The following is a 288,358-nucleotide window of genomic DNA, read 5'->3' as shown; positions in this document are numbered from 1 at the left end:
AACAAGTTTACCTCATAAAAAAGAACACCTGCTTTTTTAGGGCAGCATCTGCTAAACAATAATAAATTGAATAAAATTAAATTTTGCTTACATTTAATAGTAGTTAAGAAAGAAAAAAAAGAAACCAACAATTGTGTTTGCCACTAGGGAAAGCATTGGCTGGTTGGAGAACTTTACAGAAGGAACATTAGAATTTTATGCAGTGTGCATTTGTATTATGTGTCCTCAATAAATGAAAGAGAAAACAAAGTAATAGCATATGATCCTTGATAAAACAAATTGTATTGACATTCCCCCAAAAGACTTCCTCCTTTAAAAATAAAACTAATGAGATTTGCATTACATGTAAGTAAATTTTCCGGATAGCTAAGGCCTATAGCCTCATGCTGTAGCATTGTATTTTATCATTCATTCTAGAAGTAAAATTCTATATAAGCTGACTATGTTTGCCACGCACTATGCTAGAGCAGAGAACATGATACCTACCCTGTAGAGTTTCTGTAATGTTTGATGGGATCATTATTGCTACAGGCATCTTATTCTTGTCTCTTTAAACCAAGAGTAATCATAATGCATTTGTTTCTTCTTGATAACTTTTGGTGATCATCCACTATTGAAGTGAAGTTTATTTTAGTAAACTCTATTTTAAACTTAAACTATATTTTAGGTTTTATGTCTCTTCCTTCTGTAAAATTCTGCTAAGTTCCATGGGACTGGAGGTATAAAAATTTACCAGACTTCTAATATCTTTCACTTTTGGGTCACTAATCTTGCATAAGAAGAGAAGCAAAATAACTAGACTTGTTAAAAATCATATGTTCAAAAGAAGTGAGACTCTGAACTAGGTTCCTGTGAAGTACTGGTCATTTGCAGGGACTCTGAAAAAGTTATTCAGTAATTTGAAGAGAACTTTTTCAGTTCATTTATTTGCTAAAAGCTAGAGCTGACCCCAACTGAAATTACCCACAGGTAGCGCCATTCTCTTTATGATGATATCAGAACAGACAATTGATAACTGAGGTGCAAGCTGCCATAATAAATACTATAGACTGGGCAGTTTAAACAACAAAAGTTTATTTTCTCAGCTCTGGAGGCTGGAACCAAGATCTAGGAAGGACAGGGTCAGTTTCAGGTCAGTTTCTGGGCTCTTTTCTTGGTTTGCTGAAGGCTGCCTCATCTGTGTCCTCACAAGACAAAAGCCTGAGTGAGATCTCTAGTATGCCTTTGAATAAAGACACTAATCCTAATAGATCAGGGCCTCTTCTTTGTAACCTCATTAAACTTTATTTCCTTGGAGGCCTCCATCTCCAAATACTACCACAATTAAGGTTAGTGTTTCACCATATGAAGATTGGGGAGATATATTCAGTCCACAATGGGTCGTTAAATTATTATAATAATTATTATTAATAGCATTATGTTGCATGGAAATGTGTATAGAAATTCTTTTGAGGTACTGGTTTTAGGTTACATGCATTTTTATAGTAAATTCAGAAATGGCACTTATTTTTTGGATATCTTAAGGTATCAAATTATCATGATTTATAGATAACTTTTAGAATCAAGGATTAGAGTTATATATATATATAAAATGTATATATATACATTTTATACATTTATGTATTTTATTCATTTATATATATAATGTATATGTATATATAATGTGTATATATATATATATATATATATATATATATATATATACATTTTCTTTTTTTACAGTGCTGAGGATCAAACCCAGTCCTTTGTGTATGCTAGGCAAGTGCTCCACCATGGAGTTATATCCCCAGTCATCATTGTATTTTTTAAATATGCTAATGACAGGAGCTAATGGTATATTTCAGTGGTAGAGTGTATGCTTAACATGCATGAGGACTTGGGTTTGAGTCCTAGCACTCCTGAAACCATAAAATGCTGCTGACATTGATAAATGCAGACAGAACTTTTGCTATTATCAAATATGTATGTCTCTCAAGGTCAAATTCAATGCTATATTAAGCTCTTTTGCCATAAGATTACCACCCCTCTAGATGAGGTAAATGAAAGCAAAATTCACAGATCAAACTTGCTTTCCAGTACAATCTCCAAATAAATAGGAAGCTTAGTGGCTAAGAAGTTTTCTCCTGGGTTTTCTTAAAAAGATTGTAAATAGTAGTAATAGTAGGCATGAAACTAATCTAGTGTAGTGATTCTTCATCTGGAAATTTCTCACATTTTGTCTAATGGAGTTTTGAAACTATTTATACAGATAGACCAAGAGTAAGTGAGCCAACTCAGGATTTCTTTAATGTAGTTAGTTTTCAATAGGATGGTACAATAACAAGAAAATACCACGAGTTCCTCTTCATAGAAAGTACATGAACCTTATGAATATTTTCAATTCTGCTACAGCAGTACCAATAGTCTTTTCTTTCCAGCATGAATACTGCTTGTCCTCCACTCCACATATAACAGTGCCTTACATACCGTGACTTCTAAACTAGCTAAGCACTTAACTTGCAGGATTCCTTAAAGTTCAATACGCAGTCAAATCACCTAAAGATAATCCTCCCTCCCTTCCTCCCTCTCTCTCTCTCTCTCTCTCTCTCTCTCATCTCTCTATATCTAGCTATCTATCATCTACCTATTTCTATCTCTGAATCTTTCTTTCTTGACTGGGTCTTGCTATGTAGCCTCAAGCTTGAACTACTTCTGCCTCACCCTCCTGAGTGCTGGGATGACAGGCATATACCATCATGCCTGGCTCTGAGGATGTTATAAAATTAGCTGAGTTTCATATCTAGTGGGTCTAGAGTAGAAACTGAAATTCTGCAATTCTAAGGGTGATGAAGATGTTGCTGATCCAGACCACACTTTAGGAAACAAGTCTTCAAAGGTGCAAGTCATCTTCAAAGGTTGCAAAACACATATTGATAAAATAATATTATAGCCCTATTTTCTGGGTTGTTTTTGAGGATTGAGGAGATAATATATACAATAAGCAACTGACAAAGATAGTTTAAAATGATAGAATCTATGAATTGAATAAGCAAGAAACATGATTTATTTTGGCTAATTTTATGTTGTTGAATTGACATAAGCAGAGAATTTGAAGAGCTTCATTAGGAAAGGATAAGTAGATAGGTATGAGTTTACTGACCTTATTCAACCCCAAGATGTGGGACTTTATCTTAGAAGTGGGAGTAAATTCATCAGTGGCTTTCAGTCATTGTGATGACAAAGTAGAACTAATAAATTTATCCAAGAAAATTAAAGTCTGAGAAACTAATGAGGACACTTGCAGTAATACAGATTTGAGGTGATGAAGGCATGAGGGTAGTGGTATACATGATGTAAAGGAAGAAAGCAAGAGGCCAACATTACTGAGCATCTGCTCTCAGACCCTATGGTGTACATTATGCTGTACAAAGTAGAACTAATAAATTTATCCAAGAAAATTAAAGTCTGAGAAACCACATGGAAGCCTTTGAAAAGGTATGCAGTCAAGTGCACACTGCACTCCGGATCACAGTAGGATCCCAAATCTTTTCCAAAGCTCTTTATAGGGTAGGTGCCCCATTGCTTGCCCATGAAACCTCCCCAGAACACTAACAGGGAGACCCCACTCCTGTCCTTCCCTACCTCTTCTTCCTTAGCCTACAGGCATTCATGGAATGTTTCCCTGGGAAGAAATACATGGTTGTCAGATGCATGTACCCCCCACCAACATTCTTCTTTTCTTATTCTCAAAAGTCAACTCTGCAAACAAAGAATACTTTTTAATTAGCTGGTTTTTCTCTGCAACTCCCTCCTTTAGCTAATTCATCTAAAACAAGGTAGGTGCTTCTGCTTTTTGAGGGAATGGCTGGAAGGAACAGACAAGGAAGAAATGCACTTGGATTAATTTTACAAGACTTTTTTCTCATGCCAATAAATGGCCTGAGTCAGAGTGTGATTCCAGGTTTGATTGGAACCAAATACTTATGATTCCTACTACCTCCTGCTGCCAAGGATTGCAAACTATCTAAGAAAAAGCAATTAAATTAATAAGAATTTTTGCTTTCCCTTTTCTAAGACAGGAAAGACAAGTCCTTATTTCATCTTGCAAGAACTGTACCCTGGGGTATTGAGAAACAGCGGAGTAATGGCAGCAACACTTTGGCGCTATGAGGCTCGCACCACCGCCTCCGTTTCTTTCAAGCGCTCCAACTCCTCCTGAGCCCTAAATTTTGGTGCACTTCATGTTTCATCTCTCTCTGTAGAACTTCCTCTTCCACTTCTGCCTGACTCTCAAAGACTTTCTTACACCTCTAACACAACTGGACTGGGTCAGGCCTTCTCCCTTCTACCAAAGCACAATTTGTACTTTGCCTCTTCTTTTGGCTTGAAATGGATAGAACAGTTGAACCTACTCAACCAAAAACCCATACGCATTAGTAATATTAATAACCCATATCCATTACACCTTGGAAACCGCTCTGCGAAACTGGCATTTGTTCCGTATTGATTTCTTCATCAATGTTCTTCTAAAGCTACATAAGCATGTGGTGTTGCCTTACCTCTCTTCTTTTCTTCAGAGCTTCTCTAAAATACATCTAGTGTAGTTTTCTTGGAGTAGTGATTCTCTATATACTAGAACTGCTCATGGATTTGAAAAAATACTGTTGTTAAATTAGTGATAAGGGCAGAACAGGACCTGCCTGGAACTGAGGGGGGGAGGGGGAGACAGTGGAGGAGGGGGACAGAGGGAGGAATGACACAAACAATGTATGCACATGTGAATAAATGAATAATTAAATATATATATATGTATATTGTTGTTTAGGCCCAATTAAATAAAAATCTCTGGTGTGGGACCCAGGTGTGAGTGTGTTTTTAAATGTCTAGATTAAAAACTGCTACTTTGGTCATACAGTGCTTGGAGTCCTTTTCTTTTCTCTGGGGGAAACAAAAACAAAAACAAACAAATTTTCAAAACAGAGCATTGGTTTAAACAGAGGGAGCCCTCCCAAGATTTGAAGGCTTGGAAGCTGAAGTGCTCCCAAGAGATATATCTGAATGTCTCAAGAATTGAAGGACGTAATTCAACCAAGGGTATTTACTCAGCTCCTAGGTGGGGTATTTGGAGTCCTCATTTGAGCTAAGCCTCCTAAGCTAGTAGAAATTAACTCTTGCTCAAAATCACTTTTTTAGTTGAGTGCAGATCAATTACTTATTTTTACTCTGCATGGAGGCTGTGGGGAGAAGAGCAATCAAATGTGCCTTCATTGCATCTTCTTGCTTAGTCACTCAGCTGGACCCTGCATTTTCAGGTCTCCACATAACGTTTTATTTTATACTTGATAGAGGTAAAAGTGATCATTACACAACTTCCAGCCAATGCCCTGCTATAGGAGGCACAGGCACAAACATAGATGGGCATAATAGGGCAGACCGTGGTTCAGAACCTGAAACTAGCTCATCTTAACATCGCTCTTTGTTTTCAGTGCATCACTAACCAACCTACTCCTATGCTTTTCTCACAGGTCAAGAGGACATGGGATCAAGCACCATACATGCCTTAAAGGAGTTTTGAGAATGAGACAACATACAGGTGAGTACCTTGAAAACTACAAACTACAATTAAGACAAAATATTTTTTCATGGTGATTCTTTATGAATGATGAATTTGCCTCACATTCTTCTATTTGCAAACTACTTTTGTGGAGTATAGAAAGTAAAAAAAAAAGGTGGAGGGGGGAGGAAAATTCATCACAGTGTATTTAATAATATGGACCCAAGGAAAACAAAGGAAAAATAGAGTAAAATCACACACATCAGACATGTGTGATAATAATGAAAATTTGGAGGAGAGAGAAAGATATATTGGTTTTCCTCCTGCTAATTTTTGCCTGTGAAACCCATGCATTGTTTAGGGCAGAAATGACCAACCTTTAATACAAGTTGAATTCTCTAAACTCCAGAAGTAACTTCCTCAGCCAAAATAAAAATTCAGTCTTTATCCTTCTTGCATTCTTAAGAGAAATTTCAGTTTCTATGCATAGCCCCTGAGACCTGATGCTGAAAGGCAGCTCGGTGGCTCTGGAGAGAAAGATCTCAAGCTTCCCCTGAGACTCCACTGCAACTGCTCATTTCAGACGTTTATACACAGAAGGTCTTCACTAGCAAAATAATTTCCCAGAGAAGTGTTGTTCAAATTCATTGTAAATATTAAAATTCTGTATCAGAAATCACTCACTGGTAAAAGGCTTAGCTCAGGGCTAAGGATGGAGCTCAGTGGGAAAGTGCATGATTAGCAAGCCTGAGTTCCTGGGCTCAATTCTCAGCACCACATTAAAAATAACAATAATAATAAAAAGTTACCTCATGTCAAACTAGGAAGGTTGTAAATATGCTTTTTGAAAACCTAAAGGAATCCACTGAAAACAGGAAAATGATAATAAGCAAAGGAAATCGTGTTTTAAGCCATCAGGAAGAATTGTTTTCTATTCAATTCCTGCCAAGTTTATGTTTCTGTTTTCTCTCAATGTTTATGATATTAATCAAGTATATTATTTTATTTTATGATATTTTTGGATGCATGGTTATAAAGAATAAATGGAAATTTTTCCTCTTAAAGAAAAAAATTGTGCTTTATTGTGTGAACAGTTAGCATTAAATAAATACTTAATCCCCTAATGTGAAAGACATGAGATTTCCACTTGAATGAATTGAATGTAATTTAGTATCATCAATCTCATATGTCACATCTCACATCTGAGTCTTTTCTATCTTTTTCTGTTTTTCTTTCTTTCTGAAATCGTATCTCACTATGTTGCTATGTAGCTCAGGCTCTTTTATGGCAATTAAGTATTTCTCCTTGATATGAAAATTTTCAAGTATTAAAATTTTTTTTTTATAAATCTTAACGCAATGACTTTATCTAGCTATCTAATTATTTATTTATTTTTGGTGGTACTATGGTTTGAACTTAGGGCTTCCGGCTCTTTAGGCAGGTGCTCTACTCCTTGAGCCACACCTTCAGCCCTAATTCGTTGGTTTTAATCACATTCCTTTGAGGTTGAAAGAAAATGCCTTAGGAGAATTATTCCAGGTTGTTTCAGCTTTACTTTTTCTTGGATTTAATATATTATCTGTATACATACAAATCACAAATTAGCTAAAAACAATTGTACAAACTAAAAAAAGCAAATACCCTAAATTCCTTCATACCATATGCTTATACAAGTGTTTTCTTACTCAATCCCAGAGGATTTATTCTTATTCCTACTATTTTCCTTTCCCTTCTACCAATAGAAAAACAATATTTAAGATGTTTATTCCACAGTCAGAAATATGAATTTCCACTTGTGATACTAACAAAAATCACAAATGCTGATGATGTCTAATAAAGACCTAGTTCAGGTAACTTCACACCTTTCATCAGGGGTTAATTCAACTTTCATGATTTTTTTCTTGCCACCAAACCAACACAATTGTCACAAATATTAAATAGCAAAATGTCATAAAGACACTAAAATTATCTTTTTTTTCCTTCACTGCCCTTTTCATTCTATTTTCTATAATGTGGAGCATTTGCCTCCCAAGCCTTAGACCTAGCTGTGCTTTCTAAAAGCTGATATTCTTGGGAGCCTGTACTTCCCAGAGGTTAAGTCCCATTCTTACCTTTGGCATTTAATAAGATTCTTTGTCAATATAATGAGTCTTTCACACTCTGATTTCCTACCCCTTAACTTTAATTTAGGTAAGTTTAGAGATAGTTTGGCTTTTTCTCTCTATACCCTTCTCTTAAGCACAGCTTTTTCCCTTACCTAGGAATTTTATGTTGTTTTTAGTAGTTATGTAAATGCTTTCATGCGCCAATTCTGCATCATTCCAACTCCAATTTCAGCAGCCCTTTAAAGCTTCTCATCCATAGTCTACCATTTCTGTTACATAACAGACTCACCCTTAAGACTTCTTAGTGTGTATTTATTTCCATTCTGTCTTTCCCAGTGGGAGACAGGAGAATGAGAATATAGCTTGGAGCAGAGAACAGGGAGTAGGGAGGAACAAAGGATTCTGAGTGGGAGACTAGGGCTGGAAGGCAGGGAGGGAGGAGATTAAAACAGCGCAAGAGAGCTCATTGCTTTTTCTGAGCCTATTACTAGGAATGCCCCCTTTCCAAAGGTTCTTCAAACAGGAAGGCACTGTGAAATTGATGGCTGAAATTTCAGTCTGGTCTGTTGGAGAGATGTGAAGAGAAGGTAACCAAGAAATAGCATGATATTTTGTGCTCAGTTTTCCCCTGCTCCCACCCACTGCCTAGCTCCAACTCAGGCTGTTGTTCTGGGCATATAACTGATCAACTGTTACAAGGTCTCCAATGTCTTGTCTCCCTCCTCTATATTGAGGCTCAAAGCCAAACTCTAAAATAGTCTTTCACCGAGCTCTCTTTGTCATTAATCTGTGTCTTCATGCATAATTTTGAATGACAAGTACATAAAGTCACATTATATTTTTCTGTTGGGTTGTCAAAATTAAGTTGGTTGTCACACTGATACAGCTATCTTCGACAGCTCTAATAAACAGTTAAAACTTGAGTTGATTCTATTGATGTAAAAAAGTTTTTTAAAAATAACTAAAAAATAAAAAGGCAGCCTTGCTCTTAGTCAAGAGGGACAGATGTAAGAAGAGATTTTATTTCCAAAGTCCTGCAACAGTTATAAAATGCCATAATGACTCCTCTTGTGTGACAACTGCCTTGTTAGAAATGATGCCCCAGACCTGCCTTACTATGTCCACCTATTACTGGAAATATCTAGTTGCTGGGCTGCTCTCAGTTCATGCCAGCACCTGCTCCATTCTTTTTTCCTATTTCCCATCATGCTGTAAAAGGGTATCTGATCCAGAATGGGTCTCCCTTCCCTTACAGTTTCCTCAGAGTCCTTCAGTACAAAACCAAACCTTACCAAAGATGACAGCCTCTCCTCCTTGTAGAGTACCTTTTCTGTTCCTTGTTTGTAAAACAATAAATCTGATTTTGTCCAAATATAGGTTTGAACTTGGTAGTCTTTGGCTAGTTGAGCTTTAATAGATACTAAATAGAAGCTGGGAGAGTGAATGATAAATCTGGGATATTTGGAGTTTTAAAATAGGATTTCCTATATGTCATAGGTGTTTTTTGCATTATATAAATTATAAGAAAATATATCCTTTAAAAATCAAAATCCTTTGAGAGCCACAGCAAACTAAATATTCAAAGATTTGTGACTTCATCCAGAATTGATGACTTCCAAATATAAAAAATTTCTTCCTTGAAAATTTCTAAGTGTGCTTAATACAAAAAAAATTAGCATGTGATTAATACTTGTCTGAATTACCTTGATGCAGCTACAAGGTGTACAGATTTGAATACATCATGTTACACACAATAAATATGTATAATCTTTGTCAGTTAAAACCTTCTGTCAATGGTGGAGACAACTTTTCTAAATCGCATAATCTGACTAAGAAGGAATAAATCTTCATCTAGTGTTTAGTTTTTAAATGTTTGAATTAATGCTGGAGTTTCTCTTCACTACCAAGCCTTGGGTTTCTGTGGCAGATTCCTGGTAGGGACAATCACTGGCAATCACTTCTGCTCTTCAGTGGATGCATATTGTAAGAACTACAAGTACTTCTGATTCAGATGGATGCTGCAGGAATGCCTTATTTCTTGTCTTCTCTATTCTGCTCCATAGCTTGTTTGCATATATTTCTCCATTGGTCTTCTGCACCATGGCTTTAAAATGTTTTATATTTAACAGGAAAATCCCATCCCATCATTATTAGCTTACTCATTCTACTAAACACAGTTTGTTAAGAATTGGTTTAAGTTTTTAACTTATTGAAAATGACATTAAATCTCTGAATTAACTCTAAAACAACTTAATTTAAAAGTCTCAGATCTTAGAGTGTTTCTTGACTTCTTTGAGTGTTACTCTATTTCTTAGTAGAGTTTATTATTCTTTAATAAAAACTAATATTCATGATAGAAAATTTGCAAAGTACAAGAAAACATGTATCATCTGTTATGTTTAGATATGAAGTTTCTCTCCTCAAAAGGCTCATATGTTGAAGGCTTGGTTACCAATGCAGTAGGGTTCAGAGGTGAGGTTTGGGGTAATTGATTAGTTCATGAGGGCTCTGACTTCCTCAGGAGATTAATCCCGTGACAGATTCATAATATGGTGACTTTAGTGGAATGGTAGATAGTAGGAAGTGGGACTTTGTTGGAGGAAATAGGTCACTGGGGATATGAACTGGAAAAGATGTACCTTGTCTTTGGTCTTTCCTCTTTCTGTCTCTCTCTCTCTTTGCTTCCTGGCTGCCATGAGGGGAGCAGGCTCTGCCACTTACTCCTGCTACCATGATATTCTACCTCACCTCAGGCTCAATGCAATGGATCCAACAGACATTGGACTTAAACCCCTGAAGCCACAGTCAAAATTAACCTTTCCTACTTTAAACTGCTTCTCCCAGATATTTGTCACAGCAACAGAAACTTACTAACCCACCACCTTACCCCTAGTAGGTTATGATATCAATTATTCCCTAATTTTTAAATTCATATAATTAGCTTTTGACTTTTATTCACTTATTAATTCATTATTATTTATAATTTCCCTTAAATTTTCTAGGTGATCAATTTAATTATCTAAAAATATTATTGATTATATCCCAGGCTCTTTACAAGTTCTACATCTTAACCCTATTGCATGTTGTGATAAGAGATAAAATAATTGCCTCCTTCTAAATTGAAGAGACCACCCACAGAGTGGGAGAAAATGATTGTAGCTATACATCAGACAAGGGACCAATAATCAGAATATACAGGGAGCTCAAAAAACTAAACTCCCCAAATCAATGACCCAGTAAAGAAATGGGCAACTGAACTGAACAGAACTTTCTCAAAGAAATCCAAATGGCTAAAAACACATGAAAAAATTCTCACCATTCCTGGCCATAAAGGAAATGCAAATCAAAACCCCACTAAGATTCCATCTCATTCTTGTTTGAATAGCTACCATCAAGAACACCACTAACAACAAATGTTGGCAAGGATCCAGGGGTAAAAAGGAACCCTCATACACTGCTGGTGGGAATGTAAGCTAGTACAACCACTATGGAAAACAGTATGAAGACTTCTATAAAAACTAACACTAGATCTGCCATATTGTAGCAGGGAGGAGGATCAGAAGAGAACAGTCTAGGCCTGAGTCCTGAGAAATTAGCAGGGAGGTAGGGATGGCATAGCAGAAAGATAAAACCTGAGAAATCTGAACATGAGGAAGGTCACATAACACCAGGGAGGGGAAAGTCACATAGCACTTGGGTAAATTAGCCAATAAAATTAAATATAACCATATATGGATTAACCCTTGCTTTTTACTTCTGTAACCTGCTTGCAAGGGTACATAAGGTGAGACCTCTTTGTTCTTGGGGCTCAGTCTTTGGACATGAGTCCTCTGAGTCTGTGCTGGCACAATAAAACTTTGCTTCCTGTTAATTGCCTCGAGTCCCATATCTCACTAGCAAAGTCCTGCAACAATATGATCCAGCAATACCACCCTAAGTATATACCCAAAGGAATGGGAGTCAGTTTACAACAAAGGCACCTACACACCCATGTTTAACAGCACTATTCACAATAGCCAAGCTATAGAAATAGACAAGATGCCCCACTACTGACGAATGGATTAAGAAAATGTGTTATCTATATATGATGAAATTTTATTCAGCCACAAAAAAGAATGAAATTTTGTCATTCACAGGTAAATGAATGGAATTGGAGAATCTTAAGTGAAATTATCCAGACTCAGAAGGCCAAAAAGCCGCATATTCTCCCTCCTATGCAGATTGCAGACAAATGCAGCAATATTATGGATCACACTAACAGGAGGCTGTGCAAGGCAGGGATAGGGCAAGGGAAGGAAACCAAAAACTTGGATGAGGTTGATGTGCTCACCTTACAGGAATGAATATAGAAATTTTGAACTGGCCAGAGCCACCATAAGAAGCAGACTAAGGAGGAGCGAAGAGGACTGGAAGAATTGAACCAGTTGTAGTTGTAGTACACCTAGGCATGGGACCAACACAAGGAAACTCCCTGTGTAGCTATTTTTATCTCAAAGTAGCAAAACCTCATGCTTCTTGTTTTATCTTTTATGTTTTTTCTTCTACAAAATCAGAGAACAGGAGCGGGAACAGGTTGGAAGTGGCGGGAAAAGGGGTAGGAGGATGAACATGGTGCAAACAATGTATACACATATATGTAAATGCAAAAATGATACCTGTTGAAACTGTTCCAGGAATCAGGGGAGAGGGGATGGGGGGAGAAATAGACGTGGGGAATTCAAGTATGATATATTTGGTACATTGTAAGAACCTTTGTAAATGCCACAATGAACCCACACCTAGCCCACAGCACCCAAGTTCAGGACAAAATGTGTCATCTTCTCTACTGGATTTTTACTGGAAATGCAGAATCCTCTAAAACATTATTCTCTTCTGCTAATTTTGATAGCCTGTCTCCCATACATGCTATGACAACACTCAGGTCTTATGTATATACTCCTGCTTTCATCTTTTAATATGTCTTAGGTTTAAACTAAATTGCTGAAGAGAATCTATAAACATCATTTATAACTAATGACCTGGCTTCATTCTGCCTAATATCTCCCACTACAGATCTGCCAGATATGGATAAAGTGAATGCCAGTCATCTCCCCAGCAGTGTCCTCCCACCCCCTTGTTCTTTTTTTTTAGAAACGGCATATTGCAATATGCTGCAAATTGCTATATTGCTATAAATCACAGTATCTAACCCCCTCCAATCATAGACAGCAAACACATTCCGTCACTTCTGGGGGTCTGAAACTGGACTAGAACGCTCTCAAAGGTGAGCGATTGGAATTCAGAAGAGATCGTCTCTGAGTTTCTAACTGAGATGCCCAAAGCAACTGTAGTTCTGTTCTTTCCTGTGACCTTTCTAGCCTTTCCTTCTATTGGGTAAGCTAAAAAGTATATTTTCTCCAAATATTTTTATTTATTGAATTTAACCAGAGCCAGTTTCTAATGTTTTCTACAAAAGACCTTGAACTACTGATACCTAGGGTATGGTGGTTAAGATGTATAATATCACACCTCTTCCTGTGGATTTTATGCAAGAATGTTTCTTTGTTTGTTGTCTTAGAGCTCTAGTGTAATAACAGAGCTCACAAGGGAAAAGAGAATATGTCAAGTAAGTATGTAAAAGGGATTAGAATAAGGAAAAATTCCAGTAGAATCTCTCCGTTGACTCCAGTATTGCCACCTGTTTCTTCCAATCAACTACTGTTTTCTCTGAGTAACAGGCTGCACCACAGAGATTGGTATGAGATTAGTATGAGAGATTGGTATGGAAAGGAAGTGTACACCTTTCACTTCTTCTTTTATGTTGAGGACATCAGAAAACCCCTTCCCAAGTCAGTCCAATATAAATCTATCAACTATGTTTCAGTTGACTCATTCTAGTCCTCAGCTGCTGGATGATGATGCATACTGAGGAGGAGTGCCAAGTAATTGGCTTAATGTTCTATATAGAAAAAGTGACAAGATGTCCAATGGCAAGAAAATGAGTGACAATGACGACAGTACTTAGGAGGAAAAACCAGAAGGATACATTGGCATCAGACATGTTAAGTGACAGACACTTGAAAATAAATAAGACTTCACAGTATATCTGATAGATTAAGATTTTTAAGCCATTACAGCATCCAATATCTAGCCCCACTCTCTCAAAAATGATATGTAAATCTGAGTTTCTCCCTCTTTTTAACTGACATTAATCTATAGAAGGAAAGTCCCAGAGCCCACACACACATATACAACTCCACTTATCCTGAGAGAATAAAAGAATTTTTTGCAGAGCTACCCAGACATCTTTAAGAGTCAAAGGAAAAGGAAGAATATGTAGGTATGATAATGTCTGAAACCAGCAAAGCTCAGGGAAACAGCACCAGGAGATCGTGTACCTACCTCCCTTCTAGAGTTCTGTCATTATTTTTGTTGAACTGACTTCACCAACTTAGGGAGTTAAATGTGTATGAAATGGATAGGAAAAGACATGAGAACATTAAGAAACCCTGGTATGTTAAGTGTCCTGAACGACATTCCTCTCCTCACAGATGTATCATACATTTCATGCGTTTTTTTCTTTCCTGTATTTCCTCTCACCCATGCAACCTCATCACTATTTAACTCTCACTGTCCTTTGTTTTTCTCTATTTCTTTGATTATTCAATTGCATTCTGTAATTTTGAAAACTATTTTAGCATCTTTTACTTAATTTATTCCTTAAAACTTTTTATCACAATTCTCCAAGAAAGATTTAAATATTTTAAATGTATGTTTTAAATGTTTTCCCATTTCTAACAAGACCGCGTTCATCCTTCATGTGCTACTGCCAGTTTTTCAGGTTTTGAGAAACACATTTTGATATTATCAGGAAAGGAGCCATTTTCTACCACAAGATAGTTTTGAAGTTCAATGGAGATCATATTTTAGAAAATATAGTATAGTAAGCACAGTATCACCCAAATGGACTCTTACTTGTTATTGATTTGCTTCTTGCTTTTCTATTTTATTATTCTTTTTTCTATTAAAAATGCATACTATTAGGCCAGGTACAGTTATAATCCCAGCTACTCAGCAGGGAGACATTAGGAGGACTGAGGTTTAAGGCCAACCAGAACAACAACAAAAAAAATTAGACCCCATCTCAACCAAAACCTTGGCATGGTGGAGCCCGCCTGTGATTCCAGCTAGGTAGTAGGTGTAGGTTTGCGTATGATGGTCCAAGGACAGTCCTGGGCAAAACCACAAGATCCCATCTGAAAATCAACTAAGACAAAAAAGAACTGAGAGCATGGGTCAAGTGGTAGTGCACCTGCCTAGCAAATGTGAGGCCCTGAGCTGAAAGCCCCAGTACCATCCAACTAAGAAAGAAAGAAGGAGGAAGAGAGGTTAAGGAGAGAGGGAGGAAAGAAATTCTCATGTTTTGCTCTTAGGAGAAAGTACCACCTTCTAGAGGTAAATGCAAATACCCTGGAACATCAAGAAGACTGAAGTATTAATAATAATGATAATGAATTTCCCCTCCATCCTTTCAATCTCTGTGTCTGCTGTTTCCACCTGTCTTAGGTCCTATTGTTAGTTGCCCAGTTCTTACACTTGAGCCTGGGCCTGGTCCATTTCACTGGGCCTGTTAACCCTTTCTCTAGGATCGTTTTCCTCTATTGACTTATGTATATACTTTTTTATTCTTTCTGCTGGACTTAGACAAAACTGCAGTTAAAAAAAAAAGAGGGAGTGTGGGGAAGGAAGAGAGAGGGTGGGGGGAGGGGGGAGAGATGACCCAAACAATGTATGCACATATGAATAAATAAATAAATAAATAAACCAAAAAAATAGAGTTATCATTTTGTTGCTCTCTTCTTCATGTCTGTTATTTTGTTTGCAGTCACACTATTTGTCCTCACATCACCTCTATCATAAGAAATGCTTTTTTTTTTTGCTTTCTGTTTTGTTTCTGGAGCCTCTACTGACTCTATTAGGCCGTTTCATGTGGATTGGATTGTTGTTTCAACTTTATTTTTAACAATAGCCATTTGGACAGAAGTAGACGATTCTATTCTTTAACTTCCTATTTTATTCACTGGGTTGAATCTCACTTGGTTGTCTCTCAGTTTTGTTATGACTAGTTACTTAGAATCCCTAAAGCCCAGAGAAGACAGTTGGAATGATAAAGACAACTCCTTCATTCTAGTGATGAGAAACAGAAACTCATGTTTCCAGATTTCTACAACTCTTTTTTTCTTTCTCTTTTCTTCTTTTTCTCAGTGGTACTGGGGTTTGAGCTCAGGGCCTTGCATTTATTTGCTAGGCAAGCACTCTACCACTTGAGCCCCCCAGCCTGGAACTCTTTGTATGACACTTTGATTCCTTATACATTTTTAAAGTGATATTTTATATTTGTAAAGTCCTATTGCCTTTGCTATGGGCTTTCACATCTATGTTCTTGTTTGTTTATAGTCTACAAAAAGCCCATCCTACCTACTTGCTCCTAATGATAGCAGCCATAGCCTTGGGAAGTTTCAGCCTGTGATTGCACTTGACTGTTAGGCCCTTGGTTGACAACATAGAGTCCTGCACTATGTTTTCTCTCACACTTGTTTTCTCATTCTCTGAAGAAAAAATGTTGTTATATGTCCATTACCGTGGTAATGTTAGCCTTCATGCTCTATAAAGGCATAAAAATGTGCATAATGAGGCCAGGTCATGGTTGCACATGCCTAGAATCCCAGCACTCTGTATGCTGATGCAAAAGAATCTCAAGTTGGAGGCCAGCCTGGCTACAAAGAGATACCCTGTCTCAAAAACAAAAGAAAAAAAGTGCATAATATGTATCCTTTTAAAATGCTATTTTAAGAAGATGAAACTGTTTCAAGAATGGGGTGCTGATAAAGGAGAATGGTAGAGGGGGTGAATTCAAGTATGATATATTTGATATACTGTAAGAAGTTTAGTAAATGCCACAGTGTACCCCCACCAAGCACAACAATAAAATATAAATTTAAAAAAAAGTTACACTTGAAGTGAAGGGAAGATAGATGAACAAGGGCAGAGTATACTTTCTCCTAAACAAACCCACTATCAAAATCCTGAAAATAATTATGACCACAATCTGAATGAAGGTAACTTCAACAACAAAGTAAAATAGTCAAGATACTCTTAGATAAACTGTCACATTATCTTTCTGTAAATCTTCCCATAAACTATTTCTTCCCTGTTTTTTCTCCCACTAGAAATTAGTTGTGTCCTTCTAAAAAATAGTTTTGGTTTTTTCCTGGAAGTATATGCCAAAGAGAGGGAAGGAATATCTTTGGTGTGGTAATAGCCAAACATCTCTAGGCCTGGTCTTTGAGCCTGCCAAGTCAATATGGCAAAAAATCACCTTTCACCTAGGAATAGCCAGAACCCTGCACTACCTGTACCACATTCAGGTAAGGGACTAGGGTGTACAGATCTTGAAGAAATGAGCAATCCCAATGGCCTGACCACTTTCCATGCCTTCTTATTCAGCCAACTTCTGTTAAAATATGTTATCCTTACTGTTTAACTAATTTACCAATCTGTTCACTGTTAGACTTATTTAGAAGATCTTTCATTAGACTCATCTTTCCAGGCAGACTTTTAAGGAAATTTTACAAATGAAGGAGTTGGGAAATAGAGATTAAGCTATTCATTCAAAATCACTGACAATTAGGAGACAAATCCCAAATTTTGACTCAAATTTCTGGCTGAGAGTTTTAGTGCTTTTTTTATTTAATGCAGACTGCTTCATCAAAGTAGATCAGCAGGGAGAATAAAAATTTCCAAACTGCAGTATGACTTATAAGATACTGTGGAAATAGATATACTGCATAGAAAGCATTTGACCATATGCCATCCCCGTCCCCCTCACAGATTTTGTTTATATACTTACTTTGCTTGGGCAGCAGGAGGTAGACAACAACTGTCAAGATGAATTTAGGGCACAGTTTTATGTGGCTGAATGTGTTGAGTCATTTCCCTTAGTTCACACTTCTGCCTTACTTTATCTTCTAGGTCATTATCGTGGCTTTAATCTCTCCTTTATTTTGACAGTTGGGAATTTTCAGCCATTATCCAAATGAAATATTGATTCTCACTTAAAAGGCCCTAATCCTTCCCAATGGAATTGCCCATTTATTTGATACAATAGCTAAACCAAAAGGGTTAAAAGTGCTTTTACAAAGACACTAAAATGTTGTTTACAAAAACCACATTTAATTTACGGAAAATAGAAACTGAAACTAGAAATCATTGCCATAAACTTTCTTTAATGTGTGTTTAGCTCTTTTCTCCCTGTGATGTAAATTGAAAACTGTTTTTAAAAGACCATTACCATTCAGGTGAGGAAAAGTAAACAGCCAAGTCACTGAGTTAGTTGTAAACATAACTCCTACTCTCTAACTCTTTGGATGTTCTTCTATAGTATAGGTATTATTACTTCAGGACTCTATAGTATTTTATTTAATCCCCAGATAGGAAAACTCTATGTAATTTTTCTACCATTTATATTTCATGATTTAAATCTTTTGTTTAATAAAAATTCAGGTCTTTATATATAAATATTACCAGCTGCCTAAAAATGCTACTTCTTAATGAACAGGATGAACTATCTTGAGCACTGGAGAATCAGGAAGTCATCATTAAAGAACTGGCTTAGCAAAGAGAAGTGGCTACCTGATGGAGGAAGTCAGGCAGAGCTACAGCATGACAACAATGGAGATGCTTGATGGTTTATCTTTACACTTGTAATAGTTTGCTTCCTGCTTCTGCTTGAATGCCCTCCATTATTTATTATAACTAGATTTATTGTTCCAATAGGGTTGTACTTACAGTTTTGATCATAATTAGAACAAACAAATTGCTAGATCTAGCTGAACCCTTAGATATATGACATACTAGAGATTCACACAGATTTACCCAAATGCCTTCTCAAAATTCTTCCATCATCAATCCATCTAGATGGAGCTAATATGAAGGTCATGAGAGGTCAATTGATTTCAACATGGTGTGAACTAAAAAATGACTTTGGCATTCAGTGATCTTCAGGCATCTTTATAACCAAGAACCCAGTCACTCATCTTGTTGAATGATCATCTCACAGGATGATATAACCTGCATTACATTTCCAAACAGTGCTCACGCTCTAATCAACCACTGATTCTCATAAGCGCACTCCTCCCCAACATTGATGATCCAAATAACCTGAATTATTTGTCTAGCCTTGTCAATGTCATCTTATTTCTTCTTTTTGTTTTTGCTCACACTGCTACCATGTGCAATGTGCATTTGTATCCACTCCATTTTCTGCCTCATCATTCCATCTTCCATATGTTCTATAGACTATCCATTATCAGGACTGATCTTAGCTGTCTCTCCTCCAGAAAACTTTCCCTGCACTTAAAATAACATGTTTCTCTGTTAACATTCTCTGCTAGCATTTGTTGTATGTTAGTATGTGGCTTCTCTAACTGATGAAATAAAATAGATGGGAAGTGCATAGAACTTGAAAAGAAGTCTGCTTTCTAAAGTGAGCTCTGGGGGAACAGGCCTGACTGAACATGACATAAGGCCTAGATGATGTATTCAAAATCTGAAGACTGCAACAAAAAAATAAAAAGAGGGTAAAGGTGGATATGGTGGTTTATATCTGTAATCAGCTACTGTGGAGGTGCAGATAAGAGGATCAATATATGAGGCCAGCTTGGGCAAAAGCAAAAGACCCTGTCTGAAAAGTAAACTAAAGACAAAAGGACTGGGTCCATGCTCAAATGTCAGAGTATTTGACTAGCAAGCATGAGGACCTGAGATCAGTCCCCAGCACCACCAGAAGAAGGAGGAGAAGCAGAAGAAGGAGAAGAAAAGGAGGAGGAGAAAAGTTGTTGTTACCAAGTCACTAAATCAATTTTATGAACATAAAACCACATAAGGACATAAATTAGATAAGTATTAGCAGCACAGATTAAATAATCTTGAGTCCTAACATACTGGGCTAGAAATATTTAAATCTTTCTTGCAGATGACAAATATAGAGAACAACTTATTGATTCAGGGTGAATTTCAGGTCTTTTGTTAACAAAGCTAGAATTGAAATAATCTCTTCCATTTAAACTCCAAATATAGCTGCAGGTACCCTCTCCTGCTGACTTGTAGGCATGAAGCATGAAAGCTCAGAAACAAAAGCATATAGACAAAAGTAAAAGCAGTATTTTCTTGCAAAGAAAGGTGAGGAAGTAAGATTTCAAAATAAATGCCCCCAAATTAAAAAAAAAATAGAGCAGGTTTTCTTTTTAACAAACAAACAATATTACGAGGATTATCAAGTTTATATTAGTCTCCTCATGGTAGAAAACAGCAATTTTATCAGGATTACCCTATTGACAAAGTTCATGACATATCTTCAGGTGATATTATTGCAAAAGTCAAGGGTAACATCAATTTCATCAAGGAGATAGCAATTTACAAGAAATACTGGTGGTTTTATTTATTTGGAGGACCACAAATAGACAGAAATACCCTTATTCTTTATTTATGTCATGGTGCAAAGTGAGGGGTTTTTCTCCTTCTTCAGTAGTGGGACATGATGTGTGTCCCACATGTTGTCAGCTCCAGATGTCACTTCGGATTTTAGAGTCCTTCTTGTGGTCATGTTTTCTCTCCTGTAGGATATGTGTCCACCTACATTTATTTAACAATTTTCCTGGATCAATACTATTGATTTTATATCTTACTTAGAGCCATTTTATTTGTGGATGTGTGACAAGATGTGTTGATTAATATATAATGAACTTTTTTTAATAGAACAGTGTGTTAAACTAAGGTATAAGAGTTCACTTCTACCTACAGGTTGGCAACTCAATTGAGAATAGACCAAACCATCCATTCCACTTCTGCTTGATTTCACTTACTGTACTTAGTCCATCCATCAAATAATGGATGTACTTTTTTGAAAAGAAAACCAAATTCCTCAGTGTCTCTCTTATCTATTCACAAAGCAACTAACATATCAATATTCTGGAATAATATAGTAGGCACCCTTCTGTATGCATCCAGACTTATTACTGGATTTATCTTATCTAATTAAATGGATTTTATGGCATAGTAATGTTAAAAACTTGACTTTTTAGGCTGGGCATGTTGGATTATACCTGTAATCCCAGCACTCAGGAGGCTAAGACAGAAAGATTGTGAGTTATAGTCCAGCCTAGGCTACACAAACAGATCCTGTATGGAAAAAAAAAATTTGTTTCCAATTCTATTCACATAAAAGGGATATTGAACCAATATAAGTAACTACATGGTCATGAAAAGTAAAGGTTTTTATTTATTTATTTATTTATTTTTATTCATATGTGCATACAATGTTTGGGTCATTTCTCCCCTCTCCCCCAGTTTTTATTAAAAGTAATTTTGTATAATATTTAAGCAATATAATCAATTTAAGGGATTTATTATTTAGGGGGAATTATTACCTTTCACTTTGTATTAAGAATTTTTTTATGAGCCAGTGTCCTTCAATGAGTGAATGGCTAAACAAACTCTGCCTCCACAGTCATATTGAGCTAATTGAATATCTGAGGAATGTAAAACATCAGCTTTATTTGCAATACCTCTTGTTCATGACTAGGAAGTGGATCTTTGGGTTGCCCAATGGTTATCTGGAAAATCCAGAGATACTATATTTAAAAGATAACTTAATAGTTTCATTAATTTGGAATTTTGAGGGTTAAATCCTGGAAAGGTAGTATCAAAAGAGTGTCATAATACATTTATGTAAGTATTGTAATATAGCTACTCTCACTAATAATCAAAGCAATGAAAAGTAAAGAAAAAAATCTTTTTCATTTACCTGGTTGGTTACCACATTGGCACTTTTAAAAAGAAAACAAGCAATCCAGTACTAACAAAGATGTGGTCAAGCAAGTAGTTTTTTGCCCTACAGGTGACAGTGAAATGATTTTTCTAGATGGAAATTTTTCAACATAAATCAAATGACTTTGTGTTTATATCCTTTAATCCAGTAGCTCATTGGTAGGAATATATTCCCAGAGGCTGACACCCATATAACAGACTACCAATCAGCAATTTGTGATGATGCTGTGTATTCATACTTATTGAAGAAAAGCAGTTAGAAAACTTTTAATGTCACCACCACCAACAACAGGTGTTGGCAAGGATGCGGGGAAAAAGGAACCCTCTTACACTGTTGGTGGGAATGTAAACTAGTACAACCACTCTGGAAAAAAATTTGGAGGCTACTTAAAAAGCTGGACATCGATCTACCATTTGATCCAGCAATACCACTCTTGGGGATATACCCAAAAGACTGTGACACAGGTTACTCCAGAGGCACCTGCACACCCATGTTTATTGCGGCACTATTCACAATAGCCAAGTTATGGAAACAGCCAAGATGCCCCACCACTGACAAATGGATTAAGAAAATGTGGTATCTATACACAATGGAATTTTATGCAGCCATGAAGAAGAATGAAATGTTATCATTCGCTGGTAAATGGATGGAATTGGAGAACATCATTCTGAGTGAGGTTAGCCTGGCCCAAAAGACCAAAAATTGTATATTCTCCCTCATATGTGGACATTAGATCAAGGGCAAACACAACAAGGGGATTGGACTATGAGCACATGATAAAAGCGAGAGCACACAAGGGAGGGGTGAGGATAGGTAAGACACCTAAAAAACTAGCTAGCATTTGTTGCCCTTAACGCAGAGAAACTAAAGCAAATACCTTAAATGCAACTGAGGCCAATAGGAAAAAGGGAACAGGTACTAGAGAAAAGGTTAGATCAAAAAGAATTAACCTAGAAGGTAACACCCATGCACAGGAAATCAATGTGAGTCAATGCCCTGTATAGCTATCCTTACCTCAACCAGCAAAAACCCTTGTCCCTTCCTGTTATTGCTTATACTCTCTCTACAACAAAATTAGACATAAGGGCAAAATAGTTTCTGCTGGGTATTGAGGGGGCGGGGGGGGGGAGGGAGGGGGCGGAGTGGGTGGTAAGGGAGGGGGTGGGGGCAGGGGGGAGAAATGAACCAAGCCTTGTATGCACATATGAATAATAAAAAAAAAAAGAAAACTTTTAATGTCAAGTTATATGTCTATGTGTAACATATACATGGAGAAATTTTTCTATGGGCAATAGAATTTCAGGTGACTTAGTCCACTGTAAATAATAGTTGAAGTTGTTTTCAGGATGAGTTCATTAGAAGTTTCCTAACACTCCATGAATTGGCTATCTAACTGTCTTTAAATCTGATTTTCTAATTTTCTTTCTCTACACAGCCTCTCCCACAGTTACTCATTATTTTGATGTCATCCTACCCTCTTCTGCCTGATAATACTTATATATCCTTCTAATTGATAGTGTGCAGTAAACTATTTTTATTTTCATCATAAACCTCATTTTTATAACTCCTTTCTTTCCAAGCCTCAAAAACTCCATATTCTCTTTTCAGTTAAAGAGTGGCTTCCCCAATCTCTTTCCAAGTCATATTTTCGTCGTAGCTCACTCATACCCCTGTTATAGACCCCTAACAAATCATGTGAGAGTTTTGGGGTTACTTTTTTCTTGTTTCTCGGCCCTAGGAATTGGACCCAAGGCCTTGTGCATGCTAGACAGGGGCTCTAATCACTTGAACCAGCTCCTAACCCACTTGTTGTTTATCTTGTTTTTGAGACAGTGTCCTGGTACCTTTTTGCCTTGGGCTAGACTAAATTTGCAATCCTCCTACCTCTACCTCTCAACTGAATAACGTAGAAAAAAACTTCAAAGTTTCCAATGACAGTTGCAAAGATGGGCTTTTAACTTAGGCAAAGGAATAAAAAAAAAAAGGCAGGCAACAGAGAAAATAACAACTACGTGTGAGAATGTAAGTCCATTACATACCTAGCTCTGTGATTTTAGGCAAACTCTTTCCTGTGTTTTTTACTTTCTATACCTAATAATTATCCAATTCACCTGTTAATAATACCAATGTATCTCAAATTACAACAGCGTGAGATTTCACTTGCTTTCTGTTTTTGAAAATTAACATCTTGAGCCGGCTTCCAAGTGTTTTGGAGAGACAGCAGTATTCAGTCTTAGGAGACCTACGGAGCAGGTCAAGTGCTTTTTTCCACCAGCCTTTCTCATAAATGCCATGGTTGCCACTGATGCTAATGAGATCACCTGTCTTCTGAGCCATATTCTGGTTATTGCCCTTGCCACCTCTCCTGACTGGGGAAGAAAGTTCGTCCCTCCCTATCGGTAGTGTTGGATACGGTCCTCTTTGCTCTTCACAAGACAGAACTAAGCATGCTATAAATTTAATAATGGCTTACCAAAATGCAGAAAGGTAGAAGAAAAATACAACCCAAAGAAGAATTTTTTGCTACTCTAATTCGTATGTTTATATCTATAGTAGAAGGACTTCTGGCTTTCTCTCTGTCTTGTTCCCAAGATGACCTCATGTAGGTCACTGTTTCCCTATAACCGGAAAAATTGTATATATACCCTTCCTTCAAAGGCTGGACAAAACTGATTCCTAATTCCAAAGAAAGCAAATTTTTTTGTTGTTATTTTGTCATTAAGGACATCTTTTTTTTTTTTTTGTAGTGCTGGAGTATGAAAGGACTTTTTAAATTTAAATTTTGTATCAGCATAAATTAATTGTACAAAAGTTTCATTATGATATTTGAAATACTCATATAATGTACTTTAATCAAATTTATTCCATCTTGACTCTCTTCCCTCTTTCCCCTTCCTTTTAACAGGTTTTGGTGGTTTTCATTATATTATTTTCACACATACATATAGTGTACCTCTATGTATTTTCACACAAACGTATATATTATGCAGATAATATATTTATAAATAATGTACTTCTACAATAGTCAAGAAAAGATGTTTTAATTTTCCTAACTCCAGCCTAAAGCCTACCTCCTAAGACCCCTTATTAAATGTGCTGAATTGATCTTTTAAGGAAATTTTGCCTTCTGAGAAAACTACTTAAGTTGTGGCCTGAAAACAAATCTGCAATGAGTCTTGGAGCCAGGGAACACAGCTCAAATGATGGAGTGCTTATCCAGCAAACATGAGGCCCTGAGTTCAATCTCCCCCCTTTTATTTTGAACTTTAAAATCCTGTTTTAGCAGCACTAGGGATTGAACTCAGGACCTAGAACATGCTAAGCAGGGCTCTACCACTTCAGCCATACCACCTCCCCACTCCCCCAACCCCCCCGCCACCCCCAGCCCTTTTGTCTGTATAGTTTTTTTTTTTTTTTTGATAAGGTCTTGCTGCCTTTGTCTGGGCTGACCTTGAACTCACAATCATCTTGCCCCCACCTCACAAATAGCTGGGTCTACAGGCATGTGCCACCATACCTAGCATCTCTTCTCTCTCCCCTGCCCCACCAAAAAAAAAAAAAAAAGCCAGTCTTGGACCCAGAGTCCAAACAAATCATACTGTTTAGATCATTCAGATTCAACTAACATCACAAGGGGGTTATCTATAGCCCAGTCTGCCAGCTCAGACCATACTGATCTCATTATTCTTGCTTTGTTTTCCATCTTTCCTGTTCAAGAACTCTAAAAAAAACATGGATTTCCCATTTCTCTTAGGAAAACGTGAATAAATACATTACCAGGATAAAGTTTTTATTTTAATTTAATTTTATTTTGTGGTACTAGGATTTGAACTCAAGGCCTACAACTTGAATCACTCCACCAGTCCTTTTTCTGTGTTAGATTTTTTTGAGATATGGTCTCACAAACCATGACCTTCCTGATCTCTGCATCTTGAGTAACTAGGATTACAGGTATGAGCCACTGGTACCTGGCATAAATTTTATTCCTGCTTCCTTGAAACTTTGTTAAGAATTTCAGAGCAAGCTGGGTACTGGTGGCTTCACCAAATAAGATATCAAAGCAAGAGAATGTATACTGTTCCATACTTTTCTTCTTAGTAGTGCAAACACAAGGACAAATGGTTATAAGTTATTTCTTTCATCCCAGATTGACCCTCTTAAGTAATATGTTGGAAGAAAAATTAGTATCCCTGGAGCCATCAAAAATAGGCAGCACAAAGTGGTTCACCACACTTTGTTAAGAATATTTAAGGGTTGGCAATGTAGCTCACTGGCAGAGTGTTTGCCTGGAAAATGCAAGGCCCTGGGTTTGGTCCCCAGCACCTCCCTCAAAAAAAAAAAAAAAGGATTTTTGACTTCTGTAAAACCTATAATATACTTCAGAAATGTAAGCTAACTTACCCTCTTCACTTCATATAAGCAATATTCTTACTATCAAAACAATGTAAACATTCCTTCAAATCAAAAAATAATTTTTAAATACCTTAGTCAATTTCTCTTTTGAGATCTAAGTGATAAATATGCGTATAAATTTGTGCATATAAATATATATATATATACAGATACACAATTTCTTTAACCTTTTTTTGTGTGTGTGATGCTAGTGAACATCACACACCCATGTGAGAGCCATGGGTCTCACCCATGCTAAGTAAGTGCTTTGCTGAGCTATTTGGCCATTTTTCTACCAATGCAGATGCACCAAGTTTCGTTTTTTGTTGTTGCCATTATTTTGCTACCATAGACAAAGCAGCATAAGCCTTCTAATATATATTCTTTTGCATTGGTGCTTTAATTTTCATAAGTTCAAGTCCCAGAAGTGGAACTTCAGGGTGAAAAGGCTTTGGGGTTGTGTTCTAAATAATTATTGGGCTGGCAGAATGGCTCAAGTGGTAAAGTGCCTCCCTAGCAAGCATGATCCCCTGAGTTCAAATCCCAATACCACCAAAAAGAAGAAATGAGAACTAAACAATTATTGGGAGATCATTTTTTTTAAGTCCCAGTTCACATTCATATTAATGACATACAATGTTGATGTTCCTGAATCATCGCCAGCACTCAATTTTTAAAATATAACCTGATAAAAAAAAACTTACAATCAATAATGAGGTGAAACATCAGCATTTTTCCTTTAAAATTCAAATATCAAAATTATGTACAGTAGACATCAAGAAAAAGGGAATCTTCAATCACTATGCCTACAGACCATTTTAAGCATCATAATATTTTAAATATAGTATTAGGAAATTGAAATATTCTTTTGAGAGAACTCTGTGTGTTGTTAGTCCTTTGAAAATAGAGATAACTGGTTGACGGTGGATGCTACCTAACTGTGGTTGAAGTTTACTGCACCTGCAGACTGTGTGCAACAGTACCAAATAATAATTCCATGATTCACGATACCTTCCTCCATTTATTCAACTATAGCAGAATTTGATAAGTCAAATTGTGTAAAGCTGATTACCTTTGTTCACTACGGTAGCTTCCGTGTACTACTATTTGGGTTAATGTCCACAGCTCAATAACTCTAAATTGTTCATCTGGAAATAAAGCTTGTCAAGAAATCTGGCCATAATTTCCAATGAACCTAAATACTGTTAAGTAGCTGAATAGAAATCTGCACACAAAACTGGATACCATGTGTCAGGCTTAGTGTTCCATTCCTCACAGTGAAACCCAGAATAGGTTAGAGGCTTATGTTGTTTTGTGGCTCAAGTGGTAGCGTACCTGCCTAGCAGTACAAGACCCTGAGTTCAATCCCAGTACCACCACCAAAAAAAATAGTAATTAGAAGTTATCAAGATCACCACAGAAACTCAAAGGATGTGGATAGGAACACTGGCTTTGAAACTGCTCTTCCATTTACCAGTTTTAAAAATGTGGGCAAATTGCTTAATTTTGTCTATGTTTCAGTTCCTATAATTTAAACTGGACAAAATCATCCCACCCTTTTGGGGGGTGTTGTGATAATGAAATGGGATAACATCTGTTAAGTACTTAACACCTAGAAAGCAACAGCAAACATTGACTGGCGTGATAAGGTCATTTGTTACCTTCTCATAAGCCTTCACGACTTTTCTCTGTAGGGTCTGAGTGAAACAATTGGAAGTAGAACAAAAGCAGAACTGATACCATACCAGAAGTGACAAAAAAGATACAGTTGTAATTAGCCACTGGCCCTTCTTTTAACTGCACAGGCAAACAATATTGTAAAGTGAGAACATTAACACCCAAACAAATAAATAACAAAGGAAACCCCACATAGACACAAATCTTAATAGTGAGTTCATGAGATTCTTACTGGTAAAATAGTAGAGCAACGGTCTGAATGATTATAATTCCCATATTCATATGTTGAAATTATAACCCCAAGGTGATAAGGTTAGGAAGTGGGGCTTGAGAGTAGAACCCTTATGAATGAGACCCTTGCGCTTATTTAAAAACAAACAAACAGAAAAGGCAGAGAACTCATTGTCCTCCCTCCTCCTTTTGGCAGTACTGGGGTTTGAACTCAGGGCCTTGCATTTGCTAGGCCAGTGCTCTAATATTTGAGCCATATGTCTGGCTTTCATTGGTCCCTTTTCTCCTGTGAAGGCACAGCAAGAAGGCACCATCTGAAGCCAAGAAAGGGTATTCTTTCCCTTGATCTTAGACTCCTCAGCCTCTACAACTGTAACAAATAAACTTCTGTTGTTTAAAGGTTACTCAGTTGATGTAGAAGCCCAAACAGATAAGGACTCTTTTAAACCGTATTCTTCACTTATCCCACTCACTCACTATTCCTCTTTCCTTTAATTTTACATCTTTGCTCTTTTGTCTGTGTAAATTCACTCATTCTTCCAAATTTCCCATTCTTATACTTTGAATCATTTCATCATCTTATAATAACTTTTATCAAGTGGTAGTTTGCATTTGTTTATCCTTGCCTGATTCAAAGCAGTTAGCATAATTTCCTTTAAATCATCTTCCTCCCATCTCACAAACTGCATTATTTTTCAATTAATTCCCAATAAACTCTTAATTGTCCATGCTCCGGTAAGCTAGCAGAGTTAATCCCTGTTTAAGCTAATAGGTTCAACCTCTTCAACAAACAAATCTTTCATGAAAGCTGCTGACAAGCCAGAGTATTAACTGAATCTAGTTTCATTGCTTTCCACTTTCCTTGATCTTTCTCTCTTACTTTTCATGAAGCAGAGTTCTGGTACCAATGAATTTGATAAAAAGTAGAGGACACAATCCAAGGAGGCTGAATGTTCTCCTGAAAGCTCATGTCATGCTTCTTGTGCATCGAGCTTCAGATTAAAAGTCCATAAGTTAGGCAGTAATACACCATGAACTTATCTTCAAACATAAGGCAAAAGCCAAACACATTTGACAATATGTGACTGCACTAACACTTTTACCAGCACGAAGAGGAAGAAAGCCTTGGAATGTGGCTCTAATATAATGATATGATATTTTTCCATCAAAATTAATTTTTCATTGAAAGTAAGTTTGTTGTTATTTTTATTATAAAAGAAATACATGCTTATCATAAGAAAATAAGTACACATTAGGAGTTCAGGCCCATGCTGGTAATCCTAGCACTCTGGAGGCTGAGGAAGAAGGACAGAGAGTTCAAGGTCAGCCTAGAGTACATGTCAGACCCTGTCTCAAAAAATAAAATAAGTGGGGCTGAGGATGTAGCTCAGTGGTAGAGCACTTACCTAGCATGCATAAGGTATAAGTCTCAGCACCACAAAAGCATAAGTAAAAATAAATAAATAAGTACAAAAATGTATGATTTTACTCAAAGAAGAAAGGAAAAACATACCAGCAACACCCCCCACCAGAGATAACCACTCTTAACATTTAGATGTACAAAATTTTTTCCTATAGATAATTTTTTTATGAAAAAGAAAACACACTAGGCATGTTACTTTTAATAATCTGTGCTTCTCTAATTATAGTTATTTATGTATACTACAGAAAAAGTATGAGTCATATGACCTTATAAACTAATTCACTGATTTAAACAGCATGGTATATTTCACTGCATAGATGTATTGTGTAACATTTACTAAGGCCTCTGGATGAGAATTTGTATTATTTGTAAATTTTGTACTCCAAACATTATAAGAGCCTGGCATGGAGGTACATGCTTGTAATCCTAGCACTCAGGAGGCTGAGACAGGAGGATAATGGGTTGAAGGCCAGTCTGGCATATAGTGAGACCCTGTTTCAAAAGAACAAGAAAAAAATATTTTTGACAACTTGCTTTAAGATATGTGTTCTCTACAGGAGGAATGTGTATTAAAATCACTTTTGGAAACTGTATACTGATTATCTTCAGAGAGGTTCATGATGTCTACTGGTGGCGACTAAAGGAAGAGACTTTCATATTTCGTTTTTACCTTGTTTAATTCTTGAATTTTCTTACCAGATATATGAGTTATATTTTTATGTCAGCATAAGTTATCAAGTAAATGAAATTATGAGCCATTTTTGTATTCTCCCATTTCTTTTTGTGTCTAGATAAAGAAAAAATGGGGCTTGTCTTTGTTTTAATTTGATACTTCTGAGTCCATGATTTTTAGGAAAGCCCCTCTGCTATCTTCCTATTTCCTTTCTTGAAACTGTTTTTTGTTGCACAATCATTATTTTGTCAAGACAAATGTCTTAGGGAGTAGATACAAAAGGGGGCAGACTTTTTTTGGTTCAAGTTTCATGTTATGAACAAAATTGTAGTATCTGTCAATTCACCAAGTTAAACAGCTGAAATCACTTCCAAAACAAATCCTTTTGCCATCAGCAATATGAAGCAGTTACATGCATTAGTTTTTCCACTTGGCCTATTTTTTTGCCTGCGGTTATTAATCAGTCTCACTGACTACATTTTCCATTTTACATCTACTTTCAGGCACTACTCCAGGTGGCCAAACATTTCACATTACGTAAATAAAGTAAAACAAAACCTTTGTCCATTGAGCAAATGGATACACTTCATCTCCAGCTCTTAATTCTCTCTCGAGTCACTGAAAATTACAATATGGTTCTATGAAAGGACCTTCAGTATTTTCAATTTAAACTGATGCCTGTTATTTACCAGTCTTCCAACCCCCTTGCTTGTTTGCAATATTGACGTGTCCTTGTCTCTTCTGACAAAGTTTTTGTTGTTTGTTTTCCTGGGGGTAGTACTGGGGCTTGAACTCTGGTCCTCATACTTGCTAGGCTTGCTAGGCAGGCACTCTATCACTTGTGCCACTCCACCAACCCCTTGTCTCTTCTGAATTCATCTCTCTCTTGTTTTTTTAGTGGTAGTGGGGTTTGAACTCAGAGCCTCTGAGCCTCATGCTTGCTATGCAGGTGCTCTACTGCTTGAGCCACTCCACCAGCCCTTCTTCTGAATTCAAAGTATAGAGGCTGTCCCTTGTGAAACAGCTGTTTCATAAAACCATTCTTTAGGACACTGGCTCTTAACTGGATGAACATCGGAATCACTGTTGATATCACAATATTCTGGACATAGTCAAGCAGAGATTCTTATTTAATTCATACAGAGTAGAACTGGGGACATTTTAAAAGTTCCATTGTGCCTCATATATCCTGCCTTCAAGAAAGACCAAACATTTCTTCTATCTCAATTACACCTCTCTTTAATTTAGTCCAAGACCTTACAACAGGGAATTTTCAATAGACTGAGCTGCCGTGAGTGATAATGTGAGTGTAATAATCTGGTCATATATCTGCACTCTTCATAGAATCATAGCACTTCAAGATCAATGGTTCTTATTCTTTGCCTAAAGTCTAGCATTGACTTGGACATTGGTACATTTTTAAAACCTTCCCAGGTGACAGTTATGTGCAGCCAGGTTTGAGAACCATTCTAAAGAGTCATGATACTTAAAATTTAAGCTTTGCCTTGTCAAGTACAGTGCCCAACTTTCCAAAAGAGATTCCAGAGGACTCCTAACCACAGAATAGCTACAGAAAAGGACATAAACCACAACTACTAGATGTGCACATCTTCTTCTAGCTTTGAAATTCAGTTTGCAAATATCTATACAGGGCCAGGCTAATGAAAAATTAAGTTAGAAAGTGACTTGTATGACTCCCTCTTCCTCTCAACTTCTATTTTCAGTTTCTCTTTTTTCTCTTCTCACTGTCTCCACCGATCCCCAGGAATCTCATCACAGTCATTGAAATTTTGCTGTCAACTATTTAGTTAAGATGTTAGTTTTCAAAAGTACAAATGCTCTATCAAAACATGTGTAATATCATTATTTAGCAGGACAGTCTATGGAAAGATTTTGAGTCCCTTTCCAGACATACCACAAATACTCTTGATACTCATCAGAACAGTTGTGTTACTGGATCAAGATAGAAATCCAGTTAAATAGTAAATTCCTCCAGGAATTGTGTGCATTTTTTGTTATGTCTGGTTACCATCCTTATTTTTAGCAACAAAACTACTCATCCAGGAAATCCCTCAATCTTGAGTCAATTGGCAGATTTGTCACTCTATCTGTCGCTCTCCCTTTCATAATTGACTCATAACCATGTCAGTCACAGTTTTCCCCCCAATTTTATTTTTGTGCTTTACTTATTACTGTTTTCTTAGTTTAAAACTAATATCTTCTTGCTAAGAAATACTGATAATATTTTTTTAAAAAGTAAAAAATAAAACAAATCATTGACAGAAATAATCACAACTAAAATCATTTTTAAAATTCTTTTTGTTTTGAGACATGTCATGTTATGTAAAACAGACTGGCCTTGAACTTGTGATGCTCTTGCCTCAGCCTCCTGAGTGCTGGGATTACACTTGTGCACCACCACTCCCAGCTAAAACCTTCGTATTCTCCCTTTCAAGTTATTTTCTCTATTTAAATTGATACCTATTATTACAAAAAGAAAATATCAGAGATTCACTTCTGTGAAGCGACGTCCTTTACCTCTAGACAGTATTTGACAAACAGAGCTCAAGTCTGTCAATCCAAGCCTCCCTTTTACAGACTCTGGGCAGATTAGTACTCTTCTATTAACAGATCATTTCTTCACAAAGAATAAATATAGCTACTGACATCTAAGCTTTCTAAAAGCTTTTTTTTTTACACTGAAATCCAGTTATGCTTCCTTCAATTTGTAGGACTTCAATTTTGATCTTACCTCTTGCTATTTATTTCCTTTTTTAAAAATTTCTGGTGGTGCTGGAGATTGAACCCAGGGCCTTATACATGGTAAACAAGCATTCTACCATTGAAGTACGCCTCTGGTCATGCTTCTTCCTTTCTAACTTCAATTCTCATCATTTTGGGAGTCTTTTTTTTTTTTTGCCTCATATTAAAATTCTCTCACCAAAGATCACATATGTTTCTATGTATTTGTATACTGTAAGTAATAGTACAGAAGGAAATAAAAAGATTTTATATACACACAAATTTGTGTCCTGCTGTTTTGAGATATCATTCTATATTTAATATGTATACGAGAATATTTATGAAATACGTACAAGTTATCTGATTAGCAATGAAATAATAACATATCCACTTCCAAGTTTTAAAACTAGGACATTGAAATAGCTGTGAAGCTCACCTGCTTTGACTAGCATCTCTTTTTCCTTCTCTGCTTCAATCATTTATTGAATCCCAATGAGTTTGCCTTCATATCTCTTCCCAGTTACTACTCTGTGTTTTTGAAATAACATTCCCAGTTTCCTTTGTCTTCCAATTTCACAGTAGGCTAGCCAACAGGAGACGATGGAAGATGCCAGGGTAACAGCTTCTCCTTGTTTCCTATGGCATTACCAGCAAGGCCTACTCTTCTGTGCATCCAGCTCCTGCCAGATGTCCCTCCCTTCATGAACCCAGTTTCCACTAGGCAATGCCAATCTTCCTTCTAGCACCTACCAAAGGTCTGGCCTCTGGTTGTAATAACAACATCTTCTCCAGGTAGCTGCTAGTCCGTGGGGAGTACTGTTTTTCTGCTCTTGAGTCGCTGACTCATCATGCCTGGTTTGGCTTCCATCATCTGTATAGTCAATCACCTGTATTAAATTATCTCTGCTTGAAAGAACAAGAATAGTTCCTGATTTATAAGCAGACACTAAAAGCTCCTCTATCTCTAGTTTATTAAGATTTATCATGCTTAATTGTTAAATTTTATTGAATTCACATTCTGTATCTCCTGAGATGATTTGCCTTTCCTCCTTTAACTTGTTAATGTGATGAATTAAATTTATACATCTGTACATTTTCCTCCTGTTAATAATGTTTGTATTTATGTAATAAAACTTGTTTTCATGCTATATTATGACTTTCTATAGATTGCTAAATGTAGTTCGCTAATTTCTAATTTAAGATTTTGTCATAAGTTTCTCAAGAGAGATTGCCCTATGATTTTGTTTTCTTATACATTTCAGAAAGAGGTTGTATTGGTTTTGTAAAATGAACTAACAAGTGTAAAAGTGTTCTTTTTTTCTGTTTGGGGATATTTTTGTAAAATAGAAACAATCTAGTCCTTAAAAACACTAGATAGAATTTACTAGTAAAATATCTGGGTCTGCTGCTTCTCTTTTTATAGGAAAAAAATACTGAACTTCTAGTTAAAACACTTTCATAGGCTAGAAAACTTCTATTTCATCTTTACACTGAGAAATTTGAATTATGAAAACTCCTAGATACTATTTTCTTGAATATGGCCTTCCCTTGACTCCATTTTTCTTTGATAAGTGTGATTAGATATAGACTATTTATTCCTCAGTCTCTGTATTTCACATACCCATTTCCTTTCTTCCCTTTGTTGTATTCAGAATAATTTCTTTCTCTTACTTTTCTTTCCTCTTTCCTTCCTTCCTTCCTTCCTTCCTCCCTTTCTTTCTTTTTTTTTTGGTCTTGGTATATATCCCAGGTTGGACTTGAATGAGAAAGTCTCCTGCCTCAGCCTCCTGAGTGCTGGAATTTCAGGTATGCACCACTATGCTTGACTCAGAATAATTTCTTTGTGTCTAACTTTCAGTGCACTTAGTGTCTCTGGTTCAGTTCTATCTAATATGGTATTTAACCTATTCATTGTGCTTTTAATTCCTGTTGTGTTTTCTAGTTCTAAAGATCGCTTGAATTTAGTTCTTTTTTTTTTTTTTTTTGGTGGTACTGGAGTTTGAACTCAGGGTCTCATGCTTGGTAGGCAGGTGTCTACCACCTGAGCCACTCCACCAGCCTCTTGAATTTAGTTCTAAATATGCTTGATTTGTAGTATATATACTGTTTCTAACTTATACTCATGGCATACTTTATTGGTTTCTTTAAACATATGAAACGTAGCTTATACAGCAATGTAGTAATTCTAATATTTGAAAACTTTGTGAACAAAATTCTGTGTTTTCTGCTCATGATGTTTATACCCCATGAATTTGAGTGATAGCTTTTTTCTTAAATTTAATTTAATAGAATTTTATGTAAGTTAAGTCTTTGACACTTGGAATCAATGTGGATTTCTCCAAAAATACTTTGCTTTTGTTTGCTTGGTGCTTGAAAATGATACAAATCTGGGACTATAAAATACATTCTGCTTGAGGTTCTTTAAAAATGACACATGTGATAAGAATTTAAACCACAAATTCATGTGAAGATGGACCTGAGACTTCCCCCCCACCCATCCACTTAGCACTTTCTGAGGTGCAGTCTTCCCACCCTAGCTTACCCTCTCTCTGAAATTATAGTCCTTTGCATTTCTTGTACTAAACAGCTATGTCCTTCAAGACTGCTACACTGAGAAGATACTAGTTTGTCTCCCAAACCCAGATATTCATAAAATTTGAAGCTTATGATACTAGCAACATCACTGGCTGTAGGCCAACCTTTGGTTTTGAATTTTGCATAACTCTCTAGACTCATGTGTTTCACCTTAATTTCTTTTTGAATCAGTGACATACCTAAAAAATATAACATGTACATTTCATCTTGTATTTGTAGACTTTATATAGCAAGAAATGGAAATTTTCTGTTTTTGAAGGAATTATGTCAAATAATTTTATTACCATAAATATTTCCATAATATACTTCTATATAAATCAACAACATTTTGTTATGTTTTTAACTAACCCACTTCCTCCATGGTTTTTAAGTAACACTGTAATATACCTCTATTTATACAAGTATTAATGATGATTTCATAGAAAGTAACTAGTGATAATGATCATAGTCATTTTTGAGACTGGAGATACATATTTTCAAATTGCATTCCACAAATAATGGTACTAATTTATACCCTTACAGCTACATATAAAAGTGTCATTTCACAGCAGCCCAGTGGATGCAAGCTATCACTCTTTTTATATCTGTGGATCTGTGGAAGACTTTAGAAGTTATTATTTCATTTTGTATTTCTTTGTTTACCAAAATACCAAATTACTTGGAAAAAATGGTAATTTTTCTTATTTTTTTATTACATGTAAACCCTAAATCACTATGTTATACATTCAAAATTATTTTCAAACCAAAATGATATATTGCTCTATTCATACATTTTATGTTACATTTTCCCTTATTTTGATGTGTTGCAAAATCTGTCAGAATCATATATTAATTATGAACAGTTGATCACACGTAGTCTTCATTTGGATATTCTCTCTCCAAACCTAAATTTCACCAATCTTCCTTTAAATAGCTCTAGAATTTCCTCTGCTTTTAATAATTGTAAATCAATTTCTTCCATGTCCTATTGCTTCTGGTCTGTGCTCTCTTTTTTCTTCCATAAAACAAATAAAAAATTTAGTGCCAGACTCTATGATATACTCTTTCTTATTCCCAGCTACCCACAACCATTTAAAGATTCAAATTGACCTTTCTCCCATTCTTCTTATTTCAAGTTACCAGCATGTCAATTCCTGAGAAATCTCATCAGAGGTTTAAAAGTCTGTACCCTACTGACTCACTCATTCTTTATTTCAATTTGATTTTCCTTATTCTCATTCAGCATGCTTTTCAGTAATATAACTTTCTGAAGCTTTTTATTCTCTAATGCATTTCTCCAAATAGCAGTCATAACCCTTATTTGGCCTCATTCAAAAAAAAAAATCAAATACACTAGGCTTCTTGGAAGAAAACCATTACACCAACTGGAGCACGAGAATTGATGTACTGATAAACAAGGATCTTGAGATCATGTTCCTTACAAGTAAGAGCAGAGCTAGGAACTTCTAGGACCTTCTGGGTTCTAAATTCCCAACAGTGTAAACATATCACTTTTTTAAAAATTAAGTTTTTAAATTTTAATGTTGTCTACAGTTGTCTATATGCCCCCAGTCCTACATTCACCTGCTTTAATTTTCCAGACCTATGTTGCTCAAAGAGGGATCCTGAGATATACTACACCAACTTCACTTGAGGGCTTGTTACAAAGGCAGAATTTCAGCCCCTACCCAGACTTCCTGGATCACAATCTGAAATTTGTCATCATCCCCACATAATTTGTACATAAAATCTAGTTTCAAAGCTCTACTCTAGCAGACTGGAGGAGTCTTCTCCCTGCCTTATTTAAATTGCAGGTGACATCTTTAGTCAATCAAGCAAAAAGATCTTATTTCTTAGTGAGAAGCAAGAGACACTGGCTATTATTTTGAGTGACAAAACAGGTTATTCAGTCCCATTTAAACATAGAGATAACAGAGACCAAGATCAAGGTTTTTAATTTGAAACACACCTGCAGTACAGTTACATTTGCTGAGTGAAACTGCTTGAAAAACTGCAAGCAGTTTTCTTCTTTCTTCCTTTTGAGGTGAAGAGAGGAAACAGTAGCCTCTCAGAATTCAAGGAACTAGACACCAGCTAGCAAGGCATGTGATTCCACTTCCTTCATTTCACCATGTTGTTGTCTTGAAATCATTGTACAGAGCCAGAGCTACCATTCAAAAAAACACACTGTAATCTTGCTTCATTTGACAAGTTTTATAGAGTACTATTTACACCTTTTCTTGCTTCATTAAAATCTGATTAGCAATATGTAAAAATTTCCACTCTCAATCAGCAGTCTTTCTTCTCATCAGCATATTTTTAGTATTAACTTTATAAAATGGGATTCTAGTTTTAAACATGCCCCTGGAAAGCGTACTTAGAGGTTATGATTCTGGGATTTTATATTTTCAAGTTGAAGATACCATCTTCTTACAACACAAAATGCGTATAAGATGGTTTAGGGTATATTTAAATATTTTTGGATAAAATTACTGAAGCCATTTATTACACAAATTGAGTGCTCTTCCATATATAAATTAAATGCAATAAGAGATGGAAGTTCTATCCAGTAATCCTGCTTCAACTTTGTACAAATTAGGAGTGTACTTATTCTGTACACTTACAAGTTCTAGGTAAGACATTTTTTTAAACTTATAAATATAGCCAATATATGTTATCACACCACATTGACATATATGTACATATAGTAAAAAAAAAAAAAAGAACCAATACAGAAACCCAAATCTTCCAAATCAGTAGCTGAATGCTTTGAGTGCTTTAACATGCATTTTTTTTTTCAGTACTGGGGCTTGAACTCAGGACTTACATCTTGAGATACTCCACCAGCCCTCTTTTGTGATGGTTTTTTTTTGAGATAGGGTCTCATGAACTATTTGCCCTGTCTGGCTTCAAATTACAATCCTCCTGATCTCTGCTTCCTGAGTAGCGAGGTTTAAAGGCATGAGACACTGGTGCCCACCTTAACATGCATTTTTATTTCAAAAATTTTATATTAAATGTCAGTGATAAATAAGAAAAGTACATTGACCGTAATAAATACTTTTCTTTTAAGAAACGGTCTCACTCTGTAGCCCACCCAGGCTGGCTTTCAACTCACGATCCTCCTGCCTCAGCCTCCCAAGGGTTAAAATTAAAGATGTGTACCACAATACCCAGCCAAAATCTTAATTTTCTCTCTGTCAGTTTTTTCTCTGATTTATGTTCATATCTATTAATGTGAAAAGAAAATACCAGAGATTTACTCTTGCAAATACTTTTCCATTTTTATTATTTTTTCTTTTCTCTTTCTTTTTAAAAATATTTTTCTTGATGAGTCTAATATATTGCTATACAATTAAAATTGGATATTATTTAGAATTGAATATACACAGCTTTTGGGACCTTTGAGATATTTGAAGAGAGTAAATAGCATATGAAGAAAAAAACATATTGATTTCTGGCAGAATATAGTTGGCTACCTGTGTAAATACTATCATGTTTTTTTCTGAACTGTGAGGATCCCCAAACTGTGAGGATGACTGTGATCTCAAGTCCTTCCTTTCCACAATACTGAATAAATTCCTCCACTTGGGTCTTGCTTTTCCTTTTCTGACACATTTTGATTCTTGATATCTGAACCTTACTTTCATTTTATACTAAATGAACATGGTATATGTGCCAATAAGTAAAGTGGAGTGTGGAAAAAATGATGAGGAACTGTGTTTAATTTTGTTCTTTTCACAAAACATACATTATAACAGAAAAAAATCATGAATGTCTATGTGTTCTGTAGCCTAAAATGCAATTATACTTCTACTCCAAAGCCTTCAGGAACCAACATCTTTGGAAGATCTTCTAGTTCCCTCACATAATTTTAGAACTCTGACTAGGAAGTAATAATACTGATGCATTTTTAACCACATCCTTTAGTCTCCTACTGTTTCCTCTACATGTGGTGTTTGGCTTGCACATGTGGTTATTGTTGTAAGATTGGAGGTGAGAAGAGGTGTATATCATGACCTTTTAGGTTTTCCTCACCTACTCAATTTCCTGACCAGTTCACAATTGACCTTACCCATCTTTGCAAGATTTGGGGACAACTAAGAGCATAACACATTATAGCTGTATTAAAATACTAATTTATCTTCAGTCAGTCTCACTTTTTTTTTGGTGGTACTGGAATTTGAACTCAGGGCTTTGTGCTTGCTAGGCAGGTGCCCTACCACCTGAGCCATGCCCCTGGTCCATAATCAGGCTAATTTTAAAAAAAGACACTGCATTTCAGACTATAGCAACAAAATGTTTAATCATCAAATAGAGCTAAAGAATAAAATGAATCCTTCCCTTCTCAGATGTTTATAAGGGAAATTTTGTTTGTAAAAATCACAATTGAAGCAGAGTTTCTTTCTGCCTGTCCAACAGCGATTTCTCATTCCTCTTTGATAACAGATGCATACTATTGTTTAGGACTCTATTCTCAGTTGATGAATCACGAAGGGGTCTGAGTCAACCACATAATATCATTTCCCTTTGCTTTTGATTATTTTAGAGGCAAGACTGTGATCTATTTCTGACCCCTGACATATAAGAGGAAGTAAACTAAGAACTTATGGGGAAGATTTTATGGCTGATTTAAAAAAAAAAAAGAAGAAGAAGAAAAGCTAAATAGTAAGTCTTTTGCCCATTTCTCTACTTCCTACTTTGGAGATTTTCAAATAAATATGGGCTGTCTAGAGTTGTAGCATATATTACCACCTATGAGCTTCATGTTAAAACTCAGCACCGGGAGGCAGGATAAAAGGAAGGAAAGAAATCAGGTTTTCAAGACACCACTAAGCACCCAACTAACTCTGAGACATCCTTATGACATTTTGTTAAGTAAAATCAAAGTAAGGTAGTATAGGTATTTTTTCTTTCTTTTTCTTTTCAATGCTGGAGATTGAATCCAGGGCCTTATGTATGTTAAGCAAGTGCTCTACCACTGAGCTATATCCCTAGCCTCTTAGTACGATTTTCTGTTGTTTTCAACAAAGCACATCCTCATAAGGATAATATACATGATTAATTATATACCATATGTAAATATTTGTCTCTATTTTTCAATATCACTGTCTTGTTATATCACCTTCATCCCGAGTAGTCTATCTTTTTGCATTATAATTGCATTGAATTAATTTTTATTATGACGTTTTCTATTGATAGTCCTATTGGCTTAATACTCCATCATTGCTTTTGTCTGCATAATATAATCTGCTAACACAATTCATTATAAATATAAGGAAAAATTATTTATGCTAATGGTCTGGGGTACCCCTCCTTTGGAAACTCAGGATATCCTCGCCGAAGTAAAGGCCAAATTGTGGTACTTTGCAGTCCAAAATACTAATTGTGAGCTTTGATGCTTCTGGAGTCCTTTGAAATTTTAGAGACCTACATGTTTCACCTGGTCTATCTGCTTTATGCCTTGTAATGCCTCCATCTTTTGAGGGGACCATGATCAAGAAAATGACTTCCAATTGGTCCATATTATTGTCTCCTTGTTTATTATACTTGGTTGCAGTATAGTCTCTGACAAAACACTAGTTTGGTTATCAGAATTGGAGCAAAATTCTTTATTTTTCAGCAAAATAACATGTTTTTGAATAAATAGTTCTTTGTTTGATCTGGGATATTGCAGAAATCGAAGTCCTATGGATGGAACAAAACATGTCAAAAAAAGCTACTAATCATGCAATGAGTGCTATCCATTTAACTATCCTATTCCTTTACCAGTTGGAAATAATATAGTCCACAAAAATTTCTTCTAAGAAATTTCCCTTTGGTCAGTTGGTTAAAGAGAGAAAAACTGGGCCTGAGTTACAGAAGTCACTGTACAATGTCTCAGCATCAGCCAAAGGATGATGGGGAGGCTTTATAGTCCACGTGAGTACAATCTCCAGGCTTTTTATCTGGTTGTTCACCAAGCCTAAGAGAGAGACTATTGATTTATGTGTGGTAGCCAATAATTTGGATAGATGATCAGGGACTTAGAGTGAATAAAACTGGAGGGTTTGTGACAAGTCTTGGAAAAGAAAAGTGTGAGTGAACTACAGAGAATGAGCCAGAGTACAAGAATATTTGCACTTAATGTGAATACTCAACAAACCATTATCAAGAAGGTTATTAATCAGATATATAAGTGTGAAACAATCTCTGCCACCTGGTACTGCATTGCTTGCTCAGAAGGCTAATGAGCAAAGTAAACTTGTTGGTGGTAGCAGAGACTCTATATAGGCTCAACACCATGAATAATCTCTTATTGAGTCAGTTTGGCTCTCAGGACTATGAGGTATTCAATATGAAAGCAACAAAGACCAAGACTAAGTAACATATCCTGGATGAATGACCCAACTTTCCTTTTAATAGGTTCATTGATTATACCAGACCTCTTCCGTCATAGAAGAAATAGGGAGTTTTGTAAATATAAAAGATATATATTCTTGGATTTCTTTTCTTTTAGTGATACTGGGGTTTGAATTCAAGGTCTCACATTTGCTAGACAGGTGCTCTACCATGTGAACCACTCCACCAACATGCATTATATTCTCTTTGTCTGATACCATGTGTCTCTGATCACCATTCCCTATGGACATGCTACCATGGTATCTGATTCTATATTGCTTGTATTCAAGGACCTTATTTTATAACAAAGGCATAAATTAAACCTGTCTCACCATTTATTCTGTCACTCAAAAAATTATTATTAGAAAGAGTGAAAAGGAGAGGGAAGGCAAGATGGCATATTAGAAGCTTCTTCCATTTAACTCTGACTGAGAAAAGACAGGGTAACAAAGAAGAAGAAACTCTGAAGAAAGAGAGGAAAGCATAGAGACTCATAAAAGAGGTGACAGGACAGTGGGCAAGCACAGAAAAGCAGAGAGGCAACAAAGAAGAGAAAAAAACAGTCCATAGTTCCAGCCTCAGCTCTACAGGAGAGGAGGAGAGCTGAAGACACAAAGACAAGGTAAACCAGGAGGCCTTAATGAAAGACTTACAATTTTAGCCACAGGATAAGCTAACATTTTCTACAAGCCTTAAACCCAGATCAGGAATTTGGTATGAGAGTAACTACTCCTGCTTGTCAGGCTACCTTTGGAGAAGAAAGACATTTTGTCACAGCCCATATGTCAGAGAGCTATAGCAAGATGCCATCTTGAGGGGAGCCTATTTATTGAGACTGAACTGTTCTGACAACTTGAAAACAAATAATCATTGCAGCTCAGGGAGTTCTGGGACACCCTGCCACAGTATCTAGGTGGGAGATGGCCACAAGAGGTGAGCATAGAGAGGGGGAGGATCTGACATGGAACTGCTGAGAAGTTTACACAACAGGACACTTTGTCAGTGAAGGGTATCATAGTCAGTTTCTCCACCCTCCCTGGTAAGGAGCAATCCAAACAACTCAGGATTACTGCATAAACACAGCACTGTGCCCGTGGCTTGTGGAGGGCCCAGCATCTAGGAGCTGCCTCCCAGATAAATGCATTTACTGCCAGGCAGGACTGAGAGCTCTGAGCACAAGCCCTACAAATCACACAATCCCTCATCTTCCTCCCTCCCACAGAATACTGAGCTACTGAGTGGGGTCTAAAGGCTCTGACACCCACAAGCAGAGAACCTGAATCCCTCATTTCCCCCTACCAGCACAGAACTCAATGTGCTATTTGCTCTCTCCACTCTTCAACACATTTGGGGACACCTCTAGGCATGGACACTTGCTGCCATGAGAACACAAATTCAGGGGCCTCTGTAGAAAGCGGGAACCTGCCCAGCTGTGATTCCCAATAAACAAAGAAAGGAATCTTCTATAGTGAAAGCAGCCCAGAAATGGGCAGCTGACCCTTAAATGCCCCACCCTCAGCCCACATATATTACCAACCAGTCCTCTAGGAACTGCAAGAGACTAGATGTTATCTAGCACTAGGCAAACTGCTATGAGTAATTATACTATTCTTTGCTGAGTGATGTGACTTCATCCTCAAAGCTGTGCTATTTCTTAGGAAAATTCTGTGGCTAGGTCTGTAGGTATTACAGCTTCTTCAGGGAATCATGGTAGTCCTCCTGGGAGCTAATGTGTCTAATTATTTATTGGTTCACACGAGACCCCTTACAGATATAAACACGAGCTCAGTAGCTAAGGAAATATTTAAAGACAGTAACATGAAACACGTCAGACACAGAGGAAAGGTGAGGAAACTGGTAGAGGCAAATACAAACGTAGAAGTTGCCAGCTTTCTGTACTGTCCTATAGCTCTCTGTGTCAGACTTGGCAATCATAGACCCTAGTGCTTAAGCTCAATTATACCTGAAGTCTACTGTGAAATGTAGGGGCCTTTTTTCTGAGTAGGAGCTTCATAAGAAGATCACATTCAGGATATACTTTGAGATCTTTTAGTTGAGAGAAAAATTTGTTTAATATATATCATCTCCTTGTTTACAAGTGGCATTTAAATTCCAAAACTATGCTACATCTATAATGTAAAATATTTAGTTACAAATACTACAATGCATATAGTCTTTCCTTTTGGTGCATCTTTTATCTTCACTCCTTAGAGGAAACAGTTTTATGTGAAGGCCTTCAAACTATATGTAAAGGTGTGTGTTGTATGTATGTTTAAAATTCATATATATAACACACATGCATACTACAAAAAAAAAGAAATATCCTAAATAAATGGATCAAAAATTTGTTTAAAGTAAAATCAAACAGGGATTTTATATGTATATTTGTTTTAAGCTGTCCAGTTGAAGCAACCTCATTTTGCCAGGTGAACATTCATTGGGGGCTCCAAGTTCTGCTCCTCTGATTTCACTTTAGGAGTATCTTCATGGAAAAATTTACTGAAATGGACATACATGCAGGGGACATCATGGTGTCCTCCCATGCCTTCAGTGTTCCCCACTCACTCATACTCCTAACCAAATAGTGAATTCTCATATATTTGAGTGGGATGATCTCCATACCTGATTCTCAGTCCTGGTAATTGGTTCAGGAAAGAACCTAAGTCTTCAGCTAACCAAAATTTTTACTTAGAAACCTAAAGTCTGTGCAGTTGCATGGTTAGGACCAGCCAGGCATAATATACATCTGGTCTTTAGCTCAATTGCTCATTGAATTTTGTCTGTTTTACCCGTTGTGAAATATGTTACATCTTAAAAAGGCAAATGCCTTCTGAGCATCTATTACATTTGTGTATCTTGGATTTTTTTCTGTTTGTTTTGTTTTATTTGCTGCTGGGGATCAAACCCAGGGCCCTACACATGCTAGGCAAGTACTCTACCACTGGGCTACATCTGCAGCCTAAATCTTGAATACTTAAAAGTAAATACATAAGCCTGTTAAGGTTGACTTAAGCTTATCCCAGAAATAATGAGGGAATTGGTGGAACTGTTGAAATGACTAGAAAAACAAACTCAAAGCTAAGCTGCCAGGAAATGCACCCCAAAACATGCTGTACAAAAGTCTTCTGAGGAAACCACTGCCACCACTTCTATGAACCAACGCTGCACCTTGTAGACAAGAGACTGAGCCAGCTGCTCAACCTCAGGCCAACTGTTAAACCACCATGGGCACTCCCACTAGTTCTACAGACAACAGCTACTCTAGCTGCTGCTATGTTGCCTCCATTAGAAACAGAGAAAGCATAACTGGATCTGTTTCATTTTTATTAATTTCTAAGTGAAATTTCAGCACAGGCAAACAGATTGACAGACATGAAATCATATGCTTGTATGTTAGCTACAAAGGAGGCAGAGAAAGTAAGCATTTGGCATTTTAGCTTCTAAAGCAGGCAGTGACTACTCCCATCAAAACTGACGGGCTGGGGAATTCCTCAAAAAGGAACAAACCTCAAATAATCACAGATATTCATGCTTTGATTTTCCTAATATGGACTTTTCCTTTAAATATTAAACACAAAAGATCCAAGCTTCTTTCAAACAGAATGAAACTACTTTTCTGATAAATACACATCTACTTTAGGTTAAAACACTATGGCACATATCATTTAAAAATTAAGTTAAGTTCTAACATGTCCTATATAAAAAAGAGGGAAGAAATGGAGAGGAAAGAAGAGGGAAAAATTGTTCAGTTATACAAATATATGCAAGGCAATAGAAGAAAGAAAATGTAAGTGAATGTCAAAGCCCTGGTTTGTGAAAGCGGTCACTAGGTTATCATTGGTCTGCATAAGCATGTGACTTCAGCTAGCACCTCCACTGAGCAGAGTTCTACCTGGTGAGATAAAATCCTCATTGCAGATAGAGAAATGTGCTAGACAATCTATTTGCATGAGCTTGCTTTGGTTGGCACTAATTAATTTTATTTTTAAAATCAATGGACTTGATATTTAGAGCAGTTTATGTTTACAGAAAATTTGACCACAAAGTCCAGAAAATGCTCATATAGTCTTTTCCTCACCCTTCACTTTGTCGTACCGTTCATGTGGTATAAATTCCTGGGTTTGGCCAAATGCATACTGTCTTGTATCTGCCTTTAAAATATTACACAGAATAGTTCCACAGCCCAAGAAATCCTGTGTTCCACCCATTCATCTCCTTACCCAACCCAAGCCCCGCACCTACTCACCTTTTTACTGCCTATATTTTGCCTTTTGCAGAATGTCATATAGTTGGAGTCCTACAATATGTATTCTTTTCAGACTGGTTTCTTTTACTTAGTAAAATATATTTAAATGTCATTATGGTTGGAGTCTGCAAGGCCCCTCACAGCTCAGCTTCTGGTGTGCTATTTTGGGAAGTGATAGAAACTTGAGGAGACTGGGCCTACCTGGAGTAAGTGACTGGGGCGTAACTTTAAAGGTTGTCTGGTTCCCCTTCCCTTCCTCATTCTCTGCTTCCTGTTTGTCATGACGGGAGCTGCTTTGTTTCACCACATGCTCCCTGCCATGATGTTCTCTCACCACCCCCGAAAATAATGGAGGTAGCCAACCATGACCTGAAACCATTAGTCAAAAAAAAAAAGTACCTTTCCTCCTTTTAATATTTCCCTCAGTTATTTGTCACAGTGATGAAGACTAACATAGTATTTTCCATGTTTGTTGTAGCGTGATAGTTTTTTCTTTTATTACCGAGTAATATTCCACTGTATCGATATACCACGATTCAGCCATTCACCTGTTTAAGGAAATCTCACATGCTTCCAAGTTTTTTTTTCTTTTTTTTGGCGGTACTGGGGTTTGAACTCAGGACCTGATGCTTGCTAGGCAGGCACTCTACTGCTTGAGCCACTCTTTTAGCCCTGCTTTCAAGTTTTGGAGATTAGTTTTCATTAATTTCTGCTACAGGACATGACAGGATTGGGAACTATCCAAAAGGATCCCCTAAATTTTGTGCATTTTTCCCAAAAATAGTATTTCCAGAGTCAAGATTTACTACTCCAAGCAATTTGTAACCTTTTGTCTAAAAGCCTGAGGAACCCTCAAAAGCCATGTAACAAACACTTATTTCTAATGAAGGTTAGATCATGGGTTGGATTACTGCAGTGGATCTTCCCTTGGATAATAATTCAGCAAAGTCTAGAATCTCAGAGACAGAAGGTAAATAATATGCAGTGGGCCATTAGGTGTCACAGTAAAAACTGTCACCTCAATGTCCACTACCAAGGTCAAGGATTCTTGTATTTTCTATATGAGATACATCATACAAGCTCCTATTGAGTAACTACCTGTTTCAGAACATATAGCACACCATCTAGCATCAGCCCAACCTTGTAAGCCATTTACTATCTCTCAGCTGGTGCTGTAAATGAGTCTCTAATAGAATATTCAATACTCTATAATACTAAAAATAATTTTATACTAGTGTATATTAATTGTACGAAGTGGTTTCATTGTGGTATTTCCATACATTCATATAATATACTTTGACCAAATTCATACCTTCTATTTCTTTTTTTTTAATCCCCTTGACACATCCTTTTTTATGTTTACAATTTTAATAGGTTTTATTATTGTATTTTCATACATGCATATAAAGTATGTCAGTCATATTTACCCCTCCCATCACCCTCTCCTTTAGCCTTTCCCACTTCTACAGGTTCCCCCCATAAACAGCCCCTTTTACATTCCTGTCGTATTACTTAAAATATGTATATATGAGAGAACATATGTGATATTTGTTTTATTAGTCTGGCTTATTTCACTTAACCCAATGTTCTCCAGCTCCATCCATTTTTCTGCAAACTACACAATTCCATTCTTCTTAGTATCTGAATAATATTCCTTTGTGTGTATGTGTGTGTGTGTGTGTGTGTGTGTGTGTGTGTGTGTATGCCACATTTTATTTTATTTTTTTGGTGGTACTAGAATTTGAATTCAGGGTTTTGCTCTTGCTAGGCAGGTGCTCTATCACTTGAGCCACTCACCCAGCCCAACAATATTTTCTTTATCCTTTTATTGGTTGATGGGCACTTAGCCTAATTCCATAACTTATAGATTATGCATAGTGTTGCTCTAAACATGGATGTACAGGTATCCCTATTGCATGTAGACCTTCCATCTATTACATTGACATCCTTTTGGATATATTCTAGGAGTGGTATAACAGGATCATATGGTAGCTATATTTTCAGTTTTTTGAGGAAATTCTATACTGATTTCCATAGTGGCTACACTAAAGTACATTTCCACCAACAGGGGAAAGTGTTCCTTCTGCCTTCCCCCATTCTCACCAGCATTTGTTGGGTTTGTTTTCTTAATGATTGGCATTCTGATGGAGGTGAAATGGAATCTCAGTGCTATTTTCATTTACATTTCCTTTATAGCTAAGGATATTCAACATTTCTTTGTTGTTTATTGGCTGTTTGCATTTATTCTCTTGAGAACTGTCTGTTCAGGTCATTCACACACTTATTAATTTGACTATTTGTTCTTTTGGTATTTAAGTTTTTGAACTTTCATATATTCTGGGTAGTAATCCTTTGTCCAATGAATAGCTACCAAAGATGTTCTCCCATTCCATAGGTTGACTTTTCATTCAGATAATTGTTTTCTTTGATATGCAAAAGTCTATTAATCTGATAATCTCATTTATCAACTCTTGCTCTATTTCTTGAGCAATTGGAGTCATATTCAGAAAGTCACTGCCTATGCCTATATTTTTAAGTGTTTTTCCCTATGTCTTCTGTAGTAGTTTCAAAGTTTGAGGAGGTACATTAAGAACTTTAATCCATTTTGGACGGATTTTTATACAGGGTGAGAAAGAGGGGTCTAGTTTCAGTTTTCTACATGTGGATATAGTTTTTGCAATACCATTTGTTGAAGATGCTGTCTTTTCTCTCATGTATCTTTTTGGCACCTTTATTGAATATTAGATGGCTGAAACTGTGTGGGTTTGTTGCTGAACTTTTTATTTTATTCCATTGGTCTATCTGTCTGTTTTTGTGCCAGTACCAGGCTGTTTTTGTTACTATGACTTTGAGGTATAATTCGAAGTCAGGTATTGTGAAATCTCCAGCGTTGTTCTTTTTGCTCAGGCTTGCTATGGACATTCATGATCTTTTATGTTTCCATATGAATTTTGGGATTAACTTTTATACTTCTGAGAAGAATGACATTGAAATTTTGATGGATATTGCATGGAATTTGTAGATTGCTTTCAGCAAATATAGCCATTTTCACAATATTAATTCTGCAAATTCATTAACATGGAAGTCCTTTCCATCTTCTGGTGTGTTCTTTAATTTCTTTCTTCAGTATTTTATAGTTTTCATTATAGAGGCATATAACCTCCTTAGTTAGGTTTATTCCTAGGAATTTTTTTTTTTGGAGACATTTGTGAATGGGATTTTTTTTGCTTTCTCAGCTTATTCATTATTGGTACATAGATCATAACATCTGCAAATAGGGAAAATTTGTCTTCTTCCTTCCCTATTTGAATCTCTTTTATTTCTTTCTCTTGCCTTATTGCTCTGACTAAGAATTCAAGCACTATATTGAATATGAGTGGAAAAAATAGATACCTTTGTCTCATGCCTGATTTCTTAGAAAATGTTTCCAAGTTTACCCACTTGGTATGATGTTGGCTATATGTTTGTCATATATAGCTTTTATTATATTGAGGTACATTCCTCCTATTCCTAGTTTCTTCAAGTCTTTTATCATGAACGGATGTTGGATTTTGTCAAAGGATTTTTCTGCATCTACTGAGGTCATGATGTGGTTTTGTTCTTTATTCTTTTTATGTGTTGTCTCACATTTATTGGTTTGCATATGTTGAAGCATCCTCCCATCCCTGGAATGAAACCAACTTGATTATTTTGTTTGATCTTTTTAATGTGTTGTTGAATTTTTTCTGTATTTTTATTGGAATGGTCTAGTTTATCTGCCTTGTCTTCAAGTCCTGATATGTCTTTAGTCTTTAACTTGATTCAGTCTGTGACTTTCAACTGAGTTCTTTTTTTCACTTATTGAGTCTTTCATTTGCCAAGTTCCAATTTTTTTAAGGATTTCTGTATCTTCATTGAATTCCTTTTTCATAGCCTGCATTGTCTTCTTTTGAGCTATTTATTTGTATCATCTTTTAATGCATTCAGGTGTTTATATGTGCCCTCTGTTCTTCATTTGGAATTGCATCCAGTTCATTACCACTAGTCTGTTAGTGTGTAGTGGTTAATTTTGGAAGGAGTCATATTGCCTTTTTTCATATTTGTTTTTTTCCTCTATTGGGATTTGTACATCTAAGTCTAAGTTACTGGTTAGAAGTTTTAAATACCTGCAGATTATCAGTTAAAGTATTCTAAATGTTTAGGCAGCACCATGCAGTGACAGGGTTGAGGTACAGTTTCTCATCAGGGGATGTAGGGTACAACTCAGTAGTTAAACATTTGCTCATGTGCTCAGAGTATGGGGCTCTACCTCCAGCACAACTCAGTCTCTTCAAAAGAAAAATAACAGGTTTTAAAAGGAATGCATGGCCACATCAACTATCGGAAGTGTCTTTGGGTTTTCAGAGTTTCTATACTAGGATTTCACCAGGCTTATACTTTTAATTATTTATTCAGCTTGCTGTAACTTCCATTAAGCTTTTCTGGGACAAATTGGTACTTGATCTTTGATTATAAGTCAAAGAACTGACACAAATTTTGAAGAAAGAGGTCTATCAGGACTAACTCTTCTAACAAGATAAACACCAGACAAAAAGAACACGATATAACACCAAAATCCCTTGAAACACACCAAGAAAAAATTGGTTTAAAAAATTTTTTGAAGAGCAGTGGTTTAATCTGCCAGTGAGGAGAATTTGCACTTTGAGGTCTAATGCCTCATTAATCTCAGAGCTGGAAAAGAACCAAATAAGATACCAGAAAATTACTTAAATTATAAAAGATGAAACCATAAATGTCCTCACATGGAATTGGGATGCATAAGTACACAGTATTAGAGTTATATTAATGTTTAATTTATATCCTAAGAACTTAAAATTATGTTTAAGTTTATAATTACTTATGTCCTAAATGCAATATGCTCAATTTAAATATCTCATTAGATTTAAAATGAGAAATAAATGTCTCCATCTTACTATCTACAGTCTATTACCCAGAGGTAGTTGTTAATAAATCTTGCATTATGATTCCATTTTTATAGAGACATATGCTACCCTAATATACATATTTATTCATGAGCCTTGCTTTTATCATAGTAATACGTCCGTGTTCTTTCCATAACAACGTATGTCTCTGTACCATGCTCTCAGTGACTGCAAATAGAACATTGTATAGACATACCATTACCTGCTTATAGTCTCTCTCTCTCTCTCCCTCTCAGTACTGGGGTTTGAATCCAGGGCTTTGTACCTGCTAGGGAAGGGCTATACCTCCATTCCCGTTGTCTCTTAATGATTATTATTTAGATGTTTTCAACTTGCCTGGTGGAAACAGCACTGCAATTAACATCCTTATGTTACTGAAAATACATAATAGTGATTTTCTGTTAAATAGAACATATGCTGATTTTGATCACTATCACTAAATTGTACACCAAAAAGTATTTCACTAAAGTATACACTCTCCAAAGGGAAGTATACAGGGCTTTTATTGTGATATTTCCATGCATGCATGCAATGTATTTTGATCAATTTCACTCCCTCTATTATTCTTTCTTATTCTCCTTTTTAAAATTTTAATGGCTTTCATTATTCTCTTTTCATACATGCATATAACGTACTTCAATCATATTCAACCCCCAACCCCACTGGTTCCCTCACCTAAATGGTCCCCATTTTACATTCATACCATTTTTTTTTTCATTTCTGTTTTTAGGTTTATGTTCTGCATATGAGAGGAAACATGATATTTGTCCTTCTGAGTCTGGTTTATTTCACTTAACATGATGATCTCTACTTCTATCCATTTTCCTACAAATGACCTAATATCATTATTCTTTATGGTTGAATAATACTATTGCTAACTGAACTATACTCTTTATGGCTGAATGGATACTCTCTAACCATTCACCAGTTGATGGAGAGCTGGGCTGTTTTCATAATTTGGCCATTGTGAGTAGTGCTGCTATAAACATATGTGTACAGGTTTATTGTATGTTGACTTGTATTCTTTTGGACATATGCTTAGGCGTGGCACAGCAGGATCCTATGGTCATATTTTTAGTTTTGTGAGGAACCTCCATACTGATTTCAATAGTAATGTGTTTGTGTGCACTTTCCAAGAGTATATGGGCTTAGTCCTTATTCTCAGAGCTAATATTTATATATGGTAGTATTGGGGATTGAACTCAGGGCTTCGCTCTACCACTTCAGCCATACTGCAAGCTCTTGCCCTCCCTTCAAGCAGAACTGTTCTTTTGGATTTTCTGCCACATGCATTTCATTGCTAATAAGGTCTGTGAAAATAAAATCCCATAAATTACTCATGCATGCTGGTTACTCCTGCAACACAATGCCAACACTCAGGAGGCTGAGGTAGGAGATCTGGAGTTCAAGGCTATCCTGAGCTACATAGTGGGACCCTGTCTCCCAAAAGATAAATAAACAAATAAATACCACATGTCCTCAGTGTTGCAGAAAACACACCCTCCATCTACTTCCTTAATTAAAACTCGATTCTTCTCCCTGGAGTTTAGCTCCTCCTTGTTGTGTCAAATACAAAGAAAACTGTTTGAGCACCAGAGAACAATTATGGAAAGTTCCAGTGTCATGTTCAGATTTCCCTATCAGTATACTACACAATCTCTTTAAAACTATTTGGAATTGAAACAATTGACAAAATTCTCTATTTAGATGAGTTCCTAAATGGACATATTGAAAGTTCCAAAGGGACAGTGTCACCTAGCCAGGCTTGATTTGCCCAGTCACTGAAGGGATGAGTTTTGCAAGAGAAAGAGTTTATTCATGAGGTGGCCAAATGTGAGGACAGGGAATCCACAGGCTCAAATCTACCTCACCAAAGCCAGGGTTCTTATGGAATAAAGAAACAAGGTGGTAGGAGGTAGGGGAAAGGTGATTGGCGGTCAGGAAAGGGGAAAGAAGTTGCCTAAGCAGGTATATTCAAACTTCCAGCCTCTGCATGGGACACATGTTCAGAAAATGTTGGTGTTAACATGATCTATGAGTGGAGTTTTGGGCCTTCTGATATCTAAAGGTCAGCCATTGGACATTTAGGCAGCCTAAGTGGAAGGATCAGTGGCTTCAATCAGTTTGAACAGTCCCTGAAAAACTACTTACAACCATCACTACCAAGGTAACCACACATCAGAGGTACCATCTAGCTACTTTATGGTTTAGTGTAAAACCAGTGACAAAAGCAAGTAACTAAAAGCATGTGAAACTTAAAGATTTATATGGATTTTCCCTGAATTTTAAGAGAAAGAAGTTTTTGGCATTTAAACTTTAACTATGGAGGGAGACTGACTCAAGCCTCTTATAAGCAGAGAAAAAAAATACAGAGAACTATTTGTAATAGTTTGAATTTTTATGACTTTTCCCACTTCTTTTTTTTTTTTTTTTGCAGTACTAGGGTTTGAACTCAGGGCCTTGTGTTTGCTAATAGGTACTCTAACACTTGAACTATGCCCCCAGCCCTTTATAAAAATTTCTGCTAGCATAAATTAATTGTGCAAAAGGTTTCATTGTGGTGTTTATATGTATGCATGGTTTGATCAAATTCATCCCATCTATATTATTATTTCTTAAACTCTCTTTCTCCTCCTCCTTTTTAAACAGTTTTTGGTAGATTTCATTACACTATTTTCATACATATATAATATTCTTCAATCATATTCACCTCCTATACTCTCCCTTTACCCCTCAAACAGTCTCTCTTTTGCAATCATGTCATATTATTACTATTAGGTCTAGATTCTGCATACAAGTGAAAGCATGTGATATTTGTCTTTCCCTTTCACCATCACCCCCTCTGTACTGGGATTTGAACTCAGGGCTTTGCGCTTCTGAAGTGGGTGCTCTTCCACATGAGCCACACCTCCAGTCCTCTTTGCTCTGGTTGTTTTGGATATAGGGTCTCATTTGCTGTCCAGGCCAGCCAGGACCACCATCTACCTATTTTAAGCTTCTTGCCTTCATTAAGATGACAGTAGCATGCCCTATACAAGCTTTTCTTCAGATTGAGATGGGGTCTCACAAACTTTTTGGGGGTGGGGGCTGGGCTGGCCTGGAAACATGATCTGCCTGATCTCAGCCTCTAAAGTAGCTAAGATTGCAGGTGTGAGCTACTCATACCCAGCTCATATTTGTCCTTATGAGCTTGGCTTATCTTGGTCAACAAGATGATTCCAGTTCCATCCATTTTTCTGTAAGCAGCATAATTTCATTCTTTTTTATTGCTGAATAATACTCCATTATGTATATGTACCACATTTTCTTTATCCATTCATCCATTGTTGGACACCTAGGCTGATTCCATAGCTTGGCTATTGTGACTAGTGCTGCTATTAATATGGTTGTGCCGGTATCTCTATTGCATGCTGACTTACATTCCTTCAGATATCTGCCCCGGAGTGGTAAAGCAGGATCATATGACAGTTCTACTTTTAGCTCCTTGAGGAACCTCCATATCAGCAAAACTTAAATAACTGCTTCCCATTGTCCCATACTTGGCTCTGTTTATCTCTCTCTTATTTATTTTGTGATCTCACCAATTCTCCTGACTATAACTATAACCAGACAACTCTAAAAACCTATCTTAAATGGCAGCTCCATGGGGAATTTGTGCCCCATGATACACACACATCATCTCAGTCCTCTAATTCTTAACTCAGTAGCTCCCCTCCAAATACACAAAACCATTCTTCTTCCTGGGTTTCCTTTTGCCTGAGTGGTGCCAGCACTATGTCACCCAAGACAAAGCTGGAACTCATTTCGCCCTTCCTCTCACCCTTTATTTGCTCTTGGTTAAAAAATTAGTAGATTCTTCATGCCTACCTTTTCTCTCATCCACCCTCTTCTATTTTAGATGTAGTAACAAGATACTTATTTCCCTGTTTCCCAGGGAGAATGGGATGTCTTCTATGTCCATTCCATAAACTAGCAGATTTTTGAGTCCTTATTTGTGTGCCCTGGGAAAAGTTAACCATTGTGTAACTGTTTTTAATCCTTATAATAATCCTAAAATAAGTACTATTAGTTATCGCTATCTAAGGGTGAGGAAACTATGGTTTAAGGAGCTTAAATAACTTGCCCAAATCATAAAAGAAGTGTTGTGGTCAGTACTTCAAAACTTGGCAACCTGAGCACTTTGTCTCCTCTGTAGTGATCTTCTGTTGAGAGTTAAATCACAATGTCTACAACATTTTACAGTTTTTCAAGTCTTTCTCCAAGAAATTTGCTGTAAGTTACAGAACGTGCTAATTTTCTCTGCATATCCCAGTGTATGGCATACGGACTAGAGAGAAGAAAAAGAATTGTGTTTCTGTGATGGTTGTTAAAACCATTCAACAAATTGTGACTGCTTTAACAATTACTGTATGAGAGTCAAAAGAAATTGAAATTATATAATGGAAGTGCAATCATTTAACTGAAATGTTAGGTACAGATTGATGAAATAAATGGTTATTTTCCACTAAAAAAAAAAAAGAAATGAAACTCATAGACCTTTCCTCATGAATGAATGAGTGCCTAGTTTGCTTTGCCTTATGAGTTATATTTTCCCAAGATTTTGAGTCATGCTTCATTATTATTTAGAAATACCAAATTGAATTTTTAGCAAGAGAGAATTCAGTGTGTGCTCTTGATTTGGAAACAAGTTATTACAAAGAGGAAAATTCGGGGTTAAGTTCAGTTTTTTTGCAACTATGCTGAAATAGAAACAGCAGATTTTCAGCTCAGTCTCCAACGGAATGTGAGTGAAATGGTGTGGCCATGAAAGACAAGCCAGTAAAATTGGTTCTGAAACAAGTTTACGACTCTGTCATTATATTGGGATATCATGGATTCTAATGTTTGACCTTTGGAAAAACTGATGACATCACACTGAAATCTTGACTCAGAAGAGAATGTTCTCATATTGTTCTCTGAATCAATTTCTTTCTACATTATGCTTGTGTGTGTGTATGCACATATCTATGCGGACGGGCATCTTGTATATATTATAGACTGAATTGTATATCCCCCCTTTTTATGTTGAAATCCTAACCCTCAGAGTCTCAGAATGTGACTGTATTCAGAGACAGAGAATTTAATGAAGTAATTAAGGCAAAATGAAGTTATATGAATGGGTCCTAATCCAATATGACTGGGCCATATATATGCTAATGTGGGAGATCTTAGAATGAAACTAGCCCTGTTGGTGCTATTCTCAAACTTCTGGTCTCCAGAACTGTGGAAAAAATTATTGCTGTTTATAGCACTCAGTGTGTGGTAGGTGTTATGACAGCCCTGGCAAATCAATACAGGAAATGTATAGATATATGAATATCTGGATATATAGATGCATTGGTAAAAATGTTCTTGCTTGGTATGTATAGAGCAAGAGGCAAAAGAGTCTCAAATCTCCCTTCCTTCCAGCTCTTGTTAGATTGCAGGCTCTTGTCTTGCAAATAGTGTGAAGCCCTGAGTTCAAACACATCCCACCAAAAAAATATTAAAAAACAATGGAGAACCCATTTATTTATTTAATTAATCTCACTATGTAGCCCAGGTTGGCCTCAAATTCATGACCTTCCTTTCCTGGCCTCCCTAGTACTGGGATTACAAGTGTGTATCACCACACCTGGCTGATGGAAAACTATGATAAATTCAGCTGGGAGAGTACTTTCCTTAGGAGTATCGGGAAACATATTTTTAACTCCTCTTTCAGCTAGTAAACAAAACAAAATAAAAGTATTCACAAATCTAACCATTTTGATCATGCTTTCAGTTGGTATGTGAGGTAGCCCACAAAAACAAATAATATTCAAAAAGGAGAAAAGATTAGTTATTAAAAGTTGGTGTTGAGAAAGAGAAATGTGTGAAATGTGAGGAATTGTGTGAGAAGAGCTTGAGCACAATTGTGTGTTTTGTTTTTGTTAAAATCTGTTGTAGTGGTACACATCTGTAATCCTAACACTTGGGAGGCTGAGGCAGTAGGATCGATAGTTCAAGGCCAGCTGGGCTAATGACCATGGCCCTGTCTCCAAGAAATGAATAAATAAGTAGGTGGGTAGGTAGATACATAGATAGATAAATAAAACAAAGTGAAAAACTGCTAAGAACATGATTGGGCAATGGGTCTGACACCCTTGCAACAACTTATTACACGAAAGTAGAAATTACATTATATGAAAAGACAGAAGGATGCTAAGAAACTGGCTTTTTAGAGGAGGGTTAAAGGATGTGGATCTGGACTGGCAGAGTGGCTCAAGCAGTACAGAGCCAGTCTAGCAAGTGTGAGGCCCTGAATTCAAATCCCCGTGCTGCCAACAACAACAACAACAGCAACAACAAAAATGTGGATCTGAAAGCATCAGGGAAAAGGAACAAAATTGGGCTTGGTGTGTTGGGGAAGCTATAGTTGCTACAGAGAGGCTCTTGATGCCATTTCAGGAAAGCTGGATTTGGGTTAAAACAAGGAAGAAGGAGCTTTTAGTAAAGATAATACCACCCAAAAGTGTGAACACTTGATCATTTGACACTACAGTGAAAGGCAGAGAAAATGCTTGATGGAATTAGTTGGCTGCAATAGTTAATTACAGTTGAAGCTATAGCAGGCTGGTGGATGGGAGGTTAGGCTTCCCTAGAAGGAGAACACTAACTACAGTCTTCTGAAAATTAGAACGGAAAAATAATTACGAGGGGATAGCAACCTCTTTAATAAAAATAAATTATCGCTCTACCTACCTCTCTATATGGCCATTAATTCATTTTACTTCTTAAAATCTCTCCCACTGGTCCTTTCAAGCACTATCTATAGCCACTCTGTGTTTGATGCCCCTGGGGAGGAAATGTGAAGAGATAAAGCAGAGAAAAGTGTTTCTCTGGCTTTGGTTTCTGAGGTTCGAAGCCCTTTGGAAAACAAAAAGGATTCTAGACTTAAGGTACTTTGAAGGAGAAGAAATTTTCTGCCCATCTTTCCTTTTCATTTATTTAGTTTTTGAGATGGTGTCCCCCTGTGTTGCCAGGCTGATTGGGAACTCCTGAGCTCAAACGATCCTCCTGACTCAGCCTCCCAAGTACTGGGATTACAGGAGCCATGTCTACTTCCCATCTTCTCATTCTAATAATAATAATGATAATACATGCAAAAACCAAAACCCAATATCTTTTGATTTTGAAAGTAAAAGAGAAGGAAGGGTGAGGAAGATAAAAAGTACAAAGAAGACTCAGACATAGAAGAGAAAGCTAGTCTAAAGAGTCACTCAAGCTGGCGCCAGTGGCTCACACCTGTAATCTTAACTATTCAAGAGGCAGATCAGGAGGATCTAGGTTCAAGGCCAGCCTGGGCAAATAGTTTTTGAGACCCCATTTCAAAAATACTCAACACAAAAAAAGGGCTGGAGGGACTGGGGGAGTGGCTCAAGCATCTGCCTAGCAGGCAGGAGGCCCTGAGTTTAAATCCCAGTGCTGAAAAAAAATCCACCTTCTAGAAATGAGGAGGAATGTTGCAGGAAAGACCTGCAGCAAGAAGTATTTTGGGGGCCCAAGAGAGCTGAGCCTGAGTCAGTGTTCACAGCCTCCACTTACATAAACAGAATATGTTGCCTAATCCCCGGCTGACATTGAACTTCCCTTCTGAGACTTATAGCCTTTCCCCACTCAGTGCTAGGTAGCATTGTGTTGGAAGGTTACAAGTAACCCCTGTTGGTGCCATAGAGGTAGATAGTGGCACCCCTAAGATGATACTGCCTAAAAGGGAGGTTTATATGAAAGAAATATTCCCTGCTCTTGAACCCCCATAAAACCAACTCTGTTTTACAGAGCCTTCTGCTGGCATCAGATTAACAGCATTTAAATGCACCCCCTAGAAAGAGAATTTTTCAGAAGTTCATTTTTTAAGAGTTGAAAAAGATAGAGAAAAATATAAAATAAATATGGTTGTTATTGAAGTATAGCAATATTAATTTTCATCTGCTGTTTTGAAATTAGCACAGGGACATGAGTAATCATTTTTAAATATAAACTTGGATATCAAACTAAATTTGCTTCTTTTAAAATAAACTAAAATGTTTTAAAAATTATGCCAATTATCTACATCATTACTGAAAAACTACAAATAAAGAAAATAAAACCCAAATATCCATAATACCGCCATCCAGAAATAGTAACTCTTAACATTTTGGTATAATTTCCAAACACAATGAGAAATATAACCTTTGTGATTTCAAGAATTTGACTTTATAAAAATTAGATTTCAAACTCTACCTTCAGCTTATAAAGCATAGGCTGCGTATGACAAGGTGGATCCAGGTCTGCCTTACTTATTTCTCGTTCTTCTGGGAACCAGTAGATTTCTGAACTTACGTCTTTCTCAGGTGATGGCAGAAGTGCAAGAGAGCAAGTCCAACCACATAAGTACATACTGAGCTACTTGTTTCATATCTGTGAACAACTTATTGATTTGTGTTAAACCAATAGACAAGCCCAAAGTCAGGGTGCAGCAATGTGCGCTCCACCTGGCATGAGGCTATCAAAAATAAGAAGTGTTGAGAGCTGGCCAAGTGACTCAAGTGGTAGAACATCTGCCTAGCAAGTATGAGGCCCTGAGTTCAAACCCCAGTGTAACAAAAAAACAAAGAGTGTTGAGCGGGTCACTGGTGGCTCACGGCTGTAATCCTAGCTAATTGGGAGGCTGAGATCAGCAGAATCTGATTAGAGGTCAGTCTGGGCAAATCATCTGTAGAGAGCCCATCTCCAGAATAGCCAGAGCAAAATGTACTGAAGTTGTGACTCAAGTGGTAGAGCACCTGCTTTGCAAGTGTAAGGCCCTGAGTTCAAAACTCAGCAAGCCCCCCCGCCCCCAAATAAAGAAGCAAGTATATTCCTCCTATGCAAATTGGTGGGCAAGAGGAGTTTTGAGGAATTACGTAGTCTATTCAATTCAGTTTTATTATGTTGAATATACTTTGCTTCCTAAATTCTTGAAGTATACTATTATGGAATGTAATTATATTTTGATTTGCAAAACTTACCCTATTATAATTCTTTCATGAACAACTCTGCCATAAGACAGGAAAAGAAAGTTGAGCTTTTAATGGATTTATCTTCCATTAAAAAGTTCTGTAACTTTTTTCAGTGCCAAGAACAGTGATGATAGTACTAATTCTAATACCTGATTCCATTACAAATTTTCTTTGTAAGCTGCAAGAGGTTTAAACAGGTAGAGCAATGATTTTAAGCATGAGATATTTGCCTCACAGGCAGTAGAAAGACCAGACACCAAGAGAGGAGTCAGATTTAGGGTAGTTGAAGTTCTGTAGGCTGCTGGTAGGAATCAGAAATTGGAGAAAGGAGAAGGCATTTTGAATGCTCTGATGCCAAGGAAAACGCCTCTGAGAGCCTGTCCACTAAGGCCCTGTGGCTTTCATAATCACAAAACCCTAGTGAAAGATAAAGGGTCTTTAAAAGAGTACTCCAGTATAGTTCCTCAGTTCACCTGACGTGCCACTGCTGTTCTCACTGACTTATGAGTTTCCTAGCTCAACAGTCCTAGAAAGAGCACTGCTTACTTTTCAAACAGGTGGGATACTGTTTACAAGCATTTTAATCCTTTTTTAATTTTTTCTCTCAGTGCTGGGGATTGAACCCAGAACTTGGTTCGTTCTAGGTAATCACTCTACCACTCAACCCCTTCCTTTCTTTCTTGAATAAACTTCTCTTTCTCTCTCTAACACAAATACTTATTATAAGAGAGGAAAGTGTATCCTTCCATAGCACAAAATAGAAACACAGACAACAGTCATTCACATATATAATTATATATGCATATATGAATATGTATATTCATAGATTTGGAAACAACAAAAAACCCATTTAGCTCATACCTCTGATATTAGGCAAGGACACACCTAAAATAAACTAGACAGAAAAGAAAAACTATGCTAGGGTTGGCAACCTTTTTGTTGGAAGACTGCTAATGTCAACATTTCAGAAGGCTAGTGTGCCAAGTGGCATGAGGAAATAGACTTGTACCATATGGGATATATGAGCTGCTGGCTCTGATTTAAAGTGGTGCTGCTGTTGTGGCCACACCTGGTCCTGTTGTAATCAAATTGAGATAGGGCCTGGCATAGCTCCATGCTAAGCTATAGGCTAAGATTGATTTGCTTGGATAGGCAATAACTTCCCTAGAACTGCAAACGTTTAATATTGGGTGACTACTTATGCCACCTTCTGTCAATTTTACCTTGCAAAACCATTGTTGAAGATGCTAGGCAGCAGACATTGAGCAAGCCGTGTCATGTGTTTTCGCTTTCACAACCTTTCCGTGACTACAAAATTCAGATGTCTGTGCTTAACACTTAAGTTCCTTCATGATTTTATTTCTGAGTACCATTACAGCCTCACCTCCAGAAATATTTCTTTTTCCTTCATGCCTTCATGCTGTGCATAAAAACGTTTGATAGCTCCCCGGTGAAAAAGCATAAGTCCTGCTATGTGGTGCTTCCAACATCTGTGGTGTAAATACTCCCACTATGGCTGATTTCAAGCTACTAACGTGAAGTCACTGACTGAGGAGCTGGAAGAAAAATGCACAATTGTTCTTACAGGTTTGTGCAAGCCAAATCCAGCACACCACAGCCTCCAAGCTTTCCCACTGCCTGGAATGCCCTTCACTTTCTTTACTCCTACTCTTGCTTCCATACTCAGCCTCTCTGACACCTCCAATCTTCATCCCCAACAATCTGAGTTCTACTCCTCTTGTCTGTGTTTCTATTTTGCACTGTGGAAGGGTATGATCTTTTTTCTTTTACCATGTATTTATTGAGTGCTCTCTCTGTTTCACACATTCACTGAAGTGTAGGTGAAACACTGCTGGACAGAGCAAATTACTCAAGCTCTGAGGCTCTTAAGGAAGGAAGATAAGCTTTTAGTGCACTAAATGCTATCACTGGAGCAAGCTCAGAGGAGAGACACCAAGGAATATAGCTGCATCTATAATTATTACATGGTGGGAATAAAATCAGAAGAAATTCACACTGCAGACACTCTTGGGGAAATGCTTCTGTTCTTAAAGAAAACATAAGATGTTCAAGATCAGTACAAAATGAAATCAATCAATTAATCAATGAGTACTGTACTGTGTGCCTCCAAGATACATAGCATTATTTCAAGGGCTATTTAGGGACAGAGGAAACAAGGAATAAGCAACAAGTAGAACGTAAGTCTCGAGAATTTAAACAAAAACAATAAAAAGGCAATAATTAAGATCTTAGATCAACCCGATAAATATCTACTGGCCTACTGTGTGTTATATTGAACAAGTCCATCGTAAGGCACTTGAACAGGTCCTGCCTCTAAGGAACTTAGAGTCTGGAAACAGCAACTCCAGGAAAAAGGGAAAATTACTGAGTTGGAGAAGTCAGGAAAGGTTTTTTGAAGAAGTGTGAAGTTTTAAAAAAATTTTTTCAATAAATAAAATTTACAACTTCTGCATCATGTAAAACAGAAGAGGACTACCATCTAGAATATAGAAAGACCTTCTATAAATTAATACTGTAATACAAAGCCAGAAAAGCCAATAGAGAAAGAGAGAAAGGATATCACAGGCAGTATACAAAGAGACTACACAAATTGCCAATTAACACTTGAAAAAATGTCCAACTAATAATCAGGGACATAAAAATCAAAACAAGAATACTTTTCATCCAGCTGTTTGGAAAAAAAAGATGGATACTACCTGTTGTTAGGAATGTTGCTGAGAACTGGTTATTCTCAAAAACAGTGATGAGGTATAAAATAATAATATAATTTTGAGAACAATTTTCTTATACCTACCAACAGTTTGAAATTGCTGTTTCCTGTGATCCAGTTAAGCTACCTCTAACAATCTATCCCAAAGAAACTGCTGAAACTGTGCATAAAGATGTGCATTTATTGCAAATTATTTTAAGCACAAAACATTGTTAAAAAGCCACCATGGCTCCAGAGGCATGGCTAAAATATATTATGGTGCATTCACTCAATATAGTTCTCTGCATTGGCTAGAAAGAATGAACTGAATTTCTTTGCACTGATCTAGAAAATTCTTCAAGACAAGTAGAAAAAGCATAGCAGAACCACATGTACTGTGGTTCTGACACTGAAAGTTAGGAAACAGAAAGACCATCAGGCAGAAGAGGGACAAGGCAACTTGGAAACTTAGCAAGGACACAGAGGAGATAAACAGGTGTGGGGAGTCTGGGGAGTTTGGAAACCATTCACACAGGCCTTGAAACTATCGAGATGCATGAACTTGGCCCTAATAGGATGCTCAGCAGGTATGCCAGATCTCAGAGCCATTGGGAAGGGAAAGGGGCACACACAGTGTCCCTGCAATGTCCATGGGCTGGCACAGATGTATATCCCCTGAACAGACCAATAGCACTGAGACAAAACCAGCTTCCCTTCAACTAGGATATAAAATCCCTATAAAAACCACTAAAATGCTGGGACCTGTGGCTCAGGCTTATACTCCTAGCTACTCAGAAGGCAGAGATCAGGAGGATCATGGTTCAAAGGCAGCCCCAGCAAATAGACCCTATCTCGGAAAAGCCTATCCCCAAAAAGGGCTGGTGGAGTGACTTAAGGTGTAGGCCCTGAGTTCAATTTCCCCTCCCCACAAAAAACTACTAGACAAAAAAGCCTTGAGGGCTCAGTCTTTCTGGGACTCTTCCCACATATACAGGAGTTGTTTTTTACTCCCTTCCTCTCTGCTTAAATAAAACTCTGCTCTTTTGCTCACCCTGTGGTCCATGACTTTCATTCTTTGATTGCACGAGATAGAGTTTTTGGCAACCACTACAGCGCACCTGAGACCAGATCACCACAATAGTTCTATTAAATTAAAAGTTATTCGTAGAGCTGCTTAGGCGTGTGACTCAGTCATAGAGTTCTTGCCTAGCATACATGAGGCTATTGGGTTCCAGACCCAATATAACAAAAAGTTATATATACATGTATGTATCAATCTATGAACATATGTATACTGGCATATGCATGATATAGATTAGATATATATGCAAGAATGAAAGGATTACCAAGTAACTGTTAATAATGGGCAGGGTGGAAATATTTGCATTTTACTATCTCAAATTATTTGTACCAAGAATATATTCAGGCAATATCTATGTACTTTTAAAAATAAAGGAAAGGAGAAGTATGAATTCAAAACAAAGAACTATTATAAGTGAGTGTAAGCTGCTAATGAGTTTGTTTATGTGGGATGGTAACTGGAGCTGAGAATGCTTCCAGAGTAGAAAGCAAAGTTAGTGTTTTCACGAGAAAAAAGTGGAAGTTTAAGTAAAGCAAAGCTTGGGACTAGAAAGGAGTCCAGGTTTCACACTGCAGTTCTGGTATTAGTTGAGTTCATTGAAGTGCTGGGCTGGTGGAGTGGCTCTAGTGGTAGGGTGCCTGCCTAGCAAGTGTGAGCCCTGAGTTCAAACCCTACTTCTGCCAAAAAAAAAGAAAAAAAAAAGACAAATAAATACATTTAATGCTGGAAAGGGCCATAAAACTTCAACCCCACACTGTGCTGCCTCATTTGATCTTAGGTTAATAAAAGCCATATTGGGACAAATTTCATATTAAGCCATCAAAACTTGCCTCCGTTTTGTCACGTTTACTCAAGGTTGACTTTGGTTTGCTCAGCCTTTAACTTAGCCTACTCGATGAGGTTAAAAAGCAGGATTAGTTCCTCTAAAGTGAAAGTACTAATGCTTTATAAACAATTTTTCAAGTCCTCTACATTGGCAAGAGGCCCAGTTGGGCCTCGTAGGGCATTTTGAATTTCATGTGTTTCTTTTCATTACAGAACCACTCCAAGAAGTTACAGAAATTGAAAAGCACTTTTGAGATCATCTTCCTTCCAGTGGCTTCTCACTTTTCACAGGTAAAAAAGTCTTACTTCCTCACCCTGATGTAAAGGCTTTAGCGGGTGTGGTGAGTCACGTTGCAATCCCAGCACTTGGGAGACTGAGGCTGGGAGGATCTCTTAGTCAAGACTAGGATAAATAGAAAGACCCTGCCTCAAACAAAATGAAACAACAACAAAAACAAAAAACAAATGAATGTCTTGTGACCCTCGCTCCTTTCCTGCTTGTGGCACAGTGACTCTCAGTACTGCTGCTGCCCTTCCTTTTGTTACCAATTGGGTCCTTTTTCCCACTTGGAATTGTGGACTCAATAGCAAGACTGAGTACTAGGTAAGGAGAAATGGGAAAGAGACTTGCAAAATCATCGTCTTGACCTGTTGGAGTCAGAAGGTTATACACATAGGGTAAAAGAAATGAGGGGGGTGGGCTAATAGAAGGGGGGGATATTCATGGATTTTCCCAGAATTGTCAGTGATTTCTCTGGGGATTCAGTTCCCCCTCTTTTTGTTCTTGTTATGGTTTATCTGGTCATTGTCATGTCAACTGTCATGTACTTGGTGGCAGGGGCTGTCATTTAGTGTACAGATGGGCTTTTGTGTGGGTTTGAACTCAGGGACTCACTCTTGTTAGGTAGGTACTCTATCACTCCAACAAGCTCTTTTTTTGTGTTGGGTATTTTCTTTCTTTCTTTTTTTTTTTTTTTTTGTGTGTGTGTGTTGGGTATTTTTGAGATAGGGTCTTGAGAACTAATTTCCCGGGATCCTCCTGCTCTCTGCTTCTTGAATAGCTAGGATTGTAGGTGTGAGCCACTGGCTGCAGATGGGATTATAATGAAGCTAAGTGTTGTCTGGGGGTCACCCTGGCAACCATCCGTAATCCCAACCAGGTTCTTAGCCCACCTAAACAGGAGGAGCTTTTGCCTACAGACATCATGTGCTCAAAGTTAAACAAGATTTGGGCAGGGCAGGAATTCAGTGAGGTCACCTAGGCAGTACAAGATTATGATCAGGTAACACTTCAGGCATTTGCTGATTAGGACACCATCCTGCATTTAGCAAAGAGAATGTTCTCTTTGCTAATCCTGCCTCACTTCCTTTTCTCTTCTTTTATGCAGGACTGGGGTTTGAACTCAGGGCCTCATGCTTGCTTGGCAGATGCTCTACCACTTGAGCCACTCTGCTAGCACCTCCTTTTTTCTTAATTCCCATGGAAGAGCAGAAGACAGGTCCTTACTTTTCTTAAGACTTTTCTAAATGCTAGATCATTTGAGAAAGGAAGTTCAATACAGGAAGGGAATATAGCTGCTATAGTAGAGGCTATTTGGAGAGCCCATGGCCCTTGGCCTCCCTCAGAATCCATTATAGTGTCTCTTACTGGTTTCACTTTTGGCCTAGAGCCATTGGTGGGTCTGGTTTACTTCGAAGTGAGATTTCTGAACATTTATCTTTCTTCAGGACCAATTTAACTCTGAAAGGCTTAGAGAGGAAAAAGTTCTTTCTATGCAAGGCCCACCTTAGAGGAGTTAATTACCCCTGGCTGTGCCTCAGCTTCCTGCTTTATAAAAGGGAAAGAATAAAAACAGCTGCTACAGAGGGTCGTTGTGAATACTAAGCCCATTAATAATGTTTGCATTTTTTTGCTGCTGTTTAGTTATAATCCAGGCTGCCTCAGACTCACAAGTGTTGGGATTATAGGCATGTTCAACCACACCCCATCTCTATATATAAAGTTTTTATTTTCTGGCACCCATACCTCTTCTAAACCTGCATTGCGCTGGTTGGACTTTTGCCACATGACCTTTATCTGGTTATTCCACAGGGAGTCTTTCAGCATAGATAAGGAATTTATGTTTTTTTCTCAAATGAATTATATATCTTGGCTTTGAACCACTTTTCTAAGCTGTTGAGGCTCTTTTGACTACATTTTATGATGCAACATACAACACATCCTTCATTTATTATGGGAGTTCTCCCACATTCTGTTTGTTAGTTGATTTTTATTTAACGAACAGATAAATGCATATGAGTGTTTGTGAATTAAAGACAGGGATAGAACCCTCTCATCTCAAAAGCAGTTCTAATTCTTAGTAAAGGAGCTTTAGAACACGAATAATCTAAACATTTAAATAATAGTCTGAGAAGGGGCAGGTAACAAGGGGACTCTAGCTGTAGGCAAGGTTTGAGTCATTCCATAAGGATTTAGTCTAGAACTCAGATGTCTTGGTAGAGATTTTGTGGAAGAAATTATCTTGCCAAAATGTATAATATGTAGAAAGGTTGGTTTTTATTTATTTATTTATTTTTATCTTCCTCAAGATTTAAAAATATTTAGATACGTCACACCTTAAGGGCATGAGCAGAGTGAGGTTACTTTTGTTTAATAAAAACAGCAGCCTGTAGAGGTTGAAACAAATCAGATATAAGACAAGTCACCAGAAGGCCTATTTTATGGAGTAATGAACTAAGAGATGATCTAGACAGCAAACATTTGGGAGCTTAACTGCTATTTCAAATTTACATGTTGTTAACTTGTCTTAACTTTGAGACCTCAAGCCTCATGGCTAGACACCTATAAGAGCAATTCTCCAGGGCTAATAGATTGTAAGCCTCTTAGGGTAGTGCTTTCTAACTAAGAGCACATAATGGAAGAAGGAGGTTCTTGTGAAACTCAGGGGTGACTGGAAGAACAGAGTACTCTTGGTGGCTGAGGGGCCTGTACAAAGCAGCATAGTCAGGAAGGATTTGAACCTGTCAGGCCCTAATCAGGAAGTGTCCAGGAAGACTGAGCAGAAGTCACTACTGTGGCTGCTGTGGCCCTAAAGAATGCAGATATGTTCTTTTATAACTCCAATGAGTACAGCTGTGCAACACACATCATTTCATTATGTTTTCTTTTCTGCAAGATGAAGGGGTTAGAACTTATGGTCTCTCTAGCTTTTTAAACTTACTTGTTTGCATTTATTTATTTTTCGGTGGTACTGAGGTTTAAACATTTATTTATTTTTTGTGGTACTGGAGTTTGAACTCAGGGCCTCATGCTCGCTAGACAGGCATTCTACCACTTGGGCTACTCTGCCAGGACTTTTTTTGTGTTAGGTATTTTTGAGATAGGGTCTTCTGAATTATTTGCCAGGGCTGGCTTCCAACCCTGACTCTCCTGATCTCTGCCTCCTGAGTAGCTAGGATTACAGCATGGGCCACCCGCCCCTACCTTATTTATTTTGAGACAAGGTCTTTCTATATAGCTCAGACTGGCCTTGAACTCTTTGATTCCCTTGCCTCTACCTCCCAAGTGCTGGGATTACAGGTGTATACCACCATGGCCAGTTTTTCTCTTGCTTTTGAGTCACTAGAATTTTTTTTTTCGGTACTGGAACATGAACTCAGAGCCTAACCTTGAGTCACTCCACCGGTCTTTTTTGTGATGGTTTTTTTTTGAGATAGGGTCTCTGGAACTATTTGCCCTGGCTGACTTCGAACTGCCATCCTCCTGGTTTCTGCTTTCTGAGTAGCTAGGATTACAGGCGTGAGCCACTGGAGCCCCGCTGATTGACTAGAGTCTTAAAGCATCCATCAAGGATAGTAGTACTTCTTACTTACTGAACATCATGTCGCTATTGTCAAAATCAGAACCTGCTTAAAGACCAAAGCCAGTTTGACAGCTTTTGGGAACTTATAGCTAGCTGATAAGAACGCAGATGGAAGAAAGGCTGCAAGGAATGACCATTTTATGAATTCAGCTGGCATTTTGGCCTCCCTCCTGTATTCCAGGCACTATACAGGGCTATTGGAATGCAAAACAAAACAGGTCTTCTTAGTAGAAAAAAATATCCACAAGGCAAGTGTTCATTTGCAGATACTTGTAAATGGCAACAGAGGTGGGCCAGCTACTTCAGTCAGAGGTGTCCTTAGGACAGACAGAAAGTGAGGATTTCAGCAGTATCTCCTTTCTGAAAAGGAAGCAGATTGTAGGAGCTTTTCTGTGACTAACAGGCAAAGGGATGGCTGTTAAAAGAAGCCAAGCAGACATTCTTCTTTTAGGGAGACCCTTCCGAAGTCCAGTTGCTTCTGACAATTTTTATGAACAGACCTATGTGTAAGTCTTTGAAGTGGAGGAAGAATTCTTCCGAAAGGGCTACATTTCCTGAAGGGATCTTCGAAGGGGCTGGACTATTTCCACCTGGAAGGGGGAAAAAAAAGTCAGGCATTGAGGGAAAGGGCTTTTCCCATCTTGCTGGTGTGACAACAGGGAAAGATTTGTTCGTCTTATTTATTTTTTGATTTTGAATGATTGGTTTTTTCTTTGCCCCTTCCTCCCAGCCACTCCGGTTTGGATTTTCCATATGACTCATAATCCCTTCTGAAAGTGAAGTCGAATTCATAAAAGTGGTGGAAAGGGGGAAGGGAAGGCTGAGAAACCCAGGGAGTCTTCACTATCTACACTGTCACTCAGCTCCCGGCGCGAGTGCAGGTCGGGGGTGGGGAAATCCAGCCTGCGCCGGGTGACAGGCGGGCGGGCGGGCGTGCGTGCGGGCGGCGGGTGCGGGAGGGTCTGCGGCGGGCGTGCGGGCGGGCGGCGCTGCAGCAGCCCGGGCTCGGCCGCCGCCCGCGGGCGCGCGTGTGCGCGGGTGTGGAAAGCAGGCTGGCCGGCAGGAGGCCGGCGTGCGGGGCCTCGAGGGGCGTGCGCGCTGGAGCCGGAGCGGGGCTCGCCCCTCGCCTCGCCTTGCCACGCCGGCGACCGCCCTCCCGCCGTGCTCGGCACCCCTCGGCCCCCTACGGCCGTTAGTTATCCCGGGCGGGGGGAGGGAGAAAGTGAGCCTTGGTGTCATCACCATCCATTGTCAGAAGCGGAGGAAATTGGAATCCAGCAGCGGCGGGCGAGCAGCAGCTGGGCGGTCACATCTGGGAATGCAAAGCCGACCTCCCCCTCCTCCTCCTCCGCCGCCGCCTCCTCCTCTGTCACCCGGGATCACTTCCGAAACCACTTCGCCTCCAGCCCCTGCCTCGGCCAGAGGTTTCATTTTTAACTGAATATTTACGAAAGCTGGAAGGAAGCGTGCGAGGGGGGTGGGGCGGGGTGGAAATAGCGGCTGCTTCTTTTCCAGGGATTTATTTAATGGGGATGTGTTCAAGGCAAGAGCGAATTCAGAAGGATATCGACATCGTGATCCAGAAGTCCAGAGCCGAGAAGGACTGTCTGTTTGCAGGTGAGTTCTCGCCCTTCCCGGAGCTCCGGACCCCGAGCTATCTGTCCGCCCGCCGTCCCCCTTCCCAGTTTTCCTGACCTCGACCTATGTGGCTGGGGGTGAGGGGAGGTTGCACGTCCCCATTCCGGGGTTCATTTGGCAACAGCTGCTGTAACGAGAGCCGGAGCCAAAAGGTGGAGGGGGCGCCAGCCTGTCCTCTTCTTCCCCTCACCCCCCAATCCCGAGTCTCGGGAAGCCACAAGGTCCGGGCGCAGACCCCGGGTGGCCCAAACAGGGGTCCAGGCGGAGGGGCTGTACGTTGCATTCCAGCTCCGGTGGATGTCCGGTGTGCAAGCCTGTCTCCCGGGCTCGGCAGCGGCTACCAAGCGGGGCGGGCTGGACCCGCCGGGTTTGCGCAATTGGCTGAGCGCGGCGGCCGGGAATGGAGCCCGCGGCGCTGCGCTGCGCTGCGCTGCGCTGCGCTCGGCCGCTGCGCCCGGCGCCAAGGCCCCTCCAGGGGCAGCACTGGCCCGATCTCCCGCCCCTTTGGCTCCCCACTCCGTTCCCTTGCGACTGGCAAGGTATTGCCCCAGAAAGTGAAGAGACTCCCGGGTTCCCAGTGCACACAGCGCCCCAGCTTGGGGGTCTCCTTACATCCATTTTGCTCCCGGGAGAGACCTATCTGATTTTGCTTTCGTAGTCTGAAGCCCGGCGGGGGCCGCTTCCGGCCGCCAGACCGGGAAATTCCCGCCGTTGCCATGGCACCCGGCACTTGTTGCGGGGGGCGGCCTCGCGCTTACACCCGGCTGGGGGTGCGCAGCATCCCCTCCTGCGCGGCGGGGAGCGTGGACCTCGCGGCTTTCCTGCCCTAGCTTCCCTCCCGGCCTGGCCTCCCTGAGCTGGGATAAATAGGAGATTCAAGTCAGGATTGGAGTTAAAACCATCCATTCAAGGGTAGCTTTTAACCAGACTTTCCGTTTCAGATTTCAGATACTCAGACTCCACCTTTACTTTCACCTACGTTGGAGGCCCCAAAAGGTATTTATGTGTATAGAGTTGCTTCATTTCCTGTTCACACGCTTGTGTTTCCTTTGTTCTTAGCTTGTTCCGTGTTTGGGTATTTTGTTTGCTTGTTTTAATTTTTGTTGCAGTTATTTAGCTACATTCCAAGTCTGATGTCCCCCGGTTTTAAATAGCAGAGGGAAAATAAATAATGTTTGATAGACGTGTTTCTAAAACCACGCTGCAAGCAATGAGCAGAACTCTTCGTGTTACAGTTGTTACCCTGCAGTAGCAGATTGTTCTTGAGGGTTTTGGGGTTGACAAAAGCCAGCAAAACTGGGTACTGGGTATGAAGTGCAACACGGAAGGACAAAATGACACAAAATTGTTGGATCACAAGTGGTGCTTTTCCTGGTGAGTTGGGGCTGTGTTTCCATATTTTCTGAAGGTTGACATAAACATGCAGTCTGCCAGTTCTCCATACAGTTTCCTTTCTCTTTTTTCAAGGAATGGTATTTGGTTTTCCAAATTTACTTGTAGGAAAAGAATTTGGAGAGTTACATGTACTGGGGTGGATGACTTCTTTTTGGAGGAAGAGTGAGAGATGCACATTTTAATCATAAAATGTCAACAGTTTGCCTTAAGTCCAAGTCCAATTTTGTATTGAGAAGGCAGTTAAAGTGAAAGGTATCTACTCACATATACCTTGCTGTCTTCGTTTGTGAAGTTAGGGTTGTCTTCCTTTTAGCCTTTTAGGGACAAGAATGGTTTAAAAGAATAGTGGTACCTAGGGGTCTCCTAAGCTCCGCCCTGCTGTTAGGACTTGACATTCGATATCATTTGACCACATTCCAAAATATCTCTTAGCTAATGGAAACATTTGTGAACATATGAACTGCAAAGAAGCCTTCTATGAGTACTTTTTAAAAGCTTGGTATTAATGTGAACCTTTAAAACACTTAGGAGTTGTGTTGCATTCTACCTCCCAAAAAAGCTTTAAAATGGTTATCAGGTTCTCATATACACAATATACCCAAGTCCCAAGATTGATATAATATTGTTTGAATATTATTAGAAATATAACAGTGAATCACGAAACTTCAATGTACTTTTTGGGAGAGAATAAAATTACATTATTTTTCAACTTATGAGAGTACCATAATTTTGGTAATTATGGATAAAATGAAATTAGGGGATATTTGATTAAATATTAGTGTATTACTAATGTTTTCTTGGATAATTTAACAAATAAAATATGGTCTGTTGCCCACTGAAAACATTTCCATGAATTCAGGTAAATACCAAGAGAGTTGTCTGTTGGGAATATATGAACAGGAATACCTCAGTGGGATTTAACAAATGAGCTTTCTGATTTTCAGTAAGACCCTTTAGTTCTTTTCCTTTTGGTTTATATATCTGTGGAGAGAGCGGTAAACGATGAACTTAATCTCTCAAATTGGCTACATACTGCAGTTAAGATTAGTTATCAGCAATTGTTGAACATAGCCAGAGGTGAAGAAGATATGAATGCTTCTAAGAGCAAGGGCGGGGTGTTGGGATGAATAATTAACTAATAAAGATAACATCAAATACCATGATTGCTCTTAAAGTAAGAAATATTCACTCTTATATGTAGTTGCATTAAGAAAAAGTGTTTTTCTTTTATCCTTGGTTTAAATATCCAGGATTTGTGTAGCTAATGTAGAACTGCCAGTGAAAAAAGAAAGACAACTGGTAAAACTGCGTGATTGCTTTGTCTTCTCAAAATCCTGTTCCAGAGTACAGCATAAAAAGTTATTTTAAAATAACACAGTAGATAATCCCTTTATTGATTGTATTTGAGGGCAGAGGTTTTTTTGCTTTTGAAAATAAATATATGTGTTTTTATTGCCTACATTAGAAACCCATATTTATTATCTATTTCCCATCTTGACACGTGGAATCAGGCATTAAAATTAAAGTAATCCTGCTCTATCTTGATTTAATATGCATACCAATTTCCAATATTCCATTAATAATGTTGTTTCAGGTAAGTTAGATTTATTTCATGGAAGGAATTGGGAATCTTATGAAGAAATAGTACATGATCATCTTGAATTGTACTTAACTGCCATTTCAACTAAACCATGGAGAACATATTTCAAAAATAATTTTCAATTCAAGTGCAGATAAAACTTAATACACCATTTCCTCCGTGACACTTTCTAAGAATGAATTACACATTATTTTAAGGATAAAGATCTTTCATGTTACTATTCAAAAAAATAAAAGAAGAAAGAGTATTGAACTTTTTAAACTTTTTAAAGAATTTTTTATTTTTTTAAAGGTTTCTGTGGACAAGAGGAAATGTCAGGGCTGGCCAGTGGCCTAGTAAATAAATGCTAGTAAATTAGCCTTTAATTATTCAATGGTCCTCTTAGGGGCAAAATGTCTGTTAAGTCCCACTGTTCTGCCTTTTGGGCGTTAGGTGAGGATTGAGGAAGAGATGATTAGCTCAAAGGCTGAGTTAACTTAATGTTCCCTGATGGAGAGCTCCTTGGAATTATTGTCATTGTCACTCTGGATGTGCAGACTGAGGCTTTGAGAGCTTAACAGCATGGTCACATCCACCCACTCGAATAAAGGACCCACGGTGTAAGTCTTGTTTTGTCACGCTCCTGAGACCTGTGCTCTTTCCCAGCCTCTTTTGAGCATGCATTTTAACATAAAAAAAAAATATAGATTCTTGAGAGTTGTAATTTTTATCATCTGTCAATTGAGAAAGACTCAAAAAGAAAGTGTTAAATACTGTGAATTCTATTGTTAATGTTATCTACTTATGCTTGAAAACTTGTGGTATACACACACACACACACACACACACACACACACACACACGCTCTAAGATTAATTCATTCTAGCAGTGGACCTTATAACATCACTCCTGACTCCCAGACTCCTTGGAGTAACTACACCTGTCAGTGACTCAGAGCCTGCCATAGGTTTCTATCTGCTGCTGTTTCCTAATTTCAGAGGTGTGCTAGAACAGTTGTACACAATTTGCAGTTTATGCAAATGTCCCTTCTTTCCTTCCTTCCTTCTTTTGCCTCTCTCTCCCTCTGTTCCTCCCTCCCTCCTTCTCAGGGCCTTCACCTTGAGCCACTCCACTAGCCCATTCCTGTGATGGGTTTTTTCAAGATAGGGTCTCACGAACTATTTGCCTAGACTGGCTTCAAACTGCGATCCTCCTGATCGTTGCCTCCTGAGTAGCTAGGATTATAGGTGTGAGTCACTGGAGCCCGGCAATAATTGTAATATTTAAGCTAGGCTTGGCCCATGCCTATATTTTTGAACGCAGAGGTAGAAGGACAAAGAATTCAAGGCCAGCCTAGGTTATATAGTAAGATACTGTCTGAAAAAAAAAAAGAAGTCTCATATTTATACTAGAAGTTATTATAAAATTTGAGATGTGATATTTGGCAGAATGTGTGGAGTCACCTATCTCTGTTCACCCTTTATTGTACAAATAAACGCTCTCATGTGAACATGGGTAGATTGACATCTTTTGCAGTGCATTCTCCTTGTTTATCCAGGGAAATGTTTTGGAGCATCAGGTGTGACAATAATACTAGTACTCCCAAAGCATATGCTACCATGTTCTGCCTGGAACATTGTCCTACACCTTGCCCTCTTGCTCTCTCCTCCATCTCATTCTTAGTATATAAAACATTGTTTCACTAAGCCAAATTCTCCTGAGAAGTGTTTCATATAGAGGCATCTTCTGTATGATTCTGCTAGGTGTGTCTAAAACCATGTCACATTACACAGATGTTCCTTTACATATGAAGGCATTAGGTCCCTATAGATGCATGGTAAGTTGAAAATATTGTAGGTTGAAAATGCACTAAATACACCTATCCTACTAACCTACAGTTTAGTGACGCAGTTATCTCCCTCTTGTGAGTGTGTAGCCGATTGGGACCTGCCCAGCATTGTAAAAGAGCATCATAGAACATATCCCTAACCCCCAAAAAGATGAAAATTCAAAATTCAAATACAGTTTCACTGAATGCATATTGCTTTTGAATTATTGCAAAGTGGAAACATTGTAAGTGGAAACTTCAAATGGCATGAGTGTCTGTATAGTAGTGAATTGCCTATTTGTGTCTAGTTGGCTTTTTTTTTTTTTTTTTTTTGAGGTACTGGGGGTGGAACTCAGCCTTGTGCTTGCTAGGCAGACACTCTACCACTTGAGTGTCACAGCCCCTTGTTTGGCTTTTTGAACTCAAGCTGGCCTGGAATGTGTTCTGTAGCCCAGGCTGGCCTCAAGCTCGTGATATTCCTTTCTCAGCCTCCTGAGCACTGAGATTACATGTGTGTGCCACCGTGTCCATCTCATTTATTTGATTGTAAATCGTTTAGATAGAGGGACTCTGTCCTACTGTGGTTTCTCTAGCCCCTAGCACACTGTGTAGTATAATATTCTTTCTCAATAAGTAGGTGTTGAATGAATAATGAAATGTGCGCTAAAAAACCTGGCAGACAAGATGGAATTTTCTAACCTAAATGACCAAGTATGGAGATAATTGAATACATCCAGGATCCCTCACTGGTGATGCTACTTCCAATGGAATTTCATAGCAATTTAGAGTTGCCTAGCCAAGTTAGGAATCCTGTTCTCTGTGTCTTATTTAAAATGCTCTTTTTTGGGGGGATTGGGTGGGAGAAGTATAACAACACGTAATATAATTGCTTAAGATGAAGGAATTATGAGGACTTGGCTCATTGGAGTGGACCAAATACTTAATTCAATCAAATCTTAAAAGTACTCTGTGATCAAGCAAAGTTTCTGGAAGCCCTAGTCCACCTGTTCCCCTAATGCATTAGCTAATTGCATGCACATGGGAGTCCATGGAGACCAACAGCCCACTTGGTTGCTAAAGGACAGTTCTTTTCTTTGGACTCCCTTAGAAAGGAGAAATGTGTATCTGAAGGATGAAAGAAGCAATCCCATCCTCTGAAAAAGATTTATCAGTTCGCATTATGAGGGAAGTTCAAGAGTGCTTATTCTAGAAATCTTGGAATATGCAGTTATTTTAAAATCAAGTCTCCTCAAGGCATCAGAATGAAGGGAAAACATTTTTTAAAATTACAGTAAAAAGTTAACATGTTCCTCTTGGCAATGGGGACTTGCTTACCATAATTTGGTATTATACTAGTTATTATCTAAAATACTGACTTTTAAAAAGGAGTCTTCCTTGGAGCAATGGAAAACTACCTCGGAAGCTGAGGTGCCTTGGGTGTGTGAAGGAGGCTGAGTGAGTGCGTGAGGATCTGGGGTTTTGTATCCCTTTTTAAGTTATAGTATCTCTTTTCTGTGCTTTTCAAATTTTTTGGAAAACAGTTTCTTTTCTGTGCTTTTCAATTTTTTTGGAAAACAGTTTCATTATTAAATGAGTTTTTAAGCCACTGACCTAAAATAACTACCAATTTAACACAAGTGTAACTTTATTGAAGCTCAGCTATCTAAAACATTTAAACTTCTTTTGTGGATTGAGATGATACTATGACTGATGGTGTTTATTGAGCATAGTCTCTGCTGGGCTCTTAGTCTACTATGCTCTTTGCCTATTTTACCTCATCCTTGTGTTTGCAGCAATAACAGGTAGGCATGCTGTTAGCTAATTTATATTTTGTAGCTAAAGAAATTGAGGCTAGGTAATCTAAATAATTTAGAGTTAGCAAAGACAAAGTAGGCCTGTGGTTCAGTAGAAATCAGTGTTTATGTAAGGCTTAGCAGCATTGGTTGAACTGGCATGACTAGAATAGTTGGGAATGTTTGGGGATGAGGAGGAGTGTTTGCAAGGGCAGGACTGAAAATCTACTGGCTGGCAGGGGAAGAGTCTGAGCCCAGTGCTAAGCAGAATAGTTGGAAATTATGTACCTTGGCTATAGAATCCTTATGCAAATATTGGCTAATCCATTTAAATTCCTCATCATTACTCTGCAGCATTAAAAAAATCTTAAGTGAAATTTCATCAATCCTGAAAATATTTTGTAATTCTCTGCCCAGACTTGTGTTTGTGTAGATTGTGCCTTGGTAGATGAATCTTACTTTAAGATACCTGCCACTGATTTGGTCAGTTCATTTTAGTCAAGTTATTGACATGTAGTCTTTCTATTGTTTATTCTCCAAATTTCTGAAATCCCATCTTCCATATACCTCAGGGAGAAAATATGTGTTTATTAGTAAGACTTCTCATCCCAGTTTTATTTTTGTGACATAATTTAGTTTTTCTCTCCAAATAATCTTCTGGAATGTTAAACGCTGACACCTGAGTGTTTGTCTTCTTCACCTCAACTCAGCACCTTAAAAAAACAAAATGAAAAACCCAACCCATTTCCTCCATAGAAGAAGCATCTCTCTTCAGCCTTCTTTTGCTTAGAAACATAGTCAAACCAGGTATGAGGATTACAATCCTAGGTTTTACATATCTCATTTTCCCTTCCTACAGCCCTACCAAATGCTGCCTCCAAGTCACTGTTGGCATCCACATCCCTCTCTCCATGTCAACATTTAGTCCATGCCCTGTTGGCCTTGACTCAGATCAGTCACCTTTTTTTTTAAAACCAGAACTGGGGTTCCAACTCAGGGCCTCATGTTAACCAGGCAAGCGCTCCACCACTTGAGCTACTTGTCAACCTTAAATCAATCACTTTAACCCAGTGTCTTAAAATTCCTGATTACCAGTTTCCAATCCATCCATTTACTTACACCTGAACTCTGTAAGCATGTTTTAATCATAAGTGTCCGTGTATCTGTTCAGATGCTTTGTCTAGTCTTGAGCTCTCGTTTTTTGGCTTCAAGAACCACCTTCTGTACTTATTCCTGCATGTGTGGAAGACTTCCAAATTATCAACTTGCTTCTGTGTACTCAGCAGCACTTGAATTTAGCAGACAGCTGTTCAAGGTTTATTGATTGATAATATCTGTGTTGCATAAATATGGTTGGTTTGGATATCAAGATCATGGTTTTTGTTATCACACAGAACAGCTCATTTTATCTTTGCCTTACCCATAGATGGCATCTTAGTTCATTAGAACTACACTGTTTTTATGCATAAAAGGACAGAGAACATGAGTAGAATTAAGAATAAGAGGACAGTAATCCTAGCTACTCAAGAGGCAGAGGTCAGGAGGATCATGGTTCGAAGCCAGCACAAGCAAATAGTTTGTGAGACCCTATCTCCAACCAAAAAATATCCAACCCAAAAAGGGCTGGTGGAGTGGTAGGCCACCTGCCTAGCAAGTGAGAGGAGGCCCTCAGTTCAAACCCCAATACTGCCAAAAAAAAAAAAAAAAAGGGACAGAGGACAGGGTGATGTCTGAGGACAGAATTACAGTTCAAATCAATTATCCCACCCACTGTAGACTGACAATAAACAGGTGGGCGTGATGGCTCACATCTATAAACTCAGCTACTAAGGGAGACAGAGACAGGAGGATCTCTAGTGTGAGGACAGCTCCAAAGTGCTAAAGCAAAGGTAGCAAGACCCTGTCTTAAAAACAAAGCAAAAAAAGAGACTGCATAGTTGCGAGGTAGACAACTCCCTTAGCATGAGTGACACCCTGGTTTCAGTCTCCAGTACTGCCCTTCTCCCTCCTGCCCCCCGAAAATAGGCATCTCAAGGGTGGTTTTTTTGCATATTAGTGACAGCCAGTTTGTCTGAGGCATTCTTGATATCAAATGAAGGGTGACAAATGGTTCAAATGTTAAATTTTGAAGGGAGGCATCTACTGAGACCTATGTGCAGTCAGGTCAGTTTTCCCTGTACAGGAATTATCAAGAAGTTAGCCCTTAGTTGACTTTATTAAAGGTTTATTTCCAAGCATTTTGAGATGTAGATTGAAAATATGGAGTTTTCCACCATCTCTGAAGTGTTGTAATTATTTTTGTTATTTTAGTCAAAGGTGGTGATGCACGTTTATAATCCCAGGCTAAGAATTTTGAGTTGGAGGCCAGCCTTGGCTATGTGGTAGTGAGACCCTGCCTCATACCTCCCAACCTTCCTCAAATCCATATCATTTTACCATTGTTTTATTTTTAAAAAGCAAGTACAGATTATTATGATTCAAGAATCACTTATAAAATATTTTCTGTATTTGAAATGCAGAATTGAGGCAGAGAATAATATAACTACATTTGTTAGCCTGTTACATTTATGAAGACAAAAATGGAACCAAAAGAAAAAAAAAAAACCACAGAGCCTCAAGAATTATAAGTCAAATTTTAAAAAAAGTCACATGGGAATAAATCAAATATTTTATTTAGAGATTAGCATTCTAATTCCTATGAGCTAATAATTGTAGTGAATATTTTTCAACATTTCCTCCCCTCATCCCCAGGTTTATGGACAGGGTTTCACTGTGAAACTGAGGCTGACCTGGAACCTGATCCTCTTGCCTTAGTCTCTAAAGTGCTGGATACTGAAGTGTAACCACCCTTCAGTATTTCCTAAACACCAGAGTAAAATTATTTCTTAACATTATGTGAAAACATTTCCCAAACTGTTTAGTTAGATATTAAGCTATGGTCAAATATGTCAGGGAAATGCTTAAACAATATTAAGCAGTTTTAATGGTTTCTTTTTTTGGAGTTTTATATATTAGTATGTATTATACATATGCAAGAGGTGAATGAAGTATTCAGGATTTTTTAGACTTGTTTGATTACATATCTGGAACATCTCAAGAGAATTGTTTTATAGAAAACACTTTGGTTGTGGCAAACCCAGAGTGTTATTCATTAAAAATAGTTTTTAGGTAAACAGTGGTGTAATGGAAATGGAAATGACTGATTCTTACTGAGCCCTGAAGAATTTATTTTTAGCAATTTTTATAGAAGTTGTTTTATGACAAGGAAAGCTTTGGTTAAAAGGTATTTGGCATTTTATGCTACTAACTTTTCTACATGAGTACTTTGTCTCTTCTCAGTTGTGCTGAACCCATTTATGATAAGGACTCTTAGCTATCTTACTCATCAAAGCCCTGAAGTTAACAGAGCCTTTTTTGCTACATGATTAGAAGTCAGACTCATCTGTGTAGCAGAAGCACTCATTATGTCCTCTTAAATTCTGTCACTTTGACTGCAGTGCAGCTTGTTAGTGAGCCATCTGTGATGGAATACACTTTGGAGAAATTCATGGTGAGGGAACCTGGAATTTATCTAAATTTCATTTCTTTGATAAGTTATATTGAAAAAAAATCAATGCAAGTATCTATTTGGTAAAATATTTACCTCAAGTGACCAAATGAAAAACTTAGTGAAGAATTTAAAAACATTTATTTTTTCAATATTAGCCAGGAAGCAAACTCCATGCCTTTTTTTTTTTTTTTCTTTTGAGATGTGTCTCCCTTTGTAGCCCAGGCTGACCTGTCCCTCCCAGCTTCCTGAGTGGTGGGATGACAGGCTGAAACTGCTCTTTTTAAAAGGCAGTGTCAGTCATGAAACTTTAGGAAGCTGCATGCCACTGGGTGGCATGTGATTAGAGAATGAAGTCTCAGCTTTCAGGTGCTCTCTCTGGACACAGGACCAGGCAGCTATTTTGAATGATTTGTGTAATGAGTAGTTGTATACCTGTGTGAATACTCCATAGCCTTTGTATTTCAGGAAACCAGGGCATGTCACAGTTACAAAGAATCCAGTAAGTTCCAGATTTCTTATTTGAGAGGCAGTGTACAAAATGCCTCTCTTAACTGAATGAATTCTTTGTTGTGATAACACATTGGCCAGAAGATCCATGCCATTGATCTTCTTAAGAGCAGAGTCTTGGATACTGACTAGGGGACCTAAGCTGAATGCTAACGTCCCCCTGATGGATGGATAAAAGCCGATGTGGTAATCACCTCTTATTAGAATGCATCACAGCTAGATATGCAGCAAAAAAGTCTTCCAGTCGAAAGCAGTTATTGCTTTATTATCACCACAGAATTTGAAATGATTTCTGTAGTGAACAGTCAGGTTTATTTTTAGTTAACTTAGAAAAAAAGTTTGAATAATGCTCTGTGAGCCAAAATAAATTTTTTTTTTTGAGTAGACCCTCTTTGTGGTAAAACCAGTCTAAGGTGGTGATTTCAGTGTGTATTAATCAGGTGATTTCAATGAGATTGCTATTCTTGGTTGAATTTGGCTCTAAACTGATGAAACTTGGGCCAAGAAAAATTTTAAGCTTAAATTTTTGATATCATACTGATTTAAAATGAGTTTCTCTTGTTGACTTCCTATGCCATTAATTTAAAATTTCCAGTACTCTCAATTCTTCAAGTCTAATAAGCACTGAATCCTTCCCAGCTGTAGGTAATTGGCAGGGAAAAATCTAGCCTGACGGTAGTTTTACAAAAGTTAAATGACATTTCCAGCCCCTGGTACATTCTGGGAAATGTTTAATTGTATTTTCTAAATCTAAGGCTGAATCTTTCCTAACCTGCAGATAAGAATTCTGATCTATAGAAAATGAATTTCTTTGCAATACCCAGTATAGGAATTTGAATCAGATAACATAAAATTAACTAATTATCTTTATTAAGTAAAAGTGCCATGGCACAAAACTAAAACGGATAAACCTATATTATGGTTTGAACATTGTAGCTAATTATGTTAATAGAAATCTACCATCAGTTTCATTCATACGTAGATTATAAAAGTAAACTAAACATAAGTGATTAGTATTCCAAGGAGTATAACTTAATAACTTATGAAAATTCTATGCTTATTAATTTTGCTTTTTTTTTTTTTTATAGTGCTGGAGATCCAACCCAGGCCTCCTTACTTGCTAGGTAGGCAAGCGCTGTGGCACTGAACTACACCCCCAGTCCTGTGCCTACTAATTTTCTGATCGTCATGGAAATATATAACTTAATAATGTGGTCAGATTATACCAATCAAGAATAGCATAGCCTCACTTCTTGAATACTGAGCTTAAACATGAAGTGTGTTGAATTGTGCTTCCCCTCTACATGCATGCATGTACCTGCATTGCAGTTGAAGTGTTTTCCCCTCTAAACATACAAAGATAAACTTCTCCACTACATTTTGGACTTCTATCTATAAGTCTGACCTAGATAGGTATGTTGACATGGATTGGCACAGAATGTGAAAGAAAAGGAGAGATTAGAGACATAATAAAGCTCTTAGTGAATATTAATTAGACTGGATTTATGGATTAATTATAGTCAAAATATTTTCAGGTTTTTCCAAAAGAAAGATTACAAATGCTGATTAAGTTTTAAGATCATTCGGAAAATTATAACCCATAACATTACAGTTTGGTATAGCAGAATGAATATACTGATTTGGATTTCTTCTCACCAATCAGTGAAATAGACTTAACCTGTCTGAGTCTTGACTTTATCCTCTGTGAATTGCAGGGTTTTCAGGATTGACCTAGATAGCATTCTGTGTAAGGGGGACCACGGGATGACTCTTGGGCTTGACGATTCAGAAGAGGGACTCATGGGGCTCAGAAAAAACTGCTGTACTCATAGTTATGGTTTGTCATATCAAAAATACAGATTAAAATCATCCAAAGACAAAGGCAAAATCTAGGAGAAACCAGGACTGACTTCCTTCCGGGTGTCCTCACAGTGGAGTACATGTCTATGCTTCATTCTTTCCACAGCAAAGGGTGACCACATGTGCCAGGTGTTGTCAACCAGGGAAGCTCACCTGAGCCTTGGTGCTCAGAACTGTTTATTGGGGTTAGTGGGGCATACAAGAATCCAGACTTCCAGAGAAAAACAAGTACTCACTCTCAACCACACTTGTTAGCGTAAACTGTCTGATCAGACTTGTATTGTGAGGCTCAGGATCTCAGGCATACAAAACCACTCTTATCAGCTAGAATATTGCAGTGGCTCACAGCCCAATATTTTTAGGAGCTGGCCAAGAAAGGACAGTCCTTTCTTGGGAATGTGCAGGGACGGAGCAGCCAAGGTCAGCTGAGTGAACCCTTCTCTGCACATATGGTGACTGTGTCTGGCACTGGATCAAATAGAAGGCAGTACTTGGAGATTGTGGGCAACATGAACAAGAGTAAGGGAGGAAAGAGGCATTTTGTCAGACAGCACCCTGATTTGGAAATAGAAAATTTTCTTAATTTAAAATGGTGTTTTCTGAATGTAGTGGTACATGTCTGTAATGCCAACTGTATGCTGAAGCAGGAGGATTGAAAGTTCAAGGCCAGCCTGGGCTATATAGTGAGACCCTATCTCAAACAAGACAAAACAAAAAGGCTGAGTGTGGAGATAGGTAGGCTACATAGCAAGACTCTTGAAGAAATATTTCAATAAAATGCAATTGAGGTTTGTTTTCTCAACATCTGTAGGTGCTTTTTTTTTCTTTTTGTTTGTTTTTGGCTTTGGGTTCACTTTATCCATTCTTGAAGGCCTGAGGCAAATTTACCATTTATCACCCTTGATGTGGTTATGGACATTAAAGTGCTTTTATTTTAGATCCTGTCTAGTTAAAGTGGAAGAGATTAGCACTGAGACACTGAAAGGAGGGATGGTAAGCAATCCTTTTCCATGTCTGCAGTACCAAGTATACATGTGATTCATTGCTCTTTCAGCTTCAGATTGCCTAGGAGTGTGATAATAAAACTTATTTCCAATTGTGAGTTATTAGATCCAAACTAAAATTAAAGTCATCTTTGAAGCTGTAGAGGAGACTCAAGTCAGAACAGGATTTCTTTCAAACTTCAAGGTTCTGTGAAATGAAGGACTAATCTATGAGGTAATTAAGGGAAACTCCAGCCCTTAATCCTTCTTTTTCCCTACACCCAATACTCTTTCCAGTTTGTTGCTTGCAGTGTGATATGAACAGAAACCAAATAACCAAGCTTTTTAGAATTGTGTCGCAAGTGGTAGACTTTTCTTAAGGGACCTGAAGAATCATAAGGCATGGCCTTGTGACTTTTTTTTTTAATGGTTTAAATTCTTAATGTTTTTCTGTTTTCTTATGTGCTTAATTTTTTTTCAGTGCTGGGATTTGAACTGAGGGCCTACACCTTGAGCCACTCCACCAGCCCTTTTTTGTGATAGGTTTTTTTGAGATAGGACTATTTGCTCAGGACTGGCTTCCAACATGCCATCCTCCTGCTCTCCACCTCTGGAGTAGCCAGGATTACAGGCGTAAGCCACCAGCAGCGCCCAGCTTTATGTGCTTAATTTACACTTATTGTTTCATGTCACTTGACTAAAAAGGTTGTCTACAAAAGTGTAAATGTGGCACATGGTGCCATTTGCTATATTGGCAGTTGCAGTGCATAAGATGGTTAGAATTTAAGGGTATGCCTTTGGAAACTTGTTTTCCCAAGTGTGGCTGCATTCTCCACTTCTCTTGAATGGGGAAACCTAGATCTGAGTAGAGAACAAAATTGAACACAAAGAGGGTGGTGGATGGAGGGCTGTCTAACATTTGATGTCACTTCCTTTGCTTATAAATTGTTCATTTGAATAGGAATAAAAATGTCTTTTTACCATAGGAAACTAACATTTTGCTAAGCTAAATTTTAATAAAATCATTTGGGCTTTTTTTTTTTTATAGTCTCTTAACATTTTCAGTTCTTGTGCTAATATTAATTTTACTTTCTGGAGAGAGGAATGTTATTCACTGTGATCACCTTGTTATTGCAGAAATGTGGAAGGTTGGCATTTTAAATACCAGCTGTTTTAAATTAAAAAAAATTGCCTGTGTCCCACAGTGTAGAGGTAATATGTGCTTGCTTGTGTCCCTTTAATCTTTCCCTTATAAAATTAAGCCTAGAGGCCTTATACCATTTAATGTTTACAAATTAGGTTGCATAAATGTTGTGTTGGACTGCATGAATAGTGAAGATAAGATATATTTATATCATACTAATTGTTTGGCTAGAGACCAGAGGTGAACATAGAGTGATGGTGATATTTTCATGTTAATAAACTGTTTTTCTGTGATCTCTTATTTTTCCTTCCTGAGCTAATATTGGAACATATGGTCTAATAAGTGTGAGTGCATTGGGGGAGGGCTGGAGTGAATGCTTCAAATCAGGACTGACCTGGAAAAGCCTTGGTCCTAGTATTTGTGCATTGGGAGGTGGGGGGGGGGCTGAGGGGGAACTTGGGAAGCTATGGAATGGCAGAGCACAGACTGGCTGCCAAACTGAGGGATCCATCCTGGCGAGAGCGAGGAGAGTTCCCGTGGTTAATGCCTCAGGGGTTCAAGCTGAAAGCTGGCCACTGAGGGAATGACTTAAATACACTAGCTGGAGCCTGAGCCTTTTATTTACTTTGAGGAACTTGTTTAACCCTTCTCATAGATTCCATCAATTTATAGTAATGTAAATACATTTTCCCTTTGGCTGTTTTACAAGGACTTGATGATTAATTAAGTTTAAAAGAAACTAGTGCACTGAACTCCCAGGAGACAGAGAGAACTGTTTATCATTTTTCTCATCATTCCTTATTCATTCAATTTACAAATATTTGTTGAAGGCTTGTGATAATGCAGGCACTGTGCCAGGTGCCCTTATTGGGAATACAAAGATCATTAGAGTGACCTGTGCCCTTGTTATGTGTTCAAGTTTTATTTTTAAAACTCCTATAATATGAGCAATTGTACAAGGATATAATATTCATTGCCTGTGTCAGCAAGAGTTGGTCTTTGTCTTACAGCCCTGTCACATATTTTCACTTTTTGTATTCATCTTTCCTTCCTAAATTTGGAATACTCTGTCTTCTACTGCAAAACATGCACAACATTGCTTCACGCTTTTTTTCTGTACTGTAATCTGTGCTGTATGAAGTACTTTTTCTTCACCAGAACATTAAAATTCATCTGGTCCTGCTGGGCGCTGCCGGCTCACACCTGTGGTCCTACGTCCTCAGGAGGCAGAGATCAAGAGGATCCAGGTTTGAAGCCAGCCTGGAGGGAAAAGTCTGTGAGACTTATCCCAAAAAGGGCTGGCTCAGGGTGTAGACCCTGAGTTCAAACCCTAGTACCACAAAAAAAAAAGAAAAATTCATGTAGTCTTTTTTTACATGACACAGTATGAAGATTTTTAACCTCATAGTGTTATTTATGAAGCTATCACAAGGTTGAAAATTTTTAAAGAGGTATCTATCCATGAATCCACAGATTGAGTTAAAATATGTTAATTTTCCACACCCATGAATTTAGACATTTTCAATAAGCATCTATAGGATATTGCAGAAGAAAATTCACTTTCCCAAGAAGCAGGAGGGTTTTCCTGGCTCAGGTGACTTTTTAATTGGTTCTTGGTGTTTATTTTACATTTTTGTTAATGCAATAATCTTTTTATATTTTTTTGAGACCAGGTCTTGCTTGCTATGTTGCCCAGTCTGGCCTCCCAACTCCTAGGCTCAAGTGATTCTGCTGCTTCAGCCTCCAGAGGAACTGGGGTTGTAAGTGTGCTTCACTGTACCTGACTTGGAGTTTACTAAAGAATATTTGAATGAACGCTTTTGACTACCAGCCTGAAAATGTTAATCTTTCATTTTAGTCTAAGCAAGTGAAAATAGTTCGTATTGTATGTCTGAGTCTCTCTTGGCTTTGAAAATGCATGAAGATTCTAATTAGCACAGAAAGAAGGAGAATGTCTCTTCTGGATTTGTTTCTTAGTTTGGGTTTGTGCTTTGTTATTATTATTGTTATTATTTTTATTGGGAGGGGCTTGTTTGGGGGCCTCAAACTTTCCATTCTCCTGCTTTAGCCTCCTGAGTGCTGGGTTTACAGGCAGGTGCCACCATGTCTGGTCTGGGTTTGTGCTTTCCTAAAAGGAAGACAATGGTCCTGGAATTAGTAGCTGATGTCTCTGCCCAATAATGTAGATTTGTTGAATTTTTTTGGGGGGGGACATGCTGGTTGTATTAAACAGTAGTAACAGCAGTTATGCATATTGTCTTAGACATAACTCTGTAAGCTGTAAGAATGCTGAGCTAACATGAAAATTATGGGCTGGAGAAAACACTGCATTGAGGATAACAGTAAGTGACAGTGAAGGTTTTATATATTCATATATTCTATTTCTCTTCAACTTTTATCATGAAAATTATAAAGTACTTGAATCTAGTCTTGAGGACATCAGCATCCAATATCTGCTGAAATCACGTGAGCTTATCTGGAAACTTATGGCAGTATTTTAGAGTAAACTAATGTTATTAGGGAAGCAGTATCTAGAGTGGCTTCCAGGGCTCACTATACTGGAATATGTATTGCATAGACTTTTAAAAAGGGCTGTCATCAAGATGGCTCTTTGCAAGCAAGAGCTTTGGAAGTGTTACAGATAGCATTTCTCTTATTCTTGCCCCTCTTCTTTCCCTGAGTGGGGTGTGGGCTGAGAATGCTTAATAAGCTGTTTGTGACCGTGGTGTGCTTGTCAGCTACTGGACCTTCTGGTTCTTCCATCTGTGTCTGCAAGATGGGCAAGTCATTTGCCATCACTCTAGCTTCACCTGTCTGTCCCATTTACAAAACAGTAGCTTACCAAAAAGTGCCTTTCTCAGAAATGCACATTTTATAACATTCCTAACTATTCTCTTTTCCTTTAGTTTAGTTTCAACATGTTATTTGTAGTTAGTTAGAGAACAGGGTGAGTAAGCCAGGATTTCTGGAACGCTAGGTCACTGTTCCTGTGCGTGGAGAGCACACAGGAACTTGTGTGTCATGGTATTTGTGCCTGTCAAAATGCCTTCCTTTGCTAATGGCAGAATATCCAACTCAGACTGTTTTAAATAAAAGGGTTTTGTTGTTTATCTGACCACAGATTCAGTGGTAACTTGGTTTACTGAGTTGATTGTTTTAGTTTTATTGTTTTTCCTCTGGTACTAGAGGACTTACACCTTGAGCCACAACTAATGCTGTCTCTGACTTCGAACCACAATCCTCTTGATCTCTGCCTCCTGAGTAGCTAGAATTATAGGCATGAGCCACTGGCATCTGACGTGTTTCATGGTTTAACATGTCTTTAAGGACTTAGTTTCTTTTCAGAAGTTGTCTCTTGCTCTCAATGTCAGCTAGCAGTGTTTCCCCATGGGGTTGCATGCAATATAGCAGCATACCACTCCTGTGGTTCTTCCTTTCCCACGTCCAGATAGGGGAGGTGCTTTCAGAATCTGATTTTAGTCCTAGAGTCAAGAGTCAAGAGTCATGGAAAAATTAGCTCATTCTCAAATGAGCTGTCTGTTTTTTTTGTGACAGGGTCTCACTCTGTAGCTCAGACTTGCCTTGAACTTGGGTGGTAGCCCAGGTGATGTATTGCCTCAAACTTTCAATTCTCTTGCCTCAGCCTCCAGAGGGCTGAGATTATAGGCATGCACCATCATACCTGCGTTCTAAATTTGCTACCATGATGGGTATCAGCAACTTCAACAAAATTTTTATTTTTATTTATTATTCATTTTTTTTTTTGCAGTACTGGGACTTGAACCCTAGGTCTTGTGCATGCTTACACAATTGCTGGATCCTTGAGCTATGTTCCCAGTCCTTTTGAGACAGGTCTTCCTAAATTACGCAAGATGGCCTTCAACTTCCTGAGTAGCCTGGGATTAGAGTCATGCACTACCACTCCTGGTATAGCAGAAAAATTAATTTCTCTTTTCTTTTTTTGGCATCTTGCTATGTAGCCCAGGCTGGCTCACACTTGGCATCCTCCTGCCTCCACCTCCCAAATGTTGAGATTATATAGGCCTGTGCCACTATGCCTGGTTTAGCAGGAACATTTCTGAGAAAACATTTCTAAGCCATAAAGCCCACCAGAGGAAAGATTTTTCCATTTCCATTTCATAATTTTTCTGCTTGTCCTCGGAAGATTTAAGGAACACTCGGACTTAACGTTAAGCAAATAAATGCACTGTGCTGTGTGAGAACATTTGACTGTAACCCAGCATCTGCACCTCAAGCAAAATACACTCACTGGTTGGGGTGTGCTCAGGGCAGCCTTCTGTAAATAGTATTTCTGCCATGAACTTCAAAGACCCTTGGTGAGTAGGCATTGCATAAAAAGAAGCTTCATAAGAGAGAATGATTCATTGGAAAACATCTCAGAATACGACACAATGAACCACCCCTTTCCAATTCCTGTGGAGGGGATAATGATATGTAAATGTTTTATTTTTTCTGTATAGTTCTGTGATTCATTTAGAACTTACTGACTTAGGTCTCAAGCCTACATATGGCATAAAGCATGTACTAATATGATAAGAATTAAAGATAACATCTCTATGTAAAATGTAATTATGAAAATTTTCAGTGACTATGTAATGACTTTAAAGTAATCTTATCTTGGCTATTGAAGTAGCATTTAAATTCTTCATTGAAAGAAAATCATTTATCTATGACGAATAGTTGTGTACATTTTATTCCTTTCATTATATAGCTTTGCAAATCAAGAAAATTAAGAAGCGAGTGCTTGCCTAGCTTGCTTAAGGCCTTGGGCTTGATCTCCAGAACTGCTGGACAAAAAAATTAAAAAAAAGAAAGGAAAATTAAGAATATCATGACATATTTTTAGTTGAGATGTGGCCCAAAGCACTCAGACAAGAAAATGATGGCCTAGCTGCACTTGATTTTGGACAGGTATCATTGTTTGTGACAGAGGATAAAGAGAATGGGGTGGAGTTTGGAAAGATGTTTAGATACAAAACCTTTATCTTGATGAGTTTCTCAGGGGATGCTGCATAGTTCCAGAGGGCTCTTAAGCTGTGACTTTCTGGGGAAGAGATTCTTTTTCTTTCTTTTTTTTTTTTATATAATACTGCTAGGGATCGAACCCAGAAGCCTCTTGCTTGCTAGGCAAGCACTCCACTACTTGAGGTACACCTCTGGCATTTTTGTTTTGGATATGGGTCTTCTTAACTTTGTCTGGGTTGGCATTGAATTTGAGATCCTCCTGTGGGGATCATGCTGTCCTCACCCCCTGGGTAGCTGGGATTACAGGGGTGGGACATCACTCCTGGCTGAGATTCTTTAATCTGCCAATTACTTCAGGCACTGTTTTCCAGGAATGGACTCTTTGAAATTGTAAGATGACTGCTTTGTCATTTTTTTCCCCTCACTGCATCCACTCTCATCAGGTATCAGCACTTTTGCTTTTCTTGGCCAATGTGGAAATTTTCTACGTTTGTTGAATTTTCCTTTGGTCATGCTGTGTATAGTAATCCAACAACTCTGAAATTAGAGCCATTTAATTGTCCCGCGGTTTATTTTTCTCATACTTTCTAGCCCGTCTTTGGAGGGTGAGAGCCTCTGCTCATCCACTCACTTGTGCCTTACCTGGAAACACAGTCTCTTTGGTGTTCATTTCAGGGTCTTTCACTATCTCAGCCCAGAAGTGACACATGTCATTTCCTCTCTCGTTTAGCGGGCTCACATTACTCATGTAGATTCACACAACTGTGGTGGTGGTGAAAGGAAGGCATTAGCACATCTGATTTTATTCTGTGACCCAGACGATGTTGCGGTTTCTGAATACTTGCAGAGGTTCATGGTGACTAATTCATTTCCTTGCCCACCACCTCGGTGAAGTTCTCTTGGAATCCACAGAAGCATAGTTTTCACTGTGCATCTGGATTACAGGTGTTTTCTATTTGGAGGATTCTTTTGAAAGCAATCATTCTAGCATAAAACTGCTAGTACTGGTATTTTTGGAAGCACTCAATTATACCTCACATTCATTCCTAGCTCTCACTCATCTACGGCTCTCTCCTCTGTTCTCTTATTACTATGCCATTCTACTTCTCCATGAACCCAAGAAGAAAAAGGAGACTTTTCTATCCTCTCTAACAACAGAAACAAACTCCAGCTTATCAGTTTCAGCCTTAAGTGGAGTTTGGGCTTCCCCAAGTTCATCCTTCTCCCTACAGTTTCTTTCAGGAGGGCTGGTCATGGGTTCAGAACCATTTGCTTTATGATTGAGGATCAGTGAAGTATATATGATAACAAGATAAAGGGATTCTGACTTGATGTCTTTTTATTTCAGTTTGGAAGAAGGCAGAGAAGTAGAGAGGTTAAGAAGGGTGGACTGAGTGTGGTTGCTCAAGCCTACTATAATTATAGCTACTCAGGAGGAGGAGATGGGGACGGTCATGGTTCCAGGCTAGCTGGGACAAAAAGAGGTCAAAAGGCCCCATCTCCACCAATAGCTGGGTCTGATGGCATGTGCCTGTTGTCCTAGCTATTTTGGGAGAAACACAGTTGGAAGGATTGCAGCCCTGGCTGTGGTGGGCATACAGTGAGACTCTATCTCAAAACTAGCCAGAACGAAATAGGCTGACTAACAAGAGGGAGGCGCTGAGTTCAAATCCCAGTACTGCCAAGAAAAGAACAGTGAAAATGTTGGACTAATTACTGTGAAGAGGCATGGAGAGGGAATGAGATGCTCAGTGCTGCTTTCCTTTCTATCCTGTGTAACACCCTCTGCTTCTCTAGCAAAGCTTCCATTGTTTAGCCATGCCATCTTCCCTTCCCTCTTGCCAGTCTTTTCCACACTCTGTTTTTTTTCTCTTATCTTTTGAGGACATTGACACTTGATTTGCAGTCTTCCAATAAATCCCAAATCAAGCCAACACATTCCTTGACCATTTCAAGGTTAGAAATTTCACATCTTCAAACTTGGACACCCATGCTGTAACCACCCTCTGGAATTTACCATCCCCTGAAAGTGCCTCAGCCCTCGTGCAATTTACCCACATACTTTGCTCTCTGACAACAGTGTCCTGTTTTGGAAGCTCATGTTATTACTACTACTTCATCAAGACCTTTGATCTCATGGCCCATTTTCTTCCTACCAATTTCTCCTAACTTTAATCCTTCCCTTTTAAGCTATGTTCTAACATTTCAAAGTATCATTTGCCAATATCGTCTGAATTTTCTTGTCTTTTTATCCTTTTTCTGGGTAAAACTACATCTAAAGATCTATTCCTCCACTCCTAAAGCCAAAGCTATTTACATTTCAGGAAATAGAGACTCAGCAAATATTCCTAACCCCATTGGGACCCTTATGTGTAGGGCCAAGTGGGCCCTACAGCAGTTTTGAAAGAATGTGCAATAGTAAGAACGAAGCAGTTTCCCTGTGTCTAGCTGTCTTACTGTTTTCTATAGTAGTTATTGTCAAAACATTCTCTGTGTTTCCTCTACCTCCCTTCTCTGTGCTTCTCATTTCTTATTCCTCCACCTTCTTCCAGATGATATTGCATCATAATTCACATAAAGATCAGTAACCAAAAACTGGTAGCTTTTTACTTCCTGCCAGATACCCACAACCCAGCATATCTCAATCATCTTTTCTTCCTTTATTCGGATCTCACAGGTGTTGAGGCTCTGATTAATGCCTGACACTGCTTTGATGCTCTGGGCTCTCTCTTCCCTGATTTATGTCCTGCTTACCTTCTTGTTACTACCTTATTAATGTCTTTAGAAAAAGAAAAAGAATAAGCAAAAAGACACACAGAGACTCCCTTGTTTGCTTATTCTCCTTTTGTTCCTGCTTTGTCCCCTCCAAGTTTAGATTCTCCAAGTGTTTTTGCCCTTTTCTTTCCATTTTCAGGTTTTCTCTTCACCCTAAAGCAGTCTGGCATTGCCCCCAGGACTCTATTGAAGCTGCTCTTACTTTACTTCTCTTGGTTGAACTTGCCCTGTGACAGGACTAACCACTCCCTCTTTTTGGAAATGCTTTCCTCCCTTGGTCTCTGGAATTGATTCCTGGTTTTGCCTCACATCTCTGACTGTAGGCCCTTGTTAAAGGACTCCACTTCATAGTCCAGTCTCTTAACTGTCAGTGTAATTTAATGTTCCCTCTTGTTCCTCCATCTTTAACTACTCCACAAGTAGTGGAGTAGTTAAAAAAAGGACTTGTCCTTTGGGATTATTTACTATCTAGGTCACATCCTATGTCTGCATCTCCCTCCCTTAACTCCCTTAACTCTCTCCTCACTCCCTTAACTCTCTTGTTCTTCTGTAATTTGTTTCAATCTAGATCTATGTACTGTATGTATACTTTCCTCCTAAACATTGCAGTCTAGGCATTTTAAGAACCTTCAAACTCAGTATAATAAAAAAATCATATACCTATCCTCCCAAATTCCTTGTGCCATTGGAAGACTCTGCTACTGGCCTGTGTTTGCCCAGGTCAAAAACCGGGTGCCTTTGTTTCCTGTATCCTTAAATACAATTAATTATCACATTCTTACTGATTTTAACTCCGTAATATCAGTCAAATGACTGATACTGAATGGTGGTTTCTTCCCATTCTAACTGCCTGTACCTCAGTTCCAGCCACCACCATTTCTTTGTTTGATTATTCCATTTTTTTCCAGTTTAATTTTTTTTATTTCTATTTTTTATTTTTTGGTGCTAAGGATTGAACCCAGGGCCCCAAGCGTGAGGTAGGTAAGCACTCTACCAGCTTGCTTTGATTAGTCTAAAAGCCTTTTCCAAATTATCCTCTCTAGTTTTGCTTCATCTGATTTCGGTCAACCCATAGAAAGTAACCTTCCTCCGCTTACCCCTCCTTCCTCTCTCCCTCCCTTCTTTCCTTTTTCAGCAAGATTCAGGTACTTTATTAGTTTTACTTAGTAAATCAAAGTATCAACATTGTGATGGAAAAAAAGACAAAAACAACTCTCCAGTGCTTGTTTCAATACTATCACAGCCCAAGGGAGACCGTCCCCAGTGGAGATCATGTCCACTGACTCTGACCATGAGAACAGGGGTCTTTAGGATGCCATTTTATGGTGAGGTGGGAGGGGGAACCCCATGAGGCCTTATTATTTGTTACCAGTGAAGATGCTGTGCATGTGGAAGTAGTGGGAGCACTGACTTCACACCAGAGGGTGGTAGTCATCATTGCTGGGCACCTGACAGGTGGGACAGCAGCCATTAAATTCCATCCTGCAGATGCCACAATTCTTATCATTGGCCGCTCACAGCCTTTCTAGCATATAATTTTCACTTTCATGGCAGTGGTGCCTGTGGGTTGAATGGGTTGTCTCCCAGAGGACTGGAGAGGAGATCTAAGGAAGAGATCCTGTTGACACTTCTGGAGTTTGCTTTGTCACACCTTTGAAAGTGCTATAGGCTCATGAGGCACAAAGAATATGGGAATCCTTTGATCAGAGACTACATGGGCCTACAACAAAAGGGCCCATTGGTTTTCATTAATAAGCTGCAAAGATACACCATGCAATGTTTTAAAAAAAGGTACAACTAGCAAAAAGTGATGGTCACGAAAATGGAGGTTACAGATGGAGTCCAGATGCCCACCTGATAGGAGACTTTGTGCAAAATAATTTTTCTTTAACTATAAATCTGGTTTATTCTTTCTTTTCTTAAACTTCCGGATGCTCTGGGCCATAGAGTGACATCCAAGCTCTTCATGTGTCATTCAAAAGGACCTTGGTGATGGCCTTTCTTGACCTTTCCAGCCTTCACTTGCACATCCCCTGCTATTTTATTTATTGTTTTAAATATTTATTTTTATCTTGCATATGTTCCTCCTGTTCATTTCAGCTTAGATATAATTTTCTTTAAGTCTTTTTTTTTTCCCCGTGGTACTGGAATTTGAACTTAGGGCCTCATGCTTGCTAGGTGGGTGCTCTTAACATTTGAGCCACTCCAATAGCTTCTCTAAGTCTTCCCACTTAAAATTAGATTAACGATCTCCCCTGATGCTACCATAATCCCCAATACTTAGTCACTTGGGAGAAATGACTAACCCAGAAAACAGAGGAGACCTTAAAATTTGTATTGCTTGGGTGCTGGGGACTCCCTTAGGGATTTTTCTATGTAAGCTAACTATCAGGGTTTTCAAAGTGATTACAAAACTAAAATCACAAAGATGGATTCAAAGTCTAGGTAGCAGTTGGTAGTGAATAAAGGACTATTTCAGATGCTTTTTTTTTCTTTTTGTAGTTTTAATTATTTATTCCAAGTAAAAGTAGATGCTTCTACTGATTTGAAAATGGCATGTTGAATGAGTGTGGAAGGCTAGCATGGCCAGCCTTTTCTTAAGCTCTGTTCATTCATTACAGCATTACAGTTCACGGTGTTCCCAGGCAGAGGATGAATTACACAGTACTTTGAATCTAAGCCTTGTTCTGAAGCCATTAGGAAATTAAATCTGTCTAGGTGTTGGTGATTTTGCTGACTGACTAGGTCAGACCTTATCTCAGGATAGAACCTAACTATATTTATAGAACAACTTGCTCACAGTCTAAGGTAATATCAGAACAATTCCAAGCTTTTTTGGTTTATAATATTCATGTCTACATTACTTATTCAAGGAAGTTTGAAGAATGCAGACCAGGTATGAAGATACGTACATATGTACATATGTACCACTAAATATGTACCATATTTAGTGTGTAAAATATCTATTTGGAACATTTTTGTTGCTTTCAGTATCCTGTAGTGAACAAGGATCCTTGTGGAGAGTGGATTATGAGAAGCCTATGAGAACTGCAAGGAGAGATGCAGCTCAACTGTTTTTCCTAAGATGTTTATCTGTAGGATGAGACTAGCACAGCCCTGGCCACAGAAGAGGACAGTGCAGAACAGCTGCTTCACCTAGGTTGTTTACTTTCAGAGAAGCAGGAATGCAGGTTTCTCCTGTTACAATGTCACACCCCATCCAAGAACCACTGCTCCACCCTGTTTACAAGGAGGACGCAAGGCTTTTTGCTTTGGGGTCTTCTGCTTTGAGACTTTTGTTTTTGGTTTTTGGGCTTTTGGCTTTTTGGTGTGAGAGGCTTTTGGAAGGGAAAAGAATTGTTGAAGGGAAAAGGAATGCTGGAGGGAAAAAGAAATGAATTGTTGAAGGGAAAGTGCTGGAGGAAGATTGCTAAAGGGGGAAAATGAATTGCTGAAGGGAGGACTGCTGAAGGGAAAAGAATTGTTGAAGGAGAATTGCTAGCAAGCCTGAGGGCCAAGACTTTAAGAAAGCTAAAGAGAGAACATGGGACAGTGCAAGTCTGCACCCAAAGAGGTTTTAAAGAATAGTGAAGTAAGGTTTTAAAGAAGACTTTAGAAGCAAGGTTTTAAAGAATTGTAAAGAAGGAGTAAGGCCTTAAAGAATAAAGATAGAGATAAGAAGTAGAGTGAATAGAATAATAGAGAAAAGAAGAAATAAGGGTTGTGTGTCTCTTCCTGAGCACCCAACACACCTGATCCCACTTTCTGTCTGTCTGTCCTGTGTCTTTTCTGCATCTCCGGTCACCCCCATTTAGCCCTAGTTAGGTTCAGTAATAACAGGAGTGAGAGAAAGCTCCCTCTAGATCCTTGTACTTACATTTTTTGCATTTTTTTATTTACTTCCGATATATTGCCCTTACGGAAGTGACATCAGTTTACACTCCTGCCATTACTCTCTTGACTTCACTCATGCAGGATATTACAGTTCTTCGTAATTCTTGCCAATTCTATGCGCAAAATATAGAATCTCATTGTAGCTTTAATATGTATGTATTTAATCAATAGTGAATTTGAATGTTTTCATGTTTACTTTGTTCTCTTAGTTTAATCAGAATTTCTTTTTGGAATCTTTACAGTTCTTGAGGAAGAGTTTCAGCCCTGATTATGTAATTGGTATCCTTGAGGCATTTCCTTAGGGTGGCTTCAGGAACCTCAGTTTTAACTATGGACTTCACAATATAGCTTGAGCTATTCTAGAAACTGGAAACACGTTTACCTGGTTATGTAGAGTCTATAACCAGTGCCCATGAATAGAAATGGAGAAAGAGTATTACATTGTGACAACTGCATGACGGTCATACTGAATTGCCAGAGCTCAGGTAGGTCAGAACTATAGGTGTGAGCCTACAACATCCCTAATGCTTAGAAAATGACAAAAGTAATGACCTACTTCAGGTTGATGCTCAGACTTCCTAACAGAATGAATGAGGCTGTAAATGATTGTTGGAGTCTGACCAGTTTAGCTAATTAAATATTTATTAAATATACTTCATAAAAGCAAATGGGTAGGTTCTACAATTTGTGCTAATCATATGCACTAATTAATTAGTGCTTATGATTTTCAGTAAAAGAGTCAAACATTTTATAAGTTAATCTTTTGAAAAGAAATGTGGTCATTTATTTCCTTTATTGATTGTCCATTTTATTTTTGTTTTTTGTGCCCATGTTTTATTATATTGTTCAGCAACTCTTTTCCTAATAATAAATTGTTTTGATTTAAAAGTAACTCGGCAGATGTGGAATTTTTATTCCCTTAAACACCGAAATTTGATTTATTTTGAATATGCAAAATTTGAGTTTAAGCAATGCTTTTGTGATTTAGATTTGCCTTGGGAAGTATAAATTTCAAAAATTTTCTCATGGATGAGTTCAAAATCATTCTCCACCATTGCATTATCTTGATATATTTCAGTTGAATTACTGTTTGCGTTTTATTTTTTTAATAGAGATTACTTGGATGAAAGGAATATATGCTCTTTATTGCTAGGAATTATGTAAATCTTGTAGTTAAATCTGTACACCAGCATTTAGAAGACATTAATTTAATGTTTATAAAGGAGAAAGTACATATCTTGCTTTTAGTGAGAAAATGAGAACATTTTATCTAATTAATTTCAAATATATAATACGGCCAATTAAGGAGAAACAGACTATATAGCTTGTTCTGTGGGTTAATCTATTATTTTACTGTCACTTTTTAGACTGTTTGGGTTACTATACAGAAGCAGCAAAGGAAAACAGATTGAATCAGAATTCCTTTAAATTTTACCTGGGTAAAAGCTTGAAGTTACATTCCAAGATTATCTTGAACTCGGGCGACTCAGAAACTGTCCTAAATTTTGACTTAAATTTGAGTATCCAAGGTACTGTATTAGACTGGCGGAGTGACTCAAATAGTAGAATGCCTGCCTAGCAAGTATGAGACACCGAGTTCAAACCCCAGAATTTCAAAAAAAATTTTTAAAAAGGTACTGTTTTAACCCTTAACCCTCAAATTTGAAAACTGTATAATATATATTTAAATGAAAAAGCTATATATTGAAAATGATTATATCATCTAAAATGTAGGGTCTAGTTTCCTATCAGCCAGTTCCCTTTTCCCTCATAAAAATGTAATGTGTTCTTTATTTCTGTTGACTGTTATCTGCCCTCTGTCCTCACTGGTGACCTTTCTATGTTATCATTTTTTTCCCCTTGACTTTACTAACATCACTGTTCTATTTCTGTTCTGTTTTGTTTCTCTAATCTCATTTTAGGGTTTGTCCACTTCCCCATTCTTCATCTGCTGCTTGCTTACTTAATCTGTTGCCCCCCAAACTCTTTTTTTTTTTAACTGTACTGGGGTTTTGGCTTCAGCCCCTAAGGACTTAACCTTCTTGTCTCTGAATCTTTTCTTACTGCTCTTGTCTTTGGTGTTCTTATTCTCATTTATGAGAGTGAAATCCAGCTTTGCTACTATAGTTGTCACTCAGTAGGACATCAAGAAAGATGATTCTGGTTAGGAAAAGAAAGAAAAAAAGAATGAGTCTGAAAACAAGTTCTTATCTTTCTGAGAAATTCTTGAGACCTGGTGAGTGTGTGTGGCGGGGGGGGGGGGGGGGCCCATGGTGGTGGGGGGGCATGGTGGCGGGGGGGCGGGGGCATGGAGGCACTATGCCTGTGATCTCAGCACCTAGGAAGTCATGGTGGGGGGAGTCTGAGTTTGAGGTAAGCCTAGATGACATACATAGCTAGATCCTGTCTCAAAACAAGAAGAAAACAAAACAAACTAGGGGCTTTGGAAATTTATTGCAATCTTTTCTGGGAATCCTGTCTTATTTCAAATTACTAATTTTTTTCTTTAAAAAATTAGTAATTAAACAAGATGTTAATTAAATCAAAAGGGCATATTAATTTTAGAATAGACCCCAAACTTACTTCTTTCTTCCTTCGCTTCCTTTTTTTTCCTTCCTCTGTCCCACCCTTTCTTCCTTTCTCCTTCCTTTCCTCTCTTCTTCCCTCTATCCCTTCTCCTGTTGTTCCTCCTTTTGTTTTTCTTCTTCCTTCCTCTTCTTCCTCCTCCTCCTCTTTCTTCTTCTTTTCTTTCTTTTCCTTCTCTCTTCTTCTTCCTTTTCTTCCTTCCTCTTCTTCCTCCTCCTCCTTTCTTCTTTTCTTTCTTTTCCTTCTCTTCTTCTTTTCTTCTTCTTCTTCCTTTTCTTCCTCTTCTTCCTTTTCCTCTTCTTTTCTTCTTCCTTCCTTTCTTTCTTTCTTTCTCTCTCTCTCTCTCTCTCTCTTTCTTTCTTTCTCTCTCTTTCTTTCTCTCTCTCTCTCTCTCTCTCTCTCTCTCTCTCTCTCTCTCTCTCTTTCTTTCTTTCTTCTTTCTTCTTTCTTCCCCCTCCCCCTCCTCTTCCTTCCTTCCTTCTCCCTTCTTCTTTTTTATCTTTTTGAGATAGGGTCTCTCTGTTTAGCCCAGGCTGGCCTTATACGTGAAAGTCTCCTACCTCAGTCCTGGGATGGATCACACATTTATTCTTGACCACTGTTGGTAGTGATGGACAGGAGATATTAAAAACTATATTTTTTAAATGTTATTTTCATTTGTCACCAATAATGTATTTTAGCATTTGGCTTATACACTGAAATTTATTTTTTACTATTCTTCATCTTTCTATCCTTCTGGTCACTGCTTGAATGTCAGGCAGGCAGAAAAGACTGCTCTCTCTGCCTTGTTTTCCCTCGTTATGCTTAGGTGAAGTCCTGTATTGTAGATTTTTCTCATACTGTTGGTACTGCAGTTTTACACACCTCAATGTAGCTATTCAATTAAAGTTTAATTTCTCTCTTGACTGTGAATTCTGTGAGGATTTAGGCTGTCATTTGTGGCTTACAGTGCATGATAGATGCTCAAGGAATATTTTCATTTCATTTTATTTGTGCTTAAGAAACAATTATATTGGGAGGAGAAATGACCCAATCCTTGTATGCACATATGAATAATAAAAAAAAAGAAACAATTATATTATCTGGTTTTTTTTAAACATTGGCATAAATTAGTTGTACAAAGGCATTTCCTTGTAATATCTGCATACATGCATAAATCTTGTTGGTCAAATTTAGCCCAACTATATTACTTTTTCTTAACACCTCTCTCCTCTCCCCTCCTTTTTTTCTTAACAGTTTTTAGTGAGTTTTGTTTTGTTATTTTCATAAATATATAATACACTTTGATCATATTCACCTGTCACCCTCTCTCAGGGAATATTTTTAAATTGAACTCATGAGTAAATAAATTAGTTGGTATTTCATGATTGAATTGGAGGTTTAGCTAAGAAGACCACAGGGGACAGTCAGCATGTGTAAAGTATTTCTTAATTGAGTTACTCATCTCCCACTCCAGCTGACTGAATTCAACATGACCTTCGCATTTAAGGTGCCCATGCTAATTTAAGTCTTTCCTTATTTTTAGAGCTTCCTAAGAGTCCTAGAATATCTATGAATATTATAATTGAAATACCATTGAATAAATAACCCACAGAAATTTCTTCTTATCCCCTTTTTATTCTTTAGCACTTAGTACCTCTTATTTCTGTGATAAGTGACACTGCCTTATTTGAATCCAGAAATTGTAGCTGAGAGTTTTATATGCAGTAGAATCTCAGGGAGATAGGACGATGCAGTTTTCCTCCTACAGCCCAATGGCCAGCAGGAAAAAGTACAGTGACCCAGTCAGAGATAAACAGTCTTTCATCCTGATGAGATAATTTACTTTTCCCCTTTGAATGAAATGAAAATCCATTGGAGGAATAAAAAGGGAAACAAAACTATCTCAAAAGGAAGCAGTAAGGGCCAGAGGCTCTGTGAAAGAATAATTCAGGGAAAGAAAAGGATTAAAAAACTAAAGATTTTATAAGATTATTCCAGCTAAGATGAGCTTTAGCTTCTGACTAGTAAGCTAAAAAGTACCAACAAAGTACATTTAAGTCTTTCCCCTTTTGCTCTGGGTAAGAGCAGGGTTTTTTGTAGTTTTGCAGAGAAAAGAAGTCCTCTTGAGAAAAGTGCCAGTCTTGCCTCCTCTGAACTGTATTGAAAAGATAGTTTTCCATTTCCGTGGTGTTTCCTAAACACAGTGGTGTCACTGTGGTTGCCCTGTGGGAACCTCTTCCTGTGGGAAGAGGTTCATAGCTGTCCTAGAGTCATGGTAAAGCAGAGTTGTCTGTCTTACTCTGCAGTCTGTACTCACCACAAGGCAAGATGCAGGTTGTGCTGAATAAGTGCATTTAATGACGGACAGTGTCTTTCATTTTTCTACAAATGAAAGACCTTGAAATACTTTGGATTCCTCCTTTGCTAAGTCTGTTACATAAAGAACATGGATCTTAGCAGAATTAGGATCTTAAATTGTTTATATGTAAAATTTCCAAGAACTTTCATTTCCATAGCTGTCTCAATTTCCCAGTTGGCTTGATCTGGAAAGTGTAGAGGGATAGTAAGATCAGAGATCTATGTTTACTAAGCCATCTTTATTAACATTGCCACCTACTTAGGATTGCTTCTAAATTTCATGTGATGAGATTTGCATGTCATAGAGTTACCTGGTTAAGAATGAAATGCAGATTCAGATTCATTTGTTCTGGGATTGGCCAAGGTCTGATAAGTTCCTAGATGCACTGTGTATCATGTTTTGAGTAGTATCAAGTTGCTTTGGATGCAGTTAAGCCTTTCTACTGGTCATTGTCTGGATGATATTTCTTGATAGGATAACATCAACATTGAAAGGATAGACAGAATGACCCATGGGACCTGTCTTCACTGAAGATTAGTAAAACAAGCCAGATGTAATGGCCCATATCATTAATTCTAGCACTCAGGAGTCTGAGGCTGGAGAATCCCAAGTTTGAGACCAATCTGGGCTACATGGTAAATTGTAGGCCAGCCTGGGCTATAAAGCTAGACCCTACCTCAAAAAAAAAATTGTGAAACAAACCAAACTAAGTTATACATCCATTTCTAAAAGTCTAGCTACAGAGGCTTTTCAGAAATGTTCACTGGCTCAAGGCCAAGAAAATAGTGGAATTTAAGTCTTAAATCACTTGTCCCTTTTGAACTATGGGGAGGACCAGAATCAGCTTCTGGAAAAGAGGAGTTGCACTGTGTTTGGGGTGAAAAAAAAACTAGTTTTTTTTGTCTGTTGCCACTGTGCTGAAAAGAGAACTTTGTACTTTTCATCTTTATCATGATGAATGAGAGGCTGAGGCTTCCGTAGAGGAAACCCAGTTCTACCTGACTTCTGATTAGTTCTGTAGGTAACTTCATTCACACTTGAGACACACGGTAAGGTAATAAGTTTGAACATGAAAACTTTTTTCCTTGAGTAGCTTGTGGTTTCCAAACGTAAATTTTTGTTTGGCTTTTCCGTAATGCAGTGAAATTGGAGACTTAATTTGATTAGCTAACAAGGAAATAAACATACTGTGATCTAAACTTATCAAACAAAGCTTTAAGGTAAGTATTTAAAATCAGTAACATTGGAACATACATTTAATTTCCTCTTACTTTGACTGTTTACAGACCCTTGCCTATTGCTTGTATTTAATAATGAACATTTGTGTGGGGGAATCATTTCTCAAGATTATGTCTTCCCCCCGTGAAAACAGTTAAACGAATATAGTGACGCCAGTTCAGCCACTGTTTCATAATTTCCAGGTCTTACTTTTTTTAATCAGCCTTCTCAGGATAACCATTGCACTTAGTAATCTCACTATTCTGCTTGGAGTAGTTACTAGGTAACCCTCCAAGCAGACCCCCAGATCAGTCACTCAGTAAAATACTGTTTTATGTTAAATTACTCTATTAATTTTTGATATGATTTCTACCTTTTATTTTTCACAACTGCTATAAATTTATATTAGAGATTTTTAATTTGGGGAGTTTACCCAGATTGAAGAATGATAAGATGGACAGTGTTTTATATAGTTGTCTTTAATAGTAGGAGGCTGTCGTAGAAATGGCTGTAAGATGTGTGGATGAGTTGATGAGGGCAGAATAAGCAGGATTTAATATTGACCAGGTGCAGAGGACAAAGCTCAAGGCATGGTGAATTTGGCTATTTGGGTATGAAACCTTTAATTCGTCTAACAAAAAAGAATATGCTTTTAAAAAAATTGAATCCACTTAATAAGTATTAATTTGGTTTTGTTGGCATAGCTTTCATAAGTGCAATGCAATATATATTTTTCTGATTGTGTAGATATATTTAAAGTTTGAACAATCATCAGAAGTAACTTTGGTTAGTAAGACTAGTTCTTTTACAAGCTAGAAAATTGATGAGGTTGTTAAAGAGATAAAGTTAGCTTGAGAAGACCATTTAGAAAATGATTTGAACAATGACTCTGAAATAAGCTGTTTACTCTTCTGCTTATATAGAAGATTTTGCTTTGCTCAGGGTTCTTTAGATAGGGAACATGTTGAGGTTTAAAATGGTGGGACACAAGCATTTAGAATTTCTTTTCTTACTTAGAACCTAGGAACTTTTTTTGTCACAATTTAAAAATCAAAATTTGATCCTGTTCTTATAACTCTGACTCATGAAAATAATGGACTTAATTTTGGAGTTGTGACTGTTTTATAACTTAGAAATGTAAACGAATACATTTTTCTTAATACGTTTTTCTTGTTTTGACAGTTGACCTTTTAAATAAAAGGACATGTAGCTTTTCTATATTTTGGTTCCAGTTTGCAGAATAGATAATTTGGAACATGATGAACACACATTTGTCTTTAGTTGTACAATTTATGTAAATGTCCTTAAATTTGATCCTTTTAGAAATAAAAGGAGCATCTTCCCTTAACTTCTGAAAGGTAACATTTAACAATAATTGGATCTCATTTATTTATTTTTTCCTATGAAAGGACAGTAAATGAAGTTTTTTTTTTTGTGGTACTGGGATTTTTAAAAAATTTTATTCATATATGCATACAATGTTTGAGACATTTCTCTTCCCTTACCCCACCACCCCCTTCCTCCCACCCACCCCCTTCCTCCCTCCTCGCCCCCTTCCTCCCTTCCCACCCCCTCGCTACCAGGCAGAAACTATTTTGCCCTAATTACTAATTTTGTTGAAGAAAGAGTATAAGCAATAATAGGAAGGACCAAGGGTTTTTGCTAGTTGAGATAAGGATAGCTATACAGGGAGTTGACTCGCATTGATTTACTGTGCATGTGTGTTACCTTCTAGGTTAATTCTTCTTGAACTAACCTTTTCTCTAGTTCCTGGTTCCCTTTTCCTATTGGCCTCTGTCACTTTAAAGTATCTGCATTAGTTTCTCTGCATTGAGGGTAACAAATGTTATCTAGTTTTTTGGGTGTCTTACCTATCCTCATACCTCCCTTGTGTGCTCTCACTTTATCATGTGAGAACATAATTCTGAGTGAGGTTAGCCTGGCCCGAAAGACCAAAAATCATATGTTTTCCCTCATATGCGCACATTAGATGAAGTTTTTTTTTCAGATAGGTATTATACCACATGATTATTCAGTCTCAATAAGTAGTCGTATGGATTGTGTACCTTGATCTGTGATCACTGAAAAGCATTAGATTAAAAGCATCAATGTCAAATAGTCATTTGATGAATTTTAAATAATTCCTGTGTCCTGGCAAGTCTTCTGAGACAGGTTCTCAGTATGTTATTGCCTAGGCTGGTCTGGAACTCTCCTGATCCCCCTGTCTCATCTTCCTGAGTGCTGGGATTACAGGCCTATACCGCCATGCCCAACTTAAAATAATCATTTGATTACATAAATGTCTTTCTGTTTTAGAACACCACCACCTTCAAACTCATACCTATCTGAGAAGGAAAAGTAATTTGAAGTGACAATTTTCAGTAGTTCATTTCTCTATATGATTTTCCAAAGCATTTTCATTTTTACAAAGCATTTCAAATTCATTTTAAGTCACAATTCCCTGATTCATTCAAAGCTGAGTACATAGAAGGCAAAGCCCTTGCTTTTGACATCTCGCTCTTACCTGGAAATGTATAAAACCCAGAGCTCTTTCCCTTCACTCAGTATCTCTACCTTTATTAACAAAAGTAGTAGGAATTATTTTTAAATTAATATGTTGTCAGATTTTTATTATCCTCCTGTAGAAGTACTTGAGGTATCAAATAATACTGTGCGAAAACAAGGATTGGTTGAGCATATCAGCTACACAGAAGAGGAAAGAGTAAGGGAAATACGCGACTTCCCTTCATTTTGTCCTTCCTTGAGGACTTCATCTATGCCTGGAACACAGCTATAGCTATAGCAGGGACAGACAGGGCTGATGGGACCCTGTCTTTATGCAGCTCATTATCTAATGAGATTGGCAGATGGACAAATGGTGCTATAAAGCAGATCACCAGAATGTAATTTATTTATTTATCTTGTTAAGTTTTTTTGTGGTACTGGTACTTGAATTCAGAGCCTAAACCTTGAGCCATTCCACCATCCTCATTTTTGTGATGGGTTTTTTCCGAGATAAGGTCTAGTGAACTATTTGCCCAGGCTACCTTTGAACTTGGATCCTCCTAATCTCTGCCTCCTGAGTCGCTAGGATTACAGGTGTCAGCCAGTGGTGTCTGGTGAGATCACCAGGATGTGGTAGTCACTAGGCAATGCTGCTGTGATAGGGAAAGATTTCTTTGTTCTCATTCCAAGTGGAGATGAGATTTAATATTTGAACTGTTCAGCGTAGTCATTTCTTTCATGAAGTCCACTTGGAAGGTTGATTTTTTCCTGCACAGTTAGGTCCTCATTCTACAAATACTGATTGAGTGCCTGTTGTAGCTCACGTTCTGTCCTCACTGTGGAGAACAAAACTCAAATTCTCCGATCTCAATAAACTGGCAATTCCTTCTCTTCCTTTCATAAAGCACACCTTGGGGACAAGTGCCCCAAAGTCTCCCACCTCTTAGAAGAAATGCCTCCAGCAGAAAATGCCCATGGGTTGGATGTTGACTGTGACTCACCATGGGAACTTAATTTTGTATTTGTGTGCATTTACGTTTTGGAAAGTAAAAGAAAGAAAGAGATCAGATAGTAAGATTTTGGAATTACTCATGCCTGGTGTCTTAGTCTATTTTCTATTGGGATAACAAAGTAACCCGAGACCAGGTTATTTGTTAAGGATACAAATTTGAGCTGCATGGTGGGGTATGCTTGTAGTCCCAGCCCTTGGGAGGCTGAGGTAGGTAGATGGAGAGTTTGAGGCCACTTTTGAGACCTTGCCCCCCCCCCCCAAAAAAAAAAAAAAAACCAAATAGAAGTTTGTTTTAGCTCATGGTTGTTAAAGCTTGGAAGTGCAAGAGCATGGCACTCCCCCCTCCCCCATTTGCCCAGCTTTCTTGCTGAATAATAAATGTGGGAAGCATCACATAGTGATGAAGAGTGATTGCTGGATCCCCCAATGACCTGATCTCATTTAATTGCCTCCTGAAAGCAATTCAAATACTATTACCATATGAATTTTGGGATTAAGTGTTCCAAACATGGGTTTTATGGGGACACATTCAGATCACAGCACGGGTTAAAAATGACAAAATGTATCTGCATTATTCCCTAGCTTTCAGACCTTAGGACGTTAATTTTTCACTACTTTGGTATCATGTCAAAACTACAAAATGATATAGTATTAAGTTTCTTTTTTGTTTAAGTGGGAGAAATAAATGACTTTCATAATGACAAATAATGAGCATTTGATGAATTATTGATAGACACTGTTGCTAGTATGCTGATGTCAATTGGATGAAGAGGAAAAGAGAAGAAGTTTGGAAAACTTTGATAAACATTACCTTGACATTGTAGGGTTTCCCCTTCTTAACAACAGAAACTGTCTTATCTAGTTCACTTTTGTAATGGTTGTTTATGTAACACCTTGAGTGGTGCTCTTTTTTAAGACAGGGTCTTGCTATGTAGCCCAGGCTGGCCTGGAACTCATAATTTTCCAGCCTTAGCCTTCAGAGTGCCGGGATCATAGGTATGTGTCACCATGCCTGGCCTGTTTTATTAATTAAAAAATATTTTTTGCCGCAAGACTGACTTTTCAATATATTAGTGGGCATGCTTATAGTCCTAGCACTTGGGAGACTAAGGCAAAAGAATAGAGAGTTCTGTGCTAGCCTGAGCTGCATAGTGGGTTCAAGGTCAGCCTGTGTTAAATAGTATGACCCTGTCTTAAAAAAAAAAAAAGTTGGAATTTAGCAATTGAGGATTGCTTTTATTTAGATTATACTTTGTTGAAAAATGACATTTACAAACAATAGCATTTAGCAGAAATTTCTTGAAAATAACAAGGGACTACATTTCTGATTTATTGATTCTGTAAGTTTTTTACTGTGTCTACTGTGTGCGGGTAGTTTGCTAGGTACTGGGAATATAATGACTAGCTGACTAGCACAGTGATGTCCTTGATTTTATTATGTAGTCTGGCAAAAAGATGAAATGTTTACAGTACTGCGGTAGAAAATGTGATGTAATTGTTTGCATGATCCCTGATTTTAAGAAAACTGTAATGAGGAAGAATTCAGAAGGCTTAAGTTTAGTGAAGGGATTCAACTACTGTATTCTGATTGCTGTATGGTATTGAGTACATGTATTGAAATAGTTCACAGAAAGGAGAAAACACCCAGCCTTGATCGTTGAGCTAGGATTTTAAAGATGACTATTAATCTGAAAAACTTCAAGGAAGACATAAGAGACACCATTGAAATAATTAACATGTGTTAAGGTACTTTATGTGTTCCAGGCAGTTAGACGTACACACACACACACACACACACACACACACACACACACACACCACACACACGATTTTAGATGCCATTTTCAGTTTTTGAGTTTTAACTTTTAAAAGCTTCTGGCAGGTTTTTCAGGTTGTTTGTTTTTTGTGTTAGATAACCCTAAATTGGAAGTTGCTCAAAGTGCTACTTTGACTTCTTGTTTCTTGTTGAAGGGTTGCAGTGCTGTGGATGTAAGGCTTTTTGTTGCTCTTTCTACTCAAGTTTTTGTTCTACAGGTTTGTTCTCAAGGTTTTGTTCCTCTAGAGAAGGAAGCTTCTGTATTTGGGTGAGAGCAGTCTCCTGTGTTAGACAGGTGAACACCCTGAGATTCAGACAGGTAGAACTTTCCACAAAACTAATATGGTGACAGGGGGCCTAACCTGATGTGCAAAGCCACATATATTTTCTTGTTCACATCAGGATTTTTATTGTCCATCTTTTTTGCTTCTCCAGATTAAAAAAAATTGTTATCATATCATTGTTGTACTGGGGGTATGTTATGACATTTACAAGAGTGCTTACAATATATCTCAGTCAAATTCACCCTCTCCATCATTCTTCTTCCCCCTCCTTCCCCCCATTCCTGGAATAGTTTCAGCAGGTCTCATTTTTCCATTTTCATACATGAGTACATGACATTTCCACCACATTCACCTTCTACACCCTTTCATTAGATCCTCCCCCCTTCACTGTTACCAACTTCCAGACAGGACCTGATTTACCTTCCTGTTCTTCATATTTGGAAAAAGATATTTCTGTATAAGAATGAATATAGAATTTTCAAACTTGTTGAAATCACCATAAGAGGGAGACTAAGGCAGAAAGGAGAAAAATGAGGGGGATGAACCAGTTTGGGATGTAATACACACATACATGGAAATGCCATAATGAAACTGTCTTGTAGCTAGTTTGCTTCCCCAGATTTTATCTTGAAGTTCGCAGCCTGCTAACTGCCCAAGGCTTGTATTTATAACACTCCTATGACAGAAAACAGTTTAACAAGAGGAAAGAGGAAAGCAGATGTATTTAATCATGGTTTTGTGAGACACAGAGTCTTTAGAAACAAAGACTCAAAGACTCAGGAAACCCAGCCTGGCCTGTCCAGATTCTTTTGGTATCTCTGTGGTATTCCTTCTTCTAGGGTATGGGCCAACACTCCTCTGGAACTAGAATCTCATGACCTATTATTAGAAAATATGGTCAGCATGGTAGGTCAGGGAATTTAAGGCCAGAACTTAAACAGAAAAGGCAGGGGCAGGTTATAGTATTTCTAGTTTTTATGACCAACCTTGAAGAAGAAGAAAACTGGTTTCTATGAATTACTTTTGGGGTACAGTAAAGGAGCAGAAAACAGGGTAGGAGTAGGTCATAGAGAAACTTTGCACCTGAGACTTTCTAATCTCTTTGGCTCTGCCAAACATTGGGGTATCATTAGTATTTTTTTTTCTTTCCATTGTGTAGTCCAGCTTGGTCTCAAATTCCAGATCTTCCTGCTTCATCCTCTCAAGTTACTGGGATGTGTTGCTGCTTGCATCAACTTGCTGAGAACTTTAGGAATGGAGGTTGTTTTATATAAGCAAGTGTAGTGATTTCGCTGAAGTCTGTATCAAGTGTGGCTTCAACATGGAAGGCTTTAGGAAAGTGGCACTTTTCATTTTGGTGATCCATAATGAGTGCAGCAAGAATAGTAATTGAGCACGTGAGTTTTTGTTTTTTTTTAAATTTTTTTTGGCAGTACTAGGGCTCTGCACTTGAGTCACACCCCTTATTTTCATGGCAGTACTTGGGTTTGAATTCAGGGCCTGATTCTTTCTAGGTGGGTGCTCTGCTAATTCCACCAGCTTTTTTTTTTGTGTGTGTGTGTGTATTGAGTATTTTTAAGATAGGGTCTCTCAAACCATTTCCAGGACTAGCCTTCAACCTACATCTTCCTGATCTCTGCCTCCTCAGTAGGTAGGAATATGAACCACCAGCACCCAGCTGGGTTTGAAAGTCTTTGAAGGTCATTTGGGTGGACAAGACAACCTTTTCTGCTAAGACTGGAGGTGTTGCATTTTCCTTTGATTTAGTCTTGAGGTTTCTCTCTAGAGCGTGGCTATAAATTATAGCTTCCCCAACAGGCTATTCTATATGATGTAGCCATTCTGTATGAGAACCCTGACCAATTTTGAGTATGTCAGCTACATGAGACGCAGAGCCCATGAGAAAATTCATAAGCCTGTTCAAAGTAACTGGTTGAATGTCAGAAAAGGTGTATTTTGGACACTAATTCATTTATTCAGTAGCTTTTCTTTGTATATTCTGTTTCTTATTTGGATTACCAAGTTCAGGGTGGAGTTCTTTGAACAAGACCGACCAAACATTTGTTTTGCAGCCAAAACACATCTAAGTGGAACCCAGTATCAGATTTTGCAGGATCTTTGGAATTCTGTGGTTTTTTAGCACACTCACACATTTAGGGGGTCTGACGTTCATTGTTGGTGGCATGATCTTGATTGTGTCTGTATCCATGTACCCTAGTTTTGAAAATAATTTGGTTATTTTGATATAATTCTTATTCATCCTCACATTATTTGGAATTAGTTAATTTTCTTAGAAAAGGGAGAGTTCAGCAGGAGCAGAAGAAAGGTATATGGGTTAGGGTATGACTCAAGTGGTGGAGCACCTGCTTAGCACTCAAGGCCCCAAGTTCAAACCCCAGTACTGTCAACAACAACACACAAAAAAATAAAGACATTATAACATCCACTGGTATGCAGATGAAAAAGATCAAATTTACAAACATGCTCTCTAGCCATGGGTAAGTTAACTTCCAGGTCTCAGTTGGCTAAGTGGATGTAACCAGATACCTGATGATACTTGCTGTGGCAATATATGTCCAAGACTTGTCATCTTCAAAACACTTCAGCCTTTCCTGTAAAATTATAACCTTACCGAAACATTAGGGCTGTTGCTCATCAAGAAGCAAGGAACTATTGAGAATAATCGCAGTCCGTATGTTGTTGCCATAACTTTATTTCTCTCACCTGCTGCACCATACAAAAGAATTTATTCGAAAGGCAACCGAGTGTGCATAGTGGAGAGCAGGATCTCAAATCCCCCTCTTCTGGGACAGGATTTGGCAGCTTTTTGAGATAAAAGAAGCTAGGTGACTTAGGATATGGGGAAAGGTAATTGAAGGTGTAGTTCTTGGTGGTCTGCATGTTCGTAGTTAATCTTTCTGATTAATCTAGAACACATTAATGGCAGTGTTGCATGATCTGAGTGTGGCATTTTTGGCCCCCTCATGTCTTGAGGTCACCCATCAGACACTTGAGTAATCTCTGAGTAACAACCTAGGCAGCCGTTGTCATCATAACCCACACTGCAGAGGTAGTAGCTACAGTGAAGCTAGTGGTAGACTAAAACATTGCTCAGAAGAATGACCTCCAATATTAGTGATTTTTAAAGTCAGCTGAAAACAAGGTCTTCCCTCAGTTTCACTACAAAAGTCTAAATATCCTTTGAACATTAATTTTCCATAACTATACCTGAATCATAGGCGATATTAGAGAGGACTTTTTTATTTATTATTTTGAGATGGGGTCTGTAAACCAAGATTTAAGGTTTAATTTATTATGTGCTGAAGTGATTGGTTTTGTTGCTATTTTGAGCTATATTGAATGTTCTGTCTAATTTGTTTTCTCAAATCACTTTAAATCTTTTCCTGCACTTAGAAGTTATCTAGCATAAGCAGTGCATAGAGAGCTTGCCAAATCTGCATTAGCTTGGAGAGCCTGGACTACTTCATTTAGCCTTTGAGACGTGAGGCACATCAAAGTCCTTATTACTCCACTTGAGAGGTATGATGTTTGTTGGCTTTTTATGGCTGCCTCTTGTGCATAGATCCCAGTGATTCTCCCTCATCTCTGCAGAGCCTGATCACTAATCTGATGGTCAGAAAGACCATTTATAGAAGATGTTGCTTATTTTTATGCTGTCTTTAAAAAAATACTCTTGATACACACCTGGGTGATTACATGGTCATTTATGTTATTTGAATCTTTACTCTTGATATGCTCAACTTCAACATTTGAAGTAATTATTTCAACATTCCACATCTGAACGTTATGGTGGCCAGTAGCCAAAACTGGCTATTCAGTATTTGAAATGTGGTTGGGTTGAGGTGTGTTATAAGTGTAAAAATACACGCTAGAATCCACAGACTTAGTATAATAAAAACAACATCAGTTTCTCAAGTTTCATTTTGATCACATGTTGGAATGATAATTTGAGTATATTTGGCTATTAAATAAAATATGTTTCATCTGACCTTTTTAATGTGACAATTTCAAATTAAAAATGTGTCCTGCTATATATTTTTGGACAGTGCTGCTTTAATATAGAAATGTGTATTAGACTGTTCAAAATGGTTTTTTTTTTTTTTTTTTTGGTGGAACTGGGGTTTGAACTTGGGACTTTGTGCTTTCAAAACAGGTGCTCTACTGCTTGAGTCATACCTCCAGTCTGTTTTGCTGTGATTTATTTGGGGTCTTGCAAACTATCTGCCTGGGATTGCCCCTAACCAAGATCCTCCCAATCTCAGCCTCCCAAATAGCTAGGATTATAGTGGGAACTACCAACACCAGGCTTAAAATATTTTTGTAAGTCTTGATTCATTGATCTATTTGTGGAGTTGAAAGATTACTTTAGAGCAATATAATGTACAAATTTGGAACTGCTTCATGATCAGTGTGCTTCTGGGATGTAACATTTTCAAAGGGACAAACTTCAGACTGGCCAAAGTTGTATCTTTATTGCCTTCACAGTTACCTGTCTACCTGTATAGATGAGACTAAAGTAAACAATGGAAAATGCCTTGGTGGAAATTCATCTTAAATTAAACAAAAAATCTTATTCTAAAATTTTGTTTATTGACAGGAATGGTCTTGTGTTGGAGTTTGCTTTGGGTGCCTGGTATGCTTTGATGAGCTTGCAGACACCAGTGTAAATCAAGGGTTTTCTGCTTGTGAGTTTTATTTGCCGCCTTTGATTAAGATACCAACCACAGTAGCTAATTAGCGTGGTTCTTCAGTAATTGCATGTCTTTATGTGTCATACAAGTGAAAAGAGAAAAATACTAATTTGATACAGATGTCTTACAAAAGCTGCAATAAAGGATATAAAAATCGGAAACATAATTGCATAGAGAAAATACCAAAAATGAAGTTTTTAAAGCAAGTACTTTTATTATTTTCAAAAAATGTTTACTGATTGAGACAGTTGTTCTAGCTCAGGCAGCTTGGCTCAGGAGAATTTGTGATTTTAGACATAAAAGATGAAAGAGAACATGTGATGTCTTTTGTCCAAATGTCAAGGGACCCTTGTCTGTATAGTCTGACTCAGTTATGAAGGTCCGGCCGCTAACAAATTAATGAAATAAAAATGAGAATTGAGGTATATTCAGGACAACAAGGTACAAAGCTGTTGAAAAGCTAAAAATACTAATGTGCCCATGTGTACATAAATTGTATCATTTGACTTATTACCTTTCGTGTTTATTTGGTATACGTTTTTGATTTGACCTAGGATAATGGTTTCTATAATGTGATTCAGTGTTGTTCTATGTCAGAATTATTAAAGTGTCTGCAAAATTCGAATTCCTAAGTCCTGCATCAGAACACTGGATGCAATTTCTGGCTGTGATGCCTGAAGTCTGTATTTTTATTTGCTTCCTAGTGGAATCTTGAGAACTCTAAAGTGTGAGACCCTCTGTAAGGCGTCAGAGTATATTTGGTTTTTCATGCCAACATTGAGGGTAATCCATGCCCTTAAAGTATGCTTCAGTTATGAGCTTTTGATAACTAATAACAGAAAACCTGAATTGGAATTGGCTAAAATGTGAAGGGTGTCTATTGTCTCAAATTAGTGGAAGACAAAACAACAAGAAAGCTGCTGCCAGGGTAAACCAGTGTTGTCAACAGAACCTGGTTTGCAGGCTCTGTCCTGAGGCTGACTTCCGCCCTCTTTTCAAGATAAATGCTGCTTACAATGGTGTGTATAAAGTGCTGTGTGTCCTTCCCTGTCAGGATAACAGAAAGAGTGAGGAGAAATCTATGTCCAAGCCAGAAACTTCTAATGCTTTTCCTTCTTCTCCTTAGGTCAATTTGGAGCTAGGGATGGGGCCATCTTAGTCTCTGAAGAGGGAGAAGTGGAGACCTGAAAAAAAAAAAAATCAGGATTTGTTTTTCAGGAACGATAAAGGCACACTATGGGCAGCTAACGTTGTCTACCATAAGGATACTTTAATGTAGTTCACTGACGGGTAAAATAAGTCATTTTATAAACACTATGCACAGATAATATAGAAATTTGATAGTGAAATGTGATACTGAATTCTCTCTGTATGTTGGGCATCATTCTTAATAGTTTTTTATATTAAATCATTTAATATGCCTGTCTATTCCACTAGGTACTATTAAAATCTTTCCTTTATGAATTAGGAAATGGGTGTAGTTTGTCCCAGGTAACATAGGAAGTGCAGACAGGGGCTTAAACTGGCTCCAGGTCTAACTCTTCTGACAGTTACAGTGTGACTGCAGTGTGACTATGACAGTTGGTGCTCAGTCAGGTTGACCAGCTTGACTGAGTCTGATGGTGTTTGAGAGGTTGCAGTTAGAATCAAGTTATTGTTAGAATTCTTTTGCTTGCTGATGTCAGAACAGGCTTCATAGATGCTATATTAATTTCAAATTAAATGGACTGGATTATTCAAAACACAGTATAGAGGCAATACTAACAAAAGTAGTATCTAGGTAAGAGTAATAATAAAATCAACCTATAGCTTATTATAAACTTGTTTGGATGAACTTAAATTTATGATTTCAAGATTATTGTTAAGGTGACTATTAAATTTCCTGAAGCCATGCATTCATTTTTTCTCCCAGTGCAACACGGTGATTCATGAGAAATAGAAGCAACATCAGTGCTTCTAAAATTTGACGGTCTGAAAACAAACATGTAAATACATAGCTGTGATAGTGTGTAATGAGCACTGAGAAACCGGAGTGCAGAAGCTGAAGCCAGTAGCCATGCTGGTTCTTGAAGAATAGGAATAATTTGGTGATGTTTTCAGGGCAGACAGATTTTGAAAAATGAGGTGGGTAGACCTGACCAGGAGGAAGAACATTTCTAACATAGTCAGGGCCTCCAGAGTGGAAGAGCTTGCATCTCTTGAGTAATAACAGTCAGTGCTTTAGTAGGTTTTGAAAAAGGTATCAACATGGGTAGTAGGAGTTCAGGTTAGGTAAATGTTTTTGGAATGTTACAATTTTTAATATTTGCTGAATTTTAAATCTTTAAGATTTGTTTGTTTGGGGTTGGGCCAGAGACATATTTTATTATTTAGTATCATGATTTTTAGTGTAGGTTTATAGGCCTTATTAATTCAAGTCCCCTGACACTTAATAAAACATAAATTAGGGATCATTAGGTACATTGCAAATTCTTTAATAATATTGGGCATGTTTCAAAAAACTAAAGTGTGCTAGATGAGTAAAATCTAATGAGTCATTTTATATTCAGAACAAACACCCTGTTTGAACGTTCTGAATCTATCATACCAGGAATATATTACTCTGAAAAACATGGTACATATCTTTTAAACCACTGGATTATCTTATGGAAATTCTTGTAAGTAACATATTTGACTGTTAGATGGTTGCTTGAAATTAGGGTAGCCAATTTTTTATTATTATTACTGAATCTTTTCTAACATAGCTAGTTTTAAAAATGTGTAAATGAAAAATTCCAACCATACAGAAAAATATTACTACTTTGGAGGGTAGGTAGTTATAAACATTGTTTCCATACTTGTTTTAGATGACTTTTTTCCTTTCCTTCCTTACTGGAAATTGAACTCAGGGCCCTGCACTTGCTTGGTGACCACTGCACCACTTGAACTGTGCCCCTACTCCATCTTCTTGTTTTTTAAGGAAATAAAAAAACCCTGCTAACCAGCTCCCTTCTCCCTTTGTCTTCAGAGGAAGTCACAGTCCAAGTTGTTGGTCATTTCCAAATGTATTCCATGCTTGCATTACACATGCATTCACAAACAATATGTAATTGTGTTTTGAGGTTTTTTTTCTTTTTTCTTTTTTTTTTTTTCCTTGGTGATACTGGGGTTTGAACTCAAGGCCTCTCACCATTAAGCAGATGCTACCACTTGAGCCACTCCACCAGCACTTGTGTGTTTTTACTTTTACATCAACAGTTTTGCACTGCATATATTTTCTTTTTTTTTTTTTTCATTTTTCTTTTATTATTCATATGTGCATACAAGGCTTGGTTCATTTCTCCCCCCTGTGCATATATTTTCTTGCAAACTTCATTTTTGCTATAATTTTGTATGAAATTTTCAGGTAGATCTAGTGCAGTCAGTTTAATTGTGCAAATAAAGCACGGTTCCATCCTCCCTGATTATGCTCAGCCCTTCAGTGAACGGTTTGTATGCTTCCTTGTGCATTTGTTCTACATTCTCTCTAGATACTTTGGATGGAAGTTTTTGGACTAAGATAGTCTTGTGCTTAACAATGGGTTTTAAACTGCTTCTACCAATTTACAATCTAGGTAGAAATACACCTTTCTCCTACTCTCTCTACTGGTTATTAGTGAAATTCAGCAACTTTTTTTTTGGTTTATTAAAAGCTTATATCTGTGAAGTTGAATATTTTGCTTACATTTTATGGGGTTTTAAATAAAATAATTTTCTTAGTAAATTTTAGGAATTACATTCTCAATAGTTGATTTGTGGAATACAAAATTTCTCCTGCCTGTCTTCATGTCTTTTATCTGAAAAATTATTTAATCTTCTCTTGCCTTTTTGACTTTTTCTGGAGCCTTTTGATTGCAGACTCCTTGTTGTGATGGCCAGTGTCAAAAACAAGCCTACTTCACAATTTTTGTGGTTAAAAACAAGGTTTTAAGAGTTCAAAGTTTTAGCCATTCACTGGTGGCTCACGATTATAATCCTAGCTACTGGGGAGACTGAGATTGGGAGGACTGAGTTGAGGTTCGAGGCCAGCACAGGCAAATATTTATGGACTGGAGCTGTGGCTCAAGTGGTGAGCACCTGCTTCCTGAGTTCAAACCCCAGGCAAGAGAGAGGGGGGGAGAGAGAGAGAGGTAGGGAAGGTGGGAGGGAGGGAGAGAGATTTTCTTCTGTTTCTTCATTTCTAAATAGGAACAATGGCATCCTGTAATACCCCCCTCCCTACCCACTTACATGTACAAAAATACCACAGAGCTTGGAACTGTGTTTGTAGTAAGCAGAATTAATAATAAGAAAAAGAAGAAGACAGGCATGGCAATGCATGTCTGTGATCCCAGCAATCGGGAGGCTGAGGAGGAAGATACCAGTTTGGTGCCAGTCTGAGCTGTTGAGTTTGTCAAATCTTGTTTTCAGAGTCCTAAAAGCGAAAGTAAAACTTAAGTAAATCCCAGTTAATATGAGTGTTACCTAATGCAGATTTTTATAGTGACTGATTTCTGCAAGTTTTCAGCAACTTGAACTACACCTTCATTCCTCTTTGCTTTAGTTTATTTTTCAGAGAATTTTTGGTCTTTTTTTTTTGCCATGGGGTGGCTTTGGAATGCGATCCTTCTACCTCTGCCTTTGCCTAGCTGGGATTATAGATGTGTACCATCATGCCCATCTTGACTTTTGAGAGAGTCTCACTAACTTTTGTCTGGGGTGGTGTCAAACCATGATCCTCCCATCTTTGCCTCTCCCTCGCCAGGATTACTGGCACGGACCTGTCCAGCCCTCTGCAGTTTTCAAGTGCTGCTATGCTTCTGTCTTGCTTATGAAATCACTGCTCAGGGGTTTAATCATTTACATCAAAATCTATATACCTACATTTTTTTATTGCATAGTCTTGTCTAAATATTGTATTTGCATATATTTATGTAGCCCACTAAGTCAGTATGCTCTTTTTATGCACATTTATGAGAGCATTTCTGATGCAATAAATCAGGTGCTTGTCAGACATGCATCAATGTAAGTTGTTCATATGTTATGTTGTAGTGCTTTACACAGTATATAATCCATCACTTAATTAACATAAGCATGTAATCAGCCAGTACTTTATCTTCCAAGGCCCAACTTTTGCAGAAAAGAAACTTTCTTTGAAACATAGAAATTGCAGTTGTTCCTCATTTGATACGATTTAGCATTCTATACATGCCTCAAATTGAGATTTTTATGCTTATTTCATAGCAATAATTAAATAGACTTGACAGCTACCTACAATGCAAGATCATTTCCTCAGGAACAGCATGGCGAATTGTGAAGGCTTGATTTAATTTTTTCTTTTTTTTGCTTGAGTTCTGGGGTTTGAACTCAGCTTCACCCTTGCTAGGCAGATGCTCTACCACTTGAGCCACTCTACCAGCCCCTTTCAAGATAGGGTCTCAAGATAGGCCTGGAATGACTTTGAACCATTATCTTCCTAAACTCTGACTCCTTAGTAGCTGGGATTACAGATGTGAGCCGCTGGCGCCTGGCTTGATTTAAGTTTTTAACTCATTAGAACTTGCCTTTTAAAATTTAGATATAATTATTTGATTCAAAGCCTTATCTTTTGGAAGATATTCCAAAGAGATGAGAGGGACAGAGGGAGAGTTAGAGAGAGAGGAGAGATGCTGTGCTACTTCCCAGTGAATATTAATGCCAAAACTTCTGTTGATCTGATCTCTTCTTACCAATAGGGAGTTATGGACTCAAGAAGACATATAGTGTTACAAGACTAAACTGTACTAAAAGGCTTATATTAACCATTGTTATCGTATTTTAAAATAACATGCTTATTTTGTTTCTCATTGGCATCAATTTTAACTGGTTCCTTTGAGTGCTTTTTGTATGTTAGTGAGTCTTATGATCTCTTGCACACATTTTTGTCTGCATTAATAATCAACATTATAGAACAATATTTTTTCCTCCTACAAGATTTTTATTTTTTCTAGAGCTAAAAATTGCTAAATATTGTCCATTGGTGTTTATTTTAGTGTTTATCAAGTACTTTTTTTCCAAAAAATTTTAGGACATTTGTCATTACTCTCAATTATTTTCCCAAACAGTCAAAGACATCAGTGATGTATTTGTTCAGCTTCTCACCAGTGTCCTCCAGCCCCAGTCTAGAGAACTTCCCAGAGCCCTTATTTCTGTGTTTCTCTGAACCATCTTCTCTGGAGGTCTGGTTCACATCTCTTGTCCTTTAACACAGCCTTGTGTTATGTCCTTTGTCTTCTGGATGCCATGTTCTCCTTGTTTTATTGAAACCAACTAAATTGTGTTGAAGGTCATTGTTTTGCATGTGGGCATGTCATTTTAATGATAGATTAAAGAAGGTTTGGAATTCTGTGTTGGAGCTCATTGTCTCTCATAATTTGAAGATATAGCTCAAAGGAAGTATGGTATCCAGAGCTGTGGAGCAGTGTAGTTACTTCTCTTATTCTGATTTATTGCATGTGATTTTTCTTTATACCACATCTCTCAAGCTTGGCCATTACCACAGGATCCTTTACTGTGGAGAGCTCTGCCCTTAAAAATTTTCAGTATCCTATTTTTAATAGTACTTTTTCACCTCCATCAGTTCCTGCTTCTGGGATTCTACCGTTGACCGCCCTGTTATGATCTTCTGTGTTTCTCATGTGTTCATATTTCCCTCTCTATTGTATTTTCACATCTCTTTAATTTTGTCTTCCAACCCTTTCCTTCTCTTTTTTTCTTTTTTTTGGTGGTACTCGGGGCCTCAAGCTTGCCAGGCAGGGACTCTACCACTTGAGCTACTCCACCAGTCCTTGTTGAACTTTTAATTTTTAAAGAAAATTTTTTATTATTTATTTATTTATTTTCCCCTAGTTTTTATTTTATTTTTTTTTGAAAGTTTTTTTTTCTTTTATTATTCATGTGTGCATACAAGGCTTGGGTCATTTCTCCCCCCTGCCCCCACCCCCTCCCTTACCACCCACTCCGCCCCTTCCCTCTTCCCCCCCTCAATACCCAGCAGAAACTATTTTGCCCTTATTTCTAATTTTGTTGTAGAGAGAGTATAAGCAATAATAGGAAGGAACAAGGGGTTTTGCTGGTTGAGATAAGGATAGCTATACAGGGCATTGACTCACATTGATTTCCTGTGCGTGTGTGTTACCTTCTAGATTAATTCTTTTTGATCTCACCTTTTCTCTAGTTCCTGGTCCCCTTTTCCTATTGGCCTCAGTTGCCTTTAAGGTATCTGCTTTAGTTTCTCTGCATTAAGGGCAACAAATGCTATCTAGTTTTTTAGGTGTCTTACCTATCCTCACCCCTCCCTTGTGTGCTCTCGCTTTTATCATGTGCTCAAAGTCCAATCCCATTGTTGTGTTTGCCCTTGATCTAATGTCCACATATGAGTGAGAACATATGATTTTTGGTCTTTTGGGCCAGGCTAACCTCACTCAGAATGATGTTCTCCAATTCCATCCATTTACCAGCAAATGATAACATTTTGTTCTTCTTCATGGCTGCATAAAATTCCATTGTGTATAGATACCACATTTTCTTAATCCATTCGTCAGTGGTGGGGCATCTTGGCTGTTTCCATAACTTGGCTATTGTGAATAGTGCCGCAATAAACATGGATGTGCAGGTGCCTCTGGAGTAACAGTCTTTTGGGTATATCCCCAAGAGTGGTATTGCTGGATCAAATGGTAGATCAATGTTTAGCTTTTTAAGTAGCCTCCAGATTTTTTTCCAGAGTGGTTGTACCCTCTTACATTACACCAGCAGTGTAAGAGGGTTCCTTTTTCCCCGCATCCTCGCCAACACCTGTTGTTGGTGGTGTTGCTGATGATGGCTATCCTAACAGGGGTGAGGTGGAATCTTAGTGTGGTTTTAATTTGCATTTCCTTTATTGCTAGAGATGGTGAGCATTTTTTCATGTGTTTTTTGGCCATTTGAATTTCTTCTTTTGAGAAAGTTCTGTTTAGTTCACTTGCCCATTTCTTTATTGGTTCATTAGTTTTGGGAGAATTTAGTTTTTTAAGTTCCCTGTATATTCTGGTTATCAGTCCTTTGTCTGATGTATAGCTGGCAAATATTTTCTCCCACTCTGTGGGTGTTCTTTTCAGTTTAGATACCATTTCTTTTGATGAACAAAAGCTTTTTAGTTTTATGATGTCCCATTTATCTATGCTATCTCTTAGTTGCTGTGCTGCTGGGGTTTCGTTGAGAAAATTCTTACCTATACCTACTAATTCCAGAGTATTTCCTACTCTTTCCTGTATCAACTTTAGAGTTTGTGGTCTGATATTAAGATCCTTGATCCATTTTGAGTTAATCTTGGTATAGGGTGATATACATGGATCTAGTTTCAGTTTTTTGCAGACTGCTAACCAGTTTTCCCAGCAGTTTTTGTTGAAGAGGCTGCTATTTCAAGAAAATTTTTTAAATTTCCAGGGGGGCATTAATATTGTCTGGCTGGACTCAAACTCCAATCCACTTCTTCAGCCTCCTGAGTGTTGGGATTATATGTACTGCTCGCCTGGCTCTTTCTTAATTCTCTTGTGGGCTTTTTTCTTCACTTTTTAATTTTGAAAATGCTTTTCAGAACATTGTCTTCTTGTTTCATGTATTCAGTATTTTCTAGTTATAAGTATCTCTTTGTTTCTATCAATTGAAATTTCTTCTACCTCCTCCATTGTTTTTCTTTTCCATGTTTCTCTTTATTTATTTTGGCCTTCCGTATTTACTTGGGAGGCTAGTGATCTTTCATGGCCTGGTCACATTTAAGAGTAAGGCAGTGAGAAAAATGTTTAGTAATAGTGTAAGCGTCATAGTTGGAGGCCATGAATAGTCGGTAATACTATTGAGTGCAGTAGCCAGAAAGTTCCGAGTGTCATCCTGACAGCAGCAGTGCTTCATCTTTGTGCTCACCTGGACGTTTACTCCTCCCACAAGGAAATACCTGTGTCATTGAGCCCATGACTGTGGCAAAATACCAAGAAAACAAAAACAAAAAAAAAATCACAAGACAGAAATATTGGCAGACCAGGAGAGAAAGAAATATATAGAAAGAGTCAGAGATTTGGAGGGATTGGCTGTGTCATGTACGAGTGTGTGGTGGTTAGAGAGAGAGAATGAAGTAGAATGAGAATATATGAGTGGATGGATGTATGAGTGGATGTGTTTATTGAGCCCTGAAAGAAGCTTTATTTAGAAAAACGTAAAGAAGAAAAATTTACTGTAAGCTGTTGAATATTAGGGGAGCATGGTGATAGCACAATGGGGGGTTAAATTGATTAAAGCATGATTTATACTGGTCTGAAGTACCAAGGTTAAAAACCTTTGGACTGTCAATAAATGAAGGACAGGAGGGTAAAACACGTCTTTTCTGAGGGTGGGTACCAGTGGGAGGGGAGAGAGCATAAGAAAAAGGGTGAATAAGGGTGAATATGGTGGCTGTATTTTGTATTCGTATATGAAAACAGAGGAATGAAGTCTCTTGAAATTGTTTTAAGAAGGGAGAAGGGAGGAAGAGGGAGAATGATAGAGGGGGTAAATCTAAGATACATTGTAAGCACATATGGAAATAGCACAATGTATCCCCCTGGTCAAATATTAAATGCTAATTAAAAAAGAAGCAAAACTCACATTAACAGATTTTCTGAGGCTAAGTATTGTGTTTGCATTCCATCATCTCATTACCCTCTTGAACTGTGCCCTGCTGTGTTACTTACAGATTGGAAAATGAGCACCTTCCACCAGCTCATTACTCATGTATGTTTATGTTATGGGGAGAAACAGTTGCTTGTGTTGTTCAATATGAACTAGAAATTGATTTGTTTTCATGGATCTTTTTTTAGATTTTAGCTCCCACTGTTTTTTAATCTACATTTTGAGGTGATATATTAGCCGGGCAGTGTTGCTTTATGCAGCTGTAGTTAAAGAAAAGTACTCACAGTTTTTGGTTTCTGGTCTGGTTGGAACCTTTTTAGAGAAAGATGGAAAACAGCTGATTTTTGTATATGTGCTCCTTCGTGTACACATTTTCTTTGTTTTCATTCTACTTTCTATCTGTGAAATTATGCTTTGTTTTTTTTCTTCCTTCTATGCTCATTTTAGTACGAGTTCATCAGGGAACAGTAATCAGTGTTCAGTCAGCCACCCTCAACCCAAGCAGCATACTAATTTTTGACCCAGGACAGTGCTTTCTCTCATGTTAGTACTCAGAAGACAGCAAACAGGAATGTAAATTCATCTGAGATTAGCAAAGTGAAAGCATGCCTCACAAGGTCCTTATTGAAGCTCCCCTATCCCACTCATGTTTCTACATGCCCTGCTAAGATAGAAATAATGGGTGAGTTTCATATTTTGGATAAATTCCTATGAATTCATATATACTTTATGAACTTTCCACGAATTGATTGGTACTTTGATGAACTCCTTTCCTATATTTGAGGAGAGAAGGGAAGTTATAGTGCATCCTTACTGGGAGTGGGAGTGTGTGCCAGAGTATCATGGTATTCATTAGGACCTTTTATAACTTTATCACAAAGTGATTACTTAATAAGGAATAGACTGTATATGATCCCATCAGAATCTTAAAACTTTTTGTTTTGGATGGTGCTGGGAATTGAACCCATGGCCTTACATACACATGACTACCCCTGAGTTGTATCCCTAGCCCTAGAACTTACAGTTTTAAGTAGCTATTTTTCAGATGTCCATATGATAGGCAGTAGTAACAAGAGGAACAAGCAAATATTAAGAAAATATTAGCCGGGTGCCAGTGGCTCACACCTGTAATCCTAGCTACTCAGGAGACAGAGATCAGGAGGATTGCGCTTCAAAGCCAGCCTGGGCAAATAGTTCACAAGACCCTATCTTGAAAAAACCCTTCACATACACACAAATAGGGCTGGTGGAGTGGCTCAAGGTGTAGGCCCCAAGTTCAATCCCTAGTACCACACACACACACAAAACACCAAAAAACAAAAAACCCCAAAAAACCACTAGCCGTTAAATTATAATGCATAGCATCTTTACTTTTTAATTCCCATCTCTGTGTAATCTGAAATTGTAATTCTTGGGTCTTTATAGACAAATATGCTAGAACTGCTTTCTTATTCTCCTTTCAGGTACATAGATAGATAATCCAGGCCTGACATGGTGGTACACAACATTAATCCCAGCATTTGAGAGGCTGAGGCAGGAGAAGTTTTAGGCCAGCTTGGGCTGCATAGAAAGGCCCTGTTTCAAAACAAAATAAAAAAAAAAAAAAAAAGAGAAGAATCCAGTTTTTCCCCAAGTGGTCTTGCCTTCTACCGTATTCATCCATTATGGTTAAAGACGAACCCTACATCGGATCCTGGTTTTATGTGTCCTATATGTCGTCGTTATCCCCCTACCCCCCATCACCACACACACTTTCTAGCTGTAACCTCTAAGTTTGTTTGCAGAAAGTATCTTAGAGTGAATGAAATGATGTTGTACCAAGAGTCTTGACTTAAGTGCTTTCTCCACAAGTTTGCTGTGTTCATGAAGGCTGCAGACCTGGAACCTTCTATGACTGGTTATTCCTTGCACTGAATTGTGTGGTTTCCTTTCTAGGAAATAGAGAGGCATTTCACTGAGCTGGCAGAGGGGCTTGGCTTGATGGGCAGAGAAGGACTGAACTGGGAACAATGTGGGCTTATTTATTTGTTCTGTTTTTGAGACGGGGGCTTGCCATATAGCCCAGGTTGGCCTAGAAGTTAGTATGCATTACTATCTGGCTTTGAAAGATCTTCTTTATCATGCAGATCAGGTAGCTCAGGCCTTTTACTTGCTACTGTTTTTTGGAAACCTAGCTTGTTAAAATTCAATTTGATTACATGGCACTAGCATGAGTGACTCCAATCTGGTTTGGTCTCATCTGCTGGATCCACTATAGGAACTTGGTCCAAACCAATGACCTCCTGTAAGTATTATCTGTCACAACTTGATAACCTGTAAATGAGCTAATGCCTGTACAATACAAAGATTCTCAGGTTACAGGAATTAGGTAATATTTTAGTTTCTTGCTAGCAGTGATTATGTTGAGCTCTTTTGGCTGTTCTAGTGTATTTGACATCCTATATGTCTTTGACTAGAGATGTATAGAGCTTAAGTCTGTGCTTTAATGCTATGCAAAGGTTTATAAAATTAAAGGAATGCAGGTTTGATACATGCATAGCATATGATAGCCTCTTTTATATGCATTTTATCTCTAAACCTTAAACATACAAAGTGGTCAAGAAAACATTTCACAGTTCTGTTTAAGTACTATTCAGAAGGAAGAAAAAAATCATCTTGGAAAGTCCTGGTGTGCATCTGTTTGTTTTGACTAAATAAGCATTGTATATGCAAGAAGCCCTTGCATGTCAGGTAAGTAGTCCATTTATGTTATGAGCACTGTTTCCTAAATTTGTAAGATGTCTAAAGCTATGCTTTGCTTAGTACATACTTTGCAAAGCTGGTGTCCTTCAAACTAAGATTATTACTAATGATAGCTTTTTTTCAGGCTTGTATTTGTGTATTCCTAAATCATATCATAATTATCATCTTTGAACAAAGAAAATTTGATGTTTTCTAAACACTGTGCCCTCCAACTAGCACTCTGACAATTAAAAGGAGTGGACATTAGTCACTTAGGAAGTACATATGTATTTATTTTGTAATTAGCCTATTGTTGGAAAGAATGCAAATTTGCATGTATTTGAAAGAGATCAAGAGGAGAACCTGATTGACTAAAGGATGACAATGTAAAAGCATAAAAAGTTTTTTGAAAGCTCTCTTAGCCTTTCTGTTTGACAAGTTAACCAAGGCTTAGAGGCCAAAGCCAAGAAAGAAGAGAGAGCTAAGAAGACAATGTATATTTTTCATCATTGCGCTCCAAAGTAGCCAGGACCTGGCGGGGGGTGGGGGGAGGGTGTTGACTGAATCCCATTCAAGGGGCTCTGCAGCTGTTGTGATGGGTCCACTTGATGAGGTATTGAACATCGAAACTGGCCACGTGTTTAAGGAGCATTAAGCTAACTGTGGCTTTTGCTGTAGTCCATGTGTTTTGTAATTTATCACAGTCTACATAACTGACATAGTTGAGTGAGAGAATATTCAATTCAGTTAATCTTCTCTTTTGCTTGTATTGTTCTTTGCCTTCAGCTGACTGTGGCTGAGTAGTTCAGATGGGTGGAGTATGGCTGGAATGACATGCTTTAATATGGGAATGAGATTGATAATGTTCTGTGATTGCAACTTTCATCTTCTTTTGAGGATATGAGTGTCTGTTTTAGTAAAAAAGGGTGTGTGAATTCAGAGAAAATCTTTATCATTAGAGAACAAAGCTCTTACTTAATTGATAAGAAATAATGCTTTTGTACAGAAAAATGTAATGAATAGAAACTGCTAAGGCTGTGTTAGGATTTCTCTCATTAAGGCTGTTGTAAGGTACTGTTTTCCTTTACGTATTTTGTGTTCTGTGCATAGTCATATGCTCCAAAAATTTTGTTGCTTTGTAATAGTATTAAGAAATGTGACTAAGTAGATGAATCAAATTTTATTTTTCATGTCCCAAGTTGTTTCCTTTTTCCTTGTGTCTAATTAAAATATGTGACAGTTGTCTTTGTGGATGTTTTCAGTGTAGTACGTGATGGATAAAGGACAGCTGGTCTGAACAGTTGTTTTCAGAAAGATTTTTTTTTTTTTTGATTGCTGAAATCTGCTTCTAAATTACCTATATTTGTTTTTTCTCTGCTATTTCTAGTTAATTAGAAATTAATGGCACTGCCACTGAAAACTCAATGTCTATAGTTTAAAAAAAGCTTTCAAAGTAATTAAAATTTACAGTAAGCTAATTTGTGACTAGTGTTAAAAGCTACCATGTAAATCATATGTCTTCACTGTTTCCTTTTCCCCGACACACAGCTAGACTACATTTCCTAGCTTTCCTGCTCGGTCTGTCTGATCAGGCATTTGAGTTCCAGGCCACAGAATAAGGATGGCAGTGGTACTTGCCTTTCCTTGGCACATGTGACTGCATGCAGAGGAGGATACAACAGCCAGTGAGCCTGGGTCTCTCAGGTTCTGCAATATCAACCTGGGAAATCAGCCATGTTGGTGCTACATTCCTGAAATGTGGATTATTATAGTATTTACCTACCTTCAGGTAAAGGCTCGTTGGAAAAGTGGAATCCAGACTTGGTGAATGCACAGATATTTTGTCAACATTTTCATACATGAATGTTTTGTAAATTATCCCAGCTTTTCCCCTGACCCTATAGTAATGAGACTTGTATACTTACTTACCAGGAAGGTTTGGGGCAGCCTTGCCACAAGAAGGCATTTCAGTTCAGTTTGAATCATGAATAGTTCTGCAGCAGATAATTAACTTCAGTAATTGTATTGTTTTGGAGCCAGCTTACTTGGATGATCTGTAATGCGACTTGGCATCAGTGAGCAGTTATCAGATGCCATTTGAAATAATTTACTGATTAAAGATAAGAGTTATTAATTCACACAAATATAGCTCAGCGAGAGTTATCACTTGATGAATGTTAAAGTGTTATTCTTGCCTCTTAAATATGGTAATAGCTTTCTCTTTCTTTTTTTTGGTAATACTGGGATTTTAACCCAGGGGCTATACCTTGAACCAGTCCAACAGCCCTTTCTTGTGATGTTTCTTTTCTTTTCTTTTCTTTTTTCCAAAATAGGCTCATAAACTATTTGCCCAGGCTGGTTTCCAACAGTGATTCTCTTGATCTCTTCCTTCTCAGAGGCTAGGATTACAGGTGTGAGCCACAGCGCCTAGTGGTAATAACTTTTTCTTTACATGAAAATATTAGTAATAAGCTAAAACTTCCTTTGAGAATTAACTCTTAGATGTGTTCAATGAATGATAATTTTTTTTTTCTTGTGTCATTTACTTTTTTGAAAATCTGATGTTAATGGCAGTCTGGGCTACATAGCAAGACTCCAGCTCAGCCATCCCTTTCTCCCCCACAAAATAAAGAACAAAAGAGCCTTAAACCAAAACCTCAGAGTCTGGTATGCCTTTTGTTAGGAAGCAGTAGAAAGGTACTCAGTTTCTCCCAAGTGTACAATGCATTCTCTAATGTAATATTGTTTTCTGTTTCAAGATCAGGCATTTACCTTCTTAAGATTACAGTGATGATAATTAAGATACTAATATGATAGAGAGACAGGGTTTTGCTGTATAGCTCAGACTATTTGAAGAGGTCATCTTTCTTTTTGTTTTGGTGGTACTGGGGTTTGAACTCATTGCTTTGAGCTTATTTACTCTGGTTATTTTGGAGAGAGGGTCTCTTTTTGCCCAAGCTGGCCTGCAATGAGATCCTCCTGTTTATGCTTCCTGCTTATTTCTGGGATGACAGGTACACACCATTGTGCTCAGCTTCCTTCCATTGAGATGAGGGGTCTCACAGACTTTTATTTTACCCCCTAGGCTAACCTGGAACTACCACCCTCCCCACCTCAGCTCCTGTGAAGCTTGGGATGATGCAACTTTGTGCCCAGCTATTGGTTGAGATGGGATCTTGTGCACTTTTTTGCCCATGGTGGCCTCTAAATGTGATGCTCCTGATCTCAGCTTCCCAAGTAGCTAGGATTACTGGCATGAGCCACTGGCACCCAAGTAGGCTTTTAGTCTTTCGTAGATGGTTCATATTTAATTTGATTTAGGTAGTTTTGGTTCTGGAATAAGTAGATTCTTGTGAGTTTTTTTGTTGCTGTCTTGCTGTGTGATACCAGATAAATCTTGCGATCTCTCTGTGTACTTTCTTATTCATTCATATCTGTAAAGTGAAAAGTTAGGAAAGTCTTTACAAGTCCCTCATAGTATTATTCATTGAATTTGTGATTTACCCTTGGTAGATAGGAATTTTGTCATTGGTGATAATCCCACAAATATAAGAAAGAATAAATCTTAAAGAAGGCGCTAGGAAAAAAAAGAAAGCTAAGAGAAATAAAGCAAAACTAGGAAAATGTTGTTCATCAGACAGGAATATTTTCAGATTCCTCCAGATTTATTGCCATTTCTTAATAAATTTTTAGGAAAATCTCCTTTTAGAAGGAAGAGGGGAATTTAAAAATGAGCTTCCTACTTGGTGCTTTAAATCCTCAAGACATTGAAAGAAATTTAGTTTCCATTTTATTTATTTACTTTTGATTATTGTTATACAAAAGTTCTTACAATATATCATAGTTGAATTTACCCCCTCCATGATTCTCCTTTATCCTCCCTTCCCTCATTTCAATTTTAAATCCTCCTGAAGAAATTGATTCTTTTTGGTCCAACATCCATCTGTGCCCTAACATGCCTGTAAACATTCTTCAGGACCCACTGCAGTAGTTCTTGAAAACATGATTTTCTACTCACAGTCCATGCCTCTTCTTTCTGACTTTGGAAGGAACATCAAATTGTGTATGTGAAAATTGATTCTTTACTTCACCTCCCTCATGAGGCATGCAATTTGTTAACTTTTCAGCAGATGCCTTTAAAATAAATAATAGCTAATCAAATGTGTTGGTTTAATTTCTTTTAAAAAATGACTGGGTCAACAAAGGGAAAAAACTAATTTAGTCACCCTTTACTGAAAACAAAAGCTGATTGGTTCAGAGAAGAATTTGTACCTATTGTGACCTGATGTGAGAATCAGGGTATCTATCAAGTCTGCTCATTACAGCTGGTGAAATGCAAGGTAATTCTTTCCTCTCGTCCCCAGCTGACTGTAGTTTATTCTTTTATTAGTGACAAGATTGTAATTATGTTTAAAAAGTTTAAAGCAATGCATATTACAAGTTTGGTTGTATACTGCTAACATGGCTGTTAATTAAAGCAGAATTAGTGGGCTGACTAATGTGAGTTAAATGGTAATTTATTAGCTCACTAATTGTTTCCCCTTGCTTACCACTGAGAATACCACACCATGCTAAGACAAGCGTCCCTAGCTTCTCTTAATTGCAGTAGCATATCAGTCTGATCTGAAGCTAGCCTTTCTAAATATAATTGGTGTGCCCTCTCTGTCTGATTCTGTGTTTCAAAATGGCACAGCTAAAGTTGGCATTATCAGCTTGTAAGCAATACTGCCTAAATGGTGCACAAAGTTGCTTTCTCTAAGTCTGGGAATCTACACAAGATTTCCTTCCAGTGAGGGCTAGAGAAGCACCCCAGAGAGCTGAGCTGTTTATACTTTGCCACCTACTCTTGTGGTGTTTGGATGTCTCACTTGTGGAAGCTTACAGTTTGCTTGCTTTTCATGTGGTTATCCCCTAGCTGTGACTTGCTGCTACAAGTTGTCTTCCCAACTTCTTTTTTTAAAAAAATTTTAATTTTTCGCTGTGTATTAGACACCTGGGTTTGAAGCTTCTGTGTAATCCCCTTTGTAACTGTCTTGGGAGTTTCTCTAAACATTAGGCTGTTTCCTTGCCTATATGATCTAGTGAATTTACCATGTTTGATTCAATGTCAAAATGAAGTACTTGGTATAAAAAAAGGTGCTCAGAAGAAAGTTATGGGAAGTAGTCAGCTTTACTGACTACTTTTCCAACTTTAGTTCTTTTCTTGTTTCAGAAGCATGTTTTTGCCAATATGAGATCTTCAGATTTGACCTCAGAAACAGGAGCTGCTTTTTCTTGTTTAAGCACATTGATGAGCATCGCTAACCACACTAGAGCATATTGTGGATTGCCAATAATGTCTCAGTTAAAACAATTCCCTGGGAACAAAGCTCCATTTAGTAAAGTTGGCTTGGGCGCCATAAGGAGCTGCTCTGCACATTGGTCTCATGGAGACCTGTTGGGTCCTGAGTGTGCTCTGAGAAGGGCAGAACCATCAGGAGCTATGCAGGGTAGCCATATGCAAGTGCCAGGGCAGGTTCCTGTGTGCCATTGCTGTCTCTGCTGCAGTCCATTTTTTATTTGGAGGAGTTTTTTATTTGGAGGAGCAATGGAAGTACTGTGGAGGGGAGCTGTACCTTAGAATTACCTTTCTATGTTTTCCTATAGTATTTCTTTTTTTGTGCACCTAGGCAGAGTGTGTCATTAGGAAGTACTTGCTCATTTAAGGTCAAGATACTCCATGGTGTATGATAAGGATGGCATCTACAGCCATAAATCAAAACTATCAGATTTCTCAAGGCCTTTGAGTCTTGTAAGAAAAAAAAAATAGGCAACTTCCTTTGTAGTATTGCTTTGTGAAAGACAGCATAGAGCTCTGAATAATTTTGCTTATCATTTTACTCTTAGCTTGTGGCTCTCAAGGAGCTTTTGCATTTTTATGGGCCCTACCCCCTATTTTGAGATGAGCATTAGAGACATTGCCTGCTGGGTGCGGCCTTCTGTTTTTGGCTTCTGCTCAGTTCCTGCCTACTGAGTTCTGCTTCCCACCTGACTCAGCATCTTTTAGAGAAGATGGGGCTGGTTGTTCTTTGCATCTAGTGCTTTGATCTGACTTTTGGCCAGGGTAAGATGTGGAATAGTTTAGGTAATCTTGTGCTAGTTTTCTGTCCATTTTAACAGAGTACGTTAAGGTCCACTGTGATGTGCACCTCCTGCTGTTCTGGGGCTCCAGGGGTATAGACAAATAGAGTACAGGCTCTGCTCACAAGGACGTTTGGATTCTACCTTGAATGTGGAACTTAGGCTAAACAGTGAGCATTTTGAAGAATGAGGGTGGTGGTGAACTTAGACTCATCCAGTCCTTTTCTAGTTTTTTTAAATCTCTTGTTCATTTCTTTTATTCATCTCCAAGTTTTTTCCATGAGCATCACTTCTTCTAGCAAACTTTCCTTGTACCTGCTGATAAGTCATAGCCTTGCACACTGAGTTATGGTGTGGTTTTATTTATTTGTGTGATATTTTAATATTACTTTTTCTCCTGAACTAGGAACTTCCTGGGTCCAGGACTATTTTTATTCACTAGCCTTGTGGACACAGAATGGCTCTTCAATAATTCTTTCCTCAATGACTGGTTAAATGAATATATGAGTTCCAACCATTCATAGCTGGCAAAAATGATTCCATTTCTTATTACTTCTTTCCTTTTGAATGTGAATGTCATTTTTCTCAAGGGCTTCATTTTCGTTATATTTATAAAACCTCTCAAGTACTTGTAAAAGATCACTTTTCTTGTGTGGTAATTTTAGTCATAATGGGATAATCACTTGAAGGGCTTTCCGGGAGTCATATTTGTTGTCCTAGGAAAGCTTCAGGGTGGTGCTTAGTTGAGGCAGAAGATCTTGGGCCTGTAGTTGCCAGACGGGAACATGGCTGCCATTGATTAGTTCTGTGTCATTTTTCTAGTGGAAGTAAATTACGACCTAAATATTTTCCTTTCAACTGTAATGCATATATATAAGCCATTACCCTGCTTCCTGTCTTTCATGACAGCAGTCAGTGAAGAAGCTGCATTGGTATTTTCAGCTTTATGTGTCAGAGTGGGTGTGGGTGATAAATTGGTGCTATTGCAATTAGAGTGACTTAAAAGAATGGTCAGAATTTTGTATTTACCTTAGTCCATCTGCACATTTTAAGAGTTGTAAAAAATTTATTTCTCTTTGTTTCTGTTACTGTGTGCTGGGATTGCAGCAGGCATGTGCTACCCTGGCCAGTTTATGCTGTCAGTTTTAAGAGATTGTATGAAAATATCAAAGTGGAAGTAAAGTTTTTCAAAATGAGCCTGACATGGTACACACCTGGAATCCCAGCACTGGCAGGCTGAGGCAAGGGGATCCTGATTTCGAGGCCAGACTGGGCCACAAAGTGAGATCTTGCGTATTTTTCCTCTATAATATCATGTGTGCAGTTTAATAGATGGTTGTGTCAGTTTCACCTTTAAGTTTATCTATCAATGTATCTATTTTTTATGCTGGACCCTTGTCTTCCTAAGAATCACATTTTCAAAATTGAGTTCTCGTGGTTTCCTTACTCCCTGAAGTATTATACAGATGTTTTGGCACACCGATGAGACTGTCAGTTACCACTGCTGCCCTGCCAAAGTGATTTGCCTTTTCTTTACTGAGGCTGCCTGGTACTAGTATTTTGACTGTCTTAATATCAAGGAATATTTTTGTACTGATAGCTTCTCCAAAGCTTAAAATGTTACATAGTTTATAAGGGATGATTTGACACAGTTCTCCCCACCCCTTTTTTTTCTTTTTCAGTATTGGTGACTAAGTTCAGAGTCTCCTCCTTGCTATGTTAGTGCTCTACCACTTTAGCCTCACCTGCATTTGACATCATTTTTTATTGGGGATTTGTATGTGTTAATTTTGAAAACTATTTGCTAATATCAAACAAATCCAAGGTCCTCACTGATGTAGAAAAAGACAGTTTATAGCTATGGGACAGTTTCATTATTCAGTCTCATGTTGTACACATCAGTGTACAGTTGTCAAATTGCTTCTCTTCTAAAGTGAAAGCTTCCTTCAGTTGACAAAATAAGATTTGACCAACTCGTGCTCTCATACTGCTTTGGCAACTATGATGAAGTATAAATAGTTTTCAGTGAGGTCATCTCATCTTTGTAAGAACTTTGTTTTGATGACCAATTGCTTTGGAAAGTTAATGCCAAATAAAGTTAGAATTTTCTCCTTTTACAAAATTTCATTTTTCTAAGGAAACAATAATACATAGAGGAAAAATTTTTCTGTACATTGTTAAATACATTTCATGAATGGTTTAAATTTGTGTGTGTGTGTTTAAATATGTATTATATACATATAAATGGCTAAATATGCTATAAAATTTAATCAAACAATTGAGACGATAAAATGAAATGAAAGGCATGTGAACTAAAGAGACCACAGTTCTGGAACAAGTGCTGTGTAACTTTGGGCAAAATGATAGGCTTTTGTTGGCCTTAATTTTCTTGCTTGGTAAATGAGAGGAACAGATAAATGGTCCATTTTGTGACTAGAATGCTGTGAGTGTTATAGAAGTAAACTTTTTCTCTCCTTGCAGTCCAGAAAGCTTACTCTTTCTGGATTACTTCTTTTCCACTAGGTATGAATGTCTCCTACAGGCACCTTTCATCCATTTCTTCCAGAATGTTTTCCCTTCACTTTGCTACTAAGTTTGAATGGCTCCTTGACAGGGATGACAACTTTAGTCTCCTTCTTACCACCTGCAGACTCAGTGACTCCTTAAAATATTTATTATGACTATGAAGTCTGGTCTTGAAACATTTCCTGTCATTTATTGAATGTCACATGTACAGAATTTATTTTAGAATGCAGAGTGAGAAGCAAGGAGTTTGATACATTTGAGAGTACAGGTAAGGTCAAATAAACATTTAAGATCACCTCACTTCCCTTCCCCTCCCCTCCACTCCCCTCCCTCTCCTCTTCTTCTCTTCCTTCCTTTGTACTGGGTTGCACTCAGGGCTTTCTTTTTGCTATACCACATGAGGCCCACCCCCACTTCTTTGGTTTTTAGTTTGCTTTTCAGATAGTCTCTAGCTCTTCCCTGGACTACCTTGGACAGAGCTCCTCCTACCTCCACTGTTAAAGTGAGCACATACAGAAATATATTAGTGAAGGTATTAAAGTGCTTTGCTTATGAGCAGTATCGGTGTATTTCCTTTTCTAAAATTGAAGTAGATTAAAAAAAATGCTTAAAATTTTGTTCTCAATTTTATACATGTCAAATCAAATTTTATTCCTTGATGAAAGCTGTTATACCAACTGAGTCTTTGTGCCGATTACTAATACTAGAGTTGATGAAATATTCAATGTGCAAAATCACTAAGGTATTTTTATTATGTTTTAAGCGATTTCATTTAAATACTATTTTGTACCTTTGGAATATGAGTACATTTTTTTGTTAACAACATTCAAAGGTGAAATTGAACAGAGGAAGAAATCACTGCAGGAACTTAGTGTGGTTATTAGGAGAATTTGTAGGGAAGCGACCTGAGAGTGAAAGTTACCAGTGGTGTTTGGCTCACCTGGCCAGTGACCTTACTCTGTTTAGAAATATTTTGAGAGGGGAGGGAATGAAAAAGAAATATTTCAAGCAAGAAAGGTTAAACCCTGTCACAATGTAGTCAGACCTTCTGACTGGTGGTGCATGTCTGTATTCCCAGCATTCCGGAGTTTTAAAAATGCCTTTTGAGCTTAAACAGCAAACCCCCTAAAAGCCAAAATTAAGTAAAATAAAATAAAATAAAAAAGATACATTTCTTTATCTGTAACATAAAGAAGTGTGCACAGGGTGATTTCTGACTCCTCACTTCTGTTCTTCTGTAACCCTCTGTGAGATCAAGGTCTTAATGTATACATATTGTTTTTCTTTATATTATTAAAACCTTTCTGCCCTTTGCTTGGCTTTTAGAGAATGAAATCAAAGTAGATGTCATTCCACTTTGAGTTTTTTTTTCCAATGGCTTTTGTTTTGCTCTTTTTTTTTTTTTTTCAAAAGAATGAATATGTTGTTCTATTGATTTGAGTCAAGTGTGTAGGATATGCGTGGCTGTGTGCTTTTACGTGTTCAGGTCTGGCTCCTGCATATCTGGCCAGTGGGGTAAAGTTCTTTTTTAAGGTACTGGGGCTTGAACTCAGGGTCTACACCTTGAGCCACCTTGATGTTCTTCTTATGCCCTGAATAAAGGGTAAGGCGGCAGCTTTTTGTTACCTCCTATCGTAAAGATGCACACCTTGCTTTATCATTTCTTTAGGTAGTTTTCACCATGGTGGATGCAGATATGGGACTTGACATTTAGGTTTATATTTACAGATTAATTCGATAATCAGTTACACATTTTCTTAATTGTAGGTGTTGGCCTTATGACTCATTTGGATTCTGAAACTTGAGGTACAGATTGGATCCAATTTATTCTCCAGAATTTCTGTATACAAAAAGTTCAGAAAATTAAACAAAAAATTGTTTTGCAAATTTGGTGCAAGCATATGTAGTGACAAGCTAATCAGAATTGGAAAGAGTCATGCAGCTCCTTGCAGAAAAAATACTGATTTTAATATTTCTTGCTGTAGGTTTTGTGTAAAGAAGGCTATTAACTTTCTAAAATATGAAAAATTTTGAATTTCACCTGGATACTAGAATTTTAGGTCAAAGATTTTATGATGATCAAGTAAGAGAGTCACATTCTGGTTCCTTTTTTTTTTTTTTTTTGTGGTAATAGGGTTTGAACTCAGGGCCTCACACTTGTTAGGCAGACACTTGAGCCACTCCACCAGCCTTTTTTGTGATGGGTATTTTTGATAGATAGGGTCTCAGGACCTATTAGTTTGGGCTGGCTTGGAACCACGTGTTAGCCACCAGCACCTAGCACTACTATTGAAATAAGAACATTGCTTACTTACTTATTTCTGATAGTAGAAGTACAATATTGACAATGAATAAACAATGGTTTAGTGATTGTTTCTACAGAAGATTGAAATTAGAATCTGGAAAACTGACTACATAGCATATGAGGGACAGCCTTGTCAAACGTAGAATACATGATACTGCTTATCCATAGAAACCTGTGGGTATTACTTGTAATTTTTAAATCTAATTTTCTGCTGAATTTACAAATGCAAACATTGCTCTGTGTAGATCTACTAAAAATGGTTAAGAGAAATTCTGAGTAGAAATAGTAAATATGCAGACTGATATTTGCATAAAAAAACAATTAAAGCACTGCTTTGGAAGCATCCGTTATTCGTTATTTGGCTTTGAAAACAGAGTAGTGAAAGCTGTTAAAATAGCTTTGACGCAGCACATTTTGTTTTCTTTTTAACTATGGGCAACGAAACCGAATAGTTTTTTCAAAAGAATACTTTTCTCTTTCTGATCTATGGTCATAGTTGACTGATTTGAAATGGGGGAAAAACTTGTTTCTGACATTACAGGTGCTTTAGCTTTAAAAGAGAATTGAGGATCCAAATCATTAACACTAATCGGTTTAAAATATTTTTTTACTGGTTCTGGGGTTTGAAACTCAGGGCCTCACACTTGCTAGTAGGCAATCTACCACTTAAACCACTTCACCTACGCTCCTCTGCCCTTTTTATTTTTTTAAATTTTCTTCTTAGGACAGGGTCTTCCCATGTAGCCCAGGGTGTTCTCAAACTCATGATCCTTCTGACTCAGCCTCCAGAGTGCTAGGATTACAGACATGCAACACCACCATCAGCTGAATACCAATACTTTTTGAAAAATGCCTTTTTTTCAAGCTATAGATAGCAGTATTAATGTCTAGAATTCCAAGCTAAACTCTGGGACAGAGTTGTAATTTGTTAAACAGAGGGCCTTATGTAGACAGTTGCCCTACTGAAAGTCACATAATCATTTCAAGCAAACCAATTAGTCAGTCATAAACCTATAGTTATGTAAAATTGAGTCTCCTTTCCAGTTTCATGTCCTTACAGCTATGCAAATGGTAAAATGCTCCCAGGATGACCATTGTATACTTTCTGTCTCAGATTGACTTAACAAATAAATTCTAGCCATTCCCAGTAGAAGAGAGGCATCTCTCTTTTTCTCTCACCACTTTTCTTTACATTCTCTGCTGAGGAATTTCTTCACTGAATTATCTGGAACTCGAGGTATATCTGTTTTTAGAAATGGAGAAATGACTTTCCATGGTTGTTGGAGATCTCCCTATTGTGAATTCGTACTGCTAAAATCAAGGCTACCAGCACACAGATTTATACTTTGAATTACCTAGAAAGGGAAGCTGAGACAATGGCTTATTTTTACCCATTCTAAAAATTGATCCATAATAAACATGATTAAAATATACATAATCAAATTCTAGCAAAATCTATGTTGTAGATAGAGGCTCAGTGTCATTACTATCACTGTAATATATTTTCTATAAAAGAAATTCAACCTGAACTAAAGGGTATGGGATGTCTGGAAGTACCTTTTCCTTTTGAGACGGGTTTGTCTGTGTGGCACAGGCAGGCCTTGAAGTCAGGATCCTCCTGCTTCCACCTCCTCATTGCTGGGACTGCAAGGTATGTGATACAGTGAGATAGTATAAGATACATAGAGAAATTAGAGCCAGTGGGGGGAAAAAGCATGAATCTGATAGGGTTTAAGATAGGGAGGGGCCTTGAACATCTGTGGCAGGTTGGACAGTATGGGATGGAATTGTGGAAGGAGGAGTGGGATGAGCCGGGAGATGCAGGGATGCTCTTCCCATGTCATTAGTGGAAATGCACTCTCATTTGAACAGTGAAATATAATTTTTGAGTTAAATCTAGTGGCTTTCCTTTATAAATACACTTGATTACTGTTAATGAAGTGTATTCCAGAAAAATACAGAAAAAAAAGCAAACATCAGCAATAACATCAATCAGTAAATGAAATAAATTCATTCAGTGGATGGCATATGATACACTGATGTGTGTATGTGTTATGTACACACATTGTTTTTAACATTTAGCATCTTTATCATTAAATGTGTGCTTTTTAACCAATCCTTTTTGTAAATGTCTTACTTATTTCTAGCAAAAGTATTTTGATCAAAAGTCTAATATGTTTCGATGGTTGACTTAGCCAGTTTAGCACCTAAATCTGTCTGAAAATGGTAGATGTTCATTCTAACTCCAGAGCTGCTTGAGTGAGACTTGGAGGCACTGATACCTAATTACTGAGGTACTTATTCTTTAGCAGACAAGTTCATTTGTAATGCAGAAACAGGCGTCATTTGCATTATTTTACTAGTTTTCTAGTTTTTTGCGACTTATGCCCAGCGTTCCAGTGGAAAAATACCCAAGATGATCTTCACCTGTCTTCAAGGTGTTTTTTTTTCTTTAAATACAGTTTTTCCTTAGACTCACTCTCTTGTAGTCATAAATAATTTTCAGACTGGATTTGGTGTACACACCTGTGATCCCAGCACTGTGGGAGCTGAGGTGGGGAGAATTTCAAGTTCAAGGCCAGCTTGGTATGCATAATGAGATCTTTTGTCTTCTCTCACCTCCCCCTGCCCAAAGGGGGGAAAAAAATTTATTGGGGTTTGAACTCAGGGCCTTGTGCTTGAGCCACACCTCCTATGAAGTCCCCAGTTTAAACCCCAGTAAATATGGTTGTAAATGGTTCAGAGAAGAAAAATCCAGACATTAAAATTACTTTATTGGATGTGTCAGTGTTCAGTGACTCTATATTTTACCCATTATTTACATCTTATTTTTGCAGTATTGGGATTGGAACTCAGGGCCTTTTGCTGTCCAGGAGGGTGCTCGATCACTTGAGCCATGTCCCTAGCCCTTTTTGCTTTAGTTATTTAGATAGCATCTCGAGTTTCTGGCCTGGCTACTACTGCCTCCCAAAGCTGGTGTGACAGGTACACAACCAGCATGCCCATCTTACCGATTGAGATGTGGGTCTGTATAACTTTTTCCTAGGCTGAACTTGAGCTGCAGTCCTCTCAATCTCTATCTGCTGAGTAGATGTGTATCATCTTAGTTTTCATTACAATTAACTTTGTTTAAATGTGCTGTTGACTCTTGCATCGGGCTAAAGCAGTATAAGAGAAAAAAGTTTTGCTCACTTTTTAAACAGACTAGTTCTCTCAAGTTCAACCCGTTAAGAGGACAGGTTACATAGAAGTCTAAGCATTTGACCTACTGGTGGACAGGACATGCTTTCTATTCTGGAATGAGAACTTTCTCCCTTGTCATCATATTGAGTGGCTCTGGAAAAGGGCAGGAGAGATGTCTGCCCACCGCTGCTATTAGAGGGCTTGGAATATATATCATTTCAACAAATGTCTAAACAAACATTATCCATACCACTCCCTTCTTTTGTTTAGGAGAACTGGCATTCCTTCCACTCCATTTCCAAGATGAGAGGAGATTAAGCTAAGAGTTTTATGTGTAGTGTAGTCCTGAGAAGTAAATGAAGAGCCATGTTGAAATGCTTGAGAATGAAAAAGTCAGAGAAAACACATGGAGCATGAGAGCCCATTCCGCTCTGCATGTCACACAGGCTCCCGGGGACATGCGCTGGGCATGGTGGTGTGCGCGCACCTGGTGAGTGGGTGGCTGGGTGGCTGGCAGCATTTTCTCGTTTTTATAAAATTTTTATTCTGCCAAGAACTGTTATGATGTCCTTCAGTAATTTTGGAAAAGAGATATGGTTTGTTCATTTTTCTTCAGAAATGACTGTTAAGTATTTTGCTTGATCCATGAGAATGTGAGGATGGAGACATTTTTCTGTCCCTCCCTTGTTCAGGACTGGAGTGGGCACAGGGAAGGAGCCCCCTCCCTCCCTGGTCTGCCATGGTTGTTGGAGTTTGACAGGAGACTGAGTTTTGAAGGGGGAGGAGGGTGTGTTCTGGGACATGACTGTACAGGAGTGATAATATTGACAATAAAGTGGCTATTTGTTGAATATTTGTACTAACCCCCCCCGCCCGCCACTCTGGAGATAGGAACTCCTGATAGGAAACTGAGGTAGGAAAAAAGTCACACGTTTCGGGAATGACACAAATTGGAATGACTGAAGTTAAGGTCTGTCAGAATTTGTAGGGATATGAGCTGTGGAATTCGTTGTGGGTCAGGTCTTGAGAGCCTTGGCTCATGCGCTGAGGAGTTAGAATTTGCTCAGTAGAATTCATTCATCAGTCACCTGGAAAGCTTTTTAGAAGTGCTCACTTTTAGGTCCCACTGGACACATACAATCAGAAAATCCCTACCTCGATTTGTGGCCAGGAAACTTGTGCCTGTTGTGGTAAAGCTCTATAGATCCTAACAGCAGGGACTCCTTGTGTTTGCCTCTAATTTGTTGTTAATTTAATTTGCTGAATTATAAATGAATGTGAAGGGTGAACGTGGTGGTCTACACCTGTAATGCCAGCTACTTGAGAGTCAGAAATCGGGAGGTTTGAGGCAGAGCCTAGGTTTAGGAGTGGAGAAAGCTAAACGTGAGTCAGTCAGGATCAGGCAGCTGTCCTACATAGTGGCTGTACAATGAAGGAGGTGAAGGCGCGCTTGGGAGAGCAGTTAGGCATCTGCAGTCACATGACAATGAACTGACGCCTTGTGGTTTCAGGATGTCAGAGAGCAGAAATAGGGGGTGAGAGCTGGAGAGTGAGAAAAAATGTGGTTAGAAAGTGGAACATGGGGTAGAGCTTTTAGGAGAGCAATTCTACTCCAAAGTCAAGATCCAAGATCTAGTCATGAATTTGGTGAGATGAGGTAAGGGAAATGAGGTGTGAAACTATATGCAGTTTACCATTGTCCATACAGATGTGGTGATGTGAGGATTGTAATGAAGAGGAAAAGAGTGAAGATTGTAGCTAATAGTGGTGAAGAATGAGGGTGTATGTACATGTATGGGTGTAGTTAACAGAGTGGTTAGGACCTAGGAGTTTTGTGTTACAGATAGCAGAAACTCACAGCATTTGGGGTTCACTGAATTCAGTACACCTGTCGTATCTTCTTAGTATAAAAGTCATTCTCAAGTCTCAGTGTAGTAATACTACTGCCTTCTACTTCCTACTATTCTTAGATCTGAGAACTTGGGAACCAGGATTAAACTCCATCTATTCTTAGCTGTAGGTGGACATTTCAGATGGAAAAAAAGATGGTTAGGAAGTGAATGGTGAGTTTAAATACAGAAATGACCCTTTGAATGTTTTTCAGTTATAAGAATAAGAGAGGGCTTCACCACGATCGACTTTTAGATCTGTTAGCTGTGGAGAGGGATCTCTACTTGGGTCAGATGATTTCAGAGGAATTAGAGATGAAAGCCACCATTTTGTTTGAAAATTGCAGAAGTAAAAGAAATAATTTACAGATTTACTTGTGTAAACAGTACATAGCAAACCTCTTGACTGACCTGAGTGTCTCTGATGAAACACCTTAATATGATCTAAAATAGAATAATAGTTCAGAAATCTAAAGGCTTCTTTTCTAAATCCTGAATAGGAATTCAGAGCTTGTTTTATCTCTTTCTTCTCCTGGCATCCTCTTTCACTTTCACTTCTCCAAATATCATAGCCTGCTTTATATTATTGATTATGTATAGTATATTCTAACCTTACTCTTAAAATGACCTAAGCTTTGCTATTTGCACAGTTTTTGGCTCTCCTTTTAAGATCCTCTGGCTTAATCATCCATGTCTGCTTGTACTAGATTGTTTCCCTTAGAGCTCTGTAAGCCACAGAGTGAAACTGATTAGGATTTTACAGTCCTGGTGATTTTCCTTCTGGTGTTCCACCAAGAAAAAGCTGTAGCACAAGGAGCTGATGAATCATTTTGCAGGGCTTTTGTTTTCTGTTTCACGTTTGAAAAATTAGGAATGGTCGTGAACATGGGAACGAATGCCTAATATCAGGAGGACATTACAACCATAAAATAAAATCATCAGTGTTAGCGTTGGTCTCTAATAAATGTAATAATATAGTGTGTGCTTTTTTTTTTTTAAAGCAGACTGTTCCCCAGAGAATGTTCATTCATGTAAAATTTCACTTCTGTAAATTTTTAATTGCTTTCACTGGGGCTGACTAAAATTACTGAGCACCTGCTGCTTGGTGTCTGGCATGGTCCTGGGGGCCTTATACCTGTTAGACCATTAAACCACCACAGCAGGCTCATAAGGCATAGGTGTGGATTCTTCTGTTTTACTGAAAAGAGGTTGAAGTTGAGCGTGTTTAAATGGTTTTTGCTATTATGATTCCCAGCTAGGAAGTGTCAAAGCTAGAACTTGATTCCTCTTAGTCTGACTCAAACTACAGAGGCTCCCCAATTGGAGGGAGACAGAAGAAGGACATGAGGCTTCATTTTGTATTTAGAGATTGATTTGATTGAAAAATAAAGTCAACTGATGTTGGTTGCTGGGAATTAATTCAGCCTAGAACTGAGTATAACCTCTGGCAAGGAGCTGGTTTCTGTCACCTAGCACTGCCAGCTCCGAAGGGGGCCCTGATCATCAGTAATGTCATTGCCCCACAGTACGGTATTTTGGGCCATAGTCTATAGTTCCCCTAGCTTTCTTGAGGTACCAGTGACATGGATGTTTTATCTTCTTATTCTTGGCATTTTATTCAGGGCCATGATTTCCAAAGCTGAGACACTGGCTGGGATCCAACAGCTGTCACTTGTTCCTGCCTTCTTGTTCCTGTTACATACTTCCCCACCGATACTTGCTCACATTCTAATACTATGAGAGGTTCTTAATCTGAGCTCTCCTTTCTTCTCTCTATCCTAAATATTGCATATAGAGTAACTTTTTGAAAATACTAATTCTACCTTAAAATGGTATTGTGCATCATCCTCTATGGTTCCATTTATGTAATGTTCTTGAAATAACAAAATTATAGAGACAGAAGTTAATGTCTGCCTGGGATTAGGCACATTGGGGGAAGGGGACAAGTGTGCCTTGGAAAGGGTAGAATGAGGAAGATCTGTGAATAGTTCTGTGCCTTGATTTATGGGATGCCTGTGTGACAGTGACATAGAACCACACACTAACTTTACACTAATGTCAGTTTCCTGGTTTTGTTAATATGCAAGTAATGGGGGAAACTGGATAAAAAATACTATGTGCAATTCAAAAAGTAAAAAAAAAAAGTGTTTTAAAATGGCAGCTTCCTTTGTAATATGTCTCCTATTCTTTTTCCCTCTGAAATAATCATACAATGTTATCTGAGTTGATTTTTTTTTATTTGGGGCAATTTATTTATTTATTTATTTATTTATTTATTATTGTTTTATTATTCATATGTGCATACAAGGCTTGGGTCATTTCTCCTCCCTGCCCCCACCCCCTCCCTTACCACCCACTCCGCCCCCTCCTTCTCCCCCCCACCCCCTCAGTACCTGGCAGAAACTATTTTGCCCTTATCTCTAATTTTGTTGTAGAGAGAGTATAAGCCATAATAGGAAGGACCAAGGGTTTTTGCTGGTTGAGATAAGGATAGCTATACAGGGAGTTGACTCGCATTGATTTCCTGTGCGTGGGTGTTACCTTCTAGGTTAATTCTTTTTGATCTAACCTTTTCTCTAGTTCCTGGTTCCCTTTTCCTATTGGCCTCAGTTGCTTTTAAGGTATCTGCTTTAGTTTCTCTGCATTGAGGGCAACAAATGCTATCTAGTTTTTTAGGTGTCTTACCTATCCTCACCCCTCCCTTGTGTGCTCTCTTTTTTATCGTGTGCTCAGAGTCCAATCCCCTTGTTGTGTTTGCCCTTGATCTAATGTCCGCATATGAGGGAGAACATACGATTTTTGATCTTTTGGGCCAGGCTAACCTCACTCAGAATGATGTTCTCCAATTCCATCCATTTACCAGCGAGTAATAACATTTCGTTCTTCTTCATGGCTGCATAAAATTCCATTGTATATAGATACCACATTTTCTTAATCCATTCGTCAGTGGTGGGGCATCTTGCTGTTTCCATAACTTGGCTATTGTGAATAGTGCAACAATAAACATGGGTGTGCAGGTGCCTGTGGAGTAACCTGTGTCACAGTCTTTTGGGTATATCCTCAAGAGTGGTATTGCTGGATCAAATGGTAGATCAATGTTTAGCTTTTTAAGTAGCCTCCAAATTTTTTCTGTTTAACATTATTTGACAGTAACAGAATTTTGGGTTTATTCCATGTTACCAAAAAATGTTTCTTGAGTAAATTGAACCGCTAAACAGTGTATCAGTACTTGCTTTGAGTAGAAATCATCCTTTTTGTCTCTGCCTAAACACTTCTCAGCTATGAGGAAATGTGCTGGAGATTTCACTGGTAGGTACTTGGGGACTTGGCTTCCCTGGGAGGGACCTTGCAGCTAGCCACAGTTGCAGAGTTCTAAAGTCCCGTCACAAATTCTAAAAGGCCCTGACTTTTTAAGGACTTAAGACTTTAATCTAGATTGAGCCAGGAAACCCAGGCTATCTACTATGGTAAGTAATGTCCATCTACCCATACAAATTTACTGAGACTCAGAGCTCAGCATACAATTTATCTTGGTTACTGATGTCTATGAAAATCAGCTTTTGATCTTCTGACTCTGATAAGTTGCATGCATGTTTATATTGGTATGCTTGTTCAGTGTATCTGTTTCGTAACATTCAGTGCCCTTATGATTATGGTTAGATTCAATATTCATTGCTGTTTGCTTTCTTCTATTGATTGTTGTACTGAGGGTAGTTGAATTCACCCCCCCACCCCCATTATTCTCTTTTTTACTATTTGCTTTCTCTCTCTCTCTCTCTCTCAGGGTTATATATAGCTCCAAAATTAGTTTTAGAACTCCATTGTATTTATTGATCACCATGCATGGTAACTCATGCCTATAATCCAAGCACTTGGAAGGCTGAGTCAGGATATGCTGTGTTCAATTAACCTTAAAAAAAAAAAAGTGAAAAGTGAGACATGGTCTCACTATGTATGCCTCAAACTTGTACTTCTTCTGCCTTATGATGAGTTCTGGGATTATAGGCTGCACCACCACCACGCCTGGCTCTATTCACCTTTTCTAGCCAGTTGTATGTAAGAATGAGGGAGCACATGTGCACACATACGCTTGTGCTAGGTATGCATTACATAGCCTTAACTTCATTTATTAGAGTTCATATTACACCAATTCGCATTTCACCTGTTCCTGCTATTATGCTATACTATATTTACATACAGTCTAATTCCATGATGGAGGTGGTACAGTCATATCTATTTTTTAAAGTGATAATAGAAAAATAGTGTTCTATACATATAATTTCTTGTGTACTTCATTCCTTTCGAATATTTAAATTTCCACCTAATGTCATTCAACCAGAAGAACTTTTTTTAGGATCTGGTTGGTCGTCTGTGGGTAAATTTTTAAAATTTTTCCCTATCTGAAGAATTATTTGCCTTAATTTTTGATGGATATATGGGCTGGCCATAGAGTTCTGGGTTGATACTTGTCCTACCACCAATCATTACTTCCTTGTATGTAATGTGTCACTTTTCTCCCTCTGACTTCTTTTAAATTTTTTTATTTGATTTTAATTTGATTTTTTATCTGACTATGCGTACTGGGGAGTAAATTATTTTAAGCTTAGTTTGGTGTTTCTGAACTGCTTCAGTCGTGTCTGAATTGAGGAAAAAAAATCTCCTCAATTTTTTTCCCACATTATTGTCTTTCTCTTGATCTTTCCTTGGTCTGCTCCAATTATACAAGTGTTTGCTCTTTTGTGAGTGAACCAGTCCTTGATGGTCTATTTTTGTTTCTCTTCCTCAGGTTGGATTTTCCTTCACTTCCCTAAGTATACTAACTACCAAAGTGTTTCAACGTCATTGTGGGCTAATTGCAACACTTGGCTTGTCTTTTCCTTTGGGCATAGATTATATCTCCCTCAGGGTGCATGTATTAAGTAATTTTGGATTATCTAATACGGATTCAATTAGTGAATAAATCTGTATTGCCTGTTCCTTTGAAGAGAAGGTGATTTTTGGTTTTTTAACAGTTAGGTAATTAAGCTGAACTAAACTAAATTTTAACTTTCTGTGGCCAGTTGCTATTCCACTGACCTGTTCAAATAACTGATGTTGATTATGTGCTGTGAATGTGCTAAATTGGTGACTGTGCTACAAATATAGATACAGACCCCTCACATCAAGGCACATGCAGTCTTATGAATAAATATTTGTGCCACACTCCCATATGTTATATAAGATAAATTCACAGAAGCAGTGGGAAATCTGAGAAGGGAATTGTTAAAATTCAATTTAAAAAAATTCTGAACTAATTCAATCCTCAGAATAGAAGGTAGTTTACTTGATATATGTAATGGTGATGGAAGATTGGATGAGGAAGAGTAACTATTGTGTTTTCATCAAAGTTTGTTAATTCAGTTTTATCTAGCATGTGAGAGACATTATACACTCACACATAGCTATATTCTTGAATGCTAGAAGATCCATCCATACTGAAAACCTGGTAACTTGGGGGAAGGCCTCTCAAAACGGTTCTGAAAAGACCCATTTGAACTCATCAAAAGTATCTCTCAGAAACCCCTATGTTTCCTATGTCAGATATGAAAAGGTTTTCTAATCTGTTTTGAATATTGTCTATTCTTATATTTGTTTAAGTGAGTGGGTGCTATGGGGTTGGTTTTCTTTTTGTGAAAATATGTCTACCTTCACAGTAACTAGAGCCTTTTTTTCTTTCTTTCTTTTTTTTTCCTATTTTAACAGTGTATCCTACTCAGTACATGTATCTGAAGATTACCCAGGTATGTTTTCCTTCTTTTAAATCTTTATTATGAATTTTTATTCCATGACTTCTTTGAAAACTTTTTTCTTCTGGAGATGTAAAGCTTGTGACAGATAGATACTCTGGAGATTCTGTCTGACAGATCTGAAAGATACAGAACTGTTGACTGCTTGTGAGACATAACCCATGTCTCACAGAATTAGAATGGCTTCTTAATGAAGAGTCATTCACATGAACTCGTCTTACAATTTCAGCTTGTATCTTTACATGACAACAATTAAATGCAGATTATCTGAACTGGTCTAGTTGTCAGTTTTGGGACAGTATTCTGCTTTTCATAATGTAAAAATATAGCTAACGGTCATTTGGTTCAGTAGTTTCTTTCTGTGTACATTTATATAAATGTATGTATGTATATGTGTATATACTTGATTTTATTTTAAAAACAGTTCGTAGTTGGGTATTGGAATATTACAAACCTCAGTTCTTTTAGCACTCAAGTTGAGTATTTTTTTATTTTAGGCATTTATCCTTTTACAAGTTTAAAATGTTACATTTGTCTTTTAAAATTTAAATTTATTTAAAAGTATTTTTTCTTTTTTGATAAAGGGTCACATTATGCAGCCTAGACTGTGCCTCCCAGAGCTGGGATTATAGACGTTTCCCCATGCACAGCTTAAATGTTACATTTTTAAAATGATATCTCTTCCTCCCTTGCCCCCACCCCTTGTGGTACTGAGGATTGAACTAAAGGGCTTATGTCTGCTAGGCCAGTTCTTCACCACTTGAAGCCCCTAGTCCTTTTTCATTTTTTAGTTTGTTTTTCAGATAAAATCTCCCACTGTTGGTCTAGTTGGCCTGGAGCTGTGATTCCTCCTACTCCACCTGCCACATTTTAAAATAATTTCTTAAATCGTAAACTTTCTACATGTTTTAAGTATAATATTCGAACAGTGGGCATTTTCATTATTAAGAATGTGATATTAAAAGTATTAACTAAGTTTTACTGGAAGAACCGTGATAAGCATTCAGCCTTTTTTTATTGTGGGATTGTATGTTTATGATGCTGAATCTTTTGTCAATTATGCTTGGAAAATAAAAGTCAGCTACTTACTGAAAGTATAATTATTGTACTTCTCAGTTAGGCATCGTGTAGATGTCAGCCATGAGAGGTCTAGGACTCCAGAAAGTCAGCTCAGTAGAAATGGTACCACAAATGAAAGCCCAGCTTAAGGAGGCCACGTGAATATGTCAGGGAACATGTGGTGGAAGATGCTCTTGGCAAATGAAACCGACCAAGTTCTTAGCTCCCTCTGGTGGCCAAGAGGCATTATTGGCCTTTCCTCACTTGATGGGAGCCCCACTGAGATATATAAGTTGATTCTGTGTAAAAATTGAAAACCAGTGAGTATTTATTTATTATTGCAGTGCTAGGGAGCACAGGCCTCTATCGCCAGCCCTTTAATAACTGGAATTTTAAATAAAGCATTGGTTATCATTTGTGCTATTTTTACTGAATTCACTTTTCATTTCCAAAGAGAAAGGAGTATAAAATTAGAGAATTTTGGCTTAAATACTGGGGCAGCACTTTGAATTGGTGGATCCATGTAGTCTGTGCGGTGGGCAAAAAGGGGAAATCATGACATTCAGACGAGTAATATTTCCCAAGTTCTTATTTCTGGGGAAGAAGTAGCATTAGTGTTTTTATGGAGTTTTCTTTCTTTCTTTTTTTTGGGGGGAGATTTTAAAAATAATTTTTATTATATACCATCAAATCTTGATGAAGAGGTTTAGAAATATGTATATATTTACTTTTTTAAAAATGTGAATTAAGACAGAAGGCTATGTAAGTAGAGACTGATATAGATGACCAGAAGGTTCTCTAGTGAGCTCAAATTTCTTTAAAATGTACAAACTTGAAAAAAAAACTTTTCTCTAAAGTGTTAGTTACTATGATAATATTCTTCCATTATTAAATTTTAATCCTCGTTTACTTGTACTAAGAGTTGTTATTTAATATGTTTGACTTTTCAGATAGTCAGTATTTTATAGAAATCGTGTTATTGCTCCTCCAATGTTCATACCTGTGTACTCCCCCTGGCACCACAATAGATATGAAAGCTGGCAGCTTTCTTTCTTCTCAAAATAAGCATGCTTGCAATTGCTTTAAAAAAATTCCTTTTCTCATTTATTACTTTTTAAAAATTTATGAGTATTAAATCTTCATCAAATTGTTATTTGGCATCTGTTTGATGTCTACTTTCTCCTTAGATACTAAGGTGACAATTTCCATTATTTGCATTTTATCATATACTTTGGTATAATAGAACTAAACTGCTCTTTGAGAACCTGATAGAACTAGCAAGGAAATCCATCAGAGTTTGATATCTTTTCCTAAGGATGGTTCTGGGGCAGCTGTATTTTTCTGCCATGATTATTGATCTAGTCTGTTTTTAATTTCTTTGTCATTTTTAAGCATGTGTTCTTAAAAGTCACTATGTTGTTGAAATGTCCCTTTTTTTTTTTTAGCAAAAAATATAGTGTTTGGTTTATAATTGTCAAAATAATCTTTTGTGCATATGATTATTTCTCCAACCTCATTTCTTTTGTTTACTTTTGTTGTAGAAGGGTTCAAATGATAGAGCATCTGCTTAGCAAGCATGAGACCCTGAGTTCAAACCCCAGTACCACTGAAATATTTTTTTAAAAGTTTGTGTATTTAAAAAATTCTGTCAAACATGTTGCTTTCTTTGCCATTGCATTTTAATTCTAAATGCAGTAATCTTGCAATTAACATTCATTCCTTCTGGTAGTGATCCTTAGGGTTATTTTTTTCTATCTTTCTGGATTGTATAGCTCAATGATTAGCTCATTGTCTAGGCTTGGAAGCAGGAGACTTTCTTTGCCCTCTTGGAATGTATCAGTCAGGATTTTGTTCCTAGGAACAGATGTCATTTCATAGTTTAGAGTCTTTATTGAGTTAGGTATTCATAATGACAGATGTAAGTATAATATTAAATGATAGGTTTATTCTTTAAAATCAAGTGAAGAAACGAGTAGCCTTCTGGCTTGTTTATACTCTGTGAATTTTACAGTGAAGATGATTTTTTGTTGTTGTAATGGATTTGAAAATAGCATATATATTACAAGTCACAGGTTGGCTCTGCTACAACAAAACAGCAGAAGTCTTTAATTCTCACCTATTCTGTTCTCACATTTAATTAGAAGGCACACCAAGCATTGGGAGTGAATTCCCTCAAATCTACTATATGTCTTACTGGAATCTAGAAGAAAGAAGTGGTGGTTTCTGGGTTCTCTGTTGCCTGTACACAGTGTCTTGACTGACAGGTGACAAATGTGAGCACTGTGTGTAGCTGTGTGAATAATAAGTGAGAAGTAAAATCCTACAGTTTGTATCAAAAAAGAACCTATAAGTTGTAATTGTTTTTATACTAAATAGGCATTTTTTTGAGTGATACTATTTTCTATATTTAAAATAAGCAACATAGTGACAAAATTAGATTAAAAAAGATTTAAGCTTTACTGCTTATTACTTGTGCAATTAATTGTTTAATTTATTTCTCTGATTTATCTTTAAAAAGGATAATAATTGGCTTGGGAAGTTACATGAAATTACACAGAAAATTCAGAGAAAACATCTAGAATAGATTACAAAATCAATGTACTATTATTTATAATTGTAGTGATCATTTCTTTTAAGTTACATAGTAATTGAGAGTGGAATGACCTGAGTTCAATTATCCTGCTGTTGAAATTGAATAAAACCAGTAGTTGAAGAGATGCTTTTCTTTCTCCCCACTGTTCCATACGAATTTCTGGTTGCAGTGTTTGCAGTGACCTTTAGGCAAGAGAAGAGAAAATACTCATTTTGATAACAGCTTTACCAAAAGTCTATAGGTCTTCTATGAAACATAGACTTAGGCCTATTTATATCTTTCTTGCACATCTTTAAAAAACGATGGTGTTTTCACAGATGACAAAGGCAATTTGAAAAAGAGTTAGATTTAAATAACCAAAAAGTAGAGAAAATGCTCAAAGATCATTAGCCAGTCTCCTCATTTCATAGCTGAGACTGTGGCTTAAGGTAAAGGGGATCCTTGACTAGTTTGTGTCTGTATGTAGATTTTCAAGGTAGACGATGGTGGTGATTTGATATAAATGTTTACATGCAGGGATGTTTTGTATTGATATCACAATCTGTTTCACACATCCACCATCACCCCTGCTGAATGTTAGAGACCCCTGGGACTGAAGGATTGCACCCTTTGACTGACAGCTCTGTTTCCACCCACCCCACTACCCTTGTGACCTTCTGTTTTACACCATGCTTCTTTTAGTGTAACTTTGTTAGATTTCATTTCTGTGTTTCTGTTTCTGCTTATGTCCTCCAGGCTGAATAGAATATTCCATTGTGTGCTCTTAGCATAATTTGCTTATCCAGTCAACTGTTACTGGACATATAGCCATGGTGAATAGTGCTACAATGCATGTGAGGGGTTGACATCCCTTAGAAATACTGACCTCATTTAGCAAACCCAGAAGTGGGATTGATAATCTGGTTAACCTAGAAGAAATGCTCAGGTTCCTAAAACGTGCAGCCTGCCAAGTCAGAATCATGAAGAAATGGAAACTCAAATGAGTAATCAAAAACTTCCAAATAATAGAAAAGCCCTGAAGCAGAATGCATTGTGAATGAACTCTCCTAAACATTTAAAGAACTATTGCTGGTCTTTGCTTAATTTTATCCCAAACCATTAGAGTGGCATCGAGACGTGATGTATTCTCTACTCTGCTACATTTCTGATCAGAACTTGGATACATTCTGTGGTCTAATTTGGCCTATTATGTCAGAATGGTAATTAAATACATGGTATCATAAATCCTGAGACTTTTTGATTTGGGGCGCACTTAAGCTGAAACCAAAAATTAAAAGTGTGCTAATGTCAAAATATGAACTGGTAGAAAATCTCTTACAAAATATTTGAAGGTTGAGTCCTGACCTTCAGCATTGCACAATGCATAGGTACCAAATTATGGGCCCTTGAATCAAATTGTAGTGCCTTCTATTAACTTTACTACTTTGTGAAGCTGCTGATGGTGAAGGTGATATTTTGCTTTTTTGGGGTGGGTAAATTAGCAAATAGTTGTATATATTACTTGATTGAAGCTTTTTTTAAATAGGAAGATCCTATAAGCTGAATTAATTTTCTGTGTTCTTAAGCATGCAAAATCCCCATTATTTCTTGGTGCTGTGAACTGCATGATCCTGTACTTCTGTTCCTCATTTTAAAATTTTTTGATGCAGGGGACATCAGCAGCAGATCCTTGTATGATAATCGATACTAAAGTAATGTTGATTATAACTAATATTTTTATAAAGGATAGTTATTCAAGTTACTGTGTCTTTAATCATATTTCTTTTCAGATAATACATATGTGTCAAGTTCAGAAAATGATGAAGATGTGTTAGTAACTACAGAGCCAATTCCTGTAATTTTTCATAGAATAGCAACAGGTAACAGCAATGCCACATTTTTCTTATCCTGAATTAATTTGTCTTGATTGTAGGTAGTTTCACTGTTACTCTTTGTTTTTCTTAGCTGATATAGCAAATACCTATCTTTACCTTCTGTAAATGTGGATCTTCATATAAATTTTATATCGTAAACATACTGGTTTTTTTTTTTCAATAATTTGTATATGGCTCTTATAAACCATTTCCCTTTGTAGTGACAATACTGAATATAAAATTACACTTAGGGCAATAAAGTATGTACTGACAGTTGGAAAAATCTGTGCGCTGTATCTTTAGTTGGATCACATTCTTACACACAACAAGAAACCAGGAAAATTGACTTACTGTCTAACTCCCCAAGATGATACAATTTCCAGATACCCCTTAATTCTTTTGCAAAAGAGAGGGAATCACAGAAACTTATGAAAGTTTGGGGGAAAAAAAATGATGAAAACTAAAATATTTCTTAATTTGTAACTTTCTTTCAGAATTACGAAAAACAAATGATATTAACTGTTGTTTATCTATAAAGTCCAAATTGCAAAAGGAAAATGGAGAGGTATGTAAGAGATGTTTTTTGTGTTTTGAAAACAGCACAGATGTGTTTTAAATTTACCATGTATTTGTAGTTAACATCTCATTTCAATTTAAAGTTGCATGTGGTGTCACTCAAGCTCAAGAATGACCCAAAATCAACTCTGAGAAGGAGTTGCTCTCAAGACATTTAGCTCTAAATAAGACATAAACACAACATAATTTATTCATATTCTTTAATAAAATAATGTAGTTGATAGAAGAGCACTTATAGCTTCCTCCCCCCCCCCAATATTGGGTGCTTAAAAACACAAATTCATCTATTTTCCATAAATACAATGCCATTAAACAAACAAAAGAAATGCAACGGGACTAACTATCCTTTTCTTGAAAGCTGTTCATGATTCTTCCCCTTTTTTATCCATAGTGAGAATCACTGCTTGAATAAAACTGATACCAAAAATAGATTAGAATTTCATAAAACCCAAAACCCAAAGTCGTTTAATTTCCTTAAGAAACATCAGATGAATGGAGTCTTACATTCAAAAGATACCACCTCCCCTCCCCACCCGCTTTTGACTTTGCTAGTAAGGCCAGTAATAGGAATGTCACCATAAATTTTCATTATTTGAACTTCAGACATATAATGGAGTTCAGTTAATTAAACCCTCAGACAGGCATATTAATTTTAATACCCTTTTGTATTCTGAATTCTAAGACAGCTAATTTTTATATCCTGAAAGTTCTCTTTATAATGTGATTTGTATTTCTTGTCATAACTTGATTTTTTATTATTGCATTCAAAGTTTTTTTGGCTTCATGCTGTTGTTTCAAGTTGGCAGTGGAAGTGAGAATAATCTTGGATAAATAATACAGAGGAACTTTTTAATAAAAGCTGATGCTATAATTGATTATTCAGAAGTACATAAAATATTAAATTGCAAATATTATCAGTCAAAGATTTGCTTTATAAAGAGCTAAATACATCCACAAACAAAAGGTAGAATTGTACCATACCAAGAATGAGTCTTGTGAACTATTTCCCTGGACAGGCCTCCAACACCAGTCATCAAAATCTTAGTAGCTAGGATTATAGGCATAAACTACTGATGCCCGGCAGAATGTTTTATATTGCTATTTTATTTTCAAAAGAAGGAAAAACTGTTTTGACCATTAAAATGGTCTTGCTTTATTTTTTAAGGAGTCTAGACAGAACAGCACAGTGGAAGAAGATTCCGAAGGAGACAATGATTCTGAGGAATTTTATTATGGAGGACAGGTAAGTAAATCTGTCTTCCAGGGATCCATTCTCAGCATTCTAATTGCCGTGTCTGCCTTAGTGCATGCCCAAGAGTTAAGAAACCCCAGGTGTCCATGGTTCTGTAAGTTGCTAAAAAATCTGAATACTTTATCTGTTTTTCATTTTCTACATAGTTTTCAGAAATTAAGATTACCTTTGCAAATCCTTTTTTTTATGTAATCATTCATTTACATTGAAGTTATCTAAATTGCTTTACAGAAATTGTATAGTATTTTATTATGATTGGGACGTTCACGTTTCTTAAGCATATTGCTTGAATATTTTGAAATGATGGCACTGTTTTAAATTGAGGACACTCAATTATTAGGTTTCAGTGAGAGATGGTTTATCTTTATACAACTCAGTGGGCCCTAATAATAATTAGTGAGCATCCTCCTTGTTCATTTGTGTTGAGAAATTGTTCTGAAGAAATGTCATAATTTAAGCTGCATATGTGAAGTAGCTGCACACTTAATCTTAGGGTGTGGCTGTTCACTTTGCTGTTCTGTTTCTGTAACCTTCTTGATCAAGGTTATTTATGACTTGGGCATGATACCAAGAGGATAATATGATAAGGAGGGTCATGAAAGCCAAAGTTATCACATAAAAAATGCATGTAACTATTCATTCAGAATAGAAAACAAGTTGTTTGTAAAGTTTATGTACAAAGCAGCAGTTGAGTGGACATGGTAAAAGTAATTTTCATCTCTCCAAGAATAGAGTTCTAGCAAGGTGATTTCTCAATGAAATGGATCTTTATCCAATAGAACCCTTGATTTAAAATAATTCTTCCAAGATTGATTTTTGTTCACAGAACTAATTTTTGCAGAGAGGAAGCAAATGCTTTTCTTGAGTCTAGATATTCATTCCAGAAGTTTTACAGAGTATTTGTCAGACACTTAATTCACTCCTTTTCAACATTTGCATTTTCTTTGTGTCAAAATAATCTAATTTTAACTTTTTAACACAAGTAATTATTCTAGCCATGTGTGAAGCTAAGAACTTTGGTGAATGTACTATTGAGTTTATCTACGTCACTCCCGAATGGTCCCCGTCCTCAGGTGAACTATGATGGGGAACTGCACAAGCACCCGCAGCTGGAAGCTGATTTGTCGGCAGTGAGAGAGATATATGGGCCACATGCCGTTTCTCTCAGGTAAATAAATGCTTTCTGAGAAAGCATTTATCATTTGAGAAACCATTGCAGCTTTCCTACTGGAGTAACTTCAAGGACTTTCAATTATATTTGAATGTGAGAGATTCTGTTGTGTTTCTACTTATGCAAAAATGGCATATGGATGACTATGTTTTGTACACATAGTTTAAGTTTATGCTGATTGTAGTAAGGTAATTAGTTATTTTGGAGAGTTGTCTTGAAAGCTTGAAACTTTAAATTTAAATGCACCCCACTAGTATAAAAAGCTGAGACATATAATTAATAGACATAATATAATAGAATTCAACTTTTCACTCAAAATGCTTATTTTTGTCTAGAGGTTAACCATGGTATACAGTGATTACTTTCTAAAACATATTTCCATGTTTTCTGGCCTCAGTCATATTATCATATATATAAGAAGTTGCTTTTTTACAAAGCATTTATTAAGCACCTATGGTGGTGATAGGTACAGTGATCCCATCACTCAAGAGGCAGAGGCAAGAGGCTTGTGAGTTTGAGGACAGCCTGGGTTAAATTATGAGACCATGTCGAGCCAACCAACAAAAACCCTACCCACACTCCTATGGTCCTCTGTATTTGTGTTCTCATATTATTAATGAAATTCATCATTATTGACTGTTGAAACTAGATAAATGAAGTACCTAAAGTAATAAGTAATTTGGATTATTTTCCTTTGTGTTTTTCACTTATAACAATTTTTATCCACTTTTTTTTTTTTTGGGCTGGAACTTGGGTTTGAACACCTCCAGTCCACTTTGCTCTGGTTATTTTTGGAGACAAGGTGTTGAATTATTTGCCCAGGCTGGTCTGGAACCTTGATCTTCTCAATCTTAGTCTCCCAAGTAGCTAGAATTACAGGCGTGAGCTACCAGCACTCTGCTCCAATGTAAATCTTAATGAACGTAAGCCACATAAATAAATGATCATGGTCTAAATGTGAATCACAGAAAAACTTGTTTGGTTTGCTTAAAATCAAATAAAAATTAATTTCCTGCCTACTCTAATCCTAAGACATGGAAAAGAGGTAGTTAGGCATAAGGTCTTGGAATCGTCTTCTTGCAAAGTTCTAAATCTATTGAAAACAGACTGTTCTAATTAGCTGTTCTTTTACTTAATTGAGTCTTATAAGAACTTAATGGACTTTGAAGAGCAAAAAAGTACCTCAATGTGCACAATAGGCTATTTGGTGTCAAAGTTTTTATGCGATATCTAATGAGAAAGGCAACTAACCACATCTAAGTTCCTTGTAAGAGGTGGAAATTACCGATTGATTGCCTAGACTGAGGCAAAACCTTTCTAAAAGTAGGCTAAAAGAAGATATAGGAAAACTAATTAATAGTAAATTTGTTACTTAAATAGGTAATGCCAGTCCTACCTGGCTATTCCATCTAATATTGAAATAGTGGCTGCATGGAACAACATGTAAATAAGCCTCTGATTCATAGTCTATGCAGTGGGAAGTGAATTCTGTCTCTGTGAAATAGAATTCCTGTGATCAGTCTAAATGTTTCATCTTAAATCATTTATCCATATGCTTTAGTATATGTTTTTAATTGTAAATGTACTTCTGTAGTTATACATTTATAAAGTAATATTCATTGGTTAGTGTCATTTGAATATAGTATTTATTATTATTATTTTACTGTGCTAAGGATCTAACCCCAGGCCTCATGCATCTAGGCAGGCACTTAGCCACTAAACTACATTCCTAGCCCCTGAATATTATATTTATGGTACTCACTTTTTGGCAGTACTAGGGATTGAACTCAGGGCATCACACTTGAATAGATAGGTGCTCTATCAATAGATTGATATTTTTAGAGTGGTCAAAGTTTTTGATTAGGAAAGAAACAATTACAATCTCATACAAAATATCCTTTGTTTTGTGATCATTTCCTGTTTCATTATAAAAATTGAAGTTGTATGAGTAATCTAACCTTTGTTTTTATTATTGTGACTAATGCCTGATGTAGACTGGGAGCTCCAAAGATTGTGACTGTGACACATTTCGATTGCATTTTGCAAATGGACACTTGAAACAGGCCTCTTTGAGTTGATGTTTTGGAGAGCAAAAGCATTCTGAATCTCCCTTTTCCCCCTGCCTTTGCCCCCACCCACTTACTGGCATTTGAACTCAGGGTCTTGTGCTTGCTAGACAGGTGCTCTGCCACTTAAGCCATACCTCCAACTCTCTTTTTTTTTTTTGATGGGTGGAGGAAAAACCACATGCCACTATACTTCTGGCCACCAAACCTTTATCTCCTGAAAGAAAGAAGAAATATAAAAAAGAATAAAGAAAAAGACAAGACAGAACCAACCTACAGAAATCAGGATTGACCACTTAAGTGGCCAGTTTGAACTGATTATAAATTCACTGATTATCTTATTCTGGTTGTTTGGTTGGACTTTCTTTTCCTGAGACCTTTTATACGTGACCTGGACTTATGACTAGTTTTGCCAGTGAAGTTTGTCTCCTAGACTCTTGTCATCCTCACTGATGACCATGACCTGCCCGATCCCCCAATGCCTTCTAGTGTAAGCCAAGATTTTCAGGATATGTATCTGTATCTATTTATATCTATATCTATAAAGTTAAAGTGGTTCATCCTGATATATTAGTCTTTTTAACCACAGTATAACTTATACATTGAAGTATGTTCTTCATCAAAAGTTGTTGGATTGGACGTTTGTATCTTTTCCTGTGTATGGATTCTTCACCCTCTGCCTCTGAGTTGAGTCTGTCATGGAAAATCAGGAAGAGATGATAGGAAGTATGGAGTTCCCCTCTGTACTTCTTAAACCAAAGGGAGAAATATCTTCCAAAGACCTGGGAAAACAATTTAGATGTAAATTTCAGAAGCTCAGATCCTAGAAACTCACTCTGCTCCCAAAGCCTGGGCCTTCTTTGAGCAAAACTCAGGATTTTTAAGGTGACTGCAAAGTCTCTGAATATTGTTTTAAAATTACAAATGGTATTTTATCTTATAAAAATTTTTTTATAAAGAAAGATGAGATTTCTTTCTTATCTGCATCTAATTTTTAAATTCTTTTCAGCCCTGTTGTCTTTTAGAGAAACTTATATCTTATGTTGATTACAGTTTTGCAAAAGCTTTGGTCTTGTCAAGATTTCTTCCTGACTAGTAAGCTTGCATATTTTTTGGCCCATTCACAAACATCATGCCCACACCGGGCAAAAACACAGTGAATAGGCGTCAGATGTCACAGCAAAATATCTTCTCAAGATGTATCTGCCCAGTGGTTGAAAGCAGAAAAATTAAATAGGTTTATTTCTTAAGAATTGATGGTAGAATTGTGAGTGTGTGTGTGAGTGTGTGTAGGGGAAACGTATGATTTATTTGACAGTTAATAAGAAAAGGTGAGATACTAAAAATAGATTTTTATAACCAGCTTGGTCACAACTAGTTTTGATGAGGTTGCATTATGGCATGTTATAATGGTATAATGACTAATCTGAGAAAGAAAGAATGACAAGAATGGTCTAATATTTACTGTCTGTATGAGTATGTATGCAAATTATTCGCTAATGTGGATGCTTCTTAATTAGTTATTAAAAATAGGAAAATGCATTATAAGGATTTTTATAGGATGTCCTCAGAAGTACATGTTTATTAACAAAAGCATTTCATACGCATGTTCTTAAATAATCTGGGTCAAAAAAATCAAATGCCCAGATTTCAAGATATGTTGCCTCAATGAGTAGGAAGCTCAACTGAACTGGGAGCCCACCTAGGTGAGGAGAAGGGACATTTACACAGCATTTCTTTCTGGACCCTCTGCTTCACAGTGAAACAGTTGCTTCAGATCATTTCTGTGTTGTTTCTCATATCTCAAAAAGATTTCAAATTCAATTTGATGTAGTCATTCTACAGTGAATAAATAAAGAAAGGCAGGGCAAAAATTATTTTGAGTTATTATAAACCCAATAATGTATTCAGGACACAGCCACAATTCAAGTTTCATTCTTACATCAAGCAAGCATTCAACTTGATCCTGCATTTGCTGTTTATGAGATCATGGGCTACTGAACATTATTCAGGTATAGAAGCAATCCTGATGACTGAGTTGCTGCATCTGGACAAACTAACTGCTCTTTGTACCCTCGCAGTGGGAAGCATGAAATTACTGGCATTATATAAAAAGGGCATTACAACTGAAGTTGGCTTGCATATACACATTGTTGTTTGTAAAAACAAAACAGAAAAAGCTAACTATTTCTAGATACACACCTACAGAATACAGTAAATTGCAAATCTTCCACGTCCTTAAAATGCTGCACTCATGCTTTGCTATAATGAAGAGCACTTGTAATTCTTTTTTCCCTCACCCCTTTAAAAAATAAATTGAAAGGAAACTTTTAACCTAAAAATTATGAAATAATGCAAAGAGTACTGCAAATTCACATTCTTATCATAGCTTTCTGATTAGGTAGCCAATTATGGATAAGATTTTACTGATATTTATTATCTCTGATTCCGTTCTCTCTGCCTCTTGCCAAGTCTTACCAAGTAAATTAATTCAGATAAAAGTTATTCTTGCAGATGAAATTGGCAAAGATGAGAGAAAGAAAATATCCATTGGTAGTGAGGTGTGGGAAGTGATCACAATAAGAACCTTTTAAGACAATAATTAAGTAATATATATATCCTGGTGGAGTATTTCCCAAGGTATTATCATATGTATATATGATAATATATGTTTATATATATTTATACGTTATATATTATTAATTACATTATATTATATAACAAAATATATTCTTATTGCTATTATAGTTATGAATCATTTTCCTATGTTCAAGGTCATTAAATTACAACGACTGAGCTATAAGGTCAATTTTCAATAGCCCATGAGCTACTATGGGACTTTCCTTTTTAAAAGGGTTACATAAAAAAGAGGAATGACAGAGAAGAAATGAATCTTATTTGCTTGGGCCTTATTCTTTTTATACTTTCTATATTAAATTTCATATCAATTTTGTGATTATATTTTATGAAGAGTCCAGATGTTGTAATGATGTGATGTCCCCATGTAAATAATACTGTTAATTTTATGTAATATTTAAGCTATTACAATGAAAGTAAATTTCATAAAAAGTATGAATGTGCTCAATGTTTTGATATATTTTTAAGAGAAAATAGAAAAAGTCCAGAGTCTAAGTTATTAAATTCTAACATATTCTCTTTTTTGTCACAGACATCAACACACAAAGAAAGCTTCTAGATTTCTTTATTCATTAATTTACATAATTGAGTTACACAAATTATCATTAAAAATTTTCTGCTTTGAACACTATCAACTGCCATAATTATGAATTGTATCTGTACTATTTGCATATATGTTGCACATAAATTTTCACTGAGAATTTTGTGACAGACCTGTACAGTGTTTTGAAGTTAGATATGGATGGATTCAATATATGACTTTCTCACCAAGTTTTATATTCCACTTGGCAGCTTTTTTTCACTTCTTGACCTTCCGTTTCCTTTTTGTAAAATGAATGTAGTAACATTATCGGCTTGACAGTGTTGTGATGAGAACCTAATGAGATTATCGATTAATGTTTGACCCAGTTTCCAATACAAAGAGGTAGTTTCGTGAATATAAAACTATCTTAATGTTTACATAAATAACTAAAATACACATATTCAAGTTACTTAGTTAACTTAGCATTTCAGTTTTTTCTGTAGTTTTTTACCTTTTATATATGGTATGAATTCTATAAGAATATCAAAATGGAGACATATTTAAGCTATTATTTTTGTATTTTTTCATTGTATTAAAAACCATACTGGTTCATGGTACCACCTGAGCTTGTTTTTATAATGCCTTCTCATGGAACATAGCTACCCACCCAAACAACACAGTGATACTCAAGTGGCAGAACACCTGGACCAGTGTGCAAATCACCGATGTCCAACATGGAAGGAGAATTCATGGACACTCTTCATGTCAAAAACTTTTCCTTACCACCAGACACAGCTCTTCATACTCAGAGTGTGTAGTGAAAATGGAACAGTCACGTGGGGAAGTTTGACTAATTTGCCACAGGGGATGGGAACATTTGAAGCTTGGAACCAAACAACTCTTGAATTTGTGTATGCATATGCATGAGTGAAAATATAGATAGATTTCTCTTTGTTATAAATAGGTCACAGAAAATAATGGTCCTACTAGATTGAGTTATTTATGTCTACTGTCAGTTCTGATCCATACATAGAAATCAGGGATCACAATATGATTGAATTTTTTAATTATAATAACCTAGCACATACTGAATCTTTAAAGGGGAATGAAAAAAATAATGTGAATCTCTGCTTTCAGGGAATATGGAGCCATCGATGATGTAGACATTGATTTGCATATTGACGTCAGTTTTCTTGATGTAAGTATCAATTTCTGTAGTATGGCTGGTATATTTCAAGTAATTTTTTTCTAGGATGAAACCTAATTTTTGGTGTCAGTACATAGTGACTTTGTTGGGGTGCTTCATGTAGACTTGTCTAGTATTTTATTATTCACACAACAATGGATTTTGAGGTAATTTGTAGTCCTTCATAACTTAGGCATTTCTTTAGCCTACATTTTATTTTATTTTATTTTTATTTATTTATTTATTTTGTGATCTGAAAGTGTTTTTTAAAATATTTTTTATTTTATTCATATGTGCATACAATGTTTGGGTCATTTCTCCTCCCTTCGCCCACCCCCTCCCTTACCCACCCCGACCCGTCCCTCTCTCTCCCTACCTCCTTGCTACCAGGCAGAAACTATTTTGACCTTATCTCTAATTTTGTTGAAGAGAGAGTATAAGCAATAATAGGAAGGACCAAGGGCTTTTGCTAGTTGAGATAAGGATAGCTATACAGGGAGTTGACTCGCATTACTTTCCTGTACATGTGTGTTACCTTTTAACTTAATTCTTCTCGAACTAACCTTTTCTCTAGTTCCTGGTTCCCTTCTCCTATTGGCCTCTGTAACTTTAAAGAATCTGCATTAGTTTCTCTGCATTGAGGGCAACAAATGCTATCTAGTTTTTTAGGTGTCTTACCTATCCTCATACATCCCTCGTGTGTTCTCGCTTTATCATGTGATCAAAGTCCAGTCCACTTGTGTTTACCCTTGATCTAAAGTCTGCATATGAGGGAGAACATACGATTTTTGGTGTTTTGGGCCAGGCTAACCTCGCTCAGAATGATGTTCTCCAGTTCCATGCATTTACTTGCAAATGATAAGATTTCATTCTTCTTCATGGCTGCATAAAATTCCATTGTGTATAAATAACACATTTTCTTAATCCATTCGTCAGTAGTGGGGCATCTTGTTTAGCCTACATTTTAAGTGGCTTTTTTTCCATTTTGAGTTCTGAAGGATGGCTAACTCATCTTTTCAACGTATTTATGCAGGAGGAGATTGCTGTGGCATGGGAAGTAATTCGAACAGAACCAATAATTGTCCGACTACACTGTTCCCTTACCCAATACTTAAATGGCCCAGGTTAGTTTATTTTTTACTGTTTGAATATTAATTAGCTATGCACCATAACTAAGCAAAATGAATGTTAATTTGATAATTCTAAACATAAGAATTAAACATCTTGATGATGGTATTTAAGTAGGCTATCTCCTAAGAAAGATGATTTATTGGCAATTTAACTTAGGGGAACAGAAATATGTAACAGTTGCATAGCTTTTCAGAAATTGACAAGTTTCTGTGAAACACATTAAAACCTAAAAGAGTAGTTGAATATATTGGAAGCTCAGTAAATATATTTTGGATTGACTCTAGATTTTATTTCTTTTTCTTATTTATCTCATCTGTGATTACTAGTGAACTTAGCTTTGCTAATATATCATGTATCTGTCCAAGCAGGAGTTGATGTACACATCTTTCAGAAATTACTGTGTTTTATGTATTATTTTTTTCCATTAAGAAAAAGAAAGATAAAGAATCCTGCGTTTACTCTAGAGTGCGCAGTTGTGGGATCTGACAGCTGGATGGGTGACCGGGAGCTTGTTTGGTGCCACACCCTGATCCTCTAAGACACCTTTTACCTCCCTGTACTCCCTTCAGTCAGCTCTGTACACATTCAGTACCTAGTCCTTAGACACAGAGCTTTCTTTCCTGTGAAGAGCAGGTTATCCTGTGCAGTCCAGCAACATACCTGCTTGGTCTCAAGGCCAGACAAACTTTTTGAGGTGTGATTTATGCATCTGTGTTACCCAGAGGACAGCTGTGAAGCTGGGACTTTACTTGAATTTGTACCCTTTCTGGGCTTTCCCCCTTGTACTCCTCACATCCCTTTATTAGTTTCTCCTGAGAGCAGTTCATAGTAAACTATTTGTCACCGCCTCTACACTTTGGGCCTGCCTCTGAGAGAACTTGACCTAAGATGGGGAGGTCATGGTTGAAAAAGTTGGAGGCCTTTGCTTCCTGCACAACCAGTGCCCATCAAAACTCTGAGCCCACTGCCTGAAGGTCATCTGCCCCATGTTCTGAGATGTGTCAGTGGTAAAGGGTGGGGGCATCCATTTAGGGCCCTTGATTGGCTCAGTCTCCTCTGTTTGAAGCAAAATTTGCTGGGAGTTTCTTATATGAAGTTGTCATAATTGTATATTACACTGGTTAAATTGGGGCATGTTCAATAATATTAACTCATTGCTGTCTTACTGTTAAATTCTTGTAAAGGTTATTTTTACCTCACTGAGAATGTGCAAAAAAACCCCCATGGTTTAAAATGGGCAATATTGTGTAATACACAAATAGAACTAGAAGTAGTTACTAAAAAGAACCTCTAATTTATTGTTCCAGAAGAAATAGTTTTTTTCCTAACTCGTAATTTTGATTATTGCAAGCAAATGAAAAGGTAAGAAAATACTTCTTTATGGGTGCTTTGTGATGTGTCTTTGAAAGTATCAGTATTTATAGTAAAATGAATTTGTAAAAGTATGTGTCTAGTCCATAGTTTAGACTGACTTACTTACCTGTTCTTTTTCAAATGCATTTTTTCCTGTGCTTTGGAATAACACTTTTTTTTTGGCTAAGGCTAACCTGATAATATATCTGGAGTGAACAGAGATGATAAGAATTGAAGAAATGTATCCACTTACCCACTTTGAAATTAAAGATAGGGTTTTTTTAATTGTACATGGAAAAATATACCTTAAACAAAGTCATAATTTGTTATGCCTAAATTCAGGTTCTAATCTAAAGGGCATGCCTGTTTTTAATTGGGAATGTGAAACTAAGATTAAAAAGTTTTTCTGTTCAAATCACCTCATTGTTGGTACCTCTATGCTTATTCATAGAGTGTTAGAAGATTTTCCACATGTCTTGGGCAGTCTTCACTTTCTAACCAAAATTATATGAGAGAGAAAAAAAGTTGATGAACTTTCATTATTTATATATTTATTTACTGTTTTTTGGTGGCACTGGGGGTTGACAGGCAGTGTCTCATACTTTCTAGGCAGGCATTATACCATGTGAGCCACCTGGCCAGCAACTTACCTTTTTTTTTTTTAAAGAATATGAAAACATATTCCTCATACATTCTGTCACATCCTTCTTCATTTCCTTGACATTCAAAATGAACTCTGAGGAGTTTGGTTGTGGTTGGTGTACACTTGAAATGAATTTGGAAGACTATATATTTGTAACATAGTAATACTTAACTTTTGTAGTCTTGAATTTTATATACTAATACAGTTCTTGCTATATAGTTTTTACTTGTTTTTGGTTAAGATCACTAATTTTAGATGAGTATTTCCGAGTACTTGTTTGCCTAATCAGAATTTTATAGTTCAATTTATTTTCTAACTCATTATTATTAGCTTTTAGAAGTTATTAATTTTTAAAAACATTGTAAGAATTAATTTTTTTTTTCATTTTTCTTTTATTCATATGTTCATACAAGGCTTGGTTCATCTCTCCCCTCTGCCCCCACCCCCTCCCTTACCACCCACTCTGCCCCCTCCCTCTCCCCCCCTCAATACCCAGCAGAAACTATTTTGTCCTTATTTCTAATTTTGTTGTAGAGAGAGTATAAGCAATAATAGGAAGGAACAAGGGTTTTTGCTGGTTGAGATAAGGATAGCTATACAGGGCACTGACTCACATTGATTTCCTGTGCGTGGGTGTTACCTTCTAGGTTAATTCTTTTTGATCTAACCTTTTCTCTAGTACCTGTTCCCCTTTTCCTATTGGCCTCAGTTGCTTTAAGGTATCTGCTTTAGTTTCTCTGCGTTAAGGGCAACAAATGCTAGCTAGTTTTTTATGTGTCTTACCTATCCTCACCCCTCCCTTGTGTGCTCTTGCTTTTATCATGTGCTCATAGTCCAATCCCCTTGTTGTGTTTGCTCTTGATCTAATGTCCACATATGAGGGAGAACATACGATTTTTGGTCTTTGGGGCCAGGCTAACCTCACTCAGAATGATGTTCTCCAATTCCATCCATTTACCAGTGAATGATAACATTTCATTCTTCTTCATGGCTGCATAAAATTCCATTGTGTATAGATATCACATTTTCTTAATCCATTCGTCAGTGCTGGGGCATCTTGGCTGTTTCCATAACTTGGCTATTGTGAATAGTGCCGCAATAAACATGGATGTGCAGGTGCCTCTGGAGTAACAGTCTTTTGGGTATATCCCCAAGAGTGGTATTGCTGGATCAAATGGTAGATCAATGTCCAGCTTTTTAAGTAGCCTCCAAATTTTTTTCCAGAGTGGTTGTACTAGTTTACATTCCCACCAACAGTGTAAGAGGGTTCCTTTTTCCCTGCATCCTCGCCAACACCTGTTGTTGGTGGTGTTGCTGATGATGGCTAAAATGTTTACAGAATTAAAGAAAAATTGTGAGTAGTTCTCTCTTCATGTTTCCCCAATTATTAATAACTTATATTAGTATAGTAAATATTAGCAGTGATAAGCATTTTTTCATTTGAGCTTATTTTTGAAAGAAGTTTTTCATGAGCTTTTTCAGTGTATTTTAAGAATTTGGGTCATTTAGATTTTATTGCTTATAACATATTTTCTTAGAAAATGTATCATTTTGATAAACAGTTTTTCTAGTCATACATGCTATGATGAGCTTTTGAGCTTTGACTATTAATTTTTAGGAGTAATTCATGTATTCTGGACAAACATCTGTCTGTCATCTTTTCTTTCTATGTATCGCACATATTTCTTCCCTTTTCTGGGGAAGGTTTTTAGTTCTTCTAGTGCATTTTGGATTTTGCTACCTTTGTAAAGTAAGCCAAGTTCCTTTAGTTTCTCTGCCTTTTCTTCCCTGTCAGTTTTTTTTTCCTGCATGTGAAATTTGTGTCTTCTTAAATTTAGAGAGTGCAGTGTGTTCTCATTTTTCTGTGAAAAAAAAAATCCACTGAATTTTTAAGACATTAGGAATTTTTATTCACTTTTGAATTTCAGAGATGCCAGGTTTGAGACAGGTGAGATTGGAGTGGTGTCTACACTGTTCCTCACTCTTATATAAGGATTAGGCGATTCTCAAGAAAGAAACTGACTAGTGATACTAACACCAAATTTCCATAATGAATGATGGCCAACACAAGGAGTGAAGCATTTTGGTCTACAATGTGGAACATGGGTGATCTGAAAATGTGATATTAAGCAAGACAGTTTTGCCCTGATTATCTGCTGTCCCAACTCTTACTGTGATTGGTGCTATCTGATCTCCTGTTTGATGTCATCCTTTTATTTGTGTAGTCCTACTTCAGTTGATACTTGCTAATGTGGTTCTGTGTTTCCCTTGATGGTTCAATTTCATCCGCAGAGCCTCCACATTAGCTTACTTCATTTCCTTTCTTTTTTTTTCCTCTTGAATCCACTCACATTGGGTGATGGTACTATAATGTCACAAACACTGCTCATGTCAGTTTATCCAGTGACTTCAGTATTGCAAGTAGCCCTGTGAGTCCTCACCTTAGTTGACTTAGCAACAAAGAAGACTTACCTCTTCTTTGAAAATATGCCGGAAGTTTGTGTTTAGTGTAACAGCTCTATAGAGTCTTCCATCCTCCTGGCCATTGCTCTCTAGGTTTCCTTTGCTGGAGCTTTCCTGAGCTCAGAGCGTAACCCCCAGACTTCTCTCCTCCATTTGTAGTCATTGAGTGCTTCCTCAAGTATCATGTACTCTAGGTGTATCAAATTTATATCTTTAGTATGTTCTTCTTACTTGAATGCCTAAATCATGTCCTCTTGTATCCCACTGTCCACGCCTTTTTTACATGGGTAGAAATCAAATAACCAACTTTTTCACTTTTTAAAACCTGTTACAACTGCAGTTTTCACAGGACTTGGTAAATTTTATCTTTCTATTTGCTCAAAAACCTTGAATTTGCCCTTGACTCCTATTCCTCACACCTAAAATCCAGTCTAACAATGAAGTATGTTAGCTTTCGGAGAACATATGAATCACTCTCTGCACTGATGCAAGCCACTATGTCTCTTGCCTTAATTAGTGCAAGATGTTCCTGACTGATTTTTCTTATTTCTCCCTTGGCCTTTTGGACAAGAGATCCTATGCAGCCCCATCCATGGTCCTTCTTTGCACTTGTCTCCTGTTGGAACTTGTCCACTCCTCTCTTTGCATTTGTCTACAGCTATGTCTGTTTTTTGTGTTTGTTTTTTGTCTTGTCTCCTCCCTCTACACAACAGTATTCATGGAGTAGGGATCTCTCTCTCTCTCTCTCTCTGTGTTCTTGACAGCTATAGTGACTGACAGTGGGCATGAATAATAATTGACGAACAACTTTTTTTTTATAGCGAACTTAGTAATTTTAAGAAAGAGGTACTGATTTAAGGAAGGACATAGAGATTCTTATGCTTTATCCTCATCTTCCATTGTTTACTTCTAAAAATGTTGGTGTATATACAGGCATGTCTCTCTTCTGTTTAATAAATGGTTCACTGCCTGTCCTATTTGTGCATATTTAAACTGTTGATTATTTTGGAGATTCTTCATTATTGTGCATAATACATCAACATATACAGATACTTACATTCATATAAAATCTAATGTACATCATACACACAAATACACACTATTTTAAATGTGGGTGTTCACATATACACTAGTACTTTTGACTCTGATTTTTTTTTTTTTTCTTTCCAGTACCCACTGTTGATGTCTTTCAGATTTCTACAAAAGAACGATTTGGATTGGGACATCAGCTAAAAAAGTAAGTTTTCTGAAGAGTTAAAAAAAAAAGTAAATTTCTATTTAGGAAAATCAAATTCTCATTTTGCTTATATTTTTCTCCATTTGTATTCATTAAGATCTTTTTGAAGTGTCTCAGGAGAGGAAATCATGCTGATGCTAAGAGCTGCATCTGTAATTTTGTCAGCAGAGCTCCCTTTTTGCCCGGGGCCCAGGGTCCAGGTCCTGCACCCTGACCAGAACTCAGGCCTGTATGGACACAGGGACCATCTGTAATGTGACCATCAGAGGGAGTAGGGGAGAGGAGGTGCTCATTTTCCTGGCTTCTTCCCAGGAGGTCCCTTTGCTGAGTCGCCCTCTGGCTGCTGCCTCCTGTTCTGCTCCCAGCTGCAGCCTTCACATGACTCTGACCAGGTTTTATGAGGGGCTCCCACTGCTTGTTCTTGGGACTGGAGGTGGTAAAGCTTGGCAGCCACTGATCCTGGGCTACTGTAGGATTTCTGTTTTCTGTACCTATACCTTTGAAACTATTTGTTCTTTGGACCTTGACTAATACAATGACTCAGTTTATCTTTTAGAAGTGAATTTAGTTCTCCAAAAATACAGTTTGTATGAATTAATTTGAATAAACAGATTAGCCTGTCATTGCTACATATGTATTCACTAGGATTCTGGCATTATTAATTGTCTTGAAGTAGAAAAAAATGGTGATGGGTTTTGAAGCTCTTGTATAGTGCGTCATAAAATCAGACAGAAGCTAACTGCTAAACACTGATAGTCAAATATAAGGACAACAGAAACAAATTATGTCTTTGAGTAAAAAAAAGAATACTGGTATACAGACTTGAAAGTTCAATTCCAACTTTTTCTAAAGTCAAATGAACACTGATATGACCCACTGGCCAGTATTTTGGTGTGGACCCCGAGCATTTGTGGTTTTCACTGAAGGAAATAATGATGCTGCTTACACATCCCCTTTGGAGACTTCCATGTTGAGGGAAGAGTCCACCGGAGCCTCCATCCTTCCTTAAGAGGATATGAGATTACCTCAGTTCAAGTGAGGGTAATTTATTAATATTAATTAATTAATTAATTGTTTTTATGGTACTGGCAAAGAGCTCAGGGCCGTGTGCCTGCTAGACAAGTACTCTTGCATTTGAACCGTGCCCTCTGTCTTTCACTAGCTTTTCCCAGGCAGCCTTAAACCATAACCCTCCTGTCTTTGCCTCCTAGGTAGCTAGAATTATACTTGTGTGCCACCACTAATTTTTTTGATTTTTAAGAAATTGGTAGATAATATATTGTGTACAACATGATGCTCGGGATGGTTAAGTCTAGCTTATGAAGAAATGAATTTACATTTTCAGGAACTCTTATTTTTATTTATTTTTAATTACATAAAAAACATGAACATCATACAGACTAGCCAGGCTCCATTGGCTCACACCTATGATCCTAGCTACTTGGAAGCTTAAGATAGGGAGGACAGAGGTTCAGGCTAGCCTGGGCAGAATGTTTGGAAGATTCAAACATTTTTCCCTTTCAGCGGGAAAATCTGGGTGGGTGGCACTCCCTGTCACGTCAGTGTTGGCAGAGATCTTAAAATAAGAGGATTGTGGTCCAGGGCTGAGTGGATAAAAAGCAAGACCTAGCTCCAAAATAACAGGAAGAAAGTAGAGGAACTGTCTTGCAAGCTCAGAACCCTGAGTTCTAGTACAGACATAAAAATATATTTTATGTGTATGTATATATTATATATATATTAATACATGTATTCATTGTTGACCATATCTGTCTTTCTAAACATCTGTAACTTCTTTATGGTGATAACATTTAAAATCCTTTCATCTAGATTTTTGAAATACATACTACATAGTTATCTGTAATCACTGTATTGTATAACACTACTCTTGTAAACACCCAGTGTTTAGGTTACATATGTACAAATGCAGAATTAGATAATTATTCTTTTGCCGGGGGTAACTAAGGATTTTGTTCTTTCTAGGCAGGAGCTCTATCACTTGAGGCACACTCCCAAGCCAAGACAGTTTTTAGTGCTTAGAATTGAGCATCACTGATGTTAAATTGAAATTGCAAGGTATGGTTAGCACACTGTACATGAGTGTTCTCTTACAAGGACTCATAGGAGACTGATTCTCAATCCTCTCTCCTAAGACTAGGGATGCTTTTCTAGTGTATCCACTAGTTTTTCTTTTTTAGTTGAATTATCTTTCCTGCATTGAGTCACCATCTCATGTCTTAGAGAAGAGCATGGGGCCTCCCTCTCTGTTGTGCCATCTGGCTAGGGTACCACCTTGTCTTGGTACATTTTTTTTTCCATGTTTTTTTTTTCCCCTTACCCAATTCTCTCTTTGCTTTTCTGCTTTTCTACTTTATGTGCTTTATAATAAGCACATTAGAACATTTTCTGTAAAAAAGTGGGCTAAGGTTGATCGAACCAAGATGAGAATTATAAAACCTAGAAGTCCCAGAATAAACAGCTTTTTACGCTTTATTGCTTCTGAGTATATGTGTTTAGAAAAATAATTTGTGGGTATGATTCCAAGCCTTAGAAACTAAGGACAGCTGTGTGCTGTGTTCATGGCTTAGAAAATGTAACATGATCTATTGATATTGTCATCTATTTGGCCAATATTTTTAAAAAGTTATTTGTTTTAATGCATAAATACTATCTATGTAGAAATTTTTTAATATTACCTAGATCCTTTTTTTTTTTGATCCTTGGCAAATTTTACTCTGATAGATATTTAAATTTCCTTTATTATAAATAACTGGTTTGGCTAAGATCCTTCTGGTCTTATCTAGGGTAAAATTATATAATTTCTAATATCTGTTCTCATCTTCCCAGTAATTCATCATAAGGAACTCAGATACATTTGTTATTGTTTAGATTTGTTTTTAATAATTAAGAGACCCTCATTTTATTCTGGTGTATTTGGGGCAGTAGGACTAAGGGATATTATATGTCAGCCATTATTTGAAATGCTCTATCTATTACTACCCTCTTGAAGCACAGGTTCTGTTATTGCCAAATTTCCTAGACAGTGGAATTGAGGCCTAGAGGGGATAAGCAGTTTGTTTAAGGTCACACAGCCAGAAAGCAATAGAACCAGAGTTTTACTCCAGATACATCTGCTAATTTATCTACCTAATTTACCTACATATCACTTGTACGTGATGTACATCACATGTATGTGATGTAGGATGTATGTTTGGAAGTCAGTAAAAAACCCTAAAAGGGTCTGTGTTGATCACAGTTAAGTTGTGTTTGTGGAGGGAAAATACTACAATTCTTGTTTGGTCTCACTATGTAGCATTCTATATTCATAAAACTAAATTCAATTTAAAAGTTAAGTGAAAATCGAAATAAAATTCTCATAACTCAAAATAGTACCAGAATTTAACTTGATGGCTGATGGTTTGAAGCTCGCCAGTATAGGTTGAGTAGAATGCTCTGTGTTCCTTGTGCATAGTTTCTTTTGAGATGAGCAAGAGAAAAATTGCGAGGCTGCACATTCCTGTTTACTTTTCCCTGTTGAAAGGACCCTGGCACCTTTGTTCAAATAGTTGCGTGGTAGATTATCTGCCCTTCACTTGGGCAGATGTGTAGCTTACCTTAAAATCGCTCTCTTATTATCCTATCATACCTCTTCTTGATGCTTACAGACTAGTGAAAGAAAACTCAAATGTGAATATTTAAATCTTTCAGGGCTGCCTATTGGGAGAAGGTGGTTGTTATATCAAATGTGGTCATACATAAACTTCAGATTAGCCCTGATGGTAATTCCTCTTGCATCCAAGAACATCTAGGAAACTGAGTGTGCACGTTTAAGGATTGCTGATTTCAGGTGGTGGTTAACATGTTAGAATACTGATGCAACATAAAAGTAAGGGAAGTTAGCAGTGGTTATTGGAATAGAAATTTTTTTAACTCATAGAAGGTAAACATTCCAAATTTGCTCGTTTAGAAGATGTACCAGTGGACATTTCAATCCTGCTAGAATCTTGAGTAGAGAAACAAATAAAAATTTTCAAAGTTTCCTTTGTCCAGAGCTCCAAAGCAAATTTACTGCCAACTTGGGTTCATGGCACATTTGTTGCAGTGTATCCTCTGTTCTCACCCCTTTGACAGAGAACTCATAATAAGTCCATCTATAACTCTTCTTCTTAATCCATCCAAGCTGGCAGGAGAAAGATTACCAGAAGAAGCCCAGGTGGTGTCCTTCCTGAGTTAATTTATTAAGCTGAGTTAGTTTATTAAGACCCGATAGATCTTGAATTTAATAATTGGTCTCATGCTAAGAGTCCCACCTGTTCTTATGGAATTGCATACGTTTATACCTGTGTTGACCCTTGTTCATTAATGTGCTGATTAGACCTGTCACTGTTATTCAGACTAACTTGCACAGATTTTCACTTCTTCACCTTATTTGTGAATATATGGAATAATAACGTATGGAATGTATGCGAATACCAGAAAAAATGTATTTATAAAGTTCTTGGTTTACAACCTGGCATGCTGTAACTGAAGAACAAACAGGGGTACCATGTTCCTTTTCCAGAACACTGAAGTGATTTTTAAAAGAAATAAAGGTGTTGAATTTATTGCACACTTATATACAATATATAATTGTAAAAATTCATATCTACTTAAATATCAGCATTGAGGGGACACTCCTCTTGACAATTGAAAGATGAGATACAGACACTCTTTTCAGAAAACAATGCTGTTTTTCCACAGCTGATATTCCAGAATTCTGTATCATGAGGTACTGATGAATTGATCTCATAGAAAATTCTGAGATTAGGAATTATTAAATTCCTTCCTTGAGATAATAATTTTAAGAAATTTAGGAATACCCCAGTGTTATTTACAGGTGAATGAGCTGTGCTGAAGACAATATTTGCTGAGTACATATTTTTAGTTTTGTTTTCCTTTTCATGAAGAAAAATATAGAAGTAAAAATTAATTTATAAAGAAATTGGCTTTACTTAAAATAATTCATAATTACTGACCACCCTGTTAATTCTGTTTATATGTATGATTCTCCTACAAATCCTTATGTCATTTGTATAGTTAAATTATAGCAATATTATGATTTAATAAGTAATAATTTTATTATTTATTTTGATATAACTAGTCACAATAAAGTCCTGGTAGTTGCTATATGCTGTGTTCCTACATGTGAAAAACCTTGTATGATTTTAATTTAGCATCTTTATTTTCCTCAGATAAACATATTTGCAATATAAATATAGCAATATTACTTTAAATTACCTTGGAACTGTGATAACAGAATTGCCTTTGGGTTGACAGAATCATGCAGACATTTGTTACACAGCAGTGGAAACAGAGCAAAGAAAAGTCCAATTGCCTGCACAACAAGAAGTTGTCAGAGAAGAAGGTGAAGTCTCCCCTGCATTTATTTTCTACCTTGCGCAGGTTGGTAACCGGTGACATCATCATTACATGTGATAAAACATACTTATTCAGTTGTCCTGACATCTGCTTTTTCTCTTTGTGACTTTAAAGAAAAGACCAAGTAACATATTGAACAATGTAGCATTTCTGGCATAGGAGGAGGGAGAAAAAAAAAAATCTTACAATCTTCTTTTGCTTTCCAGGAAAAATGTGATTTGGCCCCTGTGATCATTCTTTACCTACTTTGGGTTTAGTCATAACTGGAGGCAGAATTTAAATGGGGCAGTAACAGATGCTGTTGAGTGTTAGACTCATGGTTTGCCCTGCTGCATTCTTGTTCCTCTCCCAGGTCGCCAAGTTATCCTCCCCCTGGTTGTGGCAAAAACAAATCCAAACTGAAACCTGAGCAAGACGGCATCTCCAAAACACACAAGCTGCTCCGGAGGACTTGCTCCAGCACGGTAAAGGCTGAGGATGTGTGCACCAAGTCACACAGGGCCTTTGGTCGCTCCCTGTCCAGCGACCCCAGGGCCGAGCAGGCGATGACAACTATTAAGTCGCATAAACTCTTGAACCGTCCCTGCCCTGTGGCTGTTAAGCAGGAGGACTGCCTCACTCTAAAGTCACATAAACTATTGACTAGATCTTGTTCTGGAGACCCGAGGTGCGAGCACAACACCAACGTGAAGCCCCACAAACTGTTAAGCAGATCCTACTCCAGTAATCTTAGAATGGAAGAGTTGTACGGGCTGAAAAACCACAAACTGCTCAGCAAGTCCTACTCCAGTACCCCCAAGTCATCCAAAACCGAGCTTTTCAAGGAACCTAATGCAGAGGGCAGGAGGCTCTCTCTTACCTCAGGGCTAATTGGTATCTTAACACCATCTTCATCTTCATCTTCCCAGCCTGCTGTGCGTAAATACTTTCATCTTGGGTTCTTAAACGTTAGCTAAGAGCTAGTGGAGCTTTTTTCCTCTCCATAAGATAATGTGAAGGAAGGAACTTTTTCCTTTTGGGATATTGCTTTTGCATACCAGACATTTGTAACTTTGATTCTAAAAGAGTAAGAGTAGTTATTGGTTTAAGGTCCAGTCCAAATTCCTGTTGTAGTAATGAATGCTATTAAAAATGGAAGTCAGTTGTATATGCTTATAAGGAAGCATATAGTTTTAGTGTTTTATAAAGTAGGTTAACCTCATCTCTTTTTTCACATGAGTAGTGAAAGGCCACCTCTACATTATAATTATGAGTTATGTATGAGAACTTTGGCCATGTGTGTTGTTACTGGTGAATACAAGCAGTATTGACACCTGTATCTTGGAGCCTCACTCAAAGTTGTTCTTACTGTTCACTTTATGCTGAAGCTGTTTTTTGGGGATGTAGGGCCAGGTGATGACTGTAGCTATCTTTGGCATTTATTGGGAAATAATCTTACCAATAAATTTACCTCTAGAGTGATTGCCATTGCAGCAAATTACAGATAAAAACAGACCTAACTTATACATGTTATTTCCATAATCAAAATAATTGGATGAAAAATTTTCAAAATGTGTGCATGTATATTGAGAGTACTTATTTAGCTGTAGCTACTAATATGGATACACCCAGCCATAGATGAAGTTGATAAACATAAGGTACTGCTTTCAGAAATCTATTCTCATATAGATTTGTTTCTAAGATGAAATGGTAAATTATACTATAAATTTTCATGAAGATTTGAGCATATTGATAATTTTATATGGACATCTTAAAAGTCCATTTCTATTCAAAGGAAAACTTTAAGGATGTAGGCAAAATAATGTCAAAAAAATGATGGAGTGAAATGTTTCCTACCATAATTTCACCAAAGAAAGATCAATTGTTCTGGAAAGAAAATGTCTAGATGTCCTTCATGATGGTTAAGCACAGTATAATGTTTTGTGCTTCGCCTTTTTTAGTATTTCTTTGAGTAATAGTATCTCATAAAATGAGATTGTAATATGAGCATTTTCTGATTAGTATCAGAGGAAATGAATTTTGTGATCATGTAAAGATGCTGGTCATTTTTAGTAGAAGATCAGAGATTAAGAATACCATTATTTAATTTAGGGAAAGATTGTAATAGTAAAGGCAGAAACAGTATGATACAGTACTAACAGTAGAGTTAGTAAAGAAATTCTGAAATCTTGACATCAGAAAGACAGCATTTCATGTGCTCTTTGCATGATCACTTTTGTAATCACTTTTGAAGAAGTCAAAGGCTTTAATTTCTACGTTTTCCCAATAAAAATTACTGTCTTCTTACTTTGCTTTTTATAGCCAAATGGTGCAAAATGCATTCCAATACGAGACCGCGGCTTCTTAGTGCAGGTATGAGTCAGGATGCTATCCATTGCAGAAATATTTTAGTCCTACTGGACTTTTCAAATCACTCATGAACATCACTGGATTATTTCTCTGTGTCGTTTTATTCAGACGATTGAGTTTGCTGAACAGCGGATCCCTGTATTGAATGAATACTGTGTGGTTTGTGATGAACCACATGTGTTTCAAAATGGCCCCATGCTTAGGGTAAGTTCCTATTGGCAGAGTTAAGTAAGTACTCTATTTGGCAAATTGTTTAGAATACTAAGTGGCATAATTTAGGCAAAAATGAAATCATACTACTTCTGAAGAAGTCTGTGAAAAGGCAAGTAATTCGGTATTCACAAAATGTTTCTTACTATATTTCCTATGTGTCACTATCATTGTATCCACTTCTATCAATGTTGACATTAACCATCATAAATTATGGAATTTTAAGAAATACTCTTTAGAAGTTTAAGTGTCAAGGTTGCTTCAACTGAGCTTATTCAAAAATCTAAAATTTAAGATAGTTACTACAAGAAGGAGGGTATAGGCCCCATGCCCTGCCTTCATCCCCTGATAGCCACTAATCTATTTCTTGTCTCTATGCATTTGTCTGTTCTGGACATTTAATAAAAATGGAGTCATATAATGCTGAAGAATGGCCAAACTGTTTTGATAATGGCTGTGCCATTTACATCCCACTGGAAATCCATCAGTTTTGCTCTCTGAACATCTACACATCTCTTTTTTAAAGAATTATAACTATCTAGTGTGTATGAAGCAGTATCTCATTGTGATATGCACTTCCTTTAATTACTAATGATTTTTTATTAGTCATTTTTCAAGTGCTTTCTTACTACTTACATATCTTTGGAGAAATATCTATGAAATTCCATTTTTAAACTGGCTTATTTTTTTTTATTGTTGAGTTGGTAAAGTTCTTTATGTATTCTGAATATGAGATCCTTTTTGACAGATTATTACTATTGTGGGCTGTCCTTTCATTTTCTTTAGTTCTTTTCATTTATTTCTTTGGTTAGTTGTGTTTTGACATTTTGTCTAAGGAACCATTACCAAATTCAAAGTCGCAAGAAACAGCTTTCCTTGAAACAGCTTTATAGCTTATGCTTACATTTAAGCTACTCGTCTTTTTTGGGGGAGGTACTGGAGCTTGAACTCAGGACCTACACCTCGAGCCACTCCACCGGCACCTTTTTTGTGCTGCCTGGGCTGGCTTCAAACTGTGATTCTCCTGATCTCTGCCTCCTGAGTAACTAGGATTACAGGCTTTTGCCACCAGTGCCCAGCTACTGGTCCTTTTTGGGTTAATTTTTATATGTGATATGATGTTGTTTCCAAAGTCATACTTTTGCGTGTAAGGTGTTCCCAGTATCAATTGTTGAAAAGACTACTCTTTCTTAATTGAATGACCATGGTAATCTTATTGAAAATCATTTGATCGTAGGTATATTGGTATATCTCTAGATTGTCCAGTCTGTTCCCTCTGATCTACATGTCTGGTGTTGTGCTAGTACTATACTGTTTTGATTAATGTTGCTTTCTTCTCCTTTTACAAGATAGCTTTGACTATTTGGGGCTCCTTACTTTTCCTTATCAATTCTGTGGTCTTGTCAGTTCACATTTGTGTAGGATTACCTTGAGAAGTATTGCCTTCAGCTACACACTGAATTTTTCTGTTTACCCCAAAATTCATACATTGAAATTCTAACTCCCATATCAGGTGGTAAGACTTTGGAGGGATTCTTATGTTGTAAGATAAATTTCTTTTTAATTATTGTAACTTTTAATGTTATTGTACATAGCATAACTGTTATATTTCTTTTTTTGGTTGTTCTTTGATAATGTGTAGCAATACAAATAATTTTTGCATATTACCTTGTATTCTGTAATGAATTTATTTTCTGCTCTAATAAGTTCTTTTTGGATTCTTTAATGTTTCTCCACATAATATCACATCATTTAGCCAGGAGCTGGGGGCTCACTCCTGTAATCCTAGCTGATTGGGAGAGTCCTGGTTCAAGGCCAGCCAAGGCAAATATTTTCAAGATCCCATTTCCAAAATAACCAGAGCAAAATTGGCTGGAGGTGTGGCTCAAGAGGTATAGTGCCTGTTTTGCAAGTGTGAAGCCCTGAGTTCAGACCCCAGTCCTCCGAAAAAAAAAAAAAAAAACCATCTGTAAATATAGACAGTTTTACTTTTTCCCTGTATGAATTTTTGTGTTACATTTTGGTCTCATTACTTCAGGCCTGTATTGAGGACAACTTCATGGTAAGAACATGTGGCAAAAATGCTCATCTTATTTCCAAGAAGCAAAAAGAGGCAAAGTGCCTGGGAATTCCTGGACACACTCTCAGTGACCCTAAGAACTTCCCACTGGGCACTACTTGTTAAAGGTTCCAATACCTGTTCATAGCACCTTTCTAGGGCCTTCAAATCCAAATTATAATAGTGTCTTATTCTCAAACTGTTATTGCTCAGCTGTCTCATTTCTTGAGTTTTTTCAGTATTTCCTTCATGTGTTTTGGGGGAAAGCTGTTGTTGGGAGCATATGTTTATAAATGTTATATGTTCATGATATTTTGACCCTTTTTTTTAATGTCCCTTGTTTTAGCAGTTGTCTTCAAGTCTTTTTTGTCTGATACTAATGTAACTTTTACAGCTTTCTTCCCTTCCTTTCCCTTCCCTCCCTCCCTGCCTTCTTCTCTCCCTCCCTCCTTTACTCCCTTCTTCCTTCCTTTCCTCTATACCTCACTCCCTCCTTTCCTCCTCTTCCTTCATTTTCTACTTTTTTCCTATCGTTTTGTTTTGTTCTTTTCTTTTGGGACAGGATCTTGTTATGTAACCTAGGCTGGCCATGAACTGGTGAACTTTCTGCTTCGGCCTGCAAAGAGCTGGGATTATGGGCATGAAACCACCACACCTGACCCCTCTGAAGCTTTCTGTTGGTTATGATTTGCATGAAATGACTTTTGCCATGTTTTTATTTATAACCTATTTATGTCTTTGAAACTAAAGTGGATCCAGTTCTTTTATCTATCTCACTAATCTCTGTATTTAAATGCAATTACTAGTAAGAAAGACTTCTGTCATTTTACCTATTTTTTTTCTTTTTCATTACTCCCTCTTTTGTGTGTTAAATAGGTATTTTCCAGTACATGTTGTAACTTTTTTCATAGTGATTCCTCTGTGAATTACAATTAATATTTTAATTCAATGGCATAATTCATGTTTGTGGTCTTTCTCTGCCTTCTTAATTCTGCTCTTAAAATCCTCTGTTGGTGAATTTTTGACTTCAGTTATTGTACTTTTTAACTCCAGAATTTCTATTTGGCTCACTGTACAGTCTCTGTTCATTATCTTGACTGACCATTTAGGCTTTTATCATTTTCTGGTCAACTAATTATTGTAACAAAAATTCCTTCCCAGTTGTTGCCAAGGTGTGTGTGTGTGTGTGTGTGTGTGTGTGTGTGTGTGTGTGGTATTGTCTTTGTTTTTTGGGGACAGGGTCTCATCCTTCTGTGTGTTGCAATTACAGGCATGTGCTATTATGCCTGGCTCAGGTGTTTCTCGAGCATGCATGTATGTACATGGGCAAGTACTTGGCTTTCTACATTCTTCCGAATATGTGTAAGGTTCACATAGTCCTTCTGACACCTCATTCCTTGCTTTTCCTCCTAAGCCTTTTGGTTAGTCTGCTGTTTGTCTCACTGTTATCTATTGCCTTAGACAGCAGTGACTAAAACATTGATTGTAAATGTTTTCTGCATGCACCCTGGATATTAGATTAGTATCATATTGAGTTCCGAGACAGGCAGAAATAAAGACAGTTGTTTTGAACTTGTCTTCAAAGAGCCATCAGACAGATACAGTAATAACAACTCTTTGTGAATGAGTTCCATCTTGCTTTTTCAGAATCAGCAAGGTGGGCTGTTATCACAAATTTTGCATTTCTTACCAGGATGTAACCATTTGTCCTCAGTAATTTCTCCTCGGGTTACTGAAAGCTCTTAGTTAGTTTCCAGAATATCAAAATAGTTGACTTTTGCCTCTATTTTAAGACTTTTAAAGAAACAAATATAATAGTCTTTTTGTGAACATTATAATCTGTATGAATTGTATCATTTATTTGTTTCATTGTATTTCAGGGAAACATATATAAAAAAGTTTATTTTTGTAGTACATGCTATTTTTTTTGCCACTCAAGTTTTCTCTCAGAAATACATTCTTCTCAATGGAATATCAAAACTTTTTTGCCTTTTTAAGAAACAATTTTTAACGGCTCTAATTGTATTTTCATTCCTGCATATAACTGATTTCAGTCACATTCACTCCTTACCACCATCACTCTCTTTGCCCTCCTTCCCCAAGCAGTCCTTTCACATTCTTGTCCCTTTTTTTTCTAAGGTGGAGATTTTGCATATAAGAGAACATGCAGTGTTTGTCCTGAGTCGAGTTCTCTTTGCATAACATAATGAAGAGATACATTATTCTGAAATCCAAGTTAACTCAATTTGTATGGATTTATTAAACAGTTGTATGATTTTGCAAGTATTGGAGTTTAAACTCAGGACCTTGGGTTTGTCAGGCAGGCACTCCACCACTTGAGCCACATCCTCCCCTCAATTGTATGATTGTGTTATTTTAATTTTGTGCTTGGAGAAGTGTAGTTATCATGAGTCTCAACCTCGCCTACTTAGGAGGTACATTTTTATTTGCCAGTGCTCAACCCTGGCCATGCCATTTTCACTGCAGAAAATAACAGTAGTGTTATCAATAATGATGCTTTTTAAGTGCTTTTTATGAGATTACATTCTTTACTTGGATTGTCAAGTGGAGTCCTCATAACTCTAGTAAGTAGGTATTATTATTATCATCCTCATGTTACCTATGAGGAAAACAGAATTTTTATTTAGTGGCCCTCTGCCAGTATGTAATAGAGACAGGATTTTGTCTCTGGCAGAATGGTACTAGAACAGCCTCTTGACTTCTGAACTTGAATTCCCTACATACATTTCTGAGAGTTTGCATTTTTTTGTTTAATTGCTGACAATTCATTACTATAGTAAGTGGTAGCAATATCATTCTGTTAGTTTTATTTCTGTGTCGGTGAAGGTCGCTGTCTTTTTCTGGAAGGAGATGTACTTTATCATAATTATTCCTAAGTCTTTGGAATTTCTTCTGTAAAATTTTCAAAATTAACTATCAAGTCTCGTGTAGCAATGAGTAAGTTCTTGGAGTCCTTTGTGATTTCTAGTGTTTTCTTTGTGTGCTCCTGTTCATGTGCAGCTTCATATATTTAGACACCAATGTAGCATCTGACATTACAGTAAGTAGGCAGCAGTGGCTGGCCGCTGCTGTTACTTCACATAATACCATACAATTTGCTTCAGAAAGATGAAAAGAGGAAACAACATGTGTACAGAGGTGCACACACACACAATAAAAGATTTATCAATAAGGTAGGCATTCAAGTGAAGAAAAAGTGGTAGAAATTGAACAATATTCTGCTTTGGGCATGTTCAAAGACATTTAGCAGTGGGCATAGCTTGAATCTGGATGGAGAACTTTCTCCAGTTACTTTCCTCCCACAATTCTGACAGTTTTTGAAATGGAATCAGACTGTACTTTTGTGGCCAACAAGGGAAATATATCAATTCCTTTTTTTCCTTTAAAATTCTCTTCAGGGGAGAGTCAACCAGAAAATTTTGTGATTAATCAGGCTTTGTAAAGCCAAACATATGGGCCTGTTCTGAACATAAAGGATGTGTCAGAAAGGAGTTATACTTCCCCACTGGCTAAGCAATAGACCAAGTCCTCCTCTGAAGGCAGCAAGCACAGGAGCAGTGGCACTTACAAATGCCTTTTGTCTGCTGTGCCAGAGCAACCGTGGATTGCATCGTGTTAGGCTTCATCAGCTACCTAATGCTATGTAACTGGGGAGATAAGATAAATCAAAGGGTTGACACCATATTAGATTTGAAAGATGAAAGCTCTTCCAAAGTAATTGCATAGTGTATATTTCAGTGCTGTTGACTTCATGAGGTTATTCAAGTCAAAAGTCTTTGCAACAAAACCATCTTTCATAAACCATGTAGTAAGTAAGCAGAGTCATACATATTTCTTCCAAATTTTCTAGGAAAAAGTGGAATTCTCCATTGTATATTTGTTATATAGAGCATTTGTATAGAACTTTTTTTGTCTTTAAGACATTTAAAGGACTGAGAATGTAGCTCAGTGGTGGAACATTTACCTAGGATGTGCAAGACCTGGGCTTTATCCCCAGGACTGAAGAAAATATATTTAATGTGCAAGTGGATATTAAACAAGAGAGATGGATTTTTCCCATTTCTAATTGCTTCGATTGAAAATGTCTAAAACAAAATGAAATGGGTCAGTTCTTATTGTAATTGTGACTATATTAGTGAGTGATGGTGTACTTGCATTTAAGGATTACTGTTTGTTAAGTAAAGTGACAGGACTTCTTTTTAAAAACTTAGCACTTTCTATTTATTGTATAGACAGTCAGAAATTTAATTTGGCAATTCAGAGATGGAAACATGCTGTAATTGATTCCCCTGTTTTGTAGCCCACAGTGTGTGAGCGAGAGTTGTGTGTATTTGCATTTCAAACTCTGGGAGTAATGAATGAAGCTGCCGATGAAATAGCAACTGGAGCTCAGGTACTGATCTATTGAGTTCTTAATGGGGTTTTCAAAGTTTGTTCCAGTCCACTGGCTGTTTTCATTTTGCTATTCTTTGGAGAATTTTTTTGATGATTTCTTGTTAAAGAAAAACTGCCATTTTGATATTTTTAAAACTATAAACTAAATTTTGTCTCTTCATCTAATGTATGTTTTGTCATTTAGAAGTTGCCTGGAGAAGAGATTAAATGGGGCTTTCTTTTTGATTAAATATAACTGTAAATCTTGAATGGTGAAGTTGACATATAGAAACCCTTGTAAATGCCTTACATAAAATTTATTTGTAAAGTCCTCCTGCCATGAAATGAAGTCAATTAACTTTTAAAACTTCTGATGATGGGGGCAATCTAACCAATGTACAATGTAAGCCTATTCAGAATTCTCACAATGAATGTCCCACACAATACATACACACTAATAAAAATGAAAAAACTTAGGTCCAAAGATAATGGGTAGATTACACTAGCAGTGTTTATGAAATAGTAAGAAAAATATAAAAACAAATAAGGAGTCAAGTGTGTTGGTGCATTCCTATAATCCCAGCACACAGGAGTCTGAGACAGGAGAATCACAAGTTTGAGGCCAGTCTGGGGTACACTGAGAAGTCCAGGCCAACCTGGGCTGCATATTGAGACCCTGTCTCCAAACAAAAAATAATAAGCAATGGAACAATTTGGAAGTAGAGAAGCCTACCATGTTTCTGGAAAGGCAAAAATAAAGTATAAAGATGCTCAGATTTGTTAGATGCTACAGTTTCATTGTAATTACAATTTTTTTAATTATGTAGGGAATAAGAAAAAATGGGGGTAGGGGGATAAAGGAGAATGATGGAGAGAGGGAATTCATGTATAATATATTGTAAGAACATTTGTAAATGCCACAATATACTCCCACCCAGCACAGCAATAAAAACCTTCTTAAAGTTGCAATAAACAACATTTTTTGAACATTAAATTATTTAATGTTAATTCAGAGAGTTTATGCAACCATATGCAAAAGCATATTATGCAGTGCTATGTCATTTTAACAAAATTTAGTACTGACAAAAAAAGAACGGCAAATAATGGCAGGCTATACCTAAAACCAGTCAGTAGTATAGATAAATACATGTTAAATGAGCAATCACAACCTCACTTACCCGAGAATTAGTTAATAAGTGAGGTGAGACGTGCAATATGGGAAAGAAATTAGTTCAGCTCTTCACTTTACACTGTGTACAAAAATATATTGCATATAGCTCAAGGAAAACTGGAAAAGAGTAAAATCAAATATACCCAACCTGAGGCAGTGCCTCCCGTGTACTCAGTGCTGGAAGTCGTAAGGTGATTGCCATTCTTTACATATGTTACATTTTCACTTGAAAAAATAGTGAACATTAAGAATGAAGTGCAGGAGGCTGGTAGAATGCCTGCCCAACAAGCCTGGGGTCCTGATTTCATGTCCTAGTACCAACAAAAACAAATTATAAAAACAATGAGGTATTAAAAAGTTCCTTTTATCACAAACATAATTATATGAAAACTCAGAAAAATTTAAAAGAAAACCATGAGGACCACATCAAATTAACAAAGAAAATTAATGCAAATTCACAGAAATGGACGTACAGTTAGGAACTGAATATGAGAAAATATCTAGCTACAGTAATGATCAACAGGAAGCTGCATGTCAAAGGAAACGCCAATCTTTCCTTAATAAAATTCCCAGCTGAGCAGGGAAAATGATCATGCAACAAATACTTTTTCTTTCAACAAATACGGAATACCTGCCAGTAGGCCTTGTGCCAGCCGACAGCACAGTAGTTAATTTATCTAGACAGCTTAAACCTCGTGATTTTATGCCACTTAACCTAGTGACTTCACTGATTGAGCTACAAAGCATCCACCTGATGAAACACTAAGGATAATCTTTTTGTTATAATGAATTATGAATGGAAATAAAAACTACCCACAGTAGGACAGTAACCTTAAGTATTGTGGAAGATCTCATAATTTAAATAAATCCTAACAATACAGTTTGGTTTTGCCCCTAGCATGTACAAATTTACATATGGAAGCCTCCAAGAAACACTAAAACTAAGAAAATATCTAATCTGTACTTAAAAGCTTTCTCAGATGTTTTTCTCTTCTCTTCTCTACTCTTCTTTCTCTTTCTTAATGTGAAAGTTTTTCTCATCCTTTTGAAGTAATGTTCAAAACCAGATAATGTACACAGATATTTATAGCTATGTAAAAGTAATTAAAACTTTACCTAGGGAGCTAAGTGTATGTATTTGTGTGTTTGAATATCTAAAGATCTGCTGTATGTGTATGTTTATGTATATGTTTATCAGTTAAATATAATAATGGGTAGCTTTTTTCCCTTCTGTACATTATACATTTTTGAAAAGAATTGTTCTTAAATAGAAATGAATTTTAAATTATCTAGTGCTTAATCAGATCAGTTTAACGATTTGACTGTAAAGATCAGAGAATTTAGTTACTGTACTCCAAAAGAGCATTCTTCTAACTACTTCTGTTTTACAAACAGGGGCCCAATATTTTTAGCAATTCTAAAGCAGTTCTTTCCTTAAACAGAAAGAACCTCTACTTCAATAGTCTCATTATGTCAGTTGACCCCTGAACTGCTGCTTTATGAAGAGCTCTGGGGGACACAAAGACACTATAGGACACTGGTCTAGAAACAGCAGTGGCCTACGTTCCAAGAAGCTCCTATAAACATTGATAATAATAATGAGTCACTATTGCAGTGGTTCACAACCATTGCCTAAAATTCTAAATCTTTATTTTTTATCAGATTATTTTGTGTTTCTATAGGCTATTTCTGTAGTTGCCTTTCTTTTTTTATTGTTTTTTTAATTGTTTTTACATATATTCAAATATGTATACATTGTTTGTTGCCTTTCTTATCTGCCTGGACTTTCAACCACCTAAATATTCATGGCTGAATTTTTCTCATTTACAAGAGTTCTGAAGTCTTTCATACCTGAAAGTGTTGGTAAGAGGGACCTTGGCCTACTGTTCATGCCACCAAGCACAGATCTGTCTTTTTTGTTCCTTTTGATACCATTTGGCCTAGAAAATACAAGGAAACCCACCAAAAACAGTTAAGGACAGGGGACATGGGAAGGTGATTGAGAAAGAATAAATGTAAATATCACAATGAAACCCCTTTAAACAATTAATTTTTGATAAAATTTAAGATACAGGCAGCACATATTTGTTATTTTACATCAAGTGTCAGGTTTGTCCAAATGTGGTATAAAGTCATGAATTACAGTTTTGCTAGCAATCCTGGGGCTTCCTGATTGACATTTGTTACCATGAGAGGGAAAAATAATGGCAAAGCATGTGATATAATCTGAAGGGTGACAGCTGTCTCACCTGTGTTGTTCAAGGTGGTAGATCTCCTCGTGTCCATGTGTAGATCTGCATTGGAATCTCCTAGAAAAGTTGTCATTTTTGAGCCATATCCATCTGTGGTAGATCCTAATGACCCCCAGATGCTGGCCTTCAATCCCAGGGTAAGTAGTTACGCTAATCAGGCACAGAGTTTGAAATATCAGTAACTGAAATTTTAATCTCTCTAAATTTCCTCTTTCTGAGTGTCTAAATCATAAAGCATATTTGTGATTATTTTAAGTTCATTTTTTACTTAAATCTCAATTGAATCATAAGGGTCACAAGGAAAAGGACAAGTTTTCCTTTGTGTGTGTGCACACATGTGTGTTTGTTATTTTCACTTCAGCCTTCCTTCCCTCTTCCCTTTGTCCTTCTCTAGCTATTGAAAGGTTAGTAAAAAGTTAAATTCATATTGCTAATGGACTGCATGTCTTAAGAAAACCATTTGATAAATATTTGTGGGGATTAAGCAGAATCCTTTTGAAAGAACAGAATTTTCACATTGAATGAGAGCTGAAATTGCCTTAGCACGTACTATTGTTCATCTTGAAGTAATTTTATAGAAACGACTATATAATACCTTCTTGAAACACCTTCCCTTTGTTCCCTATTGGCAACAGAGCCCATGTTTACATTGTGCTTAGAAGTAAATTGTTGGTTGAGTCTGTGTATGCTGTCAGTTGCACACTGAGAGCAAACTCATTTGGTTACAATATGCCAGTCAAAAGAAAACAAAAGCAACTGAGACATTTGAAGTGGATTTTTGTCTAGAAGAGGGATTCTGTACTGACTTTTATTATTTGAGTGGTGAAAGCCTGAATCAAGAATCCAAAATCTTTTGTATTTCTAGATTTTTCCTCTATTACGTAAGCATGATATAGCATTGTTTCCTTTTAACTTCTCTCTGACTCTAGCTACAAATCTTATGTCCTTGAGTCATCTTTTATAGCTTCCCTTTTATGTACATTAAACAGGCATTGTTTCACATTGGCTCTGATGGGAAAGTCATATACAGAAATAACACATTTTTCTCATGATATATAACTTGCAGAGGTTTGTAAGTGAATACTGTTATGTTTTCCATTGCACAGAAAAAGAACTATGATCGAGTAATGAAAGCACTGGATAGCATAACTTCTATCAGAGAAATGACACAAGTAAGTATGTTACCTTGTGGTCTCATGTAATTCAGTTTGCTTGAGTTAAATCACATTTTAAGGATATCTGAGAGTGGCTGTATAGTGAAATGTAGATTTTTCCATTATATGGGGTATAATTAAAATCATTAAGGAATTGTGTCATGTTAGGATGTTTTAATTAAATTAAACCTGTGTATTGGTGTGCTAACACTGTGATCTTTGGAGGATAAGTGCATAATTATTACCCTAATACTCTACTCTGCAGCTCATGCAAATGCCTGAATATGTTGGGATATTTTAAAGCAATGGTTAAATATAGTATCATTTTCCTATAATGTTAACTTTTATTGATGTTAGAAATTTTGGAACATTATTTTATTGTTAAACACAGAAATATTCTATCAAGGTCAAATTTTTCATAAATAGTTTAGATATAACACAGAGTCTAAAACCAGTCTGGAAGATGTATGAGTTTATATTTTTGTTCATCAGGGAGGCTGGTGTGGAAAAGTTTGATTAGGATCGGGGTGGTTATGAACATGTAACACATGTTGGTCTGTAACCCAGCACTTGGGAAGGCATTATATAAATTGAAATTACTAATTCAACATTGGTAGCACACATGTATGTACGTGTGTTGCATGTGTTATTTTAAGGCTTGCACCACACTAGGGACCTGTGGGCAGTGGTGAACACTCCCCTGGGCTATTTTTATTCTCTGGGGAAAGACTAGGGGGGGTCTCACTAAACCACTACTCCTTACCCACCCACCCACTCCAATGACCTCTGTTCTTCTCTACTTGAAGACAGTGCTCAAAAATACATTTTTACATTTCTAACTTTGAGTCTTTTGGTCATTATTTATTCAGATAGTATGTGTCAGGCAATGACAACCACAAAGTTGTCCTTTTAACTCATAAATGACATTATTGGCTGAAAAACTACCATCTCTTCCAATTGATTTTCTATGCTCACAATTTTCTGTACTGTCTGAATTCTTTTTCCAACAAGTATTTATTATTTATATGAAGAAAGAAAACAATAAAATGTATTTCCACAGGAGATAAGACAAAAGGAGCTTATTGCAGTATCTTTCACAAAGTTGAACATTTTTACTCAAAAGATTTTGGCATAGGGAATATCTACTATACCCTAGAGTCAGATCGTTCTTGAATATAAAAATATCTATAATCTCCGACACTTGAATCAGCCCCCTGCCAAAAATTGCTTCTTTTATTCTGGATTATGTGTAAGCTATTTAAATAGGAGTCAATGTAGATGACTTAGCATCATTCTGTGAAGTTAGAAGCCAAAGTTTTATAACTGGCTCAACAATGATGTGGTCCATGACGCCAGGGGAGTTGTTTAGTTGTTTGCTGCCTGAGTGGCTTCACTGTCAAGGTAGAAATGTAAAGCTGCCTCTTTCAGCAACATATGCATTAAAGCCTTTCCAATTCAGAAATATAACATTAATACCTGCTGCATTTTGTAGAATGTACTGTCTTGTAGGTAGTGCTAAAGTTATTGTTTGTTCTTCAAAATGGTTAATTGTTTGGGTAAATCCCACTAGGTTTCTCATTTTAGAGAAGGGTTCTTATGTAAATTGTGCCCAGTTTCTTACAGAAAAATCTGCACGTAAGTCTGGGTCCCAGTTAGTGGCTTTCACAAGTTTTGCTTGGATGCTAGTTAACATTCTAAAGTGGTCATTTTCAAAAGTGCAACTTTATAGGACTGTTTTCAAAGGTAGCAAGACACATTGTTTTCAGAGTACTGCAATTGGGAAGAGAGGCTGCAGCAGAAACTAAGCTCACCGACAAAGATGAGGGACTAAAGTGTATGAAGGGAGAAGACAGGAAACAAAGGAAGCTTTGGGGATGAGAAAAGTCATAGTGGAGGTTTTTTTTTTTTGGGGGGGGTCACCTTTAATGAAACAGTGTAGTGTAGGTGCAAACCAGGCTAAACTTTAGCCAAGTCTCTTAACACAGTGATAGGCAAGTCCTTTTGTGCCACAATGGGGGGCATGACTAGGGTAATTGCTGCTATCCCATGCCAAGGCACAGATTTTCCGTTTTAACTAGATTAGGCATGTCATTCAGTCTGATTTTCCTTTTGTAAAAGAGGAAAAATGAATTTTAAAGAAAAGTCTGCATATAATAACTTTTTTTTTCAGGCACCATATCTGGAAATCAAGAAGCAGATGGATAAACAGGACCCCCTTGCTCATCCCTTACTGCAATGGTATAAAATTTAGTTTTTGTAATGAAAACAGCATTTTATGCACTTATTTAATAAGCCCTGCATAGCTATAGTTTTACAAGCCTATGAGACCCGATGATTTTGCAATCCAAGAGTCCTTAATGACCCTCACTTTAATTAAAACTTGTACATCACATGGAGAAGAAAGTGCTGTCATACACACTTTCAAGGGAGCACAGTGCATCTGATGGCAGTTTGTCTACAATCTTAAAAGATGTGATTAACTAGGTTTTGTATTGAAAGCATTTTGGTTCATTTAATTTTCTAGTTCAGTGAGGACTAGTGATAAAACTTCTTCAGTCTTTTTTATTGAAATTTATTTTGTGTATTTTGCTTCCTTAATAAGTACAGTGTAAATTTGATTTAACTCTTTTCTTGATCATGGCAGAAGATATACTGGTGAGGGATATAGCATTAGTTCTACCTATATTCAAGGGCTAGACTACAGAGAGGAAAGGTAGGTAGAGAACTTACCTTGCTACGATGCCTGCATCAAATCATTTGCCTTCTCCTACTTCAGATAATCTGCCATCTTGTTTCTCATGGAGACCATAAGAGCTTATAAAGGTGTAGTGTACACGTCTCTGAAAACTCAAAGGATATAGGAGATTTACCATTATTATTATAAGCAATACAAATGTTAGAATTATGAGAGATTGGCCTAGATAAGAACTTACTCTTTGTACAACCAGGAAGTTAAAAAGAAAATGTGGCAAAGGAAAAAAGAATCCAGTTTCCTCAAGATTCTGATTACTTAGGTTTCATGTAGTCAAAATTCTACAATAAATGTGTAATTTAGTCTAACATGGCCATGACAAAATTTAGCTCTAGAAACCTGTCTTCTTTGTAATTGTTAAATTATTTAGTATTATTTGTAATTATTTTTAAATTATTATTTGTAATTAAATTATTTAAATTCTGACAAAAGTTTCCTTCTTAACCTTTTAAATTTTCTCATTACCATATTCAAAATGAAAATAAATATTTTGCTGTTTTCCTTTATTATTATTTTATATACCAGAAAGTATGAAACAAAATTCATTATTTCAGATACCTGAATTTAATTTTTTTCAACTTCAGTGTCTACACACGTTAACTTTTTAATATGAGCTCAAAGGGATACTGAAGTATTTAAACAAAAAGAATCTTCCTTACAAACTCACTTTTAATTTTAGGCAATTTTGAGAGAAGTGAAACAAGCAGATACATGAATCTACTTCTAATGTTTGTATAGAGTAGAAATTTTCTTTTTTTTTTTTTAAGTGATAAATATTTGAAATTGTGCTTAGTAAAAACTATATCTTGGTAAGTTTTAAGAAACCATATCCCAGTGTGTTTTCTCAGATTAAAATATCTTTTTTGTTACATGAGCTCTCTAAATTGTTTGAAAATGCAAACTAAATTTATGTCGCTAAAAGAAATTATTACTGAATTTAATTTATGGCATAGCCAAAGCACATATCAATCACTTGTCAACTAAGAAAAATCTTTAAATACAATTGGAATCTATTTGTGACTGACTGACCATTTTAATTACAGGGTTATTTCAAGTAATAGGTCACATATTGTGAAACTGCCAGTTAACAGGGTAAGTTGGGTTTCACATCTACACCAGAAATGGGAGGAGTGGGGATGACGTGGGAGAACTGACCCCAGTGGCTTTCAGGCAGCCTCTCCAGATGCATATAAACCACAGTTAATTCTAATTTTTCAGTTTGAAAATCTCCATTTGTGTACTACATCTACATTCTTCCATGGTATCAAATTCAAATTCAAGCAACTGCCATGCACTTCTAAATAAAAAAATCATCAATAGGAGATAATTGAGTCATTCCACAAGTGATAGAAAAGTATTAACTAAGGACTGATCAGAGTATTGCCCCCATTCCATATTTGAGAAGACTGTCCCAGAGACCTTACTTCTCAGCCTCGTAAGCTTTTAAAATAATAAATATAGAAAGCCAACGGACTCTGAATTCACTTCTGACCATCACCTCAGAGTGTATCCATGTACACATCTCCAAATGTGAGATTCCTGTGTACTATATTCCTACCTAAGTATATCCCTGAGGGGAAAGGAAACACTTGGAAAATTTTGTCAAGAATTAAGCTAAAAGATTCTGCTTTCATTTCTTTCCATGACCAAATGGGAAAATTATGTTTAAATGTAGGTAATTTCCATTTTTATAAATGTCAGCAAATAAAACATAATAGTAATTAAGTTTTCTGCTTCGCAACCTCCAGCTACTGTACACTAAGGAAATTCTATAATAAAATCTTAAATATAATTAAGAAAAGCAGATGTGCTTGAACATGATTACATAGTATATTCCAAATCTAAATATAAATCACTTTGGATTGCCTGTCTGCTATTACTTTCCCATTTGCCTAAAGAATTATTCTTCATGTCAGTAATTCTATGTGATTTATCATTTATGAAGTTTTTAAATATAGAGTTTATAAATTAGCCCGTTAATGCATTAGTGTAAAATTACTATTCCTTGAAATTGTGTATCTCTTAAACCAGTAAAATTTGAAGTTGTCAGCAGCCTAATGATAAACTGAAATTGACATTTTCATTTGTCATTATTTTAAATGGCAGCAACTGAAGTTTATGCATACTCCACATCAATTCCTTCTCCTCAGCAGTCCACCAGCCAAAGAATCCAATTTTAGAGCTGCTAAAAAACTCTTTGGAAGCACCTTTGCATTTCAGTGAGTATGGCTTTGTATTCATGGGGTATGTTCCACCCAGGCTTTTAGAAATAAATGGGGAAGAAAACCTCTTTCAGTAGTTAGTATTAACTTTGAATAGTCAACTGCATGATACTTGACTTGGAAACTCATAACTTTCAGACACATCATGACTTATTATATTCTAGGACCACTGTAAAAGTTCATCGATTTTGCTTTTTTTCCTCCCCTCCTTTGTTTTCAAGTGGCTCACACATTGAAAACTGGCACTCCATCCTGAGGAATGGTCTGGTTGTTGCCTCTAATACACGTCTGCAGGTAAAGTGTTTGAATCCGTTAGTAAGTCAGCATTATTCTCCAGTGTTAAGGCTCACTAAGTAATCCTGGTATGTTTTTGCTTGCAAAAGGGATATTGTAAAACATTATGTGGAATGTCTAATAACGACATGCATATTTTAACAAAATAACCTGAGGCAAAATTGATCTATCTACAATGGAAAGGAAAGATCAGTTCCTAGTAAGAAAATAGTAAAACCATATATTCTGTTCATTAATCCAAAATTCATTTCTTGAGTACCGTGCCGCAGTGTGAATCATTTAAGAGAAGAAAATGTAGGAGTAAGCAAAGTGCAGATGATACCAAAGAGCCACTTGACACCTGCTCTCAGCCTCAGAACACCACTTGGCATTACTAGGATTTCGTGGTTGTTGCCCTGGTCTTATTTATTCCCTTCATCTTGCATATTCTACTTCTCACATACAGCTGAATTTTTCATCTGACAGCATAAAGGGATTAGGAAATGAGAGGCTTAACACAGATCACCTGAGCTAATGTCACAATGCAATGGCATTTGAAGTGATTCAATTAAGTGTGAATGTCCAGAATTTTGCATTTATTAAATTAGTATTCGGTTCAGACTGCTAGGTTAACAGGGCCCTAGGACACAGAGATGATAAGAAGGAATTTTAATAGTTTTGAGTAGTTTCCTTAGACCAGTGAAGAGTTCCCGATAATGAAACTTATAACTTGAAAAATTTAGAAGAGTGGGATGACAGATTGTGTAATAAACTGGAAATATTCATAGAAACTTTGTTCTTTTACTAACATGCAAGTCTTAATCAAAGTATCTTCTTGTGTATTTTAGCCAGTTTTGTTTCTAGGATTTTAGATTCATTAAAATAAAAACTGACTAGAATACTTTATAATAAGCGACTGTATTATCACTGGTGGGGTGAAAAACATTCATCAAAGTTCTTTTTTCCTCTGGCTATTATTTTTCATCTAACAACTTACTCTGAATTTTAATCACAAGAATATGAGTAGTGTTTTCAAATTAGACCTTAAGATAAGTGCCCAATCATTTTTCTAAGAATTACTGTACTGACATGAAAATGTTTCTTTCTATGATAAAATATTGACATTTAAACCACTGACTGATGTGTCTCTCTCTTGCCTATTGTAGCTCCATGGTGCAATGTATGGAAGTGGAATCTATCTTAGTCCAATGTCAAGCATATCATTTGGTTACTCAGGTAATTGTCTATTTCATTTCCAAGTTCAGTTTTGTTAAATATAAATTAATTATGTTCATTATAAAGAGATGCAAATTACATAGAATTATAAAAATAGCAAATAAAAATTTTGTTCAGTTCCTGCAACCTCTGCTTGGTGCATTTTCTTCCACACTCATATACCAGCACAAGCACTTGGTTCTGCTGTGTGCTCAGGGTGTATGGATATTGTGTATTTCTGGTTAAAACAGTTACAAGCACTTCAAGAGTTGGGAATTGAGTATCATCTCATAATTTTAAAAAAACGTGGCAAGTCATATTACAGTAGAACATGTAGACTGAAAAATTCTGTTATAGTAAAGAAATAGGAAATGGAATAGCATAGTTTAAAGGAGAAAAATTAAAATCAGACCCTTATAATAATAAATAAAAAGTTAAAATACAATTTAAATACATCTTCAGCATTGACAATAAAAAAGGCATTAAGTAAGTCAAAAAAATACTGTGATTTTTCTGCTTCTTATTATGGGTTCATGGAAAGGATTGAGAGAGGAGGTACAAACTGAATCACTGTAAAATTTTGTCTGAGGTCCAAACCATGTGAACGAGTATAAAATTTAGGGCAAAAGAATTTCCTGACCCTGCTTTCAGTGCAAAGACAAACAGAGATGCCTACCTCCCAGCTCTCCCAGGACCTTCGTAAATTCACTGGCCATCCACCCCAGGTACGGTGGCACAGCCACCATTCTTTAGGGAACCATTGGCCTGATGTGATTAGATCCTTGTCCACAGTGGAACTTTATGACATAGATGAATTGTATTTTGAGTTGCATTAATCAGTTTTTCCTTAAGTTATTATTTTGCTGATGTTTTCAGGGATGAACAAGAAGCAGAAGGTGTCAGCCAAGGACGAGCCAGCTTCAAGCAGTAAAAACAGCAATGCATCACAGGTGTTGTACTGACTCAAGTGACTGCATATGATTAGGGAACTGTGGCCTCATTATCCAGCAGCACTTCAATAAATACTCAGGCTTATTAAGTCTGCAACAATCATTTTAAGTGGTCATTATTCATAAAGGAATGAAACTCACCCCCAAAATGCAATAACCACATTGCCTCTGTGCAATAATTATTTAACAGACATTTGTTGATCTCCCACTATAATAATCAAGAATCTCTCCTAGACATTAGGGTACAGTGGTGACCAAAATACAGACAAATATCCCAGTCCTCTTGGATACTACATTCTGTGGAAGGAATACAATAAAATTTAAAACATACTTAGTGAGATACAGTGCTAGATAATGAAGAAAAATACAGCAGGGAAAAAGGATACTTAATACTGTAGGCTGGAATGGGGACTAGAGTGAATGTTGAGTGGGCCAGTCAGGAAAGGATACTCTGAGAAGGCAGCATTTGAGTAAAGTCTTATACGTGGTGAGTGCTTGAGCTGCATGGCTGTCTAGGAGAAAGAATATTCCAGATGGTAAAGAGTGAGCATGAATTCCCTGCTGTGTGTAGACTATACACATTTTCCAGGAAAATTAAAAATCCATCTGATGAATAATGTGACTTTAACTTATCTAGTATCTAAAAGCAAAACCATAACATACCGGATTTTCTTCATGCAATGTTTTTGAAACTTTTGCCGCTTAGTAAATGATGCTGTAAAAGTGGGTTAGTTTTAGATAGTAAAATGATCTGGAATGATTGATGTCAATGCTTGAAGAGATAGTGCAAATTTCATTTTGCTTACTTTGAAATAAACTTGCCAAGCTTCCAGAAAAAATGAATTTGAGCTCTTAATTGTGTGTTAGTAGGAGGCTGTTGAACCCCATTTCAGTATTGTTTTAGTTCACTTATCTTGTAAGTAATTTAATAATGATTCTAGTAATTGCATACAGAAATTATCTGGATGCACAACAAGAGTATCTGGATATTTAGAGTGCAAAGTTTTTGATACTGGCTTAGATGGGCGTTTTTCCCCTGAAGCCATCTTAGTGACTATTATTAATTAATGGTGAACAATTTTTTCATTAGAATGACTATCACATTTTTACTCTTAATTTTTTAATTGCTTTGTGTTTCAGTCACAGAAAAAAGGACAACAATCCCAATTCCTGCAAAGCCGTAACTTGAAGTGCATAGCCTTATGTGAAGGTAAATGCTATGATATTAGTTCTCTGTCTTATCTATATTTAAGAGTTGAATTATATTTACAGACTTTTCATGATGGGATAATACAAGCATTATTCCTTAAGACCATCTCTAAGGGCACAAATGGAAAATGAGTACAATTGAGATCATAAAGGTTAAAACCAAATTGCAGAATTGGCAAGAATTCAGACAGTGCTATGTTTTATTCCTGGCATATATTTCAGAAAGATAATTATATCTTTCTGATCATGTAATGCTTATTGCTTGTGTTAATGTGCTGCCTTCCTCTTAGTTGGTAGTTGAATATGTAATACAAAAAAAAAATCTTGAAGAATGAACCAAGCACTGAGAAGATAAGCCTATAACATCTTTCTGTTCCTACATGGAAATTGTTTCTTATTCTGAACTTAGGACAGAAATTGATAGGTGATTTATTTGTAAGATCATAATACTTTGTTCCTGCTTTAAAATTTGACTGGCTTAAAAGTCATTGTTTTTATTCATGGAATTTTCAGTAAACTACCAACTATGTTTAAGTTATCAACACTTGATTGTTACATGGGGCACTAATGATTTCCTCAATTTTATTATACAGATTATTCAAATCAATGACCTTTCATTGTTTTAAATTACATTTAATGATACTGATAAGGTTAAATATTTTTGTATGTTTATTTATGTAATTTTGCTTTTAGATTTCAAAAGAAAGGAGTATATTAACTTGGATTGGATTTGGATTCCTGTGGTACAAAATAGTTTAATTTTATCTTCTACTTACAGTGATCACTTCGCCTGACCTGCACAAACATGGAGAGATATGGGTCGTCCCAAATACAGACCATGTCTGCACACGATTCTTTTTTGTGTAAGTGTAAATGCTGAGATTTGTATGTTACTGTCTTCTCTACAAATGATGTAATAACTGCATTATTATTTAGTTGCTTTAGCTGTCAAGTATAACAAACAGGTAATTAAGCTTATCACTAAGTTAGTGATGTTTTATTTCAATAAGCTTAGTGAGAAAAAAAATGGTGTTTAAGTGTTGATAATTTGGAAGACCTGAAGAAAAACAGTTGTTAACTGAGAACTGAAGAAAAACAGTCCCCGTCTTTTTAATACTTTAATAATAAAAGATTTTAGAACCAGGAATGAAGAATATAATAATGAAAGGTTCTATCATAAAAAAAAAATGATACACATTTCCTATGACATGGACTGGCAGTGAAGCCCACATTGATGTCTTGATTTTTTGAGAGGTGGGCACAGCTATATCATAAAAGCTGCATGGAAATATAAAAGCATTATTCCTAAGTAATGGGTGCAATAGACCAGTCTGGTTTTCATCCAATCCTGATTTCCAGCCCCTTTCTACTGCCTATTCCCACCTTATCCATGACCTTGGCTCTCCTTTAAGGAAGAGTTGAGTATATTCATTTTGTACTTTTTGTAGTTTCTTAAGAGAAGCTGAGAAAATGGTCTGGTTTGCTTTATAAGCCATGTCAAATTGACAGCATCAAAATTGTTTCAATCTATCAAATGTGCATAGTAAGTACCATGGTTCATTTGATCCATTAGCTTGGTGACAGGTTATTCATAATGAAACTTTGATGAGTGGCTTAGTTTTCCTTTGGACATTATGAAAACTATAACTTTCTTATAACACATATTTATTGCATATGGGTTTCTTTCTTGATGATGACACGAGAGAGCCTTGGTTTTGATCATCCCAGCTCAACAGAAATTAGTAAGGTAAAATTCCCAGGTTGCATAACTTCTGTCAGTTTCATCAGTAAAATTATAGTAATATACTGACAGATATCAGTCAGAGTTCCAGCAGCATACAGATGGCCCATGAGAATTTTTTTTTATTCATATGTGTTCATATGTGCATACAATGTTTGAGTCATTTCTTCCCCGTTCCCCCTGCCCCGCTCCCTCCCTTACCCACCCTAACCCCTCGCTACCAGGCAGAAACTCTTTTGCCCTTATCTCTAATTTTGTTGAAGAGAGAGTATAAGCAATAATAGGAAGGAACAAGGGATTTTGCTAGTTGAGATAGGGATAGCTATACAGGGAGTTGACTCGCATTGCTTTCCTGTTACATGTGTGTTACCTTCTAAATTAATTCTTCTCAAACTATCCTTTTCTGTAGTTCCTGGTCCCCTTCTAGAATTTTTTTTTTCTAAGACAACAGAAATATATTCTTTCAGAGCTATTGAAGTTAAAATTTCAAAACCATGGTGGCAGAGCCATGCTTACTCTGCAGATAATAAAGGAAATACTCTGTTGCCTTTTCCTAGATCCTGGTGGTTTCTAGCAGACTATGACATTCCTATTTTTTACAGCAGCATCACTTCAGACTTTGCCTCCATCTTACATGGCCTTCTCTGTGTTACCATATGTGTCTTTTTGTTGTTGTTGTTTATTCATTTATTCATATGTATATACACTGTTTGGGCCATTTCTCCCTGCTGCCCCCAACCCCCTACCTTTCCCTCCCACCCCCTTGCTTTCAGGCAGAACCTGTTTTGCCCACTTCTCCAATTTTGTTGAAGAGAAAATATAGGAGATAATAAGAAAGACATAGCATTTTTGCTAGCTTGAGATAAAGATAGCTATACAGAGAGATTCCTAGCGTTGCTTCCATGCAGAAGTGTATTACAACCCGCATTGGTTCATCTCTACCAGACTTCTTCACTATTTCCCAGTCACCTTCCCATAGTGGCCACTGCCACTACTTTATTCGCTCCTCTACAGTAGGCACATCAAACACTTTCAAGTTTTAGAAAATTTTTGTTTTGTTTTTCATTTTTTTCCTTTATTGTTATGTTGGGTGGGCATACATTGTGGCATTTACATTTACAAAGGTTCTTACAATGTATCATACATGTCATACTTGAATACTCCCCCTCCTCTGTTCTCCTCCTTTCCTGGAACAGTTTGAACAGGTGTTATTTTTGCATTTATATACACGTGTACTCATTTTTTTGCACCATATTCACCCTCCTACTTCCTTACCCCATTACCTTCTCCCTCCCACTGGTGCCAGCCCTCTCCTCTGGGCAGGAACTGTTCTTCCTTCCTGTCTTCTGATTTTGTAGAAGAAGAAAGAAAAAAGATAAAAAGAAAAACATGACATTTTAGCTTGTTTGACATAAAGGTAGCCACACAGGGAGTTTCCCTGTGGTATTACCATATATAATCCCAACTAGTTTATCTCTGATTTTCTTCATTCTACCTTAACCCCTTTCTTTTTATCATACACAATTGTAATGATAGAGAAGCTACAGGTCTAGTGTGGTAACCTGGATCTTGTAGCACTAGGACTATTAGCCATCCCCAGGTCCAAAGAGCCAAAACAGAAGCAGTGTCACTAAAAATCCTCATTGGCCATACCCTACCAGAGCTGGAGGGCAAGGGAACACAAAGATTGAGTCCATGAGGTCACCCTCATGGGGCAGAACAAAGGCAGAGAAGGGATCTGAGGCTATCTGCAGGCTCCTAGGAGAGCCATTCCACACACTGCAGTATAAAATTATTATGAAGATTAATTAAGCACGATGTAGGTGTCTGCCTAAAAGCTCATAAAATATTTTTTCTCTGCTTTATTGGCTATCTTGATTGTTATCCATTGTTAGAAGTTTGGCCTTCTGGAGAGCAATCTTTAATCACAAAATTATTTCATTAGCGATCTTGAGATTTTTATCAGAGAAAAATAACCAAAGAGTCCTTTCATCTAATCTGTTCCTTTTGTTTCTTGAATAAATTCAAATTTATTTAGTAAAATAAACAACCTTGTATGTTTAAGTAGATAGTACCATTTTAATATTATCTATTTTAAAACTTGACATATCTATAGGGATACATGTGGGGGGTTTAATTGGAGAGAAGGATTCCTATATTTAACAAGAGGAAAAAGTGAGGGAAATCATGAAGAAAGAAGACACACCAAGTAAACTCAGATACTTTCGAAATAATAGAGAGGAAAAAATTATGTTAAGATAACCTTCATTGCATTATAAACAAACACAAATGAGATTTCATCCTTTTTTTCTGCACCCTCAGGAGAGAAGTGATTCATTAAGGAAAACTGATAAAGTACAAAACACATCAAAGGGAGAATTCATTCACTAATTAATGTACAATCTAATTATGATTATTGGTTTCTTTCCTTAAAAAGATATGATCACAGAGTTCTAGTTGTATGCCTCCCTTATGAGGGTAACAACTAGGAAAATCATAAGTTGATGAGACTGAAGTGAGTTATTAGGCAGAAACTCAATTTCTATTCCTTTGTTATTTTTGTTTTTTTACATTATGTGATCCCTGATTTTAGGAGCTGGACCTACATGTTAATATGTGTTTCATTTTTCATGTGTCATAGGTCCAAATACTAAAAATTTGATTTTCTAGAACTAAGGAGATAATAAAACCGTCATTTTGTATCCCAGTCACATTCTTTCCGATAACTAAACAGCACAGAATATGAATAAAGTTAAAGGAAATTTTTTAGGGAGCAGACAAGTTCAGAAAATAGTAACAATAAAATTTTAAAAAAGATACCACTATCAAAAAAATAAAAGAGTGAGAAATTTGAAAAAAATTGTTAGGAAATTCCAGAGTGAATAAACTTAATTATTAAATTAAAACTCCAAGCAAAGTGTTCATATGTTATGAAGAGAGTCCAGCCATTTTCTAGTGTCTAGACATTGCTAGTAAGCTTGATTACATTACTAACCTTGAGATCATGTATACCAGGGACAGTAGATCCATATGTAGAAATAAGAAAATCATTTGAATATGGACCAGAAGATTGGCTTGAGCAGAGGGATGTGAAAACAAAGTATACATACTGCACTCTGGTTGTATACAACAAAAATGTTACCTCACCGTGAACGAAAGGTCTTAGACCTAGAGATGAAAACTTACAACTGGTATTTTTCATAATTGGGGTAAAATAATAAAATTCAAAAAAAGGTAATTGATGATTTGGCCAGGTGGCAAAATAAGTGTAGCTTGGGCTCCTCGGGCTCCTCAGCCTACTCCCTTCCACCATTCACAGTGAGTAGTAGTGTCCAGTCCTGAAGCTGTCTGGGGACCAAGGAAAAGTCAGAGCCACGAGGATAGAGAGCCTGCTCAGTTCCTGTGACAGCATACTGATTCAGTGCTTTTCCTTGGATTAGAGCAGGTAGATCTGTCAATGTATTGTTTCCATATTTTGACCATTAAATTTTCTCAGAACATTTTGGAAAGTTCAGAAATTTAAGAACAGGAATGATGACATAAAACATTTAATCTGCAGACAATAGGACTGAGCAAGTTCAGGTCCTTAGTCAAGCAGGTCATAGTGTTAAGGTCATTTCAGGATTTCCTATCTGAAACGTCTTTTTATCATTTAAGGCATAGTTCAAAATTCCTCTTTTATGACTTTGATGAAGGTAATTTTTTTCTTGGTGTTCCTATAGCTCATAGCAGAACTTCCGCTTACAAATTCAACCTGCTCACTTCACACAAAGCTGTAAATTCTTAAAGCAAAGACTCTTTCCCTTGTCTTTTTGTGCCCCACTCTCTCAGCGCATTGCACAGCACCTAATGCATATCAGTAAATCGTTAATGGATGAATAAAAACAAAAAATAATTTGGATCATATGTGGTTTTATTGAGGTCAAAAGAAAGTTTGAAATGTACCTAAAGAGGAGGATACAAGAAAAATTTATAAAATAAGATGTTTTATGATGGCCAATAAGTTAAATGAGAGTTACCTTTAATCATGCATTTTCAAAAGATAAAAAACATTCAGTTTACAAAGTGAGAAGACTAAACATGATCATTGCTCTGTAAAGTCATTTCCTTGTCAGTGACATCAGAATGATTAAGGAACTTTGCTTTATTCCCTCTATATAATAAACTGGTATCTCTAGCTCCAAACTAGATCCTTTTCCAAGATTTATGCTGCCATATGGCTACCCTGCTTTAAAATTCTTTAGCAGCTGCTTATTACCTGTGAGATAAAAATCCAGGTGCTTTTACTGACTGACCCACTTCTCAGCCCATTGCTCTCTCTTCATTGCCACTGCAGTGTCAAGTTAAGGGGATCCAGACCCCAGACTCTTGGGAACCATTGCTTAAGTCCAGATGTTAAGCTTCACACCCTGCGTTTATTTCACACTTTCTACAAGGTGTGAATTCTGTCTTCTTCTCCATCCTTTTACGCCCATTTATCTAATTTCCACTCCTTTTTCAAGACTTAGCTTGTGCTTTTCCCTGCTTTCAGAAACTTCTCTTGACTGCTTTGTGCTTCCATTTTGTGTGAACTGTGCAATGTCCTGAGCATGTCGAATTAGTCAGTTTTATTTACTTTGAGGTAGTGAACGTATGGCTCATTTGTTTCTGTGTACCTAGCATAGTGCTTGACAGGTAGGTAGGAGTGAATGAAATGTGCATATTATAACTGCTCGATAACTATTTGCTCTCAAAAAGCCTACTAGTACCTTAAAGTCAGTATCAACAAGATGGAACCCATTATTTAAATCTCCTCAGCATCTTCTCAACTTCTCCAAACTACGCAGTAATTTCATACATCCGAGACTTGAAGCCTGAGTTGTAATTTTACTCATATTCATCAGCCCCCAAGTTTTTCTTTTTACAATTTTCTCATTAGTAGCTTTATTTTCATTAATCTATTGTTGCCCCTCCAGCGTACATAAAAAGGTTACTAGTTGTTCTTGTTCTCCCTGCTTCTAACTTCATGACTCAATTCCAGACTTATTAAACATTATTTTTACACTAATGAAACCTAGTCAATATTAAGAAATTGCAGACAAGCAAAAAAGGAGAAAATCACTCATTTTGTCCCCACTTAGAGTTAACTACAGTTAATCTTTTGTTATAGAGCCTATGTTTGTATGTATATAAAATTTTAAGATCACAATATTTGTACCATGATAACTTTCCTAAAACGGGGTTTTGAATATTCATTGCTGCCAATAATTAATAATTAAATAATTAATAATTAAATAATAAATAAATTAAATAATTAATAATTAAAAACTTGGCATTTTACAGTGTGGTGCCCATTGTACCTTACTAAAATCACTCGTACAAATGCCTTCTCACCGTTGAGGCTGTTACCTATTTTTCTTTTATTTTTTTTTCCATTTTTGTTTTGTTTTTGGCAGCCCCCTTTACCACTGAGTCACACTCCCAGCTCCTGTTTTTCAAAGTGAACTCAAGCATGAGTGCACATACTAGGGAAAAGCACTCTATCTTGCAAAGTGAACTCAGCCATGATCTTTTCCCTCATGCCTTCTGTTACCTCCCAGTCAAAAATGTCAACAGTCTTTATGCATTTTTCTCACTGTCTTGTATCTCTTGGGCTGCCTTGCCCTATACTTAATTATATAACTCTATCTCCTCCCCTTGTGAAGTTCAAATTCTGCCATGCATGGCAGTCGCACAGAAGTGAAAGTGATGGCAAAAGACTGAATGATCTCACTTAATGAAGAGATTACATATGAACTATGAAGTAGATGATGTCCTTGTCATATCAGATTTCTTATGAACTTTTTAATTAAAATTCTAGTATTCTTGAGAATATTAATAATTTTTGTCTTCTTTTAGATGTTTTCCTTTTTCCTTCTACTGGAAAACCAGTCAAGTATATCACTTCCCTGTAGGTTTCAAACCTGTTCTGTTTCTTTTTAAAATTTTATTGCTTTCTGGAAATAAAGGCATTTTACTGTAACAACCTAGGTTTGCACTATGGAGATGGCTAACCCTATGCCATTAGCAACTCCTGCTTCTTAAGCTTTGTGAGTTGCCCAAATCAAATGCTACTTTGCTTTTTCCTTGATTTTTATTATACATCCTTCATATTTGAAGAACTTGAGAGTCTTGGACAATTTTTTCTTAAATCCATAAATGTTGTGTTTCTTTGTGGGTTTCATAGCTACCAGATAACAGGCATTTTCTTTAATATTTTCAAACTCTGTCTCTGTCTTTTTGTCCCTACCTCTACCCCCTCTCTCTTGTTACTTTGCTTGTTCTCACTTTTGCTCTGTTCCCTCTCCTCTCCCTGTTATATTAGGCTCATTGCTTTTTCATTGCTTTCTAATGTTTTTTTTTTAAATAAAGTTTTTTTTTTGGTGGTACTGGGGTTTGAACTCAGGGGTTTGAACCCTTACTAGGCAGGTGCTCTACCACTTGAGCAAATCCTCCAGCCCTTAAATATATTTTTTATATTGGGGGGAATCATAGTGACAATTCTACATTGTCCCTATTGTCTCTTCCCTTCAACCCCCGCCCTGCTCTACTTAAAGCAACTGCAAGAGGTTTCTTAGTTCTATTTCATATAGGAATATGAAGTCACCTTAATTTCCTTCATTCACCTGGCCATACCTCACCACCCCATACACACACACATTGTACCTATTTTATAGTTTTGTTTTTGTCAATAATATTTAAGTTGATGTTCAAAAGGGCTTCTCACTGTGGGTATACTTTACTTTGGTCTGATCTACCCCTTCACCTCCTTTACCCCCCACCCTTTAATGCTTTTTAAATGTCGGTGAACATATTATATTTGGAGATAGCAAGCCTTTACATTTAATTGAAAATAAAGAGTGAGGGGAAAGTGAGAGGGCATGATTGGGAGGAAGTGTGGGGTTGGATATGAAGGATCAGGTACTGACAATGAAGTTGGATTTTGCTCTGTGAGGGGTGGAGGTCATTTATATCACTTCAGCCAGATAACAGAGAATAGGTATTTTAGGAGGGACCATGAGGGTAAGTACAGAAACAGAGGGATCAGTTATAAAATTATTATAACAGTCTGAGGTTAGCTTTTCTCAAAAAGATAATGCTTTTTATCTGTAGTGAAGTCAATATTCTCTGTTATATTCTAATATCATTTAAAATGCTAGTTTTTTTTAATTCTCTACAAAGAATGAATATAGAATTTTTAAGCCTGTTGAAATCATCATATGAAGGTGACTGAAGTAGAAAGGAGAAAAATAGAGAAGATGAACCAATTCGTGTTACAATACATATGTACATGGAAATGTCACAAGGAAACTCTCTGCATAGCTATCTTAAACAAACAAAATGTCTTTTTTTGTTTTTACAAAATTGGAAAATAGGAGGTTGGAACAGGTGCTGCCGTGGGGGTTGGGGAAAGGCTAATACTAGTGGGAGGGGGAAGAGTTGGGGAAAGGGTGTGGGAGGGTGAATATAGTTTAAATACTGTGTATACTTGTATGCAAATGGAAAAGTGATACCTGTTGAAATATTCTAGGACTGGGTGAAGGGGGGATACAGGAGAATGATGGAGGAGGTAAATTCAATTATGAATTAGTTATATTGTAAGAACTTTTGTGGATGCCCCAAAGTACCCTTGACTCAGCACAACAATAAAAATAAAAATATGCTAGTTTGGACAACTTTTTTTAAAACCCACAAGTAACATACAACCTGCAACTTGAAAAACCCTCATTTTCATGTATTATAATGAAGCCCTAAACAAAGATAAGGGCATCAGGTAGAGGGAAGAAATAATTGGAAATAATTAAGAAAATTAAAATAAGATAGCAATGATAACTGGATGCAGGGAAGAGCAAAGAACAGCTGAGGATTTTGGTGATGCATCAAAACAAGATACAGATATGGTGAAAAAGAGCAGTGTTAGGGTCAAAATTAGAAGTTGAGTTTCGAAAATACTATATCATGATGTCTGTAGGAGAGTTATATTAGGGAAATATGTAATGATTGAAGGTATGGAAAAAAGTTTTAGGTCTTAGCATATTAGTGATGGGAGAGCTGACAGAATTGAGGGAGGTGGCAGATACTGAGTTGAGAGAGAGAACTGGAGAGTGAATCAATTGTATATAAAACCATCATTGAGATGGGGGACTGAGGAAGCATATGCAGTCAAAGAAGTTAAGAATTAGTAGTCAAAAGCTAGCTAAGGAAAGAGATAATGTAGCTTCAAGAAAACGAGCAGTGAAATCTGTTACATGCTTCAGACAGAGGAGATAATGTCTCCTCAATTAGCAGTAGGGCTAGAAGGAAATTTGCAGTAAGTTGAGACAAAAATGGGAAGTTATAGTGGTTTGCAGATAAATCTTATTCACAGGTCAACTTTAAATTGTAGAGAATAGAGATGGTAGTGTGTTGACTGTGGCTCATTTAAGCCAAGTATGTCTTATTCAACATCTGTTCAAATTACATAGGATGTGGTACGTGTGTTGAATATACTGAAATGGCAATAGAGATAGGGCAGACCTAAACTGGGAAGTTTCAAGTAAAGTTACTTATTGGCTATTTTCTGAAATTAGAAAGCAGTCCTAAGACCTGCCAATTCCATCTCTCTAGCAGTATGGTTTTCTTTGTGTCTGCCCCATTCTTTTTTATATTCCGATTGTCTTGGTGAAACACTATTAACATCTTCAAGCCTTTTAACCACCCCCCCCCCCCGCCGCCGTTCAGATACATGGATGGCTTAGCTTTACCCTAGGTCAGCAGAACTTATACAAAAAAGTAGAACAACATGTCGTACTTGCCCATAAAAATAAACCTTTTCATAACCTGACACAAACTGATTCAATTTAAACAACTCAGTCATTTTACTTAGCATATTTTCTAGTTCTTTCCAGACTATTTACTCTAATCACCTGATTGATCTGCTTACCACAGATGCCAGAAACATAAAACTTACAGTAATGTTTACTATAATCAACTTGGGAGAAATATAGACAGATACAAATGTGCTAAGTGTAAGTTAGGTAGCTAACCTGTATGGTAAGAATTAACTGAGTTGATCACAGCCTGAACCAACTCTAGTCTTGGTACAAGTGGAATTGTGATTTGTTGGTTAAGCAATGGATTATGTAAGGACCTAAGTTCTCATTGCTGTATGTCATTTGTTTCATTTTGCTACATTGTGCTATCTCAGGAGAATTTAAGTATGGCTAGGAAAAGACAGTGGTGTGCATTAATCTTTGAGACACTGTTCTTATGCCTCTTGTTACCTATTTTGAAGTAATTACCACTTCTTGAAAGCGTCCTTCTTGAAGCCATTTTCATGCAATAAAATTAATTCATCACCTATTTCACTCTGAATATTATCAGGCAAGTTCGAAAATTTATTCTTTGGAAATTCTTACTGCAAAGTAAGTTAATTTGAGGAAATGAATTACCTAAAGTGTAATAATTACATCTAAAATGTAATTATTTCTTTCTAAAGAACTTAGCATTTGCTGTCCTTTAATGTCAGGACCTTGTATTTACTGCTTGGCTAAAATTAGTAGGCTTGTATTCTTACCTGAAGTACTGACTATGTTGCAGACAAAATAGAACAACTATCACATGATAAGGAAAAGATGCAACACTGACTGTAGCTGAATAATAACTAGAAGGTGGGCATGGCAAAGAAATGGTGATAGAAAGTGAAGTGAATGTCACCAGTGAGAAAAGCAGTAAATGGGTGAAGTAGAAATGGGGTGAAGAAGACAGAACCTCAGAAACATAAAGCTGGAGTTGGTATATTCTTCTGCAGTTGACCTCAGAGCAACTGTTATGGGAAATGCTTACAATGCCAGAGACACTGGGTGTTTTCCTGCAATTCAGGCAAAGTTTTAGGTGGCAGAGAGACAGTTAAAGTTAAGAGGCCAGGTGTGGTGGCTCACATCTTAATCTCAGCTATTTGGGAAGTAAAGGTAGCAGGACTGTACTTTGAGACCAACCACGGCAATGCTTATCTCAAAGAACAAACCAGGTGTCGTGATTCATGTCTGTAATCCCAGATATGTGGAAAGCATCGGTAGAAGGATGATCCAAGGCTGGTTCTAGGCAATAAGCATGCGACTATATCTGAAAAATAACTAAAGAAAAAGGGCTGGGTGCATGGCTCAAGTGTTAGTGTGAGTGCTTGGCTAGCAAGCATGAAGCCCTAAATTCAAACGCAGCACCATCAAATAAATAAATAAATAAATAAAATGGAAGAAAGAGAATAAAGTAAGGCAAGGAGTAGAATAGCAGGTGCTTCTGTGTTTAGTCACAAAACACTTCACAAAGTATGACTGAAAAATAACTATCCTTTGCTTTTAATTCCCTTAGGCTGCGTTTTAGGTATAAAATACCATTTTGAAACCATTTAAAATGCTGCCATCTTTTCTTAAACGTTTTGTGTTTCTGTGTTTTCTGTTTTAGCTATGAAGACGGCCAAGTCGGGGATGCAAATATCAATACACAGGAAGGGGGCATTCACAAAGAGATCCTCCGAGTAATCGGTAACCAAACTGCTACTGGTTAAAGGATCACCATAATTAACATGATTTGAAAGCCTTCCTCGGGTTCAAAGCTGGATTTTGAACAGAAGAAGATGATAAAATAATTTATTGTTATTATATAAACAAAATTAATCCTTTGAATACTGATTTTTTTTTCTTAGTATTTCTAAGTATCTCAGTAAATACCTAAAGTGGTATAAGTCTTATCGATTGTAGGGTTATGGACTCTAGTAATAAAATTAAAACAGCAACTAAAGTGGCATCTGGGTTGCATACACAATAAACAGATTGAAAACATGGCATTGTGCTGATATTTTTATATTAAATTCTTTAATTGGACATTTGGTATTATATACTGACATTTTAAGTTAATGAAATACACTTGAGAACATTTTATAATGGCTTTCAAATCTATCAGATACTGTGTAGGATGTGTGGTATCTGCACATTCTAATGTGCTATAGGATTAGTGGTATGAACATTCAAATGTTGTGGGAGGGATATTTCCTGTTTTCCTGTTTTTCCTTACTTAAAAAAAATTAGGTCCTAAAAGCAGTGCTTTGCCAAAAATTATGTAATATATGTCTCTGTAGATTCATGCATCAGGATGTGTTTTGCCCATGTGTGTGTGTTCATACATGTGTTTTTGGACAGCAGAGATGTCATAGCTGCACCATTCTATCATCCCATAAAAAGAAGGTTATTCCGTAAGTAGTAAATCTGGACATAAATCAAAACAGCCAAATTTACCATGATTTATCACAAAACATGTTTTTAGATAGTTTTTCGTTTGGTTTATTGAAAGGTTCCATTTATTAAAATTTAACTCATTTAAGGGGAACATAGCTATGCCCCTGGTGGACTAAATCTTTATTTGATGATCTTGTGTTTAGAAGAAAAGTCTCAGAATTGAAAGAAACAATATATGCTTTTTATTTCCTAAAATAGAACATTTTAAAGGTTCATTTATACCACACCAGCATTTATATATTTTTTCATCTAATACCTCTGCTTATTTTTTTCATATTGAGAAAGAAGACAAACTTTGAAGTTTCTTTTATATTAAAAGAACACAAATAAGTTGATAGAGAACAGTAACACCAGCTCTCAGCATTTCCCTTTTAAGAGTCACAAGCTAATCAAAAGCATTTCTGTTTCTTTGGGTCCTAGAGTTTTGTATTCATTCCAAGTTTTTAACTGATAGTGTTTGTTTTCCTACATGATGGATGTCTTTGGATTCAGGCCATTTGTGAAAGCAGTTTAATTAGTGAGTCTGCCACCGTTCAAACCCTGAGTCGAGGCTCATATCTGATTTTAATTTATGTAGAAAGAAAATGACTACAAGTGTATAGTCATTTGCAAGTATAATGTGATCATTTCTGTGTTTATTTCTTTGTCTGGCATAACGAGCGAGAAAAAAGGTCATACATAATGTCAAGGGTTGCAGTTTAGGAAGTATTTACTAATCATTCGTTTTTCTTATACTGTAAATAAGTGATATGCCACTTATTCTGCAAAAAATAGACTTGAAGAGGTTGAGATACTAATCATTTTGTTAGTATCTACTTAAAACATTGGTTTCATTTTGACTTGAGCCTCTAACTCAGGACCAGACTGAAGAATAATGTTAACATGTCAAGGCCAATTTTGTGTTCTTTGGCCAGTGATTGTTAGACTTTATGTGGGACAAGAGTATCCCTTGCTTCATCCACCAAGACTCCCCAAGTTTCATAAATCATTGTGACTATGCTTTAGAAAACTATTTAGGCAGCAAAAATTTTTTTAATTGTCTGGGACATTCTGTACATGCCATAAATAAGAAGATACAATACCAGGATCTGAGAGTGAACAGTGTTAGAACCCCACTCCTCAGGCCACTAGGATGGCTGAGGTAACTTCCAGAAACTCCCAGCCTAATTGAAAAGCCACTAACCTAGTCAATTATGACATTTTGATTTCAGTGATCTGTAGGGAATATAGTCCTAGACTGACCTGGAAGAGTAACTTAGAGACAAAGGAGATTATTTAGAGGAGGAACAACTGGCATAACATATAAAAACTTCTACTGCCAATTTAAGGAAAATGTACATGTACCTATCTGAGAAAGGAAAGTAGCTGTTAGGTTAGTGCCCATTAAATATAACAAAGCAATAGACATTTTTTTTGATGATTAAATAAAATACCTTGTAATGATCACTAATTGAGTTGTATTACAACATATAATGACAGAATTTGTTTCCAAAAATAATGTAAAAGCTTTTGTAAGCAGATAGTCTTAGACGAGCCAATCTTTTTTTTTTTGAACTTTTTGAAGTTGAGAATACGATGATATATTAATAAAGATGCTTATCTTTATTTCTACAGAATCTAATTTCTATTAGTACCATTAGTTAGTAAGTAAATATCATACTTCTAAAATATGAGTAGGTCCTTAAAATTCAGTTTTAACCACTATCATCATGCCTTGATTCAGTCATCCTATTAAGATACTGTCTCTTGACTTATTTGATGATTCCAAACACTTGTTATTGTATTGTCTTTCAATATCCACTGGAAATCTTTTCACCGGTGTTTTATAATAGGTGTTATTAATTCTGTAGCCATTGCTACTAGATATTAACCCAGTGAACAAAGGCAGTCATTTATTTTCACTTATGAAGTAGGGAAAGAGGACCCTTAATTTATTAGTCCTACTTTTTTTTGCATTGCTGATTTTTGTAAATGTTTCACTAAGAATAATTTGTTCTCTTTGTCTGTATAAAAAAGAAGAAAATGATTGAATGTTTCAGAAGAGAAAACAGTAAGAATGCTTGATGGTAAGGCACTTTTGGTGTGCCTTCAAGTGCACTATGTTGCAATGAATTTTATTTTTGTTGCCTAGTAAATCTCATTCAAATGTTGGATTGGATTTTTGATTTTAAGAGCAACACATCCTTAAAGTTACTGCCATATACTATGTTGTGTAAAAAATGAACCCAAGCTGCTGTGGATGCTTCTCATTGAAAATTTTAAGAATTTACAGAAGAAATTCCTCAATTTTCTTCTCCTTTGCTTAAAGAAAGAAAACCTTTAATTGGCAAATTTGTGAAACTTATAATTTGTATCACCAAAAGAGTTTAAGCTGTATTTTCTGTAATAATATTTTTAAAACCAATACTTGTCTTAGGATATGGCGTTTCAGAAAGTTTTCAGGAAAAATTGATCTTCTGTGTTAAAGAGTATGGATAAATTTCATCAGATAGTAATTTAATGTCATGAAAAGCCATTCAACTATGTACCATCTATCGTCTAAATAAATATGGATTCCATGGTGACATTTGAAGCCTATTTAACAAACATTATGATGTCCTATTATCCTGCTGAATTCTTCATTATAACACTACCTCAAAACTAATGAGAGACTGCTTGTCAAGGTAATTGGGTTTCCAGTATAAGGAACAAATAAACTTTTACAAGAAGTAATCATCAAATAATTCAACTGTTAGAGATGACCATGCTGATATTGTCAGCTGCTTCTTAACTCTGTCATGACAGGAACATGAATATTTTGTCACTAGTGATTGACATGGTTAATACCCAATGAGTCATTTGAAAGGGTTTCAAGTGGCATAATTTGAAATTAATTCATTTTAAAGTTGGTTTTCTACATGGGCCAATTTTATGTCTATTCTCCTAAAGCCACAAACAGTTGCCCACTGTAAAGAGTTAAAGGGTTTAAAAAACCTAACTGCTATGCCAGAATGGCAGACTGAATATTCAAGTATTCTGGCATTTAATGCCTGCTTAATTTTGGTTAGATTCTATATGGATTTCATGTATATTGAAATCTATATGGATTTCATGTATATTATCACCCAGTAAAATTTTTCTTGGGGATTTTGTACACACTATGAAATATAGGATAGGTTTTTGTAGGTCAGAAGTATTTCAAGTAGTTTGTAGACATATCCATGAGTGTGAAAAAGCTGTGTTAAAGAATAGATACAATACACATTTACCAGCAAGTCCATAAAAATAGTGCTTATTTAACATAGTCAATATAATTTAATGTTCTAAAAATAATTTCTTCAACCTGCCCAGTATTTAATGTATCATTTGAGATTTCAAAAAATGCAGCCATTCCTTTATGTAAACATTAAGATATGCCTATGTTTCTTTAACTACACAACCTCTTTACAATAAATTTGTTGACTTTTGTGCACAAAATAGTATTGCAACCTGCTATTTAGCCTTTGGTGCCTTAGAGTTATTATAAATATTTAACAATATGTACATAATGTAAATACTGCCAAGAGATCACTAAGGCCAGATATTTTCTCTATTCACTTTTTATTGACTTGCTTTCTATTGCTACTTAAGCCTCTTTTATCCAGCTTTGTAATAGTTCTAACATTGTAGCCAATGTAAATGTTTACTTTCAATAAATCTGAATTTGTTCAACAAATATGGTATATGTGGGCACTATTTTGAAGAGTTGGGGAGAACCTAGGTATTCTTTTTGACGAATTTTGCTCCTGGAAGGTCTCAACAAACTCTAAAGATGATGTTTTCCTTTTCATTTAAAATTTTTTTTTAATAAGGTGGGGTGGTGGTGGAAGAAGAAGCTCTCACCGGTATTCCCCATATACTTGGAATAGGTTTAATTGGTCAATGAGGGTGCCATTTTAATTTCAAATCCTGTCAAGAAGTATAGTATATTTTGTATGTTTTTGTTTACAAGGTATGGGCATAATATCAAAACGAGCATTTCAGTGGAACTGTACCAAATTTTCTAAGTATTTCTAACCTGATTAGTAATTGGGAAATGATTTTTAAAGCACCAGTTTTTTACAAAATAACATCTCATTAACTGAGTAAGACATTCGTCCATAAATAAATATGGTTCTCTAAACACAGTAAAAGTAAATATTTATGAGGAGCTAAGTTTATATTTTCATAAGATTTTTTTTTTTTTTGCTCAGAATACATTTATAGTTGAGAAATTTTAAACAGAACGCTGCTGTTTTGTAGAGTTGATGTCAGGGAGCCTAAAAGTTCATGTTACAAATCTAGTAGGCATCTTGCAGTCAGTGTAAGGACCAGGCAGTGTTAAATTTGTGCTGCCCTTAAGGAACCTTCATTCTGTTTGAGAAAATTAGGCCAGTTTGGAAATAACTCAAAAATAGCACGAGGCTAGTGCTGCTAAGTGGAAAAGGCAAATGCACTGCTTGGGGAAGAAACAAATCATGTACCTCATAAAGTGAGGAAAATACCATCATGGTATTTTCAGGACCCTTGATATGCAACATTCTGTCCCTAGCCTTAGGGCTTTTAAGCAACAATGAAAAGAAAATTGACACATTAAGGAAAATAAATGTTAAAAATCCTGAGTGAGCCTATAACAACTTTCGTTATTTTTGAATTCATTGAAATGAAAACTATTCCCAATGATATTTTTGATTTTTAACTTGGAATTTGGTATTTTCATTTACTTCTTTATCAAACACTTTTCACAGTTCTTTAACAAAATCTAATACTCTAGCCCTTATACTGGTTATCATTAGACTTTTCACAAATATTTCTAGGATAACTGAAATCAAGACCCTTTTTGCTTTCTTATTGTTAATACATATAATTGAAGGCACATAATTTCTCTTGCTGATTCTTCAACATTTTGATGATTTTTATTTTATAGGTCAGTTTGAATGACTGGAGCTATCATTCTCTTGGGTACTTATCTGCCTTTTCTCCTCATAGAAGCTGGTCAGAGTATAGTTCTAAATTTTAGATTAATTTACTTCTCTTAGTTCTCCCCACTTCGCCTTTTAATGACCATAGCAAATCTGATAAAAGCACCTATGCTTTTGAAAACCAACCCAGGATTCTCCATTGGATGGCCAATATTAAGAATGACCAAAACTTTGTTGAATATTTAGCCTCCCAAAAGGTTGGGTTCCTCTTTAATTACTTCATACAGCAGTAACTTATAACTTTATCTGAGATGGCTAACACTTGCAAAGATATCAAACATACAGGCAGTATAAAATTCGTGCATTAAATTTCGTGTAAGAAATTTTTCATTAGGATTTTTTATGTAGCACTTCATAATGTAGAAAATACTTTCACGTACTTTTTCTTTTTTTTTTTTTCTTTTTCTTTTATTATTCATATGTGCATACAAGGCTTGGTTCATTTCTCCCCCCTGCCCCCACCCCCTCCCTTACCACCCACTCCGCCCCCTCCCTCTCCCTCCCCTCAATACCCAGAAGAAACTATTTTGCCCTTATTTCTAATTTTGTAGAGAGAGTATAAGCAATAATAGGAAGGAACAAGGGTTTTTGCTGGTTGAGATAAGGATAGCTATACAGGGCGTTGACTCACATTGATTTCCTGTGCGTGGGTGTTACCTTCTAGGTTAATTCTTTATGAACTAACCTTTTCTCTAGTACCTGTTCCCCTTTTCCTGTTGGCCTCAGTTGCTTTTAAGGTATCTGCTTTAGTTTCTCTGTGTTGAGGGCAACAAATGCTAGCTAATTTTTTAGGTGTCTTACCTATCCTCACCCCTCCCTTGTGTGCTCTCGCTTTTATCATGTGCTCATAGTCCAATCCCCTTGTTGTGTTTGCCCTTGATCTAATGTCCACATATGAGGGAGAACATACGATTTTTGGTCTTTTGGGCCAGGCTAACCTCACTCAGAATGATGTTCTCCAATTCCATCCATTTACCAGCGAATGATAACATTTCATTCTTCTTCATGGCTGCATAGAATTCCATTATGTATACATACCACATTTTCTTAATCCATTCGTCAGTGATGGGGCATTAAAATAACTGAAATATGTTAGTAAGTATCCTTGCCAAAGAAGTCCCTATGGTCAGAACTAGTACCAGGGTTTCTGAGTCCCATCTCTAAGGTATTTCTAATAAATTAGGTATATTATTACTGAGATTTCCAGGTCAGCAAATAGATAGCAAAGGTAACAATTATAGCAGACCAGTATGACAAATCTTTGAAGAGAGAGATCTGATTGCCTTGAATTCTTTGTCAGGGAAATGTGAAACAGAAGTGCATAGGTGGGATATGATTTTATTCTAGAGAGTTCCAAAAGAAGGGAGCCCACTCGGATATAATTGGCAATGGGAAAAATCATTGTTAGCCCTTAGGTGAGTGGCATCATAAAAGTGGGATTTTGGAAACATGTTGGCAACTTTTATTCAGAACGGGTTTCTGAGAAAGGTAGAAAACGAAGACATGTTAGAAATCTGTCATATAAATAGACAGGAATGAAGGCCTAGAGAAGAGGAAATGAGAAAGAGAATGGGTGTAAGAGAATCGGAACATGATTTAGGGAAAAACAATCAATTAGGGAACAAAAGACCCAGTTTGTATGCTAAGAGATACGGTATAAATTGAAAGGAGTTTCCCCACTGATTTTCTTCTGAAGATCATGAAGATTCTCCAATATCTTATGTATTCGGAAAACACTGATTGAAGACCAATGGCGTGGTGATGGTATCTCCACAGCCTTCTGCTATGTGAAGGGAAGGGATATTCTGAACTATGTAGATACATGTCTGGAAATTAACCTCCCTACACCATAAAACTGGGCTTGCTAAATAGTTTGATCTGTCAGAGAACAATGGCAATAGTTCAGTTAAGTGTCATCCTTTCCAAGACCTATCAAGCTGTCAAATCGTGTGATGAGTAACCATGGTCTGGTCCCTGCTTCTCTCTCTTTCCTCTCCAGCCTCGTTTTGTACCATCGCAGTCCTTACACTCAGCATTAGAACTGTATGAACTATTGGCAGTTGGAAGAGCCTGTCACATCCTCTCATGTGCTTTTCCTCCAGCCCACTTCCTTCTCCAACTTCTTAACCCTCAATGTATTTTCACTTCTAAAACCTTCTTCCAAGCTGGGCATGGTGACAGTTGCCTGTAATCCCAGCACTTGAGAGTCTGAGGCAGGAGGATCTTGAATTCAAAGCCAGCAGGCTACTTAGCAAGACTCTGTCTCAAAAAAAAAAAAAAACAAGCAAGCAAGCAAACATAAACAGAAAAACAATTACAAATAAGATCTTCCCAATATAGACCAGATAATCTTTGTAACTCTTCACATGGTATCTGACAAGAGCTCATCTATATCACTTAGCACCCAGTGTTGAAAAGGCTTATCAATTTGTCTGCTTATTTTCTCTGATCCTCCTTTTTTCAAACCACCGGGCACAGGTTATTTACATTACCTACTAAATGTTTATCACTTAGTGAGACACACATCCATACAAAATTAGAAATGTCTATCTGATAAAGATGGTCTTCAAACTAAGTCACATTAGGACTGGAAATAATTAGGGTATTATCTTTTAATTGATAAGTCTAAATAAATACCACTGGGGAAAAATATAATAAGCCAAAGCTGCTATCCTCATCCTCCTCATCTTCCTGAGCCCCAAATCTATTTTCTATTTTCTGTTACCCTTAAAGTATATATTTTCATCTTAACTTCAAGTTCCTAGACTGCAAGGTCATTTTAAGGGCCCAGAATGAAACAAAACCAGATCCATACAAATTTATAATTTAATGTCAGTAATTTGCATAACTGAAAGATCATTGCTTTGCTAAATAATTACCTTAAATAATGAGCTTCCCTGGCATATTTAAGAGTTCATTTACAGGTCATTAACTACTTGACATACAAGAAAGTAAGATACTTTAAGCTATACTACTAATATTGCCAATAAAAATAAATCAGTAATGGAATTAAACACATCTATAATTATAAGTCAATAGGCAAATAAGGTTTCTTCCAAAAGAATTGCATTCTAACATGGTATAAATTGTAACAAACCTGAGTTTTATTACACCTACTACTCTGTGACATGTAACTTAATTTTTGCAGCTGTGTAATTGGAAGCATTTGTATTCTTTATGTGTTTCCTGGTTGACTTCTGGGCTACATATTTCTTAATAGTTGTAAGTTTACAGCAAAGTCAATTTTCTAGTTCTATTATACTGCAGCCCTGGTTTAGCTTTCTGCAGTTCATTATTTGGAGTACTTTTTCCTTGAGTTACTGCCTCTTGCAGATCTACCCATAATTCAAAGTCAAGCTCATGTACCTTCAAGTCCATGAATACTTACTGGATCATCCAGCCATAAAAAATATCTCTCTGCTCCAAATACCCACAATACTTTGGAGTTCTGTTGAAGGCCTCATTTAAAGTTATAAGTCAAAAAAGAAGAAGCATTTCTAAACACTACCGTAAGCAGTATTCTCTTTGTTAATGTTATGTTTGGTTGCTTAAACTTAATTTATTAAATACTTGGCATTTAATTTTTAAAAACAATGTAATAACATTTTACATTTCTATTAGGGTTTATTGAAGAAAGTGACAAAAGAGTGAGTCCAGCCACGCTGAACTGAAGGTGGTCATAATCTTTATTCCTTTCTTTAATACCTCCTCCACTTCTATCCCACTAGGATGATTCAGGGGAATACAGGGCGGAGTTTCATTGGGCTCCATACTATAACAATTTGATTAATAACAGATGCACTACTTCCATGATCTCAGGGGAGTTTTTCCTTCATTTGTTGAGGGTGAATGATACCTCTCAAATGTTGGATGTGTCAAAAAGCATCTGACAGCTGCACAGCTCACCTTTTATTGCACAGTTTTTTAAAATATGGATAGTCAAAGATTAAATTTATGACATGTTGAATTTTTTCTATTATCTCTCTGATGTCTTTTATTGGCATTAAGTATGATAGTTCAGTTTGTGTGATTCTGAGAATGAGGTATAGGAGGGTATGCCAGCACATTTTCTCATTAAAATAACATGGTGATCCCTTACTATCTTATCTCCATTCCCAAAGTCACCATGTTGAAAAACACTTTTCTTGCCTACCACATCCATACAGTCCACAAGAACTGTCACGTCTTCTTCCAAAAAAATCTCTGACCCCTGGGATAGCTACATTATTTGTCAGCTTTAATATTTTGTTATCACTTCCAAACACTTTTTTTACTCTATGAAATGTACTGTGCTCTGACAAGTATCCTTTAGAAGTTCATGTTTCATCTCAAGACATGATGAAAAGACTGTACAGTTTGTAAGAGAATGCATATAAGAGGCATTTACAATCCAGTATGAGGTATGGCATCAGAGGTTAGGAATCCCCTCATCAAGATACTGTCCTGCTGTACAGATACTGTGATTTCCATTATCAAATGGACCACATCTCCTAGTATAGCGTTTAAGACTTCTACAATGAAGGTTAACAGTTTTCCATCTTCATTTATGTATGATAAAAGCCATTTGATGTACCTTTACTTTCAGATAAGCCAGGATCCCCCATTAATTCCTGAATTGAGCACTGGAATCTCTTAATTCTATGCTTTTCCTCACCATATTTCCCTTTGATTCAAATAATTCAACCCATTTTCTCTGCCATATCAACTGCTTTTAACTCTGTAACATCTCAAAAGAAATCTTACTTTTTCTCTGAAGACTTTCCACATGTAATCTCTTCTACACAATCTCATAGCTACTAACTTGAAAACTTCTTAGGGACCCCATCACTTTTTTCTCTAATAACAGTATCAGGCTTGTCACATTTCTTCCTCTAGACTGGAATCTCCTCAGAGTAAGAAGTTGTGTATATTTTTATGACTTGGTATCTTCCACAACTCAAGTTAAGCTAGCAGCAAATATTTTTGAATAAAGTAACAAATGTAATTTGAAAACTTTGTAGGCAAAGCAATATTATTGTATGCTACAGGCACCTTCTTAAGCAATTTCTGCCTTTTCACTCCAATAGTACCAAATTGCAAACTGAAGGTAGGTACTATACGTATATTCTGTTTCGCAAATTCAGTAATGCAAAATAGCTGACTTTGTGCTAATAGCAACTGGCCATCTCCTCCTCTTCTCACTCCCATATTGAACCACAATCTGATCCTGGTTGATCTCTCTTCTTATTTTGCCTTGAAAGTACTGCTATGTGGTACCTTCCTCATAACCCATTTCTTATATCAGAGCCTGCCCAGGGATGGTCAGCTTTAGCATGTTTTGTTGGCTACAGAGTGAAATGAAAAGGGGAGAGCAAACCCTTACCACTCTGCTTTCTCTTAGAGCTGTGTAACCTTCAATCTCCACTGGTTCTTCTCCTGGTCCTCATTAGGCACAAACTTTCTTTTTCTGAAATTCTGATGAGCTCCACTAAAACAGAAATTGATGTTGATATTGGATAAAGGTACTTCATTCCTTTGGGTATCCACGTGCTATTTTTTTTCTATAGGTGAAAAGAGGATTGGGAAGTGGCCCCTAATAGGTTGATGTCTTAAACATTAGAAAAATCCTTGGAAGACCAAGATCTGCCATAGTTTCCTTTTATTGATACGGGGTGAGGTAATAGTTACCAGGAGAGAAGCAAAGAGGCTGGATTTCTTTCCATTCACAACCAATAGATGAAAGGAGTACAGGTCATTACAGCAGTGAGGGAACATGGAGAACAAGGTGGCCGCTCAGATAATCTGGGAGTCATCTACAACTGAGAGCATCAAGAGAAACTTGCTTTGTAGTCCCATAGAAGCCCCACATTGACCCTAATTCTGTGCCATTTACTTCCCATGCTGTTTTTTTTTTTTTATGAACAATCTTGATTTTGTTGTTGTTTAAGTTGGAGTCTCCCTATACAGCCCAGACTGGCCTCAAACTCAGGATCCTCTTTGCTCAACCTCCTGAGTACTGGAGACACCATACCCAGCAATATTGAGCTATTGTTTCAATGCTCAGTAACTTACTTAGTCCTCTCTGTAGCTCTGTGGTTATTTCTTTCAGTTCATCTAGCTCTTCAAGACATGATTAGCTGCTGCTTTTCCTAATTATTTGTAACCTATACAAATGATCATTTTTCCTCAGCATGACTATAACCAAACGTTTACCCATACCCCCCACACTCCAAGCATATTGTCAAAAAACATCAGTCTGGAAGATGACAAGGTGAGAGGTTAGCCAAATTGGGTGGTGACACTATTGACAAGGTGTCATGAGGGTTTTCAAATATAGGGTGAGCAAGGTAAACACAACATAGGAATTTAGATATCCAGCACCATTTTCGTGTTGTCTCCAATAGCAGAGATCGACATGAAATGTTTTTAATGACATTTAGTAAAGGTGGGAAAGACAAGAGGTGCAATATGAAGTCCAGGATACAGGATAGGGACCTCTCCTAATAACAGAACTATCTAGTGTGCTCAGTTTGTCAAAGAAAACCTATTCCTTTATAAGCCATTTGTTTTCCCTCAAAATGCAGGCTGGAGAACTGGGCACCAAGTATGATCTAGACATGAACTGTGCTGGACTTTTTTGTGGGATTTCTAGACCCTGCATAATTTGACTTCTACCATCACTCCAGTCTTATCTCCCATTGTCTTCCCCTCCCAATGCCCTGATTCAATTATTTTTCTTCTTCATTTTATTTTTTGTTCCTTCAGCACATCAAAAGCCCCCTTTCTCTCATGAGGCTGTCAAGGTTTCCTTGTTGCTCAGAAGATTCTCTTCCTTCTTCCTACCAGTTTCCTACCCTATCTCTTACAGGCTCCAGCTGCCCCCTCAATTCTTTCCAGACTGTCATCTGGATTGTTTAGTGATACTTTGAGGTTTTGTCTCCCTAATATTTTGCAAAGTTCTGTGTAGAAAAAGATGCCATTTCTACATTAGATTTCTGCAAAGTTCAGCATGCAATAAGCACTCAATAAGTAATTATTGACTGGGTAAACTGAATTGACTGGTTCATTGAGTGTTAAGAGAATGAGAAACTTAAGGTTTGAAGAAGATTGGATATGCATTCAAAAATATCTGTATTAAAATGACTTTATTTTGACTACTTCTTTGCTCACACAGCACATGGATATACTTCTGCTTGAAGTTGTTTCACTAATTTAACTATTTACATTGATGCCTCTGTGTTTTGTGAGGTTAAGGCCCTGGAGTTGTTCATCTGTCTCATATGCCTTAGGCCAGTGCTTGCTACAGAGTAGGCAATCAATATACCCTAATAATGAGCTAGTCATGTATGGAAGAAATGAATTAAGTGAAAACAACAAAATCAAATTTAGAGGCTTCTAAGCAATGTCTACTCAAGCCTGTTAGAAAATTATGTTTTATGCTGAAAATAGTCTTGTGAACCTCTGTAAAGAAATACATCCCTGGGGCAAGGATAGTGTTAGGATTTGGGTACTGGGGGAAAGGAGGGGTGGGACTCCCAATCAATAGTATCTACAGGAGAACCTTCTTGGGAGCAGAAATGCTTAGGGTATGCAGCATTAGAAAAGAAGAGTGGTTTACTGTCAACTTTATTCCCTCTGGTGCCTGGATTTGTTTCATACTTTGGTCTACTCTATACCTAATTTAAATTTGCTTTTCTCATCTCTGTTTTCTTCCTGTATCTTCTCTATTCTCCCATTAAACTCCAGTTACCTGGAAATGCATGCTGAAGTGGATAGAGAGTGAGAGAGCCAGGAAACAAACTAGAAACTGAGGTGTTGTATGGAGTGCCAATTATCCCTGGTTGAAATTAGGGCATTTTTACAGGGCCCTGGTGGCTTATGCCTACAATCTTAGGTACTTGGGAGACTGAGATATGGTCTGGAGGATAGAGATTCAGGCAAAAATTTGGGAGACTTTATTGCAACAGAAAAAAAAGGTGTGGTGGCATGTTCCTGTCAGCTATTGCAGGAAGTGCAAAATAGGAGGATCACGGTCCAGGCCAGCCTGGGCAAAAAATGAGACCCTATTTCCAAAACCCAGAGCAAAAAGAGCTGGAAGCATGGCTCAAGTTAGAATGCCTGCCTAGCAAGTGCAGGCCCTGAGTTTAAAAAAAACCCAGTTACTGCGGGGAGAGAGAGAGAGAGAAAGAGAGAGACAGAGAGAGAGAGAGAGAGAGAGAGAGAGAGAGAGAGAGAGAGAGAGAGAGAGAGAGAGAGAGAGAGAGAGAGAGAAAGAAGGGGAAAAGGAGAGGGATGGGAAGGGAAAGAGAGAGGGAGAGAAAAGAAGAAATGGAAGGGAGGGTGGGACAGAAAAGAAGGAAAAAAAGAGAAGAAACTAGAGCATTTTCTAATTGGGTAAAATAAGCAATATGAGGCATTACACTGCATTTGAAGACAGCTTTAAAACGGTAAGCAGCTTCTGTGGCCCAGATCATGTGCTGGGCACTGGGTAGATACAAAGGTGAGGGTGTCTTACTCCTTGAACTTCGACTGTGTGTGCTCTGTGTAGGGTTTGATAATAATGATTGCTAGCACCCATTTCACATGTCTTATCTCATTTAATAATTGAAATGACTTTTGAAGTTTCTACCATTATTATCCCCACTTTACATATTAGAAGATTAAGGCAGAAATGCACAGGAATTTACAGAAGGTCACATAACCAGTGAGTGATGGAACCAACATTGGGCAGCTCAAGCTCACACTCTTAACTGATTCGTAATTTTTGTTTCCCTCACCCTCTGCTCAGAACAGTTCAGTTCAAGTTGGTAAACTAGTTGGTATGCAGCCCTTTAAGCTATTTTGGCATTTAGAATGGCCCAGAAAAAGACCTTGGCCAGTGACTGAATTCTTATAGGAATGAGAGGAACATCTGCTAATATAAATGCTACTCACAACACTTGAAGACTGCTGCCAACAAGTTCAGCAGAATCTTGGAAATGTCTGCTCTAGAAGAGTTTAAGGTCAGTCCTGCAGTGCATCCCATGCTCAGTCTACAGAAAGGAAATCCAGTGCTCTGTTCACTGAATGGTGAGGGCAATCCTCAGGACTATGAAGCCTTGGAACAATACCATATTTATGAGGTATAAAAGCAAAAGCCCACAGATAATATAGTATATTCATAGAACTCAGGTATCTGCATGTAAGGTGCAAGCTACACTGTTTACTTGATATTCAGCTTTAAACCTGCTATCAAAAGTGGTTCTTCTCATGAAGCAGTGTATCAGTGTTGTGGAGGGAATCAAGATAAGGTAAAGAGTATTTATCTTGTATGGTTTGTTTTTTTCAGCAATTAAGGCAATCGACATTATGTGAAACCTCTATATAAGGAGTTAGAAATGCAGAGATAAAACAGAACGAAATGTTCATACTATTGACATGTGGACAGAGAAATTTTATCTGGTTTTTCTGAAGGCATTCTTGCCTTCAGATCCATTCTGCACTCTTGCTGCTCTGTGCTGTATCACTGGGGGAACTGAAGCAGACTGTGTTTCTCATGCTCCTATATTAGCTGATTTTCAAATAGGCTTGAATGATAGGAGGCACTAACAGTAGTTTGAAGAACAGGAAAAGGGAGAAGCTGGGTGGTTCTCTCTGAGTTTGTTCCTCTGGTAGGCTGTAGACCAAGAGCTATTGCTCCTCCATGGCTGTATCTGGCTCTTGTGGGAAGGTTGCCATGGTACTAGCTTCTAAAGGGTGACCCTGGCCCTTGGGCTTTTGTAACACTACCCATTCCAACCTCTCTCCTCTTGGGATGTTTGTTGTCTCCTGAAATTATTAATTTGGGGGCTGCTTCCCCATGTCCTGTTTGAATTCAGATCTTCCCCATCATCTGTGTTAAATTTCTTTTTATAAATATGCAGTGTTTAAAAAAAATTTGATCTTCACTAATGTAACTGCCCTGTTCCTTGTGTCTAGAACAGAGCCTACCATGTGCTTACTTGTGAGTCTACCGCATTTAAATGAACAGATGAATAAATCAGGGCAGATGGATGCAGATTATGATGATGTCTACATCATGAATGATAAGATGGATCTGCACCACCAGGACATGGAAGAAAAATCATTTTTGATGTGTTTTGAGAATATAGGGAAATTTTTAGTCTTTGGAGCAGAAATTGTCAGGTGAACAGTAGATAATGTGTTTCCCAAGTATTAGAAACCATATAGAGACAAGAAAAATGTATGAGCACTGAGGATTACATAGCATTTTTTCATGGGTATGTTATAAAATTATTGTCTGGGAACTGTGGAAATTAGAAGATTATTATATCTAGACTACAATGGGCTTCATGTCCACACTAAGCAGGTCAGAATTATCCCACACATTCATTGAAAAATCTCAATCAAGGAAATCAGATGAGCACACAAAATATCTAACAGCCATAATACACCATTCCAAAAGCAAAGCAAGTATTTTATGATCACTTAATGTCTGCTTTTTTGGCTTATTTCTTTTTTGTCATAAAAGCAACTCACTGCAATATTTCACCTAGTTAAAAATGATTTTCGATAGCAATGGATAATTCAGTTTGAAGATGCTTTTATCAATACTAATTAGATAATACCCTCAGATTTTACACAGCTACTCCGTTACAGTAAATACCAGGCACCTTTTGTTTTGTTTTTAACCACTGATGCATCATCCTACAATGTCAGAGGTGTGATCTCACTGGCTGCCAGATGGTTACAATGTGACAGTTCTTTAGAACTCTACAGGAATGTCATCTATAGACTAAAATAATGTAGAAATTGAAAAATAAGATTGCAGGAAGCTGTGGTTTTACAATGATGTTAAGCAGGAACCTTTCCTAAACACACATTATAGCCCCCATGGGTACAAAGAGAGGTTGAGCTATTGGCTTTAGAAGGGAAAAAGCAAATCATGGTCACATGGGTCTGTGAAGCACAGAGATTCTGTGGTAGCTACTATGAAGGGATTTTAAAAACTATTTCATTGACCCCTGATATTATTATAATAAATAATAACTTTATTTATTTATTTATTTATTAGAAATAGCATAAAGCAGTTGTATAGGAGGACATGTGGCCAAAGCCTAATTCAAGTTTTCTGTAGATTGTTCACATAAGGGTTTTAATGGTACTGAAGGAGGAATAAGGAAAATATATCTACTTCAACTTCTGGGATGTGAAAGTCCATTTGTTTCTCTTTTTGTGATATTTCTCTTTTTATTCTTTTGTAAATGTTCACTGTGATCTTTACATATTTAACTACTGAATTATCTTTGCTTTTTTTGTTTTATTAACAATTTAGTCTTTAAAATTATTAATGTCATATTAGTTGCAAACACTTTACCAACTTTTTGATGAATTTTAATTTTCTTTGTAATAGTGTTGACATTTATGTAGTCAAATTCTTTGTGATTTTTTTTTCCCCTTACATAAAGCTCACAAAGTCTTTTCCTACCCAAATATCATATAAACATTTGTACTGTGGATTGAATCCACATGCTAGGCAAGTGCTCTTACCACTAGAGTAATGCTCCAAGCAATTTTGTTTGTATTTTGTTTTTGAGATAGGGTCTTCCTAACTTAGCCCAGGCTCATGTGGGCTAACAGTAACAAAATATTGTTTTATTGAAAGTTGTCTCATCATGGCCTGCATTTTTATTGCTCCACAACTAACAGCAGACTAACAAGTAAGTCAAATGTTAAAGTGCTTTATAAATTTCAGCACTATTTTGTAAGCAATGCCCAGGTGGAAGACATCACAAGATAAAACGAGCTTCTTGTACTTTTTGCCCATTGCTGCTTCCTCTGACCTGTGAGAGGGATGGTTAAGCCCAATGAAACCAGAAAGCACCAGTGGAGGAGGTTCGTTTCCTTGGGGTATGGTTTTCACAAAAAAATTGTTAGAAAACCCAGGCAAAAGAATTTGTTTAGGGCTGGTAGTACCTTCAGTCATGCCAAGAATTCGTTGGAGAGAAAAAACACCCAGAAGCATTCCATTCTCCAGAGGACAGGTTTCAGTGCCGACAGAAGGCTGGTCTATAGCCATGTGCATATCTTGAGGGCAATTGAGTTTCACGCTTCACAGTAGAAACAGTGGAGCCCAAGTATTATTCACAAGCTGGGAGCAGAAACCTATATGAATAGTTTCAAGACAAAAAAGACAAACTTTGTAAGTAGTACATAAAAAACAAAGGAAAATACAGGTACTGCCCACCTCCCCCAACAGAGACAGACAAACAGACACATGCACACACCTGTGAAGGTGGTTGGGGTACAAAAAAGATATTTGGCAGGCAGAAGTGAATAGTGTTCTGGAGCCACAGAGGGTTAAACCATCTACAAAAAGAGAACAGAAAGGGGAAATGAAAAGAAAACATTTGATAATAGGCCTCAGTGGTGCCCTCGTATATCTGGGTAGAAAGCATTGATCAATTTTCTTTGAAACACAGCTAAACTCAGACATTTCTAATAGCCTGTAAAACATCCTCATATGTTTATCATGGAGGTAATTTTAAACATGAGGATCATAAATTTATTTATACTTGTCAAGCAAATGTCCTATTTGTTATAAGTTTTACTTAAGGAGTCTAGTAAATTTTCACAAAATCTTATAAATATTATTATGCAAACTACCACATCCTGAATTGATACATAGGGAATACCAGATGATCCTTCTAGAGGAAAGAAACTGAGAAGACTGGCATCAAGAAGGAAGCCTTCACATTCCTGTGCCTCAGCTAATGCTCTTGGCATTTTATTTCCATCCTGTGTCACAGGTAGAGAGTCTCATAGACTTGTCCAAGGCCAACTAATATTAGAAATAGAGAACACTTCCCTGATCCCAAGTGAGGTTTAATGTATTTATACTTACCTTTTCTCAGCTGTTTAAATACTACTTAGAAAGCCCACTCTGGTGCCATTGCTCCAGTCACTACCCCAAAGGGGGACAGTCTTCTGGTACTGATCAGTGGGCACCAATGACAGAGCTCTGTGTTATGTCAGCTTTCACTGCAGTCATTTTAACTCCAAAACCAGCCTTTTCTTATGTTCCCTGATGGGGAATTTACATGGCAGACAAGTTACTCCTATTAAAAATAGGCACGCATTTTTTCCAATAAAACTATACTATGTATTTTTAGTTTCAAAAAATGAAGAGTAATATAAATTTTCCAGACCAGTATTTCTCTAGGAAACATTCACCTACATTTTTTTCTACTTGCCTCACTATTTTTCCATATTATAGTAATCCCTAAATGACAGCAATATTCTGGTATGTGTCACTACTCACTTGACACATTGTTCTTGGAACACTCATTTGCATGCAATTGCATTATTCTGCTATTGGTATTTCTGATTCTGCAAATGTTAATATTGTATGTCAAAATACAAAAATTAATATTAGAGGTTTGAAACTTCAAAAGTAATCAAAGAGATACTTCTCATAACCTTTCAACTTCAAAAGTATTCATATTTCTCTTGGCTTGAGGTAGTTTTTACAAAAAGAAGGTAGAACAAGTAAAAATTACACTTAAACAAGTTTTTGTCTGTACAGTTTCTCCTACTCTTGTTTTTCTTCCTTTCTTTTTGTTTCTACTAGCAATTTTCCCCCCAACAAGATATTATTTATAGTGCTTTGAAAATGTATTATCTGCAGTACATTGAAAAGGCAGAGTTGACAAATGTGTTTGGTTTCATATGATTGATTTTTTCCCTACCTAGAGTAACACAAATCAAGTTTCTAATACGGCATCATTATTTTTTTTTATCATTCTCTTGGCTATTTGCTTAGGGAAAAAAAGGCTACATTTTTAGATTTTTAAAATGCATCACAGTGGTTCTTCTTCACCAAGTGGGACTTTAGAATGTATCCTTTTCACAAAACACAAAACTGTCCAAGGCCACACCTTCCATGACTTAAGGATGGGTCCCGTGTTCTTAGACTGAGTCATTCATGCCCTCTGTCCCAGCAGGGACTTCCTCAGGTTGTCTTGTGGGCACATGGCTTTGTACAATTTTGAGAATTTGTGTGTTGGCAGCACACAAAAGACATATTCAGAGAATAGTAACAAGTGGATCAGCTCAGCCTGCAACCCATTTTTGAAATGAACAAGAACAGAAATAGAAAGTTTTCATTCAGTCTAGAGTGGCCCTGGTGAAAGACTTGTAAGTCACTCTTAAGATGATTCTTAAATTCTGCCTGCCTTTCTCAAAGAGCACAAAAAAAACACATCACAACAAATTATAAAATCCTTTAAAGAGCTTAATTTATCCCTAAGAAAAATAGGTTTCTTAAAATACTGTATTTAGGAATTCCATGTGGGACTTCTAGAACTCTTGCCTGTCCTCCCCCTGCTGGTTCTTTCTCCTTTTGATTACAGTCTTCTTTTGGATTTTTCAGGTAAAGCTGTAGTAATAGACACTTTTACCTAGTTTGTGCTTCTTTAATTGAAATGATCTTTATATTTACTCTTCACTCTCTTTACACAGTCTAAAAGTAAATGGGAAAAATACGTATTTTCCCTTCTCTGTGCCAATCCATGGGGCTGTCTTGAGTTTTGGACACCATTTTGGTTTTTGTCATTGTTGGCTTTGATTCATACTTTTTGTCAGTTTCAATGTGTGAAAGATGGACTCAGAAGCACTATCTTTGCTGTCTTTTTTATCTGCTTTGATTTGATCCTGAAAATATTCTATCTTGTTCTCTAAACCAAGTATCCTCAAACTATGGTCCAAGGACTATTCTGGGTTCCAGACACTTTCAGGGTATTATTAATATACTACTACCAAGATATCATTTGTCTTTTGTGCTCCTGCTTTTGCTAGCCTATGGTGGCATTTTCCAAAGGCTGCATGTGTGATGACACAAGAGCTCAAATGTAGATGCAGATATGAGGATCCATGTATCTTGTGTTCAGCCAACCATTAAAGAAGCTTGTAGCCTAGGGGTATAGCTCAGTGATATAGCACATGCCTGACATGCATGAGGTATATCCCTATCATCCCTATCATCAAACAAAAAAAAAAGTCAAAAAGAAATTTTCAAATAGATAAAACAATGCTATCCTTCTCACTCTTTTATTTGGGAAATGTAGTTATATTTCTTAAAAAATAAGTCACCTATGTTAATAAAAATAACCTAAGGTTTATTGACTTGATCTTTTTTAAAATTCATTTATTCACGTGCATACATTGTTTGGGCCATTTCTCCCCACTACCCCCTGCTCCCTCCCTTTCCCCTTCACCCCCCCTCACTTCCAGGGAGAACCTGTTCTGCCCTTATTTCTAATTTTGTTGAAGAGAAAGCATAAGCAATAATAAGAAAGACAAAGTGTTTTTGCTAGTTGAGATAAGGATAGCTATACAGAGAGATTTCTAGCATTGCTTCCATGTACAAATGTATTACAACCCGAATTGATTCATCTCTACCTGAGCTTTTCACTAGTTCTTGATCCCTTTCCCATATTGACCTCTGTGGCTTTAAGGTTTCTGTATAAGTTCCTCTTCAGTGGGGACATCAAACACTTTCATGTTCTGGGTTTCTTACCTATCCCCTTCCTCCCATATGTGCTCTCCCCATGGCATATGACCCAAGTCTAATATTATTACTGCCTTTGCCCTAGATCTGAAGTCTGCATATGAGGGAGAACATACGCATTTTGGTCTTCTGAGCCTGGCTAACCTCGCTCAGGATGATGTTCTCCAGTTCCATCCATTTACTTGAGAATGATAAGATTTCATTCTTCTTCATGGCTGAGTAAAATTTCATTGTGTATAAATACAACCTTTTCTTAATCCATTCATCAGTACTGGGGCATCTTGTTTGTTTCCATTACTTGACTTTGTGAATAGTGCTGCAATAAACATGGGTGTGCAGGTGCCTCTGGAATAACCTGAGTCGCATTCCTTTGGGTATATCCCCAGGAGTGGGATTGCTGGATCAAATGGTAGATCTATGTGTAGATTTTTAAGAAGCCTTCAAATTTTTTTCCAGAGTGGTTGCACCAGCTTGCATTCCACCAGCAGTGTACGAGGGTTTCTTTTTCCCCACATCCTCACCAACACCTGTTGTTGGTGGTGTTTTTGATGATGGCTATCCTAACAAAGGTGAGGTGGAATCTTAGTGTGGTTTTGATTTGCATTTCTTTTATGGCTAGAAATGGTGAACACTTTTTCATGTGTTTTTTGGCCATTTGAATTTCTTCTTTTGAGAAAGTTCTGTTTAGTTCAGTTGCCCATTTCTTTATTGGTTCATTGATTTTGGGAGAGTTTAGTTTTTTGAGTTCCCTGTATATTTAGGTTATCAGTCTTTTGTCTGATGTATAACTGGCAAACATTTTCACCCATGATGGGGGTGGTCTCTTCAGTTTAGAGACCATTTCTTTTGTTATGCAGAAGCTTTTTAGTTTTATTAAGTCCCATTTGTCCATCCTTTCTCTTAGTTTCTGAGCTGCTGAGATCCTATTTGAGTAAGTCCCTGCCTATACCTATTAATTTCAGTGTTTCCTGATCTTTCCTGTACCAACTTCAGAATTTTGGGTCTGATATTAAGGTCCCTGATCCATTTTGAGTTGATAGTAGTACAAGGTGATAAACATGGATCTGGTTTCAGATATTTGCAGACAGATAACCACTTTTCCCAACATTTGTTAAAGAGGCTGTCTTTTCTTCATCATATGTTTTTAGTACCTTTGTCAAAAATAAGGTGGGCATAGCTATGTGGATTCATATCTGGGTCCTCTATTCTGTTCCACTGGTCTTCATATCTGTTTTTGTGCCAGTACCATGCTGGGTTTTTTTGCTACTGCTTTGTAATATAGTTTGAAGTCAGGTATTGTGATATCTCCAGCATTGCTCTTTTTGCTGAGTATTGCCTTGGCTATTCAAGGTCTCTTGGTTTCCAAATGAACTTTAGGGTAGATTTTTCAATCTTTGTGATGAATGTCATTGGGATTTTGATGGGAACTGCATTAAACATGTAGATTGCTTTTGGTAGTATAGCCATTTTTACTATGTTGATTCTTCCAATCCATGAGCCTGGGAGATCTTTCCATCTCCTGTAGTCTTCCTTGATCTCTTTCTTCAGGGGTTTGTAGTTCTTCTTGTAGAGGTTATTCACATCCATTGTTAAGTTTACTCTTAGGTATTTGATTTTTTTTTTGAGGCTATTGTAAATGGAATTGTTTCCATATATTCTTTCTCAGTTTGCTCATTATTGGTGTATAGGAAAGCTAATGATTTTTGTAAGTTGATTTTGTATCTTGCCACTTTGCTGTAGCTGTTTATGGTGTTTAGGAGTTTTTGGGTAGAGTTTTTTGGGTCTTTAAGATATAGGACCATGTCATCTGCAAATAGGGATATTTTGACAGTTTCTTTACCTATTTGTACTCCTTTTATTTCTTCTTCTTGCCTAATTGCTCTGGCTACGAATTCTAGTACTGTGTTGAATAGGAGTGGGGATAGTGGGCACCCTTGTCTCATTCCTGATTTTAGGGGAAATGGTTTCAGTTTTTCACCATTAAGTATGATGTTGGCTTCAGGCTTGTTATATATAGCCTTTACAAATGTTGAGGTACATTTCTTCTATTCCTAGTTTTCTTAGAGCTTTTATCATGAAGTGGTGTTGGATCTTTTTGAAGAATTTTCTGCATCTATTGAGATGATCAAGTGGTTTTTGTCTTTGCTTTTATTAATGTGCTGTATTACATTTATAGATTTACATATGTTGAACCACCCCTGCATCCCTGGGATGAACCAACTTGGTCATGGTGAATGATCTTTCTGAGGTGTTGTTGGATTCAGTTTGCCATTATTTTATTGAGGATTTTTGCATTGATGTTCATTAAGGATATTGTCCTATAGTTCTCCTTTTTGGAAGTGTCTTTGTCTGGTTTTGGGATGAGTGTAATACTGACTTCATAAAATGAATTAGGCAGTGTTCCTTCCCATTCTATTTCATGGAACAGTTTAAGGAGGATTAGTATTAGTTCTTATCTTTAAAGGTCTGATAGAATTCAGCAAAGAATCCATCAGGTTCTGGACTTTTCTTTTTTGGGAGACTCTTTGCTGCTGCTTTCATTTCATTTTGTGTTACAGATCTATTAAAGTGATTAATATCCTCTTGGTTCAATTTTGGATGGTCATCAGTATCTAGAAATCTGTCCATTTCTTCAAGATTTTCAAATTTATTAGAATATAGGTTCTCCAAGTCGTCTCTGATGATTTCCATGGTGTTTGTTATCTCCCCTTTTGCATTTCTGATTTTACTGATTTGGGTTTTTTCTCTCCGCATTTTAGTCAGGTTTGCTAGGGATCTGTCAATCTTATTTATTTTTTCAAAGAACCAACTTTTTGTTTTATTAATTCTTTGGGGGTTTTTTGTTTCTATTTCATTGATTTTGACCCTTATTTTTATAATTTCTCTCCTTCTGCTTTTTTTGGGATTTGCTTGTTCTTGTTTTTCTAGGAGTTTCAGATGAAGCATTAAGCCATTGATTTGAGATCTTTCTGTCCTTTTAATATATGTACTCATGGCTATAAACATTCCTCTTAGGACTCTCTTTGCTGTGTCCCATAGGTTCTGGTAGGTCATGTTTTCATTTTCATTAACTTCCAGGAACCTTTTAATTTCCTCTTTTATTTCATCAATGACCCATTGATCATTGAGCAATGTGTTGTTCAGCTTCCAGCTGTTTGAATGTTTTTTAATGTTGTTTTTGTGGTTGAGTTCCAGTTTTAATGCATTGTGATAAAATAGAATGCATGGGATTATTTCTATTTTCTTATATTTGCTGAGGCTTGCTTTGTGCCCTAAGATATGATCAGTTTTGGAGAAGGTTCCATGGGGTGCTGAGAAGAATGTATATATGAGAAGTTGGATGAAATATTCTGTAGACATCAGCTAGGTCCATTTGATCTATGATGTGATTTAGATCTAGGATTTCTGTATAGATTTTTTGTTTGGATGACCTATCTACGTCTCCTACTACTACTGTGTTGGAGTTTATATACGTTTTTAGGTCCTTCAGAGTATGTTTGATGAAATTGGGTGCATTAATGTTGGGTGCATATAGGTAAATAATTGTTATTTCTTTTTGGTGTATTTTCTCTTTTATAAGTATGGAGTGTCCTTTTTTTATCTCATTTGATCAATGTAAGTTTGAAGTCTACTTTGTTCAAGATAAATATTGCTACCCCTGCCTGTTTTCAGGGGCCATTGGCTTGGTAAATCTTCTTCCAGCCTTTCACCCTCAGCCAGTGCTTGTTTCTGATGATGAGAAGAGTCTCCTGTAAGCAACAGATTGTTGGATCTTCCTTTTTCATCAAGTTTGCCAAAAGGTGTCTTTTGATGGGGGAATTAAGTCTGTTAACATTCAGTGTTAGTATTGATAGTCATTAGTATTGTTAGTCATGATTCCTGTCATTTAGTTGTCTTTGTTGTTTAAGTGTTTGATTGTTTTCAGCTGAATCAGTGTTACTCTCTACTTTCTTGCCTTTTCTTCTCCTGTGGTTTGGTACTGCCTGTCCTTTCATGGTTTTGTTTGCTTTCATTTTCTGTGAAGAATCTTTTGTAGTGGTGGCTTGGTGGTCATGTATTGTTTTAGTTTCTGCTTATTATGGAAGACTTTTATTGTGCCATCTATTTTGAATGATAGTTTTGCTGGGTAGAGTATCCTAGTGTTGAAGTTATTTTCATTCAGTGCCTGGAATATCTCACTCCATGACCCTCTTGCTTTTAAGGTTTCCAGTGAGAAATCTGCTGTGATTTTGATGGGTTTACCTTTGTATGTTATTTGTTTTTTCTCTCTTACAGCCTTCAATATTCTTTCTCTAGTCTCTGTGTTTGTTGTTTTAATGATAATATGTCATGGGGTAGTTCTATTTTGGTCAAGTCTGTTTGGTGTCCTGGAGGCTTTACCTGAATGGGCATAGTTTTCTCTAGATTTGGGAAATTTTCTGTTATTATTTTGTTGACTATATTACAAATTCCTTTTGCTTGCACCTCTTCTCCTTCTTCAATGCCCATGATTCTTAGATTTGGTGTTTTGATGGAGTTGGTGAGTTGTTGCATATTCCGTTCACAGGTCATGAGTTGTTTGAGTTATAGTTCTTCAGTTTTTCCTTTAATTACCATTTCATCTTTAAGTTCTGAGATTCTGTCTTCTGCTTGTACTAATCTGCTGGAGTGGCCTTCCATTGTGTTTTGTGTTTCTGTTTCACTCTTTTTTCTGAGGTTTTCCATATCATGGGTTACTTCCTCTTTAATATTGTCAATTTTTGTCCTCCATTTATCTCTCTATTTATGGTGTTCTCTGTTTCACTTTGGTATTTATTTAGGGCTCCTATGAGTTAATTTATTTGTTTTTGTGTCTTCTCATATTCTTTATTTTTATTGTCTTGGAATTTCTTGAGTGCCTCCTGTACATTTTGGTTTACCTTGTCTAGTAACATCTCCATGAAATTCTCAGTGATTTCTTGCAGTATTTCTTCTTTCAGGGTGTTTTTGTGGGCTTCATTGGGTTCCTTGGGATAGTCTATCTTTGTTTTGTTTGAGTCTGGAACTGGGTATCCATTTTCTTCATTTCCCTCTGAATCCTGTACTAAATTATTTTTGGAGAGAGAATGGTTTCCAGCCCTTTTTCATCTTCCCATCGTTCTACTTGGTGCTGTTTCTGTCCCTGGTCTGTGTGTAATTTAGTATTAGCTAACTTACAATTGTAAAACTAAAGTAACAAAGAAAGAAAGAGAAAAAAGAAAAAGAAAGAAAAAAACGAAGAACCAAAGAAATCAACAGGGAGAGATTGTAGATAAATAAACAGTGAATAGGACAAACACTGTTGTTCTGCATCTCCCAAGCAGGTTTGGAGCCAGTGTCTGGTGGCATGGGATCCCTCCTGTTTTCTCAGTGTAACGTGGTGTGGAGAAGCTTTTTACGGGCTGGGGATTTGGGGTGTTGGAGTTTTGCTTCTTCTTCTTTTTTTTTTTTCTGCCAAGTGTGGCTCCAGCATCTCAGCAAGATTTTTGATTTATGGAGTTCACACGGTCTGCTTCCTTCATCTAGTTGCCATCTTGGATTCTCCTTGACTTGATCTTAAAGTAGATAAATTAATAAATTTCTCAGGTCTATCTATTATGAGGGTAAATATGCAGACAATAACTTTGACTGTGTTAAAGTTTGAGAACTGCTGTTCCAAATTACTTCTGGGAGGCTGAATCTTATTAACATACTGTACATTAAATCAATGTCTCCTATCTTCCCTTTAAACTACCCTTTTCCATCCTTAGGCTCTCTCATGGAGCATGGTCACAGAGGTTTCACTGGTTCATTTGTGCTCAGGGGAAATTAGAAACTGGAAGAAAATTAAGAAGAAGATCTGGTGTGGGAGAATGAGTACTAGATGTAGCTCACAGGTGTGGGATCTGATTCCTCCCCCAGGAAAATGAATCAATGTCCCTTGTCTGTAAAATGAAAGAGGAGATGAGTTACTTTCACAGTGCATTCCACAGATCTTTATGGTTTTGAATGTGTGGCGGTGATCCCAACTGTCAAGTGAGGGAGGTGAGTGGAAGGACTTCCTCCTTCCCTGTGTCACCCAAGAATAGCCCATTAGAGATCAGAGTTCATTTGTTAATAGAGATTTTGTGACAAAAAGTTTTGAAATTGCTAGATGATTTCTGAGGGTGCCTCCATCAGTAACTTGACAGAAGAGCAATGAATGTGTCTATCACTACTAAGACAATGCAATTTTGTTTGCTGTTCTATAGTTTAGAGTTAAGAGGGGACCTCAAAGGAGCTTGAGATGGAGGGTACACACAGATTCTAAGTGAGAAGGAGGTGGAAAGAATTTTCCTTGTTCTACCCATTGTCTGTACATCTTCAACACTAACACAATCCTCTGACCTACTGCAACCTCACTCCAACACTTGGCTAATCTCTCTTTAATAGGACCAAAAACTTCTGAGAGCAAATTTTATCTTTATCTGATAGGATATGATTAAGTAGCAAATTCAAGAATCTGTTAGAGGAGTATTCTTTTCTTCATTGGAGTTTTTGAAACATTTGCTTTGCTGTTGAGATAGGAAAAAGAAAATTAATGCAAGATTTAAAAAGCTATTGAAGTGGAGGATATTTTTATAGCTGAATCAGAGAAATAAAATATTGCAATGAAGTAGCATTTTCTTTTACTTTAAAGAGTCTTTCTTAAATAGTATCTCAGTTTTCTTTCTTTGCCTCAACTAAATAAGACACTCTATTGAACAATTGTGATGATGTGGAACAATTTGTATGAATGCACTAGCAATAAAAGAGGAAGAGCTAAGACACAAGGATTTTGACTCATCCTCTGGGCTCTTTGTTTTACAATCAATAGAATGGGTTTCTTTCAAATACTAGGAAAGGGCCTGGAAATATATTTTCACAACACAATATATTTCCTATAGAAACATTTCTCTCATGCATTTCTCTTTTCATCTCTGGTACACTTTCTACCATCCACCCCAAGAACCTTGCACTCTCTCTTTCATGTCAATAAGCATCTCATGTATTTTAAGTTAAATAAGTTTCAATTAAGCTATAATTATGATTTTCATGAGAGGGACGCTGTGCTTTAATTATTTGTGTATAGTTTTAATTATACTTTAAAACTAGAATTTTCAAATTTTGTAATGTTAAACGCATAGTCCTGCTGTCATAGGTTCCCCATAGAAAGGCATGGGATATTATATGCTTATTTCAATTCCATATAAAACAAGGTATGAATTTGATTTCTCTAGAACTTGGATAGTTGGCATTTAAACACCTATCCTCAGAGACCCTTTTAAAAAACAGTAACACTTTTGTTAAAAACAAAATCACAGGGTTTAAAGCCTTTAATAAAAAACTATTTACAAAGATTTTAAGAATTTTTTCATCAGTCACAGCTGTGCCACTTTTAAGATGTGCTTCCCAATACTGCTCTGTAAATTTATGACACACTTTACAGTTTGATTTTCCTCTCATGTAAAGAGTGCTCAATTTTTCACTTGGATCATGAAAAAAAGAAAACTTGGAAGATAAACTGCATTATGCAATTCAGATTCCACACCATTTTCTGTACCACAGAAGCTGTGAATGGGTTAGTCATTTCCTGCAATTATTAACAACCTTAATATGATCACTTGATGAAAGTCATGCTATTCCACACAATTATTTTGGGAGGGGTATTTTGGGAACTTTTTCTTATTGGCTTCTTTGGACCAGTTCTGTAGTAAGCTGAATTAGTTAATTTATGTCTGCTATTTCAGCTCTAAGTTACATATAACCCATTTTGTGTGCTTATCTGGTAACAATCCATTATTGACTTAGTTTGGAGTAGACATAATGTACAAATCTTAGTCATCAGAAATATGCCCTACTTAGAGAAATTTTCCATTCACTTTATTTCTGAAATGCAAAAACCACTTTGAAAAGTCCTTATCTACAAACAACAGAGAGTAGTTTCATCCTCTGAGAATTCATCATAAGCCACTAAAGAATTTGACATATCCTTGTGCATCTAACTTATCTGCTTGAAGCAAATTTCAGCATAAACTCTTAGACGATTAAATGAAATTCACTAAACCAATTGCTTGCTTACTTTGAAGATCTATAACAAAACTAATGCTTCTGTTTTGTGAGGAAAAATATATGACCTCAATTGCTGATTTAACACAAAACAAAACTACTCCAAGTTTTGCAAATAGTATAGACATCTAAATTTGGAAAGGATATGAATTACTTGCATCCTTCTTCCAACTTTATCTTAATGTCTCACTTTTATTTTCTCTTTTTCACTCCTCCCTTTTCACATAATCCCCACTTTCCTTTGGCCACTCTACAGCTATACATCATGGACATTTCTTAGGGCAACCATAAAGTATTTTGGAATAGAGAATTACATGATTCTTTCCACATTGTTCTTCTTCCTCATTGCTTTAAAGAAATGTAATCCAGAGAATGAAAAGACTAAATGCTTCTGACTGATATTCCATCCTCTGAAAAGATTAGCATATCATCTCAAAGGTCATCTTGAGTCTTGCAGGATTGGGAGTTGGCAGGAGCAGGTACAGAAGCAAAAAAAATATTTCTTGCTCTTGCGAAGTAGTTTTAAATAGGACTTTCAGTTCCCTGAATTTTCAACTGATTGTAGCTAATCCACCTTAGTCAGTGTCTCTTATAACTTAAAAAAAATACCTTCACAACATCATCTAGACTTGCTTTTGACAAAAAAAAAAACTGGATACCATAACCTAGACAAGTTAACATAAAATTAGCCATCACAGTAGATTTTACAATACAGGTTTGGCAACTCATTGTGACACTATGTCTAAGGGCACAACTCATGCTCGTGCATGAATTCAATACCACTGACAGGCATCAAATGAAGGCAATGATGTCAGCCTATCTGTCATGCAGTCACATTAATATGGAAATGAACTGTCTCATAGAGCTCTCCACATGCACCAGCTGCTTAATCTATGCAAGAAGGACACACAGCAATGGGTGCACACTGTGCATGAATGCTCACCTTCCTGGAAGCACAGACACATTCAACATGACCTCGTGCTGTCATTTGGCATTTTGAATTCAGTGTTGATCATTGAAGACATAATTTCTGCCCCTTTGTTTTAAAGCAGTGGAGATACAATTTGGAGGTGGAGAGCTTCTGACACCTTTGTTGAAAAGAAATGTTTGGAAGGATAGTGAAATGGAGCAGCAAGAGTGCCCTATGCAAGTAGATTTTTTGGCCCCTCACCACCACCCTACTAGTTTAAAGCACCACAATGGAGACATAAGGAAAGGTTTGCTTTTCTATAGCTCACAAACTGGCAGTAATGTATCTTCAGAAGAAAACTATGAAAAGCTAAAATTTTCTCTGGTAGTTTTAAATAGTTATTGCAAAACTCCTGCTTTATGAACTGTGTTTCATTGTTTCCACCACTACATGTGGCCTTATTGGTCTTAATTTATTATTCCATCCTTCATCAAGCCCAATTATGTGCCTTCTTAGGCCATAACATATTGTGGAGAACAAGCCTCTTACTTGAAAAGTGAGGCTATAAACTTAATAGCCTCTTAAGTCTCCTTCCTGTGACTTATGGAAAGGATAGTTCTAAGCAAAAATGATAAGAAGAGAAATGTGGATAGGACAGAGGTGGGAAGGTCAAAGGATGGAATTACTGCATGTTGATGGATGTTTGTGTTGATAATAGTGAGTCAAAACTAATTTTATTTTCAGTAGCCTCTTTAAGAGAACAGAAAAGTGTTTTAGAAGACTTCCAAGTGGATTAGTTAACATTTTTTAAACTTACTTTCATAAAAGACTGAGAATGCTAATTAAGTAATGCATTTATTTACCTCATCATTTTGCCATCATCTATGATAGTGCTCCTATTTTCCCAGTCAAGATCAATGTCAGAATTTGAAACACAGTAGTGCCTTCAAAGAGAATTTGCACCATAGTTATAGAAAAATGTGCAGCTATAAGAGGAAGATCTGTAATTAAAGTAAAAGCAACAACAACATAGTCAACAGTTCCTAAATGCTTCCTTCATTTCAGGCTGGTCCAAGCATTTTGAGGTAATAAAGTATTTAATCCTCTGGTAGCCCTTTGCAGTAGATAATATTTTTCCCCTATTGCAGCTATGGAAACAGAAACATAGAAAGTTTGGTGACTTAAAGACTATTGTTCTAATATGGGGAGGCAGAATGAACATGCAGGTTTTCTGGCTTCATACTCACGCTCAGGTTCTCGGAGACATGGAAGAACCTGCCTCAGAGTTGACTCAGAAGAGGCTCGTGGATGACATGGTCACTGGAGGAGCAAGGGGCGTGGAGAGTAGTAAGAAGGCAAAAAACATTGCACAATGAGAAATGGCAAAATTCTTGGTGCAAAAAAGGCTAGGAAAAGATTTCCTGGGCTGGAGTGAGATGTCCATAGGAACTGGAGCACAGAGGTAGAGGAAAATGGAAGAGATAGTTGATGGAGGAGCTCAAGTCGAGTTCACATTTGGTAGTTAAATCCAGCAAGATTTATAGAACCTATTCAAGGTCCATAAGTATGGGAAGGTAATAATGGAAATGTCTTTGAAAAATAAAGAATCTTGGCAACTTGGTGCCATGGAGTGAGAAGAAGCATATTTGAGGAAAGAAATGGAAATGGACTGTGCTATCTACCCTGAATCCTCTTTGCTTTGAGAATATGGGTTAAAGTTAACATAAAATTTCATGCAATCTGCTAGGCAGCACTTTTAACACTATGTACTCAAGGGCCGCAGGGTACCTCAGGAAACTCTCAGGGGCACAGCAGGATATTTTAAATTTTAAAGGGAAGCAAGGCAATATTTAATATCTGTAGGTCTCAGGAAAATTATTAGCCTAAAAACATTGACAGTTTCAACACTAGATTTCAGTACATTCTTCTACAAACCTCCTATCTTTAAGAAGCTGAGCTTCCTGAGATTGATGTGAAAGAAAGCAAGCAGCATGCAGAATTCCATATGAAAGAAGAAATAAGGTGGTATTGCCCAAATCCAATTTGTAGGTTTGAGAAGCTGTGCTGGGTCCATAGAATTACATATAACCAACTCATTAGTGTTTAACTATGGTTGTTTAAGGACAAAATATAAGGTAGTGTTCCCCATGTATTTGTATATATATGTGTGCATATCAAAACCATTGTCTTAGTCTTGTTGGAAGGCTCTAACAAAATGCCATAAACTGGGTGGTTTGTAAACAATAGGAATTTATTTCTCACAGTACTGATGTCTGGAAAGTACAAAATCAAAGTGTCAGCAGACTCAATGTTTGATGAGGCCTTGTTTTCTGGCTCAAAGATGTTGTCTTCTTATTGTGTCCTTGCATGGAGGAAGGAGGAACAAACCCTTGGGCCTATTTTGTAAAGCCTCTACTTCTTACGACAGAGCTTTGCTGTTATGACCCAATCACCTCCCACTTCTCAATACCATCATTTTGGAGGCTAGGATTTCAAGAAATAAATTTTGGATACAGGATTCAGATCATTGCAAGCACCGTGAACTGAGAAAGTGTGTAAACCTCTGTCTTAGAGATTATGGCTGCATTTGGAACCTGCCACCAACTGAAGAATGGGTTTCAAAGTGTTTTAAATCTGTAGTTTTTCAAAGATGTGTGTGTATAAAAGACAGTAAATGACTGGACATGGTGGTTCAAGTCTGTAATCTCAACACTCAGGAGGCTAAGACAGTAAGATCACAATTTTAAGGTCAGTCTGGATCACAGAGTGAGTTAAGGCCAGTCTGGGTTACATAGCAAGATATTGTCTCAAAATGAAAAGACAGAGAGACAGAGAGGGAAAGAGAGAAGGAGAGGGAAAGGGGGGGGGGAGAGAGAGAGAGAGAGAGAGAGAGATTTGCAAGCACTTTATTCTTTCTTTTAAAAAGGACTTTTAAATTTAAAAAACAGAGACATTTAATCTTTTCTCAAAACCTTCTGCCCATTTATTACCCATTTCGTTCAGTTTTAATAAAAATGACATCGCCATCACATCAGAAAGTTAAGCACCCCCCATTATTCTTCCTCTGTATTAATCTTCACAGTGAGCCTATCACTGAGGCTTGTTGCTTCTACCATCAGCATGCATTGCAAGCCCATCCATTTCTCTACGGATCCACAGCTTGAACAAACAAACTCCTTCCTTCCCAAAACCTTGACGACAACAGCAGCGTCTGGCAAGTCTCCTGCGTCTGTTCTTCCCCTTTCAGTTCTCAGTGATCTTTTGAAAATATAAATGGAACCAAGTTATTTCCTTACTTAAAACCTTACTAACTATTGATTTTACTTTATGTTAAAAAAAAAAGAATCTAAGCTACTACTATGACAAACAAATCCTACAGAATTTCTTCTCTGCCTCTCTGGCCTCACCTCTGCCTCAACTCCCCTGGCTCCCAGCACACTGGCTCCTTTCTGCTTCCCAAAGACATATGCCCTTCTCTAGCTTCAGCCTTTCATTGTCTTGCCTGGAATGCTTCTCCCAGCCATCACCACCACTGTGACTCGCTTCATCCTTCAGGTGACAGGTAACTGTGATTTCCTCAATAAAACTCTCTGACCATACTATATTAAGTAGACCCTCTCTTCACAATCTTAGGCAGAAATGCTCTCATGACTTGAACTAGTCACAGGTTTTATTTATACTCACCCATCTGCCTTTTGCTTGCTTGACTGGGTCTGCTAAATATGAAGTTCCACTCAGGAAGGAGGGGTGTCTTTGTATTCATCTGTGTGTGCTCTGTAACTGATCGTGGCACTGCATGCAGTAGATTCTCGATGGTAATCATGAAGTCAGTAAATGAACAGATAAATGAATGGGAGGATGTAAACCACTCTATATCCATCCACTCGATCTCTCCTACTCTGCAGGCCATTCCAACTAGCCTGGTCACCTTGTCCTTTACCCCTGAGACTGTGTTTAGGTTAATCTTTCTTTTTCCTGTCCTACTAGCATGGATATTTTATACTTCTTAGATGATCTTGGGGGCGTTACTGCACTTTGAACTCAGGGCTTGATAGGCAAGTGCTCTACCATTGAGCTATGTCTCCAGCTTTTTTGGCTTTAGGTTACTTTTCAGATAGAGTCTCATGTTTTGTTTTTTTGGCCAGGGTCAGCCTCACACTGGCCTAATGAGGCCTACCTATGCCTCCTGAGAAGCTGGGACCACAAATGTGTACCACTACACCCAGATCATTTGTTGAGATAGGGTTGTGATAACTTGAACTGTAATCCTCCTGGTCTCTGTCTCCTGAGTAGCTGGGATTAGAGGTGTGAGCCACCACACTCTACCATTTCTTAAAGGATTGATACATTTACCTCCTATAACTGATTTCCTGAGTAATCATTATTTTTATGTCAAAAATTCTATCCTAGCTTTTCTATTTATAGAAATTTCAGCAATAATGTTTATGTGAATGACACAGAGGCAAGAATTCTTGAAATATTTGCTGTATACCATCCAGAAGATGTTGCAAACCAGTATTTTGGTTTTCTGAAAATAAATCTTATCACCAGACTTTCACTTTGATAAAATGTCACATATCCATTAAAGTCCAATATGCTTAGCCATCAGAGAAATGCAAATAAAAAACATGATGATAGCCAGTCAGAATGGCTATCATCAACAAAACAAACAACAACAAATTTTGGCAAGAATGTGGAGAAAAAGGAACTCTCACACACAGTTGATGGAAATGAAAACTAGCATAGATTTCCATACTGGAAATCAGCATAAAGTTTCCTTAAAAATCTAAAAATATAATTATCACATGACCTAGCTATAGCAATCCTGGACATATACCCAACAGAACCTAAGTCAGCATACAGACGCCTGCACACCCATGTTAATTGCAGCACTATTCACAATAGCCAAGCCATGGAATCCAGCCAGGTATTCATCAACAGATGAATAGATAAGAAAATGTGGTATATATACACAATGGAATTTTATTCAGCCATAAAGCAGAATAAAATTATGTCATTTGCAGGAAAATAGATGGAACTGGAGATTATTATGCTAAGAAAAATAAGCCAGACTCAGAAAGACAAATATTACATATTTTCTCTCATGTGTTGAATCTAGAATTTTTTTCTTTAAAACCATGAAAGTCAGAGGAGGGACTATTTGAAGAGTGGAGGGAGACCAGCAGGTGGGGATAGAGGGGATAAGAGTGGGAAACGGGGCTGAATATGATTGAAGTACATCATATACATGTATGAAAATGTCATAATGAAGCCCATTGTTTTGTGCAATTAATATATGCCAATAGAAAAATTTAAAAAACAAAAAATACAAATGACCTTATATAGTCATAACACATTCTGTATCCAGCATTCATTTTAGTTTATGAATGATAATGACTAAAGACAAGGGTAAAGTGGTTCTTAGTAGAAAAGCATAACTTAAAGATAATTCATACATTCACCAGCTATTTCTTTTGATTCCTGAATATGTCTGTCTTCCTACAGCAGCATGGACAAAGTGGATGTTCAATGCATGTATGGTGAATGAACAAATAATGAAACACTTTTCTGAGTTAAGCCAGAGGATCATTGAAGGCTTTTTTTTTCCCTGGGTAATTAGGATTTTTTTTTTCATTTTTCTTTTATTATTCATATGTGCATACAAGGATTGGTTCATTTCTCCCCACTGTGAAGGCCTTTTTTTTTTACCATGGGCATATGACAGAGTCTTCTGGAAGACACAGGCTGGATTCTTTTTTTTTTTTTTTTATTCATATGTGCATACAATGTTTGGGTCATTTCACCCCTTCCCCCCACCCCCTCCCTTTCCCCCCCCACTCCCCAGCAGAAACTATTTTCCCCTTATCTCTAATTTTGTTGAAGAGAGAGTATAAGCAATAATAGGAAGGACCAAGGGTTTTTGCTAGTTGAGATAAGGATAGCTATACAGGGAGTTGACTCGCATTGATTTCCTGTGCACGTGTGTTACCTTCTAGGTTAATTCTTCTTGATCTAACCTTTTCTCTAGCTCCTGGTCCCCTTCTCCTATTGGCCTCAGTTGCTTTAAAGTATCTGCTTTAGTTTCTCTGCGTTGAGGGCAACAAATACTATCTAGTTTTTTAGGTGTCTTACCTATCCTCACCCCTCCCTTGTGTGCTCTCGCTTTATCATGTGATCAAAGTCCAATTCCCTTGTTGTGTTTGCCCTTGATCTAATGTCTGCATATGAGGGAGAACATATGATTTTTGGTCTTTTGGGCCAGGCTAACTTTACTCAGAATGATGTTCTCCAATTCCATCCATTTACCAGCGAATGATAACATTTCATTCTTCTTCATGGCTGCATAAAATTCCATTGTGTATAGATACCACATTTTCTTAATCCATTCATCAGTGGTGGGGCATCTTGGCTGTTTCCATAACTTGGCTATTGTGAATAGTGCCGCAATAAACATGGGTGTGCAGGTGCCTGTGGAGTAACCTGTGTCACAGTCTTTTGGGTATATCCCCAAGAGTGGTATTGCTGGATCATATGGTAGATCAATGTTTACCTTTTTAAGTACAGGCTGGATTCTTACAAGCTCACATCAGTGTTAGTGGAACATCTTCAACACCATTACATACTTTGATACTCAAATTAATGATTCCTTTTGGAAGGATGCTGTGAGAGATCTCTGAAAATCTAAAAATGAACTCAGCCCTTATCAGCCATGTACATAGCAATCACAATCCTCCAAAGGCCTATTTTTGGACAATAACGTTAATGTTTTCTAAGCATTAACTACAAAAATGAAATGAATTTCATATAGTAGCAATATAGTGCATTTAATAACGTTCTAGAAAAATTGGAATAATGCTATGAAAATGAAGACTTGGCTGGAAACTAGAGCTGCCGTGAAAGCTGAATTTCTCTCTCTCTCTCTGCAAACACAGATAAAAGAAAACGTGTTCTTAATGCTGTTTCTCATCAGGAGCTCTTCCCAGCTGAGGTCTTGTAAACCTAGATGAACACAATTGGGGAGGGCGGGGAACTCCCGTAGAGGATACACTATTCCTAAACTCCTTTCTATATAGGTCAAAATTTTATAAAATGTGATTTTCTACAAGCACAAAATTTTAATTAGAATCGTGGTTGTGCTTCCTTTCCAAATCTGATCATTCATTTTAAAATAAAAGTCTTGATGATTTAAAGATGTCATTATCATCTAACATCTTAGAGAAAAAACTTTATTTGGTGACTAAACATGCTAAGAAATTTGTGCAAAGAGGAGGGTTGTGGGTAAAAGAATAGAGAGAAGAAATGAAAAAAAGTATAGCTTAATTATTCACTCTTAATTTAATGAAGTTGTTGAAGATGTGATCTCTGTGTTAGAAATGTTCTTTTCTAGTCAGATTAGGTCTAGAAGGACAAATGCTATCACTTGGTTGTTTGATAATTTGTTGAGTGGTAGATTGTAATGGATAATAGTTGGAAAAAATGGAAATTTACCAAAGTAGTTAAATGTGCAGGAACTAAATTTTTATTTTAGATTATGGGTCAATAAATTGAGCTCTATGGCTAAAATGGTTACACTAATGATTGTTCTTTCCAGGTAAAGAGGCATAGCAAGTTCAGGGATAAATGAAGTAATGCAGTTTGAGATTAAGAATCTGGCAAATATACTACCTAACATCGGGTGCTTAATTAAGTTGATTAATAGGTGGGTGTTTTCATTGATGTTGGTTAAGGATAATGATCAGAGTTGTCTTAGTTATGGAAAGAAAATAATTCATGTACTGTAAGTAGCAGCAAAGGAAGGAGCAATAAGTATAATTAATAAGGCTCAGGCATTGGAATACAGCATGCTTGTGGATTCGGTAATAAGATCTTCAAAGTAAAGTATGCCTGTGAGTGTTGAGAGGTAATAGTAAATGAATGGTATGGCCCTGGCTAAGCTTCCTGTATCTTGAGTGTCTTGTTCTTGGTTAAGATTATGAATAAAAATGCTGAGAATGTGCAGATACAAAGACAGGTTGAGTTGCTTGATACTCAGGATAACTATTATGAGTCCTAGTTGACTTAAAATGGGAGATAGCAACAACTTTTTTTTTTTTTTGGTTATTCTTGAGTTTAAATTTACGACTTTATGCTTGCTAGGCAGACACTCTACTTGAGTCAAGGCTAGTTAATTTTCTAAATTTCATTTTGTGTTAGGGTACAGATAGCTGTAAATAGTATAGCAAGGGCTCCTAGACATAATATAACAGTTTGTGCTAAAGAACTGTTTTGCATTAGTGGGTAGAAATGGATTAGAAGGAAGAATCCTGCTACAATCGTTAAATGCTAACGTGAGGAAGGACTGACACTGGTGTAGGTCCTTCTGTGGCTGAAGGGAGTCAGAGGTGGAGGCCAAACTGGACTGATTTATCTGTTGTTGCCATTAAAAGGCCCTTTGGGTAATAATATGGGTCTTGATTTAGCACAAGTATTTGTTGACTTTCTCATGAGTTAGAGTAAATGAGGAATCATGCTATGTATAGGAAGAACCCAGTAGCTCAGATTCAATTATACACAATTACCTGGAGAGTTGATGTATTTCCTATGTTCACCTATACCATCATCCGATTAGTAAAAATCACATAATTCCTATACCTTATCCAATGAAAAGTTAGAATAAGTTATTAGCAATTACTAAAATTAGTATGGTGATAAGAAGATATTTTTAAAAATCAATTAATATTCTATCTGAGTATATGTATCATAATGAGAATTCTATAACTTATTATGTGACAAATAATAATACAGGCATAAATATTACTGAGATGAAGTCTAGTTTGAAGTTAAGAGTTAATGTTATAGTTTGAATAGTAATTCAATGTCAGTTGGAGATAATTGTTTCATTTCCTGGATGTATATTAATTTAGGTATAACAATAAGGCTAAATGCTCATTTAATTGAGGTTTTTTGCATATTGGACAGTATTTATTGCTTTAATAGATATTGGTGATAGAAAGTATAATTGGAAAAATAAAATGGTGAATATTATAATCATAGGTGAGGTTATTAAGTTTATTACTTTTATGCAACAGAAAGGAATTTCTTAGGGTGCTATTTTAAGCCCCCTAAGAATGGATCTTGAAATAACATTCATTTGCATTGTATACTTTATTTGTTTTAATTTTTCTTAATTTTAGTGAAATGTGTATTAGCATTAATTTGACATTTTGCTAGAGGTCAGGTTTTATTTATTTATTTAAATTTGGTTTTTTTTTCTTTATTGTTGTGCTGGGTGGGGGTACATTGTAGCATTTACACAAGTTCTTACAATGTATCAAGTATATCATACTTGAATTCACCCCCTCTACTGTTCTCCTGTATCCTCCCCTCCCCTGATTCCTGGAATAGTTTCAACAGGCATCCTTTTTGCATTTACATACATTTGTACACATCTTTTTGCACCAGATTCACTCTCTTACCCACTTTTCCCATCACTTTCTCCCTCCTACTGGGGTTAGCCCTTCCTCCTGGGCAGAACTAATTCCACCCTCCTGTCCTCCTGATTTTATAAAAGAAAAAAGAGAAAAGATTATAAGAAATACATGACATTTTCGCTTGTTTGAGATAAAGGTGGCTACACAGAGAGTTTCCTTGTGATATTTCCATTACATATGTATTATAGCCCCAAATTGTTTATCTCCTCTAATTTTCTTCATTCTACCTTAGTCCCTTTCTTATGGTAGTTTCAGCCAGCTTAAGATTTCTATGTTCATTCTTGTATAGAGAGTATATCAACCATATTCAAGTTTTAGTTTCCCTATCCCTTCCGGGCATGACCTCCCTTTAGTATGACCACTGTTTCATAATATTGCTGTATTTGTATTAGGTCTATATTCCACATATGTGAGAGAACACGCAACTTTTGGCTTTCTGAGCCTGGCTGACTTCACTTAAGATGATGTTCTCCTGTTCCATCCATTTACCTGCGAATGACAAAACTTCATTCTTTTTTGTGGCTGAATAAAATTCCATTGTATATAGATAACACATTTTCTTAATCCATTCGTCAGTAGTGGGGCATCTTGGTTGTTTCCATAGCTTAGCTATTGTGAATAATGCTGCAGTAAACGTGGGTGTGCAGGTGCCTTTGGTGTAACCTGACTCACATTCCTTTGGGTATATCCTTAGGATTGGAATTGCTAGATCATATGGCAGGTCTACGTTTAGTTTTTTGAGGAATATCCATATTCTTTTTCATAGTAGTTGTACTAACTTACATTCCCACCAACAGTGTATGAGGGCTCCTTTCCCCCCACATTCTTGCCAACATTTGTTGTTGTTTGTGTTCTTGATGGTCACCATTCTAGCAGGAGAAAATTGGAATCTTAATGTGGTTTTTGATTTGCATTTTCTTTTTTGTCAGGAATGTTAAGCATTTCTTCATGTGTTTTTTGGGCATTTAGACTTCTTCCTTTGAAAAAGCTTTGTTCAGTTCATTTGCCCATTTCTTCATCAGGTTATAGATTTTTGGGGGGATTTGGTTTTTTGAGTTCCCTGTATATGCCAGTTATTAATCCCTTGTCTGATGTACAGCTGGCAAAGATTTTCTTCCATTCCGTGGGTGGCCTCTTCAATTTGTTGACCATTTCTTTTGTTGTGCAGCATTTTAATTCCATGTAGTCCCATTTTTCAATCCTTTCTCCTAGTTGCTGATCCACTTGAGTTCTACTGAGGAAGTCTTTGCCTATGCTTATTGTTTCCAGCATGTTCCCTGCTCTTTCCTGTACTAGTTTCAAGGTTTCAGGTCTTATATTAAGGTCCTTAATCCACTTTAAGTTGATACTTGTGCAGGGTGACAAACATGGATCTAGTTTCAGTTTTCTGCAGGCAGATACCTAGTTTTTCCACTAACATTGTTGGATCAGGTTTTAGAGCGAACACCAAAGTGAAAACAAAATCACCTGATATCTAGTTCCCTCCCACTGGGAATTTGTGCTCTAACTGGGAATATTAGACATGTCTATGTATAACAGTCCTATGATATTGTTTGGAATATGACTTATACTCACAGATCCTATAATAAGTGCTGTGGAATTGCAGTACAAGAAAATGAGGGCTTTCTTTTAATCCTTTTTTACTAGTGAAAATGCCATAGAAAATATGACATTGAAGAGTAACTATTTTTATAAATAGAATTTTTAAAAAGAAAAAAGCAAAAACATGGAATAGACCAAGAAGTAGAGTTATTCTGAGAAGTTGCCAACACGTGAAAAGTGGCAGCAAATTTGAAAGGTGTTTGTTAGTGGCTGAAGCTGAAAGATGGCCCCAGTCTTTAGTGTTATCTGCAACTGTCCTCCTATCTCAAGCATCGGGGCCACATTTGTGTAAATGGTGCCCTGCTAGCCACCCTCTAGTCTTTCCCACCACAACTCAGCAGAACACTGGGTACTTCTGTATACTTCTTCCACTCAAAATAGGTAAGTAAATAAATAAATACAATAATAAATAAAAGGAAGACATGAGCACAAAGGTGCATTATTACCACATTTGTCAGCATAAGATACACAGTAGTAGGAAGACACTAGCTTTGCCCTCTGACTCTTGGACACAGACTGCTGCCCTATTCCAGATTGCTTTGTGATGTCTCAAGAAAAGAGTGTCCTCCAAGCAGTTAACCTGAGTTTTAGTGACATCATTTCTACCAAGTGTTTACCTTAATAACATTTATCCAGAAGAATCTTGGATCTTAGTGGGAGCTGCCACTTATTCTCTTAAAAGATTGTTCCGATTAGGGAAAATTGTTTCATGGGAAGAGATAAACCAGGTGAAGCTGGTTACAGAATCTAAGACTGCTGACTGCAACCTCTACTTTAGTTGTGACATAATTTTTTCTTCTATTTTACTTCAAATACCTTTGATTGAATAGAAAGCTGGAGGAGTGGTATTTTCTAAAGATAATTCAAAATTCAAAATAAACTTTCCACAAAATAAAGAATGGTAAATAGCTTTGTGTTTATGCCCTTCAGTATATAGACGGAGGATTCAATTTAATCTAAAAAATGCAATTAAAATGTAAGTGCTTTATGCCCAGTTAAACTCAATAGGCTGTAGATGTTACAATGCATAAGGTACCATAAAAATAGCTGTGGAAGATTTGAAAAGTTTAATGTATGGTCTCTGCCATCATGGAGAAGAGGAGATATAATCACAGGAAATACAAAGTACATAAAGCAGTATGTTAAGAGATTCAGCAATTTAAATGTAAAGACCCAAAGTCTCATTTTAATTGCAAATCACATAATTGCATTTTCATGTTTTACAATAAATGTGAACAGTTTCTTTCCAAATTGTTCTGTTTTGGAGAGGCTACTTGGCCTGAGTAAATCCATGCAGAAAGCCAGAGCCCTACACCTCTGGCAAAGATCATTGTCATTTTGGTTCTACACAAATCTAAGTGTACCTTACAGTTTGGGTAGACTGAAGAAGGTCAGATTAAAAGCAGAATCTGGATGAGTATATTTTTGAGACAAAGGAAAGATTTCTTCTTTTCTGGTACTGTGAAAACAAGCTGTTATGTTTTTTCAGTAAATAAATGAAAGAAATAATTTTTAGGTAATTTTACATGTACTTAAAACTATACATGGATATTTAAAGTATCTGGGAAGGGGAAGCAAGGTTCAAATGTGTGGTCCAAGACAAGAATTTTAGGGTTGATGTTGTAGAGTGGGTAAAGTGTTCTATTACCTAACATGTATCAGTATTGGCTTTTGGCATTTTTCTTTGATCATCAAAAGCACTAAATCATGCAAATTAAAGTGGTACTCAGGTTATCAAAATGGATGAGTGTTTTTCGGGGTGAATTGCACAGCTATTATTTTAAATACTGGGCAGAAAGTTTGCGCAGTAAACAGTAAGCTGGAGGGCAAATTCAGGAATGTTCAGGAATTTCCTACAAATTGGTAAAATAAATGACCATTCATATTTTTTTTGGTTCTTTCAGAGCAGAATATTTGTGTAGGAAAAGAGGAAGCAGGAAGACTGGGACAGTGGACCCATTTGGATCTCTGCTCAGCCATTTCTTCTTCTTTGAATTGATTTTCATTTACTAGAAGCTGATGTCCTGCAGACATATTTGCATTATATAATCCCTTTAGATTGCAGTGGACATCCTACTCAAGATGGTTTATGTCAATTTTCTTTTCTGAGAATATGAAATTGAAGAACTTGCAGGACAGTTGGGAAGCCTGTCCGTGGGAGGGAATCACATGGATATGTAGTCAGAGCACTATCATCTGTCATATGAAAGCTGGGTAAGAGGTGAAGTAGATATACCAGAAACCTGAGGCCACAAGTTGTACAGCTGTGATTACCAGTGGCAAGGTGAAGGCTAGAGAGGAGAAAGGCAGATTCACACTTAATGTGAAACTACTCTGGCATAGACTGAGGTATTCCAATGGAGAGTACTGCCTGTAGTGACTGTGAGAATCAAGTCAATAGATGCCAAAGGAAAATGGTACTGATAGATTGACTATAAATACCACCTGGAGGCTCAAGATATAACTGTGTAAGATTTGCATCCATGAGATGAGGAGAGTAGTGGACCATTGAACTTTGGGTAACTAATATTATGCTAATTAATATCTATGAATGGTTAGGCTTAGGATGTTGTAAGGAGTTACATTTCCAAGGCAATTGTTTTATATGTGGTAACCCAAGAATAAACACAGTGATTGTTTTGCATTCAGATGTACTTGTGCTTTGGAATAATCCCAGTCATTTTCCAGGGAACTTTGGTAGCTTTGGCTAAATCAGTTGCCTTCTTAAAGCCTCAATTGTTCATTTGTCAAGCGAGGCATCTGGACAGAATGATGCATGTGGTGCCTGTGGGTCTGAAATCTTTATTTTTTCTGAACCTATAAATATCTTTCATATCTCCCTATTCAAAAATATTCACAAAGATATTTTGTGGTAGTTCATTTATTTTGTGTTTTCCCTGTGCATAAGATTTATTGCCTATATATATTTTGTTACAAATCAGCATTTGTTACATCTTTATTATAAGCTAAAGTGCAAATGGACACTTTCCTAGGGCAGAATTTCAAAAGTATAGCTTTTGTTTTGAAAATACTGTGGTATCAAGAAAAAAAAAGTAGTATGCTGAAATGAATCTTTCTTCTATGAGGTATAGGGTCTGAAAGCTATTATAAACATTCCTCTCATACATGTCAGTGACTCAGCTTGCGAAAGAAGTGATTTAGCTATTGTTGAAAACCTGATTTGTGTTTGCTGAAGTACTCCAGGAGCCCCTTTATGGAAACCTTCCTGAGGCTCTTACCAGCAGTGGATGTGCTCTAATATAGGCCTGAAAAATGAATGGTTGGTGAAAGCCATAGAAGAAAGAGGATAATATATATGCCTACATCTTTTGAGAGGCCACAGAACATTACACCCTTCATAAATCCTAGCTTGCTAGAGGAATCAAAAGAAAACAAAGTGGAGACACAAGAGTGCAGAAAAAAAAAAGACTTCCACTGGAAAAAAAATGAATTAGAAGTGGTGTAAAAGCCTACCCTACATGAAATCAGTAGGACAGTTTAGGACCAGCTTTAGGAAAACATTGAAGGAGGCAAAGTATGTTTAATAGTATCTCCATGGTGCTCTAAATATGACAGGAATTCTTTCCCAAGATATAATTTTTGTGTGTTAAAATTGTATGTATGACATGGCTTGAAAATGAGTTGCAAAGTCACAGCTTTTACTACAGGATCAGAATTTTCAATATTTTTAAGTAATTGTCTTTCCTGGAGCCACGATGCCCATATATTCTATAGTAGTACATAGATATTATTATAGTTTAAGAGCTAGTGTGTTAGGTTAGCAGGTGAAGGAAGGAAGAGAGATGGTGAAAGAAAGAGAAGGGGACGGAAGAAAAAATTTAAGATGCTAAAACTTATCAGGAAATCTTCTGGCAACATTCATAAGTGTGACTTGATTTTTTCTACCATTAAAGAGAGAATTGAATGCTGAGAATTACAAGGAATAATTGTCCATTCTTTGAGAGAAAAGTGGGAACTTCTCAACATTGTATTGAGTACCAGGGGAGACAATATTACAAACTGGCTAAGGATATAGATGTAGAAGTTAGTGAGATGTGGGTTTGAATCAGAGATGCCACACTTGCTCACTGTTCTAAGCATCGATTTCCTTTTTCCTAAAGTGATCCCATGTCAAAGGGTTGCAATGACAACTAGCAATAATAAAATCCAAATTCTCCATACGATTTTAGTACTTGTCTTTCTGTGCCTGGCTTGTTTCACTTAGCATAAAGATCTCCAACTCCATTCCCACTGTAGCAAGTGATAAGATTTCATTCTATTTTACAGGTGAATAACATTCCATTGTGTACACTTTCTTTATTGATCAGTTGACAGACACTTTGGTTGCTTCCCTTTAGTGCCTATTGTGAATGTACCTGCAATGAACATGGGAGTGCAAATGTCTCTTGACATAATGATTTATTTCCAGTAATGAGATTTCTTGATCATATGGTAGTTCTATTTTTAATTTTTTGAGGAAAACCAATACCATTTTCCATAATATTCATAATAATTTATGTAATACCAATAGTGTGTAAAGGTTCCCTTTTCTCCACATCCTCACCACACTTATCTTTAGTTTTTTTGAGAATAGCCATTCTTAATGGAGTGAGGTGATATCTCACTGCTGTTTTGATTTGAATCATTCTGATAATTAGTGCTATTGAAAAGCCTTTCATATACTTATTGGCTACTTTTTGGGGGTGCTGGGAACAGAACCAGAGCTTCACACATGATAGGCAAGCACTCGACCAACTCTTTTTTGAGAAGTGTCTATTTACATTTTGCTCTTTTAAAATTGGGTTATTTATTTTTTCTGTTGAGTTCTTGAAGATCCTATATATTCTGGATATCATGTCTGTATCAGATGGATAGTTTGCAAATCTCTTCTGCCATTTTGTGTGTTGTCTCTTATTTTGTTGATTGTTTCCTTTGCTAACGTGGAAACATTTTAGTTTGATATGACATCATTTATTTTGCTTCTGTTTTCTGTGATTTTTGGGGTCTTCTCCAAAAACTCTTTGCCCATTCCAATGTTCTGAAGCATTTCTCCTGTTTTCTTCTAGTAATTTCATATAATTAGTTCTTACATTTGAGTCTTTATGATCCATTGAGAGTTGATTTGTGTAATTGGTGAGAGATAGAGGTTTAAGTTTACAATATCCATTGTCAAACCCATTTTACAAATGAGGTGCTTGATGGGCAGAAAAGTTAAGTCACTTGCCAAAAGTCATGGCTGACCAGTGGCAGTAAATCCAAGTTTGAGTCTAGAGCACTTTGATATACTGGGATTTTGGCTTGAATAGTGAGAGTAAATGTAGGCAGAAGAAAATGGCATGCCATTGCTGTGCCTCTCCTTTCTCCATCATCCCTTCCTCAGTGATATGGAAACACATTAGGAATGCGTCTCCTGGTCCTTTCTTGAGTGAGGCCTTCCTCTTCCTCCAGTTCCATTCAGACTAACTTGTGAGCTAGTATCTGAATGAATGCTGTCTACCACAGCAAACTTAAGGTGAGACTTCATATCAGGACACTCTCCTGTGATTATGATTAAACAGGCCATTTCCCCCACTTTATCTCAGGCTATTGAAGTGATTCAGAGTCAATTCAGAAGCTGAAAACTCCCATACTTTGCACTCACAGGGTTTATTTACCTGACCAAAGTCACCAAGAGGGGGTTGATTAACCTGCACAATATGTGCTGCTGCTCAGACACTCTGCTTTTAGATGAGGCTAGACTCCTGCTTAAAACTGTGTTGGGTGTTTCTGGGTGGTTTTCTCCTTCTCAATCAGTTAGTGTTTAGTTGCCATTAAGGTAAAAGAAAAATATACAAAAATCATGATTTTGATCTCAAGGACTTTATAGTGTTCTCATATTAAGGTCAGTGAGGGTAGATTGTCTATCTATGATTGTTATTCTATTTCAACTAGTTCTTAATCTAAAGAGTGATTCTAAATTCCTTTTCTGGATTTCCAAATATTTAACAGACAGAATAGGCAAAAATTTGAAGAACACATCATTGAAACTATAACTTAAAAGCCTAAAATCTTGATTCTAGACTTAGATCCACCACTAAGTAGTGTGCTCGTAAGCAAGTCACTTAACCTTTGTAGATCTTCATACGGTATGCTTTTCTTTAAAATGAAGGGACTATAATGTATGAGGAATTATATGACTATTATTTTTCTTTCAGCTATAACTAAGACCTTCTGGAACCACTTTCCTAGAAAGATTTTTATTTTTAATTATCACTGTGGCAGATATGTGAGCTTGACTGCTGTGCAATCTTTGGTATTTATTGAATTTTCAGGTCTCTGTAAGAGAAAGGAAAATCTTTGAGATCTGCAACAAGAAAGAACTAGAGGTGGGTCCCTCTAAGAGCCATCTGTTCCCACCCATGACCTACCAGATAGCCCTTAAACTGATGGGCACCAGACAACACAAGAGTTCAGACATATCTAACAACAATCATAGCTTAACTGAAAAGAGATTTAAATGCTCCTTAAAAGAGAGGAACTAGAGAGTTTTACAGCCTGTGCTGACGATAAAGTATTGCTTTAGACAGGCTACTTAACACTGCCAATGTTACATTTTCTTTCTTGACCAAAGGGAAGAGTCATATTGATTCTTATAATTTCATCAGATTGTGCTGAGTGTTGTCCTCATGCTGTACCCATATATAGAAGTATCTTCAACATCAGTAGTGTTTGTGATGGTGGATTCCATATGTTGAGAATGTCCCTCACTGGCCTATCCGCATGATTAATCTCAGTGGAAAACTCCTAGCTTGCCACTTCTCTATTCAAACACCTTCCATATCTCCTGCTTTTTGGTGGAGGTATCCTGACAAATCCAAAGTCTTACAAGTCTGATTATTGGCAAGTCATAGAGATGATTTGGACTTCACATCTAGTTCAGCAATCCTCAACCATGCACATAAGTTTGTTGTATTTCCATGTCTCTCCCCTTCTTTTTTTCTTTTATTTAATTATATTTTGTTGCACAGTGGAATTCCATTTTGATATTTCCATACATTCATATAATGTACTTTGATCAAATTCACCCCCTTTTTTACACTTCATCTTTTCTGCTCTCCCCTTTTAACAATTTAACAGGTTTCATTATTCTGTTTTCATACATGAATATAACCCTATCACCTTTTTTTCACCCTCTCACCTCCACTGGTTTCTCCATCCCATGGTCCCCAATTTCAATCAGCTCTTCCTTCCTTCCTTCCTTCCTGTTCTTTCTCTCTTTCTTTTCCTTCATTCCTTTTCTTTCTCTTTCTTTTCCTTCCTTCCTTTTTCTCTCTCTTTCTTTTCATTACTTCCTTCCTTTTCTTTCTCTTTTCTTTCCTTCCTTCCCTTTCTTTTTCTTTCTCTCTTTTCCTTCCTTCCCTTTCTTTTTCTTTCTTTCTTTCTTTCTTTCTTTCTTTCTTTCTTTCTTTCTTTCTTTCTTTCTTTCTTTCTTTCTCTCTCTCTCTCTCTCTCTCTCTCTCTCTCTCTCTCTCTCTCTCTCTCTCTCTCTCTCCCTCTCTTTCTCTTTCTGTCTTTCTCTTTTTCTGGTCTAGATTCCACATACCAGAGAGAACATGTGATATTTGTCTTTCCCAGACTGGCTTATTTTGCTTAGCATGATGATCTCCAGTTCCATTGATTTTCCTGCAAACAACATAATGTTATTCTTCTTTATGGTTGATTAACAATACTCTGTTGAATATATATATATACCATATTCTCTTTTTCTACTCATTGGTTTTAGGCACTTCCATGAGAGGATATCCAATGCCAGACACATCAGCCTGGTCTCTGATTCCTTCCCATTGTCCTGCCACACTGACCTCTACCGAAGAGTTGTACATCTGGCACCAGTGCAGCTTCAATTATCATCAGATTCCTTTTTAGGCCTCCATTGCCATTGCTTCTTCCTCTGCTGGGTAGCCCAAATGACTGTTGGGCACCTGATTCCATTTCCTGTGGAAGTTGAAGTTATAATACTGAAGACATGGGCTGCAGTGTAAGGACCTCAACAGTTTGACTCCATCCTACTCCAGCCATGTTGCTTACCTCTTCCCATGGGAACTTTGTGCTGAGACCAGAATTTATTTCTTAAGACATCCTCCCCTCTTAGAATAATTAAATTTCCATTTAAATAACACATTTAATTCCCTGCCATTTTGCAAGATTTAATTGCACCTCCCTTGCTCTAAGAAATCTTCTTTTAGTACCTCACTGAGTCCCAGGAGGCTGGTTTTCTCTAAATAGCTACAACTTTTATACTTTGGACTCTCCTTTTGATGGTGAAATGCTGTCTTGGTTAACTTTGAAAGGTAGATTGTCAGTTTTGTTATGGGCTTTGTAAATATTACTATTTAGATGATTTTTTATTTGACTCATTTCTCTAGAAGTCAAAATTAAATGCATATTACTTTGGGCAAAAGGTTGGGACAGAGCAAAACTATAGCAGAGTTTGTTTTAGCAGTTACTTTTTATTAGACCTAGAAGTGATCAAGTGATGGGCTACTTATTATCAGAATCTATTTTCATATTGTTGACAAGACTCTTCTCAAATACTTAAAAAGATTCTTGAAAACCCTAAGTAAAGAGAATGAGAAATAAGGAAAAGGCAATACCAACAGTAAATACTGGTCATGCTTTTAGTCTTTAAATGCCCAGAACACCAGCATAGGTATTGGATTATTCAACTGACTCCTTCCAGCCACAATCCCATGGATGTAAGATTATTTAACCCATCTCTTCCTTTTGATCTAAGGGATGCTGTGACAATTTTGACCAATAGAATATAACAGAAGTAACAGTGTCACTTTCTAGGCCAATGCTTTCGGAGACTGGCAGCCTTCACTTTCAGTCTTTCACAGCTTTTGCACCTGGAAATTGGCCACTAACTGTGACGAAGCTCAAGCAGTCTTTAGCAGAGACCCACCAAGGGCCCTAGTTGAGAGCTCCAGCAACATTCCAAGCTGACAAGCAACACTAACTTGCTGCTCTGTGGGTGAGCCATAGGGAAACAGAAACTCTGACGCTGGTAAAGTCACTCTGGTTACAACTGTAAGGAATAGACATGAGCTGGACACATAGAATCAAGTGAATAATTATTGTCTTAAGCCACTAAATACCGGATGGTTTGTTACATATAGAGAACTGAAACATGGTTGGAATTTACTTCCTTCTTTCTGGTTGAAATCACAATTAATTGAATTCATTTGACAAACTTCATAGTTTTTATGTTGCATACACACAGATACACACACATGCACACATTCACACCCCCCATGGATATACACAAGCATGCAAACACACACACACAATGCACACACACATATGCACACATGCATACACACACCCATGCACATACACCCATATATCTGAAGTCTTTGCCAAAACTATAAACACAAAAAGTACCAGCTCTACTGTTTACTTTTCAACCAACCTTAGACTGAAACCTCTGAAACTGTAGGCCAAAATAAATAACTCCTCCCTGTAAACTGTTTTTCTCAGGTAATGGGCACAATGATAATCCATGAAATTACTATAAACTATCATTGCTTTCTCATATATATTCTACAAGCTGGAAGAAGAGCATGAATGCCGCTAAGTGACTTCTAGTCTAGACTTTCTCCTCTGCCTTCTGTCAGGGATAATTTGGTAGTCATTGAAATTGGGTTTAGGGAGCTCAATTCTTTGGCTGGAGAAGATGTTTGGATATTAACAATATTTTTACTCAGGACCTGGTAAGAGAGCTAACGGTTTGTCAAGGTCCTACATTTACCTAATATTTAGTGAGCATTGATTATCTGTCAAATACCATGCTGAGCTTTGGGGGTTCAGTGGTGGCAGAGAATATATTATGTCTGTCTCAGAGGAGATACTATATCTCATTTGGGTAGGAGAGAGACAGTAAAAGAATACCTTCAAAATAACTATAGCATAATCTTTCAATAAGTGTGATAGAGGATAACTATAGAGTATATCAGAAGGTTTATTAGCAGAACCAAGTCTAAACTTGGCAGGAAAAGACAACCTATGAAGGAAGTGGCATGACTAAGATTTAAGAAGTTATCCAGGTGGCAATGGGATAATGCTGAGGTATGAGGAATCACAGGGTTTGAAATAAACAAGAGAAGCTGTCTGTCCTGAGCAGAGTGACACAATTAGGGAGTCATGGGGAAGGAGGCTGCACAGGGCATCAGTAGCTGGATGATACAGGTATTTCAGGCCAAGATAACAAGTTTGCATTCTAACCAAATAATCATATTGACCATTGATCATATATTGTTAAGTCCCAAGAAAAAAATGTTTTGGTGTAGTATAAAAAATGAACTAGATAAATCGTTTGTTATGGTTTCAATATGAAATGTCTCACATAGGTTCATGTCTGAGGACTTGGTTGCCAGCAGATTGGCTTTTGGGAAGTGATTGGATCCTGAGGACTCTGACCTAATCAATGGGTGAATCCTTTGATAGATTCCAAATATAAAGGCATTATTGGGAGATAGTGAAAAGTAGAAGGTGGGGCCTTGCCGGAGAAAATAGATCACTGTGGGATGTGCCACTGAAGGTTGTTCCTGGTCCCTGGTCCCTTCCTCCTTCTCTGCTTTTTGTCTGGCATTAGGTAAACAGCTCTTTTGCCATGCACTCATTCCATCATGATATTTTGCTTCAACTCAGGCCAAAATAGTGGATCTAACCAACTTTGTACTAAAACCTCTGAAACAGAATGCCAAAATAAACAGTTCCTTCCTATAAATTGTTTTTCTCAGATACCAGACACAGTAACAAATAGTCTAACACATCCTTTAACAAAAGTGGGTCCAATAGGTGAGGAAGCTGGACAATTTTGCTACCTATCTTCATGTAAGCTTCCTTTTAGATCCTTTGTGGCAGTGAAGTCTAAGTGATTGTATATTCAAGGTAACTAACACCCCTCCAGAGGTAGCTGACTGGGGTGGTTTACTCAGAATTTCTCTCTTGTTCTTTTTTTTTTTTTTTTTTACATTTGAAATGATCACATTATTGTTGTAGTGGAGATACATTGTGACATTTACAAAAGTTATTATGATAATGTCATGGTTGAATTCACCCCCTCAAACATTCTCCTTTATCCCTCATTCCCCCATACCTGGAATAATTTCAACAAGTCTCATTTTTCCATTTTCACTCATGTCTCTTTTGTTCTTTTGGTGTGAAGACGAGTATGACAAGGGTCAGACTTGGCCTTCTCTTTTGTATGAAGCTGGATGGACAAGTAGCAGACACTTTCTTGCCCACCAATAACGAAACTGAGCTGATTATTCTGTAGGTGGCATTTTCTTTTTCAGTATCAAACTAATCAATATCCTGCTGTGTTGGCAAGAGATGCTAAATTATTGAACCCGCTGCCTTTCAGATGAGATGGAAGGAGCACCTGTACTTATGTCCATAAATAACCAAGGGTTATTTTCCCTGGGGACTCAGTTGTTGGTCCTAATGTTCCTACCAAATGCTAACTTTGTGATTACACCATTTCTAACTAAATTACTATTGTAATTTTAGGAGAGAAGCATTTGGCCAGAACAAAAATGTATGTTAAGAAAGCATAAGTTTATACCTTCTCTAGGACTTTTACTGAATACCCCAAATTCACAAAATCCATGAAAAAAATCCCCGTATAATTGTTCACTTTTTCAGTACTTGAAAATGTCTTCTTTCAAGTCTATTTTGTGGGCATGGTGATGCCTAGATTGCACCTGTAGTCCCAGAATTTAGGTGGCTGAGGCAGGAGAATTCTTGAGTTCAAGGCTAACCTGGGCTACATAGCAAGACCCTGTCTTACAAAACAAAAACAGAATAGGTCCATAATTGTTATTAATTCAATCTTATTTGTAATAAAATAAAATTAGGTATTACTGAATAATAACCATATGTCTAAAACTATGCTAGCAAGTACACTTTTAAACCTGATAACTTTTGAAGAATTAACCTTGCTCATCCCAAACCAAATTATTTCAGTATCACTTCTATGATTACTACATGGCACATGCAGAGTTTTTCTGCATATGGAAGGAGTTTTTTTCTCCTTCCCTGCCACAAGGCATTCTCTCTTCTGGTGATCTTTGATATATGTACGTATAAATATGTGCCTCTTTCAAATTATTCAGCTTAGTCTTCAAGACTAAATTAACTGACACCCATTTAGGCATCTTTCATAGTTTCTCAAAGTAACTTATATTTCATTAGTCTTGTTTCCCATTGCATCTACCCCCACACTTTCAGTATGCATACATAAACTCATATTCCTTTCAGCTGCATGAATTTATTTACAGGATTTCCCTTCATGCAATGGTCTTTTTCCCTTCATTCTATTATTTCAAGGCTTTCATGTATGTTCTTGATTGGCTAAACATCTTATATGAAAGTTTATCAGATGTTTACACGTACGTAATGTTTGAAGAAAACATATTGTGCTTTCTGTAGGAAGGGATGGACAGAAAAAGAAGCCCGTTCTTATCACAGATTCAGGAAAAGGCTCAGTAGTTTAATCAGGGCTTAAGCAGGAGGTTGAACACAAAGGCATTGTTTACAAGTTTGTCTGGAGTCCAGTGAGAGTTGTGAAGTGACTCTTCATTCGCCCTAGAAGGATCCTGGGGATTTTGTAGAAAAAAATGAGCTAGAGAATATGTTGACCAGGGAACACCTAGCACCTTATGTCCCTCATTTTCAAGTTTATTGTGAATCAATCACATTTCCAAGGCAGAGGACTGGAAGACTCTTCTAGAGAAACAAAATAATCCCGGGTTGGTGGGGGGCTGATTAATACTAATAATTTGGAGGATTCCTTATGAAATGGCTAGATTTCTACTGAATCCCTCCACAGTGAAGATTACCAATTGCAAAGTCCTGATGAGGCACCAGAGTTTCCAATCAGCATTTTACTAATTTCAAGTCCCTCTCTTGAAAGACAGAAATGAAAACCACTATAGAGAGGAAAAGGACAAAAGGTATTATACTATTAAATAGCAGAATTCTAATCAAAAAAAGAAACTTGTAAAACCAAGACATACTTAATACAAAAAACTGAATATAATTTTGTAGCATAATATTAAAGATGTATATCAAAAAAGTAAAACCCCAAACAGGCAGACTGAAAACAAGAGTCCAAATGCTTGGAAATTATCCCTGTGTTATCTAAGATGTCTAATATCCATAATACCAGTGTTCCAGAATGATACAGAATAGAGGAAATTTTAATAAAGATAAAAATGAGTACTCCTAATTTAAAAAGTCCATATTGACTCATGTTGTGATGAGATTTCAGACAGTGGGGAAAAAAAGAGGATCCTAAAAGCTTCTAAAGAGAATGAAAATATGTTCTATAGAAAGGACCTAGAATAAGAATGATATTAGGCTTCTCAGCAGTAGTACTACAGTTAAATATAGTAAAGCCAAATCCTCGTTTTCAAAAGAAAACGAATACAATATAGAATTCTATAATCAACTAAGCCACTCAGGTATGAAGTTAAAGAAATAAATTTTAAGATATTAATATCTGACAGGATATATAAATTGTGGACATCTATTGTACAACAAAGTGCTTACAGTTAAAAGTATACTGGTATACACGTAAAAGTTATTAAGAGAGTAGATCTCATGTTAAATGTTCTTTATATATACAAAAAGGTAAAGTTTTTTGTATTACAGGTAGTGGTAATCACAAGTTTGAGGCCAGGTTGGGCAAAGGTAGTAAGACTCTATCTCAAAAACAACAAACAAACAAAAACAAAACAAAACAAAAAGGGCTGGGGGCATAGCTCAAGTAGTGGATTGCTTGCTTAGCATGTGTGAGAACTTGAACTTAATATGCAGTACTACAAAGAAAGAAGAAAAGGAAAAGATTGAGGTAACAGGAGCTGTTTGTTTGTGCTTTCTTTTTTCACTGTTGTGTTGTAGGAATTGTTAAAATGTATTTTGGAAATGTATCTCTTGTCATATATATGGTTTATGAACTCCTTTTCCCATTCTGTAGATTGCCTTTTCACTGTCGTCCCTTTGCTTTAGCTTCATATAGTCCCTCTTGTTTGTTTTTGTCACCTGTGATTTTGGTGACATATTCATAAAATTACTGCCAAGACAAATGCCCTGAAGCTTTTCCCATATGTGTTTTTCTAGGAGTTTTATAGTTTCAGGTTTTCTGTTTAAGTTTTTAATCAAGACTAAATTAATAAGGTGACTATCTAGGAAGAACTTAAATTCAAAGACCAACAAGTATCTGTCCATGTTTTTTTTTTTTTTTTTTGGAGCTAAATATACATACAACTAGAACCACTTCTATTATTGTCTCTTTGTAAGCTAGTCTGTTTCTACCCCTCCATTGTGAACACATCTGTGGGCAAAATGTGGCAAAGAGCAAACTCTAAATGCAACAACCACAAAACCAAAGTAGCTTGGTGATGCCAGGTGTTTGTAAAACAAGTTATTTTCTGAATTGTATTTGTTTATTTATATTCTCTATCAGGTTTGCTTAGGTACACATCCCACAATTCTAAGTCCATAATTAATACTGTAATATAACATAAAACTGTAATGTAATAGTGTAATATACTAACACTGCCCTCCACTTATCGCCTGCCTGTGATTCTCCTATTAATAGTGTCCACACACTTCTTCCTCTGTTTGCACTCTGCCTTCCCTCGAGTACTGGAAAAGGTATCTAGAATGCCAATAATTCATCTGTCCTAAGAACATGTCTTTGACAAGAACCAGACTGTTCTCTCCCAGGCCTTCTTCTCATCAAAGATGGACAGATCCTTCCCAAAGTTGACAGCACTACTTAACTTCTCGTCATTCCAAGAGTTCCTCCAGCTGTTATTTTCAAAACCGTTGGGAAAGATGACATGAGAAAGATTAGAAACATTGCCAATAGAAATACGTCAATTTCTTTTGAATCTCACCAACAGTGAAAACACAAGTAAGACCAGTCATTGTAGATTTGGCTCTCTAAGAAGAGTTAATGTGCACAGACCTTAATATCCGAAAAACCATCCTTATATCTTAGTTTATCTTCTAGTGAGTTTGTCATGTTGATCAACCAGATGAATTTAGTCAAGGACTCCAGCATCAATATAATTTCATTTGATACACTATTATTTTAGGGGTGTTTAAGGTTAGTTTATAGGTGTGCACCTGTAAACTTTTAGATAAAATCTAGGTCATTAGGATTTAATTTTAAATTTTTATTGATTAGGAACATTTGTACTTATTTATGTGTAAATAAGCTAGGTATTCATGTGCTCCTGCTGTGTTAGGAGACTTTTAAATTTTCAGGAGTCAGTGCTGAAATTAATTTCCATTTAATAAGCTCTATTGCTAAAAAATTGAGTAAAACAAAAAGCTTTCAGAAGTTCAGTGCTGTGTCGCTTAATATAGTACATATTAGTATTATTTTGAAGAATTACTACCCGTTAATGATTTGAGGGGGTAGAAGTTAAAAACCTTTATTGATTATGAGTGAAATATGAACATTCAGGAAATCACAGCCTTTGGACATCAATTTTCATCATTAGTGAAGTGAAAGGGTTGGATAAAATTTCCTCGAAGATGAATTTCTAGGAATATATGATTTTACAATTACTATGCTTCTAATAAGAAATTATCAATAATATAGGGAAGTATAAGTTAAGAAGCATTACTTGAGAAGGGAATACAAGTGACTATCCTCAAATTGATCATTTAGGTAAAAATCATTTATGTGTTCCTTGAGGAAATTTTTATAATTAAAAAAGAAATGTAAAATGAATTTAGATCCAAATCGTTCCCCTTCTCCCTTGTTTTGGAAATATTGAAGTTTGAACTCAGACTCTAACACTTGAGACATACCCCAATCCCTCTTTTGCTTTAGTTATTTTTAGATAGGGTGTCTTGTGTTTTGTCCTCTGACTGTGATCCTCTTACCTATGCCTCCCAGTGGCTGGGATTAGAGACATGCACCACCTAACTACAATCCTTATGATCTTAGCCTCAAGAGTAGTTGCAATATAGGTGTGAGTCACCATACCTAGCTTTTTTCCTTTCCAGTATCTTTCTTTTTTTCACAAATTTTGAGTCTTATAATTCTTTAACAATACAATATAGGCTTATATTTATATTTAATTTCTTAACCATTAAACACAGGCTCATGCTTTGGACGCTTGGTCCCTAGCTGATGGTGCTATTTTTAGAAGTGGGACCTACCTGGAGGAAGTAGGCCACTGCTGGTATGTCTTTGAAGATCGTACTTGATTTCCTTTTTCTCTACTTCCTGCACACTGTGGGTAAGTAGCCTCTGCTTCATGATTCTGCCACCATAATGTTCTGCCTCACCATGGGACAGAATCAGCAGAGTCAAAGACTGTGGACTGAAACCTCTGAAACCATGAACTAAAACAAATCTGTCCCCTTAACATGGTTTACATCAGGTATTTTGTCACAGTGCCAAAAAGTCTGACTAAGATATCATCCATTATTTAGTAATAAGAGTTGTCATATCTATCTATCCATCCATCTATCTATCTGGCTTATTATGAGCCTTTTCTAATCATTGTCTAATTTAATTCTCACAATGGCCAGATGAGGTTGGTATTAGTATCTCAAATGTATTAAGCAGAAAACTGAACCATAATGAGATTGAATAATTGCTTAAGGTCATAAAATTAGTAAATGACAGATATTTTTACCCTGGGGCCATAGTACTTTACAGTCTTCCTCTTAGTCCCTGTGCCACCCAGCTCACACTTCTTCAGTAAGTGTGTTGCCTCTTTTTACATTTTCTAGTCACTCTGTTATGGACTGAATTCACATGTCAAAACCTACCTCCCCTCCTGTGACTGTATTAGGAGGTGGGTTTTGGGGAGGTGATTGTACATAGATGGGGCCAAGAGGGCAGAGCTTAATGAATGGGATTTCTGTTTTAGAAAAACGGGACTCCTTGATTTACTCACAAATAGTAATCAGTACTATCTGCTTTGAAGCCTTTCACTTCTTTCTCTATAGGTTCTCAAAAGCCACTGTTTGAAGTCTTACTCGTTTTGAGAATGCCACTCTTTGCCTTTCTCATTACATTAGTAGATACCAAGATGAGGACCAAGGAAAGAGACCACAGGACAGGCCACTAAGGGCAGAAAAGTTCTCAAGAATGCACAGTCATGAGGTGACTGCTGTGAGACTGGATCCAAAGAACACTTATCCTCAGGCATATTTCCCTTGGTGATCTTAGAGAGAGTAGATGTCTCAAGAGACCCTAATCATTTCCAGACTAGTTATAAATACCTTTGTTATGAAATTGACAGGCAAGTGATATTGTGGTGCTGGAGGTGGTGGAACACATCTGTAATCCTAGCACTCAGAAATGGAAGCAGGAGAATGCTGGAGGCCAGCCTGGGCTACATAGTAAGTGCAAGACCAGCCTGAACTACGTGGTGAGACCCTGTCTCAAACACAAAGCAAAACAAAACAAAACAAAACAAAAAAACAGGGAAGTAGCTCTGTGCTAGAACACTTGCTTATGTATGCAAAACCCTAAGTTTGATCTCCAACACCAAAAATAAAAAAAAAAATTTGAAAAATCATAAATAATATACATACTGACATAAAACATCTTGGATCAAATATATATATATTAATTATCTCATATACAGCTTGCATGATTAAATGTTTAATAGATTTTGAAAGACTAAGGCCCTTTTATTTTCATTCAGCAAATATTTGTTGAAGGGATCTGCATTCTGGGTATTTAAATCATTTGTAAAAACTCATGATTGTTTTTGTTCTGTGCTTTTGAACAAGGTTTATAATTTCTGAGCCTTGTTTTTTGCATTTGTATGAAGAGGCAATTGGATTATCTGTAGAGGTTTTTCCATTTCTAAACTTCTATGACTTTTCATTATTCAGTTAATTTCATTGTTGAATCATTTTCTGTTTCTGATGTTTGATATCTTTATCTTGGGCAGATTCTATTATTCTGATTAAAACTCCAAATGTGTGGCCAATTCTCTGATCCACCATAGGGCTGCTCACAGGCGTCACGCTGTTAAAAGTTTTCTAGGTCACAGACTAAATTTGGAAAACGGCAAGATTTAAAGTAGCCTGTATTTTAAGATTTAGTACCATACTTTCTGTTATCCCAAAATAGTCCTTCTGAACATTTACCTTCTACTCTTGAATATGTTATAAACAGTCCACTTACCTTTTCAAAATTAACAGCTATCATGAGTACATTAAAAGGGCACCATTGTGGAGTTTGTTTTATGTTTCCTCCCATTAAAATGTATCATTTTCAACATCTTGCTGTTTTACGTCTTTTTCCTGGTGTTGAACACAATTACCACAACATTCTTACGACGCTGCTCGAAAGCTCTCTTCCTAGATGAAAGCTACACTATATTGTTAACTCCACGAGGTCCAATAACACTTTCCCAAACATGTTGTGACTGTCACCACTGGAGAGCAATGCTTTTAGGAGAAAATGTGGAGTTGGTTTGCAGCACATTCCTTTCTTTTCTGCTTTCCTAATTTCAGATAATTATTGAGTTGAAGTTTATTAGCTAATTGTGTACATGCTGTGGTATTCAAGTACTTTCATTTATGTGGTTGACAGTAACTAGAATTTTCCCTGATACAGGTATTTTTCTTCATATTTGGAAGGTAAAACTATACTTTAATTGTGGTACTTGGAAGGCCAGTATGGTTACAACTAGAATTTAATCAGTTATGCTTATTAAGGAATTATTCTATGCACCTTGGGGAATTACATTAATTTTTCTCTACCAAGGTACTATGCAATGGAAACTATGCTGGGATGTCCACAAACATTATTTTATCTATAACACAGAGCAAAGTCAGGGACAAAAACGTGATCCACCTCAACCAAATAAACTTGGGATCATATTGACTATTGTGGTAACATCAGGGTATTTCTAGTTTGGCTCTTTACCATGGGTTTAGAAAACATATAACTTTGACTTCAATTAAAGTTAATTTGTTGGACATGTACTTTGAAAGCCTTTACCTTAGTTTGAATTGATTTATTGGTCACTATAAAGCAAATTTTATAGGTTGAATTTTATTCCACTGCTGCCTTGAGCAAGGCTTCATAGTATCCTCTATTTTTGGTTCAACGTGCCATCTAGTTTAAAGACCTATATAAAAAGATTCTTTGGTCGAGATTAAAGTTTGCCAGATACTTTTGAAAATGTTTATCAGCACTCCAAATTGTCCTTAGGCTGTACACTTGCCAGTGCTCTTACTAGGGTTTCATATAAAGACTGGTTACCTGGCAAAGTGGACCTTGAAGACCATGTTCTGGGAGCTCAGGAAAACCTCTCAGAAGTCCAGAACCAGGTGGAAGAACCCAGTGGTTTAAAGCATGCAAGACATGCTATGATTCTTTTTCATTATTTATAGCTTTATCGGTATAATTGGAATATAAGAAACTATACATATTTAAAGTTTGCAATTTGATCATTGACCCATCCATTTCTCCATGCCTAAGCTGTAGCTCCAACTTCCCCAACTCTCCCATTCCCCAAGCAACCACGAATCTGCTTTCTTCCATGATGGATTGACTGTCTAGTCATTTATATTGATGAGGGTCAGGATGTTCTACACCAAAGATTGCCTTTTAAGAAAATAGCAGAAGCAGGAATGTCACTTTGAACTTCCCTTTGTCCCTTCTCCCCTAATGCAGATCATAAAATCTGGTAGATGTTCCTTTTTTTACATTTACTCACAAGTGTATACATTTTTTGGGCCACCTCCACCCCCACCCTCACTTCCGGGCAGAATCTGTTCCACCTTCTTGTTCTCCAATTTTGTTGAAGGGAACACATAACAGATGATAAGAAAGGTATAGCATTTTTGCTAGTTTGAGATAAAGATAGTTATACAGAGAGATTCCTAGCATTGCTCACATGCACATGTGTATTACAACCCACATTGGTTCATCTCTACCAGACCTCTTCACTACTTCCTAGTCCCCTTCCCATAGTGGCCTCAGCCACTTTAAGATTACTGTATTCGCTCCTCTACAGTGAGCACATCAACTACATTCAAGTTTTAGGTTTCCTTCCCTTTTTCTATTCTTCCCATGAATACTCTCTTCTTAGTTTGTGACCCATGTCGAATAATATTACTGCATTTGTCTCAGGTCCATAATCTGCATATGAAGGAAAGCATGGGATTTCTGGCCTCTTGAGCATGGCTAACTTTGCTTAAGATGATGATCTCCAGTTCCATCCATATATTTGTGAATGACCTAGTTTCATTCTTCTTTGTGGCTGAGTAAAATTCCATTGTGTATAAATACCACATTTTCTTAATCCATTCGTCAGTAGTGGGGTATCTTGGGTGTTTCCATAGCTTGGCTATTGTAAATAGTGCCACAATAAACATGGGTGTGCAAGTGCCTTTGTAGTAACCTGGATCACATTCCTTCAGGTATAGCCCTAGGACTGGTATTGCTGGATCATGTGGCAGATCTATGTTTAGTTTTTAAAGACTCCATGTTGTTTTCCAAAGTGGTTGTACTAGCTTACATTCCCACCAGCAGTGTATGAGGGCTCCTTTTTCCCCAGCATCCTCACCAACATTTGTTGTAGGGTATTCTTGATAATAGCTATTCTAACAGGAATGAGGTGAAATCTTAGTGTGGTTTTGATTTGCATTTCCTTTATAGTCAGAGATGGTGAGAATTTTTTCATGTGTTTTTTGGCTATTTGGACTTTGTCCTCTGAAAAAAATTCTGTTTAGTTCAGTTACCCACTTTTTTGTTAGTTCATTGATTTAGGGAGGAGTTTAGTTTTTGAGCTCCCTGTATATTCTGGTTATCAGTCCCTTGTCTGATGTATAGCTAGCAAAGATTGTCTCCTATTCTGTGGGTGGTTTCTTCAACTTAGAGACCATTCCTTTTGTTGTGCAGAAGCTTTTTTATTTTATGTAGTCGTATCTGTCCATCCTTTTTCTTGCTGAGCTGCTTGAGTTCTACTGAGGAAGTTCTTGCCTGTACCTATTGCTTCCAGAGTATTCCTGTTCTTTCCTGTACCAATTTCAGAGTTTCAGATCTGATAGTAAGGTCCTTAATCCACTTTGAGTCGATACTAGTACTGGGTGAGTGGCATGGATATAGTTTAAGTTTTCTGGAGGCAGATAATCATTTTTCCTAGCAACATTTATTAAACAGGATGTCTTTTCTCCATTGTATGTTTTTGGTGCCTTTGTCAAAAATAAGGTGGGCATAGCTGCATGGATTCATATCTGGTTCCTCTATTCTGTTCCACTGGTTTTTGTAACTGTTTTTGTGCCAGTGCCATGCTGTTTTTATTGCTATGGCTCTGTAGTATAGTTTGAAGTTGGGTATTGTGATACCTCCAGTGTTGCTCTTTTTGCTTAGTATTGCCTTGACTGTTCATGGTCTTTTGTGTTTCCAAATGAACTTTAGGGTAGGTTTTTCAATCTCTGTAATGAATGTTATTGGGATTTTGATGGGAATTGCTTTGAACATGTAGATTGCTTTTGATAGATTAACCATTATTACTATGTTTATTCTGCCAATCCATGAACATGGGAGATCTTTCCACCTTCTTTAGTCTTCTTCAATCTCTTTCTTCAGTGGTTTGTACTTCTCCTTATAGAGGTCATTTATATCCTTTGTTAAGGTTATTGCTAAGTATTTGATGTTTTTTGAGGCTATAGTAAGTGGAATTGTTTTCCTATATTCTTTCTCAATTTGTTCATTGTTGGTGTATAGAAAGGATACTGATTGTTGTAATCTGTATCCTGCTACATTGCTGAAGCTGTTTATGGTGTCTAGGAGTTTTTGAGTGGAGTTTTTTTGGGTCTTTGAGGTATAGGATCATGTTGTCTGCAAATAGGGATACTTTGACTATTTCTTTCTCTATTTGCATTCCTTTTATTTCTTCTTCTTGCCTTGTTGCTCTGGCTAGGAATTCCAGTACTATGTTGGATAGAAGTGAGGAGAATGGGCATCCTTGTCTTGTTCTTGACTTTAGGGGAAATGGTTTCAATTTTTCTCCATTAAGTATGATGTTGGTTATAGGTTTGTCATATATAGCCTTTACATTCCTTCTATTCCTAGTTTTCTTAGAGCTTTTATCATGAAGTGGTGTTGAATTTGATCAAAGGCTTTTTCTGCATCTGTTGAGATGATCATGTGATTTTTGCATTTGCTTCTATTAATGTGATGTATTACATTTATCGATTTGCATATGTTGAACCATCTCTGCATCCCTGGGATGAAGCCAACTTGTTTATGGTGAATGGTCTTTTGGATATATTGTTGGATTGTGCCAATATTTTATTGAGGATTTTTGTATCAATGTTCATTATGGAGGTTGGCCTATAGTTCTCCTGTTTGGTTGTGTCTGTGTCTGGTTTTGGGATGAGTGTAATACTGGCTTCACAAACTATATTAGGCAGTATTCCTTCCCTATTACATGAAAAAGTTTAAGGGGGGTTGGTATTAGTTTCTCTTTAGACCTTCTTTAATGGTCTGGTGGAATTCATCTGAGAATCTGTCAGGTCCTGGTCTTTTCTTTTTTGGGAGACTCTTTATTGCTGCTTCAATTTCATTATGTGTTATAGATCTTTTTAGGTAGTTAATATCCTCTAGGTTTAACTTTGGATGGTCATAAGTATCTAGAAATTTATCCATTTCTTCAAGATTTTCCAATTTATAGGAATATAGGTTCTCAAGACAGTCTCTAATGATTCACTGGATTTCCTTGGTGTTTGCTGTTATCTCCCATTTTTTGTTTCTGATTTTACTAATTTGGGTCTTTTCCCTCCTCATTTTAGTCAGATTTGCCAGGGGCTTGTTAATCTTGTTTATTTTTTCAAAGAACCAGCTTTTTGTTTCATTGATTCTTTGTATGTTTTTTTTGGTCTCTATTTCATTAATTTTGGCCCTTATTTTTATTATTTCTCTCCTTTTTCTTGTTTGGGGTTTTGTTTGTTCTTGTTTTGTTAGGAGTTTGAGACATAGCATTAGGTCATTGATTTGAGATCTTTCTGTCCCTTTAATATATGTACTCATGGTTATAAACTTTCCCCTTAGGACTGCCTTTGCTGTGTCCCATAGGTTCTGGTAGGTGATGTTTTCATTTTCATTAACTTCCAGAAAACTTTTGATTTCCTCTGTTATTTCTTCTATGACCCACTGCTGGTTGAGCAATGTGTTATTCAGCCTCCAATTATGTGCATATTTTCTGCTGTTTGCTTTGTTGTTGAGTTCTAGATTTATTGTATTGTGATCAGATAGAATGCAGGGGGTTGTTTTTATATTCTTTTATTTGCTGAGGCTTTGTGCCATATAGTATTATCTATTTTAGAGGAAGTTCCATGGGCTGCTGAGAAGAATGTATATTGTACTGTTGTCAGATGAAATATTCTGTAGACATCAGTTAGGTTCATTTGATCTATGATGTCATTTAGTTCTAGGATTTCTTTGTTAATTTTTTTGTTTGGATGACTTATATATTGGTGATAGAGTGGTATTAATATCTCCCACTACCACTGTGTTGGAGTCTATATGTGCTTTTAAGTCCTGTAGTATATGTTTGATGAAATTGGGTACAATTACATTGGGTGTATATAGGTTGATAATTGTTATTTCCTTTTGATGTATTGACCCTTTTATTAGTGTGAAGTGTTCCTTTCTGTTTCATTTGACCAATGTAAGTTTGAAGTCTACTTTGTCTGATGTAAGTATTGATATTCCTGACTCTTTTCGAGGGCCATTGTCTTCCAGCCTTTTACCCTAAGCCAGTGTTTATTTCTGTGAGTAAGGTGGGTCTCTTATAAATAACAGATAGTTGGATCTTCCTTTTGAGTCCAGTTTGCCAGTGTCTTTTGATGGGGGAGTTGAGTCCATTAACATTCAGTGTTAATATTGATAGGTATTTGGTGATTCCTGCCATTTAATTGTTTTTGTTGTTTAAGGGTTTGATTGTGTGCAGCTGAATCAATGCTACCCTCTGATTACTTGTCTTTTCTTCTCCTGTGGTTTAATGCTTCCAGTCCTCTCATGGTTTCGTTTGCTTTCATCTTCTGTGCACAGAATTCCATGTAGAATCTCCTGTAGTGGTGGCTTGGTGGTCATATATTGTTTTAGTTTCTGTTTATTGTGGAAGTTTTTTATTGTTCCATCAATTTCAAATGATAGTTTTGCTGGATAGAGTATCTGAGGGCCAAAATTATGTTCATTCATTGTGCAAAATACCTCACTCCATGCACTTTTTGCTTTTAAGGCATCCACTGAGAAATCTGCTGTGATTTTGGTGGGTTTACCTTTATATGTTATTTGTTTTTTCTTTCTTACAGCCTTTAATATTCTTTCTCTGTGCTTGTTGTTTCAATGATAATATGCTGTGGGGAGGTTCTATTTTGGTCCAGTTTGTTTGGTGTCCTGGAGGCTTCTTATACCTGAATGGGCAAAAATATCTTAAGATTTGGGAAAATTTTCTCTTATTATTGTAATGAATATATTATGTATCTCTTTGGCCTTTTCCCCTTCTTCAATGCCCATGATTCGCAGGTTTGGATTTTTGATGGAGTCACTGAATTCTTGCATGTTCCTTTCACAGCTCTTGAGTTGTTTGACTAAGATTTCTTCTGTTTTTTTTCTTTAATTTCCATTTTACCTTCAAGCTCTGAGATTCTGTCTTCCACTTGTTTTAGTCTGCTGGAGTGGCCTTCCACTGTGTTTTTGTTTAACTAAAGGGATTTTAATTTCCAGAACTTCTGTTTGAGTCTTTTTTCTGAGGTTTTCCATATCTTTGTTCAACTGTTCTTTTATATTTTGTGGTGTCATCTTTAATTCATATACTTCTTTTTTTATAGTGTTCTTATTTTACTTTGATGTTTGTTGAAGTTCTGAGTTCATTTATTTGTTTCTGTGTCTTCTCATGGTCTTTATTTTTGGCATCTTGAAATTTCTTGAGTGCATCTTTTACATTCTGGTTAACTGTGTCTAGTATCTTCTACATGAGTTTTTTAGTGATTTCTTCCAAGATTTCCTCTTTGAGAGTTATTTTGTGGGCATCACTGGGCTGCATAGAGACATTTATCATTGTTTTGCTGGGATCAGGAACTGGGTATCCATTTTTTTTCATTTCTCACTGAATTCTCTATTGAATTATTTTTTTTGAGGAGAGTGGTTTCCATCCCTTCTTCCCATCACTCCACTTGATGTTGTGCAGTGATGTGCTTGATATGCTAGTTGGTGGTTTTAATTGCCTGTTTTCTTTCCTTTGATTTAATTTTTGTATTATGACTAACTTGGTTGTTAGCTAGGTTGACGTGCTCTTTCTGCCCCTGGTCTGGAGGTATAATTTAGCAATAACAAATTCACAGGTTCAATGCCAGACCAGTTGTTTACATATTATATAGAAAACCCCTTGGTGATAATATCTATGAATAGTGGAAATTGTGGAGGGTGGGGAGGGTAATGGTTATTAGGCTAGATACAGAAATTTGGGTAATTGGTAAAGATGGCATTAAAAAGGAAGGCTTGAAAAGGGGTGGGTGGGTAGGGGAAGATGTATGTAGGCTGGTGCTGGGTTTTGTGGCCCTTGTGTGTGTTTGGGTTTATTTCTGTTGTTTCAGTGGAGGTTGCTTCTGTCAGGAATTGCAGGGGCTGTGGTTGTGTACTGTTGGTACAGTAGGCTAGTCAGTGGGTAATGAGTATGTAGGGGGGAGTGGTAGTTTGGAGGGGAAGGATAGAGGGGGAGGTGAAGACGGGGGAGAGAGTGGATGAGGAGGAGCAAAAAGAGTAGTTAGGAGGGAGAACAATGGATTGTAGCACAGGAAAAGGAGTGCAAGTGAAGGGGGTAAGAGTAGGGATAAGAAAATAGTGATGGTGAAATTAATAAATTAGAAAAAAAGACACCAGGTATAGGAACAACAAAAAGTTCAGTTGGTTTGGTAAAAGTTCTGGAGTTATTCCTTAGGTATCCAATCCTGGTATTGGTGTACAAATGGGAGCTCTGATGTGCTTTCACCAGGTTATTGGCTTGTGAGTAGTATTTGGTTACTTTTGTCCATGGGGTAAGTTGCAGTTGGGAGGTAAGGTAACTCTGCCAGTTCATGCTGGGTAGTCAGAGCTGTTGGTTTTACCAGGCAGTAGCTGTGTTGCCCTACAGCTAGAGCTCTGTTTTGTCAGCTCCTCCCCCAGCAAGGTAGGCAATTCAGTTTTGAATACTGCCCACAAGACCAACTCTGTGATCCACCACCTGCGCTGCTTTGGGAGATTGGCCTGTCATCCCACTCCTTCTCTTAGCCTTTGTGCCTCTCCTGATCTTTCTTGGTGTTAGTGTCTCCTCTGGGAGGTCTGGGAGTTTGGCTTGTCACCCCAGCCCCTGCTCTTAGCCTTTGTGCTTTACCTTGTTCATTCACTGAGAGTTCAGCTCCTTGCCCCACTTGCATTCTCTGGAGGCAGGTTCAGCATTTCACCCTCACCTCGGCTGTCAGTGTTAGATTACAGTTCATTGTTTATGATTTTCAGTTTTGTTAGGGGGTGTTCAGTCTGTCCAAGGGCTGTGCTGTTCCCAGGGGATAGGTAGGGGAGTCACACATGGTGTGTGATGCTCACCTGTTAGTTCTGCAGATTCACATAAGAAGCTTTAGAACTGGCTGTCAAGGAGAAATGGAGTAGTATAGGGAGGCTGTCCATGGGTTAGGGGTCCAGGATGTTGTTGTAAAGTTTAATTCTGACTGATGATCTGTCTTCTGCTTGTGAGGAAAAAAAAAGAAAAAAAAGTGATAAAAAGAAATGGTCAGGGAGCTTTTTTCCAAGGGCAGGACATGCCTTGTTATCTGTGCTGTGTGGGATTTTTGTGACTATTAGGTGCAACTAAAGGCTGATTTAAGGGTCAGTCCTTGAATTTTATGTGCACCTAATGTTATGGCAGTTATTATTTTGGCTAGGAGCAATCAGAACTACCCAAGTGTAGCTCTAACATCTCAAGGTGGTTTCTGGAGTCACAGAGCTTAGGATTTCTGATTCCCTACCCTAGCTGCCTTATTGGATCCTCCAGACTTTCCTTTAAAGTAGGTCATAAGACCCTCATTGCAGGGTACTCCTTCCTACATCTTATATGTGGAAGAAAGGAGCATCTCTTTCTTAGAGACACAGAGATGCAAAGAAGAATATGAACAAACAGGCCTAGCTATCCCCAGCTTATTACCATCAGGTCATACCTTCTTTGTTCAATCACACTTCTGCATGAGTACTCAGTGTCCATCACACCCTAGTCAAAAATGTTACCATCAAGAAAACAAACAACAAATGCTGGTGAGGTTATTGGGAAAAAGGGGGAATTTATACAATGTTAGTAGGAATGTAAATGAATCTAGCCATTATGGAAATCGGTATGGAAGCTCCTTAAAAGACCAAAAGTAGAACTACCAAACGACATAGCTGTTCCACTCCTGGGTTTATATCCAAAGTAATGTGAGTCAGCATACAATTAATTTATTTACCTGCATGCCCATGTTTATAGCATCACTATTTACAATAGCAAACTAGGGAATCAGTTCAGGTACCCATTAACAGATGAATAGGTAAGTCGTGATGTATATATCTCATATACCTATGCATACACACACAATGGAGTACTATTCAGCCATGAAGAATGGCATTATGTCATTTGCACAAAAATGGATCATCATGTTAAGGTGAAATAAGCTACACTGAGAAATACAAATATACATATTCTCTCTCATATTTGGAATCTAGACCTTAAAAAAATGAATGGCAGAGGTGTAAAACAGGGGCTGTTGGGGTGACCAGCAGAAGGAGGGAGGGGAAAATGAGAGGGTGAAAGGAGAATATGAATATGGTTGAAGTACTTTATACATATGTATGAAAATAGAAAAATGAAACCATTGAAAATCATTTTAAAAGGGTAGGGGGAAGAAGAATGAGAAGGCGTAATAGAGGGGTGAATTTGATCAAAGTACATTATATGCATGCATGGAAATATCACAATGAAATACCTTTGTGCAATTAATGTACACTCATAAAAGATGTAAAAGAAACTAAACATATAATACTCACTCATTTCCTTGTTTCTTTGGGTCCTTATTATGGAAGACTCCCATGTCACATAAAACTTAAATACATTTGTATGCTTCTGTCTTGTTAATCTGTCTTTTGTTATTAGAGACTCAGCTATTAGCCTCCCTTTGGATAAAGATAATACTTTTCCAGCTAAAATATAAGTGGAAGACTATAATATGTATTTTTGTTTCTTTTTTTATTCAGAAATATTTATTTGAGTTTCACTCATTTGTTGTGTGCATTAACAGTTTATTTATTGTGGTTTTTTTTTTTTTGCTGAGCATATCCAACTATTGTGCTATATTGTGATTTATCAATCCATTCACTTACTGAAAATTTCCAGAAAGAAAATGAGTACCTCAGTCCTACAACCATAGGAAGTGACTTCTGCCATCAACCTAAAGAGCCTGGAATAGCATCACACATCTTAGAAGAAGTTACACTTATCAACACCTTGATTTCAGTCTGGGGAGACTCCAAGCAGCCAACTCTGTTAACCTGTATCAAATGTATTATGGTAAGTCTTTTTGTAGTAATATTTTCCCCAGAAAGACTAAGAAATGCTCCCATGTGGAAATGACACATGAAGTAGAGTTCTCCACGGTGATCACAGGCCTGCTCAAATTCCTGTGGCAACATGGGGTAGTCCAGAACTGAAAGAATCCCATTCAGCCAGACACAGTGGCTCATGTCTGTAATCCCAGCTCCTCAGGAGCACTGTGGCTCAAGACCAGCCTGGGCAAAAGTTAGTGAGAATTTCCATTTCAACTAACAAAAAACTGAGCATGATGGGCACACCTGTCATCCCAGCTATGCAGGAGGCATAAATAGGAAGATCATGGTCCACACCATTCCACGCAAAAATGTGAAAAGCTTTTAGAAAGAACAGTTTTGGTGAGATAATGAGGGAGGTGAAGAAAGGAAATGTTGCAACATAAACTTTTTGTAAAGTTTGTGATAAAGAGGCTAGAGAGACTCTAGTTTAAGGAGCAAGGAGGCCAGTGAGATATCAGTTTGTGTTTTGCTTTGGTTGTTTTAAAAAAGAAGAATTTAAATACCATGGAAAAGATCCAGTTAGGGAGTGATCCATTAAGTAATTCATTATTGCTGTGCTTTTATTACTAATTGTGACTATTTGTTCTATGGAAAATGAGAGAGTTTTTATTGAACAGCATAGTCTTCTAAGAAATTAGAACTATTCTTTTTCTTTCACTTTAATTTTTTTAGTATCTTAGCTTAAATTTGAATTAAAAATAGCTCCTAAGAAAGTTTTTTTGCAGAAAATAAGCAAATACAGATAGTCATTTAGTGTTTTGTGGTAGGTATTCTTTGGTGTAGGTTGATCCATTAACAAAGCAGTAACCTTTAATAGCAGCCCCTTTCTGTGAATAAGGTCTGAGCATTTTGTGATATTATTCCCCAGAAACTCAAAATCTAATAGACAGTGAATGAATAAAAGTACTAGAAGGCTTATTGTGTCCTACTGGGAAAAGAAGCTAGAGAATTTCTATGTCACTAAATCTTATTTTTAAAATGAAATTCTTATTCTAAAGACTGGACAATTTTTTCTGTTGCATATATAAGAACTACAAACAGATTTTCAAAAAACCATCACAATTACTTATTTGATGATTAGTAAATTTTGTGTGCGAAGTCATATTTTCTTCCAATAGGATAACCTCAATCTTCAGCTTCCCCATCCTTTATTTTCCTCTTTGAACTCCTATTACCATTGAGGCAGCAGTCAGACATTTTCTATATGCCTTGGCCTCAGGGCACTGTTGATATTGTTTGCTGAGTCATCGTTCAGTTTGCTTTACAAAATAAACTTGTGACAAGTACAGCAGAATGTATAGCTTTAAAATAAATGAACCTGGATATTTGAGGTACAAAAAGTCCAAAGTTTACATCATAAGGGAAAAACAGGTAAAGAGACTTGAAGGTTCCTGATCAATTCTGGGTAAGTGTTATAACTGCTACCATATCACGTACCATCCTTGCCAATACTGGGAAGCCAAGTGAGAGTCAAATTGGCTTCTAGATTATTTAGCACTATTCAGGAATGCATGAATAGAGCACTGGCTGTGTGGGGGAAACCTTTTTGTAGCTACCCTGGAAAGCTGTCTCACCATTCGGATCTGAGATATAATCCACTAATCATGCAACAAGTATGACAGAAAAGTACACAATTAAGTGGTTTTTAGTATTTTTGCAGAGTTGTGTAATCATCACTGTAACCTAATTTTAGAACATTTTCATTACCCCTAAAAAACCATGTACCTACAAACCATCACTTGCCCCAACTCTAGGCAAATTATGGAAAAAAGTTCTGTTTTCCTTTTCTACAGATTTTTCTATTCTGTATATTTCATAAAATGTTTTCATGTACGTGGTCTTTTGTGATTGGCTTTTTTCCTTACAGTTTTATCCATGCTTTAGCATGTATCATTACTTAATTTCCTTATATGGCTGCATAATATTTTCCTGTGTTGATAACCACTCCATCAGCTAATGAATAATTACATTGTTTCTTCTTTTTGACTGTTATGATCATTGCTGCCACAAACATTTGTGTATACGCTTTTGTGTAGAGATATCTCTTTATTTCTTTTGGGTAGATATCTATATAACACATGATAATTTTTAGCTACTGATCGCTTTAGACCTCAACAGACCTGGTGTTTAGAAAGGTTTTGCTCTCTCCTTCCTTGCCTTCATATATATTCTGTACTTTGTACTTTCTCCAGAGAAACAAAACTAGTAGGATAGTCAATATATAAATAGATTTATTTTAAATTATTGGCTCTTACAATTATAGGGGCTGAGAAGTACCATAATCTGCTCCCTGCTAGATGGTGAGTCAGGAAAGCCACTGGTGTAACTCCAGTGCAAGTCCAAAAGCCTGAGAACTAAGGAAGCCAGTGCTATAAATTCCAGTGCAAGAATAAGAGAAGACTGTTTTCCCAGCTCAAGTAGGCAGAAAGGAGGCAAGAAAAAAATGGTAAAATTCCTCCTTCCTTGGACTTTTCCTTTTGTTCAGGCCTCAATAGATCAGATAACCACCCACATTAGGAAGGGCAATTTGATTTACTGAGTCCACCAATTCAAATGTTACTGTTACCTGGAGCCATCCTTACAGACACACCCAGACTGGGCACCCTATAGCAGAGTCACATTGATTTATAACATTAACTATCATACATGACTGAAACTAATTAGAGTGAGATCTATGCCAAGCACTCAGAACTCTTCTCTGTCTTTGTACAGATTATATATACATATATATACACACGTATATTCTTGGAAAAGCTTTACCTGGTTCTCCATTAGTACATGTGGTCAGTGTGCAGAAAATAGTATCGAGGTAACTGGAATTAAAGTAATTCTTAGAAGACAATTAAACTCGATATGAATGAATGGTCTCATTCAAAATGAATGAGTCATCTGTATCAGTCAGCATTTCATCACTATAATGAAATGTCTGACACAGGATACTTAGGAAGTAAAGAGAGCTCTATTTTGGCTCTTATTCTAGAGGCTCAAACCAAAGTTCAGCTACCCTATTCGCTTGGGTCTCTGGTGGGGTGGCACATCATAGCAGGGGTGCATGTCAGTCAGAGTGAGTATTCACATGTCAAGCCTGGAAGAGGGGGTGGAGAGAGAGAGAGAGAGAGAGAGAGAGAGAGAGACAGAGAGAGACAGAGAGAGACAGAGACAGAGAGAGACCAGGGTCAGGGTCTCTCTCAATTTCCTTTGAAGGCATATTGCTAATGACCCAAGGACCTCTCACTAGGTCCAAACTCTTAAAGATGGTGGACCACCTCCCAATAGTGAGACCCTGGAAACCCTTCTTTAACTCATGGGGGTGTGGGGAACATTTAACATCCAAAATGTATCATCATCCAAAATTAATATGGTACAAATAAATGTCTGTAAATAGATAACTGAGAACATTCAGATGCAGAATATTATAGTTAAGTATAACTTTCTCATGCTAATATTGTTTTTCTTTGAGTAAGATATTTAACCTCTATAAGACTCAATTTCATCATTTCCAAAGCAAGATTTATAACAATGCTCATTTTTTAGAACTGTTGTTAAAATTAAATGATATAATATTTTCAAAAATGAAGTACAGGAACTATTTCATAACAAGAACTCCAGAAATATTGGGTTGACGGAGTGTCTCAAGTGGTAGAGCACCTACCTAGCAAGCATGAGGCCCTGAGTTCAAACCCCAGTACTGCACTCCCCAAAAAAGAAAGAAGTAGAATTTATACTTATCTTGGACCACCAAACACCAATCAAGTTGATCAGGGTATAGAAGGAAAGAAGAACTTATTTGTCAGTACTTTCTGATCTTAGAACATAATTTGTTCCACCTGTAACCTTGAAATTGAAAGCCTCAACCCTTACTAAAATGTGCCTTTTAAAAAAAATTAAAAGAGAATGTAGTATATGGGACAGATACATGTAGATCAGAAGAGATAGAGGAATGGATCTATAATTGCTGAATAAAATTAGCAATTGGATTGGAACCTCTGGTTTATTCAGTCAAGCTATTAATCTTTAAAACTAATCTGATATAGAAAATCAGTATCAATTATCTTAAAATGCTCTTTTTAATTCCTCCATATACCTGCCTAATACATTATGCAGATATTTCATTTGACAAATAACAAAATTAGGTGCTTTTGACCTATGATGTCCCAAACTGTCAGGGCCACAGGAGATCTGATGTGTCCTAAAAGTGCTGGGCCAAGCCGTGTCCTCTGCATTTGCTGAAGTAATGAACATTTTGAAAGTATTCCTGCAGCACTCATTTTCCCAGTAAGAATCTTCTTCTTTAAGATTTTGATAAATTTTGTTTATGTAGAAAAAAAGGTTATTTTGGCAGTTTGATTCTGTCAGGTAACATTGATCATGTTTCATCACTGCCTTCTTTTGAAAAGTGATGTTAGTAATATGTAAGGTGCTTAACTATTTGGGTGACTTGGTTTTTGAGATCTCTTTTTTTTTTTGGCTTAAGAATGCTTTGAGAATAACTTTTGTGTAAAATCACATAAAACTATTTACCAAGAAGTATATGAAGCACATATATAGAAGAAGTTCTAGAAGAAAGAGAATAAGCTATTTATGATAGCTCTGGAGGAAAAAAATTGAACAGCAGAGATGGTGATGGTTACAGGGGTTGACAAGAGAGAATTTTAATTGTTTCTGTGAATAATTCTATATTGCTCTTTTTGGTTTTAAAACAATGACCTGGCATTAACTTTGTAATTGAAAAAAAATGGGTGTGCCTTAAGAAACTCATCTGGCTCCTTTTGCACATTCTGCACTTTGCATTTTAGAATTCATTTTCTTTTTTCTAGGTCATCGCTGTTCCCAGCTTTGCATATAAAACACACTCAAAAAAGTACCTCTCTGACTAGACTATGGAATGCTTTTGTTAGTTTCCTCCTTTTCCTCCTTTAAGATTTGTAAGACTGGAACCTTGAGATTAAATAAAAATCAGTAACGGCACCAAATTCCTAAGATAGAAATCCTGTACCATCCATTAATTACAAATTCTGCTTATCTTATCTATGTATCATATCCAAATAAACTTACTGTGGTAGAGTGAGTGTATTTGATTTAGTAAATGTTTAGAGTAATATGCTTCTGGAATAGGCATTTCAGCAATGAAATGGATCAGTGAGTGATCCAATCAATGCTTATTTTACTTTTTATAATTCCCATAATAAGAGACACAATAAAATAGAACATGCATGTCCAAAGCACTCACTGTTCTGTATAAATAAAATTTTTAATTAAAGATGAAAATGCATGATTACTGATTTTTTTAATCTTAGTTTTATTATCTTATGCCTTTGAATGAGCTGCTATAGATATATATCTGAAATATCATTATTTCTAGTAAAAGTTTTGAAATGTGCCAGAGAACTTGAGATATCAGGAACATCCTTTGGCTAGAAATTTCATTTTAGGACCATTATGGTCCTGAAACCTTTGATTTTTTAGTTAAATTGGCTTAGTTATTCTCTACTAGTGTTACATAAAACATTGCTATGCCCAAGTGATTTTTAGTGCAGAAAATTTAGCAGTTATAGTTGTCTTGAGTCTAATTATATCAAGTGATTAGAAAAAAGAAGTGACAATAGTCTAGCTATTTTCAAAATAATAGGGGGGAATTTAAAAGATACTTTTAAGAGTATTTAAACATAATTTTAATTAATTATTTTAATTAAATTTTAATTTAATTATTAAGGAAATGATCATTATTATTTAAATATAATTAAATCTATTTTTAAAAATCTTAAAAGTTCAAAGAATTTCATAAAAGGAATTTCTTTTTTTTTTTGGTGGTACTGAGATTTGAACTCAGGGCCTCACACCTGCTAGGCAGGCACCCTGCTACTTGAGCTACTCTGCCAGGCCTTTTTTGTGTTGGATATTTTCAAGATAGGGTCTCACAAACTATTTGCCCAAGCTGGCTTGGAACATCAGTCCTCCTGATCTCTGCCTTCTGAGTAACCAGGACTATGGATGTGAGCCACCAGTGCCCAGCATAAAAAGAATTTCAATTCTTTAAAAAGCCTTAATAATTCAAAAAGTATTTGTCAAGTATAAAATAATGCAATTGATATTTTAGGATATTCACTCAAAAGGATTTACTGGATACTTATTTTGTGTCAGTCTGTATTCTAAATACTTGAAATGCAGTGCTGAACAAAGTAGACCACTCAAAACCATTTTGCTGGCAAGCATTTCTCTTGGAACTGTAGTACAAAATGGGCTAAGCAGTTCACAAAGAACATTTGCTGTCCTCATGGAGCTTGTCTTCTAGCTGATAAAGACAGAACTATTAACTAAACAAATTTAATGATTTAATTTAGTGATTAGTACTAAGAGGAAACAAATAAATGATCTCTGTGAAGTAGATAGGGTGCCAGGGTTAAACTAATGGAGATAATACCTTTTTAGTAAGCACCTGAAGGAAGTAGACAGAGCTGTTTGATACCTGGAGTGGAGATTATCTGATACCTAAGTGAAGAGAATCCTAGGCAAGAGCAACAGATAATGCAAAGACCCCGAAGTAGGGTTGTGTTCAAAGTGTTCCAGGAACTGCAAGAATGGTTGTTATGTGGAGAGTGAGATGGAGAGAATAAGAGATGAGGTTGGATGTGGAGTGTGGAGTCAGTTGCCTTTGGCCACACAGGTTGTTGTAAGGATTTGGATTTTTACACTAAAAAGAATGAAAAGTTCTTGGAATTTTTTGAGTAGTGAGATTATACAACTTGAGTTGTGTTTCAGCAAGAACTTTTTGTTGTTGTTGTCTTAAAATATATTGCAACGGTGGCAAGGGAATGAGTAAGGAGAGCGGTGGGAGACTACTATAGTTTTTGAGTTTAGAGATGTTGTTGGCTTGTTCATGGTGGTGAAACAGTAAAAAACCCTCAACTTCAACATTTTTTTATGGAACCAACTCTGTATAATATATTGAACATTTTGTTACAAAATTTTAATTTGCTGCTACTGTGGTGGAAAAACTTTTTTAAAAAGGGATACCCTGTGATATTTCTATATGTGCAAATAATGTACTTTGATCATATTTATTCCCTCTGTTACTCTTTCTTATCCTTCTTCCCCACTTTTTTTCTTATAATATTAATGGGTTTCATCATTCTATGAATATAATGTATTGTGACATTTTAAAAATAGAGGATGAATGAATGGAATAAAAATTGATATCAATGTTTTAGACTGATTGTCATTTTTAAAGCAGGTTCTTTTAAAAACGGCCTTGGCAAGATCAGTTTCATTGGCATGATGGGGATAAAACTTGGAGCAGGTTCAAAAGAGAATGCAGTGGAGGGGGAGAGAAATTGTAGGCACTGAGCACAGATAACATTTCCAAGGAGTTCTGATATAAAGAGAAGGAGAGAAAATATAGCAGCTGGAGGTAGAAATAAAGTCAAGATATAAAATGTGACTATAAAAATGGCAGTAAACAATATTTTTAAAGTTTGCTTTTTTAAAACCTCTTATTACATTATTTTGATTATAGTACCTTATACAATTCACATCACAACCAATAATCCAAAAACAGAAACCAGGCATGGTGGTTCATGCTTGTAATCCCAGCCCTTGGGAGGTGGATGCAAGAGGATCGTGAGTTTGAGGCCAGCCTGGACTACATAGTTGAGACCCTGTCTTAAAAAACAATAAACAAATAATGATAATTTTTAAAAACCAGAAGGGACTAGTGGCATGGCTCAGATGGTAGAGCAGTTCATGGCTCTAAATTCAATCTTCAGTACCACCAAAAAAAGCCTCAAAACAAAACAAAACACCAACCAGAAAGAAAATATCTCTAAGAGATCTCAGTTTGTTTAGGATGTAGTCAATGGATGGGCAGTTCCTAAAGGGGCTTTATACATAAGAGGCTCACCTGACTACTGAGCATGATTTTTCAGCTGTGTTATGAACTCAAAGAAATAGCATGATTGTGATGAAAACAGAGACTCAAATGATTTCTTGTTCCCTTATAAGAAAATAAACTAGTAACAGGTCATTGTATTCGAAGGGGCCTTGACTTTGTGAAATGGCAACAGATTGCAAAGTTATAATGTGACTTTGACTTAACTGGAGTTAAGACTTTAGGGAAAAATGACCCTATAAGAGAAAAACTTTTCCAGAAGGAATTGGACAATGGGATATTAAGTGTTAAGAATCCTAGTTGCTCTGAAAAACTATTCTGAAAGTAAGAGATAGGCATCACAAAATCAAATTATTTTCTAGAATGGGTTTATTATTCTTTATTACAGGTTGAATTGTGTACCCCCAAAAGCTATGTAGAAGTACAAATCCCCCAGTGCCTCAGGATGTGACCTTATTTAGAAAGGTCACTGCAGATGTGATTAGTTAGAAAAAGATCACGTGGAGTAGGGTGGGTGTGGGGGGAGTGGCATAGACTGAAGTGTTGCAGTTGTAAACTTAGGCTCACTAAGGAACACCTGCAACCACCAGAGGCTGGCAAGTGACAGGCAAGGAAGTGTCCTCTCAGGCAGGTTTCAGAGGATGTGTGGTTTTGGATTTTTACGCTCCAGAACTGTGAAAGACTATTTTTAAATATAGTCTCCCAGTTTATATTACTTTCTTTTTAATATTTTGTTAAGTTTTATTTCATTTTTAATTATTACATAATAATTGTACGTATCTATGAAGTACACTGTGATGCTTTGATCACGTATACAATGTGTAATGATCAAATCAGCATAACAAGCATATTCATTACCTCAAATATTTATGATTTCTTTGATGTGAGAACATTGAAAATCCTCTCTCCTATGTTGAAATATACAATACATTATTAACTATAGTCAACCAGAAATAGAAATATCAGAGTAATTGCTTCTGTGTAACTGCAGCATTGCACCCACTGACCAATTTCTCTCCATTTCCCTCCTTATTACTTTTTCTAGCCTCTAGTATCTTTTTTTTTTTTCACTTACATTTCATTTTCTATTTATTGAGCACATGCCCAGTGAGGTGCATGTTGGAATTTCTTTTTTTTTTCTTTTATTATTCATATGTGCATACAAGGCTTGGGTCATTTCTCCCCCCTGCCCCCACCCCCTCCCTTACCACCCACTCCACCCCCTCCCTCTCCCCCCCACCCCCTCAATACCCAGCAGAAACTATTTTGCCCTTATTTCTAATTTTGTTGTAGAGAGAGTATAAGCAATAACAGGAAGGGACTAGGGTTTTTGCTGGTTGAGATAAGGATAGCTATACAGGGCATTGACTCACATTGATTTCCTGTGCGTGGGTGTTACCTTCTAGGTTAATTCTTTTTGATCTAACCTTTTCTCTAGTACCTGTTCCCCTTTTCCTATTGGCCTCAGTTGCATTTAAGGTATCTGCTTTAGTTTCTCTGCGTTAAGGGCAACAAATGCTAGCTAATTTTTTAGGTGTCTTACCTATCTATCCTCACCCTCCCTTGTGTGCTCTCGCTTTTATCATGTGCTCATAGTCCAATCCCCTTGTTGTGTTTACCATTGATCTAATGTCCACATATGAGGGAGACATACGATTTTTGGTCTTTTGAGCCAGGCTAACCTCACTCAGAATGATGTTCTCCAATTCCATCCATTTACCAGTGAATGATAACATTTCATTGTTCTTCATTAGCCTCTAGTATCTTAAGGCAATGCTAGGACACAAACATACCTTAATGTACTGGCATATGTAGGAAAATACAATTTAAGAAATATTTTCTGGAGTTTTGGTTCCATTTTGCAAAGAAAAATGTCTCAATGGGATAGCTGTGGATGACTAACTCTGTAAATGGAAGAATTC

At 36.9% G+C, this 288,358-nt stretch overlaps 1 protein-coding gene across 2 annotated transcripts; it reads left to right on the top strand.

Moving 5' to 3' along the window:
• Window positions 1–69,418: 69,418 nt before the first annotated feature.
• On the top strand, window positions 69,419–213,034 carry Parp8 (poly(ADP-ribose) polymerase family member 8). Of its 2 annotated transcripts, XM_074077508.1 has the most exons (28): window positions 69,419–69,746; window positions 69,838–69,939; window positions 70,902–70,956; window positions 81,701–81,736; window positions 146,893–146,930; window positions 152,358–152,447; window positions 152,936–153,006; window positions 154,183–154,260; window positions 155,343–155,437; window positions 161,804–161,864; window positions 162,886–162,976; window positions 168,613–168,679; window positions 173,996–174,121; window positions 174,450–175,011; window positions 176,399–176,449; window positions 176,555–176,650; window positions 183,037–183,129; window positions 186,545–186,670; window positions 187,640–187,705; window positions 189,858–189,925; window positions 191,483–191,531; window positions 192,546–192,658; window positions 192,883–192,955; window positions 194,101–194,170; window positions 195,026–195,099; window positions 196,240–196,309; window positions 197,087–197,171; window positions 208,511–213,034. In XM_074077508.1, exons 1-28 carry the CDS (start codon window positions 69,641–69,643, stop codon window positions 208,611–208,613), a joined length of 2,715 nt encoding a protein of 904 aa, XP_073933609.1. In that variant the 5' UTR covers window positions 69,419–69,640; the 3' UTR covers window positions 208,614–213,034. The 2 variants fall into 2 exon arrangements, with proteins under 2 accessions (XP_073933609.1, XP_073933610.1); XM_074077509.1 differs by lacking the exon at window positions 81,701–81,736 and having other exon boundaries at window positions 69,421–69,746.
• The last annotated feature ends 75,324 nt before the right edge of the window (window positions 213,035–288,358 follow it).

Source organism: Castor canadensis, chromosome 6, assembly GCF_047511655.1.
Source record: "Castor canadensis chromosome 6, mCasCan1.hap1v2, whole genome shotgun sequence".
NCBI classification, from domain to species: Eukaryota; Metazoa; Chordata; class Mammalia; order Rodentia; family Castoridae; genus Castor; species Castor canadensis.
The sequence above is the reverse complement of the archived record's forward strand: the minus strand, read 5'-3'. Positions and strand labels throughout refer to the sequence as shown.

Coding starts and splice junctions, on each gene's coding strand:
- Parp8 (XM_074077508.1), top strand. CDS start 69,641: ATGCAAAGCCGACCTCCCCCTCCTCCTCCTCCGCCGCCGCCTCCTCCT. Junction 176,651..183,036: donor AAAATGGCCCCATGCTTAGG/GTAAGTTCCTAT, acceptor CCTGTTTTGTAG/CCCACAGTGTGTGAGCGAGA. Junction 192,659..192,882: donor GGAAGCACCTTTGCATTTCA/GTGAGTATGGCT, acceptor TTTGTTTTCAAG/TGGCTCACACATTGAAAACT.